Source organism: Hyperolius riggenbachi, chromosome 1 (assembly GCF_040937935.1).
Source record: "Hyperolius riggenbachi isolate aHypRig1 chromosome 1, aHypRig1.pri, whole genome shotgun sequence".
Lineage (NCBI taxonomy): Eukaryota > Metazoa > Chordata > Amphibia > Anura > Hyperoliidae > Hyperolius > Hyperolius riggenbachi.
The window spans coordinates 169,814,085-170,102,442 of NC_090646.1; the positions used below are offsets into that span (position 1 = coordinate 169,814,085).

The following is a 288,358-nucleotide window of genomic DNA, read 5'->3' on the forward strand; positions in this document are numbered from 1 at the left end:
GTACAAGGAGGCTGGTAATGTGTTTTTTTTTTTTCACAATGATCGCGCTGCTCATCGGAGAGCAGCGGATCATTGCGGGACTTAGATCAACGAACGGGAATGGATTTTCCCGTTCATTGATCTCCGGGCGAGCGGGCGGCGGCGTGTTTACGAGCAGCCGGCGGCGTGTTTACGAGCGGGAGCGCGGAAAGTACGGATTTCTCCGTCCCTGGGGGTTAAAGGATGGAAAAAGGGACAGAGAAATTCGTACGGGCGGGGGTAAAGTGGTTAATATGCTACATGGTAAATAGCATCTCATGTCCATTTCAGTACAAAAAAAGATTTAACCTGGGAGCACCCAGTAGTGGCCACTTTCTGTATTAGCAGCTTGTTTCACTGAGCAAGGCAACCTTTCCACTGATATTAATAGTGCAATAGTAGTATTTAGTTTGCTTCTGTGGGCACTTGTTCTTAATTTACCTGCCATAATTTGGCTTTTATAAATACAGAATATATTGCTAGCTGCATTGCTTGCACAAATAATTTTTATGACTTTAATAAATAAACCATAAAGTTAAAGACTACCTCCAGTAAAATGTCACGACAGGCTCTCTTTTAATGATGATGGAACAGGAAGGGGGGGGGGGGGAGACTCAGGCTTAAATACTTACCTGTTCCAATGCCATCAGGTCTGGCTGCTCTTCCCACCCCCACTGCACTCCCAAAGCTCTTCGGAAACCTTCACCTGAGGGAGCCGGATTGATCACCTGTCTGGAGGGATGACGTCTGAACAGGTAAGTATTAAATCCTGACATCCCCCAATCCTCAATTATAAAGACAGAGCTTGTCATGCAGAGACAGAGCCTGTTTTATCAGAGGTACTCTTTAACATGAGAATCTCATAAAGAAGTTTACAAAGCTACATGCATGTCTTCATTAATAAGTGCTTGCTAAAATTAAACAATTCTGCATGCAGAACACTAGATAATCAGACTATTGAAGTCCTCTCCAGCTTTCAGATTTCATTCAGGGATGTAACAATAGACCCTGCAAGGGGTACCTCCACAGGGGCGGCCCAGAAGCCACAGGCGGCCCCGTGGGGGAAAAAGTTTGAGAGACTGACAACTAAGGGCATGGAGAGAAAACGTATTCTACTCTCCTACCATTGTTATGTTGACTGCATGTGTCTACCACACAGATAAGGAATCCTACACACTTTGGAATTTGTACTCTGTCCCTCCTCCGTAGGGTTCGTAAAAAACATCTGTCTCACACTGCAGCAGAGTTCTGATGACTTCATGTACAACTTTACAAACAAAGGAGTCACAGTTGAAAAAAGTTGTAGACCTTCCCTCAGAAGAGATTCCTAGATTATTATCACACACAGACTAGTGACCTTATGGTATCTAATTACTGGACAAAGTGGAATGGGTAAGATTGATGTCTGACTGTTGCTGCCTCATAAGTGATTGTGTCTCATACTTAGTCTGTACTAACAGTATCAATCCTTCTGAATGTTTTGCCAAAGTTACAGTGAATACTATATTTTATGTTCAGCATGTCATTATTGCTCCTCCATATAGCATGTGCTCTCATGTAGTAAAATAATACGGCTGTGTGTGTATGTATGTACTGGGAACAGAGCTGCGACAAGGGACTTGTTGGCTGCAAGGGGCTGGAGGAAGCCCTGGGTAAGTAGATCTAGGGGTAGCATAGATTGCCTGACATTTACTTTAAAGAGGAACTTCAGCCTAAACAAACATACATACATTAAGTTACATTAGTTATGTTAATTAAAATAGATAGGTAATATAATCTCTTACCCACCCTTTTTTAAAAGAATAGGCAAATGTTTGATTTCATGATGGCAGCCATCTTTTTGGTTGAAAGGAGGTGACAGGGAGCATGAGACACAGTTCCAACTGTCCTGTGTCCTGAGCACCTCTCCCAGTTGCTAGGCAACGTGAATAACAACATAGGAAATACCATCATGCTCTGCACAGCATCAGGGAAAAAAAGCCCGGGCTTTTTTCTTTGATGGCTGGAGCTTACATAAAAATGCAGCTAAAAATGATGCTTTGGTAAGAAAAACAAAGTTCTGATGCTGTGAAACTGTTAAAGTAACACCAAGCCTTTTCAGTTCTGCTGAGTAGATTTTTAGTCCGGAGGTTCACTTTAAGTCTAAGTGTTTTTATCTGCATGAGGAAAACACATTGGTCCTCAGTTTTCCTGTGCAGAAAGTGAGGGGGGTGGGGGGCCCCTTCCAAAATTTTGCAGGGGTGCCCAGTGATGTCTAGTTACACCCCCGATTTCATTCATACTTCCATGTACCTCCACTGTAGTGGCTTGTGTGAGCTTATGTAGTCTCCACTACATAATGCAGCTTTTGTAAACAAGGAGTATGAATGGCAAGAATCTCCAAAATTATCTATTAGAGGCAAAAAGATACATAATGTAAGGATTTTTATTAACCTTATTTCCTTGAGCTGAAGGTAATTGAGTACAGACTTGGTGGAATAACCTACACATTCTAGAAATTTAGAGAGTTTTTTTCTTTTTTTCCTTGTGGGAATTCAGTTGGACCAGTGCAATCATTTTGGCAGATGTGCTATATCTTGAATAAGGTTTGCTATCTCTTGCCATTGCCAAGTAACATTGACTGTCAATTTCTATTATTCTCATTTCAGTGGGAAAAGCTACAGATGACAAAGAGTGAGCGGCGGAAAATAGTCTGTTCTGTATCATTTCATATAATTGCCATTACATGTGTAGTATGGTCATTGTATGTCCTTATAGACCGAACAGCAGAAGAGATCAGACAAGGCAATGACAACGGTAAGCTGTCTTCAGTCGTACTTAAATAATATTGTTATTAAATAGCACAAAGAGATGTTTCTGTCGTCATTCACTGTAAGAGTGGAGGCCTGCAGCAATCTCAATAACAACACCCTTTTCCCATTGATCTTTCAACATGAGACATATGAGTGTGTAAGAATTATTAGTACGCCATCAGGTCAATTGGGTGCAGGGAGAGACGAATGATAGCTCACCCTGCTGCTGGTGAATCACTGGGCGGCGTTAAATACTATTTCCCCTCCAAGTAATTCAGTGTCCAGCGATTCCCGAATTACTCTTATGTGGGGCATAGACTATGGCATTTAAAGTGAACCAGAGATGAAAATAAACTAATGAGATAAACAATTGGATATGTCCTTCTACTCCTACAAATGACTCTTTTAGATATTTCAAGGTTTTATTCTATGTATAAACATTTACAAAGCAGATTTAATGTTTCATAGTCTCTGCTCAATTGCAGTGTCTCAAGAGTCCAAGAGTGAAAATACACAAACTATTGCCCTTTTTATCTTTTCCCCTCACGGTAAAAAGCCCAGGTATCTGCTTAGGAAAGTGTTTTATAGCTGTAATTTGTTATCAGTGAACCGACTGGGTCCTGACTGGAGAAAAACTGTCAGTTCCATAGCTAATTATACACTCTTTCAGGCAGGGAAAAAAGAAAAGGAGCACAGCATAAGAGTTTGTATGCTTACCACTGTATATGCACATGTTTATGTCATCATGTCACATGTCATCTCTGGTACACTTTAAGCCATAGCCCTGCCACCATCTGGCGCTACGCACCTCCGTGTCTGAATCCACATGACCTGCTTCAATATGAGCCCTTATTCAATTCACTTTTTCTCCCAAATTTTGTCCTAGGTGATATTTTACACGTTGTCATAAAATACCTTTTAAGACACCAATACTTAAAACATTTTTGACATTTCTTTTTGGTACTTTTTCAATTACAAAGTGTTAAAAGTTTTTTTTTGCAGAATATGAAAACGATCTCCTAGAAGAAACCTTAGGACAAAAAGGTGAATTAAATAAGGGCCATGATCTGCTATCAGCAGGATTCAAAATTGCTGGGCCTGAATTACTAGGGATCTACAAAGTAGGAGGGTATGGGAGAAACCAATGAAAACAGGTTGAAAACATTTGTCACTTGTTAGTAGGCATTTTTATAGATATTCTGTCCACACTTACTAAGATATGTAAGTTGTCCTCTGTTTTCCAGTACCCCCGTCATAATCTATTCTACAGCCAATATTTCCCCACCGTCAAGAAAAAAAAAATCTTGATGAAATCACTTTTCTTTTCTTGTTCTTTTTTTTTTTTAATATACAATATGGCTTTCAAACAGGATTTTAATTTTCTATAAACATTTCTAAAATTTAATAACAATAATGTTATGGTAATTGTATCTTACTTGACTTTAATATTGGATTCATGGTAAAATACTAAATATCCACTGCCTTTTCCCCATGGCCACAGAATATCAGCAAAATGAATGCTAATAGTTGAGTATATAAAAAAAAAAGGTCTCCAGTGTTTGTCACCCCCACCATTTCTCCCTGCCCATCTCCTTTCCATTGTAACATGTGACCTTAAGACCCTCGCACAACATAACTTTTGCTTGATGCCTAATACTATCCTCCCCCTTAAAGAGACTTGAAGTCTCCGAAAATTCAACTTTTTATTGCAAAAACCTGTTCAACATTAGTACCCTAACTAAAACGCCGCATCCCCGCGGCTGAAATCTAACTAAATCCCCTCAAACTCCCCGGGTCATACTGCGGGTAGCGCTTCCGTGAGAGGAAGAGCTTTCTGCTACAGCTCTGCCTCTACATGCATCTATCAGCGTGTATCTCCGCCTCTGCCCGACCCTCTCAGTTTTACTTCACTGAGAGGGGCGGGGGAAAGGCAGAGATACGTGCGGATTGACGCACATGGAGGCAGAGCTGCAGCTGAAAGCTCTGCCTCCCGGGGCAGCAAAATCCATGACCAAGAAAGTCGTGGATTTTGCAAGGGGATTTTGGGGGGGATTTAGTTAGAGTTCATCTGCGGGGATGCAGTGTTTTAGTTAGGGCAATAATGTTGAACAGGTTTTAACAATAAAAAGCCGAAATTTCGGAGACTTCAGTGTTTCTTTAAAGGACTTCCGAGGTGAATAAATTTTGCTTTACATAACCGGGGATTCTTCCAGCCCATATAAGTCATTTGTGTCCCTCGCCACAGCTCTGGTCTTCTCCTGGGCCCCGCTGGCAGCCCGTGATGGGTCGATGTTTTCTGCATGTGCGCGGTAGGGAGCGCTCCCACATCACTGGCAGATGCAGTATGATCATGATGGCGTGGGCACATTCACACATGGGGCAGGTGCATGCTCGCACATGCATAGAAGATGTTGACCCATTGCGCAGAAGTGCGATCAGGAGGCATGTGGTCTGGGGCTGCGCATGTAGTTGTCAGAAGGCTACTGCTTCTTCTTATTAAAGGAGTGTGGAATGACACCAAGGGCAAAGAAAGGCTGCAGGGGGCTGGAGGAAGCCCGTAAGTTAAACTGGACACTTTTGTTTTGCTTTAGGTTCCCTTTAAGCACGTGGTTTTAATAACTAAAGTTTACCTCCCTCACCCTATCTCCTAACAATAAACATCCTAAATCATGATGACCCCTCACCACTTCTTACCTTTCATTGTTTTCACCCCTGCCACCAAATTCAAGCTCCAAAGGCAAAAATCTTGACAGCTAGTGCTTTAGCTATATTATAGCTGAATATCATAACCAATGTTAACCCCTTGCAACCCAAAAAAACTTGAGGTCAATTAACACCCTGGGCCTCAAGTTTTATTTTGGTTGCAAGGGATTATAGATATTAGAAAATATCCAGATAACTGGTACTGTAGCAAACGCTTCACCACCTCCTTCTTATGTGCCCTGACAGATCCCTTTACCGTGCTGCACTTTCCGCTAATAGATGGGCAGGAATGTTCCCTTTAAATGTTATGCTCCAGCTAATTTTATCAAATGTTATGCTGGTTCGTGCTAACAAGACTCAGGTGGCAAGGCCTGGATGACCAAAACCCACCACCTCTCTCAGTTAAGTGGACTACAAAGACGGTATTTTATTATGGATTCAAGATATAAAGGCAGGAAACTAGTGGAGCTTTACAGTTTCTTCAGGGATTTTTAAAGGTCAAACTCTCTTCAAGATACTACATCTATAATGAACTTAATCTGTTTGTCTGCTAAGCTTGTCCATATGATCACGCTTGAATAAACCAAAACAATGATGTACCAAGCAGGGCCGGCCCTAGACTATTTGCCGCCTGAGGCAAAAAAAAAATTTCCGCCGCCACCCCCCTCCCCGGTGGGGGCGCGCTCTGGGGGGCCGCCGAGCTGGAGGGGTAGCTGGCAGGACGGGGGTATTGGGCCTAGCGGCGGGGAGGGGGTCGTACCCCCCCTCCCTCAACTGGGTCCCCCGAACTGCGCTACCCTCCAGCCTTAAATACAAGCAGCCGCTATGTGTAAGAGGAACGGGCGGGGAGGACACTCACCTCTTCCCAGCGTGCGCTCCACTGACGTCACTTCCTGCAGCGTTGCAGGAAGTGACGTCAGTGGAGCGCACGCTTGGAACGAGGAAGAGGTGAGTCCTCCCCTCCCGTGCCTCTTACACATAGCGGCTGCTTGTATTTAAGGCTGGAGGGGAGCGGAGCACGGGGGACCCAGGCGAGGGAGGGGGGGGTCCGACCCCCCTCCCCGCCGCTAGGCCCAATACCCCCGTCCTGCCAGCTACCCCTCCAGCTCGGCGGCCGGTTCACCGCACCCACGGACGGGCAGGTGCCGCCCCTGGAATTTTGCCGCCTGAGGCAAAAGTTTCACCCCGCCTCATGAGCGGGCCGGCCCTGGTACCAAGTACAGTAAACTACAGCAGTCAATCAGTACTCATGTCTCATATGGCTACAGGAAATGGAAATCTGATTGATTTCCATTGTTGTACCTCTGTGCCTTTTGACGTCTGAACGAATAACCATAAGGATGTTTAATTGTTACCTATAACCAATTTCCAAGGTATTGAGAGGAGGTATTGTACAAAGGAACTGTTAAACATTCTTTCTGTCTTCACATTTCTTAAAGGAATACTGTAGGGGGGGTCGGGGGGAAATGAGTTGAACTTACCCGGGGCTTCTAATGGTCCCTGGCAGACATCCTGTGTCCGCGCAGCCACTCACCGATGCTCCGGCCCCGCCTCTAGTTCACTTCTGGAATTTCAGACTTTAAAGTCTGAAATCCACTGCGCCTGCGTTGCCATGTCCTCGCTACTGCTGATGTCAACTGGAGTGTACGGCACAGACCCAGTATGGTCTGTGCCTGCGCAGTACGCTCCTGGTGACATCAGTGGGAGCAAGGACATGGCAATGCAGGCGCAGTGGTTTTCAGACTTTAAAGTCTGAAACTCCAGAAGTGAACCGGAGGCAGGGCCGGAGCATCGGTGAGTGGCTGCACGGGCACATGATGTCTGCAGGGGACTGTTAGAAGCCCTGGGTAAGTTCAACTCATTTTCATCCGACCCCCTACAGTATTCCTTTAAAGTTACATTACCTGCATGTTATACTAGGAGGTAATGTAGCTGTGTGTAGTAGTATATTCAAAGCACACCTCAAGTGAGCGGAGTATGCCATAATTATTTCTTTTAACCATTTAAGCCACACGGGCGTGAGTCTCACATTCACGGCTGCTGCTGGTCAAAGTGTAATAAGCTTAACCAACTTAGCATGCAGGCTAGCTGCAGCTGTATATGGGCAGCCATTATTATTGTATCTATGGGATGCATGTAAGTGTGGGTATGAGAGTGGATTGAAACCCCTTGGATAGATGATGGGAAGTTTGTGAAGTCCAATATTGTGTTTTTTTAACGCTTGGATTTTAATTTAATTTTCGTGTTGATCATGTGTCACATTGATGGCCACTGGAAAAATTGAGGTCTAAAATTATCTTCTGTTGTGTCCAAATGTTTCAGTTATATTAACTAAGTGTTAGACCTATCACCCCAGTGTACTGGTGGTTTGAGATATATAATACTCACCCAGTTTCACTTGGCATTTTGTTTTCCTAGTGAGGACTCTTATGATCCCTGTTTTCAAAAACAGTGATCAGTCTCAGATGCAGGAGCAATCGTGCCGCCGCACTCCCTCCTGCTCGATCTCACCACCCCCAATGCTGATCGTTAGATTAACTGAAAAAAATGTACCTTTAGTTCCAAATAAAATATTGTCAACATACATTGTACTAGGGATATAATTTAAATGTTGCAATAATCGGGACAAATGGGCAAATAAAATGTGTGGTTTTTATCCACAGTAGAATGTTTTATTTTCAAACTATAATGGCTGAAACTGAGAAATAATGTTATTTTCATTTTTTTTCCTATTATTCCCATTAAAATGCATTTAGAATAAAATAATTCTTAGCATAATGTACCACCCAAAGAAAGCCTAATTGGTGGTGGAAAAAACAGGGTATAGATCAACCGTGATTTGACAAATATCACACCGTATCAAAATTAATACGCCTTATCAAAGATATCACACCTTATCAAAGATAGCACACCTTATGAAAGTTAACATGCCTTATCAGAGTAGCACATCGAGTGCTACAAACTTATGCCTGCTAATTGGCAATGGCACTTGTCCTGCCCTCAGCCCCTGCAGGTTTGTAGTGCTTGCTATGCTAATCTGATAAGGCATATTAACTTTGATAAGGTGTGATATCTTTGATAAGGTGTGATATTTGTCATATCACGGTTTAGTGAATCGAGCCCTATGTCTGCAGTGGTAAGAATGACGTGTACCGAGTTTTGGTGATGTTTACTGTGCTTTGTGCAAACTACATAAAGCACACTATGCAAATAGCGTAACTTGCAAAGTGCATGCAATGACCACATTGACTGTGATAGCTGCGCAAGTAAAGTTTAATGGGGTTCGGAGAAATTAGCCCAACCTCACTACTCTTCTAAAGAAAAGAAAAAATTAAATCAATCAATCAATAAATACCTACCAAGGCTAACTCTGTCTAATGGGAAACTAAAAAGTAAAAAGTGATTTAACCTCTTACTAATATGACCAAAACCAAAAACAACATTATCGCTGAGTGCTTCACTCTCACATTTGTAATTTTGCACAAAGGGCTTTTAATGTTTAATGTGCTTGGGTTTTCACATCTGAACATTCTGTACTCTTATACTGTGACATCATCAGCTTTATGCCTCACGATACAAACATTTTAATGGCCTTTTTTTTTTTAAACTGTACATATAGCATTAGTTATCATTCATTCCCTTTTAAACATTCCCACCTAAGGAAATCAAGGCAACAATGGGCAGAGATGTTCCAAGCAGTGCAAAGACAGATGCCTGCATATGTTCTATGACCTTTTCTGTTTCTCATAAATTCCTGTCCTTGCTTTTGTATGACAAAGTATAAACATTCTCTTATGTTCCCAAACGTGATCAATAGTAGAATGACTCATGTCATGTGCAGCCGGGATTGCAAAAAAGTGCAATTCACTAGGTAATGTGCCATAATATTATAGAAAGAAACAGCTAAATGCATACCTCTCAATTTTTTGAGATGAGAAAGAGGGACACTTAAGCCACGCCCCTGCCACACCTTTAATCATGCCCCCAGCACACCCCTAGTCACACATACCATAAAGATTTCATTTAAAAAAATGTTGTTTTATAATCAAAAACACACTGGTCCTTTCTATCCTGGTTTTTCGTTCATATTAAAGAGAACCCGAGGCGGGTTTGAAGAATGCTATTAGGACACAGAGGCTGGTTCTGCATACTACTACCACCAGCCTCTGTGTCTGTACTGTTTCCCCCAGGCCCCCCTGCGCTCTGCTGTCCCCCATAAAAAAAACCGACATGCAGCTTGTCGCTAGCTGGCTGTTTACCTTAATGCTGCCTGTCACAGCCGCTCCCCCGCCTCCTCTATATCGTCACCTGCGTCCCTTCTCTCCCCGCCTCTGTAAGCTGATTGGAGGGAAGGGACGCAGGTGGGGAGCGGCACTATAGAGGAGGCGGGGGGGAGCGTCGGTGACAGGCAGCATTAAACAGAACCCGAGGTGTGTTTGAAGAATGCCATTAGCACACAGAGGCTGGTTCTGCATACTAACACCAGCCTTTGTGTCTGTACTGTGTCTCCCCAGACCCGCCTTGCGCTCTGCTGTCCCTCATAAAAAAAATCCATGCTAGTGACATGCACCTTGTTGCTAGCTGGCTGTTTACCTTATATTTGCCATTCACTGCAGCTCCCCCGCCTCCTCTATAGTGCCGATCCCCGCCTGGATCCCTTCCCTCCAAACAGCTCACGGAGGTGGGGAGGGAAAGGACGCAGGCGGGCAGCAGCGATATAGAGGAGGCGGGGGAGCGGCGCCGGTTACAGGCAGCACAAAGGTAAACAGCCAGCTAGCGACAAGGTGCATGTCGCAAGCCTGTCATTTTTTTTTAAATGGAGGACAGCAAAGCGCAGGGGGCGCCTGGGGGCACACAGTACAGACACAGAGGCTGGTGATAGTATGCAGAACCAGCCTCTGTGTCCTAATAGCCTTCTTCAAACCCACCTCGGGTTCTCTTTAACATTTTAAAATTAGTAATACATCAATTTAAAGGCTGGGAATAAAGTTTAGAGTTAATCAAACACATTTTTTAGTAGAGAAATATATATATTAACATATAAAGAGGGACAAAGTCCTGAAAAAGGGACATTGAGGAGAAAAGAGGGACAGGGCTCCCAAAGAGGGACAGTTGGGAGCTATGTAACTGTCACTGTGTTTTACTACAGGCAATCAGCCACATGAAGAGGAATTTATGAAAAAGAAAATTCTGTTCCTGTTATCGGATGTTTGAAATAACTGCAGCTTCTCTTCATTGCACTGCACTGTGTAATTTTTTTTTTTTTTATATTATCGGTGATGCTGCACAGCAGACATTGCCTAGCATATATACAAGGAGACACTACAGGTCAGCTATAATATTGCACCAAAATGTGGAAGATCAGCTTGTAACGATTGGTGTCAGCACGCAGAGACACTCTGATTATTGGTGATCTGCAGTATCACCAAGAATGCAGATATACACCCGATTATTGATGATCTGCAGTATCACCAATAATCAGATGTATTGCTAACCTCTGGACACCTATGGTATGTGAGTGTTTGGTGTAACAGTAATACTTTGAGTAATGCACCTGCTGAGCAGGTGATCAGAAGCAGCCTGGAGTACTGCTTATGCTGACACAGGAACCTTCCAACAGCCTGAAATTCTCCAAGGGGTGGAGTCAGGCTGAAGGTAGGAGGAACCTGCGCAGGAGTGACACGTGAAGGGTGGATGTCACTAGCAGGTCAGGAGACTATCTCTTAAGGGAGAGAGATAGTTCCCAAGGTAGTAACAGATATCAAACAATGTCTAGTCTTGGTGTGAGGTCCGTGGTCTCTACACCCTGGAACTAGTCTGATGCATAACACAATGATAATACAGAGCCCCTAGTCTGGTGTGAGGTCCATAGTCTCGACACCCTGGAACTAGTCTGAAGTATAACACAAATGATAATACAGTTCCCTAGTCTTGGGCGTGAGGTCCTTGGTCTCTACGCCCTGGAACTAGTCTGGAGCATAACACAAATGATAATACAGTTCCCTAGTCTTGGGCGTGAAGTCCTTGGTCTCTACGCCCTGGAACTAGTCTGGAGCATAACACAAATGATCATACAGTTCCCTAGTCTTGGGCGTGAGGTCCTTGGTCTCTACGCCCCAGAACTAGTCTGGAGTATAACACAAATGATACACAGTTCCCTAACCTTGGGTGTGAGGTCCTTGGTCTCTACACCCTGGAACTAGTCTATAACATAACATAACATTGACATGCTAGAGTATTCTAGCTCAGTGTGAATTCCCAGGTCCGTCCTGGTTCTAACACACTGTGGGATCTGACTATGGTCTGAATGCTTCCACATAAGTGTTTGCAATGGCAGACAACCAGCAACTGGCAAGCAAGCTGTATAAATAGCTGCTGGAGTCTGCCGCCCCGCCCAAGCCACTCAGCCAATCATGAGTCCAGCAGGAATCAGCTGATCCTCCTGATCAGCTGACACTTCCCCTGCTGGTATAAAGGTCCTGACATCTGGGCCGCGCGCGCGTAGTTCTCCATCTGCCCATGTGAACTAACAGAACCAGCCACACCACCCGCACGCCGCCGCGTACAAACTGCCGCGTTGGATGCGGAAACAGCCGCCTTGCTGTCAGTACCCGCGGCGGCTTTTCCGCGTTCTCTCGTGGTGCCAGGCGCACGTCTCCGCATGCCAGCCGCTGTGCTGGACGAGGATTCAGCCGTCCTGCCGTTAGTACACGTGGCGGCTTTTCCGCGTTTCCTCACACAGCTATAGAATTGTACCTAAATGCGGTAGTCGGTAGATAAGTACATACCTTACAGAGTCCAGGGGTGTCAAACTCAATCACATAAAGGACCAAATCTAAAACAAAGTCTTGCTTGCGGGCCACCTTGCTTATTAGGATTTAACCAATGGGCTTTGGGTCTCTGATGGGCGTCCTAAGATGGTCATTTTCACAGAAACATACTTACAAATACATTTGTATTGACGGATGCCCAGGCAATAGGGGTTTAAGCTCCAAACAGCTAACCGCTGTTTTGCGTAAAAAGATTATTTGCTGGCAGCTTTTGGAGATATGGATAAGAAGGGCAAAGAAAATATGATTTTTTTAACATGGGCGAACTGTAATCCTGTCCCCTGCCCATATATAACCAGTCACAACGAGAGATGGGTAGGATGCAACCGGGCATGTTTGTAATGCAAAAGAATTACCTGCATGTACATATGTTGGCAATGGCTTCCGGTCTCCATGGAGATGCCAAGTGCTGCCAGTTGAAGTGCTAGGGCATCTACTATTTTGTAACTTCCAATCTAATGTGAGCATGCATACGGCATAAGTTGGTGCTCTCCATCTCTCTCCGCGGTCTTGTTTTTGACACCTATGCCTTACACAGTAATACTGGAGCACACGAGGAGTGAGACTAGATAGGATGAGAGGAGAATATCTATTTACTGCTGCCAAAGCGGGGAGTATGTGTAGGATACAATCTTTAAGTGCAGATTTGTAAGGGAAAACCAGATTGTGAAGGGCTATGTAAGTGTTACGATCTTGACTTGCACCCTTGAAATGGCAAGCAGCCAGTGGACAGTTAAAGGAAACCTTAAAGAGAACCTCCAGTGAAAATAATTTAATAAAAAAAAGTGCTTTATGATTTAGTCAGTGTTTGCCCATTGTAAAATCTTTTAAATCCCTGATTTACATTCTGACATTTATCACATGGTGACATTTGTACTGTTGGCAGGTGATGTAGCTGCTGCTTGCTGTTTTGGCAGTTGGAAACAGCTGTAATCAGCTATTTCCCACAATGCAACAGGGTTCACAGACAGGAAACTGTATGTACTCAGAATTTCTTTGTGGGAGGGGTTTCACCACAATATCAGCCATACAGACCCCCTGATGGTCTGTTTGTGAAAAGGAATAGATTTCTCATGTAAAAGGGGGTATCAGCTACTGATTGGGATAAAGTTCAATTCTTGGTCGGAGTTTCTCTTTAAGTGACATGTGACATGATGAGATAGACATGTGTATGTGCAGTGCATAGCACACAAATAAATATGCTGTGATGCTTTTCTTCTTTCTCTGCCTGAAAGAGTTATTATTCTTCTATACAACTGACTACTGATTAAAAATCCTACCTAATAATATACAAGTGTCCCTGTGTCCCATGTCCCTGTGTCAGTGCTTTTGCTCTACTGCGGATGTCCTGCACTGAAAGACGTCAAGACAGGACGCAGGAGGGGCCAGGGGGTGGGCAGGAGAGTGGGGCGGGGTGTGCGTGCGCGTCGTGGTGACAAACGTAGGGCCTGTTTTTAAATGGGCTTCGATCACTAGTTACAACCATAAAATACTTTTCTCTGGGAAGCCCAGTTCTCTGTCAGGAGAGGATAGATAAAACAGGTCATTAGTTCATATATTTGAGCACTCTGAGACACAGACAGATTCAGCTGAGACAAAACAATACATCTTTTTTTTTGTTTTTAAACATAACATAAAACTGTGGGATATCTAAAAGTCATTTTTAGGAGTAGGAGGATAGATATCATTGTTTATCTCTTCACTTTGTTTTCACTTAAATATCACTTTAACAGAGGGATAGCAGCGGTGATGAGCAAAATGCCAATATTCTTTTTTTGCATTAATTTCTGCAAAAATAATGTTAAATTCAATGTTCAAGTGAAAATGCAATAAAAAAGTTTTTATGTTTTTCGCACTTTTTGTGATTTTTTTTGTGGTAAACTTATATCTTTTTTGTGCTTTACGTTGTGAAATAACAATGGTTAAATACAAGGTATTTTTGCAAAAATGTTCTCAAAAATAGCATTTTCGATGCGAAAATGACTTTAGGAAAAATTTGCAAGTAACCCTGGATAGCAGGAGAGAAGTGAGGCGAGTGAGTCATGCAGCAGGTATGGTGGACAGAAGTGGAGCTAGTCAATGTGCAGGAATCCCACACAGAGAGAGGTGTTGCAGTACTCAAGTGTGGGATATATGAGGGCATGCACATCTTCTTCATTACATCTATCCCCATGTAGATGCATCCTATATAATAAAACCTAACTGTCCCTGTGTACTGCTGTCCGTGCTTTTTGTTACCGCACATGTGCGCAGCACGGACAGCTGTTGGGACAGGAGGACGGGGCCAGTGCGCAGGCTGGCAGGTGCGCGCGCGCACTGACATGTGGCAGCGTTAAGAAACAGACCTAGAGCCCGTTTTTAAAAAACTGCCAAGCAAGCAGCATCTCCCTGTGTGCATATACTTCGGACAGTGGTGGGAGACGGGTGAGCAGGACGCATCGGTATGCATGTTGCCTTGGGTTTTGCGGCCGTGGCCTAGTGCCCGTTTAACCAGCCTGGCATTCTATTAAGATCGCCAGGCGACCGGATGGTTTATTTTTAATTTTAAAAAAACTATTGCATGCAGCCAACTGAAAGTTGGCTGCATGAAAGCCCACTAGAGGGCGCTCCTAATGCGTACTTCTGATCGCGTCCGGCGATCAGAAGTAACAAGAAGGCCGCGGAGAGCGGCCCTTCTTGTTTTGCTTTCCTCGGGGCTATGGCGACAAGCGGAGTGACGTCATGGACGTCAGCCGACGTCCTGACGTCAGCTGCCTCCGATCCAGCCCTTAGCGCTGGCCGGAATTGTTTGGTCCGGCTGCGCTGGGCTCGGGCGGCTGGGGGGACCCTCTTTCACCGATGCACGCGGCGCATCGCCGCACTGCGGCGGCGATCAGGCAGCACACGCGGCTGGCAAAGTGCTGGCTGCGTGTGCTCCTTTTCATTTGATGAAAATCGGCCCAGCAGGGCCTGAGCGGCAGCCTCCGGCGGTAATGGACGAGCTGGGATCGTCCATATCGCCAGGCTGGTTAACAGGCGGGCCTTTTTACTAGTATTCTTATAATATAGCTGCATATAAAAAAAACTGTTTCCAAATGACCTGACTGATAAGGTTAATATGCCTTCTATGCATGCCATAATCCTTCATGGAAAAGCTATAATCAGTCATTCTGTTAAAACTATGGATTATGCTGATATCTAAAGTTCGTGCTGCATATTCAGTTAGCATACTGAGCTGACATATTACTGCAATACATCAGTGCATGGCATGGCTAATCATTATTATCTTTCACTAGCTTTGTCAAGTTTTCCACTTGCAATTGAGCTATGTAATTAGAGCTTTACATCTTTATGTGAGTGGCATTATTTTTGCTTATTGAATGGGCATATTTCTACTGTAATGCATAGTACTATAATGATGTATATAATACAGGTTTTGTATCTATTTTCCTCTCCCCCAAAGTTCATTAAAATACTTTAATTTCTGTGATTGGGGAAAATTGCCCAAACATCGCTTGTTATTTTCGATGTGAAACAGTCCTGAGTATGGGTGGAGCTGGCCACCAACTGGGGCACAATGGTATGTGAGTGTGTGTGTGTGTGTGGGGGGGGGGGGGGGGGGGGACAAATGCAGAGCAGAGAGCTGTATCTTCCCTCTCCATGACTCACGCGCTTCCTGTCTTCTTCCTCCTTTCATCTGTTGCATTGATAACAGCAGCCCCCTGTGATGATATAATGCTTTTGTCATCACAGGGGGCACTGTTACCAATGTGAAGGACTGAAGGAGGAAGAAAACAGACAGCATGTGGATACCAGCGAGGTGAGTTACTGCTACCAGAGGGGTGGGGAGTTGGTCTCCCTGTCTCTGACTATGTATACTGTTGGAGTGGAGGGGAGGGGGTCCTCTGGCTACCTATGTCGGGGGGGGGGCTATATGGCTACCTATGTGAAAGGGGTTATTTGGCTACCTATGTGATGGGGATGGGGGCCCTCTGGCTACCTATACAAAGAGGGGGGCTTTCCAGCTACCTGTGTGAGGGGGGCTATTTGGCTACGTGTGTGGGGGGCTATTTGGCTGCCTATGTAAGGGGGCAGGGGGCTCTCTGGATACCTATACCATGGGGGGGGGGGCTCTCTGGATACCTATTCTGGAGGAGGGGCTCCCTGGCTACCTATGTAAAGGGCACAATTTGGCTACAAATATGAGGGGTAGCCCTCTGACTACCTATACCCAGGAGTGGGGGCTCTCTGGTCACCTATGTGAGGGGTTGGTTGTGCTACTACCACTTTCTTATTCTCTGTCATGGGTTGTAGAGCTGTACTGCCCTCAGGAAAGGCTCTGGAGAAGCACTTAATAAGTTCTTCATCACATTGATGTTTTTTATCTTCTTTCACCTCTGTTGGGGTGAGTTTTGCCATTTTGGACTTATAGCGTGTAACCAACAAGGTAGCCATATGATGTAACCATTAGTATTATTATTAATTGGATTCATATAGCGCTAACATATTACACAAAGCTCTACAATAAATAGGGTTACAGACATTGATAATATGGATGACAGTCAACATGAAACAGAAAATAAGCAATAAGGTACACAATGCCAGATCATACACTGAAGTAATAGTCTCAGTAATTCAGGTTCACATTGCTCTGTGAGCAGAATGCACAGATAAAAAAAGGGGGGGTGGGGGGGGCGGTCCTGGCAAAGGTTTACAATCTAAATGCACAATTATACTTTGTACAGCCTTCTCTTCTTCCCCCTATTCTTCTAGCCTGACACTCTTTCCCCTTCCTCCATTTGTGTCCCAGGAACAGAGACCTATGACAAAGGGGAAACCTAGACTATGCCCCAGCCCCTGCTCTACTGGGTATTATTACTTTGTTGGCATTGCTCTTACAATGGCCGTCCTTCTCCAGAGAGAGCATTAGTCTCAGCAGGTAGACAGTAAGGGGTGGTGTCACGCCTGACTTCTTGATTACGGCTTCCCAGAGGGGGATAAACTGGTGCACATGTATTGAACCTGTAGTCACTCTACAGGGCTGACGTGCACAAGCACCGCAGAACATCTGCTGTTTGCTTGCTTGGCTGGTACTCTCTGACAGCTCTCAGCTGCTTTGACATCTCTTAAGTTGAATTTCAATATGTAGGGATGTCAAAAACAAATCAGTTTGCAGGTAGATTGTATTGGCGCTGCCTGCCTTCCAAATTAAGTGGCCGCTATGTAACAATGTAGGCATAGGAATTTAATAGTGGGACTGCTCTTATTTAGGCCTTATTTAACCATGTCTTTAAAATCTTCACGTTAACTTATACAGTCAATACAGGTTCATGTTAGTGTCTCTTATCTCTACCTTAGCAGACCCCAACCATAAATTGACATGATGTATGTGTGTTTGTGTTGTTTCTGAGAATAACAACTGCATTTAATTTTTGTATAAGTACTCAAGTACGCAAGTATCCAGCATGCAGCAAATAACTGTCAGTTGTTAGCAGAAATATTTTCCTAGTGACATCCATATAAAAGCTGTAGACAACAGCAACTGACAGGTAAGAAACTATGAAGACCATTAAATGAATGTCTGCATTATATGTGAGAAGCTCTATAAAATAAATATATGAAAACTGCAAATTACTGCTCTAGAAAAAATACAAGTTGGAGGTTTCCAAAGAGTTGTATGCATACCGTAAAGAAATGATTACGTCAATTATCCTTATCCCAACAAGAATTGTAGAACTATGCTTTGAACTTTTAAAAGAAAAAAATAACAGTAAATGTACAATGTAACAAAATCAACAAAGATGAATTATCGCAATATGTTTGTACTATGTCATACTTTTTTTTTCTCTTCAGTGTCACTTTAAGTGACAATACAATATAGGAAGATGTTGGTGATATATAAATACTAAATAATAATCTAGAGATCTATACTGTACAGTCCCAACATTGAAAGGCAAAGCACTATTCCTCAGGGTGTAAGGAAGGACATAAATATATATTACATGGGACAAAGCCATTAGAAATCTATATTTACAAAGATTAAAACATCTTAATATATTTAAAAAATGTAAACATGTTTTAAAATTTAGGGTTCTTTCACGTTACCAAGCCGACTTCCTGCATGCGTTAATGGGCTCCGGCGTGATGTCGGGAAGTTGTGGTGGGACGCTAATTAGCGGCCGCAGTTCTAATTCACCCGATGGGGAAATGCCGCGGCTGGAGGTTACGAGGCTCCCAGATGCTTTGTTTGAAACGTAACGCTCTGGAACGCTTCATCCAATGTGAACGTTAACATGAAACTCAAATAGACTTTTATGTTACCTTTCTAAACGCAGCCTAGGAGCGATGCATCAAAATACTCGGATCGTCTCCTAATGTGAAAGAGACCTTAGCTATTGTAGCGAGACAGACTGGATCGCTAATGAATGTAACGGGGCCTCTTATTGGATACTGCCTGCAGTGGCACCATGCCTCCCAGAATCATGCAGACACCAGTATCAATGCAATATATTTATTCCCCACAGAACAACATGATCTAATGGGGTGAAGTAAGCAATAGAAAATATAGCACTAATCAAACACTTGTTAACTCAGCAAGATCATAACAATAAAAGTAATATGCTTCACACATTCAAAGTGCATCAAAAGTGTATGTCCAAAGTAGCCACCTCCTGCTAAACAAGTGTACACTAGACTGGCGCAGAACGCACCGCAGCAAAGGGATAAGCTTAACAAACTGCAATCAACACACGGTAGTAACCTCTTGCGCCCCTCGAGTGTCACTTTAAAGAAGTGCACACTACACTGGTGAAAGACGCACAACCATACCAAAGAAACAAACTTAAGAAAATGCAATCAGTAGCACAACCTTATTCAGCTCCCGACTGGCCAGTGGGCTATAATGCAGTTCTGCACTCGGAGTACCCCTTTAAGGAACGTTATGTGCAGTCTGGCGCCTTGTGAAGAAGCTGCAGCAGCAAGTAGACTCCTGATGCACATTGCATTCAGCAATAACAGCATAGATGCCAGTGATGTGAGAGTGGACAGGTTAACCAGGCTACAGTTCAGAATGATAGGCTATGGCAAACAGTCCTGACATACACTGTCCACAGTTTGTTGTAAGAGGAGTGGTATGACTCCCAAACCTTTCAGCCAGGTTAATGCCCCTCTATCATTGCAAAGATAGTTCCTACCGTGAGGTGCAGGGCCAGTCCCTGATAATGGTCACTCGGCAGGTGTAGAACTCGCAGGCAGCAGTTTTGAGGAGACTGAGATTCACAATCTTTGTAATCCAGCTAAAATGGTTCCTTCTGAAGTCCACACAGATTGTACAATTCAGACTCCACCAACCTCACAGGTTCACACAGTTCTGGTCCGGCAGCTGTATCCTTTCACCAAGATCCAGCTGCAAGATTCAGCTCAGGGTGCAGCAATCTGTGTCACATGATCCCTTCTTCACGCTCAGCAATCAAATGGAAGCCAGTCTCATGGATTTAGACCTGAAATCCAGTCTCAGTAACTCCAGACCTCTCTCCCAGGCTCTAGACACACCAGCCACACCTCAGCTCCCAGCAGCCTCTGCTCACTCCAGCCTCTCTTCCAGAATTCTCTGCAGTCTTAAAGGAACTATGACCTCTAAAGGCCGCAGTATATAATATAACAATAACAGCACATTATATGGTGTTACACTATCTTATGATACTTTTCTTTTTGCCACTTTCCAGTTGCAGCCTCCTCATCATATATATATATATATATATATATATATATATATATATATATATATATATATATATATATATATATATATATATATATATATGATGTACTTTTTCCTCTGTGCAGCCTCATGTCCAGCCTTTTTACCTCACCTTGAAATATTCATCCCCTACTGGACATATTCTACCATATCTCTTCGTCTCTTCAACTTAGTGCCCTAATTAAACATCTACACTCACTTCATCTTCATCTGACACAGGTTCATACACTGTAAATGTTTTCTCAGCTGCATAGTTAGTTGGGTCTTTAAAATGTGTTTCTTTAAGTACAGTATATGGATATTTTGTATAACGCCTGGTGTAGTGATTTATTTTATTTTCCTAATTTCTACACTTGTAATGGGCTTATCTAATCAATCTAATTTTTTGTTGCTTAAAGTGAACCTATAGATAAAATAAACTTAAAAGGTAACGAATTGTATACGTAGTATGGATAATAAATAGAACGAGCAAAAGCAGAACCCATCTGCACCCAAATCTTTGCTCAATGAGGCAACAAGATACCAAAAATAATATTAAAAATACTCGTTTATTAATATGCATTAAAAGATGTGTATAAACATACAGTTTGGAGGTCTGAATATCTGGGCAGCTAAGGGAAAGAATCACAATTACTTCTTTTTTTAGTAACAGCATGACATGTCTTAGAGCAAACACAGTCAAATAACATATAAATCACCAGAAAAATTCAAATAAACACAGTCCATGAGGACTGTGAGAACACTGAGTTCTTGATATAAAAAATGCAGGGATGCAGAGCAATGTAGCAGCAATGAAAGGCTGTTAAGTATAGGGATGCAGGGATGCAGAGTGATGTAGCAGCAGCAAAAGGCTGCATTAGAGTTCCTGTCCACAAGTAGGCAACTGTTAATGCACAATGTTCCAAAGATGGTTACAAGATGCACCGATTTTATAAGGTGGTGGGATGCCAGCAGAGAGTTAATCCTCAAAGTTCCTGTCCACTAGCAGGCAACTGTTGGTATATGAAGCTCCAAGAGGCGTACATCAAAAAAGGGCGTCGGGAAAAAAGGGCGCGTGGTGTAAACGATAAACAGTATTATCGTTTATTGAAATATTGTGTAGAATTTCGTTTAGAAATAGTGTTTTAAGAATTTATAAATCACTAAATAATGTGTATGAGATCGGCAATTCTTAAAACGTTAATCTTCCCTATTTGTAAACTGAAACTTATATTTACGTTTGTTAAAACCCTCCCTGTACCTATCCCTAACCCCTAGACCCCCTGTTGGTGCCTAAACCTAAGACCCCCCTGTTGGTGCCTAAACCTAAGACCCCCCTGTTGGTGCCTAAACCTAAGACCCCCCTGTTGGTGCCTAAACCTAAGACCCCCCTGTTGGTGCCTAAACCTAAGACCCCCCAGTTGGTGCCTAAACCTAAGACCCCCCTGTTGGTGCCTAAACCTAAGACCCCCCTGTTGGTGCCTAAACCAAAGACCCCCCTGTTGGTGCCTAAACCTAAGACCCCCCTGTTGGTGCCTAAACCTAAGACCCCCTATGGATAATAATGTTTTACAGACATTAATAAATAAAAAATGTAAATAAAAAAATGTAATCAATTTTTTGGGGTGAATAATAATGTTTTAGAAATAGTGATTTAGTATCTTTATAAACGTTATTCGTCACGGGCTCATTTTGTAAAGTTAAATCATCACAAACATAGTTATAAATCCTTAAAAATCTCCGGGCGCCGTTTGTTAAAACGTTAATAATCTCCGGCGCCTTTTTTTCCCTGTTCGGCGCCCGGTAAACGATATTTATAATGGGAGTGAATGGGGCGCCCTTTTTGTCCACTTGTCTCATGCGCCCAAATCTCCTGCTTCCCTCCAAGAGCAATCACAAACACAGCACGAGGTGCACAAATTATATAAGATGGTGTAATGTCAGCGAAAGGCTGATCCTCAGAGTTCCTGTCCAGAAGCAGGCAACTGTTGTCAGGGCCGGTTCTGGACTTTAAGCTGCCTGAGGCAAAGATCGTAAAGGCGCCCCCCCCCCCCCCAATATTTCTACATAACATTACATCCCCCACACAACCGACTGTGTCCGTGAAGAAAAGCCTGAGTGACGCAGCAAAGTGAGTGACTGACTCACCAGGGATTGGGTCTCCCTCCGGGTCTGGCGGCGGCGAAGAGCGGGCATCCGCATCCAGCATGCATCCTGCACTGGCAGGGGACAGACGGCTGCGGTCTGGCTCCATCTCGGATCTGAGGGATCTCGCGCTGGGCCAGTGAGCGGCGGCCGGCGGCAGCCAGTCAGCCTTATCATCATCATCGTCACGGTCACGTCGGCGGCGCTCGCTGCTCAGTGACTGACCGTGACAGTCAGCCGCAGCCAGGGCAGCAGAGCGGGCGGCAGCCGCCGCCATCAAATCAGCAGGCTTAGGCACTAGGCAGCGTCACCAACGTGCAGCCTTGGAGGAGACAGGAGAGGCTGCAGAGCTCGGAGTCGTCGGACTCGGAGGCCAGCGGCAACAGTGCAGTTTCTAGGCTAAAATGCACCCAGGGCGAGGGTGTAAAAATTGCGCCCCCCCCCCCCCGTATAGGTAGCCAGCTATAGGTCCCCCCCCGAGTATAGGTGGCCAGGCATGGGTGAGCCAGTAAAGTTGCCCCCAGTATAGGTTAGCCAGGTAGTTGCCTCCAGTATAGGTAGCCAGTATAGTTGCCCCCAGTATGTTAGATAGGCAGGCACCCCCCCCCCCCCCCCCCGGTATAAGTTAGATAAGTAGGTGCCCCCAGTACAGGTTAGCTAGGTAGGTGCCTCCAATATAGGTAGCCAGTATAGTTGCCCCCAGCATAGGTTAGATAGGTAGGTACCCCCAGTATAGGTTAGTTAGGTAGGTGCCCCCAGTATAGGTAGCCAGTATAGTTGCCACCTGTATAGGCTAGGTAGGTAGGTGCCACCAATACAGGTTAGATAAGTGCCCCCAGTATAGGTTAGATAGGTAGCTTCCCCCCAGTATAGGTTAGATTAGGTCGCTGCCCTTCAGGATAGGTTAGATTAGGTAGGTGCCCCCAGTACAGGTTAGATTAGGTAGGTGCCCCCAGTATAGATTAGATAGGTAGCTGCCCCCAGCATAGGTTAGACAGGTAGCTGCCCCCCAGCATAGGTTAGATAGGTAGCTGCCCCCCAGTATAGGTTAGATAGGTAGCTGCCCCCCAGTACAGGTTAGATTAGGTAGGTGCCCCCCAGTATAGGATAGATAGGTAGCTGCCCCCAGTACAGGTTAGATTAGGTAGGTGCCCCCCAGTATAGGATAGATAGGTAGCTGCCCCCCAGTATAGGATAGATAGGTAGCTGCCCCGCAGCATAGGTTAGATAGGTAGCTGCCCCCAGTATAGGTTAGGTAGGTAGCTGCCCCCCAGTATAGGTTAGATAGGTAGCTGCCCCCCAGTATAGGATAGATAGGTAGCTGGCCCCCAGTATAGGTTAGATTAGGTAGGTGCCCCCCAGTATAGGATAGATAGGTAGCTGCCCCCAGTATAGGTTAGATAGGTAGCTGCCCCCCAGTATAGGTTAGATAGGTAGCTGCCCCCCAGTATAGGATAGATAGGTAGCTGCCCCCCAGCATAGGTTAGATAGGTAGCTGCCCCCCAGTATAGGTTAGATAGGTAGCTGCCCCCCAGTATAGGTTAGATAGGTAGCTGCCCCCCAGTATAGGATAGATAGGTAGCTGGCCCCCAGTATAGGTTAGATTAGGTAGGTGCCCCCCAGTATAGGATAGATAGGTAGCTGCCCCCAGTACAGGTTAGATTAGGTAGCTGCCCCCCAGCATAGGTTAGATAGGTAGCTGCCCCCCAGTATAGGTTAGATAGGTAGCTGCCCCTCAGTATAGGTAAGATAGGTAGCTGCCCCCCAGTATAGGATAGATAGGTAGCTGGCCCCCAGTATAGGTTAGATTAGGTAGGTGCCCCCCAGTATAGGATAGATAGGTAGCTGCCCCCAGTACAGGTTAGATTAGGTAGGTGCCCCCCAGTATAGGATAGATAAGTAGCTTGCCCAGTATAGGTTAAGTAGGTAGGTGCCCCCTCATAATGGCGGAGGGGGGAGCCGGAGCCGCGGTGAGGGCAGCCCGACCCCTCCCTCCCTCTCCCCGGGCCGCTCTCCATGCTCCCCCCTCGGACTGCAGGCAGCAGAGTTAGCGCGCAGGGAAGCGCTGCTGTACACAGCTGTTACTCACCTCCCTGGATCCGATCGCCGCTCCCGACCTGCTGGTCTCCTCTCTGCAATGTAGCCGCTGATACATTACACACGCTGCTTCCTGTTTACACAGGAAGCAGCCGCGTGTGTATCAGCCGGCTAGGCAGAGAGGAGACCAGCAGGGCGGGAGCGGCGATCGGATCCAGGGAGGTGAGTAACAGCTGTGTACAGCAGCGCTTCCTTGCGCGCTAACTCTGCTGCCTGCAGTCGGAGGGGGGGGCATGGAGGGCGGCCCGGGGAGAGGGAGGGAGAGGTCGGGCTGCCCTCACCGCGGCTCTGGCTCCCTCGGTCCCTCCGCTATCACAGCCATGTCATCTGGTGCCGCCTGAGGAACCCGCCTCACCCCGCCTCATGGGCGGGCCGGCCCTGACTGTTGTGCAATGAACCATTCAAGCAATTAAAAGAAGTGACACAATGCCAGCGAAAGGCTGACCTCAGGTTCCTGTCCAAAAGCAGGCAACTTGTTTGTAAATATAATGGTTTAGCTGCTGTAGCAGATGATATGCATAACAGTGTCCAAAGTCAATATAGCGTAGCACATATCATATGAAATTTTCCATGCATTATTTCAGAGCTGTAGCATCCATAGAATTAATAAATCAATAGGACTCAATATGAGTAGATGTTGTATAGTCCCAATATGAGGCAAAAAAAGGGGCCTCAATGGTGTGGTGAAAAAATGTATATAATTGCAGGCTTACGTATCCTTATGTATATGCCATTATGGATCTCCTCCATTAGATGATTCATGAGTGGTGCTATAATGTTTGAGGTTCTTGAAAGGAGTGAAGCATAGCATCCCACAGCTGGCCAGACCTTGTCTACCGGTTTCGCCGAATGGTTCGGCTCCTCAGGACACAGACCGCCAGGTAGGTATGTCAGAACCAGCCTCCGTTCGCCTTAAATGGCGCCTACGCCGCGGCCCAGCCTGCGCCACTTCCGTGGGCGCGGCTTCTGCGCCTCGGCGTGGTCCGTCCGGAACTGACGCATATGAGCATGCCCAATGCGCGTGCGTTGTTCCGGGCGGTAGCCAGCTTAGAATCCACACTCAGCTGTTTGTCACTTCAGGTGTAATTTACTATATTTTTGATTACGAAGACTGAGCTATGCTTTTGTTCATTTTTCCTCCCTTAAAAGACCAATTTACATTTCAACCAACCCTATTTTTTTTTTACAAAATATATTATCATTGACCTTTTCCTGCTGCTGTTTTTTTGTTTTGTTTTGGTAATCTCCACTTATGGGGTCAGTGGCCTACTTCTAACAGAATGTACTTTGTAAACAATGCTTGTTCAATTCCACTTAAATTGAGTTGAAACAGAGGGGTATCTATGCTAATCATTTAGGCTTTAGTGGTGTTTGAATCACATACCTGAAACAAGGATGTAGGTGGTGTGGTCAGTCCTAAGGGTTTGTTCAGACGGACAAGTGAACCAGTTGCCCGCGGAAGCCCGGCATCTTGTTCCAAAATGGCGCACCCAATGCGCCTATAAGGTTGTTTTGCTCACGATGTGATTCACAAAACGGTGCTAATGTACTTAGCACCCTGCTTATCACGCCCAATGGTGCTAAGTAGGTTAGCACGGCTTTGTGAATCAAGCCCCAAGAGCGCTTCTAAGCACTTTTAAAAACGTTAGCGCTTTGAAAAGTGCTTGGGTAATGTAGTAGAATGGGATGGATCACTCCAGAGTGATGTGATTTTTTTTTTCCCAAACGCAAAAGCAGGTCCTGCAGCATTTCTGCTGATTTCTGAGGTGGTTCAGCCTCAATGTAAAGTATAGGAAAGTGAGAAATCGCTCTGAAAAGTGCCAGATCGGAGCGATTTTCCAAGTGTTTTTGTTACAGAAGCTGTTCAGTTTCATCTCTACTGCAACAAAAAATAAAAAAATGCTACACCAAAATGTTCCAAAAATAGCTAGGCATGATTAGAAAATCACCAGGCACATGCCTAGAAAAATCACTTCTAAAAGCACTGAGCGTTTGCGATTATGCCAGTGCTTTTTGGTGTACACTGGCCCTAAGTAAAGACACAGAATCAGCAGGACATCCAGGCAGTTAGCATTGTTTAAAAAAAATACATTTGGCAGCCTCCTTATCCATCTCACTACAGGGTCACTTCACTTTGAGCCATTCCTTGTAAACACACTCCAAAATCCTCTTAATAAAAAGTAATTATTTAAACAGATAAAATATATCATCTCTAAGCAGCTAATGATGCTGTTACATTTTAGATACAGATTTATCTTAATATCTTTCTTAAATAATCTTAGTGTACAGTACTTCTATATTCCTGTAATTTTCCTGGAAGTGAATACTGTATTAGTGGCAGTGACGTCTTGGTGTACTGTAGGAGTGCATACTGTTTACGCATATCAAGAATCTATTTTTACCTATAAAGTTTAAATAAAGCAAAAGACATCTTTATAATTATTTTATTTAGAATTTATGTATCTCTGACATCTTTCTCAGTGCTTTACAGGGTCTATAGCAGGGGTCTCAAACTCGCGGCCCATGGGCCATTTGCGGCCCTCGATACAATATTTTGTGGCCCTCACTGGCAAAAGCTTCCTTATAGTTCGCTTCAGTGCTCCCAAGTAATCCGCCGCATCCCCGCCGCTAAACGAGGGCTGGAGAGCCCCCAAATTGCCCAGGGGCAATCCGCCGGCATTTCCTGGAAGGGGCAGAGCTTTCAGCTTCAGCTCTGCCCCTCCTGACGTCAATCGCCACACGGATCGCCGCCTCTCCCCGCCCCTCTCTGTGAAGGAAGAGTGAGAGGGGCGGGCAGAGGCGGCGATGTGCCGCAATTGTGAAATTCCTTATGCGGCCCAGCCTCATCCTGACTTTGCCTCCCGCGGCCCCCAGGTAAATTGAGTTTGAGACCCCTGGTCTATAGTCTTGTCATTAAAAGTCCCTCAGAGGGGCTCACAATCTTATCCCTATCTTAGTCATATGTCCATCACTAGTGTTAATGTTTGAATTCAGGTTTACCTTATATTTAACCCAAATATGGCTGTTGGAATTCAGACCTCTCCAACCCAAAAAACACTTGATTCAACTGCACAAATTCAGCAAAATTGCATTGAAGAATTTTGCTGATTTAGGCTGCTTTCACAGTGAGAAGATACAGGCGCACGTTAGAGCAGCCTGTAACGCAGCCCAACTCACAGTAATGAAAAATCAATGGGCTGTTCACAGTGCCCATGTTGCGTTACATTGTAAGGGTCTGTACACACTGCTGCGCTTTTAAAATCGCATGCGATTTTTAAATCGCAAGCCTTCATGAGAATAGGAAAAGCGCATCGCACCAGTGTGTACAGGTCTCCACGATTTTCATTATTTTTCAAAAGACCTTGCGATTAAAAAGCGCATGTGATTTGAAAAGCGCAGCGCAAGCGCAGCAGTGTGTACAGGCCCTAAAGCTGCACGTTCTATGAAAGTGCAGCATGTTGCGCGTTATATGCAGTTTTAGCCACGTTAGACTGTTTGCACATGCTCAGTAATGTTGTTTTATTGATTTTTGTGTGCAGAAGAGGAGGAGGGAAGAGTCCGTTATATTGCCTAGCCACATGGCTAATTAATATTCACTGCACTGCAATGCCGGTTCTCTTCCTGCTAGCAATGATTCATATGAATCATTCTCTGCCTGCTAGCAATGATTCATATTAATCATTCTCGGTTCTCAGCCTGCTAGCAATGATTCATATGAATCATTCTCTGCCTGCTAGCAATGATTCATATGAATCATTCTCGGTTCTCTGCCTGCTATTGCCGGTTCTCTACCTGCTAGCAATGATTCATAAGAATCATTGCCGGTTCTATCGAACGAAAAAGGCGCACCAAGAGCCGCATAACGCGGCTCTATGTAGCGTCCATTAGCACCACCATGCGTTGCGTTAGGGGAACGTTATGCGACCTTAACGTCCCCTGCAACGCAACGTCGCACTGTGTAAGAGCCCTTAGTGTTTAATAGATAATAATAGTTAATAGTGCCCCTATACATGCTAGAATCACAAAATTTGCTAGGTATGTTGAGGGGAACAGTGGGAACAAGGGGGCTATTTTTTATTTTTTTTTAAGGCCTGGTTGTTTCTTGAGAAACTCAATTTTAAAGTTACTATAACAAAATGTTTTTAAGTGCAGTTAAATGAGAGATAATGGCCCACATGCAATTCACTTTTTCTCCTGAGATTTTCTCCTGATTTAAGCCCGACAAAGGCTGCAAGGCCGAAAGCTCGCTTATTCTATATTCTTTTTAGTTAGCCAATAAATGGTATCATCCTGATTTAAAACTACCTACTGCTACTACCGAGTTTTCTCCAAGGAGATTAATTTCATATCCTTTTTAAAGTAACTTTTAAGCATTTTAATATTGAAAAAGTACCTAAAAGTTGGTGAAAAGGTTCTATCAAAATCATTTTGAGTATTTTTTTGCTTGCAGGTGGTTTAAAAGGCATTTTATGGCAAGGTGTGAAAATATCATCTAGGAGAAAACTCAGGAGAAAAAGAGATCTGCATATGGGCCAATGTATCTACTCATCGGTATTGAAAATTTACATATGTCCTCAAAAAGAGCAGTACATTTCCTGCTGGGGTTTCCTGATGGTCAGTATGCAATGCGTAATGACCACCAGGAAACAGGAAACCCCAGGACAAGCTGCAACACTTTTGCAGGGATTGCTGTACAGCCACAATACTTATTTGGACTAATTTTGACATGGGTGTCCCCCTCCCAAGCCTCTTTATCCCCTTTGTCACCTATGCTTCCCAGACCAGATGAGGCTCTGCACCCTGAGTGATACTAGCCCACATGGTCCATAATGGGGGGGGGGGCTCTGGAAGAGAGGGGCAACAAAGCCTCCACCTGTACCCCAGAGCCCTTATCCATACCATGCAGAAGGGGCAATTTCCCACCTCTAATTCCCAGGAAAAGGTTGGGCTGCACACCTTTGGCACTGGAGGTGAGAAGTACCCCTTACCCATTTACACAAAGAGTTAAAAGTGAAAGAAAAAAAACAACCACCAAAAGTATTTTAATCTTTTTAATTAACCATAAATACAATACAATTAATATTCTCATGCTATATTATCGGAAATGATCTCACACCATTATTCTCTCAAGACTTTATTGAAGATCTCCGTCATCGCTGCACACTGCTGGTACCTGCTATACTTAAGTAAAGCAAGCCCCAACAAAGTGTCTTTAAATGTGCCACCAGGGCATCCTTTAACAGACCAATGGGAATCCTCCTTGAGGGGGTACTGACCACCAGGAAACCCCAGCAGGAAATTCACTGCTGTTTCTGGGGATACTGTCAATTTTTCAAGAATCAAGAATTTCTCCCAAAAAATCTGGTCTTCTGATTATGTGTATTTAAGTTTTAATAGTAATATCAACCTTTCTAGTGAACACTCTGGCCTTATTTCTTTAAAGCACACCTGAAGCAAGAGGGATGTGGAGGCTGCCACATGTATTTCCCCTATAAACAATGCAAATTGCCTGGCTACCCTGCTGATCCTCTGCCTGCAATACTTTTAGCCATAGACCCTGAACAAGCATTCAGATCAGATACTTGACTGAGGTTTGATAGGGTTTGCCACATTCGTGTTTTAGGTGGGGTTTTTTTCAGTCAACCAAAGGTTTATTGAAAAATAATGTAGTACTATACAGCAAATCCATAAGAGCATAATAAAGGAAATTACAGACTCGTAACATTATTATGAGTAAACATGTGGAACATTGAAATAAAAGAGTAATAATGAACAAGGAGTACAGTTATAATGGATAACAGTAGTAGCATTCTTGAGAAAGAGCAAAGCATGGGTTTAAATTAGAGTTCCCATACATTGGAGTATTTACCTGAACAATGTCTGTGTTGATAAATCATTTTTTTGTATGGCAGGGAGCGGTTCATTTTATTTTTCCAGTCTTCTATAGTGGGGCAAATAGGGGATAACCATCTAAATGCAATACACTGTTTGGCAGCAAATAAGGTTTCTGTCATGAGAACCTTGTCAAATTTGGAAATATCTTCATCAAAGATATTGAGAATACAGGTTTTGATGTCAGGAGGGATGGAGGACCTCATGACATCATGCAGGAATGTAATTACTTGTTTCCAGTAGTCTTTGAGTGGGGAGCATTGCCATAATAAATGGAGAAAGGAAGGATTAGGTAGATTGCATTTAGGGCATGAATTGGAAGTGGAAGGTGAGTATCTAACTATTTGGGCAGGTATCGAATAGGCTTGATGGATAATGAATAATTGTGTTAATCGCTCTCTGACACAGGGCGATACTTGACGTGTTGAGGAAAGACAATCTTCCCATTCATCTTCATCAAGAGAAATACCAGAATGGACCCATTTGGACATTGTACTAGTTACAATAGAATCCGCTGCGCGCTTGATAAATAAGGAATATAAAGTGCCAATATGGTGTTTAGTCGCCCCATCTTTTATTAATTCAAGTACTGGGGAGGTACTAATGTGTGGGATACCCAACGGGAACTGGGCTCGAAGAGCATGTTGCAATTGTAAGTACATATAAGCAAATGTTGTGGATAAGGAAAATTGAGTTTTGAGAGTGTTAAAAGGGACTAAATTAGCATTGCGTATAATTTGGCCTAAGTAAAGTATTCCTTTATTTGCCCATAATGATGTATTTGTAAGTTTGGCGAGTTGTAATAGTGATGCGTTTTGCCATAAAGGGGTATAGTATTCCAGAGAGGAGGACGGCATTAACTTCTTGGTGGCTTGAATTGGGATGGAGTTTGAAGGGGCTGTTTAAGGCAGAGTACCCTTCAGCAAAGCAAAGGGAAGAATAAGGGTTTTGTCTAATGAGTTCTGGGGCAAATGTAGAATTTGTAATGAACCAGTGGGATATCTGTTCTAGTTGGGATGCAAGGTAATATATCTGAAAAGAGGATAGTGCCACACCACCTAGATCTGTGGGGCATTGTAAAACTTGATAGCGTAATTTAGCTCTGGATCTATGCCAAACTATTGATAGGATTATTGACGTTAGTTTTTTGAAGAAGGCCATAGGAATAGATGTAGGTGAGTTATTTATCACATATAATATCTTTGGGAGTAGAACCATCTTAATCAATTTTACACGCCCCGTTACTGATAACGTCAGTTTAGTCCAAGCTGTTAATTTGAGCAAGAGAGAGAAGTGGCGTAATATTGTGCACAGGGTAAACAATAGGGGGGGGCACTGACCTGTATACCCAGATATTTGAAAGATGTAACAATTTGCAAGGGGCAAGGAAGCGGAGAAGCAGAAACACTTGTTTTAGGTGTTTGATTCAGACAGTACTGATGCATAAAATATCAGCATGATGCCAGGCAACTGGCATTGTTTAAAAGGAAATAAATATGGCAGCTTCCATAGCCTTCTTGCTTGATGTGTTCTTTAAAGTGGACCTGAACTCTTGCACAGGACAGAAGGAAATCATAGAGAAATGCACCTTGTATGCATTTAGAGAGTTTATACTGTCTAATTCCCTCTCATCTCTGACTAATCACGAGTGTAATTTGATATTTCAGCTGTGTCAGCTGGCTGCCTCATCAGATCAGCTAATCTGTAAACACAGGATGTTAACCCTTTAATTATTGACTGGATAGATCTTCTGGCAGCCCAGGGAACTCTCAGTAGCTTTCTCCACACCCACAGTTCAAAAGCATCACATTTTCTACACAACCATATTTATAGTCCAACTTTCACAGCCATATGTTACTACTGGGAAGACCATAGCTTTAACAAGCCTGATCTTTGTTGGTAAAGTGATATCTCTATCCTGTAGTATCATGTCTTAATTTGCTATAGCTTTCCCCCAAGCAACAAGTGTCTCTTAATCCCATGGCTACAGTCACCGTCTGTAGAGATCTTTGATCCCAGAAAGATGAAATCTGTTACAACTTCTGCTTTTTCCCCATCTGTTTGCAGATGGTTCATTAGAGCAGATGACATGACTTAAGTTTTCTTCATGTTAAGCAGTAGACCAGCTTTGGCACTTTTTTTGTTTGACATTCGTGACTGTGCTCTTAAATTCTTCCTCGGTTTTCGCCATCAGAGTGGCATCATCGGCATATCTCTGATTGTTACTATTCCTGCCAGCAATTGTAATACCAGCACGTGACTCATCCAAACCAGCTTTCTGCATTACATATTCAGCATATAAATTAAATAAATGAGACAATATGCAACCTTGTTGTTACGCTCCTTTACCAATTGTGAACCAGTCAGTTATTGAATACTAAGTTCTAACTGTTGTTTACTTGGTTTTCATATAGATTCCTTAAAAAGGCAAATGAGATGGCCTGGCGTGGGCGATTACGGGGGAGAATATAACTTCTAATTCAGATATACAGGCATCATATAATTTTTTTTTATATTAATAGCTAAATTGACTAAATACAGTATTGCTCGGAGTTCAGCTTTTAATTTCAGTAAGAGATGGGGAAGAGTTACAGTGGCTTGCAAAAGTATTCGGCCCCCTTGAAGTTTTCCACATTTTGCCACATTACTGCCACAAACATAAATCCATTTTATTGGAATTCCATGTGAAAGATCAATACAAAGTGGTGTACACGTGAGAAGTGGAACGAAAATCATACATGATTCCAAACATTTTTAAAAATTAATAACTGCAAAGTGGGGTGTGCGTAATTATTCAGCCCTCTTTGGTCTGAGTGCAGTCAGTTGCCCATAGACATTGCCTGATGAGTGCTAATGACTAAATAGAGTGCACCTGTGTGTAATCTAATGTCAGGTACAAATACAGCTGCTCTGTGACAGCCTCAGAGGTTGTCTAAGAGAATCTTGGGAGCAACAACACCATGAAGTCCAAAGAACACACCAGACAGGTCAGGGATAAAGTTATTGAGAAATTTAAAGCAGGCTTAGGCTACAAAAATATTTCCAAAGTCTTGAACATCCCACAGAGCACTGTTCAAGCAATCATTCAGAAGTGGAAGGAGTATGGCACAACTGTAAACCTACCAAGACAAGGCTGTCCACCTAAACTCACAGGCCAAACAAGAAGAGCGCTGATCAGAAATGCAGTCAAGAGGCCCATGGTGACTCTGGACGAGCTGCAGAGATCTACAGCTCAGGTGGGGGAATCTGTCCATAGGACAACTATTAGTCATGCACTGCACAAATTTGGCCTTTATGGAAGAGTGGCAAGAAGAAAGCCATTGTGAACAGAAAAGCATAGGAAATCCCATTTGCAGTTTGCCACAAGCCATGTGGGGGACACAGCAAACATGTGGAAGAAGGTGCTCTGGTCAGATGAGACCCAAATGGAACTTTTTGGCCAAAATGCAAAACACTATGTGTGGTGGAAAACTAACACTGCACATCACTCTGAGCACACCATCCCCACTGTCAAATATGGTGGTGGCAGCATCATGCTCTGGGGTGCTTCTCTTCAGCAGGGACAGGGTAGCTGGTCAGAGTTGATGGGAAGATGGACAGAGCCAAATACAGGGCAATCTTGGAAGAAAACCTCTTGGAGTCTGGAAAAGACTTGAGACTGGGGTGGAGGTTCACCTTCCAGCAGGACAACGACCCTAGACATAAAGCCGGGGCAACAATGGAATGGTTTAAAACAAAACATATGCATGTGTTAGAATGGCCCAGTCAAAGTCCAGATCTAAATCCAATCGAGAATCTGTGGCAAGATCTGAATACTGCTGTTCACAAACGCTGTCCATCTAATCTGACTGAGCTGGAGCTCTTTTGCAAAGAAGAATGGGCAAGGATTTCAGTCTCAAGATGTGCAAAGCTGGTAGAGACATACCCTAAAAGACTGGCAGCTGTAATTGCGGCAAAAGGTGGTTCTACAAAGTATTGACTCAGGGGGCTGAATAATTACGCACACCTCACTTTGCACTTATTGATTTGTAAAAAATGTTTGGAATCGTGTATGATTTTCGTTCCACTTCTCACGTGTACACCACTTTGTATTGATCTTTCACATGGAATTCCAATAACATTGATTCATGTTTGTGGCAGTAATGTGACAAAATGTGGAAAACTTCAAGGGGGCCGAATACTTTTGCAAGCCACTGTATATTAGAGAAAAAATGGTGATTTCCATCCATGCTAGTCTCTTTTAGGCTTCACAAGACAATGCTGTGCTGCTTTTTCTTTGATACGACATTAGGGTAATTGCAATATCATTTTAAAGAGAGCTGTTCCATCCATTTACCTTTTGTCATACAAGAAGCTTACTGAATGGGTCTCCCGAGTATTGGAAGATGAATTATCTGCTGTGCAGACAATATGTATTGGATACTTGCTACAACTCCATTATGTTCACATGGAATGTTAAAACGTGCTGATTGTATACAGCCAGCTGATAAGGTAATAGAAGGTAATAGAGGTCCCAAGAGGTATATATTAGTGTTTCAGCTATTTCAAGAAAAAGCTATTGAGACTCATGTCTTACCTATCAAAGTATAAATGAACCCTTGAAGGTTTTGTGCTTGCTTTTAAGCTAAGATTGGACCCTTATTAGGCCCTTAATTTGATATTTGTATTCCCACTGCTAAGACTGAGACATGGTTTTCTTTAAACCTTCAGTTCAGGGACCGTATAATAAAATAACTGAATTGCATATAATCATTTGTAAACTTATTGTAATTTTTGCAAAATAGAAAAGGAAATGAAGTGTTGCAAGAATTTGCATATCTACATCACTTCCTCACTGACCTCTGCTGCCTGTGTACTCCCAGTCAGTCTGAAACACTCCCCCTTTAGTCACATGATATGGCGATTGCTCTCTCAGCCAACATAGCGCCTCCTAGATAGTTTAGGCTGTCCACTCCAAGCAGGGAGGCATGGCTTCAGATTGACTGCAGACGTTAAAGCAGAACTGTATTGAGAGGTATATGGAGGCTGCCATAATTATTTCCTTTTAGGCAATACCAGTTGCCTGGCAGCCCTGCTGATCTATTTGGCTGAAGTAGTGGCTGAATCACACCAGAAGCAAGCATGCAGCTAATCTTGTCATATCTGTCAAAATTGTCAGAAAAACCTGATCTGGTGCATGCTTGTTCAGGGTCTATGGCTTAATGTATTAGAGACAGAGGATCAGCAGGATAGCCAGGTAACTGGTATAGCTTAAATGGAAATAAATATGGCAGCCTCCATACACCTCTCTTTACAGTTCTCCTTTAAAGGAGGAGATAGCAGGCAGGCAGATGGAGGTCACTAAGGAAGTAGTAAGTATCTATAAATTGGTGCAGAAGATATTTTATTTATTTATATTAAAAAAAAAAGTTTCAACTTTTTGCCCAAAAATGTTTTATGCATAATTAATTTTAAATGTTTTCTAAATTAATACGTGCTTATCACCACATTTTGTCTCAAATTGTACTTTATAAAAAGTAAAAGGTAGCTAAATACGAGCTACATGGGGCTTGATTCACAAAGCGGTGCTAACTGTTAGCACGCCTGTGAAAACCCCCTTAGCACGTCTAAACAAGCTTTTCGCGCATAAAACTTTACGCGCGCAAAACTTTATGCGTGTAAAACTTCGGGCGAAGTACCCATTAAAGCCTATGGGACTTAGCGCGCCCATAGGACTGCGCGATCTGATTGAGAAAACTGGTGATAACCTACTTAGCACCCTGGTTAGCGCGCCTAAAGACTTTAGACGTGCTAAGTAGGTTAGCACCGCATAGTGAATCAAGCCCAATGTGTGGATATAATACATCCCTTATAGTAGAGATTCCACAGATGCCAAATTGCATGTCATCTAAATGGAATTCATAACTGTATATAGAAACTGTGCAATATAAAACAGTAGGGGCTCGATAGTAAAAAGTGTGTTAACTGTTAGCACGCCCGTGGTATGCAGTGAGCACGCGAGGTGCCGTGTGCGCATCTTTACGCACGTAAAGTTTCGCTAACTACCATTTGCACGTGATAACACCGACTTTTGCGCCCGTTTGCATGCAAAAGTTTGCATTATCGAGCGCAAACCTTAGTTAGCTCATGGGCATGAAACTTTGCATGCGTAAAGATGCATGCACGGCACCTCGTGTGCTAACTGCTTAGCTAACAGTTAGCACTCTATAGAGAATCAAGCCCAATATATGAATTTAGCAGGGGATGCGCTACGGGTAACAAACAAAGAAAATAAGGTAAATAAAATCACAAATAAAATAAAGAACATTTTGTAGAATTATAAAATTGTAAATAATACTTGGCCCCTTTTACACTAGCAGGGTAAACACGTGTTGTGTTATCCTATTTTGCCACAAGGAGCTTCAAAAGCAATGAAAGTCTATGGAGACTTCCAAACTTATTGCGGCCCCTTGCGGTGTGCCAGAAGTAGAGATGTAGCGAACGGTTCGCCGGCGAACGTTTCCAGGCGAACTCTGGGGGTTCGCGTTCGCCTGGACCAAGCGAACTTTTGCGGAAGTTCGATTCGCCCCATAATGCACTATGAGGGTCAACTTTGACCCTCTGCATCACAGTCAGCAGGCACATTGTAGCCATTCAGGCTACACTAAGCCCTGGAGGCCCCCCCCCCCTTATATAAGGCAGGCTCCGGCGGCCATTAGCCTCACTCGTGTGCCTGCTAGAGACAGACTAGGGAAAGCTGCTGCAGACTTGTTCTCCTAGGGAAAGATTAGTTAGGCTCTTGGCTTGCTCCTGGCTGATTGTTATTGCTAAAATAGCACCCCTCAACAGCTCTTTTGAGAGATAATGTTTTCCAGATGTGTTTTTTTTGTGTGTGTGTTGCTCACTGAATTATACAGCCCTATCTGTTGCAACTGGACTTTGGTAATTGTTATTACTGTGCCAGCCAGGCCCTGCCTAACTATCTATACTGGGACACCTACTAATGCCTACCTAACTACTGGGGCACCTACTTACCTATACGGGGACACCTACCTACCTACCTATACTAGGGGACCTACCTATGCCTACCTAACTATACTGGGTCTCCTACCTATGCCTACCTAACTATACTGGGTCTCCTACCTATGCCTAGCTAACTACTGGGTCTCCTACCTATGTCTAGATAACTACTGAGGCACCTACCTATGCCTACCTACCTATACTGGGACTCCTACCTATGCCTAGCTAACAACTGGGAAACCTACCTATACTGGGTCTCCTACCTATGCCTAGCTAACTACTGGGACACCTACCTATGCCTACCTACCTATATTGGGTCTCCTACCTATGCCTAGCTAACTACTGGGACACCTACCTATGCCTACCTACCTATATTGGGTCTCCTACCTATGCCTAGCTAACTACTGGGACACCTACCTATGCCTAGCTAACTACTGGGACACCTACCTATGCCTACCTACCTATACTGGGTCTCCTACCTATGCCTAGCTAACTACTGGGACACCTACCTATGCCTACCTACATACAAGAAGATAAGAAGGGCGTTGCTTCATTGTGGACAGACCAAATTTGATCAGCTGGACAGTCACTGCTGTTCTATCATTGAGCTACCACAGCCCGGCGACCATATGGGCTGGAAAACTGCCACGGCCTGCACTCTGGTAGAGATGGGCCAAACCTCTGATTTTAGGTTCGTGAACTTCCGCGGAAGGTTCGGTTCGCGGAAAAGTTCGCGAACCGCAATAGACTTCAATGGGGAGGCGAACTTTAAAAAATAGAAAAAATTATGCTGGCCACAATAGTGATGGAAAAGATGTTTCAAGGTGTCCAGTGGCGTAGCTACAAACCTCTGGGCCCCCATGCGGAATCTGGATGTGGGCCCCCCCCGGCAACAACAGCCCCCCCTCCCCCGGCAACACCCGACGGATGCACACACATATCAAAATCCCTATAGCCAGCTATAGGTACCCCCAGTATAGGTAGTCAGGCAGAGGTAAGCCAGTATAGTTGCCCCCGGTATAGGTGAGATAGGCAGGCGCCGCCGGTATAAGTTAGATAGATAGGTGCCCCCAGTACAGGTTAGCTAGGTGGGTGCCTCTAATATAGGTAGCCAGAATAGTTGCCCCCAGCGTAGGTTAGATAGGTAGGTGCCCCCAGTATAGGTTAGTTAGGTAGGTGCCTCCAATATAGGTAGCCAGTTTAGTTGCCACCTGTATAGGCTAGCTAGGTGCCCCCAATACAGGTTAGATAAGTAAGTGCCCCCAGTATAGGTTAGATAGGTAGGTGCCCCCAGTATAAATTAGATTAGGTCGGTGCCCCCCAGTATAGGTTAGATTAGGTAGGTGCCCCCCAGTATAGGTTAGATTAGGTAGCTGCCCCCCAGGATAGATTAGGTAGCCGCCCCCAGGATAGATTAGGTAGGTGCCCCCCAGTATAGGTTAGATTAGGTAGCTGCCCCCCAGGATAGATTAGGTAGCTGCCCCCAGGATAGATTAGGTAGGTGCCCCCCAGTATAGGTTAGAATAGGTAGCCGCCCCCCAGGATAGATTAGGTAGCTGCCCCCCAGGATAGATTAGGCAGGTGCCCCCCAGTATAGGTTAGATTAGGTAGGTGCCCCCCAGGATAGATTAGGTAGCTGCCCCCCAGGATAGATTAGGTAGCTGCCCCCCAGGATTAGGTTAGATTAGGTAGCTGCCCCCCAGGATAGATTAGGTAGCTGCCCCCCAGGATAGATTAGGTAGGTGCCCCCCAGTATAGGTTAGATTAGGTAGGTGCCCCCCAGGATAGATTAGGTAGCTGCCCCCCAGGATAGATTAGGTAGCTGCCCCCCAGGATAGATTAGGTAGGTAGGTGCCCCGTCCCCATAATGGAGGGGGGGGCCGCAGCCGCGGGGAGGGCAGCCCGACCTCTCCCTCCCTTCCTCTCCCCGGGGCCCCCCCCCCTCAGATGCAGAGTGAGCGGCTCACGGAAGCGCTGTAGGCAGAACTCACCTCCGTCTCTGGTTCCAATCGCAGCTGATCTCCTCTCTGGCTGGCTCTGCATAGATGCTTACACACGCAGCTTCCTGTTTAGCCGGAAGCTGCGTGTGTAACAGCATCTATGCAGAGCCAGCCAGAGAGGAGATCAGCGGCGAGTGGAACGCAGGGAGGTGAGTTCTGCCTACAGCGCTTCCGTGAGCCGCTCACTCTGCATCTGAGGGAGGGGGGGGGGGCCCGGTGAGAGGAAGGGAGGGAGAGGTCGGGCTGCCCTTCCCGCAGCTCCCCCCTACCAGCGCGCACGGGCCGCATGGCCCTCCAAACGGAGATGGGCCCCCCGGGCCCCTCCCCCGCCTCCTCAGGAGCTGGGCCCGGTCGCCAAGGCGACCGCTGCGACCACGGGCCCTACGCCCTTGAAGGTGTCTAACACCTGGAGGGGGTCATGGCGGAGTGCAATACATGCCAAAAGTCCCAGGGAAAAATCTGGATGTGACGCAAAGCAGCGTTTTAAGGGCAGAAATCACATTGGGCTTGATTCACAAAGCGGTGCTAACTGTTAGCACGCCTGTGAAAACCCCCTTAGCACGTCTAAACAAGCTTTTCGCGCATAAAACTTTATGCGCGCAAAAGTTTATGCGCGTAAAACTTTGCGCGCGTACTGCACAGAGCACAGGGCGCACCGCGCGAAATGCCCATTAAAGCCTATGGGACTTAGCGCGCGTAAAACTTTGCGCGCATAAAACTTTGCGCGCGCAAAGTTAGCGCGCGATCTGATTGAGAAATCCCGTGCTAACCTACTTAGCACCCTGGTTAACGCGTCTAAAGACTTTAGACGTGTTAAGTAGGTTAGCACCGCTTTGTGAATCAAGCCCATTGAATGCTAAATTGCAGGCCTAACGTGCTTTAAAACATCTTGCATGTGTATACATCAATCAGGGAGTGTAATTAGAGTACTGCTTCACACTGACACACCAAACTCACTGTGTAACGCACCGCAAATAGCTGTTTGTTGTGTGTTGTGACGGCCGTGCTGGACTACTGCGCAACATGGCGAGATTGCTCTTCCTCACTCAGTGATGTCAGGTAATGTATGACTTCCTTCTCAACTTTCCATGGCACTGTTAAAAAGCTTACGTTTTGTTTTTATATTACATTTTCTACTTGCTGTGTACTTGTTCAGTACCGCTACAATGAGAATCCTATGGAGGCGGGCAAGTCTGACATTGTGACCCCGGGTAAAGGCCGGGGAATGAGGGATGGAATCCGGTGTGGAGCCTGAGCAATGCTACACTTTCAAGGAGGGCAGCAGGCAGGCATGCACGCCCGCCCCGAGGTAGTGACCAAAAATAACAGTACAGGAGGAAGACTTTCGAGGCCCTGCTGTGTATTTGAAATGAATGTACTTTAAATCCTTTAACGAGAACCAGTTAAGGCGGGCAAAGATGATACCACATTCCTTTCACGAGAATCATATGGAGGTGGGCAAGTCTGCCATTTGTGACCCCGGGTAATGGCCGGGGAATGAGGTATGGAATCCGGTGTGGAGCCTGAGCAACGGCTACCACTGCACATCCAAGGAGGGCAGCAGGCAGGCATGCAATACATGACTTTGAGGCCCTAATTGTAATGAATCAACTTTAAATCCTTTAACGGGAATCCGTTATGGAGGGAAAGTCTGCCATTGTCACCGCGGGGAATGAAGGTTGGATTCCAGCCCGAAGTGGGAGCCTGCTGAGACCCATGCTGTAGCTGCCCTCACCGTGCTTTGCAGACCAGGCATCTGTGGTCAGATGGACCCTTGAGCCAGCGGAAGACAAACCAAGTCGAAAGAATTTGGCAAGAATGTTTTACGGAGGGCAATTTTTGTTGGCATTTTTGTAAATTGTTTGAAAATGTAGATGGTTGTATTTTTAAATTGTTTGAAAGTGTAGATGGTTATATTGCGTTCCGGAGTTGGAGCCTGATCAACGGCTACCACCACACATCCAGGCAAGGATATATGCAGTGAGGTGAATTCACTGAACACAAAAGGTAGCTAATGCTATATGCAGTGAGGTGAATTAACTGAACACAAAAGGTAGCTATATGCAGTCAGCTGAGTTCACTCAACCCAAAGGTAGTTATATATGCAGTGAGGTGAGTTCACTAAACACAGAAGGTAGCTATGTGCAGTGAGGTGAGTTCACTCAACCCAAAGGTAGTTATATATGCAGTGAGGTGAGTTCACTGAACACAGAAAGTAGCTATGTGCAGTGAGGTGAGTTCACTCAACCCAAAGGTAGTTATATATGCAGTGAGGTGAGTTCACTGAACACAGAAGGTAGCTATGTGCAGTGAGGTGAGTTCACTCAACCCAAAGGTAGTTATATATGCAGTGAGGTGAGTTCACTGAACACAGCAGGTAGCTATGTGCAGTGAGGTGAGTTCACTCAAACCAAAGGTAGTTATATATGCAGTGAGGTGAGTTCACTGAACACAGGAGGTAGCTATGTGCAGTCAGCTGAGTTCACTCAACCCAAAGGTAGTTATATATGCAGTGAGGTGAGTTCACTATACAGAAAAGGTAGATATGCAGTGACGCATGTTCACTCAACACAAAAGGTAGTTATGTGCAGCGAGGTGGGTTCACTCAACACAAACGTAGGTGTATGCAGTGATGAGGTGGGTTAACTAAACACAACAGGTACTAGTAGTAGGTAAATGCAGTACTGGGTAGGTAGTACAATGTGCAGCTCCCTGTCACACACAGAGGTGTCACTGAATGTGCTGCTTAATGCTGGTGGGCTGCTGGCAGTGGGACACACACATTATGAATTAGCAATGCTGTCTAAGCAACACAAGTGTATCACACACACAGGTAGTAGTCACTGAATGTGCTGCTGCTGCTGGCAGTGCCAGTGGGACACACAGTATGAATTAGCAATGCTGTCTAAAAAACACAAGTGTATCACACACTCAGGTAGTAGTCACTGAATGTGCTGCTGCTGCTGGCAGTGGGACACACACAGTATGAATTAGCAATGCTGTCTAAACAACACAAGTGTATCACACACACAGGTAGTAGTCACTGAATGTGCTGCTGCTGCTGGCAGTGGGACACACAGTATGAATTAGCAATGCTGTCTAAACACCACAAGTGTCAGTTTCAAACACAGAAAAAAAATTTGATCACAGCAGGATGAGCTCTGAAAAGAGCTTTTCTGGGTCGCTATTATAGCAATAAGATTCAGCTAAGCAAGCTAAGAAGGCAAGAGCCTGACTAATCTGTCCCTAGGAGAACAAGTCTGCAGCAGCTGTCCCTATTCTGTCTCTAGCAGGCACACGAGTGAGGCTAATGGCCGCCGGAGCCTGCCTAATATAAGGGGGGGTGGGGCTCCAGGGCTTAGCGTAGCCTGATTGGCTACAATGCGCCTGCTGACTGTGATGCAGAGGGTCAAAGTTGACCCTCATAGAGCATTATGGGGTGAATCGAACTTCCGGGAAAGTTCGCCTTCGCCATCGAAGGTGAACCACCCGATGTTTGCCTGGAACCGTTCGCCGGCGAACCGTTCGGCCCACCTCTACACTCTGGCCATGTTGTGCATCAGTCCAGCACGGCCGTCACTACGCAAACAGCTGTTTGCGGTGCGTTACACAGTGAGTTTGGTGTGTCAGTGTGAAGCAGTACTCTAATTACACTCCTTGATTGATGTATACACATGCAAGATGTTTGAAAGCACTTTAGGCCTGCAATTTAGCATTCAATGTGATTTCTGCCCTTAAAACGCTGCTTTGTGTCAAATCCAGATTTTTCCCCGGGACTTTGGGCATGTATCCCACTCCGCCATGCCCCCTCCAGGTGTTAGACCCCTTGAAACATCTTTTCCATCACTTTTCTGGCCAGCATAAATTTTTCTATCTTTCAAAGTTCGCATCCCTATTGAAGTCTATTGCAGTTCGCGAACTTTTCCACGAACCGAACCTTCCGCGAAGGTTCGCGAACGGGGTTCGCGAACCAAAAATCGGAGGCTCGCGACCTCTCTAGCAAGAAGTATCCAAGTTACCGCAAGCACCAGTATGGTCAACACACATAGTGTAAACAACAGAGCATGGTGCATCACGGTGTGCATATGCAGAATAATGAGAATTCAAGTGACGTACTTCCTGCCCAGCAGGGGGATCGGCACTATCAAATGTAGATTTATAAACTGCTGCGCTCTGTCACTAAAGCCTGCAAATGTCTCTCCTGTTTATGCTAATATCCATCTCAGTCCAATACAGATTGTACCCGATAACCTGCAAATAAAAGGCTGATATGGTGTAATAAACTTTGCACATGGGCCTCAATTCACTAAGCAGTTTAGATTAGTCTACAGATGGTTCTCAGTCTACTGATGGGTTGGTGTAATGTTTTAAACCTGTTTTTAGACCTGGTCTAACATTCAGTAATTACACAAAGGCAATCAAGGATTTACCACGCCCACTTTTTCTGACAGAAATTAGACCAGCTGATTTCTGTCCGTAAAGTAATTCTGTGAGGTATTTTAGATGTGAGGATGGAGCCTTTTGAATTAATTATGCAGGAGTTTAATTATACACAGAGGAGAGCTCATCAAAGGAAAAGGATGTCAGTCATAGCTACTTGTTTGTGAATTGCATCTTTTGATAATTTCCCCTGCTTTACCCACCTAATTACCAAATGGTTTAGACCAGGTCTAAAAACAGGTCTAAAACATTTCCTAATAGTGAATTCCCCTTTGATGCAACTGACCAAACCATCAGTAGACTAAAAACCATCAGTAGACTTGTCTAAACTGCTTAGTGAATTGAGGCCATGGTGTGCAAATCACTGTAAGTGTGACCATGAGACTACACCATCAAAACCACCACACTCTGGATTCACCAAATCGATGTATGAACAGCAGGTTTTTCAAACTTTTAGACTCTGGTGTAACTAAGTGCTGCTCTGTTCCTCCATGAAAAACAGCTCTGTATAGCCACAGCAGCCATAGCAGCTGCTATGGGGCCCTGGAGTAGAAGGGGCCTGGGTGGTACTTGATGTATTCACTATTAACTTTCTATCAATGCCTATGGGCTATATATAGTGTAGATTTGCCAATTAAATCATATCCATAGGGTAGGGATAGGTGGCATAGCTAAAGAGTGCCTACATCTGCCTACATCTGAAGGCCCCATGAAAGTTTTGCTTATAATGTCTAGCTACACCACTGCACAAGTGTTTTTTATGGTAAATGCTGGATCAGTTGCAGTCGGCTAGTATCCTTGAGGCTTCCCGCCAAGCTCACTAGACCTCCAGCTCCCAACTCTGCCTACTATTCACACCTACTCCAGTCTGGTCAGAAGAATAGCATCAGGTGCACGGCTGGTCTTAACGGAGAACTGTAGTGAGAGGTATAAAGAGGCTTCCATATTTATTTCCATTTAAGCACTACCAGTTGCCTGGCTATTCAGCTAAGCCTCTGCCTCTAATACTTTCAGCCATAGCCCCTGAACAAGCATGCAGGAGATCAGGTGTTTCTGACAAATTTTATTTTAGATATGGCAAGATTAGCTGCATGCTTGTTTCTGGTGTGATTCAGACACTTCTTCAGCCAAATAGACCAGCAGGGCAGCCAGGCAACTGGTATTGCTTAAAAGAAAACAAATATGGCAGCCTCCATATACCTCTCACTACAGTTCTCCTTTAAGGACATCCGGCGATCTGATCGCAGATCGCCGGAGGCGATTGAAGCTGGTGGGGGCATGCCGCTGCACAGCGGCTATCATGTAGCAAGCCCTGGGCTCGCTACGTGATTTAAAAAAATAAAATAAAAAAAAAACTGCTGCACTGCCCCCTGGCGGTTTTTAATAGACCGCCAGGAGGGTTAACCTTTAACCACTTCAGCCCTCAGTAGTTTTCACTTTATGCATCCGAGCAATGTTCACCTCCCATTCATTAGCCTATAACTTTATTACTACTTATCACAATGAACTGATCTATATCTTGTTTTTTCCGCCACCAATTAAGCTTTCTTTGGGGGGTACAGTTTGCTAAGAGCCACTTTACTGTAAATGCATTTTAACAGGAAGAAAAAGAAAAAAACTGAAAAATGTCATTATTTCTCAGTTTTCGGGTCATTATAGTTTTAAAATAATACATGCCTCCATAATTAAAACCCACGTATTGTATTTGCCCATTTGTCCCGGTTATTACACCGTTTAAATTATGTCCCTATCACAATGTATGGCGACAATATTTTATTTGGAAATAGAAGTGTATTTTTTCCATTTTGCATCCATCGCTATTTACAAGCTTATATTAACCACTTAAGGACCACAGTCTTTTCACCCCTTAAGGACCAGAGCCTTTTTTCCATTCAGACCACTGCAGCTTTAATGGTTTATTGCTCAGTCATACAAGCTACCATCTAAATGAATTTTACCTCCTTTTCTTGTCACTAATACAGCTTTCTTTTGGTGCTATTTGATTGCTGCTGCGATTTTTACTTTTTATTATATTCATCAAAAAGACATGAATTTTGGCAAAAAAATGATTTTTTTAACTTTCTGTGCTGACATTTTTCAAATAAAGTAAAAGTTCTGTATACATGCAGCGCGAAAAATGTGGACAAACATGTTTTTGATAAAAAAAAAACCCCATTCAGTGTATATTTATTGGTTTGGGTAAAAGTTATAGCGTTTACAAACTATGGTGCAAAAATTGAATTTTCCCATTTTGAAGCATCTCTCTCATTTCTGAGCACCTGTCAGGTTTCATGAGGTGCTAGAATTCCAGGATAGTATAAATACCCCCCAAATGACCCCATTTTGGAAAGAAGACACCCCAAAGTATTCACTAAGAGGCATGGTGAGTTTATAGAAGATTTTATCTTTTGTCACAAGTTAGCGGAAAATGACACTTTGTGACAAAAAAAATAAATAAAAAAAAGTTTTCATTTCTGCTAACTGGTGACAAAAAAAAAATGAAATCTGGCACGGACTCACCATGCCCCTCTCTGAATACCTTAAAGTGTCTAGTTTCCAAAATGGGGTCATTTGTGGGGTGTGTTTACTGTCCTGGCATTTTGGGGGGTGCTAAATTGTAAGCACCCCTGTAAAGCCTAAAGGTGCTCATAGGACTTTGGGCCCCTTAGCGCACCTAGGCTGCAAAAGAAATGTCACACATGTGGTATTGCCTTACTCAGGAGAAATAGTATAATGTGTTTTGGGGTGTATTTTTACACATACCCATGATGGGTGGGAGAAATATCTCTGTAAATGAGATTTCTTTTGATTTTTTTACACACAATTGTCCATTTACAGAGATATTTCTCCCACCCAGCATGGGTATGTGTAAAAATACACCCCAAAACACATTATAATACTTCTCCTGAGTACAGTGATACCACATGTGTGACACTTTTTTGCACCCTAACTGCGCTAAGGGGCCCAAAGTCCTATGAGTACCTTTAGGATTTCACAGGTCATTTTGAGGCATTTATTTTCTAGACTACTCCTCACGGTATAGGGCCCCTAAAATGCCAGGACAGTATAGGAACCCTACAAGTGACCCCATTTTAGAAAGAAGACACCCCAAGGTATTCCGTTAGTAGTACTGGGAGTTCATAGAAGATTTCATTTTTTTTCACAAGTTAGCGGAAATTGATTTTTATTGTTTTTTTCACAAAGTGTCATTTTCCACTAACTTGTGACAAAAAATAAAATCTTCTATGAATTCCCCATACACCTAATTGAATACCTTGGGGTGTCTTCTTTCTAAAATGGGGTCACTTGTGGGGTTCCTATAATGCCCTGGCATTTTAGGGGCCCTAAACCGTGAGGAGTAGTCTAGAAACCAAATGCCTCAAAATGACCTGTGAAATTCTAAAGGTACTCATAGGACGTTGGGCCTCTTAGCGCACCTAGGTTGCAAAAATGTGTCACACATGTGGTATTGCCGTACTCAGGAGAAGTAGTATAATGTGTTTTGGGGTGTATTTTTACACATACCCATGCTGGGTGGGAGAAATATCTCTGTAAATTAAAATGTTTTGATTTTTTTTACACACAATTGTCCCTTTACAGAGAGATTTCTCCCACCCAGCATGGGTATGTGTAAAAATACACCCCAAAACACATTATACTACTTCTCCTGAGTACGGCGATATCACATGTGTGACACTTTTTTGCAGCCTAGGTGCGCTATGGGGCCCAACGTCCTATTCACAGGTCATTTTGAGGCATTTGGTTTCTAGGCTACTCCTCACGGTTTAGGGCCCCTAAAATGCCAGCGCAGTATAGAAACCCCACAAGTGACCCCATTTTAGAAAGAAGACACCCCAAGGTATTCCGTTAGGTGTATGGTGAGTTCATAGAAGATTTTATTTTTTGTCACAAGTTAGTGGAAAGTGACACTTTGTGAAAAAAAAACAATACAAATCAATTTCCGCTAACTTTTGACAAAAAATAAAATCTTCTATGAACTCGTCATACACCTAACGGAATACCTTGGGGTGTCTTCTTTCTAAAATGGGGTCACTTGTGGGGTTCCTATACTGCCCTGGCATTTTAGGGGCCCAAAACCACGAGGAGTGTCTGGAAACCAAATGCCTCAAAATGACTGTTCAGGGGTATATGCATCTGCAAATTTTGATGACAGGTGGTCTATGAGGGGCCGAATTTTGTGGAACCGGTCATAAGCAGGGTGGCTTCTTAGATGGCAGGTTGTATTGGCACTGAAGTGCAGGAATGTTCTCAAATCGTGACCTGGACATGGCAATTAAGTCGTACCAGCAGTGATCAGAAAAAAAAATTCTGTCACTGCGGTGGGGCGGGTGAGGGTTTGGCCGGGTGATCAGAAGCCCGCAGGGGGCATATTAGGGCCTGATCTGATGGGTAGCAGTGACAGGTTCTAGGGAGGATATATTAGGGTGTGTGGGGGGGTGTTCAGGAGCCCCCAGGGGGCAGTTTAGGACCTAATCTAAAAAATAGCGTTGAGATAGTGACAGGGAGTGATTAATGGGTGATTAGGGGGGTGATTGGGTGCAAACAGGTGTCTGAGGGGTGGGCAGGGGGGGTCTGATGGGTGCAGTGGGCGATCAGGGGGCAGGATCAGTGTGCTTGGGTACTTACTAGGAGGGCTGCAACCTGCCCTGGTGGTCCCTCAATCACTGGGACCACCAGGGCAGGAGGCAGCCTGTATAATACGCTTTGTATACATTACAAAGCGTATTATCCGCTTTACATGCGGCAGATCGGGGGTTAACAACCCGCCGCCGCTGCTAATTGGCTGGCGGGTTGACGTCGCGGGTGGGCACATCCAGCATGCAATCCCCGGCCAGCTAGTCCGCAACGAGCCGCCGCCGATCGGCGTATTGCGGTCGTTGCGGGCTCCACTTTGCCGCCGCAAGTGGTTAAAATCACAATGCAGTAAAATATATAGATATATCGATATATATATATCGTACCAGCAGTGATCAGAAAAAAAAATTCTGTCACTGCGGTGGGGCGGGTGAGGGTTTGGCCGGGTGATCAGAAGCCCGCAGGGGGCATATTAGGGCCTGATCTGATGGGTAGCAGTGACAGGTTCTAGGGAGGATATGAGGGTGTGGGGGGGGGGGTGTTCAGGAGCCCCCAGGGGGCAGTTTAGGACCTAATCTAAAAAATATAGATAGATAGATAGATAGATAGATAGATAGATAGATAGATAGATAGATAGATAGATAGATAGATCTATATATATATATATATATATATATATATAGATAGATAGATAGATAGATAGATAGATAGATAGATAGATAGATAGATAGATAGATCTATATATATATATATAGATAGATAGATAGATAGATAGATAGATAGATAGATAGATAGATAGATAGATAGATCTATATATATATAGATAGATAGATAGATAGATAGATAGATAGATAGATAGATAGATAGATAGATAGATAGATAGATAGATAGATAGATCTATATATATATATATAGATAGATAGATAGATAGATAGATAGATAGATAGATAGATAGATAGATAGATAGATAGATAGATAGATAGATAGATAGATAGATAGATAGATAGATAGATCTATATATATATATATAGATAGATAGATAGATAGATAGATAGATAGATAGATAGATAGATAGATAGATAGATAGATAGATAGATAGATCTAGATAGATAGATAGATAGATAGATAGATAGATCTATATAGATAGATAGATAGATAGATAGATAAATAGATAGATAGATAGATAGATAGATAGATAGATAGATAGATCTATAGATAGATAGATAGATAGATAGATAGATAGATAGATAGATAGATAGATCTATATATATATATATATATAGATAGATAGATAGATAGATAGATAGATAGATAGATCTATATATAGATAGATAGATAGATAGATAGATAGATAGATAGATAGATAGATAGATAGATAGATAGATAGATAGATAGATAGATAGATAGATAGATCTATATATAGATAGATAGATAGATAGATAGATAGATAGATAGATAGATAGATAGATCTATATATAGATAGATAGATAGATAGATAGATAGATAGATAGATAGATAGATCTATATAGATAGATAGATAGATAGATAGATAGATAGATAGATCTATATAGATAGATAGATAGATAGATAGATAGATCTATATAGATAGATAGATAGATAGATCTATATAGATAGATAGATAGATATATATATATATATATATATATATAGATAGATAGATAGATAGATAGAGAGAGAGAGAGAGAGAGATAGATAGATAGATAGATAGATAGATAGATAGATAGATAGATAGAGCCCATCAAAACAGGGCGTAGATCTCTATCTCTATCACCTCGGTCCTTAAGTGGTTAAAAAAAAATAGAAATATTTCATCTTTACATAGATATTTAAAAAGTTTAGACCCTTAGGTAAATATTTATATGTTTTTTTTTATAGTAATGTTTTTTTTTTGTAATTAAACATTTTATGTGGGTATTTTTGGGAAGGTGGGATGTAAATAATTTTTTTTTTCTTTTTGTAAATATATGTGATTTTTTTTTTTTTTTTAACATTTAGATGTAATTTTACTTTTTGGCCACAAGATGGCAGCCATGAGTTTGTTTACAATGACGTCACTCTAAGCGTAACATGTACGCTTAGAGGGACGTAGGGGGACGTAGGAAGCAGAAAAAGCGAAGCTTCCGAGAGAACCTGTCACTTTTTCTGCGGGGGAGAGGAATCAGTGATTGGGCACCATTGGAGCGCACATGGCCTCCTGGACGTAGCTTCTACATCCAGGAGGTGAAAGTAGTTAAAGGGGCACTATAGCGAAAAAGTGTAAAATTTAAAATATGTGCAAACATATACAAAAAAGAAGTACATTTTTTTCCAGAGTAAAATGAGCTATAAATTACTTTTCTCCTATGTTGCTGTCGCTTACAGTAGGTAGTAGAAATCTGACAGAAGTGACAGGTTTTGGACTAGTCCATCTCTTTATAGGGGATTTTCAGAGATATACTTATTTTCAAAAGCACTTAGTGAATGGCATTTGCTCTGTCCAACTGCCAAAAAACTGTGTAGCGAGCAGGAAAGCTGGCCAGCATCATTGTTTAAATCCTTTTTAGGGAATGTCTTTATAAAGAATAAAAGCCTTGCTGAGAATCCCCTATGAAGAGATGGACTATTCCAAATCCTGTCACTTATGTCAGATTTCTACTACCAGTAAGTGACAGCAACATAGGAGAAAAGTAATTTATGGCTCATTTTACTCTGGAAAAAAACTCTTATTTGTTTATGTCTGCACATATTTTAAATTTTAAATTTTTTGCCATAGTGCCCCTTTAAGTTCACTTTTTGAACAAGCCAAAAGCCACCATGCACTGAATCCTTTGTGGTTTTTATGTTCTGTTTTGTGAAGTTAAAACCACTCAAAGTCCCTTTGTGTTACTTTCTGTGATGTATGCAATGCCCTTACACTTATGCTTAATTGCATTTTACATCTTTTCTGACTTTGATGAGTTTTTAGATATTTTTATTGTTCATGTAGCTTTTGCAATCATTTGTTGAGAATGTCTGCATTAACAAGCTATATCCGGATGTAGGGCACAGAAATTCATGGTCATGTTTCTTTTCAAGTGCTTATATTTTTTATTTTTTTTACTTGTATATATAATTTCTTTAAAGAAGCTCTTGAGCACAGAAAGCACAATGCAATATGAGATTACTGGTACTCAAAATGAATTCAATGACAATTCATTCTGAAAAAGCACACTTTGTACATTGATTTCTAGTCTCTGAGTTCTCTAGTGACTACAGTAAAATGATGTAGAAAACCTTTGCCATTTTTCTCTCAACAAGATTTTGCTGTCCCTCCTTCCCTTGCCACCAGAGCAATAATTAATAATATTGGGTTTGGTTAGTTTCTTTATCTGAATATGAACTGCAGGCTCCTACAAAATACCTATACAAGTTTCTGGTCCTCCTACTACTAGGTTCACTTTTATACTCTTAAAGGGACTCCGAGCACCTCTCATGGGCATCCCTTTAAGCCAGACCACTTCCACCAAAGTCATGCTATGACACCTCTGGAGAAGCCTCTTGCAATGGCCATGCGTGTCACTTCCTCTTCCTGCTTCATTCAGTGATGCATGTCTCTAATGGCTCATACACACGGGGCACAACTGTCGCCACAAAAACGTGGCACGCGCATGTTGCGCCGACAGGTCCCCCGTGTGTATGAGGCACGCGCCACGAACCGTCGCCAGGCGATTGACGTGGCCAATCGCCGGCAACAGCTGTCGCCGCAACTTCGCCACGTACTGCGTGTGTATACAGACTAGTGACAGCAACCCATACTCCATGAACGGAGCTTCCGGCACGGGGGAGGAACCTTCGGCGACAGCTTCCGCCGCATCTCTGTCCCTCTGTGCGCCATCTTGTGAGACATCTGTGCCTCATGTGTATGAGGCCTGACAGAGAAGATGGGGTGACCTGGAAGTTATAACATAGCCAAGATGGCAGCCACGATTTTTAAATTGAAATCGAATGAAAACTATTTGATGTAGAACGGCAATTCAGGATTCAAATGAAAGAGGAGAGCACAAGCTACAGAATGGTATGCATCTTTAAGTACTTTGCAGTACTGGTCGGAGTCTTAAAGGTATGCCCATGAGAGGTGCTCGGAGTCCCTTTAAGAAGTAAAGCTTAGAGATAGCTGTTTTTTATATTTTTAGACTTAATTATTCTCGGCCCAATGCACTGTACAACCAGCTGGCCTATTAGACAGCAATTGTTGGTTGTTAATAACCTACTGATAATGCTGAATCTCAATAGTTAATCTCAGTTTATGGAGCTTCTGGCTCGAAGCAAGTAATTTAGGCTCTGGCGGCCATGCGTAAAAATGGCGCTGCATAGACCGCAATATTAATTGCGCCTGCTGTATAATTTGAGTGTCAGCGATGTCCCATAAATTTTTGGTTTCAGGCAGTGGAAATATTGGCAGAGGGAGGGTTTCGTAGCAAAGGTGGTGCTGATATAGGTGAAGATTGTGCCGGGGGTGCCATTAAGGATAGGCATCGGTAAAGGGAGAGTTTAAGGGAGAAGAGGGTTACCGCATTCCGCGGAATTCAGTTTTCTGCAATTCCGGACGGAATTTGGTGGTTCCATTCCGTCACATCGGAACAGAATTGCTATAGCGGAAATTCCGCCGAACGATGCGTAATTCCGGCAGAATGCGGATTTTTGTAAGCCAATCACAAGGAAGCCCCTAGAAGAAGCTTAAAGTGAAAACAACAGGATTTCTTCATTAAAATAGGAATTTCTGCACCAATCAGAGGCTTACAAAAACCACCCAAACGGATTTCTGCATGAAAATCGGAATTATTTCAGCACCAATTACAGTCTAAACAAAAACCAATCAATCCTATCTTAGCAACCAGCTCCCTAGCTACCTCACCTATCCAAACCATTTTGTATTGGTCCCATTGCCTACGCGACACCTCCTGCGGCGCCAAAACGACCGCCATGGAACCACCGCCAGGTCCCATAGCTTACGCGACACCTCCTGTGGCACCAAAACGACCGCCAAGGGACCACCACCAGGTCCCAAAGCTTAGGCAACACCTCCAGCGACACCAAAATGATCGCCTTGGGACCACCGCAAGGTCCCATGGCGTAAGCGACACCTCCTGTGGCTCCAAAACCACTGCCATGAGACCACCGCCAGGTCCCAAAGCTTACGCGACACCTCCTGCAGTGCCAAAACCACCGCCATGGGACCACCGCCAGGTCCCAAAGCTTACGCGACACCTGTGGCACCAAAATGACCGCCATGGGACCACCGCTAGGTTCCATGGTGTAAGCGACACCTCCTGCGGCGCCAAAAGGACCGCCATGGGACCACCGCTAGGTCCCATGGCTTAAGCGACACCTCCTGCAGCGCCAAAACGACTGCCATGGGACCACCGCTAAATCCCATGGCTTAAGCGACACCTCCTGCGGCGCCAAAACGACCGCCATGGGACCACCACTAGGTCCCATGGCTTAAGCTAAACCTGCGGCGCCAAAACTACTGCCATGGGACCACCGCTAGGTCCCATGGTGTAAGCGACACCACCTACTGCAAAAAAATTAAAATAAAATAAGATTAAAAAAAATCAAAAAAAAAAAAAAGACAGGTGGAACAGCCACTAGGTCCCATGGGCTACCATTTCCTTTGCGATTACTTTAATTTTTCCACCGGAATGCGGAATTCCGTTGAAATTCGCAAAATTCCACGGAAATGTAATGGTAACGGAATTTAGTGCTGGCGGAATTTGCTCTTTCCGATCATCCCTAGTGGATGACATTGTCATTCCAACACAGCATGTATGGCCATACTTCTATTTTTAGAAGCTTGTGCTAGAATAATCTGTGATGCTCATAGTGATATCACACAGCACATCTTTGCACAATATTGGACCTGAGAAAGAAAATAGTTCTGCCTGCAAATCGCTTTGTCTGTTTGCTGCTCTAATACATTTGTCACATTATCCTGGTGTTCATCACCTGTTAGAGGTAAGCCAACCCTTAGCTCTGTTCTTAACAGTTTTGTACTTTTTATTAATTGCATCGTGTTCACATCCTACTGTACACAGCTAATCACCGGGTGACTGGGATTAATATTCAGAAAAGTGGGTGGAGCCTACAAAAGCCAATCAAAATTCACCTATTGATTTTCAAGGGGAATACCACTTAAGGACCGGGCTCACTTTCAGCTTTCTGTGCTGAGTGGACTCTACAGCCCACAGCACAGATCGTAATTGAGCCAGGGCGACCAGACTTCCCCCCTTTTTTCCCGACTAGGAGGATGTCCTGCAGGGGGGGTCTGATCGCCGCCGGCTATTATGGTTCAGCGAGGGGGGCTCCTCAAAGCCCCCCTCCGCAGCGATTTCCGCCCTCCCTCTACTTCCCTACCTCTCCCGTGGCTTGTGGGCTGCGCAGGACGGATATCCGTCCTGCGCCGTGTAGTATAGGCTTTAGCCTATCAGAATGCGGCGATCCCCGGCCAATCAGAGGCCGGGGATCGCCGATCTCCTTTACGGCGCTGCTGCGCAGCAGCGCCGTATGATGTAAACAGCGGGGATTTCTTCCCCGCGTGTTTACATTACGCGTGCGAGCCGCGATCGGCGGCTCGCACACTGTTCACGGAGACACCCTCCGTGAACTAGCATGGAAAGGCCGCTCGATCGAGCGGCCGTTTCCATGGGAAACCACTAACGACCCGCCGACGCCTATCGGCGTTAGGCGGTCGTTAAGTGGTTAATTGCTGCTATTCTTGCACTGTTAATGGCACAAGCCTCAAACCTGGTAGTGGTGGAAAAGGGGGTGGAGCCACAGCCGATCAGATTTGTTTTTGTTTCAATGCATATTTTTGATGCCAAAGACCGCAAAGCTCACAAACTAGGTCATTGAGTAATTGAGTAATTGTGTGTTAGGGTTAGAAAAAGTGGGCAGAGCCAACACCAGCCAAGTATATACCCAGGCAATGCCGAACCATCAGCTAGTTGTAAATAATACTCAGCAGGGTAAACCGGTGTTGCATTACCCTATTTTGCCAAAAGGGGCTGCAAAAGCAATGAAAGCCTATGGAGACTTCCACACTTATTGCGGGCCCTTGCGGTGTGCCAGAAGTATCCAAATTACCACAAGAGCCAGTATGGGCAACACACGTAGTGTAAACGACGGAGCACGGTGCATCATAGTGTGCATACGCGGAACGACAGGAATTTAAGTGACATACTTCCTGCCCAGCAGGGGGAGTGGGGGTGGTGCTATGAAATGTAGATTTATTAACTGCTGTGCTTTGTCACTAAAGCCTGCAAATGTCTCTCCTGTTTATGCAAATATTTATGTCAGTCCAATACAGATTGTACCCAATAACCTGCAAATAAAAGGCTGATATGGTGAAATAAATTTCACATATGGGGCTTGATTCACTAAACCGTGATAACTCATATCACGGGAGCGCCAGCGTTTTGCACGCGTTTCCGCATTTTGCGCACCAAATTTCGTGATTGCGCACAAAACGCTAGCCCGGTCGTTATGGGTTATTAGGGTTTAGTGAATCAAGCCCATGGTGTGCAAATCACTGCAACTGTGACCATGTGACTACACCATCAAAACCACCACACACTGGGCTCACCAGATCGATGTATGAACAGCAGGTGTAGGAAACTTTCAGACTTTGGTGTAACTAAGTCCTCTGTTCCTCAAAGAAAAACAGCTCTGTATAGCAAAAAAACAGGGACACTTTAATAAATTAAACCAATAATGCACTCACAAACATCCATGATGGAACAAGTGTTTTTTTATGGTAAATGCCAGATCAGTTGCAGTCGGCTAGTATCCTTGAGGCTTCCCGCCAGGCTCACTAGTCCTCCAGCTCCCAACTCTGCCCACTATTCACACCTACTCCAGTCTGGTCAGAAGAATAGCATCAGCCACACGGCTGGCCTTAAGGACATTGCAAGAAAATGGGTAGGAGGGAGGAGCACCTTAAAGTGAACCTCCGGACTAAAAATCTACTCAGCAGAACTGAAAAGGCTTGGTGTTTCTTTAACAGTTTTACAGCATCAGAACTTTGTTTTTCTTACCAAAGCATCAATTTTAGCTGCAGGGCTTTTTTTCCTTGACGCTGTGCAGAGCATGATGGGATTTCCTATGTTGTTGTTCATGTTGCCTAGCAACTGGGAGAGGTGCTTAGGACACAGGACAGTTGGAACTGTGTCTCATGCTCCCTGTCACCTCCTTTCAACCAAAAAGATGGCTGCCATCATGAAATCAAACATTTGCCTGTTCTTTTAAAACAGTGTGGGTAAGAGATTATATTACCTATCTATTTTTATTAACATAACTAATGTAACTTAATGACAGTATGTTTGTTTAGGCTGGAGTTCCTCTGTTACAGCTGTTACCTGTCAGTTAAGTTGCCCAGACTATGAAAGTTGGTGATAAAGTGCATACAATCAGTAGTGTACTGATACACAGTAGCTCTTGCTCTTGCTGACCTCCTTTAAATTAGTAGCAATGTTCTCTCATAGTTTAAGGGAAAGTGCAAGCTAGAACCCTTTTATCACCTCTGTCGTATGATAGATCACATATCACATTATACAATGCACAGTTCCATCTCGTCCTCATGCTTTTTCCAGTGGTGGCCATTTATTCAAAGTATGAGAAAATACTTTGCAACTCACTTCAAAGAGAGGTGCAACTTGCTGTGTAGTGATAGCAGATCATGGTAATTTCAGGCACCATACCACTAAGGTTCTCAAACCTGGCAAACCCACTGATGGGTGAGAGTTTCTTCTCTGCTAGCCCCTTGGCCCAAGAGTCTAACAGAAGTTTTGTTTTATGTTGTTTGAAGTACTCGGTTACTTTTTGAACAAGCCAAAAGCCACCATGCACTGAATCTTTTGTGGTTTTTATGTTCTGTTTTGTGAAGTTAAAACCACTCAAAGTCCCTTTGTGTTACTTCCTGTGATGTATGCAATGCCCTTACACTTATGCTTAATTGCATTTTACATCTTTTCTGACTGATATGTTTTCAGGTATTTCTATTGCTCTTGTAGCTTTTGTAATCATTTGTTGAGAATGTCTGCATTAACAAGCTATATCCGGATGTAGGGCACAGAAATTCATGGTCATGTTCCTTTTCAAGTGCTTATATTTTTATTTATTTTACTTGTATATGTAATTCCTTTAAAGAAGCTCTTGAGCACAGAAAGCACATTGCAATATGAGATTACTGGTACTCAAAATGAATTCAATGACAATTCGTTCTGAAAAAGTACACTTTGTACATTGATTTTTGGTCTCTGAGTATTCTAGTGACTACAGTAAAATGATGTAGAAAACTTTTGCCATTTTTCTCTCAACAAGATTTTGCTGTCTCCCCTTTCCTTGCCACTAGAGCAATAATTAATATTAGGTAAGTTGCTTTATCTGAATATAAACTGCAGGCCCCTACATAATACCTATACATGTTTCTGGTCCTCGTACTACAAGGTTCACTTTTAAAGTCTTAAGTAAAGCTTAGCGATAGCTTAAAATCATCATCATTCTCTGCCAGTTGCACTGTACAAGCAGCTGGCCTATTAGACAGCAATTGTTGGTTGTTAATAACCTACTGATGATACTGAATCTCAATAGTTAATCTCAGTTTATAGGACTTCTCGCTCGAAGAAGGTAATTTGGGCTCTGGCGGCCAGGCGTAAAAATGGCGCTGCATAGACCGCAATATTAATTGCACCTGCTGTATAACTTGGGCGTCTGCGATGTCCCATACATTTTTGGTTTCTGGCAGTGGAAATATTGGCGGAGGGAGGGCAAAGGTGGTGCTGATATAGGTGAAGATTGCGTCAGGGGGAGCTGTTGGGGTTAGGCATCGGTGCAGGGAGAGTTTAAGGGAGAAGAGGGTTACTTGTTAGTAAAACATTGGTAAGAATTTTCACCATTCTACTATCAGAAAATATTGATTATTTTACCAATACTCCACTAGTGACTGGCTTTCCTTGTGCTCAAATTACGGCAGCACCCTGTATGCCTTTTGGCTAGAGGATGACAATGAAATAGTAGAATCACTATAGCTAACTCTGTCATTCCAACACAGCATGTATGGCCATACTTCTTTTTTCACAAGCTTGTGTTAGAATAATCTGTGATGCTCATAGTGATATCACACAGCACATCTTTACACAATATTGGACCTGAGAAAGAAAATAGATCTGCCTGTGAACCGCATTGTCTGTTTGCTGCTCTAATAAATTTGTCACATTATCCTGGTGTTCATCACCTGTTAGAGGTAAGCCAACCCTTAGCTCTGTTCTTAACAGTTTTGGACTTTTTATTAATTGCATCGTCTTCACTTTCTACTGCACTCAGTTGTTGCACCTCTGTTGAGAGGATGACATTTCATTATGTCTTTAAATATCTGTTTTCCTGGAGTGCAACCTTTGGAACTATCAGAAGGGGGCTAACCATATGAGGCTGGCTTTTCCCACACTCCTGTTCAGTGGTAGTTAGTCTGGCAACCCTGGTGTGTGAGAACCCCTCTTAAAGAGAATATGTATTTACAAAATGAAGTATGAACAAACATCCCTGCCTGTTTGGGGGCATCTCCTAGCCCCCTCTGCAATATTTTTGCTGCTCTCCGCTGCAATAAAGAGGGTAAAAAAAACTGTTTTATAAACTGTTTTGTAAACAGAAAAGATGGCCACCAAAACAGGAAGTACATCAGCAGAGCAGTGAACTCAGTTAATACACAGTGAGTACACAGAGAATTCAGTGAGTTATGCTGGGAATACACGGTTCGTTTTTGCCTTCGTTTAAACCTTCGTTTCGATTGTGCCTTTTGTCCTTTTCGATCCCGAAATAATCGGTCATACGGTTAATATCACCACCCACGGTTTCGTTTTTTTTTCGATTCTGATGGTTTCGTTTTTCCAATGATCGAAGGCTGCAAAGGAACGAAACGAAAATCCCTTTTTACAGGGACGGACTAGCATAAACGAATATATAATCGATCTGAACAGCCATCAAGCCTACCAATGGCTCGATTAGATGGATAAAGAGAGATAATATCAAACATGTTCGATCACTAGTCGTTCGTTTTTGGGGTCTATTAATCGAAACTATAATGAGATTATGACTATTTTCACATACGTTTTCAACACTCGATTCGTTTACCGAACGAATCGAAGGTTTAAACGAAGGCAAAAACGAACCGTGTATTCCCAGCATTACACATTGGATTCAGTCTCCAGAGGTTATGTGCAACTTGTGAAAGAGCTCTGTGTCAATGAAGCATGACAAGCTGTGTGTTTAGAGCCCTGCAGTGGTGTCAGCCTGACAAGCAGCTTCCTCCTCAGCCAGCTATTCTTTGTTCAGTTTATCAGTCTGTGTTTATCAGCCTCACAGATAGCAGACAAGCTGACAGTGAGAGCAGGGACATTGTCTGTGAGGAATAATCATGACAGGAGCACTGGAGGGGCTTGGAAGAGTTAACTTGTTCACATTACTGAAGAGTTGGCAGCCTTCCAGACACAGCCGACAAATCCGACAGGGGAAAGATAAGTTGACTTATTACAGAGATGGTGCAAGTAAAAAGTGCTGCAGTAAGCCAGAGCACAATGGAACGGCCTTAGGAACTTGTAGGATAGGAGAAATACTGCTAAAATTTTTGTTACAGAGTCCCTTTAAACACAACCCCTATCTTTCTTCTTATGGACAATAGTAGTACTATACGTTATTGGGCTACTGGTGTCCCTGTCCTTTTTTTTTTTTTTTTTTTTCCCCAGAGGCTTCTCTTAACCATCTAGGTATCCTCTCAATGGGGTTGATGCACACAGTTGGTATCATTTAATTCACTGTTTCATTTGATATGTACAGTATGCTAAAGAAATTCTCACCTTTGGAGTGAAAAAGGCTGTAGCTATGCAAAAACTTCTACTTTTATAAAAATGTAAATAAAAGCAAAAACAAGCAAATGGAGAGCTTTTAGCTTCATTGCCAAGGCCAGGCAACATTTCCAGCTGTTAACAGCACTAAATAAGGTCAATTAGCACTTCCATGTACTTTCATGTCATATTCAGAAAATACACTCATACAGCTGCACTTGTTTTGCGTTATTTTAATGTGTAAATGAGCATTCCCTGTAGTTTATTCAGAAAACATTTTTTTATAAATTGTTTTGCTTTAACTCTTTGTCACATTATATATATAAAAATGCACCCAGCAAACAAAAAAAGTACTAAAAATAAGGCAAGTTATATTGAAGTTAAAGCGCGCGTCTAGTGAATAATGGCGCCGGCAAAAAAAATGGCGCCCCCTTCTGCCCGATATATGTTTAAAACGATATTTATCGTTTTAAAGGTTAAAATAATGCAGACCTTTTGAACGAAATTTATCGTTTTAAAACTTTTTTTTTGTCCTGCCTGAACGATATTTATCGTTTTAACCCCTGCTTTGCTGCCGTTTGGAAAATATCTGCCCGCCGGCTTTAATGTTTAATAGCAAAGCCCCCTTAAAAGCTAAAAACACCAAATTTGCAGAGAATGTTAAGAAGAAAATTGTGAACAAGAGGAAATTTTTTTTTTCAAAAAGACCTTATAGTTTTTGAGAAAATCGATTTTGAATATTCTTCTTCTGACCGTGGGAAAATTAAACGCCCGCTGACTTTAGCGGTTAGTAGCAAAGCCCCTTTAAATGCCAGAAACACCAAATGTGTAGGGAATGTTAAGAAGAATAGTGGGAACACGAAGAAAAAAAATTGTTCAAAAAGACCTTATAGTTTTTGAGAAAATTGATTTTAAATCTTCAAAGAGGAAAATGTATCTATTTAAATCGCGTACTGACATTTCCGTGGAAACAATTCCCGCCGACTTTAGCAGTTAATAGCAAAGTCCCCTAAAATCCTAGCAACACCAAATTTGCAGGATATGTTAAAAAGATACTGGGAAACATTATTTTTTTTTAAAAAATTGAAAAATTGTATTTATTTATTTTTTTTAATTTAAATTTTTGGGATATGTTCAGAGTGTGGGAATTTTTTTTGCAAAAAATGACGTGGGGTCCCCCCTCCCGAGCCTCTGTAACCCCTTGTCCCCCATGCAGGCTGGGATAGCCAGAATGCGGAGCCCCGGCCGACTGGGGCTTCGCACCCTGAGCTATACCAGCCCGCATGGTCCATGGTATGGGGGGGCTTCGGGAAAGAGGGGCGGCCAAGCCTTCCCCTCCCCCCCCCGGAGCCCTTGTCCAATCCATGGACAAGGGGCTCTTCCCCACCTCCGGTGCCCCAGGGGGAGGTGGGGGCGACGACTCCCTGGGGGGGGGTTCATGGTGGCATCTAGGAGTCCCCTTTAAGAAGGGGAACCCAGATGCCTGCCCCCCTCCCAGGAGAAATGAGTATAGGGGTGCAAAGTACCCCTTACCCATTTCCATAAAGGGTTAAATGAAATAAAAACGCAACAACGAGAAAAGTTCTTTAATGTTCTAAATTAACCACAAATACTTACCTGTACCTTTAAGAAAAAAATCCCACGCCAATCAAGTCCCACGACAGTATCCTCTATCTTGCGATCTTCTGATACATCTTGATTGAAGATCTCCGCCGCCCCGACGCCACACACGCCGCCCCCGCCGCACTGCTCTCAGTTATACTAAGTATAGCTGAGAGTGCGTCTATTACAGACGCATTAGCGCTAGCTGCCCTCCCTACCGCCATCTTGCGATCTTCAGAAATACTTACCTGTACCTTTAAGAAAAAATTCCAACGCCATTATCCTCGGAAAAGGTCCCGCGCTATAATCTGTTATGTCCCACGACGACAGTATCCTCTGTCTTTCAATCTTCAGAAATACTTACCTGTACCTTTAAGAAAAAAAATCCCACGCCAATCAGGTCCCACGACAGTATCCTCTATCTTGCGACCTTCTGTTACATCTTGATTGAAGATCTCCGTCGCCCCGACGCCACACACGCCACCCGCCAAACTGCTCTCAGCTATACTTAGTATAGCTAAGAGCAAAAAGCATCTTTAAATTTTAGCTCCAATGGTCCCCATTGGTTCCTTAACAGACCAATGGGGATCAGGAGGATCCCCATTGGTCGATAAGGAACCAATGGGGAGCCTTGGAGCCAAAATTTAAAGATGCTTTTTGTTCTCAGCTATACAAAGTATAGCTGAGAGTGCATCTATATAGACGCATTACCGCATTGGGTGCCAGCATGGGTGAGGGTAACAGGTGGGGGGAGGCAGGGAGGGCAGCGGCAGCTAGCGCTAATGCGTCTGTAATAGACGCACTCTCAGCTATACTTAGTATAGCTAAGAGCAGTGCGGTGGAGGCGGCGTGTGTGGCGTCGGGGCAGCGGAGATCTTCAATCAAGATGTATCAGAAGATCGCAAGATAGAGGATACTGTCGTGGGACTTGATTGGCGTGGGATTTTTTTCTTAAAGGTACAGGTAAGTATTTGTGGTTAATTTAGAACATTAAAGGACTTTTCTCGTTGTTGCGTTTTTATTTCATTTAACCCTTTGTGGAAATGGGTAAGGGGTACTTTGTACCCCTATACTCATTTCTCCTGGGTGGGGGGTGGGCATCTGGGGGTCCCCTTCTTAAAGGGGACTCCCAGATGCCATCATGAACCCCCACCCAGGGAGTCGTCGCCCCCCGCCTCCACCTGGGGCAAGGGAGGCGGGGAAGAGCCCCTTGTCCATGGATTGGACAAGGGCTCTGGAGGGGAGGGGAAGGCTTGGCCGCCCCTCCCCCCCGGAGCCCCCCATACCATGGACCATGCGGGCTGGTATAGCTCAGGGTGCGAAGCCCCAGTCGGCCGGGGCTCCGCATTCTGGCTATCCCAGCCTGCATGGGGGACAAGGGGTTACAGAGGCTCGGGAGGGGGGACTCCACGTCGTTTTTTTTTTTAATTTGTTATCAATTTTTTTTAATGTTCTGAGTGTGGGATATAAATTGAAAAAAAAAATGAAGTGGGGTCCCCCCTCCCGAGCCTCTGTAACTCCTTGTCTCCCATGCAGGCTGGGATAGCCAGAATGCGGAGCCCCGGCCGACTGGGGCTTCGCACCCTGAGCTATACCAGCCCGCATGGTCCAAGGTATGGGGGGGCTCTGGGGGGGAGGGGCGGCCAAGCCTTCCCCTCCCCCCCAGAGCCCTTGTCCAATCCATGGACAAGGGGCTCTTCCCCGCCTCCCTTAACCACAAATACTTACCTGTACCTTTAAAAAAATGTTCCCACGCCAATATATCCTCGGAAATGATCCAAGGAATAACAATATCCTCTTATCTTGCGATCTTTAATTAACTTGATTGAAGATCTCCCACGCCAATTAGAATACTATACCTTACAATGCGTCCTGCGTAGTCGGCCGGGGCTCCGCATTCTGGCTATCCCAGCCTGCATGGGAAACAAGGGGTTACAGAGGCTCGGGAGGGGGGACCCCACGTCGGTTTTTTTTCAATTTATTTCCCACACTCAGAACATAAAAAAAAAATTGATAACAAATAAAAAAAAAAAAATGACGTGGGGTCCCCCCTCCCGAGCCTCTGTAACCCCTTGTCTCCCATGCAGGCTGGGATAGCCAGAATGCGGAGCCCCAGCCGACTGGGGCTTCGCACCCTGAGCTATACCAGCCCGCATGGTCCATGGTATGGGGGGCTCCGGGGGGGAGGGGCGGCCAAGCCTTCCCCTCCCCCCCAGAGCCCTTGTCCAATCCATGGACAAGGGGCTCTTCCCCGCCTCCCTTGCCCCAGGTGGAGGTGGGGGGCGACGATCCCAGGGGGGGGGTTCATGGTGGCACCTGGGAGTCCCCTTTAAGAAGGGGACCCCCAGATGCCCACCCCCCTCCCAGGAGAAATGAGTATAGGGGTACAAAGTACCCCTTACCCATTTCCACAAAGGGTTAAATGAAATAAAAACGCAACAACGAGAAAAGTCCTTTAATGTTCTAAATTAACCACAAATACTTACCTGTACCTTTAAGAAAAAAATCCCACGCCAATCAAGTCCCACGACAGTATCCTCTATCTTGCGATCTTCTGATACATCTTGATTGAAGATCTCCGCCGCCCCGACGCCACACACGCCGCCCCCGCCGCACTGCTCTCAGTTATACTAAGTATAGCTGAGAGTGCGTCTATTACAGACGCATTAGCGCTAGCTGCCCTCCCTGCCTCCCCCCACCTGCCCTCCCTGCCTCCCCCCACCCTCACCTATGCTGGCACCCAATGCACCCATGGGTGCCAGCATGGGTGAGGGTGACAGGTGGGGGGAGGCAGGGAGGGCAGCGGCAGCCAGCGGTAATGCGTCTATATAGATGCACTCTCAGCTATACTTTGTATAGCTGAGAACAAAAAGCATCTTTAAATTTTGGCTCCAAGGCTCCCCATTGGTTCCTTATCGACCAATGGGGATCCTCCTGATCCCCATTGGTCTGTTAAGAAACCAATGGGGACCATTGGAGCTAAAATTTAAAGATGCTTTTTGCTCTTAGCTATACTAAGTATAGCTGAGAGCAGTTCAGCGGAGGCGGCGTGTGTGGCGTCGGGGCGACGGAGATCTTCAATCAAGATGTAACAGAAGGTCGCAAGATAGAGGATACTGTCGTGGGACCTGATTGACGTGGGATTTTTTTTCTTAAAGGTACAGGTAAGTATTTCTGAAGATCGCAAGACAGAGGATACTGTCGTCGTGGGACATAACAGATTATAGCGCGGGACCATTTCCGAGGATAATGGCGTGGGAATTTTTTCTTAAAGGTACAGGTAAGTATTTCTGAAGATCGCAAGATGGAGGATATTGTCGTGGGACCTAATTGGCTTGGGATTTTTTTCTTAAAGGTACAGGTAAGTATTTCTGGTTAATTTAGAACATTAAAGGACTTTTCTCGTTGTTGCGTTTTTTATTTCATTTAACCCTTTATGGAAATGGGTAAGGGGTACTTTGCACCTCAATACTCATTTCTCCTGGGAGGGGGGCAGGCATCTGGGTTTCCCTTCTTGAAGGGGACTCCCAGATGCCACCATGAACCCCCCCAGGGAGTCGTCGCCCCCACCTCCTCCTGGGGCACCGGAGGTGGGGAAGAGCCCCTTGTCCATGGATTGGACAAGGGCTCCGGGGGGGAGGGGAAGGCTTGGCCGCCCCTCTCCCCCGAGGCCCCCCCATACCAGTCGGCCGGGGCTCCGCATTCTGGCTATCCCAGCCTGCATGGGGGACAAGGGGTTACAGAGGCTCGGGAGGGGGGACCCCACGTCATTTTTTTTTCAAAAAATTTCCCACACTCTGAACATATCCCAAAAATTTTAATTAAAAAAAAAAATAATGTTTCCCAGTATCTTTTTAACATATCCTGCAAATTTGGTGTTGCTAGGATTTAAGGGGACTTTGCTATTAACTGCTAAAGTCGGCGGGAATTGTTTCCTCGGAAATGTCAGTACGCGATTTAAATTGATACATTTTCCTCTTTGAAGATTTAAAATTGATTTTCTCAAAAACTATAAGGTCTTTTTGAAAAAAAAAAAATGCTTCCTCTTGTTCACAATTTTCTTCTCAACATTCCCTACACATTTGGTGTTTCTGGCATTTAAAGGGGCTTTGCTATTAACCGCTAAAGTCGGCGGGCGTTTCATTTTCCCACGGTCAGAAGAAGAATATTCAAAATCGATTTTCTCAAAAACTATAAGGTCTTTTTGAAAAAAAAAATTTCCTCTTGTTCACAATTTTCTTCTTAACCTCCTTGCCGGTTTTCCCGACCTGAGCTCGGGGTAGAAAAAATAAGCTGTTAGCGGTGATCCCGAGCTCAGGTCGGGGTAGGCATTGCAGAGCTTTACCTGTAGTTTTGGAGTCCCGCGCGCGATCTCGCTGCGCAGCGGGACTCCAGCCTCTCTCCCTGGCAGTGTGGGGTCTTTCCCTGGCCGCCGGGATCCCCCATGTCCCCGCTATTCTTCCGGGGACCCGGCAGCCAGTTGGAGCAGCGCAGCCGTGGTGGCAGCAGCAGAGCGGTGGTGGCAGCGTGACGTCATCGGGGGCGGGGCTAATATTGAAAACGAACTTCTCTATATTAGAGAAATATAGAGAAGTTCGTTTATATGTATATTAGCGCCATCTTGTGGGCAAAGAGAAAACTGCAGCACAGGAGCCCAGGAAGGTACTTTTTTTTTTTTTTTTGCTGCAGATCTCCCTGCCAGAATGATTTTTTTCAGGTTTTAGGGTCTGAAAGAGTGGAAAAAAATTGCACCGCTTTTAGACCCTAAAATCTGGAAAGAATCAGACCGCCAAGGAGGTTAACATTCCCTGCAAATTTGGTGTTTTTAACTTTTAAGGGGGCTTTGCTATTAAACATTAAAGCCGGCGGGCAGATATTTTCCAAACGGCAGCAAAGCAAGGGTTAAAACGAAAAATATCGTTTGGGAGCAATACAAATATAAATATAAATATAAAACGAAAAATATCGTTTGGGAGCAATACAATATAAATATAAATGATAAATTTCGTTTTTAAAGCCGGCGCCGTTTTTTAGCTGTCAAAAACGAAAAATAACTAGCGATAGTGGTTCTCTATGGGGCGCCGTGGTGTTGAACATGGAGAACATTAGTTTACACAGCACTGCAGTATTTTGTATTTTGCATCCTTGGAACTGGTCCCTACACTAGCCAACACTACTCAGCATGCAATCAGACATTATGACGTCATACCTCTATAGCAAACAAACTTGTCATTCTTAACTTTTACTTAAAGTGTTGCCAGGTAGTGGACCACTCCTCACTTATGCAAGTCGATGCGCCTTGGTCGAACCAGCTACACTCTGGATCACTTATATGTAGTAAGGAAGTAGACCGGCACCATCAGATGTAGTTATGCTCTTTTATTTCATCATCAAATATATCACAGCAATGCAGCAACGTTTCGAGGCAGCCGGCAATGTGTACACACATTGCCAAAGCTTGAAAAAGAGGCGGCTACCTCGAAACGTTGCTGCATTGCTGTGACATATTTGATGAAGGAATAAAAGAGCATAACTACATCTGAGGGTGCCGGTCTACTTCCTTACTATGTAACTTTTACGTAAAGGGAACATAGATTTCATGCACCTACCAATTTAAAGGATACCCGAGGTGACATGTGACATGATGAGATAGACGTGTGTGTACAGTGCCTAGCACACAAATAACTGTGCTGTGTTCCTTTTTTTCTTTCTCTGCCTGAAAGAATTAAATATCAGGTATGTAAGTGGCTGACTCAATCCTGACTCAGACAGGAAGTGACTACAGTGTGACCCTCACTGATAAGAAATTCCAACTATAAAATGCTTTCCTAGCAGAAAATGGCTTCTGAGAGCAAGATAGTGATAAAAAGGGGAATTTCTTATCAGTGAGGGTCACATTGTAGTCACTTCCTGTCTGAGTCAGGATTGAGTAAGCCACTTACATACCTGATATTTAACTCTTTCAGGCAGAGAAAGAAAAAAAAGGAACACAGCACAGTTATTTGTGTGCTAGGCACTGTACATACACATGCCTATCTCATCATGTCACATGTCACTTTGGGTATCCTTTAAGGAGGTAACAAACTAACACTAACACCACAAATGGGCTGTAATGGCATTATATCTATCTGTCTGTCATGCATGATTGCATGACGTTTGTAAATGCAAGGGTGTAACACGCGGCATGGATACCGCCGCGGCGGAGAGCAGCATGTCAGCCGCCTCCGCATCTCTCTCCCAGGTCCTTCAGCCGCACATTGGGTAAGGGCTACGCGTGCGCGCTCCCAGCGGCAGGACCTTTATGCACCTAGAAGGGGAGTCCGCTGACTTGCCGGTCATACCGCCGCGGCGGAGAGCGGCATGTCAGCTGCCTCCGCATCTCGGCTGGCGGCGGTCCCTGCAGCGCTCTCTCTCCCAGGTCCTTCGGCCGCACATTGGGTAAGGGCTACGCGTACGCGCTCCCAGTGGCAGGACCTTTATGCACTTAGAAGGGGAGTCAGCTGACTTGCCGGTCAGCTGACTCCAGCCTAGCTATCTGTAAAAACTGGGCGTCATAAAAGAGGTAGCTGTCAGTTGCTCTTTGTCTGCTGTGGCGAATACTTAGTGTTAGCACTCAGACCTTAGATAGATCCGGTGTGCTTTGATCCGGGAGGAAACCGGGGATTTCACACAAGATAGGAATTATTTGATAGCTATTAAGTTACTTCTTTACTGTGTTATTATCTTTGTATGACTCTGGCTTGCTCTGACCTATCTTTGCTCTCTGATCTTGTACTTTTGCCCATCTGATCTTGTTGCCAACCCTGCCTGAATATCGTTCTGCCTCTGCCTTCTGATTCTGTACCTTTACCCATCTGATCTTGTTGCCAACCCTGCCTGAATATTGTTCTGCCGCTGCCTTCTGAATTTGTACCTGATCTGCCTGTCTGTTGCCGAATCGATTAGTCTGACCACTCTACTCTCACCAGGGAGCCCTTGTCTCTGGTGAGGGGCTCCGTACTGTTAGTACCCACCAGCTCCTCTGGTGAGGTGTTGCTAAATTTATCAGTACTTACTGTTTGCACCAATCACTACACTCAGTGCAATAAAGTGGTGACTAAGGTCATGTTTTTACCTTAGTGTTGCTATATTTGTATTATTGGTGATTCTGCAGATCACCATATAATCAGATATAGTATCTGCATTTATTGGTGATACTGCAGATCACCAAATAATCAGAACTTCTTATTTGCTGACACCAATCGTTACAGAACAGCAGACCAAAATGTCTATGGACGCACTGCATAACCAGGTTGAGGCTTGACCACAGCGGTGAACAATTTAACCGTAACGGTCAATTCCCAACAAGCACAGATCACCCAGCTGTTTGCGGTTGGCCAGACCCTCCAGACAGCAACCGCGCCAGTGCAGTCCCCTCCAGTAGTAGAGCCTAGAATGCCCATGCCCAAAAAATTCTCAGGGCATAAGTCTGATTTCCAGAATTTCAGAAATCGATGTCTTTCGTATTTTGAGATGAGACCTGAATCGCCAGGTTCTGAGAGCCAAAAGATAACTTTTATCAAGACTCTGTTATCAGGGGACTCTCAAACATGGGCCTACAGTCTTCCTAATGGTCATGAGGCTTTGACCTCGGTACAAGAATTTTTTAAAACGATGGCGATAATCTATGATGATCCGGATATCGCAGTGACTGCTGAGAGGAAACTTTATATCCTCCGGCAGGGGCATAATACAGTTGAGACCTATGCCACTGAGTTCAGAAGGTGGGCAGTGTCGGCTAGGTGGGGACAGTTTGCTTTACTGGATTGTTTTTTAACCGGCTTATCTGACCCACTGTCTGACGTAATGCTCAGCCACCCAGAGCCTAAAACGGTGGATGAAGCATTAGCACTGGCAGTTAAAATTGATCGCCGCATCCGGTATCAAAAGCAAATCCGGGGTAAACTATCTGTAAAAACTGTTCCCCTCTCTTTATCCCCTCCTTCTCCTACTCAGGATGAACCGATGCAAATCGGTCACTCCAGATTATCTGAGGTAGAGAAAACCCGGAGCTGAAAGGAGGGCCTCTGCCTGTGCCGAAAAGGGACATATAATACAAAACTGCAGTACAGCAGTACAGTATGACATTACAGCCCATTTGTAATAAATAGTATTGTAGTAGTTTGTAAGAGCAAGGGGTTAATATGAATATTCACTTAATCCAGAAATTACACTTGGTCTGAATATCCCATACCCCTGGCAACCATCTACCACTTGACTATATTGGTGCAGAATATAGGCAAAAAAGTACCGGAGAGCCTAATCATCCTAGCTGTTCCATAAGTATCTCTTTCACCCCCTGCCCTGCATTTTATAAAGACCATTAAGGAGGGTGTAGGAAGAATTGAATATAAGATTGAGTAATATTTATTAATCACTGACTGAAGACAGGGAGACAGTAGCTGCAGTGCTGGCCATAAAAAAAATCAAGCTGCATACACACTTCTAATTTTGATTGGCCAATCATGGACCAATTTTACTACTAGCATGTAGTATGAGGGGCTCAAGGTTTGAATACTATGATTGATTGTACTGTATAGGTATGCTCTCAAACTACATAGAAAGGATAACATTGGTAGATCATTGGCTAATCAAAATTGTATATATGTACTAAGCTTTAGGGCTCGTTCAGACGGACGTCTGCGTGGCGTCGCGTTTGGGCGCGTTGCAGCGGCTGTGCGGTCAGGCTTTTAGTAGCCTTCGCGTCACGTTCCAATGCGGTCGCAGTTTTTCTTCCCCTAGGGGGACATTAGCCGTCGCGGTTGGCCGCCCCCTGGAAGCTACATGTCGCTTCCAGGGGCAGCTGGAACGCTAGTGAAAATCGGGACCCGAACGCCGCGATCATGTAAACGCGCGCAAAAGCTCGGTATAAACGCTCCCATTCACTTAAATAGGATCGTTTACTGTGACGTTCCGAACGCTTGCGATAAGCGCTCCGCCAGAGTCCGTCTGAACCAGCCCTTAGTCTCTCAGCAGCACAGGGAGGAGTAGGCGGGATCAGCTCTGTGCCACCCTCTTTTTACTGCTCTGTGACTAGCTAATGTGGGTGATGATGGGATAAGAGTAAAGAGTTTGGACACCTGTCTGTCCCAAAAAATAATATATTGTAATATTAACAGGAAATGGAACTACAGGACCCACTAAGCCAGGTATGTTTAATATATTTATTGCAAAAACTGCACACAGGTAATTCACAAAATGTTATGCATTCTCATGAATGCACATTTACTCTTAAATATATTCAAAATGGGAGGATTAACTAGGTCTTTAAATTGACAGGTACTATAAAAAGCTTTTTTAAAGTAGAACTCGAGCCAATTCACCTGCAAATATTATGGTCCGAAAACTGTAACTTGCTGCTACCAATAGAAAATTCTGTCTTTTATTACCAACTATATTGTAGCACATTTGCTCCTTAATTTTTAAACTATGAACAGAGCCATTGGCGCTGGAGAGGATCATGCCTCATCACCTTCTGAACTGCAGCAGCTGCTGGCTATCTTCTGATTTTACAACCTCTTCTTGTTATCCTTCTTTAAACTCAGTATCAGTCAACCATTCAGTTTTAATGGCAGCACTGCACAGAACTCTACAGACGGCAATGAAATACTTGCGCTCAGTTAATCTTCTGATGGCTGCAGTTTTCTTGAAATGAAAGTTATAATTTTAGCTCTAAAAAACCCAAATAAATTGCCTAAAAAACCATATTTGAAAAGATTGATTTTTTTTTTCACCAAAGGAAGTGGTGTTTAATTTATGCTTATTGTTTAAGATTAAATTGTTACATTCTCCTAACATTGAAGCTTTACTGATAAGGATTGGAATTAAATTCACCCAATTATGCTTCCTTACCTTAGATGCAGAAACATGGTTTGATCGAAGTGGTGCATCCATGGAAATGGCCGTTCCATGTCAGTTCACAGAGGGTGTCTCCGTGAACAGCCTGCGAGCCTCCGATTGCGGCTCACAGTCTAAATGTAAACACGCGGGGAAAAAATCCCCTGTGTTTACATCCATACGGCGCTGCTGCGCAGCAGCGCTGTAAAGGAGATCGGCGATCCCCGGCCTCTGATTGGCCAGGGATCGCCGCCGTCTGATAGCCTAAAGCCTATTAGAGGCGGTACAGGACGGATCTCCTTCCTGTACCGCCCACAGCCAGAGCAAGAGGTAGGGAGGGAGAGGGAGGGAGGAAAATCGCTGCGGAGGGGGGCTTTGAGGAGCCCCCCCGCTCGGCCACACAGAGTGGCAGTGATCAGACCCCCCCAGCAGGACGTCCCCCTAGTGGGGAAAAAAGGGGGGAAGTCTGATCGCCCTGCCTAAATCACGATCTGTGCTGCGGGCTGGAGAGCCCACGCAGCACAGATCAAACAAACATCCCCTGGTCCTTAAGTGGTTAAACTTTAAGGGTCTGAGCCCACTGACGTAGTTGTATCCACTTCTGTCCACTTTTCAGCATCTCTAACATTGATTTGTAACTGAAAAGCAGACACAACTGAATCAGTGGGGTCAGACCCTACAGGACCCCTATCGCAAAAAAAGTAGGCAGTTAAAATCTGACAGAACCGACAGGTTTTAGGCCAGGCCAGCATCTATTTATGTGGGATTCTCAGGGTTTTGTTTGTTTTCAACAGCATTTCCTGAACATCAGTTGCAAAGTCTAACTGACAAAATAGTGTGCAAGTGAGTAGGGAGGCTGGCTGGTATCTCACTATTTGGCAGTTAAACTGCTGTTCAGGAAATGCTGTTGAAAACAAAGAAAACCCTGAGAATCCTCCATGAGGAGATGAACTGGCCCAAAACCTGTCGGTTCTGTCAGATTTTAACTGCCTATTTTTTCGCGATACTGGTCTTTTAAAAATACTTTATGAGAAACCGTTCAAGCCTGTACTAAAACTGTTCTTGTCATCAAAACATACAGTAACTATAATAATCAGTAGCCATGGCCAACGAGATACTAATAGTTCTGTCTGTCACATTACCTAGAATTATTAACATCTGTAATGTTTAGCATTGCATAATCAGTACCTACCCATTGGCGCTCCAGTATTAATGCTATAATAATTGTCTTAGGCAACAATAGCCACATGTAAAATTCCTCAGTTCATAATCCCCCCCCCCCCCCCCCCCCCCCGGTCAGAAGCCATATTTGGGTAAAGATAGTCACTCTTTCCTCTTTTTATATTTTTTAAGGGTTAAAAGCAAACTAAACCACTGGGGATATGTAACAAGCATGGATATGGCGGCTGCTGACTCGCAGGGTGTGTCTGCAGCCACCTCTCTCCCTGGCTCTCAAGTGTTATCCGTTCCCTTGGCATCTAGCACGCCGGGAACGGTGTTGTCTCCAGCTCATGGGGTGTCTGTCTCGCGCAGGCGGAGATGGGACCTTTATGCGGGCAGAAGGCGCGTCAGCTGACCTGCTGGTCGGCTGACGTCACTGGTGACTCTTGCCGCTTGGATTGGCGGATTCCGTGGTGGGAGTGGCTGGAAGCGTACCTCCGCTTCATAAGCCTCCAGTCTTCATTCAATCCCTGTCTGCTGTCGTGAATACTTTGTGTAAGCGCTCAGACCTTAGACTAGTGCCAGGTGTTGAAACCAAGGACTTCACACCAAGACTTGGATTTGTTAATTGTATTAATTACCTGTGTATGATTCTGGCTATATCTCTGACCTTGCTTTCTGCTTACCGTTTATGTACTTCTGCCTATCTGACTAGTTGCTGAACCTTTGCCTGTCTACTCATTATTCTTCTGTCTTACGATTCTGTACTGATACTGCCTCTCTGTTGCCGAACTTGGCCTGTCTGATCTTCTACTCACCAGTGGGCCCTCGCCACTGGTGAGGCTATTTTGGCTCGTCAGCCTCTCTGGTGAGATAGTCTCTTATTGCTCTATTAGTGACTGATAGCACCTTTCCAGCTCCACTGGAAAGGTTTGAAACAGTCACTCACTCCACTAGTGCCTTACCAGCTGCTCTGGTGAAGGACTAGTCTGTATATTTCTATTCTCTTTCTGTTTGTACCTATTCCAGTCCTCTGGAAAGGTCTGTGCTATTTTATACATTCAGTATACTGTTAGGACCTTACCAGCTCCTCTGGTAAGGCCTCTCAATACTAAAAAAGTTACGGTTGCACCAATACACAACTCTCTCAGTATCTTGACCAGCTATATTCGCATTATTGGTGATTCTGCAGATCACCACATAATCAGGTATAGTGTCTGTATTATTGGTGATACTGCAGATCACCTAATAATCAGCCGTCTGAGTTGCAGCACAATCGTTACAGGATACAGTTAATTTATCACACACTGTAACCTGTGGTCAAAAGCCTGTTTTTATTCTCTCCTGAGAAGCAGTTATCAGTTCCACCTGGATTAAAAACAACCTGTAACACTCCTGTAACTAAATGGACAAGTAGCCTAGTCACGGTAGTCACTTTGCATGCACAGGCAAAAAGGGCGCCTAGAAATGCGGGTGCCTGAAATAGCTAATAGTAGAATATCGGTAAATTTATCAATATTCTACTCTTTTATCATTAAATGATACCAATATTTTACTAAAGCTAAATTTAACCCTACACTGAAATACCATGCACAGAAAAATATTACAGTTCTCAGGTCTTGGAGACTTTATTTAAAATGATTTGGAAGTGACGTTGAATGTCAAGTAACCTATTTTATAACTCTTGTAATACCTGTGCCAATGGAGTCCTACTCTCACACAGAACCCTCCCTCTACCGATGCCTAACCCTATGGGCCTTTTTCCACCAAAAATCGTGATCGCGGCACTGAGATGTGACTGTGATTTTCTTAATTTAATAAGTGAAATCGCAAGCACATGAAAAATGCAGTGTGCAGCACTTTCCCCTGTGAGAGTGATTGCACCAGTGGAAATGAGGCACGGTGATTAACATGCAACCATGGTGCCTTTGTGATTGGCAAAATGCGAGCGAAACCAAACCCTAACCATCCCCCTCTGATGCCTTACCCTAACCAATCACTCCACCAGTGACTAACCCCCCCCCCCCCCCAAAAAAAACAATAACGCTTAACCTTAAAAGACTCCTCCCCAACCTTAACCTCCCCCCCCCCCCCCCACAATGCCTAACCATAACCACCATCCAAACAATAAGTATCGGTAGTTGCAGCAATTGCTGGTAGTGCACAAAATTTTTACAGTTCAACAGGGGTTAAATGCAAACTACACCACTTCAGTAAAATCACCGAAGCCACTCTCCCCTTATGTACCAGCTTATGATCAATATTCCCAAAAATTATCGCTCTACAAGCATTTGCAGTACACTTCTAAAGTCTGCTTTGCAACTATATTAAAAAAAAGCAGATGACACAGTTTGAGTGGAAATAAAATAAGGAGCGGTTTTACCACGTTTCACATCCCGACTCTCTGACTTGTTGGCTGGTACTGCAGCTGGACATTGAATCCTTTAATCTCACAAGACGTGGCTCTCTTACTTAGAAATAGCTGTCCCAATCTGAGTATGGCAAAACACAACACAGGGATTGCCAAAATGCATTAAATGAATATTTATGGCAGTCAAGCTCACATATTGCACTTACTGGATAAAAGAGCATATCAAAACGACTTTCTCTTCCAAGGGCTCCACTGGCACGGATATTCCAAGACTCATAAAATAGGTTACTGGACATCCAACTTCACATCCAAATCATTTTATATAAATTCTCCAAGACCTGAGCTGTAAAATCTTTCTGTGCATTAACCCTTCATGATATTTCAAATATATTAACCATTCATTTTCCATTCAAGACACGGTCAGTAACCTAATAGCAAATTATACACAATTTAGGTAAATCATTCAATGGGCTTGATTCACAAAGCCGTGCTAACTGTTAGCACGCTTGTGATAAGCCCCTTATCACGCCTAAACTCCGTTTAGGCGTGATAAGTTCTGTTCACGTGCAAAGTCCTGCGCGCAAAGCTTTGCTCGTGCACAGCGCAGCACGCAGTACGGTGCGCGCGAAGTGCTCATTCACCTCTATGCGACGTTTTGCGTGCACCGCGCTGCTTTGCGTGCGATGTGATTCACAAAATGGTGCTAACCTACTTAGCACCCTGCTTATCACGCCTACTACTAGTGTACTGATTTGCTGTGCTTAGTGCAGGCAGGTTCAACGTCACACTGATTCTACTGCTCTATTGCTGTATACTTATTAGCTAGCTAAGCCAGCCAGCCAGTGATCAACTTCAGTTAGCTGCAGTCACTGCCACTCAGTGGTGGCGCCAGGGGAGGTGCTTTGGGGTGCTGAAGCACCCCCTAAAATTCTGGAAAGCACCCCCCAGCGTGAACTGACTTTCGGCGTCTAATAGACGCCGTGTAAGTTCACCGGCAGCAGCAGACCGCAGCTCCGGCAGCGGCAGAGCAGGGCAAGGTAAAATGGCGTCCAAAGCCCTGCTCTGGAGACTTTAAGTCTGCAGTGCAGGGCTTCGGGCACCATTTTCCTGTAGCCCTGCTCTCAGCGCGGGAGTTTCAGGTCAGGAACGTTGCTAGCTGGCTGCACAGGATCGTGGCAGCTGCGCGCCGGAAGGAGACCAGGACAGGAGGTCTGCTGCAGGTGAGTAAATGTTTTTTTTTTTAATTTATATTAGCAGGTGTATGTTCTGGCCAGTTCTGCCACATGATTGCACATATTTTCTGGTCAAATCTTGCACATGATTGCATGTATTTTCTGGTCAAATTTTCCACATGATTGCATGTATTTTCTGGTCAAATCTTCCACATGATTGTATGTATTTTCTGGTCAAATCTGCCGACATGATTGCACATATTTTCTGGTCAAATCTTCCACATGATTGCATGTACTTTCTGGTCAAATCTGCCGACATGATTGCATGCATTTTCTGGTCAAATCTTCCACATGATTGCATGTATTTTCTGGTCAAATCTTCCACATGATTGCATGTATTTTCTGGGCAAATCTGCTGACATGATACCACGTATTTTCTGTGCAAATCTGCCAACATGATTGCATGTATTTTCTGGTTAAATCTGCCAACATGATTGCATGTATTTTCTGGTCAAATCTGCCACATGATTGCATGTATATTCTGGGCAAATCTGCTACATGATTGCATGTATTTTCTGGGCAAATCTACCGACATGATTGCATGTATTTTCTGGTCAAATCTGCCAACATGATTGTATGTATTTTCTGGGCAAATCTGCCGACATGATTGCATGTATTTTCAGCTACCCCAGAAATTGGTCCAGCACCTGCATAGCACCCCTCAAAAAAAATCCTGGAGCTGCCACTGTTGTTCAGTCACTAGCGTGCAGCCGGTTAGTTTGCTGTGCGCATAGTGCAAGCAGACTGCGGCGCTGTCCACTAAATTTTCATGTTCTATTACTGTACTCAGTATTTTTTTTTCTTTTCTGAAAAATCAATAAAAGCCCCCTGTTATATTCCATTCATCTGTCCCCAGACCCACACACACTGTAAAAATCAGCACACTTTCTCCACCTTGAAATTTTGTGCATACAACATGTCTGGCTGGGGTCGTGGGTGTGGCAGGAGGGAGTGCAATTGCCTCCGCCACTTCTGGGACTGGTCCACAGCCAGGCAGAGGGTGCTCAGCTGTAGAGGGTGCAGCAGAGAGGCGTCTATTAGCAGCACAACCTGGGCCGAGTCAGCCAACACGGTGGCACCCATTTTCTGACCGCTTTAGTCCACTTTAGTCCCCCTGCTTCTGCTGAGTTTCACCGCCAGGGTCCATGGTTGCATCTAATTTTTTGGGCAGCATTATCATGCTGTGGTACCACCAGTGAGGTGCCATGGTCTTTCTGTGCTGCCGCACTGACCGCTTTAGTCCTCCTGCTGACACTGAGGCTCTATTTCCCTACTAAAGTCTGCATTCCCACCGCCTGGGTCCACGGACAACTTTGCTGCCATGTTATTGCTATCGCTGCAAGGGGGAAAAAATTGACAAAAACCTCTCTGGGGTTTTTTTGTGGCATCGGCCACTCATCCTCCTCCAGTGGTACCACCACCACCAGGTGCCATTGGGACTCATCATCACCTCTGTGATTGCTTAAAGTGTATTTCCCTGTTTAAGACCCATTATTACCAATTAATAGCGTTGATTTAACTTTAAAATTCATTTTCTCAAAAACTAAAAGTTCTTTTTGGATTTATTTTTTTTGCTTAAGTTGTAGCCCCTTATCACCTTTATAATCCATGCAATTTGGGGATTGTAGCATGTATGGGGGCCTTGCTATTAGCTAAAATGATTTTCAGTGATCACGTCCATGAATTTCCGTGATTGCCGCAGTTGAGTTCAGAAGTTAGTTTAAAATCCGGAAATTAATCACGGAATTTCCGGTTTTTTTTTCAACCACGGCCGAATAGGTTGAATTCGTGATCGGGGGTATCCGAGCACCACTGCTTCCCTCTCCACAAAGCTTTCACCAAATCAGCTCTCTGCCACATTCTTTATACCCACAATTTTTTAAGTACAGGGATCACAGTTTAAAGTATCCAGATACACTATGTACCCTTGTTTATTTTCCTCACATTTGTGGCCAATATCAACCCAGCAAATGTTGATTTTTTTGTAATAACGTTAACCTCCCTGGGAGTATCCTTGAGAAAAAAGCAGCCAGGAGCAGTAATCCCGAGCCTGATTCACGGTAGCCACTGGTAGGCTTTTGCAGAGCCTTAAGTGCAGAGGCTGTTTTATTTCTCCTTCCCTGGGATCCAGACGCCAGCAGCCATTTTCCTTCTTGTCTTCGGAGGCTCTGCATCCCTCTGGTGAGATCGCCGTCTGTTGTAATGACGACAGACGACTATCTCACTACAGAGTTACAGTGCCACCCGGAGGATGGATGAAAAATTGCAGAGCTGGATCCCAGGGAGGTGAGTAAATGAGGACTGCCGCAGATCTCTCTGTGGTGTGATTTTCCTGATTTTAAGGTCTAAAAGCATGCTAAAAAATTGCACCGCTTTTAGACCCTACAATCTGGAAATAATCAAACCACCAGGGAGGTTAATGACTGACTGAACACAATTACTTGAAAACTTTCAAAAGGTTAAAATAAGACTATAGCAAAAAATAGTAACATTTAAAATACTTGTATTCACATATTTATAAGGAGAACACTTCTACCACAGTAAAATGCACTATAACTTACTTTTCTCTAATGTTGCTGTCACTTACAGTAGGCAGTACAGATCTGACAGGTTTTAGACTAGTCCATCTCCTCATGGGGAATCCTCAGTATCTCCATTATTTTTTACAAAAGCAAACCCTGGAAATAATCTATACAAAGATGTCAGCCAGCCTGCCAACTCATTTGCACACTATTCTGGCTGTTGGACTGAGCAACTGCCATTCAGTAAGTGCTTCTGAATATAAAAACACAGATAATCTACCATAAGGACATGGACTAGTCCAAAACCTGTCAGATCTGACAAATTAGTACTGCTTACTGTAAATGACAGCAACCTGGGGAAAAGTGGTTTATAGTGCATTTAAATCTAGGAGAAATGTACTTCTTGTCAGACGCGGAGCTAGGGGGGGTCGGGGTAGGACAAGTGCCCCCGGGCGCTAGGTCCCCAGCTCAGCTGCAGTGTTTTTTTTTTTTATTCATTTATTTTATCGATACGCTGCTACGCAGCGCTCACCGCCGGGCCGGATCTCCCCATCCCCACTCAGCGAGTGACGTCACTGACGTCACACGTCATGATCGCCACACCGCCGCGCAGCGTCCATATAGAAGTGGAACGCTGCGCAGAGCGGCAAGTCAGCAGAAGAGGCGCCGCCAGCCAGCCCAGCCCGCCGGCCCCTGAGCCCCAGCCCAGCCCCATCCCTCCAGAGGCTAAACTGAACAGGCAGACAGCGTGGAGGTGCCATGCGTGCGTGGAGCCCCAGGTCAGGTGAAGCAGAGTCCAGGACCAAAGTGCGCGGTGGGGGCCTAAACAGTTACGGTGGTCAGGTCAGGTGGTGGAATATGTTACTGAGGGAGGGTGGGTGAGAGTAGGGGAGGGGGGTGGTGGGGGCCTAAACAGTTATGGTGGTCAGGTGGCCCTGACTATATATACTGGGCACATATTATACCCCTGGCTACATATACTGGGCGCATATACCCCTGGCTACATATACTGGGCATATATACCCCTGGCTACATATACTGGGCATATATACCCCTGGCTACATATACTGGGCACATATACCCCTAGCTACATATACTGGGCACATATACCCCTGACTACATATACTGGGCACATATACCCCTGGCTACATATACTGGGCACATATACCTCTGGCTACATATACTGGGGACATATACCCCTGGCTACATATACTGGGCACATATACACCTGGATACATATACTGGGCACATATACCTCTGGCTACATATACTGGGGACATATACCCTTGGCTACATATACTGGGGACATATACCCCTGGCTACATATACTGGGGACATATACCCCTGGCTACATATACTGGGCACATATACCCCTGGCTACATATACTGGGCACATATACCTCTGGCTACATATACTGAGGACATCTCTACCCCTGGCTACTTGTTCTGGGGACACCTGTACCGCTGGCCACCTATTCTGGGGACATCTATACTGCTGGCCACCTATTCTGGGGACACCTATAGACCTGTGGCTACCTATTTTTGGGGAACCACTGCTGTCAGATTGAGTGTATTTTGGGGAACTGCTGCCAGGTAAGAGGTGTCTACCATATTAAGGAGGCATCTGCCTATTTATGTAAAATGCTGTCTATTTATGTGCCTCATGACTGCTGAATTTGTCTTGTTGGGGGCCTCATGGTTACTGAATTTGTCTTGTTGGGGGCCTCATGATTTGTTGGGGGCCTCAAGATCGCCGAATTAGTGTTGTTGGGGGCTTCATGATTGCTGAATTTGTCTTGTTGGGGGCCTCATGATTGCTGAGTTGGTCACGTTGGGGGCCTCATGATTGCTCATGATTGCTCAATTTGTCTTGATGGGGGGTGGGGGGCTCATGATTGCTGAATTTGTCTTGGAACATGCTGGAAGGTACATACTGAGAGAGGGTGGGTGAGCGTGAGCCTGCTAACTTCCTGTACATTTGGCTCCACCCATAACCACGCCCACATTTAATATGTGGCCATGCCCCTTTTGGGTCGCGGCACCCTTCACCTTAGGGGGCGCATTAATAGTCTTTGTCCCCGGGCGCTGAAAGCCCTAGCTACGCCTCTGCTTCTTGTACACATGTATTTTACAATTTATAGTTTTTCATGATAGTGGTCCTTTAGGTTTTTTTCTTCAGGGACTTTGCACAACTGAGCCATGACGAATAGTGGACCATACCTCACTCACACTTTCTGTGATCTTTGTTTTAATCACCCTAGTAGTCCTATCTATCTATTGTGATCAGGGCCGGGCCGAGGCATAGGCTGGAGAGGCTCCAGCCTCAGGGCACAATGTAGGAGGGGGCGCACAATTCATTCAGCTGTCATTCCTAATTGTGTATGAAGCAGAAAGAAATAAGAAAAGGGGATACATAGCAGTGACTGCAAGCCAGATAACTAGCTATTAAGGTGTTTGGGAGGTTGTGGGCCCTGTGGCCCTCTTAGTCTAATAGCAATCCGTGTGTGACAGCTGAGGTGGGAGGGATGGAGGGGCGCACTTTGGTGTCTCAGCCTTGGGTGCTGGAGGACCTTGTCCCTGCTCTGATTGTGATCCCCAACTGCATTCCAATAAGTATGCCTCATTTTTGCTTGGACAGGATGTCATCTTTATCTTATATGCCTGAATACTGAGGCACAAAGGCTTTGCCACAGTACTCTTGTAGCCTGTTGAGCAAGATATCATGGTAAACTGTGTCAAAAGCCACTGAGAGGTCAAGCAAAATCAGAATGGAACATTTGCCTCTGTCTCTTGTCACGAGCAGATCGTTGCAGATCTGGGTGAGGGCTGTTTCACAGCTGTGATATTTCCTGAAGCCTGATTCAAGGATGCTGTTTCTTGACAGTCTGGCTTTGAGTTGGAGATAGACAGCCTTCTCAATAGCTTTCCCCAGAAAGGGGGGGGGGGGGGGTTGGAGACCGGTCTGTAGCTGTTTAGAGCGTCTGGGTCCAGTGGAATTACTAGCATTGGTGTCACCTGGTGCGGTAACTCGTGGCGACCCCCCCCCCAAAAAAAAAACACACTGGCTTAGTAATAGCTCCCATGAACCCACCGGTAGAGGGGGCCCCGGGAAACTGCTCCTCCTTTTTATGTTGCAGAGAAGCCACAGTGGAGCAGTGTATATTAACCTGCGCCAACACTGTAGGTGGCTGGAAGGTGTTGTGGTTAAGGGCTCTACCTCTGACACAGGAGACCAGGGTTCGAATCTTGGCTCTGCCTGTTCAGTAAGCCAGCACCTATTCAGTAGGAGACCTTAGGCAAGTCTCCCTAACACTGCTACTGCCTATAGAGCGCATCCTAGTGGCTGCAGCTCTGGCGCTTTGAGTCCTCCAGGAGAAAACCGCGATATAAATGTTATTTGTCTTGTCTTTTCTCACTGCATGGGGGCTTCTGATCTTCCAGCCACACACTTTATTTTTTATCAGTACAGTGCACAGAGTACCAGCTTACACTGTACATACAGGTGGTAGCAGAGATCATGTGCCATTTCCCCCTACCACTTATTGTATAGGTGTCCATGTGCACTCCCATTCCCCCCCCCCCCCCCCTTTAGTATATAGGAAACCATGTGCCCCTCTCCTAAAGAGTAAGAGTATAGGTAGCCTTGTGCACTCCCATTTCCCCCACCACCCTTTAGCATATAGGTAGCCTTTTGCACTCCCATCCCCCCCACCTTCAATGTATAGGTAACCATGTGCACTCCCCTTCACCCCCCCTCGTTTAGTGTATAGGTTAGCCATGTGCTCCTCTAGCCCCTAAAGAGTTGAGCTTAGTCCTGTGCACTCCTATTCCCCCTCCCTCTCCTCCTTTCAGTATATAGGTAGCTATGTGGACTCCCCGATTCTTTTAGTAGCCATGTGCTGCCCAGCACCCTCTACAATAAATAGACTGGCACCTACAATAGTTAGCTAGATGCCCTCTGTTTCTCTCCTCCTTTTCCCCGGGACAGAAGAGCAGCAGCAACAGATCTCTCTCTCCTGCCGGCATCTTTCACATGTGACGCGCCGGCAAGTTACCGGCGAGTCACATGACAGGAATTGCCAGCTGGAAAGAGAGACATGCTCACAGACACTGCAGCTGATGGAGCAGAATTGAAGACTCATGTTGGCGCTGGAAGATTGGGAGAGGTGAGATAATCTCCAGCAGATTCTATAGCCCTGACTAGCATCCCTCTCTCCTGCCGCCGTCACCTCCATCACTACAGAGGCTGGACGAGCCTCGATAGCTACCGGTAGTTCTCGGGGTGAGCAACATCCCTCCTGTGGCAACACCCCTCCCATGGCAACACCCGGTGCGGGCTGCCCCTCAAGCACCTGGGTTACGACGCCAGTGTCTTTGTCTAAGGATGGTTTCTTGAGTAGCGGCCTGACCTGTCTGTTTCTTTCAGACAGGTGGGAAACCTTCCTTCTTCTAAGGAACATCAGTACAACTTGTATAACTGCAGAACCAAAGAAACGTCCCAATACATGTGCCAAAGACTTAGTTCATCAAAGAACATGGCAACCATGACAAAACATTATTTAGGCATTCTGGCAGTTAGCAGTACTTGCATGCACCTTCTCATTCTTTGTCTATGTAGCAACAAATCCAAGACACATACAGTAAATATTGATTTTACTTGATGATCAATATACATTCTGTCCCTCCCTTGGTAAACAATGCCCCATCCCACCCATCCCATTCAGTTTAAAAATGTGACCTGACATGACATAAATAAAGCTACCACCCCTGCTCACTTGTTTTTAATGGGCTAGCTCAAGGGTTTCTGACAAATTTATGGCTGCTTTATGCAATAAGTTAAAACAAACATGGACTGAGTGAATATATTGTTACCTGCTTTTTTTTTTTTTTTTTTTTTGCTCCAGAAACCACTAGAAACATATTTATGAATAATGATGGCCTAAACATCAAATTTTCGTTTGGTGAACTTCAAACGCGATTTTTCCGCAACAGTTTACGAACAGGCGAATCTGGTGAACCGCCATAGACTTCAATGGGCAGGCAAATATTAAAAGCTATAGGGACTGTTTCTGGTCACAAAAGTGATGGAAAAGTTGTTTCAAGGGGCCTAACATCTGGACCATGGCATGCTGGAGGGGGATCCATGGCAAAAGTACCAACAAAAATTATGTTGTGTTTTAATCTCTAAAGCGCAGAAATCACAGTACATTCCTAACTCTGTACAATTACCTGCTTTAAAACGTCTGGCGTGCGTACACATCCATCAGGTAGTGTAAGGGTTAGGCCCGGTTCACTGACGCACTCGCAGATGAAACACCTTCAACGCACCGCAAACAACTGCAAAGAGCTTTAGTGATGTCAGGTGAGCAAACCATTGTTTTTACTAGTTGACACCTCCAGGACATAAATGTTAGTCCTCTCGGTGGCAATCCTTGTGTAGCGGTGTGTAGTGGCCGCCGTGCTTGTGCGCATGTTCGTGGGAATGCAGGCGATCACGGTTTTCAATCAGGTGGGATGGATAGCTGATTAGCTTCCATGTGTCTGCTGACCCTGCAATAACACAAGGTGTGAGACCTGCCCTTATATCTTGTGCACAAGCCAAATACAAATACCAAACTCACAGAAATATCATCATATACCAGACCAATTTTCCTGTGAGTCATCCAATGTTGTATACATGATACGCTGCATGAAATGCCCCTCAAGAGGAATCTATATAGGAGAAACAGGACAAAAACTGCGCACAAGAATGAACCATCACCGCTTTAAAATTAATGAGGTTAAAATGGACACTCCAGTGGGCCAACACTTCTGTGAACCAGGATGCAGCATGCAAGATCTAAAAGTACTTATTCTTAAGGGTAACTTAAAAAATGAACAAGCAAGAAAGATTTCTGAGTACAAATGTATCAACATGTTTAAGACCTTACCAGAAGGTTTAAATTGTGGAATGGGATTCATGACTCCTTATGTAACATGATTGACTTGGCTTCATGATCTTCACAAACCTGCTAGATTTCATATTTGCTTCCAGGGGCTCACTGGCTCCAGCCTGCTGATCACCTGACATCTAACTGCTAAACAGCAACCAGTAGTACTGCCATCTACTATTTACCTGCATCAGTGTTTTACTTCAGCTAACATCTGGGAATATGCCTGAAGAAGGGGACTAGATCCCAGAAAGCTTGCATAATTTAACAAGACTGATTTTTTCTACCTACGTAATATGAAAATGTAAACTGCAGCCATTCTTATACTCTTAATGGCAGGGTTCACAAACTTGCCACAGTTGTTTACTGGGTTGCATGAAAACATAGAGATACGGAGACGGGGCACCGTCCTGTTACTGCATTTATTCACTGTCTGCAGCCAGATGACATATGGTATGCATTTAGAAAAAATCAAACCTGTCAGCAGTCTTGCATCAAATATCGTAGATACATCCAGTGAGGCCTGCAAGGGGGTGTGTGGTGACCAGGGGATGATGGATGTGCACAACAGCCGTTTCGCGCTCTATAGCGCTTGCTCACGTGCTTATCCGTGAGGACCTGTATATGCCATAATAGAGCGGGCGTTGCTCACCCTCATTCCTGCCGGGTGCCCAGCTCCCACCCCTCGGTTGTTCACTGGGTGACAGGTGTTAATATTCAGGAAAATGGACACAAACAGCCAATCAGATTTGTTTGATTTATTTTTATGGGAACATTTCAACTGCTTGCATTCTCACATTATTGATGCCAGGGACCACAAAGCTAACAAACTTGATCATTGACTAACTTAGTGTCAAGGTTAGAAAAAGTGGCCGGACCCAACAACAACCAAATACATACCCGGGCAATGCCGTTTCTTCAACTAGTATATTTATAGAAATATATAGGGAATATACTGTACATAGGCATATTGCGTGACATGCTTTTCATGGCTAAAGACTTCTTCTTTAGAGGCGAAAACTGCATAAGTCAAATTACAAAACTTCGAGCAAAATGTTAAAATTTAGTCATTCAAAGCATATTGAGGAACTGCCCTGTCGCGCTGTAGGCAAAAGATGGCAATCTCCAGGTATGAAATCTTTCATGAAAGCCTTTGTGCAGATCCAGGGGGTGGGATGAACACTCATACCCTAGAGAGAGTGGACAGCTTGGAGACAAGAGTGCCTGGCACTAGCTACTACAGAATAAACTGAGACACAGCCAGGGAGTCGCATGGCAGTAGTTTTTCAAATCCAAGTTCCACAATCTATTTTTAAAGTGCTCCGATGGCTGTGAATGATTGCTGCTGCCAATAACTACATTTTTTAATATGGGTCTTAAATATGTATGTGTTTTATATTTATACTTTTTTAATGAAATCATTACATTGGTTTTGAGATCAGCTGACAGCTAGTCTATATTTTTGAATGATGGAACATTTGAGGCTGATTTCTTCACCATTATTTATAATATAATCAAGTAGATTACATAATTCATGTCATGCTTCACACAGTCCAAAAATAAATACAATTATTTAATTTGCATCAATTTTTAGATGGGGCTATATTGACTTCCTTTCCTAATAATATGATAAACATAAACTTAATAAAAAAAACAAAATCCTGTCAATTCATAGAAAGGATGTCATATTTGATGATGATGAGCTGGTTGTAATAAGACCAATGTTTATTTAAATATTAAGGCTTTAATAGGGAACACGGTATGATTATTTACTTTTCTGACAGGAAGTGCCAATTTATCAATTAAAACAACAGGAAAATGTCAATTTCATGTGGAGCATAAACATTTGTATTGCACAATTAATTCATCAGTATCACAAACACACAACATTCACTGAACTACATACAATTTGTGGAAACAAAGGAAGATGTTCGCTCGCCTACTGTGAACCAAGCCAAGCGTGGTGTTCATATAGATACGTTTCATTAGAAAGACCTTTCTGAAGTCAGGTCCTGCTTGCACTTCCAACTGAATTCTCAAGTGTATTTGTTGGTAAATGCAGAAAAGAAGTCCAGTAAAGATAGAAACCGGCCGTATAGCAAAACTGCAGTTGTTACAATGTTGAAAACTCTACCTTTTAAAATGACATCATTTTGTAGATATTAAAGAGGTGTGAACCAGTATCTTTCATTATTTATGGACATCTCTTTGACTTTCTTCAGACATGGAGCTAAGTGATCATCAATTTCTGGGAATTTTCATATTTGTAAACCGTTCCTTGCTCAGGGTGATCTATATAATCCTAGTCATCTATGGGAGTATAAGAGACAATACACTTCTGGCAATAACTAACGGACAGAATGTTGGATACCAAATAGTACTGATGAGCTTGAATTTTGTATAGAAGTAATTTCACATAGAAATTCAGAATTACGATGTTAAATTGTAATGTGAAATTTCAGACTATTACGAAATCCATTGTATTATTAAAATATTTTATAATTAAAATCCATGATTAAAAGCCAGGACAAGGACCTCCAGCACCAAAGGCTGAGACACCAAAGTGCGCCCCTCTATCCCTCCCACCTTAGCCATCACACACTGATTGCTATTAGACTAAGAGACGCCCCAGGTCCCCAACTCCTAAATCTCTAGTTATCTGGCTTGCAGTCACTGTATCCCTTTATTATTGCTCTCTGATTCAAACACAATAGGTGAATGATAGCTGAGTGAGTTGTGCGCCCCTCCTACACTGCGCCCTGAGGCTGGAGCCTTTCTTGCCTCTGCCTTAGCCCGGCCCTGTCACAATGACGCATAATGTTGTGCAAGTAAACTTTCTCAAGCCCATACACTTTAATGCATTTATGTAAAAATGTGTTTTTTTTATATGGGAAAATGTGTTTTTATATGCCTTATTGACTTCAATGTATTTGTGTGAAAATTACTCAAAATCAAAATTACTCACAAAATCGTAAATGCAAAAATGTATGAAACCAAAAATAGTCATTATGAGCAACACTACCAATTTTTAATAAGCCATCACATGCAGAATCTGAGCAGTGCTGAATGCCTCCTAAATGCACACGTTGCAGTGTTTGAGCCTTGTTTTCAAGTTCCACATGAGTGTTCTAATCTGTGGCCTACAGTACATTTCAAGTCACTGGACAAATGCTGTTTGAATCCCGGAAACCTAAAGCTTGAAACAAAAAACAGAGCCAATGGTTACAACAATGTGGTGGCAACTATCGCACAACCACCCATTAAGGGGTCCATACACTGGTCGATTTCAGCCATCGAACGACTCATAGATTCTATGGAATAGATTGGAAATCGATTCTATTAAATCTATTGATTGATTTGAGTCCGATTTCGATCGATTTTGATTGATTTGATCTATCTGACAGGATGGAAAATCTAGGTCGATCTGCTGTGTGCAGCAGCGTGTGCAGCAGCTCGATGGCCCATAGAGTTGCATTGGATCTAATGGTCCAATGATGCATTTCGAACGATTACAATAGATTTCATTCTGAAATCTATTGGAAATCTGTTCCTAGTGTGTGGCACACATCAGATAGATTCCTGTCAGATTCAACTTGACAGGCATCTGACAGAAATCTATCTGATGGTCGAATCTGCTGCAAATCTATAAGTGCATGGCCACCCATAGTCTCAATCCTGGGTGTGCCTATTAATCGCTTCAGTTTGGTCAAGGATAATCCTGATTGCCATCTTTGCCCCTTCTATTGTTTCCCCTTGGTATCTGTAGCTTTTCTATACATACTCCACAGCTCTGTTTGTCATCTTGGCCTTTGCATTATAAGTTTCACACAGAGCTATACAGCATTAACCTCCTTAGTGGTAATCTCGTGTGTGACACGGGGTAAGCCGCCGGAGGGTGCCGCTCAGGCCCTGCTGGGTCGATTTACATAATTTTTTTTTCAAACACGCAGTTAGCACTTTGCTAGCCGCGTGTTTGGTCTGATCGCCGCTGCCCGCCGCTGATGCGCCGCTACCCGCCGCAGATACAGCCCCCCCCCCCCCCCCCCCGCATACCCCTTGCGCAGCCTGGCCAATCGCCGCCAGGCTGCGCTATGGGGTGGATCGGGACTCCCTGTGACGTCACGACGTCGATGACGTCACTCCGTTCGTTGCCATGTCGACGGGGGAAGGTGAAAAAAACCCTCCCGCAGCCGCGGGAATTAAACCGCCAGGGGGGTTAAAAGAGTACTACAAGGATGATATCTGCCTCAAAACCTGTGAACAGAATTTTTTATTATATAGTTCAATAGATTGTTGACAATTGAATACAAAAAAATGACAAAAAAAATCAGAAATGAGAAAAACGGAATCTTGTGATTGGTCTAAAATGATTACCACGGTAATTTCAATTCCGCAGAATCCGAATGAGCATCTCTAAATGCGATTATATTGTAGGACGCAATGCAACACCCCAGCATGAACTTAGGCTTACCATCACCAAATCCTTACACCTTTCTTTCTGTACTCCTTTCCATGGCCTGGCATTGTTCAGGACTGTAGAAGATATTTGTAGAACATGACAGCTGCGTACTTACAAAGAAACAACATACGGCACCCTTGGCTCCAGAAATCATATTATATAGTTCAGCTAAATATATCATCCTTGGAAACCAGTTAATTGTGAAAATCAACAATGAGCAATCTAAAAGGATTATTCATTTTATACATCACTTGCCATTTAATTGCTATGGCGATAGGGGCAATCATTTGTACAAATCAAGACATTATTATGTTAATTAGGGATGCCAATATTGGTGTAAATGATTGCAGCATAGAGGGCGGGTCTAGTTAGGATCCATTTGTTATATAGCTATTTATTAATGGTCGATTTAACTATGGAAGTGGGAGCGATCTCCTAGGAAACTGGTTGCCGGCAGTTTAATTATTCTTATGGATTACTAAAAAGTCAACACATACCTCTGTGTGTCCCTTGGAGATCTCTGGCATTGAACAATAGTTTTATGGCAGAGCCTTCCCAGGGAGGACCTGAACATCTAATCTGGAGTGCATAGGAAGGAGGTGCCCCTAGAATAATAAAACTCTTAAAAAACAATAAAATCATAATAAAACAAGCTTACCATAAAGTAGCAATAAAAAGATATTTTCTAGGTACTATTGACAACGCATTTATCAGGTTATTCTCCTTCATCAGGTCAATACTGGATCAAATGAAGTGTTAGTGATCGGCTCAGGAGCGCCTGTGCCTGGTACCTAATCTGGAATGATTCTCCTTACCAATTACCATCAGTCAGCATTGGAGGGCTGACAGCTGAGGTCCCAGGCATGAAATGTCACAGCTGGGAACTCTGGTTAAGATCGGTGAAACTTGTCTAACCCTTTTAAGAGGCAACTTTATTTATACAGTTATGCACTAAGCATGCATGGGATTGTCTTTTCCTTTATGCCTACCATGCCCTTTCCTAATGGAATGAGCAGTTGGCTATAAGAATTCCATAAAGCACAGTGTGCTAAGACTAGCTCTGTGACACCCTTCCTAAAGTTGTCACCCTTAGGCATCTGCCTGGTTTGCCTATGCCTAAAAAAAGTCCTGTCACCACAGGTCCATCCAATCCATTCTATCATGTGACCCCCTCCTTTTCCTACAACAGAATGAGCCTTAGGTCCTTTTTACACTTATTTAGTTTCTCTCAGTTATAACTGAAAGAAAACTGATTTTCAAAGTAATGCCCATGTTTTCCTATGGCACCTTTCACACTTAACGCGGTTTAACTGAAATCTTCCCTATGCACTGCTATGGAAAAAACACGTACCAACGCGCACTAACGCACACTAACACACACTAACGCATACCGACTGATTAAGTGTAAACGGAGCCTGAGGCAGCTGCCTAGTTTACTAGTCCTAAATATTTCCCTGGTTATGTGTCAGCAATGAAACAAATGAATACCTTTAATTCACAGTGTGAAGGTGTAAAGATATGTAGATGATCTAATCCCTTGTAATGGTAAAATGTTTTTGTTTCTGCATCTCTGTCAGCCATCCAGCTTAGGAAAAGGGAAAACAGCATAATGTGAGCACTTATCACTTTCCCCTGCTAGTGTTGTTTTGAGAAACGCATTGGACACAGGCAAAACAACCCTTTTTATTTTTTGCTGTTTCAAACCATTAAGTGCACTTTAGATTCTGTAACATTACTGCAAATTCTGAAGTAGTAGTTGAAATAAAAGATAATTGTTCAAAACTGAATTTGGGCAAGCCAAAATGGACCTCAAATATTATTCATTGCTACATTTGTGTGGCAATATAGATAATAACGTATCATAGATTGCTAGTTGGGCGGCAAGCAAAAGTGAGTATAATGGAATAATGATGCTGTACCTGTCATTTGCTAATAACATCAATCAGATCTTGTTCAAGATTGATATTCCTTGTGCGACACTGAATGTTACCAGCTTGAATGACTTACTGCAATATACAGTCTAAACTTTCATGATAACCGTTCAGGCTTATTTCATTGCTGGCTATTACGTAGATGATCTAGCATAAGCTACCTGCACACAATTAGCCGATTATGGCAAAGACAAGTTTGCTGCTAAATTGAATATTTCACCCTTCTGCTAAAGGTCATGCATCCCAGAGCATTATAGCTTTCATACAGCTATTTGGCATTTAACATTTATTTAATCACTCTATTATATAGACAAGGGGAAATGACAGATGAAACCTGCTTACTGCTGCACAACTTAAACTTGAATGATGCATTCATGTTGTGTTAAGTCTTTTACTAACAAATGTATAAGTATACTGTATATACAGTATTCAAGAAAGGTATACTGTGTGCTATTTTAGATTTGTTCTAGCATAGCCTTTTTTTGGAATAGCACAGCTTCTGGGTACTAGAACCTTCTCATCATTTCACATAGTAAACAATGAAGTGCAGTGCATGTTGGCACACATGCGCTGACTGATGAGAGTCCCAGCGACTTCCAGGAAAGGGAGTATGTCACTGAGCAGGGGGCGATGCTAGGCATATGACTAGAGATGGCCCGAACAGTTAGCCGGCGAATGGTTCCCGGTGAACTTCCGTGGTTCGCTATTGAGGAGAACCGCAATCTTTTCCGGAAGTTCGATTCGCCCCCATAGTGCATCATGAGCGTGCCGTGCGTAGAGTGGTGGATCAAGCTGTGGAGGAGCGGGAACAGGAACAGTTACAGGAGGAAGCGTTGTGGGATCAATTCTCATCAGAACCAGATGTTTCCTCAACACCTGTGGCAGCACGGAGGGGGGAGGAGGAGGAAGAGTCGTGTGGGGAGGAGGAGTCAGACTCAGATGATGAGGAAGGTGTTTCTTTAGAGGAGGAGGAGGAGGCGGCGGCGGCAGAACAACTGCAGCAGGCGTCGCACGGGGCTTGTGCTGCTCAGCGTTCCCGTGGTATTGTTCGTGGCTGGGGGGAGGAGGAGGACTTACCTGACTTTACTGAGGAAGAGCAAGAGGAGATGGATAGTACGTCTGCATCCAACTTTGTGCAGATGGCATCTTTCATGCTGTCCAGCCTGTTGAGGGACCACCGTATAAAAAAACTCAAGGGGAATGAGCTGTACTGGGTGGCCACGCTACTAGACCCTTGGTATAGGCACAAAGTGGCGGAGATGTTTCCAAATCGCCAGAAGGCAGAACGGATGCAGCACTTGCAGAACAAGCCGGCAACTATGCTTTACAATGTGTTTAAGGGTGATGTCACAGCACAACGCAATAAAGGTACCACTGCCAGTAAATCTTCTCCCGTGTCCACGCAGGCAAGGACAGGATGCTCCAGCGATCTCATGGTGATGTCGGACATGCGGACATTCTTTAGTCCAATGCCTTGCCTTAGCCCTTCCGGATCCACCCTCCACCAACCCCTGGACCGGCAGGTAGCCGACTATCTGGCCTTAAGTGTGGATGTAGACACTGTGAGCAGCGATGAACCCCTGGACTACTGGGTGCGCAGGCTTGACCTGTGGCCAGAGCTTTTACAATTTGCCATCCAACTTCGCCTAAGTCACAAAAGTGTTCAGTACGTCACCTTTATCAAAATTTAATGAGGCATGGATCCCGGAGGGCTACTGCCCGCCCGAAGACTAAGTCAGTCCCCACACACAGCATCTCTGCCTGCAAGCCGTGTGACTGCCTGCCCCAAGACTAAGTCGCTCCCCACACAGCATCTCTGCCTGCAGTCCTGCAGCTGGACAGTCACTGTTGTTCTATCATTGAGCTACCACAGCCCAGCGACCATATGGGCTTGAAAACCACCACGGCCTGCACTCTCGCCATGGTGCACACCAGTCCAGCATGGCCATCACTACACAAACAGCTGTTTGCGGTGCGTTACACAGTGAGTTTGGAGTGTTAGTGTGAAGCAGTACTTTAATTACACTCCCTGATTGATGTATACACATGCAAGATGTTTTAAAGCACTTTAGGCCAATGTGATTTCTGCCCTTAAAACGCTGCTTTGCGTCAAATCCAGATTTTTCCCCGGGACTTTTGGCATCTATCCCACTCATCCATGCAAAAACTCAGACGTTAGACCCCTTGAAACATCTTTTCCATCACTTTTGTGGCCTGCATAAGTGTTTCTAGTTTGCTAAGTTCGCCTCCCCATTGACGTCTATTGCGGTTCGCGGAAGTTCGTGCGAACCGAACTTTTGCGGAAGTTTGCGTTTGCGGTTCGGGCCATCTCTACATATGACCTTTTATGTGTGAACACAGCCATAGGAACACATACAAAATTAATACAAAACTGATAGGGCTGGACTGAATCAGAAATGTACACATTTATGTGTGAACACATGCAAAACTGAATTTTGTCAGTCGGCATCAGTTTTTTTGTGTAATTAAAAACATCATTTTTTCCACTGGAAAATAATAATAAAGCATTAAACAGCAAAGATCCTGTCTATCCCATTACATATGATAATGCTGTTATAGAACTTACATTTGACAGGGTGTTACAGAATACCTAATGATGTCCCAGACAACCAGAACCACTAGTGTTTTTAAGTAGGGCCAATTGATTTGCATATTGACCTATCAATCATTATGGAGGGGGGGGGGGGTCTTTGTGCTCATGTGAAGCAGAATAGTTTGAAATACTAGTTTACTTGGCATAGGTTTTTCAGCTAAGGAACTTTTTGGTTCTTTAAACTCTGCAGGCCTATTATCCAATGTGGTTTATGTCCTTCTCCAATCCTTTTGATGTTAATGGACTTGGAGAGATGCCCTGAGCTTATGAGGAGAAGGAGACAGATCCCTACTCCTCCTAAAAGCCTAGCTTGGAGGTGGAAGGACTGTGAATAATGGCTCCTTTCCACTGAGAAGAGAGCAGAGGTCAGTTCATGCTCATTTATAGATATAATCAACCATATGCTTTCCAGCTTTCCAGCTTTTCCAACTTGATACAAATTTGGTTGTAATTTGTATCCAGTGTGAAATCGGATACATCAAAATCAACTGCAACAACATGTGATTGATCTAAATATCTGGAGTCGTTGGTTTCATAAACCGAGGAGTCAGAGTTGGATGATTTTTGTACCCACTTCATAGCCATGCATGGGCTGTGGAGTCAGGGTCGGAGTCAAAAAGTCAAAGAGTCAGAGTAATTTTTGGGTACTTAGAGTGGGAGTCGATGTTGGTGGTTTCATAAACTGAGGAGTCGGAGTCATATGATTTTTGTACTGACTCCACAGCCCTGCTACAAACTGAAACCAAATTTGCATGAACATGGAGAAATGTGCAATTCACTGTGCATCTTTACTCATTTATTAAGCAGTATTTATGTACTGCTGTTTTTATTTTCCAGGCATGACTGTTTCAGTCCCTACTGTTCAGGTCTCTGTTGGGCATCTGGCAGAGATCAAGGAAGCAAGAAAAAAAGCCTGTCTGCAAGTTGTTTTATATGGTTCTGTAAAATTATTATGCGGTAGGTGTTTAGAAATCAGTGTTTCTGGGTATCCAGCCATATGAAAGAATGATATGCATGTACACTGACTGTCTCGAAGTGATGCATTATGGGAGTATCCATGTAAACAATACAAACGTCTTCCATATTACTGATGATATTTGTTTTGCTATTGATCTGCAGCTAATTTTAACGCAGCATCATTAGACAAAGTTACCAGAAATTACACCAGTTTCCCTTATTTTGGGCTATGGTAATTACCACCTTAGCCACCTTTGTCATGTGCATTTTTACTCACTGTTTGGAACTGGTGCATTGTGGGGGAAAGTCATGCTCATGTTAAGCTGAATATTTGCATACACCTTGTGTTTTAGGAAGGCAACATAATCTGTTGCATCAGTTTATCAGTAAAGGGAGTTTTAAGAATTGTGTGGCCTACTACTACTGTACAAAGAAAAAAACAATCTGTGGATTTGGATCTCCAGGAATTAAAAGTATAATACCACCACATTGCAATTCCTATAATCTAGTGTTTTTGAATATATGTTTGAGTATCCCAGGATCTGAAAGGCTGATTTGCAAGATTAAGGATTCCTAATTCACTGATCCTCCTGAAGTTAGGCATTGTGGGAACAAATATGTAGACAGTATACACAACATCCCTATTACTATATCGGTGGAGGAAAGGGGTGGAGCTACATGTCTCATGTAATGTTGCAAGCATAACAGGCCTATCATCATATTGGTGGCAGAGGGGTAGAGCATGGATGCACATGTAATGAGGGTGGTGTGGTAGATGAAACAACATGGTACTGTGGGGAAGACCAACAGATACTTAGCACAGGTTGGAGGAAAAATTAGAATGACAAGACTGCAAGAAGATTGTTTATGGTTTGTCCACGTTTTCCCAGTGATCTCAGGTGGCACCAGGAAATGGAGCAATAAGCCTCATGGAATGAAGGAAGTATACCACGGGATTGCAGGAGCTCTGAATATTATGAATATAGATGATGTAGAAAGGTGAGGCAAAAACTAATAATATACTAAAGGAGACATGGAGACAAAAAACAATATTACAGTGCTATGAGAAACAACTCAAAACCAAAAACATGGTGTCAACAAATGTGACATTTCTAGTAAATGATGCCACTACCTTTTTATTTGCCATGCTGCTTGGAATCCATTGTGTGCTCTGCTCCTTTGAATCCATGCATTCATGGGCGTAGCAATAAGCCCTGCGACCCGCGCCATTGCAGGGGGGCCCAGAGGCTTTGGGGGCCTTTCCTCTTCCCTTTCCCCAACCGGAAGTGCAGCCAATTAGCAAAACAAACCTCCCTATTTACTCACAAAATCCGTGTTCAGGAATGTGTACAATTTTTTTCTGCTTCCAGACGCTGCTTCACAGCAGAACAGTCTCTGCTGCCATTAGCCGGCTCCCAATCAAGTGACACACATAGGGTTTGCAGACAAAAGGAGCCCCATGCTATCATTTTTACAGGAGTGCCCTATTAAGTCTAGTTCCACCCCTGCATGCATACACACCATCAAATCATCATATGCACTAAATCTTTGCTCTGCCCCTCAGCACTATCATTAGTGTCCTAAAAAAATCCTGAACGCCACCATTTTCTCTGCAAACTCCCCATGCCCTTCAACCCTTTAAACATCATTCAGTTACTTGCAGCACCTTTTCCTGGAAGCAGGAGATTTGGGCGCATGAGACAAGTGGACAAAAAGGGCGCCCCATTCACTCCCATTATAAATATCGTTTAATGGGCGCCGAACAGGGAAAAAAAGGCGCTTGAGATTATTAACGTTTTAACAAACGGCGCCTGGAGATTTTTAAGGATTTATAACTATGTTTGTGATGATTTAACTTTACAAAATGAGCCCGTGACGAATAACGTTTATAAAGATACTAAATCACTATTTCTAAAACATTTCTAAAACATTATTATCCACCCAAAAAAATTATTTACATTTTTTTATTTACATTTATTATTTATTAATGTCTGTAAAACATTATTATCCATAGGGGGTCTTAGGTTTAGGCACCACCAGGGGGGGTCTTAGGTTTAGGCACCAACTGGGGGGTCTTAGGTTTAGGTACCAATAGGGGGGTCTTAGGTTTAGGCACCACCAGGGGGGTCTTAGGTTTAGGCACCAACAGGGGGGTCTTAGGTTTAGGCACCAACTGGGGGGTCTTAGGTTTAGGTACCAACAGGGGGTCTAGGGGTTAGGGATAGGTACAGGGAGGGTTTTTAACAAACGTAAATATAAGTTTCAGTTTACAAACAGGGAAGATTAACGTTTTAAGAATTGCCGATCTCATACACATTATTTAGTGATTTATTAATTCTTAAAACACTATTTGTAAAGGAAATTCTACACAATATTTCTATAAACGATAATACTGTTTATCGTTTACACCACGCGCCCTTTTTTCCCGACTCCTTTTTTTGATGTACGCCCTTTTCCTACTTATTAATTGAATGTGTCCTAATGAGCACATATTTGCTAGTAACGTCCTGTTTTTTTACTACTGCCTGAAGGGGATAACGGGCTCACTTTTACTGTTCCCTTGAACCTTATACTGTAATTGAAACTGCAGTCTGTACTCATCATCTTCTCTAGCTGTTAGGAGTAAGGAGTTATGGAACACAGAAGATAAGACATTTGTCAAAAAAAAAAAAAAAACCCAGAGCAGAAGCAGTTTAATTCAACAGCTACACTGATTCAACGCAGCACACTGCTATTTTACATATTCCTTCTGAGCTGGAACTGGCACCACAAATATAAAACAATAAGGAGTTAGAAAACAGGTTTTTTATTGTTCATTATACCAGACTGCACGTTGTGGTTTCTAACATTAATTTAAACAAGTTACGAATAACGATTACAAAATCAATGCTATGGAAACAGACATGCTATTCTTTGTCAGTACAGAGATGGTTTAGAAATAAAATAGAAAATAAAAGAAAGCAAGCCTGGGCAGAATCAATAGGTTAAAAAAAGTCAGTTTGCTAGTACATAAACTATCTGCATATTTCTCTTCTGGAGCAACGAGATTCTTCTGGTTACAATGCTCCAACACCAGAGGAGATGACATCAGCTTATTATTCACTCACCCAGTGCTTTACTGGTTAGTGAATTACATATACAGATAAACTTAGTTGTTGTGAGAAAATATATAGGGACTGGTTTTTGCCTAAAGCACTATGGTTGGGAGGAAGCCTCATATGGGAGAATACTTTACTCTCTCCATGTCCCCTGCTCTTGTACACTGACAGTGCCCTGCCAGATCCAGTGGCAACAGCTAAATTGGAAAAGATCATTTTAACAGTAAAACAATATTACAAATCAGGAAGCAGAGTACTTTACTCCCATTTTCTGATCTAGTGTCTAAACATTTGCAAAGATGAGACAGATTTCACCTCGAGGTGTATGTGGCATCCAGCCAGTAAGTAAGTAGGGATAATATGCAAACACAGAACAAGATCAGGTAAGCTGAACACTCAACCCTGTTATTTCAGTGTTTAAAGTTAAACATTTGTATTACAGAGTTGAGCATGGACATTCAGCTTACTTGATCATGCTATGCAAAAACAAATACAATTTTTACTTTGCAAATTCACTCAGCTGGTTATAGCAGTTCTATTATAAGGGAGCAGAGACTGTAAATCATGTTTAACAGGGGATTGCCGCTAGCAGAATTTCAGTGAAATTACTGAAATTCTACAACTTACTGTAATTCCAATAGCAAAATATTGGTTTTCTTTACCGATATTTAAAGGGATACTGTAGGGAGGTCAGGGGAAAATGAGTTGAACTTACCCGGGGGCTTCTAACGGTCCCCCGCAGACATCCTGTGTTGGCGCAGCCACTCACCGCTGCTCCGGCGCCGCCTCCGGTTCACTTCTGGAATTTCAGACTTTAAAGTCTGAAAACCACTGCGCCTGCGTTGCCGTGTCTTCGATCCCGCTGATGTCATCAAGAGCGCACAGCGCAGGCCCAGTATGGTCTGTGTCTGCGCAGTACACTCCTGGTGACATCAGCGGGAGCGAGGACACGGCAACGCAGGCGCAGTGGTTTTCTGACTGTAAAGTCAGAAATTCCAGAAGTGAACTGGAGGCGGGGCCGGAGCATCGGTGAGTGGCTGCGCCAACACAGGATGTCTGCGGGGGACCATTAGAAGCCCCGGGTAAGTTCAGCTCATTTTTCCCCGACCCCCCTACAGTATCCCTTTAATATGATTTAACCTAACCCTACTCTCACACAAAACCTTCCCTCTACCAATACCTAACCCTCAACCCTCCCTCTACCTATACCTAATCCTTAACCCCCCTAGGTGGCATCTAACAATTAATATAACACTTACTTAACCTTCCCCATCGCCTAACCTTAACCTAAAAATCAGACAGCACCAACTGGCAAATATATCTATATCTATCTATCTGTCTATCTATCTAGCGATCTATCTATCTACTGTACACACTGAGAGATACTATTTGCTTTTCAGTTGAAAACAGCTGTTATTTCCCACAATGAAACAAGGTTCACAGACAGGAAATTGTCATGGCCATGGTCTTGACATCACACCGTGGGGGGTTTCAACACAATATCAGCCATACAGACATCTCCAGTAATGATTTCTTGTAGGCAAGGGGGTATCGGCTACTGATTGGGATGAAGTTCAATACTGGGTTGAAGTTACACTTTAACACTTTACTCTGCAATACATTCCACCCTGTTAGTGATATCTGTAATATATGACAACATTCCAGTCTCTGTGTGATGTATTCCAGCTGTCCATGGTCTTTGGAAGTGTATTCAAACACTCCGGTGTCTTCTGTAGTGTGATCATTATTTCTGTAGTTCCTGCAGCAGGGTGCATATTTCTTGTCCTCTGTATTCCTTCTACATACACATATGTGTGTGTGTTGGTGGTGGGAGGTGATGGGTTGGAGGATGGGAGAGTATGACACAGTCCAGTGGCATAGCAAGAGATTATGGAGCCCCATAGCAAAGCTTTTATGTGGCCCTCAGAAGTAGGCACTCATGAGCAGGGCCAGCTGCCCCTAACCAATGGATAAGAGTTAATTGAGCAATTTACATTCTCCAATCTACACGGCATATTGCCCATGGACACTGAGATAAAGTCAGAGGGTGGAGGAATGCAAATGTGAATGCATCAAGTACCACCTGGGCCTTCTCTCCTCCAGGTCCCCATAGCAGCTGCTATGGCTATTGCTATACCCCTGACACAGTCACAGGTTGTTAGACCTGGGTCACCAATAGGAGTATGGCATGACAGTCTCCCTTGAACAGGACAAGGTATAACAAGACAGTACCACAGACACTCAAACAAAAAGGCTCTGTGGGTATGACGAAGTATGTAGAAGTAATTACAGTTGAATGATCTGGGCTGAATGTGGAAATTGCAAAGAGTTATGGAATAATACAAAAGCAAAATCAATAAAAATACAGCTGTGAAGTAAAATCTGATGATCACACATCTCAGCATTGATTATAATTGCTTAGTGAATTATTACTGAGCTCAGAATGGCTCACTGTAGGATGTAAGGTAAGCATAATAGAATTGTGTAACACCATCCTCAGATAGGATTATAGGACTCTTCTGAATACTCACACAGAAATAAATGTATCTCTTCATTCATCAGGATGCTTTCTTTATTTCCTTGGACTACAGTTCCTTTATTTATTAGATACATTTACACACATTTGGTACAGATAAGGCTTCACAATCACATACAATGTTAATTAACATCTGAGGATCCGTCACATAAATAAATAACACCCTCCTGTATGGTTACTGCCCAGCACAGCTGCAGCTGACAGACTGAGATCTGCTTGTTTTCTTCCATGTAGTACACTTTGCTGCTCTGCCACAGTGATGTGTTTAATTTGCCTGTTGCATAGCAACTTTTTTTTCACATCACCCAAGCTTCAGTTATTGTTTGTCTGTTAGATCTGAAATACGTTCTATTTAAAGGGTACCTGTTCCTTCTTCAGGGACAACAAGGCCCCATTTCCACTTGTGCCAGCGTAGGGCTCAGAGACAATCCTCAACACTTGGTGGGATGTGAGAGTCCCTCTATCTGTACCATGCGAAGAAATGCTGCAGTCTGTTTTTTCCTTCCACATGTAAATTCGTAAGCAGTCTACTAATTTCAATAGGCTGTGATTCCCTGTTGGAATTTGCATGTGGGGAATCACTCTGAATCATCATTAGTGGAAACGAGCCATATGGATGCATCTGAGCAGTCTTAGGGCCCTTTTCTACTACCAGTGTGATCCGATTCCATGAGTTCGCAGATTGCAAAATGCAAGTTCGAGGTAAAACTAGTGGAAACTGCGGCAACTGTTTCCAATAGTGCATCTGTTTGCGTTGTAATCATCATCCTGACTTGTTTTCTGGGCGATTGAGCAGGGAAATCATATAGCAATTGCACCACTATGCAATTTTCCCCACAATTTGGCCATTTCCGCTTCATTATTTTTTCCCAGCAGCAAATGCACCGCAATTGCGGCGCACATCCAACAAATTGCAGCCCGATCATGGCAGAATCACATTTGTGATCATGTTTCTAAGTGTACTCTCCATTTCCTTACCACTGCTTTTCTCCTTTGCAGAGGACTTCCACAACTCCCTTCTGTCACAGTGCATTTACATTGTGACACCATTACACATTGCATAATCCTTATATGATAGGTTGCAGACATTTTATTTGGTGCCTAGTTATTAGCTTGGGGGCCTTACATCTCTCCCTCCTATTTTAGTACAGGAAGCAGCTGAACCTGCCCTGTAATTATAGGTTGGGGCGATGTGGAGTCCTATGTGCTACGCCCCATCATTCAAACCAATCATTGTTGTCCAGGCATGCTGCAGGTGATGAGGTTGCTGGTGGCTGTAAAACATGAGTAAACTCAACCACTTGAAGACCGTAGTGCTACCCCCCCCCCCCCCCAAAGACCGGGCCTTTTTTCTTGAAATTGGCCACCGCAGCTTTAAGGCCAAGCTGCCGGGTCGTACAACTCGGCACACAAGTGATTCCCCCCCTTTTCTCCCCACTAACAGAGCTCTCTGTTGGTGGGGTCTGATCGCTTCCCCAATGTTTATTTTTATTTTATTTTTTTGCTAAATATTTTTATTTTTGTAATAAAATTGTGCATTTTACTTACATTTTTCCCTACCTCCCTCCCACCCTCTCTCCGTCAGCCTGTCAGCGCGATCGGCTGTGATAGGCTTCAGCCGTTTACGCCAATTGCCGTGAAGTGGTCCTGGGGCTGCCACACTGCTCACGCCAATTGGCGTCGAGCACTCGGCAAGTAATTAAAGAGAAACCGTGACCAAGAATTGAACTTCATCCCAATCAGTAGCTGATACCCCCTTTTACAAGAGAAATCTATTCTTTTTTACAAACGGATCATCGGGGGGCTCTGTATGGCTGATGTTGTGGTGAAACCCCTCCCACAAGAAACTCTGAGGACCATGGTCCTGGTAGTTTCCTGTCTGTGAACCTTGTTGCATTGTGGGAAATAGCTGTTTACAGCTGTTTCAAACTGCCAAAAAATCAAGTAGCAGCTACGTCACCTGCCAGCAGTAAAAATGTCACCATGTGATAAATGTCAGAATGTAAATCAGGGATTTAAAAGATTTTACAATGGGCACACACTGACTAAATTATTTATACATAATTATTGTAAAAATGGAGCACTTTTTTAAATTACATTATTTTCACTGGAGTTCCTCTTTAAGGGTGAATATGATATTTCGTGCCTCAGCTGGCACCACAAAACACCAATTATTTACAGGACACTATTTGGGGCACACACTGCTTAATTATGGGGTGCGGGGTTACTATTTATGTTATTTGTAGTTAAATGCAAGATTATGTTTGGAGTAGATGCTGTCTAATTATGCTTGGGGGAAACAATGCATAGTTATGGTAGTTGTGGGGCACACATGTTATTTGGAACAGTGTTTAAACCCGAATTATGTTTGGGGAACATGCTGCCTAATTCGATTTTTTGTGGAATCACATTGCTTTATTATGCTGTTTGGAGGTACACCCTGCCTAACTATGTTGTTTGGCAAGAAACACTACTTAAATAAAATGTTTTTTGGGGGAAAGGGGCAATGCTACTTAATTACTTTGTAAGTGGGGGACATGTTTTCATGTGCATCTCACGTTGCCCTGCCCACCGACTGTCCAAATTATGAACTATGGAAAGAAGTAAGTAGTAGTATATGCAGCACTGCCTGTTTCTCCAAACACAAGGAACAAAATAAAAAAGGTGGGCGGTGCATAATAACATATCAGGAAGAATTGGTTACATAATTTTTCTGCCAAACACTGATCATTGTAATCCACTCCTTTTACAGAAAAACCAAACTACATGCAGAGACCTAGCTTTGGCAGGCCAGTGCGATGCATACTTAGTGACATGGTAAATTAAGCTTTCTCTAAATGTGCTGCCCTAATGCCTTTAGGGCTTGTTCACACTGTGAAATTTTCTACTATTTTTAAGTAGCACTGGCGATTTTAAAAAATTTTAAAAGCGCTTCTGCAATGTTGCTCTGCATGACTGTTCTCACATGAGCGGTGAGCTTTCTTCCCAATCAAAAACGCGGCTCCTTCACCATTTCCTGAGCATTTGCACTTCAATACAAAGTATAGGGAAATCACAAAGCGCTTGAAAAAGTGATTTCCCCTGCGCTTTTAAGAATAAGTACATTGTATTTATTCTGTTCCAGGTCAAAGTTCAATTTCTGAATGTCATTAGGAAGAAAAAAAAAATCGCCGGACAAAAGCCCTTTAAAAATTGCATAGAAAAGCGCGTGACAAAGACCAAATCGCTGTAAAAGCACAGTGAAAAGGTCTTTAAGGGCTCAGTGCTTGCGATTGCGCTGGCAATTTATTGTGTGAACAAGGCCTTACAGATTTATTTTATTAGCTGAGCTCATAACAATAGCAAAGTTCACTGATGGCAAATGACTGATGTTCCTTGTGTCAAATGACATAAAATAAATTGTACTTGTCTGTGAGCATTGAACAGACACTAGGAGGGCGATAAGAAGAAATATATAACAGGCAATATCCCAAAGTCTCAGAGGGACAGCTTTGACCTTGATATCTAAAAAAAACCACATCTATCTTAACTGCCATGTATGCATCCAAGATATCGTTTTCCTTAGGAATGATGAGGTCCTTCAAGAGCCAGAAGAGAGAAATGTGAATTTGTAATCATATATATATATGTATATATATGACATATTTTTAACCCTAAGCTCAATGTTGCCGTGTTCTTGTATAACCGCCATATGAAATATTCATACCCCATCCCTATATTCACCAATATACGTTTCATGTGAGAATTAATTCAGTGTAATTCTCTGTATTCCCAGAAGATTTTGTAGCCTCTGACTGTCTGCTCGGCAGCTCATCTTTAAAGTCCTCGTAGGTCTTTTCTCTTGCTCAATTCTAATTGTTTCTGACATCAACACTTCGCTTACCTTAGGCAGCTTTCTCTGAAGAGTGCTATACTTCCTATTATCTACACTTAACATACTTTAGTGCTTTCATAGAAGTATATTTGCTCATTTTTTTTTATTTGTTCATTTTGTTGCCTACCTCAATTTCGAAGGAAAAAACATTTGAATCATTACTGGGTCATTTTCTAATCGAAAACAGATAGCAGATGATTTACTGATTACTGAGAAAAAAAACTTCACTATGTTCATTTCAACCACCCATTTGTGCAAAGAATTAAAAAGGGAAAAAAAAAGTTTTTCTCTGCAAATCAGAATTGAGACCTTATAATGTGGTGCAGTGACCCTGATCATTTGTTTGAATTAGGACCCTAGTGGTACCAGGGAAAACATATCACAGGTCTAGAGATGGCCTGAACTTTAGGTGGTTTGCGTTCGCCGGCAGAGGCGAAATTTTGCGGAAGTTCGATTTGCCCCATAATGCTCTATTGAGCAGAACTTTGACCCTCTACATCACAGTCAGCAGGCACATTGTCACCAATCAGACTGCACTCACTCCTGAAACCCCCCCCCCCCCCCCACCTTATAAAAGGCAAGGTTCTCCTGTTTTACTCAGTCGTCTGCCTACAGTAATTAGTTAAGGGACAGCTGCTGACAGACTCTGCTAGGGAGAGTTTAGTTAGGGTCTTATAGGTTTGTTCCTAGCTGATTGTTATTCCTCCCTCACTTCTTCCTCACTCCCTCCTCCCAGAGGGAGGAGGGTCTCGTCTTCCAGGGAATTGTAGTATTTCAAAAGCCAGCTTTCTTACCTTGGCTGGGAATTGAACTAAGGTCTGAGTGCATGGTAGGTAGCTCACTTCACCACTATACCACCACCAACACTACATGCTGAAGCCAGCTGAAGCCAGCTGAAGCCATCCTAGCTGAAGCCAGTCTAGCATGTACCATTATGATATATCCAAGAGAAAATTGCTTAATCTATTAGCGTTCCGTCGTTTTCACTTGAGAAATGTTCACCTCCCATTCATTAGCCTATAACTTTATCACTACTTATCACAATTAACTGATCTATATCTTGTTTTTTCCGCAACCAATTAGGCTTTCTTTGGGTAGTACATTTTGCTAAGAGCCACTTTACTGTAAATGCATTTTAACAGGAAGAATAAGAAAAAAACAGAAAAAATCATTATTTCTCAGTTTTCAGCCATTATAGTTTTAAAATAATACATGCCTCCATAATTAAAACTCACGTATTATATTTGCCCATATGTCCTGGTTATTACACCATTAAAATTATGTCCCTATCACAATGTATGGCGACAATATTTTATTTGGAAATAAAGGTTCATTTTTTCCGTTTTGCATCTATCACTATTTACAAGTTTAAAATAAAAAAATATAGAAATATTTCATCTTTACATTGATATTTAAAAAGTTTAGACCCTTAGGTAAATATTTACATGTTTGTTTGTTTTTTATTGTAATGTTTTTTTTTTTTTATATTAAACATTTTATTTGGGTATTTTTGGGAGGGTGGGATGTAAACTATAGTTTTATAAGGTAATTGTGTGTTGTTTTAATTTTTTTTTACTTTTAGTTGTAGTTTTACTTTTTGAGTTTGTTTACATGACGTCACTCTAAGCGTAACACACGCTTAGAGTGACGCAGAGGGGAGGCAACGGCCAGAAAAAGCACAGCTTCCGAGAGAAGCTGTCGCTTTTTCAGCGGGGGAGAGGAATCAGCGATCGGGCACCATAGCCCGATACATTGATTCCGTGGCTACCGAATCCGTGGCCGGGAGTGCGCGTGCACGCGCGCGATAGGCCGCAGGAGCGCGCGGTAGCGCGCATGGTTCCTGGACGTAGTTTCTACGTCCAGGAACCAAAATAGGTTAAGGATTTGTAGTATGTCAAAAGCTAACTTACATTGGCCAGGAATACAACCTTGTCTTCCAGGGAATTGTAGTTTTTCAAAAGCCAGCTTACATACCTTGGCTGGGAATTGAACTCAGGTCTGAGTGCGTGGTATGTAAGCTGGCTTTTGAAATAATACAATACCCTGGAAGACAAGACCCTCCTCCCTCCGGGAGGGGGGAGAGGGATTACACTTCCTGATGTTGTAAAGTAGTGTAGGCCTGCAATTGAACATTCTATGAGATTTCTGACCTTAAAACACTGCTTAGTATTAAATCCAGAATTTTTCCTGGGACTTTTAATGTGTATTTCACTCAACCATGTCTTCCTCCAGGTATTAGACCCCTTGAAACATCGTTTATCATTTTTCTAGTCAGCAGAAATTTTTCAAAATTTTTAAGTTCGCCTCCCCATTGAAGTCTATTGCGGTTCTCGAAAGTTCGCGCGAACCGAACCTTCCGCGAAAGTTCGTGAACCGAAAATCGGAGGTTCGCGACATGTAGAGACACAGGCCTTCCCTGGCAAAACCACTTCCCTTTCCCCATCCTACGAAATGAAGGAAACGCACCATATATGTATAAATAGGCAATACTGCAATTCCTTAGCTGATCTCATCTGCAATGGTCTAACTACAATTCATGGAGCCCCCAGAAAAGCTTTAATTCACATTCCTTATTTTGTCTTCTCTTGGTGACCACCACATTTTGCGAGGATCGTATGGACATCATGATCATTACACGCATAACAAGTGTAGCCACAAAAACCTGACCTGAAGGATGGACCCCTGTACCAGAGGGAGGGAACATTAGTAGCCCCCCCCCCCGGCTATGCTTCCACCCCTGTAGTTCCAAGGGCTTCACCCCTATAGCTACACCCCTGATCCTCTGCTCTCTGCCTTCTCCCTATGTCAGTACCTCATAGTTTATGTGTTAGGGATATGGCAATGCAAATCTCTTTCTGACAACCCATTGGGATCTCCAGTATCCATTCATCAGTATACTGCATGGAATTGCTAGAAATGCAGCAGCATATTCTTTACTAACTGATGCTGTTTGGTTAAAATGTTACCCTTTTGGCACCTCCTTCACCTGGATCCTGAGACAGAGAGGCGGAAGTGTATTTCAACCTAGATGACTACTTAACTATATAAATACTTAGAAGCTAAAGCCTCATACACATGCCTGACTTTAGTCGGCTGAGGTGGCCAATCATGACCGCCTCAACTGATAATCAGGTGTGTGTACAGCAGCCGGCGACCCCCAATCCAGGAGTGATCCACTGGATGGATCTATTCACCCCCAGCAACACAGATCCCCCGCCAATCCTATTGTTCAAGCCGTTCGCTTGCCCAGAACATGACTTCACCACTTGTCCTCCTGCCCCCCCCCCCCCCCCCTGCATAGCAACACAGAACATTGTCAGCTACTCAGCAGACCTGCATGTGTACAGCCCAGCCCTGCCATGTCACCCAAGGGGATCAGGTCCTGATTCCCGATGGGCAACATCAGTCGGAGGGGTGTACGCTGTGCACGTCAAATAGTGAGACAGAAAGATGCTGGAGCAAGACTGATGCAATCATGGGATTTCTCTGTTAGGGACACTGGTAAAATCAATTGTTCCCACCTCATGGAATTCCTTTATCCTCTCTACTTTTGCAGCAAAATGCATTGTCCTCATACACATGTTAGATTGAACTCAGCTAGTGGCACAACTATGAGGAAGCATTTCCTGTAATCGCATGGGGGCCCAGTGGGGTCAGGGTCAGAACTTTTCCCTTGCCTTCTCCACCAGAACTGCGTTATGTTCTCCCTGGCTGTCGCATCCCTTTAACATATTCACAGTGTCCCTGAGGCACTCCAGCTTCATCCATTAGGTTTTCTCTGTCATCATTGAATGAAGCCATGAGATGTGTAGAGAAATTTGTACCGAGAGGAGGCAGAGGAGTACTAGTGGCTGCCGTGGAAAAGCATCAGGGACCCGAGTCTGGAAGGGATAAGATGCGGTCAGAACTACTGCTGGCTCATCTGTGAATGTGTTAAAGCCAGGGCAAAGATAAGGCCCAGATGAAAGACTTCATTGAAATCCAAAAAAGTACCGAAAAGTAGTTGAAAAAGTACAGTCAAAATTATTCAGACTATTTTGTTGTTTGTTGATGGCTTAAAAAATATTTAATTCATAAGGTGTGAAAAAGTGAATTGAATATGGACCAATAAATATCAGGGTTTTTTTTTGTTTTGTTTTGAATAAGATTTTGACTATTAACTCTTGGTTGGGGGGGGGGGGGGGGGGGTGTAAATAATAATGCCTTCTTGGTATTTATGATCAGTTTTTTATTACTGGGGACACCCATATGCCACCATATGCTCCCTTTAGGGCCTTACGTGATGTGGGGGGTAGAAATCATCACATAACACATGCCTGGGCTGAAGTAATAGGTGGGGAGGAGCTCCGCGTTAATTACATTGGACAAGGGTTCTTGGATGTGGCCTTGTACCCCTGACAAGCCATTTAAAGTGCCCCCTGTGGTGTGTACCCTGTGGACTGGTATTCCATCGGACATACCAATCTAGGATTAATAGGGACTAAGAAAGTTGGATCAATTTTTTTTTCAAAAATGTTTACAATGCGTCCCAACATACAGTAAAAGCAGTTGTGTTTTGGTTTGTGCCTAAGCCAGATTCTGGGATTCACATCTTTACATTTATATGTATTTTTATGCAGTTTGTTTTGTTCTCTTTTTGACTCTTCTCTACAGCTGGACACATGCGTATGTATCGTACATAGTGATCACTCATCAACTGTCAGCTAACTTTTGGTAACACTTAAGGCAACATATCTCCTGTTTTTTTTGTTTTTTCTCTTCCTTCATTAGTTTCTTTTTACTTGCTTGCCTAATATCATCCATTTTCATGCATTGCTATGTATGTATACAACGACTGCTGTTTCCAGTGAATCCATTTTGGTACAAAAAATAAATAAATAATTTTGCGTGTGGGCGGGGCCCCATTCGACCCTGCAACAGTTTGTGGAGAAACTTATGAATAGATGTGGAGACATCAAACTTACAATACATAGTTCATTAGATCAGGTTAGCTTTTTGGATACTATGGTTATTAGACAGGGAGATAGATTGGTGACCGACCTCTATGTTAAGCTCATGGATGTGAACTCCCTTCTCCATTACGGGAGTTTCCATCCGGGGGCTACTAGGAGGTCGGTCCCCATTAGCCAATTCCAGAGGATATGCCATATAGTTGAGGATGAGGGGGTGCGGGGGAGGAGGATGGAGGAGATGCAACAAAAATTTCTTTTGAGGGGTTATCCCACAGACACCTTAGAGAGGGCCATGACAAGGGTGGGTGGACATGGTAGAAATCGGAGACCTAGACAATCTATGCAGAATCGCATTCCTTTTGTCACAAGATATAACACACAGAGTGACAATATAGCTAGGATAATTAGACGCCATTGGCATCTACTGTCCGAGAGCTTCCCTGAGGTGGAGCATTATAGAAATCCCCCCCTGGTCTCATATAGGAGACCACCTACTCTTCGAGACCGTTTGGTACATGCGGACACTAGGCAAGACAATATTGCATCACAGTTAACAAAGAGGCAGGGGACATACCCATGTCTTAACTGTGTGCACTGCAGTTCAGTCATTAAGGGAGCTGAATTGGTGCATCCACATCGTGGCACTAAATTCAAGATTAGAGGATGGCATACATGCGATTCGGATTATGTGGTGTATGCCTTGAAATGCCCGTGTGGCCTATTATATGTTGGGCAGACCACACAGAAACTTAAGAAAAGGCTGTCATCACATAAGCATGCAATTAGAGAACGTTTGGTGGACCAGGCGGTCCCATACCACTTTGTGCAAGCCAAACATCATGTAAGCCAATTGAGATTTATGGTCATAGAGCAGGTGGCCCCTTTGAGGAGAGGGGGCGATCGAGTAAAGAGACTTCTTTGGAGGGAGGCATTTTGGATTAAAAAGCTGGATACAATGGAGCCTCGGGGGCTCAATAGGGAACTTGATTTATTACCTTTTATTTAACCTTTTTATGAGACTCCATTGTATCCTGCCTAATGCCACCACCTTTTTGTGTCCATTATCCACCCCTTTTTGCCCCTTTCCCCCCCCCTTCTTTTCCCCTCCTTCCCCCCCCCCCGCGTCCCCGCCCTAACCCCAACCCTCCCCTTCCCCCCCCCCTCCCCCTCCTTTGTCCTAGTACCTGTCCCCGTTACATCCTTTCCCCGTGTCCAAACTTGTTTACTTATTGGCGTTTTGCGCTACTATGATCCTCTAATCCTTGATATCCACATGGTAGGGCCCTTGTGTGCATATGGATCTTGATTATAGTTTTTGTCTATGGCTTATTGCTGCATACATATTATGCATTGTATTTTACAACATGTTTGTTTACATATGCTAATACGCTGTGCACGCCATGCACACGTATTTCATGACGCATTGAACTTTGAGCGCTCCCATTGGTCGACACCGCTGCCCCGCCTTACACCGTGTGACGCATGGCGGCTTTACGAGTCGCCTGCGTCACCATCTGCCCGTCTGGACGCATAGTGTCCGCGCATCTGCGCGGACGCACAGGCGTCTATCCCACCTAGTCCCCTGTCAGGTCCGCCATGGGCGGATGGATGGGAGGAGATGGTGGTGATTGACGGGCGGAAGGGGCAGCGGCGGTTTACCAAGGTGGGTGTCGGGGGATGGGAGGGACCACCTTTGAATGTACCTATGAGGCAGCAGCCTCTAAGTTCCCCATCAGGTCCAGCAATTTACGGACCATTATGATTGGGTATTGTGATAAGTGCATGTGATTGGCTGCTGCATTACCATGCTTAGTATATAAATGTGAGCTTGAACTGTTTATGTGTGACATATCTTCAGCATGAGCTTGATAAAGAGGTGATTTCCTCGAAACGTCGCTGTGACCTGCTGAGATGTTTTTATTCAAATAAAAGAGCATTACTGAACTGGATGGTGCCGGCTGTCTTCCTACTTCATACAGTGTGATCCGGAGTGCTGCTGGATCTTGGCCTGGCACGTCAAATTACTTGAATATTAAGAGGAAGTGCTACACATTACCTTCAATTTGGTACAAAAAATAAGAAAAACTGTGCAAGTTTTGTTCTCTATTACATATCTTGACCACAAGATGTCAGTATTTAAAGGGAAATTCCACTTTCATTATAAAATTGCCATAAAGATAGATCGGGGCTTCCCAAGTCTTTTCAAATTTAATGTTATTTTTCAGTTTCAATCACTATTCAAGTAAGAATTTCCAAACCTGACAAGAAGCTTAAACTGCTTCTTTACAGCCTCGGAAAAGGGCTCTCTATGTACACTGGAGTATTGTTGTTGTGAGACTGTCCAGAAACCTTGTTGGAGAAATAGCTAGCTGCACACAGCTTGAGCCTTTATCTTTTACATCCAACACCTAGACTAATCCACCAACTGGTGCAGAGATGACGCTGTATCGATACCTCACCTGCTTACAGGCTAGCTATGCGTCGGTTGCTCAAGCAGGATCGCTAAAGATCTGGCATGCCGGATCCTTTGGAGAAGTCAGGCGTTCACTCACTGTACACATGCTAGATTCACTGTAGTGTGTGTACATAGCCTAAGTCTTTTCAAATAGAAGTTTTCTTTAAATTACATTCAATAATTGCTCAAGTAAACAATTTACTAATTATGAATCAATCCAAAGCAGTTCTGATTTTTATCTACGTCCACATGTTATTTACAGGATAGTGGCAATACATGTAAACTGGTTACTTCTATAACTTTATATTCACATGAAGGCCAAAGTCTACTCTGTCTGATATGCAGTATGGCCTGACATCTGTGCATCTCTAGATGACGTACAGTAGAGCCTGTATGTCTATGCAAAAAAAGGCATGAAATACCGTAATTAGAGAACTTTTTGTAATAAAACTGTATTTTATTGTAATCAGTACAGCCGCTAGTACAATATCTGTAAATTTACCAATATTCTAATCTTTTACGCTAATTACGATAGTAAAATATTGGTAAATGATATCAATATTCTACTGCAGCTAATCCTAACCCTATTCTCACCTCCGATTTTCGGTTTGCGAACCCCGTCGCGGAAGGTTCGGTTCGCAGAAAAGTTTGCGAACCGCAATAGACTTCAATGGGGATGCGAACTTTGAAAAATAGAAAAAATTATGCTGGCCACCAAAGTGATGGAAAAGATGTTTCAAGGGGTCTAACACCTGGAGGGGGGCATGGCGGAGTGGGATACATGCCCAAAGTCCCGGGGAAAAATCTGGATGTGACGCAAAGCAGCGTTTTAAGGGCAGAAATCACATTGAATGCTAAATTGCTGGCCTAAAGTGCTTTCAAACATCTTGCATGTGTATACATCAATCAGGGAGTGTAATTAGAGTTCTACTTCACACTGACACACCAAACTCACTGTGTAACGCACCACAAACAGCTGTTTGCGTAGTGACGGCCGTGCTGGACTGATGCGCAACATGGCCAGAGTGCAGGCCGTGGCAGTTTTCCAGCCCATATGGTCGCCGGGCTGTGGTAGCTCAATGATAGAACAACAGTGACTGTCCAGCTGATAAAATTTGGTCTGACCACAATGAAGCAACGACCTTATTATCTTCTTGTATGTAGGTAGGCATAGGTAGGAGTTCCAGTATAGGTAGGTAGGCATAGGTAGGAGCCTCAGTAGTTAGCTAGGCATAGGTAGGAGACCCAATATAGGTAGGTAGGCATAGGTAGGTGTCCCAGTAGTTAGCTAGGCATAGGTAGGAGACCCACTATAGGTAGGTAGGCAGGCATAGGTAGGTCCCCTAGTGTAGGTAGGTGTCCCCGTATAGGTAAGTGGGTAGGTGTCCCCGTATAGGTAAGTAGGTGCCCCGGTAGTTAGGTAGGCATAGGTAGGTGTCCCAGTATAGATAGTTAGGCAGGGCCTGGCTGGCACAGTAATAACAATTACCAAGGTCCAGCTGCAACAGATAGGGCTGTATAATGTCAGTGTCAGTGAGCAACACACACAAAAAAACACACATCAGGAAAACATTAGCTCTCAAAAGAGCTGTTGAGGGGTGCTATTTTAGCAATAACAATCAGCCAGGAACAAGCCAAGAGCCTAACTAATCTTTTCCCTAGGAGAAAAAATCTGTAGCAGTTCTCCCTAGTCTGTCTATTTGCAGCAGGCACACGAGTGAGTGTCATGGCCAGCGAGCCGACCTTATATAAGGGAGGTGGGGCTCCAGGGCATAGTGTGGCCTGAATGGCTACAATGTGCCTGCTGACTGTGATGCAGAGGGTCAAAGTTGACCCTCATAGTGCATTATGTGGCGAATCGAACTTCCGCAAAAGTTCGCTTGGTCCAGGCGAACGCGAACCCCCAAAGTTCGCCTGGAACCGTTCGCCGGCGAACCGTTCGCTACATCTCTAACCCTAACCAGCCCCCCCAATGGCTAACCTTAACTACCTCCCCTGAACTCCTAGCCCTAACCCCCCACACCTAACCTTAACCTTTCGCCTTCGATGCCTAATCTTACCCACACCCCCAAGTCTAATCTTGTCCCTTTGTCTAACCTTAAGTATCCCCCCATCCCTAACCTTAACCAGGGATGGATCTAGGGGGGGGGCAGACGGGTCTCTTGCCCCAGGCGCAGTTTGTTGAATTGTTAAAAAGGCGGCAACATTTGGGTGGGGAATGGCAGTTTAGGCGCCAAAACCTGACCTTTAGGCGCCAAAAACCTGACCTTGCCCCAGGCGCAACTTGGTCTAGATCCGTCCCTGACCTTAACTACCCTAATGCCTAACCTTAACCCCCCCCTCCTCATGCCTAACCTTAACCCCCCCACCGACACCTAACCTTAACCATGTTTTGAAGCTGATATTATTTTATAACAGAAAAAAATAAACTTTGTTTGGTTTCATAACATTGCACTCAAACTTCTGGTCTGGCACCTCAGTGTTCTCCGCAGACTTTTTTTCCAGCTGGGTGGGGCGAGATGAGAGAATGCATGGCTAGCGCTTCTCTGCTTACAGTAGAGGAAAAGGTGAGCAGATGACAGCCGGGTGCTCACCAAAACTAGCCGGGTGGACCACCCGGCTGAAAGAGCCTGGGGAGAACACTGCACCTTGCAGCCAACATTGTACATTAGACACACTTAAATTTTCATTTACCGATTGCGTCCAAATTTCCTGGCTCCAAGACTGTTACATAAAACTGTTTAGAATTTACAATCCATATGTGCAGTCATCCAGCAGGTCTCCGATTCACCACCTTGCTAGCGCCTTCCAACGCGTTTCGACTTAAATCTCATCAGGGGCCCTGGATGACTGGATCATGGAAGTACTATTGATTTTATACAAAGAGCTTTTTACTGCAGAGATTGTAAGTGTGATTTTATGTGTTTTATATGAAATAAAATGGTTTTACACTATCAGCAAATCATTTGAGTCCATAGAAACGTTGCAAGTTGATAAGAGGGATCGCCCTGTGGTTGAAAGCAACTACATAGATGCGAGATTTGCTGGTCTGTAGGTTGGTCAGGAGACGAGAAGTTAACCACTTCAGCCTTCAGTCGTTTTTCACCTTATGCATCTGAGCAATTTTAACCCCCCATTAATTCATTCGGCAATAACTTTATCACTACTTATCACAATGAATTGATCTATATCTTGTTTTTTCCGCCACCAATTTGACTTTCTTTAGGTGGTACATTTTGCCAAGAATATTTTTTTTCTAAATGCAAACGGAAATATTAAGAAAAAATTGAAAAACATCTTATTATAGCTTTAAAATAATACATGTTATCATAATTAAAACCTATTTGCCATTTGTCCCAGTTATTACACCATTTAAATTATGTCCCTATCACAATGTATGGCGCCAATATTTTATTTGGGAATAAAGGTGCATTTTTTCATTTTTTTCTACCATCACTATTTACAAGCTTATGAATTAAAAAATATTAGTAATATACCCTCTTCACATGCATATTAAAAAGTGCAGACCCTTAGGTAACTGTTTTTTGTTTTTTTTATTGTAATTTTTTTTTTTTCTTGAACATTTTTATTTGGGTAATTTTTGGTGTGGGAGGTAAACAGTTCATTTTAAATGTAATAATGTGTGTTTATTTCATAAAAAAAATATATGGAAATTAATTTTTACTATTTGGCCAGAGTCAATTTTTTTTTTAGTCCTGGAAGCGAGCACCTTCACTTCCAGGAAGTATAGGGAGGACGAGAAACTTTTTTCTCTTCAGAAAGATCGCGACTTCTCAAAGAAGCCGTCGGTCTTTCTACCTTGGACTTAGATCAATGAATGGGAACTAGGTTCCCTGGTAACTGGTATTGTTTAAAAAGGAAAATATGGCAGCCTCCATATCACTCTCACCTTGGGTTCCCTTTAACTGTTGAGCGCCAATACACCAATTTTATACGTTCATCTGTTGGCGAAGTTGTTCCATTCGTGGGTGTGGTGAACCATGTTTGAAAAAGTGACTTTAGTTATTTCATATCTCTGTTAAAAATTAATGAGTATTAGATATTAAGGACTAGAGGAGCGCACTCCTGAAACTAATAAATATAATTTAAAGGGGAGGATTGGCAACAGGATGTATGCAATAAAATAGCTACACTAGAATTTACATAAATACAATACATAGTCATCAGTTTGCCATGAATTAGATAAATAAACATTTAAAGTGACACTGAATAGAAAAAAAAGTATGATTATAATGAAATGTATGTGTAGTGGGGATAATTAATAGAACATTAGCAGCAAAGAAAATAATTTTTATTTTTGGTTTTTATACCATTTCATCATTCTGACATATTTTCAATTATCAACCACACACTATATTTTAAACTATGATACAGAGCAGAGCTAATGTCCCTTTGAACTCTCCTGTAGTAAAATCTTATCTCAAGCTGTCTCTCACTGTTTTAATGTAAAAGTGCTTCAGAAAATAGGACTGTCTCCGACCCAAGTTCAATCTGAGAGCTCAGAAAAGCTGGTTTGCATAAATAACAACTGAAGTTTCTTAACTCTTCCTGTACTGGAAACAATATGAGACTGTTATTTGCTACTAATGTTCTATTTCTTATGCTAGGCATACACGGCCTGATGCCCCGTTATCAATCGAGCTGCTGATGACTCGATTGATAATATCCGACGTGTCCGATCGCCGCGGGGAATGATTCCGCGCTCGATCCCCACAGTCAACCAGTAGCGGCGAATCAAGCGGGTGATAAGAAGCGCCGGCGGGGACGAACGGGAATCGATTCGGGTGTACGCGCAGACGAGTGGGGACGTTGCGGGAGTCGATCCGGCGGCTAATCGCCTGCCGGATCGACCCGTGTATGCCCAGCATAAGCTGTACTACACATACAATTCATTGCATCACAAGTTTATTTTTACTTCAGACTCCCTTTAAATCAGTGGTGCTCAACGTTTTTTGGCCCGAGGGCCGAACTTCAAATCAAGAAAAATCTCGAGGGCCGGAACACATGCATACAAAATTTCGATGTAAAACTTTTAACGTTTTTCTAGTAACAGTTAACATGGTGTTGGAAATGGAAAGAAAACGACAATATAAGAATTGTTGCACTCACCATTTGATGCACATTTTCTTAATGACAAGTTTGCGGCAGATTAATGCAGCAATGGTATCAGAGTCCAGTATGGTACCTGGGTGTATGCACAGGGCAGATTAATGCAGCAATGGTATCAGAGTCCAGTATGGTACCTGGGTGTATGCACAGGGCAGATTAATGCAGCAATGGTATCAGAGTCCAGTATGGTACCTGGGTGTATGCAGAGGGCAGATTAATGCAGCAATGGTATCAGAGTCCAGTATGGTACCTGGGTGTATGCACAGGGCAGATTAATGCAGCAATGGTATCAGAGTCCAGTATGGTACCTGGGTGTATGCACAGGGCAGATTAATGCAGCAATGGTATCAGAGTCCAGTATGGTACCTGGGTGTATGCACAGGGCAGATTAATGCAGCAATGGTATCAGAGTCCAGTATGGTACCTGGGTGTATGCACAGGGCAGATTAATGCAGCAATGGTATCAGAGTCCAGTATGGTACCTGGGTGTATGCACAGGGCAGATTAATGCAGCAATGGTATCAGAGTCCAGCCTGTAGTGTGCTGGCTGAGGAGGCTGTCAGCTCTGTGTGGGGCTGAGGAGGCTGTCAGCTCTGTGTGGGGCTGAGGGGGCTGTCAGCTCTGTGTGGGGCTGAGGGGGCTGCCCGCTCTGTGTGGGGCTGAGGGGGCTGCCCGCGGTGTCCTGCGGAGGAGGAGAGGATCGGGTGGTATTGCGTAGTTAAAGTATCGGCATAGTCCCGGGCATACACCAGCGTGTGCTCCGTATTCAGCCCCGGGTAGCTCTGGGATAGTTAGAAAGCCTTGCTCATTGGTTACTGCAGGAACCTTCCTCCAATAGGAATCAGGCTCATTCCTATTGGAGGAAGGTTCCTGCAGTAACCAATAAACAAGGCTTTCTAACTATCCCAGCGCTACCCGGGGCTGAATATGGAGCACACGCTGGTGTATGCGCGGGACTACGCCGATACTATAACTACACAATACCACCCGATCCTCTCCCCCTCCGCAGGACACCTCTGCGCGGGCCACAGAAACTGGCCTTGCGGGCCACAAATGGCCCGCGGGCCGTAGGTTGGGCACAGCTGCTTTAAATAAAGTAACTTTAAGAGAGTCTGAAGCCAAAATAATTTCCTGTTTTTATTGCCCACTTATGTTAAGCAATAATCGTTTCCTGGAGGAGGCAGAGCTTTGCGCTGTAGCTCTGCCCCCAGTCCAGTCAATCTCCGCTGATCGCCACCTCTCCCCGAAAGAAGACTGAGGAGCGGGAAGAGGCGTCGATTGGCGGAGATTGACTAGCCTGGAGGCAGAGCTACAACGTAAAACTCTGCCTCCGCCGAGCAGCAAAATCAATGATCTGGAAAGTCGTGGAGTTTTGCCCCAGGATTTTATGGGTATAAAACCTTGTTCTGCCATGATGTTGTGGCAAATCAGCTATGAACTTATTGCTTACCATAAGTGGGCAATAAAAACAGGAAATTATTTTGGGTTCAGACTCTTTTTAACCTTGTGAGAACCACTGATGGTAAATCCTACGCCGCACTTGTGGCTGTCTAAGCCTGATGCGGCGTAGTATTTTTTTGCTTCCGACGCGATCATGCGCACCCGAGAGGGGAGATTAAGCCGTCATATAACAGCTGATATCTCCCCTCAGTGATCAGGAGCCATCGCGATTGGCTCCTAATCACTTGATATCCGGCGGATCGTAGTGATCAGTATTACAGCAGCGGCGGTAGGAGGGGATGAAGAGGATCCACTCACTTTCCTGACATTCCCCCGGCGATCGTCGCTCCCCTCCGCTCTGGCCGGCATCTCTGCTCCCTCTGACGTAAGTGTTGGGTTCTGGCTTGATGACTTCATCAAGCCGCAACTCAGAACTTAACAGCAGTGCGAGCAAGGATGCCGGCCAGAGCGGAGGGGGCTAGAGCTTCTCCTCGCTGAAGCCTGGGAAGTGAGTAAAGGCTGCTGGCATTTCAGGGGACACCTGGTATCACAGGGGATACTATGCCTTGCTAGCAATAGTAGGGATCTGTCTGCCTGACCCCCCCAAATGCGCCCCCCGCATGTAAAATGGCCTTGTCCTTAAGGGGGGTTAGGCAGCCGGTCCCCAAAGGGTTAATAATGAGAAATACAAGTACATTCTGAAGTACGGGGAATGGAAAACTAAAGAAATCTTTCTATTTTAACTGAAATAAAAACAAACATTTTTCCTAAGACCTTTATACCAAGCATGAACACAATAAACATGAAGTAAACAACTGTATTTGTTATTTTTTTATCAGTTTAGACAAAGCACTTTCAGAAAATCATGACCTTATAAAAGTAGTGAAAAATGAAAAATACATAGACTCTGTCAAACTTTATGATTTATAAACCAAAAATCTCACTTAGAACTTTTCATTACATAAATAAAAGATACAATCAACAGAATCACGATTGTCAGGTCAAGCTGTCTTGATATTTTTTCCCTATATGAAAGGCTGCTTTTATAAAATCGCTAAGCTATTTCAATCCTAACTAAACCCAAAACTGAAAAAAGCAAATCGTAATCGATACAGGTACTGTCTGCAGGTAACAGCACTCAGCCAGACATTGTACCTACAGAAGCATTGTAGTAATAAAGTCTTAGAATCATTTCCTTTGGTTGTTCAATACTTGGGAAGGAGGTAAGTTTCCTCCTCTCGTTTATTATAATATTATCTATTTGTACAACTTAAGAGTGCCTCTTGTACCCGTTCAATAGCTAAAGTCCAGTTTCTCTTGTCCACTAGAGCCAACACTTTTTCTACTGTACCTTTTCCGACAAGCATATTCTCTAGCTTAGGCCATGCACCCACTAAATAACCTAATTACGCACTGCCTGTACATATACTGTATACTTCCCCACCTCTTGTTTCCACCCCATTCCTTTAGATTGTATGCTCGCAAGGGCAGGGCTCTCACCCTTTTGTGTCATGGACTGTTATTAATTTAATTGCTTGCACTCTGTTAGACATTTATACATTTTAGTCATTATGTTAAATCAAATTGTAATCAGCAGTGCTGTATCTTGTATCAGTGTTCATATTTGATGTATATCATTGTCTGTATCATTATGTATCCCTTGTTTGTTTTCTTATATTGTACAGCGCCACGAAATATGAATAAATAATAATAATAATACTGGGTGTAGGTTATTATCCAGCAGATATACCTTGGAGAAAGAGGGTTCAATCAAGAGAGAGACACTGACCATATGCAATAGGCAGCGTTGTGAAGCCTACTTGTCTCCCATAAGGTTCTGAAGTGGTTACCTTATTTGTCCAACCGTAAGATCATGAGTATATGCATCTACTTGAGAATTTTGCCCATTTTCTTAAATAATACATCAGATCTGGCTTTCAGTGTATTTCTATTCTTTTTCTCATAAATTGGAATAGCAATCAGAATAAGTGAATATGAACTATACAGTGCATAGAGGTAAAGAGCTAGACAAAATACCTTTTTCATGGGCCAATGTGCTTTAAAATATATACAACTGTCCCTGTCTCTGTAAAATTGTGAATCAATATTGGGTATAGGATCTGATGGTTGATGGAGAATTTAGATACCTCTAACCATACAGAAAGCCAGGGGCGTTTTTAGACATAGGCATTCCAGGCCAATGCCTGGAGTGCCATTGGTTCTGGGGAGCGCAATGCCCCTGGATTAAGCCCCACCCCTGAATGAAGCTCCACCCCTGGACTAAGCTCACACCCACAGGTGTTCTATAACTTGCATCTGCTGCATGTGTGCAGAAGCAGGAAGTTCTGTGTCCTGAGTAGCAGCAGCATCACAGGTCCCTGGAGAGCAGACTTCACAAGGTCTGGATAATATAAATTGCAGGCAGCTGCCACTGTGTCCCTCCATGTCCCCTCTTCCCCCATGCATCCTTCTGTCCCCCTTTGTATCTCCTTCTGTCTTCATATGCCTCATTCAGTCCCCCTGTGCCACCCGTGTCCCGCTGTTCCTTCCTCTGACCCTATGCCTCCTTCTGTGCCCCGTTGTGCCTCCTTCTGTCCCCATGTGCCTCTTTCTGTCCCCCTGTGCATCCTTCAGTCCCCCTCTGCATCCTTCTGTCCTCCTGTGCCTCCTTCTGTCCCCCTTTGTGCCTCCTTCTGTCCCTATGTGCCTCCTTCAGTCCCCCTCTGCCTCCTTCGGCCCCCCTGTGTGCTTCCTTTGTCCCCTTGTGTGCCTCCTTCTGTCCCCTTGTGCTGCATTTGCCACCATTGCATCCCTTTGTTCCACTTTGCATATGCTCCTTCTGTCCAAGGCTGAAGCATAGCACTAGTGAGCATACAGCTTCTGCTGCAATATACAGTACTCTGCATTTACACAGTAAGCTGAGAGAATGCTGGAAGGGGTTGTGCAACAAAATGCGATAAGGATCGGTGGGTTGTTTGTATTTCGTGGACTCCCTGTATTAAGCATCGACCTTATAAGCTACATGGTTCATACATTCTTTAGCGTATACATGATTTTTTTCTTTGGGGCTGGGTGACACAGGACTCCTTCCCTGGAGTGACAAAAAGGCTAGAAATTGCCCCGCAGAAACCTAGCTTTATCTTACCACTTGTGGTCTGTAAAGATGTATATATTTTATTGTAAAAAATAAATGAGTGTATATATAGTTGTGAAATTATGACACTGAAATGTGCACCAAAAGCGGACCTGTATAGATTAAAAAAAAAAAGAGTTTCACATACCTGGGGCTACCTGGGGCCCCCTGCAGCTGTCCTGTGCCCACGCCATCCTGAAACGATCCTCCAGTTCCCTGCCGCGGCTCACTTTTGTTCACTGGCCGCGCACATCCCTGTACATGCTCCTGTGGCCGGGAGTCCTGCGCAGGCACAGTACGAGAAAATCTCTAGGCGCAGTGGATGACGACTGCCAGAAGCAAAAAGATCGTTTGGTTAAGGTAAACCTTTTTTTTTTTTTATTTCTTCAGGTCCCCTTTAAGTACCATATTAACCACTTTACCCCCGCGCGTACGGATTTCTCCGCCCCTTTTTCCATCCTTTCACCCACAGGGACGGAGAAATCCGTACTCTGCGCACTCCCGCCGCTGTCCGCGCTCCTGCTCGTAAACACGCCGCCCGCCGCTAGTAAACACGCCGCCGCCCGCTCGCCCAGAGATCAACGAACGGGAAAATTCATTTCCGTTCGTTGATCTAAGCCCCGCAATGATCTGCTGCCGCTCGGCTGAGCAGCGCGATCATTGTGAAAAAATAACAAAGTCCCAGCCTCTTTCTACTTCCTGCAAGCGTCCGGAAGGACGCTTGCAGGTCGCATGAAACAAATTGGTAATGTTGCCATCTTGTGGCCAAATAGTAAAACTACACCCTAACCATTTTTTACACACAAATAAACTTGTTTTACACAAAAAATTAACTCCTTACCTCCCACACTCCCCAATTTTTTTTTTTTTTTGTAATTAAAAAAAAAATAAAAAATTTACAATTTAAAAAAAATACATAAATAGTTACCTTAGGGACTGAACTTTTTAAATATTTATGTCAAGAGGGTATAACACTGTTACTTTATAAACTATGGGCTTGTAATTAGGGATGGACGCAAAACTGAAAAAAATGCACCTTTATTTCCAACTAAAATATTGGCGGCAAACATTGTGATAGGGACATAATTTAAACGGTTTTATAACCGGGATAAATAGGTATATACATTTAATGGGTTTTAATTACAGTAGCATGCATTATTTAAAAACTATAAAGGCCGAAAACTGAAAAATAATAATTTTTTTCCCACATTTTTCCTATTTTCCCATTAAAACACATTTAGAATAAAATTATTCTTGGCATAATGTCCCACCTAAAGAAAGCCTAATTGGTGGCGAAAAAAACAAGATATAGTTCATTTCATTGCGATAAGTAATGATAAAATTATAGACGAATGAATGGAAGGAGCGCTGAAAGGTGAAAATTGCTCTGGTGGTCAGGGGGTAAAACCCCTCAGTTGGGAAGTGGTTATTGGTTCTTTTTAGAAATGTGTTTGTAAAAGTATCCCTGTTTTTTTTTTACTATGTTTTAATGTGTAATTATTGACTTTACTTTTTTTTTTTACCTTTGTATAGTGAAAACCTGTGATACCCATTAAACTCCCCAGAGACTCCTTATAAATGTTTATATGAAACTATATACAACTTGCTTTTTCTCCTGTCTGGCTTCAGATAGGCCTGTCAGGTGTGGCCATGTGATATGCAAGGTTTTACATCCTTATCACCTATTTTAGGGCCCGTTTCCACTATGGCGAATTCGCATATGCAATGTAATTTAATGGGCCTGGAGCGCAAGGGTGTGCACACTTCTGGCAATGTGCAAACATTGAACCATTGAGATAGGTGTGACCTAAAGTTGAAAGGTAATATTAAATGGCATATCATTACAAAATGGCGTATATTTTCAAAATGGCTTGTGTAGTGATGACATATTATATTCAGATTGTTGAACTTAAAGAGGAACTTTAACCAAGGATTGAACTACATTTCAGTCAGAAGCTGATACTCGCTTTCCCATGAGAAATCTTTGCCTTACCTCGAATAGATCATCAGGGTGCTCTGTATGGCTGATATTGTGGTGAAACCCCTCCCACAGTGTGATGACATGACCAAGGTCCTGACAGTTTGCTGTCTATGAACCTCGCTGCATTGTGGCAAATTTGGCTCTTTCCAACTGCCAAACAAGGTTATCTCCCTCTGTACATAGAACTCAGTAATAAACAATCCACAGAGATCCCTTGGTTAAACCAAAGATGTCACCACCAGTGATAAATTTAGGAATGTAAATCAAAGAGAGGAAAGATTTTACAATCGGCAAACACTGATTTTGAATAAAGCTCAAATGATTTACACATTTTTCTTATTGCCCTCTATGTCCCATGTGAGCAGACTCTCTTAACTTGGGTCTATAAAAGAGGTTACTGGCTATAACATAAAACAGCCCATACACTGGTCGATTTCAGTTTTTGATTGATTGTTTTGATGGAATCAATCAATCAATCAATCACAAATCAATGTATGATCGAACAGCCGATCAATCAATTTGTGTCTGATTTCGATTGATTTGATCTATCTGACAGGATGGAAAATCTAGGTCGATCTGGCTGGCAGCAGATCGATGGCCCATAGAGTTACATTGGATCTAATGGTGCAGTAATGCATTTAGATTGATTTTCAAAAGATTTCCAATAGATTTAATTCTGTTTTCTCATATTTCAAGTCTGTTCCTAGTGTGTGGCAAACATCAGATAGATTCCTGTCAGATTCGACCTGACAGTCTTTGGTGTATATAAAAACGCTCTAGCCTTCTTAAAAGCACCTCCACCTTTCACCCCTTGTGGGAAGACACTCACCCGATTGTATTGACCACTAATACATAGACTGGTCAATAATGGCTCTATCAATCTCCTCGATCACTCCATACTGCAAGATGGCTGCCCAGGGTTTTAAAGTGCAGTCTCCAGATCAGACTAGTGCTTCAGTAAACCTCATATATAAACAATGCTAACATAGCGTAATTCCATAAAAACGTAATAAACTTTATTAAAAATGACCACTCACATGCTCCGGGGTTGTATTCAAAGCTTAGAGTATTAGGCGCTCTCCCCCGTTGACTCCCAGGTTAGGCTGGTGATTGTCCGCACTCCTCACTGCTACGTCCCCACATGTCGCATGCTGATCCTGGAAGCTCTCACGTGACTCATCAGAGGCGTGGCCAGTCCAGCGAGCTTCCAGGTTTTTAACGCTGCCTGTCTTGCCCACACACAGCATCTCCCTTCCGCCCTACTAGGGCATGACGTGTATCCGTTCTGCGCCACTCTCCCATCCCTCCTTGTTTATTTAAAAAAACAGAGCCATCCTACAGTATGGAGTGATCGAGGAGATTGATAGAGCCATTATTGACCAGTGTAGCAGTGGTCAATACAATCGGGTGAGTTGCTTCCCACAAGGAGTGGCTAGAAGGCCAAAGATTAAAAGATTAAAAATGATCTCCTTGGAGAAAACTCAGGAGAAAAGTGAGTTGTATATGCAATTCGGTGCTCTGCAGTTTTAATAGCTTGCTGCAGAGCCATACAAATTAGCACACAAATTAATCCCCCCCCTTTTCTGCCCACCAACAGAGCTTTCTGTTTTTCTTATTTATTTATTTTTCTCCCCCCTTCCCCCCGCCAGCCAGTCAGGGCAATCCTCTCTCATAGGCATCAGCCTATGAGAGGGGATCACGATTGGTGTCTCTCCAGGGGACAGCCGAGTGACACGGCTGTCCCCAGTACAGTGCTGCAGTAGATCGCAGTGCTGTACAATGTAAATAGGCGCTGGTAGACTGATGACAGAGTGGAGTGGGGATGCGCACGCATCGGCGTGCACGATGCCCTTCAATCCCCGCTCACCGCTCTTGACGCCTTCTTGCGTTACGCGATCCTGGGGCTGCCACCTTCCCGATGCCTATCGGCGTTAGGTGGTCAGGAACGGGTTAAACACCAACACTAAAGCTGGCCACTAACGGTCCAATTTCTAGCGAAAAATCGTTCGAGCGATCAGAAATTCTGATCGGACGAAAAATCGTTCACTACACCATCAACTAACCAATCATTGCTTCCTATCTATCACGACCACCAAGAAAATCCAAATTTTCGTTCGAAGAAAATTCATTCAGGCGACATTTTTTTCACTCGTTCATAATCGATTGTGTCCACCAATGGAGATTATTTACAACCAATCCGATCAGAATTTCTGATTGCTCGAACGATTTTTCGCTAGAAATTGGACCATTAGTAGCCAGCTTAATACAGAATGATCCATCCCCAGTATCCAGCCATCCACCATAATTTAATTATAGCTACAGATAGCGGGCAGAAAGAATATTCTGCCCTTGCCGTGTAACTTGGGATGACTGAAAAGGTGAAAAAAGTTTTCAATCAGGATCGTACCATTTCTTAGCTAATATTAAGCTAAGTACTCACCACCCGGCATAGGAAGACGGATCGATGAGCGTTCTATGATCCATTACGGTACTTTGCGAGAAGTTGTCGGAAATCTTAAAGATCCAATCTGCAGTGACGGTCGTTATCACAACGCGTCGCTATATGTCATTCACATGATTGCAGGCCTGTACCCAAGCCAGAAGACTGCAGAAACAATCGCTTGTCACTCAAAACATAGCCAGTGGTCGAAAAAATCATCGGGAAAATCGCGTAGTAGGTATGGGCCTTAAAAGAATTAAGAGTGAGCTTTCGACTACTCAGTCTTCTTCAGACTCAAATCATGTAGCGGACAAGATGTTAGAGCAGACAGCTATAAACCAGCAATATCAAAAGGGGATACCTAGATTTTTTAACAAACAAATACTGTACATGTCATTAAAGGACAACTATTATGAATACTTGTCAAATTTAAAATACATAAATACAAATGCACATTTTTAAAATGCAGTAATGCAGTATACATTTTCCTGTGTTGCTTTCACTTAGAGTAGGCAGTAAAAATCTGACAGATATGTAAGGTTTTGGACTAATCCATTGCATCATTGGGGATTTTTAATTTCTTACTTATTTACAAAAGCACTTACTGAACTGCAGTTGTCCGTTCCAACTGTCAAAATAGTGTGCAAACAAGTAGAGAAGCTTGTGACATCTTTGTATAAGATCCATTGCAGGATGAAAAAATAAAGGAAATACTGAAAGTTACCTATGAGGAGATGAACTAGTCCAAAATCTGTCAAATCTGTTAGCTTTTACTACTTACTGTAAGTGGTAGCAACTTTGGGAAAAAATAATTTATAGTGCATCTTAATCTGTCTATTTTATATGTATGTATTTTACATTTTACAATTTTGAGTGATAGTGGTCCTTTAAGATGACTTAGGCTGCTTTCACAGTGAGACGTTACAGGCGCACGTTAGTGCAGCCTGTAACGCTCCCCACCGCACAGCAATGCAATTGCAATGGGTTGTTCACAGTGCACACGTTGCGTTACATTGTAACGCTGCACGTCAATCTAAAGTGCAGCATGCTACGGCGTTAGAGCGGCTTTGCCACGTTAGCCTGCTTGCACAGGAGCAGTGATTAGCCACATGGCTAATTAATATTCACTGCACTGTGCTGACGTCACTGGCGGGACCACATGATGCAGAGTGTTCCGCTCACAAGGTCTCCACCAGCGCATGCTTACTATAGTACGCATCACGGACACATCAAAGAGCCGCTTAACGCGGCTCTTTGCTAACATCCTCTGCCACCACCACCATGCCTTGCGTTAGGTGCACGTTATGTGACCTTAACGTAGCACCTAACGCAACGTCTTAGTGTGAAAGAAACCTTAAAGCAGTATAAAACCCTGACATAATATTCAACAAAAACAGGTTTTCCTACTTTGTATATGCCATACAGTTATCATATTTGCATTTGTGCATAAGTATTATTATTCATTTAGAAATTACAAGTTCCCAAAAGTACAGTTTTTTGCTTTGAGAGCTGACTTTGCATTTTATTAATAACTGGTTTTATTCATTATGTATTGAAGGCAGAAATGCTTTGAGTGTCTGTCTGTGTCTAGGAGCTTCTGCACAGTCAGAGAATGTGTCACATTCCTTACTTGATACAATTAAGTAAACACAAAATAACATTATCTTCACTTTGGATGCGTCCAGATTTCTCTGCACTGAACTTTCAAGTCCTGTGTGTAACCCTTTGAATACTGTTCTAGTAAAAAAAAAATGCTGGTTGTATATAATATGGATGTAAATGTGTACAGCGCTCTCATTCAGTAACAAGCATAACTGGCTATATATAGCAACAAGTCAACCAAAAATGCCCCTAGTTAAATCCAACACATGTAATACAAGTCTCTATATCTCTAACATAAAGTCCAGAAATGCTGCTAGTTGTAATCCTGCTGGTTGTAGTCCAACTCCCTCCTCCAGTGTGTCACACAGTCAGGATTTTACACTTCCAACAGTTCCACGAATATGAATACCACTGTTTAACAATTATACTCTCACCGATGTCCAAGGGCTGATAACTGGAATATCAGCAAGATCGCTCATATACAGGTGTCAGCTTTCCCGGCAGGCTTCCCCCTGTGTGCAACTCAGAAGAACGGAAAGCACATAACGTAATACAGTTTTGACACAACTGTCATAAACACTTCCTCCACCAGTGAGATCCCTCAAAGTATATTGACTGCCTCCGTACTAGTGCAACCACATGCAGCCCGTGTCAAGCAAAAACAAACACTTAAGCACTCACCAGATATCCACGCTGACCCTGTGAAGACCAGCTTTTTCGCTTGTGGTGTCACTTTGTAAAGGACTCTCACTTAGACCAGGAACTACCTCCTTAAAAACTCAAGATAGAAGCCTCCATAGCGTAATTCCGTTTAATAATAATCATAAAAGGATAAAATTGCACTCACATAGATAAAAAAGATATGCGCATATCAAAATAGACGTCCTCATCTGCTGTTAGTCATCCGCGTCTCTGCTGCCGCCGCGCCTGAGGCCACGCTGTATGCTGTAAATAATTTTTTAGTGCAAAGAAGAAGTTCATTCCGCTTTAATTTACTCAATCCTCACGTAAATTAGACCCATATACACTCAAAAGCTTGCACATCCTATTAGACTCTTTATTGTTCCATCTAAAATTAGGCCAATCTTTCAGAACCACGTAGGGTCCCTTTATCAAGGCAATACATTGTTTAGGCAACCATCTGTCCGTTATAAAACAGGCAAATGCTTTGTTAAGCAGAATAGGGAGAGACACCTCTAAGCACTCACATAAAGAGATGTGCACTAATTGAGCGGGCACGGTGTATATGTTCTATAGGGGTGTCAACCCCTTTTCTCCTGGTGTTGTACTCCGAAGACATTAGAAGATTTGATCCCATAGTGAGTGCGAGAAAACCTGTGTATGATAACTGAGACACAGACTGGTATAAAGACATTGCACATACTCTTATTCTTTTAAGTTGGCCAATAAATGGTATTATGCTGTTTGAAAAATACTTCTATTTACTGATATCTAGCACGGCACAATACTCAACTGCTACTGACAGAATATATGACTTTGTATGTAAATTTCAAAAGCAAAAAACAAAACATAAAAATGATAAAAGGAACATGAAGCAGAGTGAGTAAAACTTAAAGGAAAAATAAAACTTTCCGAACTTTTAATTGGTGTCATCTGCTGTGCCATGAAGAGATGAAATACAGTTGTGCTATTTCTCTGTACATCCGTAGTGTCTTTTTCAACACACATCCTCATACAGTTGGTAAAGCTTAAGACATCAGTAGATTGTTGTCTTATTGCAATAAAATTAATTGCTTCTGGGAATTAGATGAAGAATGGTCTGAAAACTTTGATTATTATTCTCTGAACCCTTTGAAGGGAACGTGTCACACATCTTTTCTTTGCTGCTAGCTGGTATAAAAGAGTCCTATGTCAGTGCTGAGAAACACAATCTGCTTAGCACTGCAGGAGGGGCAGCATGACTTTGTCACACATATTCAGACAGAAGGAAATTTGCAATAATTCAGCTATAAGGGAACATTTATGGTTACCCAAAATGCACTGAAAAAAGAGACCGAAAAGCCCTCCTACTAAAAAGCAATGCTTGGTGCAGTAGGAGGTCTTTTTGGTCTCTTTTATCCCCCTATACATTCCGAGTGGTTTGGGTCACCCTGAGCTGCTTGGTTACTGTGTTGTACTGGTCCAAGCCCTATCTCATACAGCCGTATCAATGCCTGCCATGTACTGATGAGGACCAAAATCCCGAAACAGGCTGTCTACATGTGGGGTTGGTGTGGCTGTGTAATATTTAAAGCTATAGGCTTGCTATACACCAGCGGTTCTGTATGCTAGCTTGGCTTACAGGGGCAAAAGAAGATAATTTGCATATTCAGTAGTGGTGCATTGTGGGTAACCACAAATGTTCACTTATACCTGAATTATTGCAAAATTCCTTCTGTTTTAAGTAGGCAAATTACACCAAGCATTGCTTTTTAGTAAGAGGGCTTTTCAGTCTCTTTTATCCCCCTATCCATTCCTTGTGGTCAGTGGCGGCTCCAGGAAATTTTTTTAGGGGGTGCTAAGCAGGTGCTGGACCAATTTCCGGGGGAGCAGACGACCTGCGGCGCGCGAAGTGCGCCGCGGCACGCGACGAAAAAATGGGCGTGGTCATGACCGGATGAGGGCGGGGCTAACTGTAATTTAAAGTGAACCCAGGGTGAGAGTGATATGGTGGCTGCCATATTTATTTCCTTTTAAACAATACTAGTTGCCTGGCAGCCCTGCTGATCTATTTGGCTGTAGTAGTGAACTGAATTACACCAGAAACAAGCCATGCAGCTAATCTTGTCAGTTCTGACAATATTGTCAGAAACCCCTGACCTGCTGCATGCTTGTTCAGGGTCTATGGTTGAAAGAATAAGAGGCAGAGGACCAGCACGGCAGCCAGGCAACTGGTATTGCTTAAAGGGAGATAAATATGGCAGCCTCAATATTATTCTCACCTCGGGTTCCCTTTAAAAGTGCAACGCAAAGACAGAGGGCCCAAGTTTTGGTGACCCTTTTCCCAGAAAATTCACATAATTGTGCAGGTTTTCTCAAGAAAATACACGTAATGTGAGCAGATTTTAACAAAAAACACGTCCAATGACCCCAATATGCACAATCGTTATCAGATATGGCTCCAATATGCACAATCGGTAGCAGATATGACCCCAATATGCACAATCGGTAGCAGATATGACCCCAATATGCACAATCGGTAGCAGATATGACCCCAATATGCACAATCGGTAGCAGATATGGCCCCAATATGCACAATCGGTAGCAGATATGGTCCCAATATGCACAATCGGTAGCAGATATGGTCCCAATATGCACAATCGGTGGCAGATATGGTCCCAATATGCACAATCGGTGGCAGATATGGTCCCAATATGCACAATCGGTGGCAGATATGGTCCCAATATGCACAATCGGTGGCAGATATGGTCCCAATATGCACAATCGGTGGCAGATATGGTCCCAATATGCACAATCGGTGGCAGATATGGCCCCAATATGCACAATCGGTAGCAGATATGACCCCAATATGCACAATCGGTAGCAGATATGACCCCAATATGCACAATCGGTAGCAGATATGACCCCAATATGCACAATCGGTGGCAGATATGGTCCCAATATGCACAATCGGTGGCAGATATGGTCCAAATATGCACAATCGGTGGCAGATATGGTCCCAATATGCACAATCGGTGGCAGATATGGTCCCAATATGCACAATTGGTGGCAGATATGGCCCCAATATGCACAATCGGTGGCAGATATGGCCCCAATATGCACAATCGGTGGCAGATATGGCCCCAATATGCACAATCGGTGGCAGATATGGCCCCAATATGCACAATCGGTGGCAGATATGGCCCCAATATGCACAATCGTTATCAGATATGGTCCCAATATGCACAATCGGTAGCAGATATGGTCCCAATATGCACAATCGGTAGCAGATATGGTCCCAATATGCACAATCGGTGGCAGATATGGTCCCAATATGCACAATCGGTGGCAGATATGGTCCCAATATGCACAATCGGTGGCAGATATGGTCCCAATATGCACAATCGGTGGCAGATATGGTCCCAATATGCACAATCGGTGGCAGATATGGTCCCAATATGCACAATCGGTGGCAGATATGGTCCCAATATGCACAATCGGTAGCAGATATGGTCCCAATATGCACAATCGGTAGCAGATATGGTCCCAATATGCACAATCGGTAGCAGATATGACCCCAATATGCACAATCGGTAGCAGATATGACCCCAATATGCACAATCGGTAGCAGATATGACCCCAATATGCACAATCGGTAGCAGATATGACCCCAATATGCACAATCGGTAGCAGATATGGCCCCAATATGCACAATCGGTAGCAGATATGGTCCCAATATGCACAATCGGTAGCAGATATGGTCCCAATATGCACAATCGGTGGCAGATATGGTCCCAATATGCACAATCGGTGGCAGATATGGTCCCAATATGCACAATCGGTGGCAGATATGGTCCCAATATGCACAATCGGTGGCAGATATGGTCCCAATATGCACAATCGGTGGCAGATATGGCCCCAATATGCACAATCGGTAGCAGATATGACCCCAATATGCACAATCGGTAGCAGATATGACCCCAATATGCACAATCGGTAGCAGATATGACCCCAATATGCACAATCGGTAGCAGATATGGTCCCAATATGCACAATCGGTGGCAGATATGGTCCCAATATGCACAATCGGTGGCAGATATGGTCCCAATATGCACAATCGGTGGCAGATATGGTCCCAATATGCACAATCGGTGGCAGATATGGCCCCAATATGCACAATCGGTGGCAGATATGGCCCCAATATGCACAATCGGTGGCAGATATGGCCCCAATATGCACAATCGGTGGCAGATATGGCCCCAATATGCACAATCGGTGGCAGATATGGCCCCAATATGCACAATCGTTATCAGATATGGTCCCAATATGCACAATCGGTAGCAGATATGGTCCCAATATGCACAATCGGTAGCAGATATGGTCCCAATATGCACAATCGGTGGCAGATATGGTCCCAATATGCACAATCGGTGGCAGATATGGTCCCAATATGCACAATCGGTGGCAGATATGGTCCCAATATGCACAATCGGTGGCAGATATGGTCCCAATATGCACAATCGGTGGCAGATATGGTCCCAATATGCACAATCGGTGGCAGATATGGTCCCAATATGCACAATCGGTAGCAGATATGGTCCCAATATGCACAATCGGTAGCAGATATGGTCCCAATATGCACAATCGGTAGCAGATATGACCCCAATATGCACAATCGGTAGCAGATATGACCCCAATATGCACAATCGGTAGCAGATATGACTCCAATATGCACAATCCGTAGCAGATATGGTCCCAATATGCACAATCCGTAGCAGATATGACCCCAATATGCACAATCCGTAGCAGATATGACCCCAATATGCACAATCGGTAGCAGAAATGACCCCAATATGCACAATCGGTAGCAGAAATGACCCCAATATGCACAATCGGTAGCAGAAATGACCCCAATATGCACAATCGGTAGCAGAAATGACCCCAATATGCACAATCGGTAGCAGAAATGACCCCAATATGCACAATCGGTAGCAGATACGACCCCAATATGCACAATCCGTAGCAGATATGACCCCAATATGCACAATCCGTAGCAGATATGACCCCAATATGCACAATCAGCATCAACTGAAAAAGAAAAGAAAAACCCATTTACTCACCTACAGCCAGAAGACCTTCTTTCCCGACCTCCTGTCCCGAGTCCCGACCTCATTGTGGCGCGCAGCGCCCGCGCGCCCACGATCCTCTTCCTTCCCGACGTCACGACGAGACTTCCTGCCTGCATGCAGAGAGCAGGGCTACGGGAAAATGGCCGCCCGAAGCCATGCACTGCAGACTCGAAGTCTGCAGAACAGGGCTCCGGGCGGCCATCTTACCGTAGCCCTGCCTGCTGCTCCGTGCTGCCGCTGTGTGAACTGACTTGGCGTCTTTTAGACGCCTGAAGTCAGTTCACTCCAGGGGGTGCTTTGGGGGTGCTTGGACAATTCTAGGGGGTGCTCGAGCACCCCCTTGCACCCCCCTGGCGCCGCCCCTGCTTGTGGTTTGGGTCACCCCGAGCTGCTTGGTTACTCTGTCACATATATTCACAGGCTTTCACTACAGACAACCAGAGGAAATCCCTTTTCTCTGCTAATTATGAGTATGCTCAATCCAATGTAATGTAAAGTGTAATGTATATGATAACTACTCTGTGTATTTCTACCTTTAAGTTACTATACCATCCCCGACCCTCTGTGTGCCAGGAACAATTCCGGGAACAACCCCCGTTGTACTTGGCAAAATAAATGATTCTGATATATATATATATATATATATATATATATATATATATATATATATATATATATATATATAATTTTTTTTTTATTTTTTTTTTTACCCAGCTAGGAAGGAACATGAAAACAGTGGGTGGTATGTGCCAATAATAAACACAAACATAGTTTCTTTAGAAAAACTTTCTATTTTGCTTATCACAAAATTATTTAAAAACATGCCATAAAATATCCGCTAGTCATCACTCTCTCCTCCTACATCCTCCTACATTCAGCAGTCTTCCCATACATCCGTCCCAAGACTTGCATACCACACCATACCCAGAATACCAAGAAACTGGCATTGTACTAGTACATCAATTGGTGACTGCACTGTGGTTGCGGAATAATGTGCAGCAAGTTGGGGTATTTTTTATACCTATAATGCCCACTGACACAAGTGATATGTGCAGGTTTGCAACTGTTGCAATTTATATATGGGGTGATTGCTGTGTGTCATATGTGTGGCAAATGTGTGGGGGCAGGATGGGGGAGAGTGTGTCCTCACAATGTTTGCTTCAGGCTGCAAAAAGTCTAGAACCACCCCTATGTAGGATGCAGTAAGAGTGCTTCCCCTAGTTCTGTGTATAGATGCTGCAAAAAAGTGGTAGAAAGACAATAGCCAAGTCATTTCAGGAGACTTTTTTTTTTTTAAAGTTTAGCTTACATTAGTCAGGAAACAAAAAATATCTTTGAAGAGGGAGATATAGGATGGGAATTTAAAATTTCACTTTGTCTGTGTCCCTCTCTGTGATCTGTACTCGTATTTTAAGAACACAGAGGAGAAGGTTGTTGAAGGTCTTGGGTTTGCATCTCTGCACATCTGCAGAGTTTAGACATTTCAATTCCATTTATTTTTCAATTTTACAGTCATTTATTTTTTTTTCTCGGAAATTAAGGCGAAGTGGATTTGGGCAATTCCACTCATCACTAGTGAAGAGCATTTTAAAGGACACCTGAAGTGAGAGGGATATGGAGGCTGATATATTTATTTAATTTTTAACAATGCTAATTTCTTGGCTGTCATGCTGATCGTCTGCCTCTAATACTTTTAGCCATAGACCCTGAACCATCATGTAGATCAAATGTTTGACTGAAGTTTGACTACATTTGCGGCATGCTTGTTTCAGGAGGGTGATTCAGACACTACTGATGCATGAAAGATCTGCAGGATGTCAGGCAACTGGTATTGTTTAAAAGGAAGTAAATATGGCAGATTTCATATCCCTTTCACTTCAGGTGTCCTTTAATAAATCAAATCTATAGTCTAGTCTGCACAAAGTATTGTGCTATCTGTGCTACTTGTGCTGAAGGATAGACCTAGGAAGGAACCTAGGAATTTGGGGCAAATCTAAAGAGGGTGGCCCACCAGTAAGTTTTTATATTACCTTAAAGAGAACCTGAGGTGGTTCTTGGGGGGGGGGGGGGGGGGGGGGGCAGATAGGACACAGAGGTATACTCTCTGCCTCATGACATGCCTCTGTGTCCCCACAAGACCGCTTTCTGCCCCTCACCGCCGCGCTATAGCCCCCTGAGATTGGTAACATTATTTGTTGCCATTTCAGAGGTAAGCAAGGGGAGAGGGGCGTTCCTACAGGGTCTCCAGAGCTGCCATTGGGCAGCTCTCTTTCCCTAGCCATGCCTCCTGCCGCTCCCCCGCCTCCCTGCATGCTGGTGAGAGAATGAATCTCTTTCCAGTGTCGTGACCCAGCGGTCACAAAAGTGAAAGTGGGCCACTGTGGCCCACAGGAGCGGCGGTTTTTGAGGCTACTTGAGCCTCTCAGCCCTCCAGATCAGGTAGCCTTCTTTTTTTTAGATTTATGAGCCCACCTCGGGCTCTCTTTAAAGTAAACATGAAGTAAAAATAAACTGATGACATAATGAATTGGATGTATAGTATAGATAATAAATTGAACATTAGTAGCATAGAAAAGAATATTTTTATTTGCAGCTCAGAATCCACACTCTGCCTTCTAAGCTGTAAAAAGAAGCAATGCAAGTAATGTACTGACCCAATGCAAGTAAAACCCTTTGGACTTTCCCGCAGTAAAGCCTCAGTGTCCCCCTCTCCATGACAGATACAAGCCTTTTAGCTCCTATTTAAACAGGACTGAATTTGTCAAGCTGTCAACAAGCTCAGAGAAGCTTATCTGAATATATAACAACTTATTTTAAAAGACCACTCTAGCGAAAAAAGTAAGCCGTTAAAATCTGACAGAACCGACAGATTTTGGACCAGTCCATCTTCTCATGGGGGGATTCTTGCATTTTTTCTTTATTTTCATAAGCATTTCCTAAACAACAGTTGCAAAGTCTAAGGGTCTGTTTCCATTGGCGCAGTGCTATGCGATTACCGCCCCAAACTGTGCCCGAACTAAAACTAATGCCATCAATGGAGCAGTTTCCATTGCGTGCTGATTATGCGGTGTGGAGCGGTGTGATCAGAGAATCTGCAGCATGCTGCAGATTAATGTAGGACCGCATCCATCCGCATCTGTCTCCCTATACCTCTTATAGGCAGTCACATCCGGACATCTGGATGACGACCAGATCCCGGTTGAATGCGATGCGGTAGTCGCATTGCATCCCACCGATAGTGGAAAAGGGCCCTAACTGCCATTAGGGAGGTTGGCTGGTATCTTACTATTTTGGCAGTTAGACTTAGCAACTTTCATTCAGGAAATGCTTTGAAAACAAAGAAAACCCTGAGAATCCCCCATGAGTAGATTGGTTAGTCCAAAACCTGTCTTCGCTGGAGTGGTCCTTTAACTGTTGCTGTACATGAAAACCAAAAGGGACTTTAGTTATTTTTTTAGTAGAGCTAGTACCATATCTGAATATGCTTATCTCATGTCACGTGTCATTTCAGGTACATTTTAACCTTTCTTATGCTTAACCACTTAACTCGAAATGGACGTTTTTATGGATTCAGTTTGAGTCACTTAAAATCAGTCTGGATGCCAATCAGCAGCGGGCGCACGCCAGAGTTTGTTACTGCAGAACTTGATCACTGTTTATTGGCGAACGGGAACATGTGTTCCTTAAACCAATTAAAGTACCTAGAAATAAAAGAACATGACCCCAATCAGGAGCCATGTTCTTTCATATAAACCAAAGTAAATGTTAAATGCAAAAAAGTAATAAAACACTTCCAGGATAGCGTATAGTGCGCTAAAGTGGCCAAACAGTAATATTGCAATAAAAGTAAAAAAAAAAATATTCACAACATAGTATTGAGCCCTTATTAAACCCCCCCCCCCCCCCCCCCCCCCAGTTACCAAAATAAAATACTTATAAGAAAAAAAATGACAGCATTAAAAAAAAATACATTACCAGTTACGTTAGGGACTTTACCTTGTTTGTCTTTGTATGTCTTAATTTACTTTAAATTGTTAAAACATTTTGCACTGATCTATAAGGGCCCTTTCGCACCAGAGGACTTTTTCGGCGTTTTAAAGCCACAGCCGAAGTTGGCGTTTTCTAAGGTAAAATGAAAGTCCATAGACTTTCATTTTACCTTTCACATCTAACTCGGCGTTTTGGAGCGTTGCGTTTCAAGGCTCCCAGGAGCTTTTTCAGGGCTGTTTACAGCCGAAGTTGGCTGTTGGCGTTTCAATGATAGTCAATGGAAAACGCCAACTTCAGCGTTTTCAAAGCGTTTTCAAAGCGTTTTACAGCTGACTTGTTCACTTATTTTTATAGAAAAAAAAAGGATGTTTTCATATGAGCTGTAAAACGCTTTGAAAACGCTTTGAAAACGCTTTGAAAACGCTATGTATTGGCGTTAAGCAAAAGGCTGACTTTCAGCCTTTTCTACCGCAGCCTCTAGTGTGAAAGAGCCCTAAAGCCTGCAAGAGTGATTATTTCAGGATAAGGCAAGATGAGTCTGAGTTTGTAAAGATTTGCAGGTATCATGGCTAGAAGTAATAACTGCTTAGTTCATTATTACTGAATTCAGGATTGTTCACAATAGAATGCTTTCATTAACTGAATACACAACAACAAATGGCAGTCACTAATCTCATAATTAGCAACAATGCTAAAGCATAAGAAGGAACTTCCTTTTTAAACATGTTTGATTGAACTCTACCTTCCTAACATTATGGACTTTCCTAAAAATAAGGCTCCTGCTATTATTAAAGGTGACAATGCCTTTACTTGCACAGTCTTCACACTTTATGCAGAATTTCAGGTGTGCACAACAAAGAATTGCACCACAGTGAGGACAGTATATGTTACCCCGCAAGCTTCTTCTGCCCACCTACAAAACCACCTCCTTACATTTTTTTTTCAGTACAGGACTTCTCACAAGTTTCCCCCCCTCTGGAATTCCAAATCAACGGCCCTTATTCAATTCCCTTTTTCTCCTAGGTTATCAGGGCTGGTTCTAGACCTTTTGCTGCCTGAGGCAAACTTGTGAGGATGCACCCCCCCCCCCCCGCCCCCCATTTTGGAATGATCGCACAGCACGCGACAATTTACTCATTTAATGTTTTCACATGAAATGCTGCAGCTCAACACAATAGCACACTGGCTGGCTGTGAGTCTGTAACAAACTACCTGCTCTCCCTCAGCCACTCCATTCCTCCTCAGGAAGGTACACACAGATTATTGGGTGGGGCTGGGGAACACCTGGCTGTCATGGTACACATTGGCACCAATGACAAAGTTAGTGGGAGATGGAAGGTCCTCAAAAATGATTTTCAGGTACTTGAAGATAAACTTAAGCAAAGACCTCCAAGATGGTGTTTTCTGAAATACTGCCAGTGCCATACGCTACATCTGAGAGACAGAGGGAGCTTAGGTAGCTAAATAAGTGGCTGAGAAATTGGTGTAGGAATTGGTTTGGGTTCCTGGAGAGCTGGGCTGACTTTGCAGTCGGCTACAGGTTCTACAGCAGGGATGGGCTGTACCTTAATGGGGAGGGTGCAGCTGCATTGGGGGAGAAGATGGCTAAACAGTTGGAGGAGATTTTAAACTAGGATCTGGGGAGAGGTGGGAGGGTAAAGACTCAATATGTAGACAAGATAAGGTAAAAAGACAGTGGGAGCCTAACATTATGGGGGGTGGAGAGGTGGGTGGGACAGTGTAAAGAGTAAGGAGGTTGGTAAAACTTCAAGTAGCCCATTTCAGGTAATCAAAATTGGAAAATGTGGTGGAAAAATATAAAGTGCATGGTAACCAATGCTAAGAGCCTTGCAAATAAAATGGACGAACTGGAGTTCATTTTGATTGGCAAAGGCTATGACATTGTGGGAATAACCGAGAAATGGATGGATGAAAGCCATGACTGGATAGCGAATTTAGAGGGATACAATGGGCTTGATTCACAAAGCGGTGCTAACCTACTTAGCACGCCTAAAGACATTGAGCATGCTAACTAGGGTGCTAAGTAGGTTAGCACCGTTTTTTGAAATCAGATCGCGCGCAAAGTCCCGTGCGCAAAGTTTTGCACGTGCACAGTGTGGTGCACGCAAAACGTCGCATCGTGGTGTGACAAATGGTGTACCCGATGTGCCTATAAGGTCGCATGGGGTAAGACCTTAACGTCGCGCAATGCGCGTGGGACTTTGCGCGTGAGCCCTTTTTAGCACGCCTAAACTGAGTTTAGGCGTGAAGAGGGGCTTTTCACAAGTGTGCTAACAATTAGCACCGCTTTGTGAATCAAGCCCAATGTGTTTAGGAAGGATAGAACAGGGAAAAAAGGTGGAGGGGTTTGTCTCTTTGTTAAGAACTCTTTTACAGCTGTCCTAAATGATGAGATGGATGAAGATTGCGAAGATGTGGAGTCCGTTTGGGTAAATATTCATGGTGGAAATAAAGGTTGCCAATTGCTCATTGGGGTATGCTACAGGCCACCACATATTCATGAAGCTGCAGAACTGTAATTACTACAGCAGATTGGAAAGTTGAAGTCACCCATAACTATGACCTCATTTTGACTTGCAGCTTTTTCAGACATTAACTGGAGTATTGAGGCTATCCATTATGTTAAAAGCAGCAGATTTCTGGCATCACTACAGGACAGTTACCTGACTCAAATGGTAATGGAACCAACTAGGGGGAATGCATTACTGGATTTGATCATTTCAAATAGACCAGATAATGTATCAAATGTGCAAGTTCAAGAACATTTGGGAAATAGTAATCACAACATGATAACGTTTGATCTGGTGACTGATAGACCACGGGGAAGCGGGACCACTGGTGAACTGGGATAATGTACTACAAGGGGAGGTCACTGAAGGGAAATGGCAAGCATTTAAACTCATTCTCAATCAATATTGTAGTAGGTATATCCCATATGGAAACAAAATGTCTAGGAATAAAAAAAGGCCTCTATGGATGAATAGAAAGGTTAGAGATAAAATAAAGGGGAAAAATAATGCCTATAAGGTCCTAAAACAGAAGGGGACTGAGGCTGCATTAAGCGATTATAAGGAGTGCAATAAAAGTTGTAAAAAAGAAATTAGGCTGGCAAAGATTGAAGCTGAAAATCAAATCGCTAGGGATATCAAATCTAACCCAAAGTAGTTTTATAAGTACATCAACTCTAAAAAAAAAAAAAAAAAAAGAAAAGTTGACTGTATTGGACTCCTAAAGGATGAGGGTGGCAACTCAATGGTGGATGACCAAGGTAAGGCAGAGTTATTAAATGCTTTCTTTGCTTCTGTCTTCACAAGGGAAACATCACTGTTGCAAATTACAGAGGCAGAAGAGTCTCAATCTTCCAATTATAATATTAAATACTTAATGCAGAAAGAAGTGAAGGCAAGACTAAATAAATTAAAAATAGACAAGGCACCTGGCCCAGATGGCATGCATCCTCGGGTCCTAAGGGGATTAAGTTCCATTACAGATAAACCCCTTTATCTTATCTTTTGTTACTCTCTTTCAACTGGCAGAGTCCCAGTGGATTGGCATACAGCCCACGTTTTACCATTATTTAAGAAGGGCAAAAAATAAGATCCAGGAAATTATAGATCTGTAAGCTTATCAGTTGTATGCAAACTATTTGAGGAGTTACTAAGAGATACTATACATGACTTCATAGTAGAAAATAATCTTATTTCTCAGCATCAGCATGGGTTTACTAAAGACAGGTCCTGTTTGACTAACATGCTCAGTTTTTATAAGGTAGTGAATGCTAATGTGGATATTGGGAATGCTGTAGATGTGATATACTTGGACTTTGCAAAGGCCTTTGACACTGTTCCCCACAAAAGTCTGGTGCAAAAGTTGAGGATGCAAGGACTGGGGAAGAGTCTGTGTGCATGGATAGGGAACTGGCTAATGGACAGAAAACAAAGAGTTGTGGTAAATGGATCATACTCGAAATGGGTGACTGTTAGCAGTGGGGTCCCACAGGGGTTTGAACTGGGTCCAGTGCTCTTCAATTCATTTATTAATGACCTAGTAGATGCAGTAGTGAGCAATGTTGCTATTTTTGCAGATGATACAAAATTGTGCAGAATCATCAACTCTCAGGAAGATAGTGACATATTGCAACAGGATCTGGATAGGATGGCTGTACGGGCACATAAATGGCAGATGAAATTCAATGTTGAAAAGTGTAAAGTAATGCATTTTGGGCGTACCAATGGTCTAGCACCATACAAAATAAATGGGATACAGTTGGGGACATCAAACTTGGAGAAGGACTTAGGAGTACTCATCGACAACAAGATAAATAATCGTATTCAATGCCAAGCCACTGCAGCTAAAGCTAATAAAATTTTGGGATGCATTAAAAGGGAAATAAAAACTCGAGATGCTAGCATAATATTGCCCCCGTTTAACTCTCTAGTAAGCCACATCTGGAATATGAAATTCAGTTCTGGGCACCACATTACAGGAAAGATATTGCAGTTTTAAAGCAGGTGCAGAGATGAGCAACAAAATTGATATGTGGGATGGAAGGTCTCACTTACCAAGAAAGGTTAGATAAACTGGGTTTATTTAGTCTAGAGAAAAGACGCCTTAGAGGGGATCTAATTAACATGTATAAATACATCAAAGGGCAATATAAAAACTTGGCGGGTGAGCTTTTTGTCCCTAGCAGTGGTGCTCGCCAGGCATCGTGAATTCGAATTTACCTGTAATCACGGGTAGAATTTTATGGTTGCCGAAGTCGAATTCGAAGAGCTATGATGCTGCCGGATTCTAATATATCCGAATAGCACTCTTGAATTCGGCCGTGATCACGAATTCGGCTTCGGTATCCAGGGGATGGCGTCATCGGGCCAATCAGAAGGCCCCCAGCCAAGGCCCTAGCCCTACTCTATATAAGGCGGCGGCCATGTTGTGAAGCCCGTCCTTGCTGTGTGACTGAGCGGTACTGAGAGCATCTCCAGTGCTGCTGCGTGTCTAGCAAGTGCTTTTCAACTGTTAAACCAAGCGATTTACCTCCTATACACATTCTTAACACATTGATTATATTGTTTTATAGTTAGATAGTGATTTGATAGTTATAGTTCAGTCAGTGTATATATTGTATACTGTGTTAGGTCTGTGTGCAGGCTAGGCCTGCTAGCCTAGGTAGCCTTAGCCTACTACTAGCTTAGGTAGGTTAGGGATTATAGTTAGTTGTGTACTAGTTTACTTAATTTCTACTGTTAGTCTGTGAGTTTATTAGCTTCAGTACTGTGTAAGTTAGTGACTGTGTACAGGCCAGCATCTGTTGTGATCTCATCTGACTGTGACTGCTTGTCAGCTGTCATCTCTGCCTGACCCTTTTGATTGCGTCTGTGTGTGACAGACTTTGATTGTCACCGTTGGTCACACGAGTTAGTTATCGACTACTAGTCCATACTACACTACTACTACTAGGGATTATAGTTAGTTGTTATTTACCTACGTACTAGTTTACCTAATTTGTACTGTTGTTAGTCTGTGAGTTTATTAGCTTCAGTACTGTGTTAGTTACTTTACAGAGGGCAGCATCTGTTGTCATCTGTGAGTGACTGCCTGTCACATCTCTGCCTGACCCTATTGAGTTATGGTGCATACACACGAGGTACGGCTGTCGCCGCAACCACGTGGCACGCGCGTGTTGCGGCGGCAGGTCGCCCGTGTGTATGACGCGCGCGCCCCGAACCGTCGCGTGTCGGAGTTATCGCCAGGCGATTGACATGTTCAATCGCCGGCTACAGCTGTCGCCACAACTTCGCCGCAACTGTTGCTAGTCCCGTGTGTGTATGCGGGCTAGCGACAGGAGACCTACGTGAGTGAATGGAGCATCCTGCCGGGGGATGCTCCATTCACAAACAGCTTCCGCCGCGTCTCTGCCTTTCTGGCGATACGTGTGGACAGCTGTCGCCGGCAGGGAGCTGTCGCTCCCTGGTCGCGTGTATGCATGCAACGGGGGACAATTGTCCCCCGTGTGTATGTAGCTTTAGTTATCGAGTACTGAGTGTAGACTACACTACTGTCAGTTAGTACTACAACTATTTAAAAAAAAAAAAAAACTTTCATTTTTTTTTGGTCACTCTCCAGTCACCACCAACCCAGACTTTTTATTTAAAGTTTACATCCTTTCCCGTCCTTTATATTTATATATATATATATTTTTTTTTTTGTTTTTCTTTTGTATTTGTATAATATTTCACAATGACTGGCAGAGGTAGAGGGGGCGAGGCACCACCAGGAGAGGCAGCGCCATTGCAGCAACCACTGCCAGCACCAGCAGGTCTGTGACTGGTCCGCCGCCAGCCACTGAACGCAGAGTTGTGGAGGAGGGAGCAGAGGCGCACCAGCAGCATGTTGCACCCATCTTTGAGACTGGTCGTCGCCCCCGGCCCATTGCGGAAAGCCAAGCAGAGGCTGTGGTGGAAATGATGGCGGAGCAGCAAGCCACCATTTCCAGCCAGACCTCCAGTGCCAGCGAGACCAGTGCCACCACCAGCACTCCGGTCCGCAGCAGGCCTCCACCACCGCTTGAGGTCACGTCGATCCCAGCGACCAGCCTGCCCTCACTTTGCTCGCTCTTAACCCCAGGGACCGCAAGCGTTTTCAGGGATGTGGTTGCCCAGTTTGAGGAGGAGATGACGAGTACATGCAAGGAAGAGGAGTTTGAGGTGGAGGAGTTTGTTGTTGGCGCAGAACAACAACCTGATTTTGCTAAGGAGGAGGAGGGGCATGATGCAGGGGATGTTGGGGCAGAGGAGTTGGCTGAGGCGGGTTTAGAGGAAATGTTTGGGGATGATGATGATGATGCGCTGGATCGTCCCTATGTGCCACCACCAGCACAGTTGGTTGAAGGCAGCTCATCATCGAAAGGAGGAGCCTGGCACAGAGGCGCAGCAGCAGCATGGCGGCCTGCACAGGGCGTGGAAGGCAGGAGCCACAGCCTGCTGCTTCAGCCGCCGCTACCACCACCACCCACACCAAAGCTCCTCCCCCCCAAAAAAACAGCCCTCCAAAGGCAATAAAGCTCCTCAGCCCTCAAGCTTGAAGGGCAAGTTGAAATCCGCAGTCTGGCGTTACTTCACTGTGTGAAGACAAGACAAGACCCGTGCCATTTGCCACAGTTGCAGTGCCAGCCTGAGCAGAGGTCGCGATCTCAACAAGTTGGGTACCTCGTGCCTTCAGACCCACTTAGAGACCAAACATTTTCAGGACTACAGTGGGTTTCTGAAGCTGAAGGACAGTGGCGCAGGCAGTGGTCAGAGCCAGACAGCCACTGCACAGATTTCAGCAGCAGCAGCAGCATCCCACCCTTGCGCTCATCCAGCATCAGCAGCAGGAGCACAGAAACACACTGCTCCCACCCTGGGCAGCCAGTTCTCAGTGGCCTCATCATCTGCTCCCTCCACAGTCGCCTCCTCTTCCTCCCGTGCAGGCAAACGCCGCCAGACCCTTCTCAGCGGGTCATTTCCCGGTGTGACCAAGGTGCTGCCTCCCACCAACAGGCGCATCCGGGTGCTGAATGGGTTGCTTGCCCGGGCCATGTGCTCCCAGCTCCTGCCGTACTAATTTTTGCAGGAGGGGAGTGACATGAGAGCGCTGCTGTAGTTTGGGATCTCGGAGTGGCAAGTCCCCAGCCGCCACTACTTCTCCCGCACGGCGATCCCAGCACTCCATCGTTTCGCTATGGCGAATGTGGGCCACTCGCTTGATCACGCCGTGAGTGAGTGGATCCACACAACCATGGTTTAATGGAGCAGCCGTTTTGGGACAGATCGCTACCTGTCCTTCACGGCTCACTGGGTCAGCCTGGTGGAATGCGCCAGCAAGGAAGCAGCAGGTCCATCCTCGGGTGCAGCAGCAGCACCAATCGCCCACTATGTGGTGCCACCACGCAGGGTCAGGGGAGAAGCAGCAGCTCCCGCCGCCAAGCGGACCCACCTTAGCTGCAGCGTGAAGGCCCGCCACTGCCAAGCGCTGCTGGAGATGGTCAGCCTTGGGAAGACCCAACTGATGACAGCCAACGTGCTCCGCTACCTGAGGGAGCAGGAGAAGACGTGGCAGACCCCCAGAGGCCTCAAAGTCGGATTGGTGTTGTCCAGCCACCCTGCTGTTTGCCATCAACAGGGGACACTTGACCCACGTCCCCTGCTTGGCCCACGTCTTGAACCTGGTGGTGCAGAAGTTCCTGTGCACCTACCAGGGGATGGACAATCTTTTGGAAGTGGCTCGGGCAATTGTGCACACTTTCCGTCGCTCAGCCACTGCCGCAGCAAACCTGGCTGACATGCAGCAGCACGAGGCCTGCCACGACACCGGCTAATCATCGATGTGCCAACTCGCTGAAACTCCACCCTGGCGATGTTGGAGAGGCTGGTTGAGCAGAGGAGGGCTGTCAACTGTCACATCATTGAGGGCACTCTCGCTGGCACCACCAAACTCCAGCTCCTCTCCAACGCACAGTGGGGGCAGATGCAGCAGGTCTGCTTGGTGATGGCTCCCTTCCTGCAGGGAACCAACCTGGTGAGCAAGCAGCGGGCATCCCTCTGCCAATGGGTGCCCTTTGTTGGTCTGCTGGACAGGGCACTTTGTGGAACAGCGTAGCGCAGCAGCAGTGGTGCGAGGGTGGAGAGAGGATGAAGAGGCTCAGGGGCCAGGGGAGGAGGAGGACAGCATTGCGGCCGCTGACCCTGATGTCTCTGCTGGACGGATCACCCTGTTCCCCATGGCAGCGCACGTGCTGCGCTGCCTGCGCACAGACCCCAGGGTCAAGCAGATGCAAGCTCGGGAGGACGCCTGCATCAGCATGATCCTGGACCCATGGCTGAAGGGGAAGGTGGCTCAGTTCCTGCCTGCTGAAGACCGTGAGCAGCGAACAAGGGAGTTGCAGCAGTTCCTTGTTCGGCGACTGGAGGAAGCCTTCCCCCAGCCTTCCACCCCCTCTGTCCCTGTCCAGCCTGCACAGCAGCTGGTGCCTGCAGCCAGCAGCAGCGTCAGGGCCCAGGAGACCTGCTGTCATTGACTAAGGTGCTCTACATGATGGTAGAGCAGCCGAAAGAGGAGGTGCGTGCAGCAGCATCCTCCTCTCAAACTCACAGCCAGCGCCTGACCCGGATGGTGGCCGACTACATGGGGCTTGATTCACAAAAGCGTGCTAACTGTTAGCACGGGCGTTTTCGCACGAATTTTCACGTTTGCGTGTGATCGCAAATTTTCACGCGCAATTAAAGGTTTCGCGATCGCGAATTTTCACGTGAAATCATTCTCATTTTCGCGTGAAAAGCCGCGTTTACGCGCGAAAACGTTTAATTGCACGTGAAAATTCACAAACGTGAAAATTCTCGCGAAAACGGCCGTGCTAACAGTTAGCACTCTTTTGTGAATCAAGCCCAAGGGGTCCTTTAGTGGGCTTGACACCGGCAGCGAGGAGCCTGTGGACCCCTTGGAGTACTGGGTCGAGCGCTTGCAGATCTGGAGTGAGCTGGCGCAGTACGCCCTGGAAGTCCTTTCTTGCCCCCCCCTCCAGCGTGCTGTCTGAGAGGTGCTTCAGTGCGGCCAGTGGCGTGGTCACCGAGAAGCGCTCTCGTCTGTCCACAGAGTCTGTGGACAGACTGACATTCCTGAAGGTCAACCAGGCCTGGATTGAAGGCACGTTCCAGGCCCCTGTTGTCAGCGACAGGAGGACATGAGGTGCCTGGGAATTAATTTGTGACCACTGATAACATCAACCTTCAGCCCCCTGCTACTTTGGCCTGGTTTTCCTTTAGGGGCTGTGGTACCAACGCTAGGTTCCATTGGCCCGTTACATTGCCTGCTAGTACCACACGTCACTCTTCCTCCTCCTGCTGCTGCTGTAGTTAACCTACTGCTGTATGTGTTCCCACCAGCAGGGTCCACAGAATTAAGCGCTGCTGGCATGCACCACTAGCTATTACTTCACTACAATAGCTACATGTTTGTTGTAAAAAAAAATTAAAAAATTCTGAGGTGTCTGGGTTGAAAACTGTGCTGTCCCAGTTGTGCATTGGGCACAATGTGGGCTTCACGACTACTGTCCGGAACCTCCTGCTCTTGGTGTTTATTTACAGCCGTGGTACCAATGCTATGCACCATTGGCCCCGTTACATTGCCTGCTGCTACACGTCACTGCTCCTCCTCCTCCTGCTCTCCTGCTGTCTGTGTTCCCACCGCCAGGGTCCACAGAATTATGCTCTGCTGCCATGTGCCACTAGCTTTTACTTCACTACAATAGCTACATTTTTGTTGTAAAAAAAAAAAAAATTCTGTGGTGTCTGGGTTTAAAACTGTGCTGTCCCAGTTGTGCATTGGGCACAATGTGGGCTTCACGACTACTGTCCGGAACCTCCTGCTCTTGGTGTTTATTTACAGCCGTGGTACCAATGCTAGGTACCATGGCCCATTACATTGCCTGCTGCCACACCTCACTGCTCCTCCTCTTCCTGCTCTCCTGCTGTCTGTGTTCCCACCGCCAGGGTCCACAGAATTATGCTCTGCTGCCATGCGCCACTAGCTTTTACTTCACTACAATAGCTACATTTTTGTTGTAAAAAAACAAACAAACTCTGAGGTGTCTGGGATTAAAACTGTGCTGTCCCAGTTGTGCATTGGGCACAATGTGGGCTTCACGACTACTGTCCAGAACCTCCTGCTGTTGGTATTTATTTACAGCCGTGGTACCAACGCTAGGTACCATGGCCCATTACATTGCCTGCTGCCACACGTCACTCATCCTCCTGCTGCTGCTGTAGTTAACCTCCTGCTGTCTGTGTTCCCACCGCCAGGGTCCACAGAATTATGCTCTGCTGCCATGCGCCACTAGCTATTACTTCACTACAATAGCTACATGTTTGTTGTAAAAAGAAAAAAAAATTCTGAGGTGTCTGGGTTGAAAACTGTGCTGACCCAGTTGTGCATTGGGCACAATGTGGGCTTCATGACTGCTGTCCAGAACCTCCTGCTCTTGGTGTTTATTTACAGCCGTGGTACCAACGCTAGGTACCATTGGCCCCGTTACATTGCCTGCTGCCACACGTCACTCGTCGTCCTCCTGCTCTCCTGCTGTCTGTGTTCCCACTGCCAGGGTCCACAGAATTATGTGCTGCTGCCATGCGCCACTAGCTATTACACCACTACAATAGCTACATTTTGTTGCAAAAAAAATTCTGAGGTGTCTGGGTTGAAAACTGTGCTGTCCCAGTTGTGTATTGGGAACAATGTGGGCTGCACAACTGCTCTCCGGAACCTCCTGCTGTTGGCGTTTATTTACAAGCGTGGTACCAAAGCTAGGTACCATGGCCCAGTTGCATTGCCTGCTGCCAAACGTCATTCTTCCTCCTCCCTCCTGCTGCTGCTGTGTTTAACCTCCTGCTGTCTGTGTTCCTACTGCCAGGGTCCACAGAATTATGCGCTGCAGTCATGCGCCAATGGCGATTACGCCACAAATTTAGCTTAGCTGTTGAAGAACATGTTTTACAACAGTTGAGTTCTGTAAGGGAAAAAGCAGAGGCGTACCTAGAAAGCCCTGGGCCCCCCTGCAAAAAAAAATTCCGAGCCCCCCCCCCCCCAGGGCCCACTTGGGGACTTTTTGGGGGCAGGAGGGGTCGCAGCATAAGAGGAGAGCTGTGGCTGCAGATCGGTGGGGAGGGGGGATATTCCCCCCCCCTCACCTCAGGCTCTCCTCTTAGCGCTCCCCCTCCTGCAATCATTGGTGGTGCTCGTGGCAGCAACGGCGGCGGCGGCGGCAGGCAAGCTGAGCACATACCTCCTTCTGGCCGGTCTCCGATCACTAAGTGCTTTATGGAACTTCCCATGTAAACATGAAGTTCTATGAAGCTCTTAGTGATCGGAGACCTCCGGCCAGAAGGAGGTATGTGCTCAGCTTGCCTGCCGCCGCCGCTGCTGCCACGAGCACCACCAATGATTGCAGGAGGGGGAGTGCTAAGAGGAGAGCCCGAGGTGAGGGATTTCCCCCCTCCCCACCGAACTGCGGCCACAGCTCTCCTCTTATGCTGCGACCCCTCCTGCCCCCAAAAAGTCCCCGAGTTGGGTACAAGAGGAAGAATATGAACACAAAAGAAAAAAAAAGATGGTGGTGGTGAAGAAGAAGAAGAATAACCAGGTGAAGAAGAATAAGAATAACCAGGTGAAGAAAAAGAAGAAGAAGAACCAGGTGAAGAAGAACCACATGATGATGATGATGATGAAGAAGAAGAACCAGATGATTGAAGAAGAAGAAGAACCAGATGATGATGATGATGATGAAGATGAAGAAGAACCAGGTGAAGAAGATGAAAAACCAATTGAAGATGAGCCAGAAGAAGAAGAACCAGGTGCCAGTGAAGAAGAAGATGATGATGAAGATGATGGTGATGAATGATGACGACGATAAAGAAGATGGTAAAACAGAAAAAGAAGACTGTGAAGAAAAAGATGGAGAGAAGAAAAAGAAGAAGGTGAAGACGGTGAAGAAGCATAAACAAGAAATGCCCATTAAAGCCTATGGGACTTAGCGCGCGCATAGGACTTTGCACGCGGTACTTAGCACGCAATCTGATTGAGAAAACCGGTGCTAACCTACTTAGCACCCTGGTTAGCCTAAAGATTTTAGACGTGCTAAGTAGGTTAGCACCGCATAGTGAATCAAGCCCCTGGTGTTCTATCCATTTTTGAACAGGCAAGGTTGAAGGTTGGATAATTGTTGTTGTTGTTTTTGTTGTTGTTTTGTTTTCTATTATTGTTTCTTTTTATCCTTCATATGTATACTTGCTGTGATACTGGTTTTCACATACAGTGGGATGCGAAAGTTTGGGCAACCTTGTTAATAGTCAGAGGCGTTTCTAGATTCCTGGGAGACCTGGGGCACCCCTGGGCACCATAAGCAAAAAAATGGGCGTGGTCATGCCACGGAAAGTGGGCATGGTCATGGGTGGGGCCAAATGTACATGAACATAGCAGTGGTGATAGGCAGTATTTCACATAAATAAGCCCCTCACCTGGCTTCTTTCTTGTTTTCGGCTGGCTGGCCTGTGTGCTGTACTCAGCTGGCGGTGATGCTGGGCTGCTCGGCTGGTGGTGATGCTGTGCCGCCTGGCTTTGCTGGGTGCTGGGCCTGGGGCTTTGCTGGGCAATTTGCTGTGGGCTTCACTGGGGTGAGGGCATTTTTGGATGCTTTGCTGGGCTGCGGGCTTTACTAGGCTTTGCTGAGCTGGAAGCTTTGCTTGGCTGTACGCTTTGCTGGGCTGGGGCCCGGAGGCTTTGCGTGGCTGGAGGCTTTGCTTTACTGGGCTAGGGCCCTGGGGCTTTGCTTTTCTGGGCTGGGGGCTTGGCTTTGCTTTGCTGGGCTGAGGCCCAGGGGCTTTGCTTTGCTGGGACCGGGGACTTTGCATAGCTGAGGCTTATCTAGGCTGGAATGGGGGCTTTGCTTTTGCTAGTCTGGGGTCCAGGGGCTTTACTTTGCTGGGCCCGGGGGCTTTGATTCAGCATAGGTAGCTAGGTATAGATGCTTTCAGGATACAGTAGGTACCTAGGTATAGATGCCTCAAGTATAGATAGCTAGATATAGGGGTCTTCAGTATAGGTAAGTAGGTATGGGGTCCTCAGTATAGGTAGGTAGGTATGGGGCCTTCACTACAGGTAGGCAGATATGGGGCCTTCAGTATAGGTAGGTATAAGGTTCCTCAGTACAGGTAGGTAGGTATAGGGCCTTCAGTATAGGTAGGTAGGTATGGGGCTTTCAGTATAGGTAAGTAGGTATGGGGCTTTCTGTATAGGTAGGTAGGCATGGGGCTTTCAGTATAGGTAGATAGCTATGGGGCTTTCAGTATAGGTAGGTAGGTATGGGGTCCTCAGTATAGGTAGGTAGGTATGGGGGTCCTCAGTATAGGTAGGTAGGTAGGTAGGTAGGTAATGGGGCTTTCAGTATAGGTAGGTAGGCATGGGACTTTCAGTATAGGTAGGTGGTCCTCAGTATAGGTAGGTAGGGGGCTTTCAATATGGGTAGGTAGGTAGGTATGGGGCTTTAAGAGGGGCTGCCCAGCTACCAGCTACACTCCCCCCCCCCCCTGCTCGTCCCCCCTCCTCCTCGTCCCCCCCTTCTCCTCCTCCTCCCCCCTCCTCCACCTCCCCCCACACATCTACAAACAGCAGCAGCTTACCTCTGCCTGGAATCCAGCATGGAGTGGAGAGCACAGCTGCAGACCTCTCTCTTCCTCCAGCTGTTTCCCCGATGCTGGGTTGCTGCTAATGATGCGATCAGCGTCATTAGCAGAAGCCGGTCACTAGGGGAACACAGGAGGAAGAGAGAGGTCTGCGGCTTTGGTCTCCACTCCACGCTGGATTCCAGGCAGAGGTAAGCTGCCGCTGTTTGAAGATAAGCGGGGGACGTGCGGCGGACCAGCGGGGGAAGGGGGAGGGGGTTGGGGAGTGAGAGGGAGTGAAGGTGGGCGGAGTCGCCGCGATCTTTGGTCTGATGAGGGGAGCCAGAGAGGATGGGGCACAGGGGGCCATAATAGATCCGGGGCACCATGGCAACAGGTTCCAGGCAGGCCGGTGTCCCGGATCAAATGGTCTAGCGGCGCCCCTGTTAATAGTCAAAATGTTCCTGTATAAATCGTTGGTTGTTACAATAAAAAATGTCAGTTAAATATATCACATAGGAAACACACACAGTGATATTTGAGAAGTGAAATGAAGTTTATTGGATTTACAGAAAGTGTGCAATAATTGTATAAACAAAATTAGGCAGGTGCATAAACTTGGGCACCACAAAAAGAAATTAAATCAAAATTTTGTAGATCCTCCTTTTGCAGAAATTACAGTCCTCTAAACGCTTCCTGTAGATTCCAATGAGAGTCTGGATTCTTCTTTGAGGTATTTTGGACCATTCCTCTTTACAAAACATCTCTAGTTCATTCAGGTTTGATGGCTTCCGTGCATGGACAGCTCTCTTTAACTCACACCACAGATTTTCAATTATATTCAGGTCTGAGGACTGAAATGGCCATTCCAGAACGTTGTATTTGTTTCTCTGCATGAATGCCTTAGTGGATTTTGAGCAGTGTTTAGAGTCATTGTCTTGTTGAAAGATCCAGCCCCGGCGCAGCTTCAGCTTTGTCACTTATTCCTCTACATTTGTCTCCAGAATCTGCTGATACTGAGTGGAATCCATGTGTCCCTCAACTTTGATGAGATTCCCAGTCCCTGTACTGGCCACACAGCCCCACTGCATGATGGAACCACCACCATATTCTACTGTAGGTAGCAGGTGATTTTCTTGGAATGCTGTGTTCTTTTTCCTCCATGCATAACGCCCCTTTTTATGCCCAAATAACTCAATTTTAGTTTCATCAGTGCACAGCACTTTATTCCAAAGTGAAGATGGCTTGTCCAAATGTGCTTTAGCATACCTCAAGCGGCTCTGTTTGTGCTGTGGGCTTCCCCTGCATCACTCTTGCAAACCGCATCTCCTTGTGTAAAGTGCACCGAATGGTTAAACGCTGCACAGTGACTCTATCTGCAGCAACATGATGTTGTAGGTCTTTGGTGCTGGTCTGTGGGTTGACTCTGACTGTTCTCACCATTCGTCGCTTCTGTTTATCTGAGATTTTTCTTGGTCTGCTACTTCCAGGGCCGGAGCTACCATAGGAAAAAAATGGGCAATTACCCCAGGGCCCCAAAGCCTGTAGGGGCCCCCAAGGTGTCCCTCCCCATCTTAACTGATGCTCCCCAGGGACTCTGCAGAGTCTGTTAAGTTGGGAGGTGATTGGGGGAGGGTCTGCAGCCAGCTCTTGGGTCCAGGAGTAGATTTGGCTGCAACAAAGGGCCTCTAATTAAGCTTTTTGGTCGGGGGGGGGGGTCTGTTGGGGGGCCCCCAGGCTAATTTTGCCCTAGGGCCCAATTGTTACTTGAACCAGCCCTGGCCACTTCGAGCCTTAACTTAAACTGAGCCTGTGGCCTTCCATTTCCTCAATATGTTCCTAACTGTGGAAACAGACAGCTAAAACCTCTGAGACAGCTTTCTGTATCCTTCCCCAAACCATGATGGTTAACAATCTTTGTCTTCAAGTCATTTGAGGGTTGTTTTGAGACCCCAATGTTGCTACTCTTCAGAATAAATTAAGAGGAGGGAAACTTACAATTGACTCCCTTAAATACCGTATATACTCGCAAGCAAGCCGACCCGCATGTAAGCCGACCCCCCCACTTTTACCCCAAAAAACAGTAAAAAATGATTGACCCTCATGTAAGCCGGGGTAGGAAACGCTGGCCGCGTGATCCCCCCAGTATGTCCCAGTATAGCTAGTATAGTGCCCAGTATAGGTAGGTAGTGCTCAGTATAGCAAGTAAAATGCCCCAGTATAGCTAGTATAGTGCTCATTATAGCTAGTATAGTGCTCAGTATAGCTAGTATAGTGCTCATTATAGCTAGTGAAGTGCCCCAGTTTAGCTAGTATAGTGCTCAGTATAGGTAGGTAGTACTCAGTATAGCTAGTAAAATGCCCCAGTATAGCTAGTATAGTGCTCAGTATAGCTAGTATAGTGCTCAGTATAGCTAGTATAGTGCTCAGTATAGCTAGTGAAGTGCCCCAGTTTAGCTAGTATAGTGCTCAGTATAGTTAGTATAGTGCCCCCAGTATAGCTAGTATAGTGCCCCCAGTATAGCTAGTATAGTGCCCCCAGTATAGCTAGTATAGTGCCCCCAGTATAGCTAGTATAGTGCCCCCAGTATAGCTAGTATAGTGCCCCCAGTATAGCTAGTATAGTGCCCCATTATAGCTAGTATAGTGCCCCATTATAGCTAGTATAGTGCCCCATTATAGCTAGTATAGTGCCCCCAGTATAGCTAGTATAGTGCCCCCAGTATAGCTAGTATAGTGCCCCCAGTATAGCTAGTATAGTGCCCCCAGTATAGCTAGTATAGTGCCCCATTATAGCTAGTATAGTGCCCCATATAGCTAGCATAATGCCCCAGTATGGGTGGGTAGGTGCTGTCCCTCCCCGCTCCCCCTGCGGCCGCCGCTGCTGCTATTACCTCAGGCGGCGCCGCTTCCTCTATCCCCGTCCTCCTCCGGTAGTAACTCATTCACAGCAGCGCGCCTCTCGCTGCTGTGATGACGAGGAAACCATAGAGAGCGGCTTCCTGTAGCGTGATGCCGTTACTATGGGAACCGCTCTCTATGGTTTCCTGCGTCATCACAGCAGCGGGGGGCGCGCTGCTGTGAATGAGTTACCGGAGGAGGACGGGGATAGAGGCAGCGGCGCCGCCTAAGGTAATAGCAGCGGTGGCCGCGGGGGGAGCGGGGAGGGACAGCACCTATCCACCCACCCACCCACACATGACTCGCAAGCAAGCCGACCCCCCAACTTTTGGCCCACTTTTGGGGGGTCAAAAATTCGGCTTGCTTGCGAGTATATACGGTACTCTTTCTCATAATTGGATTCACCTGTGTATGTAGGTCAGGGGTCACTGAGCTTACCAAGCCAATTTGAGTTCCAATAATTAGTTCTAAAAGTTTTGGAATCAATAAAATGACAACAGTGCCCAAATTTATGCACCTGCCTAATTTTGTTTAAACAATTATTGCACACTTTCTGTAAATCCAATAAACTTAATTTCACTTCTCAAATATCACTGTGTGTGTCTCCTATATGATATATTTAACTGACATTTTTTATCCTAACAACTAACGGTTTATACAGGAAAATCATGACGATTAACAAGGTTGCCCAAACTTTCGCATCCCACTGTATGCTTAAGTGGGAGAAGTTCCCCCGTCACGGTTGTTTGTCTGTAGATTGGGCATTTCATGAAGCTGTTCTACCTGCTCTCTGTTGTGCAATCGGTCATGTCATATTTAGGTGCTTTGAAAGTATACAATGTTGTTGTATGTTACATACAATCCTGATTTCTTTTAACTGAAGTTCATTTAAAATGAACAGATAAAAAATCACAGTGTACAATGACAGCAAAATACAACAAATCCTTAACTTCTTGCCGATCGCTCCATGCCAATTGGCGTGAAAGCTGTGGCAGCCCCAGGACCACTCCACGCTGATTGGCGTGAACGGCCTTCTATGCGGCTAGCAGGAGAGCGCACGCGCGCATCTCCGCTTGGAAGTCTCCCACGGCAAAACTGCCATCTAATAGTACTGTACAGCGCTGCAATCTAAGGCAGCTCTGTACTGGGGACAGCCGTGTGACACGCCTGTCCCCCTGGGGGACACAGAAGCTATCAGCAGTGATAGGCTGAAGCCTTTCACAGCCGATGGCTGTGATAGGCTGACGGGGAGGGAGGGATGGAGGGAAAATTATTAAAGAAATAGCAATTTTTATTAAAAAATAATAATTAAGAAAAATATTTATAAAAAAAACAAATATTAGGGGAGCGATCAGACCCCACCAACAGAGAGCTTTGTTGGTGGGGAGAAAAGGAGGGGGGTATCACTTGTGTGCCGAGTTGTGCGGCCCTGCAGCGAGGTCTTACAGCTGCAGTGGCCCAATTGAAGAAAAATGGCCTGGTCTTTAGGGGGATTTAACACCACGGTCCTCAAGTGGTTAAACCTTTCAGAGCAACAACATAGACCTTGGGTTCTCTCACTTCACAAACTATTGTGCATTTTCCTATTCTCTGTGTTGTAAAATTTGATAAAAACCTTTTATTAAAAATTGAGCTACAAAAACAAACAAACATTGCAACACTTGGTGCAAGTTCAAATCCCACTACCACAACATCTTGACTGGTTTAAAACACTGTACCAACATAAAAAGCACCACCATGGAGCACATGAATAAAGCTTTCTTTCCTATCTTTACAGTACAAATGCACACTTACAACAGTGTAGGAAAAGTAGACTATTCTAAATGAACTCATTGTTTTATCACTCTAATTGGCTCACTGTGACTGAATATCAAAAATGAAATCCTCCCTTCAATCAAATGTATAATTATAATCATTTAGATCTCAGCATCTAAAGCCAAACAAGAACTCGTGACATTTCAATTGCTCGCAATTAGCTTCAAGGCCAGTTGTTACAAAGCACATAAGACGTATTGCTCACTGAGATAACAAAATATGTTACATTTTTAGCCAATGACTATTTTGAGAGAATTACATTATACATGCATTATTGCATTCATTAGCAAAAATTTGGTTGTACGCCAGATGTCTTCATTTCTTTTATGTAATGTCACTTAGCTCATCTGCTGGAAGAAAACTATGCTCTACATACTAGTGCAAATTGTTAACATGTTTAGTATTGAATTGGACATTCTTTTATGCATACTGTGGTTACAATTTTATTAGAGGGATATGCCACATATGCTATAAAAAATTATTGAAAGCATGTATCAGTGCTACAAAACACTTTTTAACAAATTGCATGTTATTAAAAACTAAATTTTCTTGTCAATTTGGTATCAGTTATTGATTTCCAAAACTGAGTTTCATTTCTTTTCTAGTTTGGAATCTGTACTCTGCTGCTTTAGTTTCCAGTATAGACAGCCTAGATACTTTCCCCTTCCAGCAGGAGTGGGCAGCACGGTGGCTTAGTGGATACCACTCTTTCCTTGCAGCAAAGTTGGGTCTCTGGTTCAAATTCCAGCCAGGGCACTATCTGAACAGAGTTTGTACAGTATGTTCTCCCTGTGTCTGCGTGCGGTTCCTCTGGACACTCCTGTTTCCTCCCACATCCCAAAAACATACAGTTAAGTTAATTGGCTTCCCCCCTAAATTGGCCCTAGACTACAATGGACATACAGTATAACTATGGTAGGATTAGATTATGAGCTCCTCTGAGGGACATTTAGCAACAAGACTATATACTGTGCAAAGCACCGCATAAGATGTAAGCAGTATATGAATACTAAAAAAAAATGCTAAATAAGAAGTAACTAGCTTCACAGAGCAGCAACAGTTGGTGCTTGTTTTCCATAACTACAGTGGGAAGATGTTGAGAATTTCAATTCAAATATACAAGCTAAGCAATTTTAGATATGTGCCACTAATCCTTTAGATTGTAAGATCACAAATGCAGAGTTCTCTCACCCTTTTGTGTCTTGGAATTTGTTATTCATTTCGTAGCTTGCTCTCTGTTATCCATTTTATTCATCATGCTACATTTGTCATGGTAAACAGGGATGTTCATCCAGATTCCGGATATCCGGGTAACCCGGATATCTGACCTTTTTTCAGCTATCCGACCTCTGATCCAGATCCTGGATACCTGGGCAAATCCGAATAGCTATCTGCGGATAGTTGGCTGGGCTATGCGGATACCCACGGATATCCGACTATAGGAATACTGTAAGAGGTCCAGGACGTCCTGGGAGCCAATCAGAGGACTCCCAGCAGAAGCGATAGCAACCAAACACAGAGGGGGGACCCTGGCCAGCCCCACCTGACCTCATTGAGCTAATCAGAGGCCTTTCAGCCGAAGCCCTGGCACCCAATCACAGAAAGGAACACTGGCCAGCCCCCCTGTATAATAAGGAGGGCTGCCATGAGGAGACAGATCATCCTAGCTTGCTGAATGCTCACTGAGAGACATGCTCCAGTGCTGCTGGCCTACAAAGGGCTATACACAGTGATAAACCTAAGCTGTTCAGTGATTAACCCCTTCACTATCACTACACTATTGTTAAATCATTAATTAGCTTGATTTCATTATGTGACAGACAGACAGAGTGTGTGCTCAGGGCTGCTGCAGCTGCTATGTGTCTGTTTTGTGTTCTATGCACAGACCAGGCCAGCTGCTGCCTGTTGGCCAGCTATTAGCCTTAGCTAGCTACAGTTTAGGTTAGGTTAGGATTAGGGAATAGGAACACGTGCAAAGTGCCACGTGCAAGTGCCACGTGCAAACACGTGCAAAGTGCCACATGCAAACATGTGTAAAGTGCCACGTGCAAAGTGCCACGTGCAAAGTGCAATGTGCAAACACATGTGGCACTTTGCACGTGGCACTTTGCACGTGGCACTTTGCACGTGTTTGCACGCGGCACTTTGCACGTGTTTGCACGTGGCACTTTGCACGTGGCACTTTGCATGTGGCACTTTGCACGTGTTTGCACATGGCACTTTGCACGTGTTTGCACGTGGCACTGTGCACGTGTTTGCACGTGGCACTTTGCACTGTGCACGTGTTTGCATGTGGCACTTTGCACGTGTTTGCACGTGGCACTTTGCACTTGGCACTTTGCACGTCGCACTTTGCACTTGTTTGCACGGGGCACTTTGCACTTTGCACTTGGCACTTTGCACTTGGCACTTTGCACGTGGCACTTTGCACGTGTTTGCATGTGGCACATGGCACTTTGCACGTTGCACTTTGCACGTGGCACTTTGCACGTGCCAAGTGAAAAGTCCACATGCCAAGTGCCACCTGCTGCTCCTGCTGCCTGTGCTGCTCACACCGCCAGGGTGCCACAGGCCACTGCTACTGTGCTGATACCACCTATATTTAACCCAAAACACGATTGCTGCATAATTTTTTGGAGGTGTCTGGACTGAAAACTGCCATCATGTCCCAGTTGTGCGGTTGGGCTGCACGACCACTGTCTGGAACCTAGGTCTGATGTTAATTAACAGCCGTTTTTTTTGTTTTTGTTTTTTGGGGGATTTTAAGTCCCCACATCATCAATTATTGTTTCCCTTTAAAACAGAATGATGCTACATGCCTCATTTACCCTCAAAAACGTTTTTTTTAAAGCAATTTAAAGGGCCACTTCCGGGTTTTCTACCCGGATATCCGAATTTGCCCAGATACCCAGATAGTAGGGTCGGATATCCGATTCTATTCGGATACCCAACAGTTCGGATCCAGATATCCGGTCTGGATCCGGATATCTGGGTATCCGGATCCGGATATCTGGGTATCCGGATCCGGGTCAACCCGGATTTTGAAAAGGGGTATCCAATTCTGTATTTTGCATGAGTGTCGATATTTGAAGTATATCATTGTCTGTGTCATTATGTACCCCATGTTTGTTTTTCTTACTTTGTGCAGCACCATGGAATATCTTGGAGCTTTATAAATCGATAATAAAAATATTAATAATAATCCTATTATGTACAGCTGAAAACAAGGGAATGCTTACTTTTCAGCAAAGCTGGAACTTTAATTTAACCACTTAAGTACCAGCAGTCTCTGCCCCCTTAAGAACCAGAGACCGCTGGTACATTGACGGAATCCCGGCGAATCGCCGCGCGTGGATCACCGCCACACGCCGGGATCCTTCTAACACCCACTCTGCTGTCTCTATGATGGCAGAGTCATTTGAGCCAGTCAGGAGCCGCTTTCATGGCTCCTGACCGTGTCTATCAATGTAAGCCAATGGGAGCAGCTTACATTGATAGACACGCCCAGGAGCCAATGAAATCGACACCTGACCTACTCACATGGCTCTGCCATCATAGAGACAGGCAGAGGCAGTGAGCTGCAGCAAGAGACATCGGGTTTGAGTGGCGCGATTGGCGGAGAGCGACAGAAACAGCAGATGCGCACTGCGGGTGTTGATTGATATTGATTGACCCTACCAGCCAGGAGCCCACCAAAACGGGGCGTAGATTTTAATCGTTATGGTCCTTAAGTAGTTAAAAACCTGCTGTAATACCAATTTGTATTCGAATGCAAACTATTTCAATTGGAATTACAGTTTGTTTACATCTATAGGTCAACATTCACAGCACCGTCATTGTTTTTGTATGTTGTACAGATGGGTAAATAATGCATTTTCCTCTCCAATTTCTAATATTTTGTATAATATGAATTACAGTGTGCTGGAGAAAAAACTGCCTAAACTAGACCTGTGCTCTGTACATTAGTAACCATTTCCCTGGAGTATGCATCATTCTCTGAGTATGCAATTCAATGTAAGGAGGACAGCACAGACTAAGAACATAATGGCACCTGCAGGTCATCTGTGCTTTCAGCATAATAGAGGTTTCATACTGTGCGAATATAAGATTGTTCAGGAAGGAACAGTAACCGGCTCCATATTTTTCTGTATTATAGAACATCTATCATCAGTTTATATCAAAAATAGTTATTCAAAATCTTAAAATGCATTAAAACAGTACACACTATTCTGTTTGCAGATCTATAAAATAACATGATTATGTTTTAAATTCATATAGTCTGTCTATTGTTATCATATACATTAATGTATATACCTCTTACTCTTAGCATTAAATCTCATTTCAGTCACAATTTCTTTCTACTTCTGTTTTGACACTCAAGATTAAACCTTGCTTATATTTCAGTAGAAGATCGCTGGTTTTAAGTGATTTCCTGCTTGGTGGGAGCTTTAAAAGTAAAAGTATTTTATTGATAAGGATTGAAAATCTCGCCTTGGAGAGAGCTCAGGAAACATTAATAGTATAATAGGATATTGCCCATTGTCCCTAAACCTCCTTTAAAGGTGGCCACACATGATACAATAAAATGATCCGATTTTACGGCAATTCGATAAATATGATCTCCCTAAACAATTGAAAGCTTTTTTTCATTCGACTGAGAAATCCGATCGAATTTCCTGTTTTTTTTTTCTATTTTTATCGATCTGGAATGCTGGAAATTTTTCTTTAATTTTTCTAAAGATTGTATGGTGTGTGTTAGATTGTCAGTTAATTAATATACACACCCTAGCGATTTTCTCAGTTTCCAATCATTTTTATCATAATTGGGGAAAAATTACCCGGGCTATTTAAGCTCAGTTCTGACACTTGCTCGCTGTCTGCTCTAGCTAACACTTCACAGTGAAGGCTTCAGACCTTAGTCAATCCCGTGTGTGGCTTGAACCGGCATGACCCCGGGGATTCCATACTAGCTCAGCTATTATAAATTGTTTTACCTGTGTATTGACTTCTGCCTGTTTTTCTAACTACTCTCTGCCTGCCGATTTTGTACCTTGCCAATCTGATCTGTTGCCGACCTCTGCCTGTTTATTCACTTAGATTTAGCCTGCCGATTCTGTACCTCTGCCTATCTGACCAGTTGCCGACCTCGGCCTGATTACTCACTTTGTTATTGCCTGCCGATTTTGTACCTCACCAATCTGATCTGTTGCCGGCTCGATTTGCCTGACCATTCTATATATATCTGTTTGTACTGCCTTCTACTGTCACTGTATGTAAGACTTTACCCTTTCAGGGAAAGTCTATTTATTGTCTGTCTGCTAGTGCCCACACACACAAGCAGATCGTTACAATATTATTTTTTCACTTAGAATTAGCTTTCCTTCTCCTTTGCAACAACATTAAGTTTACTATTAAATTACATGTGCACCAATTTACTTGATTATTTTCTAATACAAATAATCAGAATTTACACAGAGTTTTGAGAATGGTGGATACTGGTATACAGAAATGTAGCACATCAACTGAGCTGCAGATAGATAAATAAAGAAACCGAGAGCCCGATATGGTGTAGTAAGTTTTGAACAAGGGGAAAAAATTGACAAGTAAGTATTATACTTACAAACATGGGTTACCGCACAGGCAACCACTGTATAGGCAGGTAGGGAGATTAGACCTGTCCCCACTCAGGATTAAGATGTCGCTCTCTGTGATAGAAGAAAAAGAGGGTGTATCACCCCTCCACCAAGGGTGGAAAACTGGATATAACGATGTACAGAGGCGCCAGTAGTATAAAATACAATAAAAAGTTTAAAATATTTAGGTGGTGGTGGTGGACCAGCCTACCTAAAAACAGACACGATGCTGTCAATTAAAGTCAAAAATAATTTATTCACACACTCCGAGAACAAGCTGCGACGCGTTTCACTGGCAAAATCCCGCTTCCTCAGGCATTAAACAACAGGAGTATCACACAGCTCAAAGTCCAGATCAGGTTTGGCACCTAGAGGTCTAGAGGTGTCTGTTTTTAGGTAGGCTGGTCCACCACCACCACCTGAATATTTTAAACTTTTTATTGTATTTTATACTACTGGAGCTGCAGATAGAGTTTACTTGCCTCCTAGTGTCAACATTTCTCTACAAGGTAGTGTACATGGACCTTGATGTCCGTAAAAAAAATATAAAAAACCCTCTCTATGCTAGCTTTAAGACCAATAGTAAAGATGCATTCGCTACAATCATGGTGCAATCAAAAGCTGTATATCACACTCCTGCCTTTACATTACAGCCAGTGATCACTAGCCACTGGGATGATGTTGCTAAGCAACTACCTGGAACTGACAAGTTTCTTTTTAGCTAGTTACAGAACAACATTGATATTGTCACTTGTGAGTAAGACTACTCACCATAATGCAAACACATGCAGACCATTTCCTACTTTCAGTTAAAATTGGAAATCAACTCATAATCCTAGTCAATGCAAGATTAAAATATATTAAATCTGAAGAAAGTATTAACAGCGTTATTATGTAGTTAGGCCTCTGAGGAAGTGGGTAACAGCAAAACGGCTGTCAGGCTCCACCCAATCCCACTGCTAACCACGGTATCTACGCTGGCTTTTTTGCAATAAAGTGTAAGTTTTTTTCATGAAACATAGCCCCACCATCTTGTTTAAATAAAAAGCTTTAACATCTTTTTTGTACCTCTTAATATGTATTCAAAATATTCTGAAATAATAGTAATGCTATGGGTAAGGGAAATGTTAAGTGTAGAAATGATGTAGTTGTAACACAATGTAACTTGCATGTAACTGTATGCTATATTAGCTCTTATGTACTGTTTGTAAGCAAACAGGTCTACTTTAACACAGACACTTCTTGGTATTATTGGTTAAAACACAAAGTTGGACTAAACATTATTTTTTATGTTAGACAGTTTTGATGTAGACACATATTTGAAGAATAACTTTACAGAGGGCTTTGAATAATGTTTTATGCATTTATTGTGCATCAGGAAGGCCCAATTGACTTTGTAGTATGTTCTCTGGGGTTGGATGAGAAACCCAGACCACTTAGAGAAAACCCACACAACAAGGAGAATATACAAGCACTATAGAGCTTTTGTATTCCGTATGGCGCTGCAAGGCAAAAGTTGTAACCACTTAGTCACTAGATCACCATGGTGATTTGTGTGATTATTTAAATCAGCCTTGGTGGGAAATTAACATTTTTCCTTTTTACAATAAGAGATACTTTGCTTGAAATTGTTTCTAGCTGAGAAAACTGCACAACCTCATTCTTCCAGAAAGCTGTGTTTATTTTAATAAAATAACTGAACATTGTCATAATGTCATACAATATGAAAGCAAAGCATAAGATATCTCATAACAGTTGCCACCAATATCCTCCTGCTTAAGATAAATCTTTATGGGTAATGACATATTTAATCATATTATCCGTTTTTCTTTGAATGACAGGTATCCTGTTGATTTTCATTCATTTTATACAGTTGTATATTCCTTTGATTGTTCTGAATAATGCCAGAGTGTGTATAAGTCTCATGGCAGACACATTTCCCTCTCGCTGGAAAGCCAGCATAGTTACATAGTACAAATACGCTGTTTAGAGAGGATGCATGCTGTTCTATCAGAGGAATGGCAGTGTCTCTGATGTGCCAGTATCAATATAGTCCATTTGAAGTCCAAAAATATCACAAGTGTTGGGGTTGTGCATGTGCACCTTGGCAAACATTAGGTGATGGTTTGAACAGAGGCGCCAGTATAGAATAAAATATTTAAGAACAGTTTAAAATGGGAGGTAGCAGTGGACTTACCTCCCCAAGTAGACTTAAAATAGTATGTTTGCTGTAGAAAACTACTTTTATTTGTTACTCCAAAAGTGGTCTATAGCCACTTCATCAGGCTGTATAACAGGAGCAACTGCTAGGTCAGGCAGAACCAGCAAAGCGCCTCCGTCCAGTACACATGAATGACAGTCATAATTCTTTTTTCAGGGTACTGAGACATGACCAGGATCAGTGCTATTGAGGAACTGTCCCGCTTTACCCTATGATTGTGCCATAGAATGTGATTTCAGTCTCATTCTGATTAGAGCACTAAGAATAGACTTTCAGACTTACAGGCTATAATAAGGATTCAATGTACTTCTTCTCCAACATTTTCTACTAGGAGATACTTTTTCATCTTCCAATTACAATAACTTTTCAGCACTCTGCAATTAAAAAAAATACCAAAAAGTAGGTGAAAAAGTACTGTCAAAATTAGTCACATTATTATCTTCCTTGCTGTGGCTTAAATGGCAGTGCATCGAGGTGTGAAAATATCACCTAGGAGAAAACTTAGGAGAAAACGTGAATTGAATAGTGGCCACAGTTACATAGTTATTTAGGTTAAAAAAAAAAGATGTGCCCACTCAGTTCATCCTTTGAGCCGCAACAGATTTTTTTTTTTCATTTTGTTGCACACAGCATCAAGAGTATCTGAACTAAAAGGAATGGTTTTGGGAACCACAGCTATGGTTGTGTTCCCCTCACAAAGACTATTCCATACATTTCAAGTTTTCTTTTTAGAAGAAATAAGTTACATCCCCATCAGCTTTTATAGTGAAAAGTGGTGAATTTGTGAACAGTGCTGACTTATTACGTGTCCTTGCTGGGCTTGATTCCCAAAGCCGTGATAACTCTTATCACGGTCGCGCTAGCATTTTGCGCCTGCTATATGTAATGTTTTTCACATGCAAACGTGAATTTGCGCGCGAAATCGCATCCGTTTTCACACAGAAATTAGCATTTTCTTGCAAAAACGGCCACAATTTCATGCACAAATTCGTGTTTGTGCGCTAAAACCGCTAACACGCACTATAAGAGTTATCACGGCTTTGTGAATCAAGCCCATGGCCTCTATGCTCCTCTTTGAATCATGAGTTATGCGTGGAATTTTTAGAATTTGGAGAAAATAAAATGGCAGCCTCTGTGGCACAGACAGTACATTCCGCGGCTGTATCCAGCGAGACGATATGAAACAGAATGCTGGTAAAACTAAGGTCTGCATGGAGAGCATGACAGAGATGAGATCAAGTGAAGCAAAATTTAGTTTAGGCTTGCTTTAAAGGAGAACTGTAGTGAGAGGTATGTAGAGGCTGCCATATTGATTTCCTCTTAAGAAATACCAGTTGCCTGGTTATCCTGCCGATTTTCTGCCTCTAATACTTTTTGCTCTAGACCCTGAACAAGCATGCAGCAGATCAGGTGTTTCTGAGATTTTTGTCAGATCTGACAAGATTAGCTGCATGCTTGTTTCTGGTTTGATTCTACAGGCAGATAGCTCAGCAGGGCTGCCAGGTAACTGGTATTGCTTAAAAGGAAATCAATATGGCAGCCTCCATGTACCTCTCACTACAATTCTCCTTTTAAGGAAATCCAATATTAAAAAAAGGAATAAATAAAGGCAATATAAATAAAGGCTAGTATTTATTTACAGTGGGATAAAACTCAGAGAAAACATTCAATAAAAATGTGTTTTCCTACTTTTTATTACCCATACAGTTATTGTCCATTTAAAAATTACAAATTCCCAAAGGACAGTTTATCTGCTCTGAAAGCTGCCATTGCATGTGTTTGCATAGCTGCAACTGAGGTGTCTATCTTTGCCTGGATACATTAAAGATACCATGTAAGACCTCTATTTAATAATTTTTTGGGGGGCTCAGATATCATAACATAAGCTGTGGCAGTGAATGTACTCTGCTCTTCACTGATTATCTGCCAGTGTGTGGCCAACATAGGGTTCTGATAATAACACTCATACAAATATACAGTAAACCAACACTTCTCCAAGTGTTTTAGAAGCATTTATTTTGTGATTCGATATTTTGATGAGCATGTTACTTACTTATTTTTCTCTTCTAGGTGTCCTGGAATGGCCATTTTGGACAAAGCTCGTGGTTGTAGCCATTGGATTTACGGGTGGCTTAGTATTTATGTATGTGCAGTGTAAAGTGTATATCCAGTTGTGGAGAAGACTAAAGGCCTACAATCGAGTCATATTTGTTCAGAACTGTCCTGACATCCGCAAGAAGACTGAAACAAAGAACCTCACCACCACTAATCAGAACAATGACCACAAGGAATCGGTAACAGTACCAGTTCAGTCTCAGACCTCCACCAATTTACAGTCAAGCTCTGCGGCCAGCGTACCTGGAGTCATGCCTGTTTGATGACCGTAGTACTCTTTTTTCTTGCTCAGTATAATTCAAAAAATGTACTCAAAGCGTTTCTCAGGCACACCAGCTGAGCAACGGCGAGGTAATAATCTGTTCCTTCAAGGAATACAGCCGTGACAGGGAACTGAAAATTAGATTACCACCTTGTTAAAATTGCCATCGATTTTACAGTGCAAGCACAAACGGAGAGCATAGAGCAGACAGTAGAAAGGAGGTTTAATAAAAAGACTGCATTTTGTATGTCCGCAAGGAGGAAAATAATCTGATTTTATTAGTTGTGGGGAAATCTCCTTTTTTTTGTTGTGTTATATGTGATTGTTTGACTGAGTTGAATGTTTTTCTATTGAACAAAATGATTTCAAAAAAGGCAATGGCAGAAACCAATAGGAGTAATTATATATAAAGTATCTCTGCTAAAGTGTTGCTTTCATAAATAACAGCAGTTTTAGTTTGACACGGGCAACATGTGTTTTGTTTTGTTGGTTTTTTAACTTTGTAAACCTATGTCAAGTCAAAAAAGCACTTAAAAGCTGCACAATTGTAATACATTGGTGGCTTAAAAAAAGTAATAAAGCCAATTCTAAGTGGGAACGCTGGTAAGGGTTGGAACAGTTATGGCAGCTTTAGGAAACCGGGATGTTATGTTTGGTGTGATAGTTGTTGATAATGTTCTTTTTACTGAATTAGAGGCTATTGAACCAGCCTGTTATGTGGGTGAAAACGTGAAACTAGAAGAACCACAAAACAGCACTTGCAAAAAATAAAAAGCAAAACAAAAAAACATTTTGGTAATTCGTTATAACACAGTTTAACTGTGTAATGATGAAGCCTTGAAATGGAATTTCAGTGCTAGAGAGCCTGATATGAGCCCACCCCTATTTCATGTATTTTACTCCCCCCTAGAAGGTTTACACTACTCTAATTATTGATATCAATGTTGATGCTGATGCAAAAGTCCAGCTTTAGTTAAAATATCATCTTGGACTTACTGGGCACCAACATCTTCAAAGCATAGTCAGTGATAGTAAAAAAGCAAATGAGAGGAGCTGCTATCTTCTAACAACACCAGGCATAATCCAGACAGGAGATGGACCCAGAAGTCTGATGATTGTGCTGACAGGAAGAGGAGGGGTTTGGATCCATCTAAACTGGCAGAGCTCTGAATCTCAATTGAGCATCTTGCCTGCAGAAGGGATTGTGCCACTGGAATGGACGACAAATATTTCTAAACCATTTTTTAAAGTACTACAGATACCATGGGATATGGGTTTATTATTTAAGAGACGACTGGTTCTCTTAAAAAAAAAAAGAAAGAAAAAAAATCCAATTTGGTAAAGTTGAGAAAGTAGATGTTTTTACACGCAGTATTTTCATGGTTTATTGTATTTCGAATAAAACCAAAGCAGGTTGTCTACACACTAAATTCAGTTGTGTTTGTATTTTCTCAAAGAAAGAGAGAGAAAGTGTGTGTGTGTGTGTGTGTGTGTGTGTGTGTGTGTGTGTGTGTGTGTGTGTGTGTGTGTGTGTGTGTGTGTGTGTGTGTCATTTTATTCTTTAGTAACATTTTTTTATACCTATTTTTATATCTCAATGTCCCCATTCATCCTAAAAACAGGAAGGACAATGCTATCACCTATCAACAAAATATTGTTAGCAAATTAGGCTAGCTGGTGCTATTGTCATAAGTGAATGACCACACATCCCAAATTCTATTACATTTTTCTAGACAATGTCTGTTCCAAAATGCCATCTTGTAATTGTGTCCATCCATTTGGAACCTGTAGATGTATTGGGCTTATTCCAAAGAAGAAGGATTTCCCTACATGGATAATTAAATCTTATAAAGGTGTCCAAAAACGGTGCAATTTTTTCACCAAATGCGACCTTTTGATGCAATTTTTACGATCGAATTGTATAGAAAATTTGCTATGTATGAAGGCAATTGATAGTGAATGATTCTTTGGTCAATTGCTTTATAGGATAAAATCGATCTGAACATTGTGAAATATGATCGCATTTGAAGAAAGAATCATTCAGTAAATGTGAACATACGATAATTGCCTTCAGATTACTTACGATCATTCAAATCGCATCTAAAGATCACATTTAGTGAAAAATTGTATCGTTAATGGTCACCTTAAGGGTTTATGATTTGTAGCTAAGGGCTAGTTCACACTTAATTTAAAAACGTATCCGTAGCTACGTTTTTTGTCCCGGACGAAAAACGTAGCCACGGATACCAATGTTAAAAATAGGAACAGCACACACTCAAGTTAAAAACGTATCCGCGTGCGATCCGCGGAATACGTTTTTAAACCCGGAACGCTGAGTCCGGACTTGCAGCATTTTTCACGGACCCGTATACACGTACGGGTAGTGAAAATCAATGGGGAAACGGGCCTCCCTCTTCACTGACATTTTGGGACACTGGAAACGGATCAGTTTCCAGTGTCCCATGGTGAAGGAGGGGGCCGCCATGCTGAAGGGGGTAGCAGCCAGGACGGGGGGCTGCGGGCAAAGCGGCGGCCAGGGGGGGTCACATCTACCCCCCCCTTGCTCACCTGGGTGCCCCCCTCCCCGCTCCCCCTCCAGCTCGCATATAATGTAATAATTTGTACCTAATGAAGTTCGGCGAGCCGGGCACTTCCGCCCACACCGCTCGCCGTCACTTCCTGCGATGCCGCCCACTGAAATACAGAGGGCGACATTGCAGGAAGTGACGGCGAGCGGTGTGGGCGGAAGTGCCCGGCTCGACGAACTTCATTAGGTACAAATTATTACATTATATGCGAGCTGGAGGGGGAGCGGGGACGGGGGGCACCCAGGTGAGCAAGGGGGGGGGGGGATGTGACCCCCCTGGCCGCCGCTTTGCCCGCAGCCCCCCGTCCTGGCTGCTACCCCCTCTAGCAAAAAAAAAAACAAAAAACGCAAGCGGATCCAAAACGTGTGCTGCAAAAAAGGCAGCACGGATCCGTTTGCGTTCCGGGTTTTGAAAATCGGAGCCCGGACCGCGGATGCGTCCCGCACCCGGAGCTAGTGTGGCCCAGGCCTAAGTGTCCTGCTAGGCCTAGAAGCATGGTTTGGGGAGGACAAACCATCAGGAAGCTATAACAGATCAGATATTATGCTACTGACCTCTCTCCAAAGGTCTGCAATGTGTCTCAGTTCCACAACATATGTAGAAAAGTATCCTCTTCCATATGACATTTCGTGCACTCTAGGCTGAGGGAATTATGCACACTACTCAACCTTACCAGAGTAAAATAAACTCTATGCAATGCCTTGAAATACATCTCTAGAGAAAATTAGCGTAGTGTGCACAGCCCTTATACCAGACACCACTCCTCTGCATCAATTTCACCCAAGCCTAGTGTTGGGCGAACACCTAGATGTTCGGGTTCGAGAACGTTCGCCGAACATCGCCGCGATGTTCGGGTGTTCGCGCCGAACTCCGAACATAATGGAAGTAAATGGGGACCCGAACTTTCGTGCTTTGTAAAGCTTCCTTACATGCTACATACCCCAAATTAGCAGGGTATGTGCACCTTAGGAGTGGGTACAAGAGGAAAAAAAATATTTGAAAAAGAGCTTATAGTTTTTGAAAAAATTGATTGTAAAGTTTCGAAGGAAAAACTGTCTTTTAAATGTGGAAAATGTCATGTTTCTTTGCACAGGTAACATGCTTTTTGTCGCCATGCAGTCATAAATGTAATACAGAGAAGAGGTTCCAGGAAAAGGGACCGGTAATGCTAACCCAGCACCAGCAGCAGCACACGTGATGGAACAGGAGGAGGCGCAGGAGGAGAAGGCCACGCTTTTTGAGACACAACAACCCAGGCCTTGCATGAGGACAAGAAGCGTGCGGATAGCATGCTTTTTACCGCCATGCAGTCATAAATGTAATAAAGAGAAGAGGTTCCATAAACAGGGACCGGTAACGCTAACCCAGCAGCAGCAGCAGCACACGTGATGGAACAGGAGGAGGCGCAGGAGGAGAAGGCCACGCTTTTTGAGACACAACAACCCAGGCCTTGCATGAGAACAAGAAGCGTGCGGATAGCATGCTTTGTACCGCCATGCAGTCATAAATGTAATAAAGATAAGAGGTTCAATAAACAGGGACCGGTAACGCTAACCCAGCAGCAGCAGCAGCACAGAGCACACGTGATGGAACAGGAGGAGGCGCAGGAGGAGAAGGCCACGCTTTGAGACACAACAACCCAGGCCTTGCATGAGGACAAGAAGCGTGCGGATAGCATGCTTTTTACCGCCATGCAGTCCTAAATGTAATAAAGAGAAGAGGTTCCATAAACAGGGACCGGTAACGCTAACCCAGCAGCAGCAGCAGCACACGTGATGGAACAGGAGGAGGCGCAGGAGGAGAAGGCCACGCTTTGAGACACAACAACCCAGGCCTTGCATGAGGACAAGAAGCGTGCGGATAGCATGCTTTGTACCGCCATGCAGTCATAAATGTAATAAAGATAAGAGGTTCAATAAACAGGGACCGGTAACGCTAACCCAGCAGCAGCAGCAGCACAGAGCACACGTAATGGAACAGTAGGAGGCGCAGGAGGAGAAGGCCACGCTTTGAGACACAACAACCCAGGCCTTGCATGAGGACAAGAAGCGTGCGGATAGCATGCTTTGTACCGCCATGCAGTCATAAATGTAATAAAGATAAGAGGTTCAATAAACAGGGACCACGCGGCAACGCTAACCCAGCAGCAGCAGACGTGATGGAACAGGAGCAGGCGCAGGAGGAGAAGGCCAAGCTTTTTGAGACACAACAACCCAGGCCTTGCATGAGGACAAAAAGCGTGCGGATATAGCAATGCTTTTTGCCGCCATGCAGTCATAAGTGTAATACAGATGAGAGGTTCCATAAACAGGGACCGGCAACGCTAACCCAGCAGCAGCAGCACACGTGATGGAACAGGAGCAGGCGCAGGAGGAGAAGGCCATGCTTTTTGAGACACAACAACCCAGGCCTTGCATGAGGACAAAAAGCGTGCGGATATAGCAGCAATGCTTTTTGCCGCCATGCAGTCATAAATGTAATACAGATGAGAGGTTCAATAAACAGGGACCGGAAACGCTAAACCATCCCAGATGTTCATTGGTCATGTTACTTGGTTGGGGTCCTGGAGTGTTGCGTAGTCGTTTCCAATCCAGGATTGATTCATTTTAATTTGAGTCAGACGGTCTGCATTTTCTGTGGAGAGGCGGATACGTCGATCTGTGACGATGCCTCCGGCAGCACTGAAACAGCGTTCCGACATAACGCTGGCTGCCGGGCAAGCCAGCACCTCTATTGCGTACATTGCCAGTTCGTGCCAGGTGTCTAGCTTCGATACCCAATAGTTGAAGGGTGCAGATGGATTGTTAGACACAGCTACGCCATCTGACATGTAGTCCTTGACCATCTTCTCCAGGCGATCGGTGTTGTAGGTGGATCTGCACGCTTGCTGTTCAGTGGGCTGCTGCTGCATGGGTGTCAGAAAATTTTCCCACTCCAAGGACACTGCCGATACCATTCCCTTTTGGGCACTAGCTGCGGCTTGTGTTGTTTGCTGCCCTCCTGGTCGTCCTGGGTTTGCGGAAGTCAGTCTGTCGGCGTACAACTGGCTAGAGGAGGGGGAGGATGTCAATCTCCTCTCTAAAGTCTCCACAAGGGCCTGCTGGTATTCTTCCATTTTGACCTGTCAGACTCTTTCTTCAAGCAGTTTTGGAACATTGTGTTTGTACCGTGGATCCAGAAGGGTATATAAACCCAGTAATTGGTGTTGTCCCGAATGCGCACAATGCGTGGGTCGCGTTCAATGCAGTCTAGCATGAATTGAGCCATGTGTGCCAGAGTCCTACCAGAATCCTCATCATCCTCTTGTGAGCGTTGTGATAGTTGTTGTGATGCATCATAGTCGTCACCTTCTTCCTGGTCTGCTTCTGCTGACCATTCGCGCTGAATTGTGGAAGTCCAACGTGCACCGCTCTGGCCCTCGTCAGTGGTGGCAGGAAATTCCTGCTCCAACTCCAGCTGTTCCTCCTCCTCTTCTTCATCATGTGTCAGCTTAGCCAACCTTATAGCGCGAATGAGATTACTCCCATTATCACACACAACCATGGCCGGTTTCAGGTCCAGCGGTGCCAGCCACAAATCCATCTGTTCCTTTATTCCCCTCCAAATTTCCTCCCCTGTGTGCTGCTTATCCCCAAGGCAGATCAGCTTCAGCAACGCTTGCTGACGCATGCCAACAGCTGTGCTGCACTGCTTCCACGATCCTACTGCTGCTGGTGCTGGGTTCGCGTTTCCGGATGAGGTACAGCTTTGAGATGCGTTGGAGGAGAAGGAGTCAGAGAGGTAGGTGCTGCTGTTATCCAGTGGGAGGGACGGCGGTGCAGGTGTTTGCGGCGTGGGCAACACCCGCGCCGTAGCAGGTGAGGAATCGCTGCCAGGCTCCACAAGGTTCACCCAGTGCGCGGTAAGGGAGATGTATCGACCCTGGCCGAACGCACTCGTCCAGGTGTCAGTGGTGAGGTGAACCTTGCAGGCAACGGCATTCTTCAAGCTTAGGGTTATTTTGCTGACCACGTGCTCATGCAACTCAGGCACTGCAGAGCGCGCAAAGTGGTAGCGGCTGGGAACCACGTAACGTGGGATGGCCACTGACATCATGCCCTTGAAGCTGTTTGTCTCCACCACTCGATATGTCAGCATTTCGCAGGCCAGAAGCTTGGCTATGCTGGCTCTTACTGCCACGGCCCGGGGGTCATTTGCTGGCAATTTCCTCTTGCGCTCAAACATCTCCGAGACAGACAACTGAACCGTAGGGCTGCACACCGAAGGGCTGTTGGTTGTTGTGTTTGATGAACACTGGGAGACCTCAAGAGCACTACTCCGGAAAGTGACAGTGTCAGCGTCATCTGATTTTTTTGAATGTTTTGAACCACGCAATGGCTGGGCTACTGCTGCTGCTGAGGCGGGTCTGGTGGTGAGTCTGGTGAACCCAAGGGAGGCAGTGTTGCTGGTGGTACCCTGTCCTGCCGCGTTTGCCCACAGAGTGGGATGTTTGGATAGCATGTGGCGGCTCATGCTGGTGGTGGAGAGGTTGTTAATACTTTTCCCCCTGCTCAGGCGGGTCTTGCACACCTTGCAAATCGCCATGGTAACATCCTCAGTGCAGTCTTCAAAGAAAGCCCAGACTTTGGAGCACCTGCCTTGCTGGCGATTTCTGTTTGCGCCTCTTTTGCCTCTCACTTGAACTTCCACGCTTGTGGTGCCTGAAATTGCGCGCCGCCTACCTTGTGGCACAAGGCGAACTCGTGCAGCAGTGGGTTCTTCAACAGACTCATCTGTGCTGCTGCTACGACGGCGATGTTCTTGTTCACAAACAAAATCTGGGTCTATGTCCACATTGTCCATACCCTCCTCTTCCATCTCCTCAAACTCGTCATATGTCATTGTGGGGGGCCGCCGCCGTGGAGTAGAGCTCCCCAGCACAACCGTCAGGGGAAACACCTCTTCCCTTGCCCCTCCCTCTTTCACCGGATTTCTTCCTCATTTCACTTATCCTTACAGTACACGCTGACTGGCAGCAGTACAGTGGCAGTACAGAAATGCTATACAGTGGTGGGTGAGCGGTGTACCACTATTGCCAGCAGCGACACAGAGCACAATGCTATACAGTGGCGGGTGAGCGGTGTACTACTGTTCCCAGCAGACACAGAGTGGCAGTAAACACAATGCTATATAGTGTGGCTGAGCCGTGTACACAGAGTGGCAGTAAACACAATGCTATATAGTCTGCTATATAGTCACCCCGAACGGGGTGATGTTCTGCAGAACCCGAACAGTGGCGAACACTGTTCGCCCAACACTACTGGGAACGTAGATTTTAGTACCTAAACACACGATACAACATGTTTTCCGGGGTCGGACTCTGAGGCACATACAGATGGTCCCGATCATCATCCTCATCATACAACTCTTCTCCTGAGTCTGACCCACCCACCACCTCTGCCACCCCAACATCCCCAGACACAGACCCCTCATCGTCCTCAACATTAACTTGGGATGCTGGCCTGAGCCCGACCTCCTCCTCCACATCAGGCCCCATCATCTCCTCAATGGCAGCCCTCATTAATCGCTCTGGCGCCGGACCGATGGACACAACGTTCTCCTCCGGGGAGGGCTGCTGCTGACCACTGGCTGCTGGGGTGGATGTTATAGCTTGCGTGGGGCGTTGGCTGTTGCTGTTGTTGGGAGTGCTGCTCACAGCGGAGGTCTCTGAGGAACTCATGGTGAGCTCATATAGTGGTTGACGGTGAGTGGAGTATTACTGATCCCAGCAATATACACACTGACTGGCAGAGTACGCAATGCTATATAATGTAGCTGAGCCGTGTACACAGAGTGGCAGTGAACAATGCTATATAGTCTGGCTGAGCCATGTACACAGAGTGGCAGTGAACAATGCTATATAGTCTGGCTGAGCCATGTACACAGAGTGGCAGTAAACAATGCTATATAGTCTGGCTGAGCCGTGTACACAGAGTGGCAGTGAACAATGCTATATAGTCTGGCTGAGCGGTGTACACAGAGTGGCAGTACACACAATGCTATATAGTCTGGCTGAGCCGTGTACACAGAGTGGCAGTACACACAATGCTATATAGTCTGGCTGAGTGGTGTACACACAGTGGCAGTACACAATGCTATATAGTCTGGCTGAGCGTGTACACACAGTGGCAGTAAACAATGCTATATAGTCTGGCTGAGCGGTGTACATAGAGTGGCAGTACACACAATGCTATATAGTCTGGCTGAGCGGTGTACACAGAGTGGCAGTAAACAATGCTATATAGTAGGGATGGGACGAATCCACAATTTCTTCGAATCCGAATTCGAATCTAAAAAGGTTTTTGAATATCTCGAACCTTTCGAATCCCGAATCTAACGAATCCTGCACATAAGAATTGTGCGATCCGTGGTATAGTTGCCCGCAGTATAAGGTACCCAGGCATAGGTGCCCGCACTATAGGTAGCTAGGTAAAGGTGTCTTCAGTATAGATAGCAAGGTATAGGGGCCTTCACTATAGGTTGCAAGGTATAATGGCCTTCAGTATAGGCAGCCGGGTATAGTGGCCTTCAGTATAGGTTGCAGGGTATAGTGGCCTTCAGTATAGGCAGCAGGGTATAGTGGCCTTCATTATAGGCAGCCGGGTATAGTGGCCTTCAGTATAGGCAGCAGGGTATAGGGGCCTTCACTATAGGTTGCAAGGTATAGTGGCCTTCAGTATAGGTAGCAGAGTATAGGGGCCTTCAGTATAGGTAGCAGGGTATAGGGGCCTTCAGTATAGGTAGCAGGGTATAGGGGCCTTCAGTATAGGTAGCAGGGTATAGGGGCCTTCAGTATAGGTAGCAGGCTATGGGGGTGCTTCAGTATAGGTAACAGGCTATGGGGGGCTTCAGTATAGGTAGCAGGCTATGGGGGTGCTTCAGTATAGGTAACAGGCTATGGGGGGCTTCAGTATAGGTAGCAGGCTATGGGGGTGCTTCAGTATAGGTAACAGGCTATGGGGGGCTTCAGTATAGGTAGCAGGCTATGGGGGTGCTTCAGTATAGGTAGCAGGCTATGGGGGGCTTCAGTATAGGTAGCAGGCTATGGGGGGGCTTCAGTATAGGTAGCAGGCTATGGGGGGGCTTCAGTATAGGTAGCAGGCTATGGGGGGCTTCAGTATAGGTAGCAGGCTATGGGGGGCTTCAGTATAGGTAGCAGGCTATGGGGGGGCTTCAGTATAGGTAGCAGGCTATGGGGGGGCTTCAGTATAGGTAGCAGGCTATGGGGGGCTTCAGTATAGGTAGCAGGCTATGGGGGGCTTCAGTATAGGTAGCAGGCTATGGGGGGCTTCAGTATAGGTAGCAGGCTATGGGAGGCTTCAGTATGGGGCGCTTCAGCATAGTTAGCAGGCTATGGGGGGCTTTAGTATAGGTAGCAGGCTATGGGGGGCTTCAGTATGGGGGGCTTCAGTATAGTTAGCAGGCTATGGGGGCTTTAGTATAGGTAACAGGCTATGGGGGCTTCAGTATAGGTAGCAGGCTATGGGGGGCTTCAGTATAGGTAGCAGGCTATGGGGGGCTTCAGCATAGTTAGCAGGCTATGGGGGGGCTTTAGTATAGGTAGCAGGCTTTGGGGGCTTTAGTATAGGTAGCAGGCTATGGGGGGGCTTTAGTATAGGTAGCAGGCTATGGGGGGGCTTTAGTATAGGTAGCAGGCTATGGGGGGCTTTAGTATAGGTAGCAGGCTATGGGGGGCTTTAGTATAGATAGCAGGCTATGGGGGGCTTCAGTATAGATAGCAGGCTATGGGGGGGCTTCGTATGGGGGCTTCAGTATATATAGCAGGCTATGGGGGGCTTCGTATGGGGGCTTCAGTATATATAGCAGGCTATGGGGGCTTCTTATGGGTGGCAGTGGCACATATCCTCCTCCCTACCCCCGCAGCCTCCTCCGCTCGTCCCCCTGCATACATAAGGAGAAGCAGCCTCTCACCTCCAGCATCAGCGTGGAGCCTGGAGCGGCAGACTTCTCCCTTCACTTCCTAGTTCCCCCTAGTGGCCACCTGACCGGCTCTTACTGATGACGCGTAGTAAGAGCCGGTCACTAGGGGGAATAAGGAAGTGTGCAGGAGGCCTGCCGCTCCGGGCTCCACGCTGGAGGTGAGAGGCTGCTGCTTCTTATTTATGCGGCGGGCGAGCGGAGGCGGCTGCGGGGAGCGGGAGGAGGACAATTGCGAGCGGGGGAAGCGGCGGATGCGCGGCGATGCAGCGTCGGGATTCGGCGCATTCGGCGAACAGAAAATGGCGTCGGGATTCGAGTCCACGAATCTCGAATATTTCCTAATATTCGAGAGATTCGTGGATTCGCCGGATTCGTCGTCCCACCCCTACTATATAGTCTGGCTGAGCGGTGTACACACAGTGGCAGTACACAATGCTATATAGTCTGGCTGAGCGGTGTACACAGAGTGGCAGTACACACAATGCTGTATAGTCTGGCTGAGCGGTGTACACACAGTGGCAGTAAACAATGCTATATAGTCTGGCTGAGCGGTGTACACAGAGTGGCAGTACACACAATGCTATATAGTCTGGCTGAGCCGTGTACACACAGTGGCAGTAAACAATGCTATATAGTCTGACTGAGCGGTGTACACAGAGTGGCAGTACACACAATGCTATATAGTCTGGCTGAGCCGTGTACACACAGTGGCAGTAAACAATGCTATATAGTCTGACTGAGCGGTGTACACAGAGTGGCAGTACACACAATGCTATATAGTCTGGCTGAGCCGTGTACACACAGTGGCAGTAAACAATGCTATATAGTCTGGCTGAGCGGTGTACACACAGTGGCAGTACACAATGCTATATAGTCTGGCTGAGCGGTGTACACAGAGTGGCAGTACACACAATGCTATATAGTCTGGCTGAGCGGTGTACACAGAGTGGCAGTACACACAATGCTATATAGTCTGGCTGAGCCGTGTACACACAGTGGCAGTAAACAATGCTATATAGTCTGACTGAGCGGTGTACACAGAGTGGCAGTACACACAATGCTAAATAGTCTGGCTGAGCGGTGTACACACAGTGGCAGTAAACAATGCTATATAGTCTGACTGAGCGGTGTACACAGAGTGGCAGTACACACAATGCTATATAGTCTGGCTGAGCCGTGTACACACAGTGGCAGTACACAATGCTATATAGTCTGGCTGAGCGGTGTACACAGAGTGGCAGTACACACAATGCTATATAGTCTGGCTGAGCGGTGTACACACAGTGGCAGTAAACAATGCTATATAGTCTGGCTGAGCGGTGTACACAGAGTGGCAGTACACACAATGCTATATAGTCTGGCTGAGCCGTGTACACACAGTGGCAGTAAACAATGCTATATAGTCTGACTGAGCGGTGTACACAGAGTGGCAGTACACACAATGCTATATAGTCTGGCTGAGCCGTGTACACACAGTGGCAGTAAACAATGCTATATAGTCTGGCTGAGCGGTGTACACACAGTGGCAGTACACAATGCTATATAGTCTGGCTGAGCGGTGTACACAGAGTGGCAGTACACACAATGCTATATAGTCTGGCTGAGCCGTGTACACACAGTGGCAGTAAACAATGCTATATATAGCGTGGCTGAGCGAGGTACACAGTGGCAGTACACACAATGCTATATAGTGTGGCTGAGCGAGCGGTGTACTACTGTTCCCAGCAGTGACACACAATGACTGGGGGGACCCTGGCTAGCGTGGCTGGAGCGCGAACTACCCTGCCTGCCTACCCAAAGCTAAACCCACAGACAAATGGCGGAGATATGACGTGGTTCGGGTATTTATTTACCCGAACCACGTGACCGTTCGGCCAATCAGAGCGCGTTCGGGCCGAACCACGTGACCCGTTCGGCCAATCAGAGCGCGTTCGGGGTCCGAACCACGTGACCCGTTCGGCCAATCACAGCGCTAGCCAAACGTTCGGGGAACGTTCGGCCATGCGCTCCTAGTTCAGCCATGTGGCCGAACGGTTTGGCCGAGCACCATCAGGTGTTCGGCCGAACTGGAACATCACCCGAACAGGGTGATGTTCTGCAGAACCCGAACAGTGGCGAACACTGTTCGCCCAACACTACCCAAGCCCTCCTGCCACCTTTGCCGGCAGCAAACTGTTCTGTCAGATCTATCCAGGGACAGAGAACAATAGATAGAGAATAATGGTCTATCCAATGCTAGGTACACACGAAGCGTTTTTTCAGTCGATTTTCCGTCCGATCGATTCTCTGCTTGATTTTCCGATCGATTCTCTTATCTTTTCTTAGCAATTTCCATTCACTTCTATGACCAGAAAAACAATCGGAAATAATAGCGGACATGACAGAATTTATCTATCGAACCATCTATCTGCCGAAAAAATGGATGGCTGTGTACCTAGCATAACCTTTCATACACAATGAAACGCTCAAAGTCATTCAAATCAATATCTGCTTGTCCCAAGGTCAACTGGGATTGCATGCCATGAGAGATCTCCAAGTATCTAAAGAAATATTATTTGGTAACTTTAATTGTTGCTTAAAAGAATGAATTACAAAAAAATATTTGGGAATCCAAAGCAGACAAGGCCTGAACAGGCAGGTGAACTTTAGAAAGCATATCATTTTGATAAGTTTCACCCTGCCAATCAGTTACAATGGAAGGGAGTTCCAGCTAACAAACGTCAATGAGTTGCTTCTGGAGAGGAGTTTAGCTGCATAGACTGAGAGGGGTCCCTAGATACCAAAATGCCCAAGTACCTAAATATATCTACCCACAGGGAAGGCCTGTCTGGTATCCACTCTTGAGGATTGTATTCTAGAAGTAAAATCAGTTATTGATCTGAAGTCCTAAAAAATCCCTGAACTGTTTAATCAGAGCCGGCCAAAATAGGGATTCGCCGGTATGGTGAGATAACTTGTTCTCCATCCTTCCGATACGGAGACCTTTAATAGCCTTTGATTCCCTCATCAGGTTGGTCATAGGTGACATAACAAACAACAGAACAGACAGAGGACAACCCTATTGGGTGCCTTGCTGAGTTATGGGAGGATATTATGTTATTGATGCGCACTTTAGCTATAGGACAGTGATACAATACATACAGTCCCAAGGACCAATGAATCACCTCACAAAGATGAGGAGCAATAACATCTTTATATTTCATGTTGGATTCCACTGGAAAGCTGTCTATTCCTGTTAACTCTCCAGACTGTAAGGACCCACTTGCATCAGCTAACTTCTCTTCTGGAATCTCCAGATCTAAAGGGTCTCAATATCCCTCAGGCACTGTGGGAAAAGAGACATTGTTCAAATATGCAGCCAAGTCTCTATTGGAATACATTCTCTGAGAGGAATCATAAAACAAGTGTTTATGTCCCAAGGATCCAGGCAGTCCACCTCCCTGAATTAGTAATACAAGGAGTAACCACCATCTAACTTTGTTTATGAGAAAGTTAAGCCAGCAACCATGTAGTTCATTCTCCATGCTCAATCATGCGCTGTGACTGGTGAACCACGCTAAGAATTATACTCTGCACCCTCAACAATGCCACCCCTGTAGGTTTTTTTTTTCATTTTATCATGGTCCTCCAGAAAGCCTGGGTAAATGTATTCCCTCTCCGCCTCCTCATGCTTTAAAATCTGATTGGACACTATGGGGTTATCACATTCTACGAATAATTACAGGATACAGGACAGAACACAGGCCCATATTCCTCATCAATGTTGATACCAAAGGCATGGCCATAGTGTTATAGAATATCGTTCAAAAGTCCATTTATTTCAGTAATTCAACTTAAAAGGGGAAACTAATATATGAAATAGACACATTACATGCAAAGGCAGATAATTTTAAGGGACTCCGAGCTCTAAATAAAAACGAAATTTGTACTCACCTGGGCTTTCTGCAGCCCGGTGTAGGTTGGGAGGTCCCACGGCGTCCATCTAGCTCTTCTCCCAGAGCCTGGCCATAAATGCCGGCCGCCATGATGACGCGAGGCGGCCGACGTGGTGACGACAGACGTGACGCATCAGGAAGAAGGAGCCCGACACTCGGGCCCAGTGTCGCCGGGAGCCACCGGGGAGCCATTTCTGGCCAGGCTCTGGGAGAAGAGCCAGATGGATGCCGTGGGACCTCCCGACCTACACTGGGCTGCAGAAAGCCCCAGGTGAGTACCAATTTCGTTTTTACTTAGAGCTCGGAGTCCCTTTAAGCCTTTATTTGTTAGAATTTTGATGATTGTGGCTTACAGCTTATAAAACCCTAAAAACAAAATCTCAGACCAATAGAATATCCTGAAAAAGTTTTCTAGGCTCAAAGTGACAGACTCTAATCAGATAATTGATACAAAACAACTGCAAATGGTACCTATTTCATATAGTAAATGTACCTTTTAAGTTGAATTACTGAAATAAATGGACTTTTGAAAGATATTCAATTTTTTTGAGTTTCACCTCTACATTCAGGTCAGACTGGCTTCCTCCCCCGCCCCCCCCCCCCCCTCTTCCAAAGAAAACAAAACAAAACATGGAAATGAACAAAAATATGCAGTGAAAAAATATGATCTGAATTCTTGTTCAGAGTCTATGGCTAAAAGTCTTAGAGACAGAGGTTCAGCAGGACAGGCATGCAATTTGCATTGTTTAAAAGGAAATAAATATGGTAGTCTCAATATCCCTGACTTTCACTCTAGGTGACCTTTAACCCCCTTGGCGGTATGAAAAATACCGCCAGGGGGCAGCGCAGCAGTTTTTTTTAAATTTTTTTTTTAAAATCATGTAGCGAGCCCAGGGCTCGCTACATGATAGCCGCTGCTCAGCGGCATCCCCCCAGCCCCGCCGATCGCCTCCGGCGATAGGCGATCAGGAAATCCCGTTCAAAGAACGGGATTTCCTGGAGGGCTTCCCCCGTCGCCATGGCAACGGGGCGGGATTACGTCACCGACGTCAGCGACGTCGGGACGTCATTGGGAGACCCGATCCACCCCTTGGCGCTGCCTGGCACTGATTGGCCAGGCAGCGCAGGGGTCTGGGGGGGGGGGGGCGCGCGCCGCACCGGATAGCGGCGATCGGGCGCGCGGCGGCGGCGATCGGGGTGCTGGCGCAGCTAGCAAAGTGCTAGCTGCGTCCAGCAAAAAAAAAATTATTTAAATCGGCCCAGCAGGGCCTGAGCGGCACCCTCCGGCGGCTTACCCCGTGTCACACACGGGGTTACCGCTAAGGAGGTTAAGAGAGAGGCAACCCCTGAGACTTCACAGACTATGTGATAATGGAAATCAAATCTGAGTGACACAGAAGGGAGGAAACTCTGCAACCTGCTGGGAGAGGAGGAATCCACAGTGAAAATTGCTGCACACTGTGTAACAAGAATGCTGCAGACTGCAAATAGCATAAATAAATGGTTATATGTGAAATTATAGAGTCTGTTGACAGCATATCTGGTATACCTTTATCTCCTTATATGCTGTATGTTCCAATGTAGTTGTCCAATTTGTTCTTGATGGTATCAATCTCTTTCCCCAGCTTATCTAGCCTATTTTGTTTTATTTTGGCTAGCAGTTTAAGAAGGTTCACTCCACAATTATTTAGGAATTCACCAAGTTCTCTGTCATTCTCATCACTTTCCTCTCCATCATTAGGCAATACATCCCACCTAAATCTCTTTGGGATTATTCCCTCTGTGGCCTGTTTCTTAAGACTACAAACTATAAATGGATTAGAGATTGGTAATGATAGTATATTAGTGACGGTGGATGTTACGGAGCTGTATACCATCATTCCACATGAGAAGGCATTGGATGCTGTAGAGAGGGCACTAAGGGATCACAATATGGTGGGAGAAGATCAAATTATGTTTATTTTGGAGCTATTGGAATTTTCCCTGTCACACAATTATTTTTGGTTTGGGGGGATGTTTTATGTGCAGGCTGTTGGATGCGCAATGGGGGCAAAATTTGCCTCCAGAGTAGCGAACATATTCATGGATCAATGGGAGAGGGAAGTTTTGGGTACACAAGAGAGTCATATGGTTAGAAATTGGAAACGATTTATTGATGTGTCTGACCTGTTCTGGATTTGGGAGGGTAGTGAACAACAATTATTGCAATATGTACAGTGGCTGAATAGAAACAATTTGGGAATTGAGTTGACTATGAAATTCAATGCAGAAGAAATTGACTTTTTAGATGTAGTGATTATGAAGAAAGCGGGGACCCTGGGAACAAAAACGTTTTTTAAGAAAACTGATAGGAATTCCTATATCCCAGTACAAAGTTGCCACCACCCTAAGTCAGAATCAGAATCAGAATCAGTTTTATTTCGCCAAGTACAGCAAGAGCTGTAATCGGAATTATTTGTGGTACACATGGCATAGGCAGTGTAAAGACAGACAGAGAAAGACAGATACAAAACGCATACAATATACAAATACAAAAATAGGAATGCAGTGGTCAAGGACCGTACCGGCCATATCACTGCTGTGCAGGGCAGTCAGGTAATAATAAGGTGCGCTAAAAACGTCCACAGTCTCTTTCTGGATAAAGAACCAGGGCAGGCAGAGGCAGGAGTCGGCTGACCGACCCGGCAGTTAGAGATTCAGGCCGGGCCGGGGAAGGTTAGAGTTCAGTAGACGAACAGCCTGGGGGAAGAAGGTGTTTTTCCGCCTAGTAGTTTTGGATGGTAAAGTCCTGTAGCGGCGGCCCAATGGGAGGAGCCTGAAGTAGTGGCTGCCTGGGTGGGAGGGGTCGCGGGAGATCATGGTTGCCCTCTTTCTCATCCTAGAAGAGTGGAGGAGATCAAGAGGAGGAAGAGGAGAGCCGATGATCTTCTCTGCGTCAGTTATGACTCTCTGCAGCTTGTGTTTGTCGCTTGCCGCTGCGCCTGCATACCAGACAATTACAGAGGAGCAGAGGATAGATTCTGTGGTGGCGGTATAGAAACTGGTCAGCAGCTCCCTGGGCATGCCAAATCTCTTCAGTTGGCGCAGGAAGAACAACCGCTGCTGGGATTTCTTCTGAATTTTGGTGGTGTTAAGCCCCCATTTCAGGTTGTTAGTGAGAGTCGTGCCGAGGAACCGAACCGATGATACCTTAGATGCAAAGTGGATGCAAAATATTCTAAAAGGTCAGTCGAATACGTAGAAATTGCACGTTTGAAGAAGATTATGCAAGCTGAGACATTGATTGACAGATTCACTGAAAAAGGGTATAATCGCCAATACCTTGAAAGGGTGTCAAATGAAATTATGGGAATACAAAGAGATTATCTTTTACAGGATAACACACAGAAGGAGATCAGATCTAGTGCCTTTGAATTTGCTGTAATGATGTAGTATAGACAGGTGGAGAATATATTAAAAAAACATTGGGGCCTACTGAAAAACGACCCCATTCTGGGCAAAGCACTTCCAGAAAAACCAAAATTAATTTACAGACGAGCAAGAAATTTGCAACAGCAAGTGGTTAAGACATATGTGAATGGCCCCATAGTCAGGAATAGAACCAATGCATGGGGAAATGTGGGGTTTTACCCCTGCCATCAATGTTCGACATGTGAAAGGGCACAAGGGATGAGAATGTGGGAGGTCACGTCCTCACAAACTGGCAAAAGCCATAAAATTCGGGAATTTATTCATTGTAGCAGTACGCATGTGGTGTACCTTTTATGGTGCCCATGCGGGCTACAATATGTGGGGTGGACTAAAAGAACCCTAAAAAAGCAGGTTGGGGAACATATTAACAATATTAGCAGAGGTTTTGGGGGTCATAGTGTCTCTAAATATTTTTTTTAGAACATCATGGGAGCAACCCGGGCCTGCTGAAGTTCTGTGGGATACAACAATTAACTACTAGATGGAGGGGTTGTCACAAAGTCAGGAAGATTTCAAAATTTTAAACAAGATGGATATATGATCTCAAAACCCTGACCCCGGTGGATTGAACATTGAACTTGATATAAATTGCTTCATAGCAAATGATTGATAGATGATAGATCTGATTGCACTATCTGCGGGTGATAATATAGTGACGTGAAATACACAGGTTTGATGATGTCATGTATATGGGGTAAAGTGTATCATGTTAAATGAGGGGGTGCTGATACATACTATATATGTTCTTATGATTATTACGGGTTGTTATGGAATGGAGGTCTGGGATTATTATTGATGGTAGTTCAATAATTTTTTGGGGGGTCTGCTGGATGATGATGTGGGTGTCATGAGCCGCATAGTAAGATATGTAGAATGAGGAGATTATAGAGGAGATTATACCTCCGCAAATTGTCACCTCCCAATTTTTATATATATATTTTATATCCTTTACATATATGTTTTTTGCTTCGATATTGTGTCGAATTCTGACTTTCTATATTTAATTTTTATATTTTTTTTGTATTCTGAATTCCGCACGTATTTGTGCAAACCTATTGGTATATTACCTTCCCTAAAATATATTATGTAATGGTGGGCCTTCTAGCCCTAGTAGTCCGCCTATTTTGGGCAGTGTTTACCTTTAGGAATGTTGGGTAATTTTTTTTTATGCAGAAGAGGCTTCTATGTCCCGTGGTAGGATGGGAGCGCAAGCTTACACTTATGCTGAGTCCCGTAGGAGTATGGGTAATGTAGTCCAAGCTGCCGTTAGAACCAATAGGAGGAATCATAGTACTATCAGGCAGCAGAGCGGCGAATGAAACTAAACAACGGACAGTGATGAAACTGGTTGGGCGGAACCTAAGGAGGCTGTGAGACGCTGAGTATCCTCGAGGGGGAAGTTTTATGCGCATGTTTTATGGAATTTTTTGTAAGTGCACTACAATTTTAATCTATGAGTAATAAACAGAGTCACGTTATGTTGAGCCTTGTTTGAGTCATAGGATCTTTTATTGCTGGAGAGCGGAGGTGATTGTTACAAACGCTAATTTGCTGGTCTGTGAAGGGCCGGCGTCCATATCTGGAGAGGTTTGAGTGCTTATCTGGGTGAGGCACGCTGGGTGATACTATAGCTAATTGGGAGCACTGGTGACGTACACTGTTATATACCAGGTGGTATCACACTACTGCTGTGTCTTTTTTTCCCCTATGCATTTATGGCTGTTTGAGGAGCTCCAAACTGGAAAACACAGAAGAAGTGATAACTGGCAGAGCCACAAAACGCGATTGCTGATGTAGATTGGTTGGCCATTTCTTCTGGTGAGCGTATACTGTTACTGTTTGTATGCTGTGAGAAGCCCTTGAAGATCCATAGGAAACATATATTATCAGGAATTACAGTATATGGACTACATGTGTCACTTTTAATGAATGGACATATCTATTAGTCTGGCATTCATCTTGCTAGTTAATATATGTATTAGGGTAAAGGTGGTGTGAACCCACAGTGTTATTGTTGAGCGCTCTGCTAAATAAGATATTGATTTTTATAGTCATGTCACATCTACAAGGTTTGAAATCCTAGTGTCCTCAGTTACAAAGTCTACTGCTAAGAGTTTATTGAAGAATGAATTGTAATCTCTTTCAAAAAAATTCTCCCACTGCACTTTTTTAAAGTAGCTTTTTGTACATGGTAATCAGTGTCAACAGAATAGAATGTGTTAGCTTACTTCATTTGCATGACAAAGCGTACAACTTTTGATGCCTTAACAGTGCTTTCTTTGATAAACATCAACACAACTAAAAAAAGCTTATTTACCTCTTTACTGGCATATAGACAACAAAACAACATGATGTGTTTGTAAAGGTTGTATTGAGGTTTTTATCATATGCAAATACGTGATCCCAACAGGGATAGGCCCCTAATGCACTAAAACATAACTTTTATTGGTTAATATAAAAAAAATGTTTGGGAAGCAGCGAATATATAATACAAACAGACTGTGTTGGTGTATAATTCATCAACAACTATGTGTCAGAATATATCCATCAGTTGGGAAATTGATTGGACCATGTGTATACCTATATATGAACAATCAGACAGGCTCCGATAAATACAGGAGTGTGTCTATAATATAGCTATCGTGCATATATGGCCAATTCAAATCATCAATTTCCCCAGCTTAATCATAGTCATATCATAGCTCTCTGATTGTGAATTTAAAAAAAATTTAAATTCACAATCGGAGAGCTATGATATGACTATGATTAAGGACTTGGAGTCCGAAACATGTTAGTCAAAGTGTTTTACCTGAACTGGATATGTCCTGAATAAAGTACATTGGAGTGGAGACATTAGTGCGGACCTTCCTTTTCTACCGTTGCTTATTGGGCTTGGCCGCTCGTGTTCCTGCACTGTCCCACCCAGTACGGTGTAGCGGTACTCCTGTCTACCTTACAGTCTGTTTGTATTATATGTTCGCTGCTACCCAAACATTTGTTTTTTAATATTAACCAATAAAAGTTATGTTTTAGTGCATTAGGGGCCTATCCCTGTTGGGAACACGTATTTGTATTAGTTTCCCCCGAGTGCTGTAATTTGTATTTGTGTTTATCATATGGCCTTACTGCAGTTTTCATTTCATTATAGCGGAGCCTGAGCTCACCGGGGTGCTTTGCACCTGTTGAGCTGGTTGGCACAGCCTGGTTGGTCGGGGTGGTTGGGATGCTTTGGCATAGTTTGGAGTTTATGGAGTGGTGTGGAGCTTTTGGATTGTCCCACTGTGGAAGTTTGTGGAGGGTGTGGATGGTTTTGGGCTGGACGCTTTCTGCTCGGATGTGGGTGGGGGCTGTTTGTTGTTTGTTTATTTATCTATTTATTTTTCCTTCTCTGTGGTGCCTCTTGTGCATCGCCCTGTTGTCTCCCTGTGGGCGCCTGTATCTGTTACTGTCGGGAAGCAGCTTGCTGGCTGGACAGAGGTGACTTAAGGTCGGGGTTGCCGGGGAGGGGGTGATTGGGGACAGCGTTGAATGGGTGTGTAGATATGTAGTGCACTATTTTTTTTTTCAATATACAGCATAATCACTGTATCACCTCATGTTGGCTGTTATTATTTGTATTTTCTTTTGATTATCATTAATATAGTGGCTTGCAAAAGTATTCGGCCCCCTTGAAGTTTTCCACATTTTGTCACATTACTGCCACAAACATGAATCAATTTTATTGGAATTCCACGTGAAAGACTAATACAAAGTGGTGTACACGTGAGAAGTGGAACGAAAATCATACATGATTCCAAACATTTTTTACAAATAAATAACTGCAAAGTGGAGTGTGCGTAATTATTCAGCCCCCTTTGGTCAGAGTGCAGTCAGTTGCCCATAGACATTGCCTGATGAGTGCTAATGACTAAATAGAGTGCATCTGTGTGAAATATAATGTCAGTACAAATACAGCTGCTCTGTGACAGCCTCAGAGGTTGTCTAAGCGATTATTGGGAGCAACAACACCATGAAGTCCAAAGAAGACACCAGACAGGTCAGGGATAAAGTTATTGAGAAATTTAAAGCAGGCTTAGGCTACAAAAAGATTTCCAAAGCCTTGAACATCCCACGGAGCATTGTTCAAGCGATCATTCAGAAATGGAAGGAGTATGGCACAACTGTAAACCTACCAAGACAAGGCCGTCCACCTAAACTCACAGGCCGAACAAGGAGAGCGCTGATCAGAAATGCAGTCAAGAGGCCCATGGTGACTCTGAACAAGTTGCAGAGATCTACAGCTCAGGTGGGGGAATCTGTCCATAGGACAACTATTAGTCATGCACTGCACAAAGTTGGCTCTTATGGAAGAGTGACAAGAAGAAAGCCATTGTTAACAGAAAAGCATAAGAAGTCCCATTTGCAGTTTGCCACAAGCCATCTGGGGGACACAACAAACATGTGAAAGAAGGTGCTCTGGTCGGATGAGACCAAAATGGAACTTTTTGGCCAAAATGCAAAACACTGTGTGGCAGAAAACTAACACTGCACATCACTCTGAACACACCACCCCCACTGTCAAATATCGTGGTAGCAGCATCATGCTCTGGGGGTGCTTCTCTTCAGCAGGGACAGGGAAGCTGGTCAGAGTTGATGGGAAGATGGATGGAGCCAAATACAGGGCAATCTTGGAAGAAAACCTCTTGGAGTCTGCAAAAGACTTGAGACTGGGGCGGAGGTTCACCTTCCAGCAGGACAACGACCCTAAACATAAAGCCAGGGCAACAATGGAATGGTTTAAAACAAAACATATCCATGTGTTAGAATGGCCCAGCCAAAGTCTAGATCTAAATCCAATCCAGAATATGTGGCAAGATCTGAAAACTGCTGTTCACAAACGCTGTCCATCTAATCTGACTGAGCTGGAGCTGTTTTGCAAAGAAGAATAGGCAAGGATTTCAGTCTCTAGATGTGCAAAGCTGGTAGAGACATACCCTAAAAGACTGGCAGCTGTAATTGCAGCAAAAGGTAGTTCTACAAAGTATTGACTCAGGGGGCTGAATAATTATGCACACACCACTTTGCAGTTATTTATTTATAGAAAATGTTTGGAATCATGTATGATTTTCATTCCACTTCTCATGCGTACACCACTTTGTATTGGTCTTTCATGTGAAATTCTAATAAAATTGATTCATGTTTGTGGCAGTAATGTGACAAAATGTGGAAAAAATCAAGGGGGCCGAATACTTTTGCAAGCCACTGTCAAATACAACTCTTCAAACTGTGATGCAAACTTTACCCGACATGAGGACTAGCACTGCTGTGAAGTCTTAAAATCAGTCGGGATATACCCTGTAGGTATGCTGAGTTTGAAAAGAAAAAATAAATAAATAAATAAAATAGAGAAGCGGACAGTGTGAGGGTACACAGATACACCTAGTGCACTTAACAGTTAAAACACAACATGTTTCAGCATTACGCCTTCGTCAGGAGTGAATAATATACAGTGCAGTGCATTATGAACACACAAAAAACACCCCCCGTCCCACATATAAACAGATTGACAGCATAACGCCCATATTGTGTCAGATAAGCTGGGGAAATTGATGATTTGAATTGGCCATATATGCACGATGGATATATTATAGACGCACTCCTGTATTTATCGAAGCCTGTCTGATCGTGCATATATATGTATACACATGGTCCAATCAATTTCCCAACTGATGGATATATTCTAACACATAGTTGTTGATGTATTACGGTATACTCCAACACAGTCTGTTTGTATTATATGTTTGCTGCTACCCAAATATTTGTTTTTTAATATTAACCAATAAAAGTTATGTTTTATTGCATTAGGGGCCTATCCCTGTTGGGAACACGTATTTGTATTAGATTCCCCCGAGTGCTGTAATTTGTATTTGTGTTTATCATATGGCCTTACTGCAGTTTTCATTTCATTATATGGTTCGTGAATATACAATAGGCTTCACATGAATGTAGTCTGTTTGTCTTCTTCTATCCTTCTAAAGTGTGTGCATTACTTTTCTTCTTATTCATCCAGACTTACTTATAATCATCCCAATGTCAGCCAACCTCTATCTACATCAACCTGACAAAGCCAATGCTCCTGTAGAGTGTAGGCTTCTGATTTTGAAATGACCAGGCATCGCTATAATGAAATAGTAGTGGGATAAGTCCTTCTGGAATCAAGCTGTAACGCTTTATTCACTTGAAAGGATTTCTGTGGGGATAGGATATTATTATTATTATTGTAGATCCTTCACATATTAAAAATGCATGCTAACAATGTGGCTCATTACTAAAAAAAATCCATTCTAATTATTCTTTTTACATTTAAATGTTTGTTAGAGGCTAAAGGTTAGAGAAGCAATGAGCAAACAAAAGCTTTCATCATTAGGGGTGTGGGGAGATAGGAGACTGTGCTTCAAACAGTTTAAAGAAGTCACACTTGATTACCTTTACACACTGCCCTGGATAAATAAGGGCAGGGGAAGGGGAGGGTGGGATGGCAGCCATACTGCATGCATGCACCTGACTGCATGGTGCGACATTAACAACCTGTTATTAAATACAAAGAAGACCAAAGAAATTATTCTGGACTTTAGGACCACCAAAAAGACCACTCACCTACCGCTAATGATCAATGCAGAGGCTGTGGAGAGAGTTTCCAGCTTCAACTTTTTGGGAGTCACCATCGCAGAGAACCTGTCCTGGGCTGACAATGCTTTAGCTCTAACTGGCAAAGCACAACAACGCCTCTACTTTCTGAGAAAACTAAGGAGCGCTAACCTCCCACAGAAGCTGCTGGTTAATTTCTACAGATGCACTATAGAAAGCGTTCTGACCAATTGCATGACGGCCTGGTACACCAGCTGCACAAAGGCTACTAGAGAAGCCCTGCAGCGAGTTGTTAAAACAGCAGAAGCCAGGGGCGTAACAATAGGCCCTGCAGCGCCTGCGCCCGCGGGGGGCCCGCCCCCCCCCCCCCCCCCCTGGGGCCCGCTCGGGGCCGTTTTTTGGGGGCTGGAGGGGTGGCAGCATGAGGGGAAAGCCTTGCCCACAGTCGGCGGGGAGAGGGGAAGTTCCCCCCTCTCCCTCACCTCGGGGCTCTCCCCTCTGCGCCCCCCTCCAGCTAGTGAATGTGTGTGGGCAGCGGGCAGCAGCGGCGGCGGGATACATACCTTCTTCCTTGCGTTCCGCGCTTCCGGAAGTGACGTCAGCCGCTAGAGCGAGAAGGCGGCGATGGAACGCAAGGAAGAAGGTATGTATCCCGCCGCCGCTGCTGCCCGCTGCCCACACACATTCACTAGCTGGAGGGGGGCGCAGAGGGGAGAGCCCCGAGGTGAGGGAGAGGGGGGAACTTCCCCTCTCCCCGCCGACTGTGGGCAAGGCTTTCCCCTCATGCTGCCACCCCTCCAGCCCCCAAAAACCGGCCACGAGCGGGCCCCGGGGGGGGCCGCTCTGAAATTCTGCAGGGGGATTTTCAGGTGTCTGCTGCCCACATTACGATTTTCAGGTGTCTGCTGCCCACATTACGATTTTCAGGTGTCTGCCTCCCATATTATGATTTTCTGGTGTCTGCTGCCCACATTACGATTTTCAGGTGTCTGCTGCCCACATTATGATTTTCTGGTGTCTGCTGCCCACATTGCGATTTTCTGGTGTCTGCTGCCCACATTACGATTTTCTGGTGTCTGCTGCCCACATTGCGATTTTCAGGTGTCTGCTGCCCACATTACGATTTTCTGGTCACTGCTGCCCACATTGCAATTACGATTTTCAGGTGTCTGCTGCCCACATTGTGATTTTCAGGTGTCTGCTGCCCACATTACGATTTTCAGGTGTCTGCTGCCCACATTGCGATTTTCTTGTGTCTGCTGCCCACATTGCGATTTTCTGGTGTCTGCTGCCCACATTACGATTTTTGGTCACTGCTGCCCACATTGCGATTTTCTTGTGACTGCTGCCCACATTAGGATTTTCTGGTGTCTGCTGCCCACATTACGATTTTCTGGTCACTGCTGCCCACATTGCGATTTTCTGGTGTCTGCTGCCCACATTACGATTTTCAGGTGTCTGCTTCCCACATTACGATTTTCAGGTGTCTGCTGCCCACATTGCGATTTTCAGGTGTCTGCTGCCCACATTACGATTTTCTGGTGCCTGCTGCCCACATTACGATTTTCAGGTGTCTGCTGCCCACATTACGATTTTCAGGTGTCTGCTGCCCACATTACAATTTTCAGGTGTCTGCTGCCCATATTATGATTTTCTGGTGTCTGCTGCCCACATTACGATTTTCAGGTGTCTGCTGCCCACATTGCGATTTTCTGGTGTCTGCTGCCCACATTACGATTTTCTGGTGTATGCTGCCCACATTAGGATTTTCTGGTGACTGCTGCCCACATTGCGATTTTCTGGTGACTGTTGCCCACATTGCGATTTTCTGGTGACTGCTGCCCACATTAGGATTTTCTGGTGACTGCTGCCCACATTAGGATTTTCTGGTGTGTGCTGCCCACATTATGATATTCTGGTGACTGACTGCTGCCCACATTAGGATTTTCTGGTGACTGCAGCCCACATTATGATATTCTGGTGACTGCTGCCCACATTAGGATTTTCTGGTGACTGATGCCCACATTGCGATTTTCTGGTGACTGCTGCCCACATGGCGATTTTCTGGTGACTGCTGCCCACATGTCGATTTTCTGGTGACTGCTGCCCACATTGCGATTTTCTGGTGAACTCTGCCCACATTACGATTTTCTGTCCCACATTACGATATTCTGGTGAACGCTGCCCACATTACGATTGTCTGGTGAATGCTGTCCACGTTACAATTTTCTGGTGACTGCTGCTCACGTTACAATTTTCTGGTGACTGGTGCCCACATTACGATTTTCTGGTGAACTCTGCCCACATTATGATTTTCTGGTGAACTCTGCCCACATTATGATTTTCTGGTGAACGCTGCCCACATTACGATTGTCTGGTGAATGCTGTCCACGTTACAATTTTCTGGTGACTGGTGCCCACATTACGATTTTCTGGTGAACTCTGCCCACATTATGATTTTCTAAAGGCCCACATTACGATTTTCTGGTGAACTCTGCCCACATTACGATTTTCTGGCCCACATTACGATTGTCTGGTAAAATGCTGCCCACTTTACAATTAATTTACAGTGAAACGCTGCCCCATTACGATTATTTGGCACCTATGGGGGGGGGGGGGGCCCATCCAAATATTCGCAGGGGGGCCCAGTGATTTCTAGTTACGCCCCTGGCAGAAGCCATTATTGGCACTGAACTATCATCACTGGAACTTTTGTATAATACTCGCAGCGTGAGAAGGGCAAAAAACATTATCAAGGACAACACTCACCCTGGAAATGCCTTGTTTGAGCTCCTTCCATCAGGTAAACGTTTTAGATCAATCCGCACACACACAAACAGACTGAAAGACAGCTTTTTCCCATACGCCATAAACTTGATGAACTCTGAATCCTCTCTGAAATAATTAACACTGTGTACAAATTGTTTAAACATCTGTAATACCTGGCATACTTGTATAATTTCTTCTCTTCCTTGTTACTATCACTATGTTCCCTATATGCACCGTGGGGTTGTCATGAAAAGTAATTTCGTTGTGTTACACAATGACAATAAAGTGAATTGAATTGAATTGAATGGGTATTAGAAACCAGGACAAACTGCAAAAAAAACTGCTTGGATCCCTATAAGACATGGGTGAGGATTACTATTAGGCATCTTGTAGGGAAGGATCATGTTAAGGTGTGTATACACAATGCACAATAACTGTCACTAGGAGGACAGTTCCAGGCACGAGCATTACACAGACATGTTGCTCGGCTACGGTAGAGTAACATGCACTGTGCAATGCAGTGGGGAGGGGGATGAAGACACAGCTTTCAGCAGACGGGATAAGGAGGGGGACAATGCACTCTATTGTTGTTTAAAGATGCAGCATGTACCAAAAAAAGATGAAAAGCTAAACTTCAGTTAATCTGAGACAATTTATATTGAGTTTAATTCACAAGCAATAAAATAGAAACTACCCTCAAGAAAAAAACAAAACATAAGCATGACCCTCTAATAACTCCCCTACCCAAGCCATTAAATCTTTTTTTGTCCATGCAACCTGGAAATGTGAAGCCTACTGTAACAATACTAACCCACAAGGTCCATAACTTTAGAATGCAATCTTAAAAATGGGGTGGCAAAGCCTCGTCCAACATCATGGATACATGATTTTAATTTCTATGTTTTTTGTCTGTAGCAATTCTCTTCTATTTTAATTTGTTTTTAGAGACTTTCCCTTTGCGTGTTACCATTCTGGAGGAGATCAAGAATTTTTTGACTTGCTTCCTTCCCCTCTTTTCCCAGCTATTCTTGGCATGCCCTGGTTGAGGACACATAATCCCACAATTAATTGGAGTACTGGAGAAGTCTGTTTTTGCTCAGATTACTGTCTACGTTTCTGCTTTCCTCATGCTGGTAGCTTGTTTTGTTTAGAGTGTGAGAAGGGAAACATTATTCCTGCTGCTTACCACGACTTCTTAGATGTCTTTGATAAGAAGGGGGCTGATGTCCTTCCACCTCATCGCATCTATGACTGCCCTATTGATCTGCAGCAGGGTGCTGCCATCCCCTTCGGAAGGATTTATCCGCTTTCTGAACCAGAATCCAAAGTGTTAAAAGACTATATTGATGAGAATCTTAGTGTTTCATCCGGCCTTCTACTTCTCCTGTTGGAGCAGGAATCTTCTTTGTTTTATCCCCCTATACACTCCTAGTGGTGTGGGTCACCCCGAGCTGCTTGGTTACTCTGTTGTTGAAAAGAAGGACAGTTCTCTTTGACCATACATTGATTACCGGGAGATGAATAAAATTACAATCAAGAACTGTTACCCTTTCCCCTTATGCTAGACTTATTTCAGAGACTTCACACAGCCAACATCTTCTCTAAATTGGATCTCCGTGGAGCTTATAATCTTGTCAGAGTTCGAGCGGAGGACAAATGGAAGACTGCTTTCCGCTCCCGTTTCGGACATTTCGAACATCTGGTGATGCTTTTTGGACTGTGCAACACCCCACAACCTTCCAACACTTCATTAATATCTTTTGGGACTTAATTGATGTGTTCATGGTAGTCTACCTTGACGATATACTTATCTTCTCAACTTCTCAAGAGGAACACCGAGTACACGTCAGAAAAATTCACGCCCGTCTTCGCACTCATGGACTGTATGCAAACCAGAGAAATGTGAGTTTGATAAAGAAAGTATTCACTACCTGGGCCATAAGATCTCGTCTAAGGGTATAGAAATGGATCCCCAGAAAGTCTCTGCCACTCTGGAATGGCCCATACCCACTGACCGGAAGGCTGTTCAGAGGTTTATTGGCTTTGCCAATTTCTACAGAAAGTTTATAAAGAACTTTTCCCGTATTGTGGCTCCTATTACTCAACTAACTAGTACAAGCCAATCTTTCTGCTGGACTCCAGAAGCTCAGTCCGCTTTTGAAAAGTTGAAAACTTGTTTCACTACTTCACCTATCCTGAAACATGCTGAATACTCCAAGTCATTTGTGTTGGAAGTAGACGCCTCTGAGATTGCCATTGGGGCAATTTTGTCTCAACACTTTGGCCCCAAGTCCACTCTCCATCCTATAGCTTTTTTCTCCAGGAAGCTTACTGTGTCGGAGCGGAATTATGATGTAGCAGATCGGGAACTCCTTGCAATGAAGGCTGCTTTGGAGAAATGGCACTATCTGCTTGAGGGAGCTGAACAACCTATTCTTATCTTTACTGACCATAGGAACCTTGAATAACTCTGTATGGCCAAAAGACTTAAACCTCGACAGGCAAGATGGTCCCTCTTCTTTTCTAGGTTCAATTTCCACTTAATCTTCTGCCCTGGGTTTAAGAACGTCAAACCTGATGCCTTATCCCATATGTTTCAGATGGAATGTGTTCCTGATCATGTTTCAGAGAATATTCTCTCTCCTTAGAATTTCCTTTTGCTTCAACCCAGCCTCCTTGATCTGATTAAACAGTCTTCTGGATCGAACTTTCCCTCAGTCTTGATCTTTATGAACAAACTCTATTATTACCTCGATAAAGTTTTTGTCCCACCCCCGATGTTCGTCTCCATGTCCTTGAGCCTGTTACGATAATAAGATGGCTGGCCACTGGAGTAGCAAAGACTCTCAAACTTTTACAAAAAACTTTTTGGTGGCCTGTGATGGTAAAGGATTGTGATCAGTATGTTCTGTCTTGTGAGGTTTGTGCTCACTCTAAGAATATTCGAAGTAAGCCTTGGGGCCTTCTCAACCCATTACCAATCCCAACTCGTCCTTGGGAAAACATCACTTTGGATTTCATAGTCAACCTTCCTCCCTCTGAAGGGTTCACTACCATCCTAGTAGTTGTGGATCGTTTTACAAAGATGGCCCATTTCCTTTCTGTCAAAGGTATTCCCGCTGCAGCTGAAACTGTTGGGATTTTTCTCAAAGAGATTGTTAGACTCCATGGACTGCCTTCAGATATTGTCTCCGATTGTGGGGTTAATTTTACCTCTTGATTTTGGCAGGAACTCTGTAAGAGTCTGGAAATTCACGTCTCTTTATCCTCTGGGAACCATCTGCAATCAATTGGTCAAACGGAGAGAACCAATCAGACTCTTGAGCAATATCTCCAGTGCTTCACTTCTGATTCACAGGATGACTGGTCATCTCTTTTAGCCACTGCCGAGTTTGCCTATAATAACACCATTCACTCTGCCACTAATCAGTCTCCTTTCTATGCAAACTATGGGTTCCATCCATCCTTCAAACCTGGTCTCAGACCCAGCTCTATCGTGCCCTGGGTTCAAGAAATAATCTCCAGGATAACTAGTAATTTTAAGAGACTGCAAGATACTCTGAAACAGTCCCAAATCAGAGGGAAAAGGTTTGCTGATAGGCTTCGAAGAAGTGGGCCAGATTTTGCTCCTGGGGAGTTGGTGTGGCTGTACACGGTAAGCTTAAAGCTTTGCTGTCCCTTCAAGAAGTTGGGTCCCAAGTTCATTGGCCCTTTACCAATAGAAAAACAGATAAACCCAGTGGCTTAGAAGTTGTCTCTTCCAGATTCTCTTCGGGTTCACTCTATCTTTCATATATCCTGTTTGAAGAAGTTTGTACCCAGTAATTTCTCTGGTCATTCTACTAATACTCCTTCTCCAAATCTTGTTGATGGTAATGAAGAATATGAGGTTGAAAGGATTCTCGACAGTAAAAGGTGGGCAGCTTCCATTAAATACTTAATTAAATAGAAGGGTTTCGGTATGGAAGAGAATTCCTGGGAGCCATCTCAAAATATTCACGCTCCAAGATTAGACAGTTTCATCAAAAGTTTCCTGAAAAAACAGCTCCTAGAGGCACCCGAGGTTGCCTGGGGGGAGGGGGGAATCACACTCACTGCCCTGGCGTGCATCAGTGTTTCTGTGCACGTGTCCTTACACGCACGAAGGAACCCATTCATTGGCGTTTCCATTTGCCTACGGCATTATGCCATACACGCACTAATTGTTTTGCGCGCCTGCACAGAGACTAGTGCGCATAAATCCTTACATATGCGCATGCATAGAAACTTACGCTTCCCAGTGCGCAAGCATAATGTGTTAAGGTTGGCGCCAATCTTGATTAGAGCAAGTATATAAGCAGCACTGCCCTAAACTGCAGTGCTGCTCATTCTGACAGCTTGGCTAACCATTGTTGGTGAACCCTAGTACTACTTCTGATTGATTCCTGTTGTGATCTCGGCCTGTGACCTCGATCTCCGTAGATCTCTGCCTGCCCCGACCTTCGGCTTGTGACCCTGATCACTGTTGATCTCCGTCTGTCCTGACCTCTGGCTTGTGACCTCGACCTCTGCTGCCTGCCCTGACTCTAGGCTTGTCTACTCGATTACGGCTTTCTTTTCTTCCCAAGTACTGGACTACTCCACTCAGCAGCATCTCCTGTTCTCCTCGGTTACCGGTGGGGCAGTCACAGGGGTCGTGACCTGCGATCATCAGGCAAAAAAGCAGTCTGTTGCTCACTAGAAGTAGCGGCCCACTAACGCTTGCGGGGTGCTCTGGTGAAGAACCGTGGCCGTTTAGACTCCACGCCCTGGGAGAGTCCACGCCTACCACCGGTAGCTGGGTTAACAGAGCATGCTTCTAGACCAACCTCATAACAGAAACTTGCAATAATTCAACTATAAGTGAACATGTGTGGTTACCCACAATGCACCACTACTGAATATGAAAATTTTAGTAGGATGGTTTTTCGGTCTCTTTTGACCCCCTATACTTTTCTAGTGGTTTGGGTCACCCCGAGCTGCTTGGTTACTCTGTTGAATGAAACAACACCCCAAAAAGCAGCACAGAAGTGTGGTAAGTATCTTACCTACTTTAACCTCTTGAGAACCGCGGTCTTAAAAGGTCACTTAAGTCTGTGTAAAAAAAATGAGTTTTACTCACCTGGGGCTTCCAGCAGCCCCCTGCAGCTGTATCGTGCCCACGCCGACTCCATCAGATGCTCCTGGCCCCGCTGGCAGCCACTTCCAGTTTCAGCGACACGACAGAGGGCGCTATTGTGGCCAGGAACGCAAAAAATCACTCGCGTTCCCGGCCTGTCGGCTCCTGTCGCCGACACCGGAAGTGGCTGCCGGCAGGGCCAGTCTCTCTGTTGGTGGGCTGTTATTGCTCGCCATTGTTTCTTTTTTTCTTACAAATATTTATTTTAATAAAATAACAATAAATGTCTTCCTTTTTTTACTATTTAATTATCCCTCCCTCCCCCCCACCAGCCAATCAGTTTCAGTCTATGGCAGTGGATCACTTCCCTGCCTCCAGAGGGGACAGCCGTGTCATACAGCTGTCCCCAGTACAGCACTGCCTTAGATCGTATACACAATGTAGCATGTGGCACTTAGAGATTGGACTTCAGCGGTGGAACACAGGGGTATGCCTGTGTTCCTGCCGCCGCTGCTGCCACCTATTTAATGCAGAAGGGGAGTGCTAAGGGGACAGCCCGAGGTGAGGGAGGGGGGTGTGGCCCCTTCTCCCTGCCGATATGGGGACCAATGCTCTCCCCTCATGCTGCGACCCCTCCTGCCCCCAAAATGGCCCTGAGCAGGCCCTGGGGAGGGGAGGGGGGGGGGGTCCAAATTTTCACAGGGGGGTACAGTGATTTCTAGTTACACCCCTGGCTGGGAGCTAGATTTGTGTCTTTGAATATGTAAAAAGCAACTACATGAAATGTAAGATAAAAATGAAGTGAGGACAGATAAAGTTTAATAGGAAGAGTGTGGGGACAGATGAAGTCAAATTGGGAAAGGAGAAAAATCAGCAAGGACACGCAAACATGGATAAAAGCTGTGGACCAGGTAACGGTGAGGACAAGAATTTTTCCCTGCATACATCTCTAATACAATGTAAAATACCAAGCATGCCTTATAGTAGTAAACAAACTATAGCACAATATTTTACCAATGATCCTGCAACACTTTTCATACAAAAACTGTAATCTTCTTTTTAACATGCCCTTTATAGATGCAGCAGCACTGCCTATGATTGATGAGGGGATTGTGGTACATCACTCTCTAATAAGCCTCACAGGAACTCTACAAGGTTGCCTGCGGCTACATGTGTGGCCTATAATCAGTCATGCTGTATTCATAAGAGAAGCAAAGGTATTGTTTGAATATCATTCAATGACTTTGTTTATTGTTGTGCTGTTGGTATTCAATACCTTCATATTTGATTTGAAACTGAAATACCTCAAAGCCCTTCTTTCATGCAGGGAGACATTACCCCCTTGAATCTCCACAGAAAAATGTTGATTTCCTCTCTATAATGGACATGAAAAGTAATAACCATTGTGCCATGCTGCTTTATAGAAGAATAGTACACTGGAAGCATGGAGACAGATACATGATGGACAGTAATAGCCAAGTCTTTCAGAAAGCAATAACAGAAATGCTGAATGATATTGTATGTGTTTTTACTATGATAATGTGTGCCGGCATTTCTCCTCACAATATGTATGGAGCTTGTTTGTCCACTGTCATTGAAGCTTTTAGTGAAAGTGATAACTAAATCTTCCGTTATCAGATATAAAACTTTTCTTTTGCATATTTATTTGAAAAGTTCTTGACCTAAAAGACAACACCTTTATATAAAATACTATATGACAGCAACTATAATGCTTATGTACAGTACTGTACAGTGATATGGAAACGCATCTGCTTCTTCCTTTATTCCTCCTAGTATTAAATGCTTTCTGATCTTGAAGCACAATTCAAGAACAGGAAAGCAAGGAAAAACACAATGCAGTCTTTAACTTATTACATCAGTTGTGAAAAGGCAAAGAGGACTTAAAGTATACTTTCATGTAAAGCCTGGTTCTACAGATATACTGTAAATATTCCATCTGACTTAAAAAGCAGAGCTCCAAAATATTACCTATCTGTGATTAACAAGGATGCAACTGTTAAAATTCCCTATTTAATTATTTGGCCACATGAACTGAAGCAACCCAGCTATTAGAGTAAAAACCCATAGTTGCTGAAGAAATGTACTGCCCTGTGTTTATGTGTTTGATTACCCTGATCAAAGGGTCTTATTCGTTCTTATATGCAGCTGTGAATAGACTGCAGGAGCAAGACTGAGGCTTTATCTCCATACAGTAAACACAGGCTTAACCTCTTCAGTGTTCACTGCAGTACTTGAAGGTTTTTTTTAGGCTCTCCATAAATTGTAATGAATACCTTTTTGTCCATAAAGGCTATCATGCTGTGGATAATCTTTTAGAGCAGAGAGGAAAATCTGAGTTTAGGTCAACTTTAAGAATCTCTACTCTCCAGGTGCAGCGATGAGCCTTGGACATCCAATATGAGCCTGTCATCAGTTTACAGATTGTCCTTTCTTGGACCATGTTTGGTGTGTACTAACTGCTAGATAATGGGAACACTCAACAAAAACTCCCATTTTGGAGATGCTCTAACTAGTGCTGCTGGGATACCCATTTTCAAAATCTGGATTGGATCCGGATCCGGATACCCAGATATCCGATCCGGGTCTGATATCCGAGTTTAAAATTTTCCAATCCTAATCGGATGTCTGATCCAGCAGCAGCCGCAGCAGGTGTAACGTCTGCCAGGAGCATGCCGGACGTGGCACTTGGCACATGGCACGTGGCACTTTGCACGTGCCACCTGCCACCTGACACGTGCAAAGTGCCACGTGCAAAGTGCCACATCATGTGCAAAGTGCCACGTGCAAAGTGCAAAGTCACGTGCAAAGTGCCACGTGCTAAGTGCCACGTGCAAAGTGCCACGTCACGTGCAAAGTGCCATGTGCAAAGTCACGTTCAAAGTGCCACGTGCAAAGTCACGTGCAAAGTGCAATGTGCCACATGCAAAGTGGCACTTTGCACGTGTTTACACGTGGCACTTCGCACATGTTTGCACGTGGCACTTTGCATATGGCACTTTGTACGCGTTTGCACATGGCACTTTGCACTTGGCAGTTTGCACGTGGCACTTTGAACTTTGCACGTGTTTGCATGTGGCACGTGGCACTTTGCACTCGGCAAGTGCCATGTGCCGAGTGACAGTCAGACAGCAGAGGGGAGAACACTAATTGTCACACTGGCACCGCTCAGCAGCACAGCAGTTCTGTAGTAAGCTAACACAGTAGTACTACTACTCTAACAACTACTAGCACTGACTGCAGTACTACAGTACTAACTAGTAGTAACTACACAATTACACAGTAATACTATTCCCTAATCCCTAACCTAACCTAAACTGTAGATAGCTAAGGTTAATAGCTGGCCAGCAGGAAGCAGCTGGCCTGGTCTGTGCACAGCACACAAGCACTCCTGCCTATAGCTGCTTGGTGATTCTATTCCCTGCCATCAGGATTGTGCGATATGCGTTTGCTAGGTCATACGTAGTTTCTGTCACTTTTTCCTGCTCCTGCCATGTGTTGCCTACAGGATATATAGAAAGTGCTTATACAGTGGCCTGATGAAGGGCATTATTTGCCCGAAACGAGCGTGTCGTTGCCAACTGATTTTTTACTGAGAGCCTTTTTTCACTACAAAATATTGAAATTCCTGTGATTATCCATGCAAATAAGGAGCATCCTGCAGAGACCTCCTTTTTTTAAGGATTTTTTGTATCTATGTCAATAAAGATTTTTGATATTTTTGTACCACAAGATTTGTAAGACTTTGTATTTTATGCTCATCATACTATAGTTCTTTCTACTAATACAGTGAACTGTTTTGAGGTGAAGTGGATCACATCAAAAAGGACTTAATGGTTTTTTAGTCTTTTTCCTAGATAAATTAAAAAGACATCCTCCCAATTACAATATTACTGTGCACAGCACACACACAGACACATAGCAGCTGCAGCAGCACTGGAGCTCACACTCTGACTGTCTGTCACACAATGTAATCAAGCTAATTAACGATTTAACTATAGTGTAGTGATAGTGAAGGGGTTAATCACTGAACAGCTTTAGGTTTATAACTGTGTACAGGCAGCCCTTGCTACTAGGCCATCAGCACTGGAGCATGTCTCTCAGTGAGCATTCAGCAAGCTAGGACGATCTGTCTCATCATGGCAGCCCTCATTATTGTACAGGGGGGCTGGCCAGTGTTCCTTTCTGTGATTGGGTGCCACAGTGTAGGCTGGTAGCCCTCTGATTGGCTCAATGAGGTCAGGTGGGGCTGGCCAAGGTTCCCTTCTGTGATTGGTTGCTAGGGCTTCTGCAGGGAGCCCTCTGATTGGCTCCAGGACGTCATCTCCTTAGTTACAGTGTTTCAGATCCGGATATCTGCCTAATATCCGCTGATATCCGGGTTATGTGCCCAACTATCCGCAGATAGCTATCCGGATTTGGGCCCAACTATCTGGAATCCGAATCCGGTCGGATAGCTGAAAAAACGTCAGATATCCGGGTTACCCGGATATCCGGAATCTGGATGAGCAGCCCTGGCTCTAACCCACTTGTCTAGCCATCACAATTTGGCCCTTGTTAGTGTCATCATTTTAATGAGATCATCAGTGTATTTCATTACCAGTTCAGAAATTATGATGTTATGATTAATCACTGTGTATTATTATCATTATTATTACTGTAATTTTCACATTTTGTTAGGTATTTCTAGTTTCCAAAGTAACTATCACTAGACATTTAACAGTTTGTAATTTATTTGAAGACTGTATTATAATAGTAACCAAGACACTAATGAGTTCTTTTACAAGCACTAATTACTGTATCCAGAAGAAATATAGTGCTAGTTCTAATGAAGGCAAGAAAAGTCAGAAGACCAAAATGTGCAGAAATTCCATTGAGAAACCATCCCTAAAGGCCACCAGCAAATAAGGTGACAGGTCAAAGTTTAATGTTTTAGGCTCAAGAAGAGGACCTTACATAGCATGCCGGACAAGATAAAAAAATGTTACCAAAATGCCTTAAACTCTAAACAAGCATGCAGATAAAAGCGTTGGGGTTGTTTAGACCGGAGAAAGCGGGAAACTCTCATCATGTGAAAGACACAATGAGGATGAATGGTAACCATTCCATACTGAAACACTGTGCCATTATTTTTGGCTTATAACCGATGCCAACTTTATACTCCAGCAAGATAACAATACGAAACATACTTGCAGAATGGAAGAAAAGAATCTGAAGCCTTGTCTGTCACAGAATGATCAATAAAAAATGACCTCTCTTGAAAACTACTGAATCCCAATCACTTAATGGACAAATATAAAAAATTGTAAAGTTTAAAATACATACGTATTCGTTGCAATACGTCCCAAAGTAAAATGCACTATAAATGTATTTTCTCGCATGTAGCTGTTACTTACAGCACCTAGTAAATATATGACATATCAGAGACATTTTCAATACTTTCTTCATTCTTTTCAAAACGACTCTCTTGAAAAGACTTTTACAATGGTGCTGCAAAGCCAGTGTCCTCCTGTGCATACTATTGTAGTGGTTGAAGTGTGTCACTGCCATCCAGGAAGTGCTTTTGAAATTAAAGGAATTTCTGAGAATCCCCTGTGAGGAGATGGATAAATCCAAAATCTGTCGGATCTGTAAAATTTCAACATTCTACTGTAAGTGACACAAACGCAGGAAAAAGGTAATTTATAGTGCATTTTACTCTATAACAAATGTACTATAATACAGGTATATTTTAAATTTTACAAATTCGAGATAGTGGTCCTTTAACTTGAATCCTTTTGGATAATAATGTTCAAACAAATTGCAAACAAGATTTTTTTTTCAACAATACACAGAAAAGAATTTCTGCTGTTGAAATGGTTCAACCTCTTGAGGACCCGAGGTGTACACCCCCTAGTGACCAGGCCATTTTTTTACAATTTAGCACTGTGCAGCTTTAACGGTTTATTGCGCAGTTATACAACTTAGAACCCAAATTAATTTTACCTCCTTTTCTTCCCCCTAATAGAGCTATCTTTTGGTGGTTTCTCATTGCTGCTGCGATTGTCATTTTAAAAAAATGTTCAAACAATAAGCGTTTTTAATTTATTTTTTTCATTTTCCCTTCCTCATTTAACTACTTTTGCCTCCTGGACGTAGAAGCTACGTCCAGGAGGCCATGTGCGCTTAGAGTGACGTCATGTAAACAAACCTAAGGTTGCCATCTTGTGGCCAAAAAGTAAAACTACATCTACATTAAAAAAAAACATATATTTACATTACAAAAATTAATATTTACATCCCATCCTCCCAAAAATACCCAAATAAAATGTTTAATAATTAAAAAAAAAAAAAAAAAAACATTACAATAAAAAAACACAAATATTTACCTAAGGGTCTAAACTTTTTAAATATCTATGTAAAGATGAAATATTTCTATATATTTTTTTATTATAAGCTTGTAAATAGTGATGGATGCAAAACGGAAAAAATGCAAAAAATGCACTTTTATTTCCAAATAAAATATTGTCACCATACATTGTGATAGGAAAATATTTTAAATGGTGAAAAAAAACGGGACAAATGGGCAAATACAATACGTGGGTTTTAATTATGGAGGCATGTATTATTTTAAAACTATAATGGCCGAAAACTGAGAGATAATGAATTTTTTCCGTTTTTTTTCTTATTCTTACAGTTAAAATGCATTTACAGTAATGTAGCTCTTAGCTCTTAGCAAAATGTACCACCCAAAGAAAGCCTAATTAGTGGTGGAAAAAACAAGATATAGATCAGTTCATTGTGATAAGTAGTGATAAAGTTATAGGCTAATGAATGGGAGGTGAACATTGCTTGGATGCATAAAGTGAAAACGACTGAGGGCTGAAGTGGTTAAACAAATACCACTAATCAAAAACCCTCTTTGGACTCTACAGCTCTCTCCAAATCCAGTCTCACTTCTTCCCTTTGCTTCCAAACTGCTGGAACACCACATGTATTCAGAGATGTCTGACTTTCTCTCTGCCAGCTCCTTGTTGGACTGTCTCCAGGTCTGGCTTCCGCTCTTATCATTTCACAGAAACCTAAGGTTGCAAACAACCCCCTCATTGCCAAATCCATTGGCCAATTGTCTAGACATTTTCTCTGCCTTTGGCATTGTTGATTATTCTCTGTTTGTCAAGACCCTCTTGTCACTAGTGATCAATGGCCTAGCTCCTTGTTGGATCCACTCTTAACTGTCTGGATGTTGCATCACTGTCTCCTACCCCAATACTAACTCATCCTTATGTCTACTGTATGTTGGAGTATCACAAGGCTCCATCCTTGGATTTCTACTCTTCTCCATTTCTACTCATGGCCTGGGACAATTAATAAGCTCTTTTGGTTTTCATTATCATCTCTATGCTGATGATACCCAAATCTATTTCTCAGCTCCTGACCTCTCTACACTATGATCTTGAGTCTTTTACTGTCTATCTGCTGTCTCTACATTCATGTCATCTCCTTAAACTAAACCCAACCAAAATGGTAGATTGTGATATTTCCACCTTCTCTCTATGCTTCCCCACCCATAGTGACCATCAATGTAGAAAATACCCCAATAAGCTGAACTCCATAAGCTTGTTGTCTGGGAGTAACTTTGGACTCTGCATACTCATTTGGACCATTTTTTAAGACATTAACTATCTCCTGCTACTTCCATCTAAAAAAATGTTTAAAATGTGTCCCTTTCACAAGAGATTACTAATATGCTTGTACATGCTCTAATCATATCCCATCCCGTCTCCACTACTGTAACACCCTACTTTGTGGTCTTCCAAAAACCAGACTGGCACCTCTCCAGTTCCTCCTGAACTCTGCTGCCCGCCTTATCCACCTGTTCTTCTAAACTGATGCAGCCCCCTTCTGCCAATCTCTCCATTGGATGGCTACACGTTACCCAAAGGATCCAGTTTAAACTCTTCATCCTATCATAAAAAGCTATAAATAAGTGGTTACCTCTTTAAATTTCTCACTAATCACCATCCCACCCAGAACCTACGCTCCTCCCAGGAGACCCTCTTTTCCTCTAACTTAGTCATCTACTCTCACTACCGCATCAAGGACATCTCGTGAGCATCACCCTCTCCTTTGGAATACACTCCCACAGCCTGTCCATCATGCTTCGAGCCTGGAAACCTTCAAAAATACCCTCAGGATACACTTGTTCAAACAGGCCTATAATTTGCTATAGGTACTAGGTAGCACTGAAGGTTTACTGCCTCCTTACTTTAAACAGCCTATACGTGCCTCATTCACTGGCACGTACTGATGGCATGTTACATGGCACCGCTGTGGCCATGGAGACCCGACACTGAAAGCAATGATTAGATGAGTTAACCCACTCGATAACATCTGCTTGCAACTCTATAGGGAGGGATGAAAGAGAGGAATCTGTCCGTCCAGCGGTGGGTCAGATTAACAGCACATATGGGCCAGATACAGTCCGCAGGCCGTAGTTTGCCTAGCGCTGAGCTAAGCCCTGTGTCTCCTTCCCTAATGTCTCCAATTCACTATTCTCTAGATTCTAAGCTTGCAAGGACATGGACCTCCTCCTAGTGTTTCTGCTTCTGATGTAATTTATTATATCAACATGCACCAGTGTTGGTGAAGTTTCAAACTGCACATGAACCATGTACCGTATATACTCGCAAGCAAGCCAACCCGCATATAAGCTGACCCCCCAACTTTTGCCTGGAAAAACAGGAAAAAATGATTGACCCTCATATAAGCCGGGGGTAGGAAATGCTTGCCGCATGATCCCCCCCAGTGTGTCCCAGTATAGCTAGTATAGTGCCCAGTATGGGAAGGTAGTGCCTCAGTAAGTTAGTAAAGTGCCCAGGATAGCTAGTATAGTGACCAGGATAGCTAGTATAGTGCCCAGGATAGCTAGTATCATACCCAGGATAGCTAGTATCGTGCCCAGGATAGCTAGTATCATGCCCAGGGTAGTGCCCAGGATAGCTAGTATAGTGCCCAGGATAGCTAATATAGTGGACAGGATAGCTAGTATCGTGCCCAGGGTAGTGCCCAGGATAGCTAGTATAGTGCCCAGGATAGCTAGTATTGTGCCCAGGATAGCTTGTAAAGTGCCAAGGATAGCTAGTATAGTGTCCAGGATAGCTAGTATCATACCCAGGATAGCTAGTATCGTGCCCAGGATAGCTAGTATCATGCCCAGGGTAGTGCCCAGGATAGCTAGTATAGTGCCCAGGATAGCTAGTATAGTGCCCAGGATAGCTAGTATCATGCCCAGTATAGCTTGTAAAGTGCCAAGGATAGCTAGTATAGTGTCCAGGATAGCTAGTATCGTGCCCAGGATAGCTAGTATCGTGCCCAGGATAGCTAGTATAGTGCCCAGGATAGCTAGTATAGTGCCCAGGATAGCTAGTATCGTGCCCAGGATAGCTAGTATCGTGCCCAGGATAGCTAGTATAGTGCCCAGGATAGCTAGTATAGTGCCCAGGATAGCTAGTATCGTGCCCAGGATAGCTAGTATAGTGCCCAGGATAGCTAGTATCGTGTCTAGGATAGCTAGTATAGTGCCCAGGATAGCTAGTATCGTGCCCAGGATAGCTAGTATCGTGCCCAGGATAGCTAGTATCGTGTCTAGGATAGCTAGTATAGTGCCCAGGATAGCTAGTATCGTGCTCAGTATAGCTAGTATAGTGCCACAGTATAGCTAGTATCGTGCCCAGGATAGCTAGTATAGTGCCCAGGATAGCTAGTATAGTGCCCAGGATAGCTAGTATCGTGCCCAGGATAGCTAGTATCGTGCCCAGGATAGCTAGTATCGTGCCCAGGATAGCTAGTATAGTGCCCAGGATAGCTAGTATAGTGCCCAGGATAGCTAGTATCGTGTCCAGGATAGCTAGTATCGTGCGCAGGATAGCTAGTATAGTGCCCAGGATAGCTAGTATCATGCCCAGTATAGCTAGTATAGTGCCCGGGATAGCTAGTATCGTGTCTAGGATAGCTAGTATAGTGCCCAGGATAGCTAGTATCGTGCCCAGGATAGCTAGTATCGTGCCCAGGATAGCTAGTATCGTGTCTAGGATAGCTAGTATAGTGCCCAGGATAGCTAGTATCGTGCTCAGTATAGCTAGTATAGTGCCACAGTATAGCTAGTATCGTGCCCAGGATAGCTAGTATAGTGCCCAGGATAGCTAGTATCGTGCCCAGGATAGCTAGTATAGTGCCCAGGATAGCTAGTATCGTGCCTAGGATAGCTAGTATAGTGCCCAGGATAGCAAGTTTAAGGCCTCCCCCACCCCCCCTCGCTCCCCCCACGGCCGCTGCTATTACCTTAGCTCCGCGGCTTCCTATTCCCCTGTCCTGCTCTTAACAGCAGCTCTGCCCCACGGTGGCTGCTGCGTGATGACGGAGGAAGTCGCAGAGAGCGGCTTCCTGGTTACTATGGGAACTTCTCTCTGCACTTCCTCCGTCATCACGCAGCAGCCACTGTGGGGCGAGCTGCTGTTTAATTACGAGCAGGACAGGGAGTAGGAAGCCGCGGAGCTAAGGTAATAGCAGCGGCCGCGGGGGGAGCGGGTGGGAGAGGGCAGGGGGAGCGGGGGACAGGCACCTCACTCGCAAGCAAGCCGACCCCCCAACTTTTGACTCACTTTTTGTGGGTCCAAAATTCGGCTTGCTTGCGAGTATATACGGTATGTATTTTTTATTGCTGAATGTCCTAATTGTATGTGTATACTTGTTCCCCACTATTTGTCTTGTACTATGTACTGCACTATGGAAGATGTTGGCACTATATAAATAAAAAAAAATATAATATATACATCCCACATCCCAAAAACATACAGATCAGTTAATTGGCTTTCCCCTAAATTGGCCCTAGACTACAATAGACATATGACTACGGTACAGATTTGATTGTAAGCCCCTCTGAGGGACAGTTCGTGACAAGACTATATATACTGTGTAAAGCGATGTGTTAGATGTTGGCGCTATATAAATACTACAGTAATAATAATATAATGTTCTCTCAGAGCATGTCTAAGTGACCTCACTTTTCTCCATTGCCCTGTAGCAATGCATCATCTAGTCACAGCCAATCTCAGCTTGCTGGATGAACATCTCTGCACCAAGTTGCTACTGTCACCTTCATCAGACAAGTTTTTAGCTTTAAACTGACTATGCTGTGCAATGGGGTAGAACCTGGTTAATTCACCCTGTTGACCCGCCTTCTAGCAGCTTGAGTCCTATTATATGATAGCAATGCGCTAAGAGAAAGATGCAAGTAATTATATTTGAAACAGTGCATTTAATACATTTTAATGAATATGTACTCACTGGATCTAATACTGGATTAATTTTTATTAAATTCATAAGTAACGGAATATCACCTTTAATGATCAATTTCACAAAACTGAAATAAGTGACCTTGCTTGTTAATATTCAGATGCAATAAAGCACTTTGAACCATGAAGTCATTCATTATGGTTTTCTATAAGCAATAGGCAGTAGCTCCAACAGATTAATCCAGTATTAATCTCAACTCAATGCTCTCATTCTCAGAAGAAAAACAGAGGCAGCCGTAGCCAGAGACATTAGTGTACTGCTAGAGCCAGAGACATTAGTGTACTGCTGTTCTGGCCTGTTATACACTGACTTTCCCATTAGACTTGCAGCTGAAGGATTACTGTACATTGCCTTGGAGGAATCTACCTTATTATCACATAGCTGCTTTCTAAGGAAGTGTTTATCAAGCCACAGATAAGCAGGACATTTATAGGACAAAATTGCAACATTCTTAGAAATTATATATTAAGGGCAGAGTTTGACATGTTGGAATCAAAACGCTATATATAGCTCCGTAAGCTACATAGTAAAAAGCAAATGGTTCAGTAGAGCAATAACAAAATCCTCCATGATAAGCACACTAAACTAAATATATCACATGCATATTAAAGCAGCAGTACTTTGGCCCGTGAAAATATTTTGCTGCAAAGATGGGCAAAGCAGCAAAGATGCAAAGCAGCAAAGATGGGCATTGAAGGATAAATTGAGAATTCAGCTGTACATGACTAGAGATGTCGCGAACCTTCGATTTTCGGTTCGCGAACCCGATTCGCGAACCTTCGCGGAAGGTTCGGTTCGTGGAAAAGTTTGTGAACCGCAAAAGACTTCAATGGGGATGCGAACTTTGAAAAATAGAATAAATTATGCTGGCCACAAAAGTGATGGAAAAGATGTTTCAAGGGGTCTAACACCTGGAGGGGGGCATGGCGGAGTGGGATACATGCCCAAAGTCCCGGGGAAAAATCTGGATTTGACGCAAAGCAGCGTTTTAAGGGCAGAAATCACATTGAATGCTAAATTGCCGGCCTAACGTGCTTTCAAACATCTTGCATGGGTATACATCAGTCAGGGAGTTCTGCTTCACACTGACACACCAAACTCACTGTGTAACGCACCGCAAACAGCTGTTTGCGTAGTGACGACCGTGCTGGACTGGTGCGCACCGTGGCCAGAGTGCAGGCCGTGGCGTTTTTCAAGCCCATATGGTCGCCGGGCTGTGGTAGCTCAATGATAGAACAACAGTGACTGTCCAGCTGATCAAATTTGGTCTGACCACAATGAAGCAACGACCTTATTATCTTTTGTGTGCCACCCCCACCCGAGACACTCAAATAGCCGGCGGTCATTGCTTCATTGTGATACGCAAGCCCCTTCACCGTGGCAAGGTAATGATCACGAAGGGGGATGGACACATGTACATGCCTTTTGTTTTTTTGTTGCAGCCGCCTGCAGTGCAGCCAGAAAAATTAGGCAGACATGTACACGCACCAGAAAAATTAGTGTAACGGCGCTGCTAGCAGCGGCCTTAAAAATTCAGGAATCCGCCTAGAGTCCTGGACCCTGTTGGTGGTGGCGGCCTGCAGGCAGAAATGCTGTGTGTGGGGACTGACTTAGTCTTCAGTCGTGCAGTAGCCCTCCGGGATCCATTCCTCATTCATTTTGATAAAGGTCAGGTACTGAACACTGTCGTGACTTAGGCGACTTCTCTTCTCAGTAACTATGCCTCCAGCTGCACTGCAGGTCCTTTCTGACAGGACGCTTGCGGCAGGGCAAGAGAGAAGTTGTATGGCAAATTGGGACAGCTCTGGCCACAGGTCAAGCCTGCGCAACCAGTAGTCCAAGGGTTCATCGTCGCTTTTCGCAGTGTCTACATCCACACTCAAGGCCAGGTAGTCGGCTACCTGCCGATCCAGGCGTTGGTGGAGGGTGGATCTGGAAGGACTATGGCGAGGAGTTGGACTAAAGAACGTCCGCATGTCCGACATCACCCTGAGATCGCTGGAGCGTCCTGTCCTTGCCTGCGTGGACTTGGGAGGAGGAGGGTTACTGCCACTGGTACCTTGATTGCGTTGTGCAGCCACATCACCCTTAAACGCATTGTAAAGCATCATCGACAGCTTGTTCTGCAAGTGCTGCATCCTTTCCACCTTGTGTTGAGTTGTTAACAGGTCCGCCACTTTGTGCCTGTACCGAGGGTCTAGTAGCGTGGCCACCCAGTACAGGTCATTCGCCTTGAGTTTTTTGATACGGGGGTCCCTCAACAGGCTGGACAACATGAAAGAGGACATCTGCACAAAGCTGGATGCAGACGTACTCTCCATCTCCTCTTGCTCTTCCTCAGTGACGGGATGCAACTCCTCTTTCTCCCCCAGCCACGAACAATACCACGGGAACGTGGAGCAGCAGAAGCCTCCTGTGACGGCTGCCGCGGTTGTTCTTTTTCCGCCGCCTCTTCCTCCTCCACAGAAACACCTTCCTCATCATCACCATCATCAGAGTCTGACTCCTCTCCTTCCCCACATGACTCCTCTTCTTCCTCCTCCTCCTCCCCCCTCTGTGCTGCCACAGGTGTTGTGGGAACATCGGGTTCGGGTGTAAATGGCTCCCACGACTCCTGCTGCCGTAACTCTTCTCGTTCACGCTCCTCCACAGCTTTATCCACCACTCTACGCACGGCACGCTTCAGGAAGTAGGCGTAGGGGATCAAGTCGCTGATGGTGCCCTCATCACGACTCACCAGTTTGGTCACCTCCTCAAAGGGCTCCATGACCCTGCATGCATTTCGCATCAGTGTCCAGTTGTTGGGCCACAACATCCCCATCCTCCCAGATTGTGTCCTTGTACTGTAATGATACAGGTACTGGGTGACGGCTTTCTCCTGGTCTAGCAGGCGAGAGAACATCAGCAGGGTGGAATTCCAGCGAGTCGGGCTATCGCAAATCAGGCGTCTCACCGGCAAGTTGTTTCTACGCTGAATGTCCGCAAAGCGTGCCATGGCCTTGTAAGAGCGCCCGAAATGCCCACTCAACTTCCTGGCCTGCTTCAGGACATCCTCTAAGCCTGGGTACTTGGACACAAATCTTTGCACGACCAGATTCAGCACATGTGCCATGCAGGGTATGTGTGTCAGCTTTCCCAAATTCAACGCAGCAATTAGATTGCTGCCGTTGTCACACACCACGTTGCCGATCTCAAGCTTGTGCGGGGTCAGCCATTGCTCCACCTGTTTGTTAAGAGCAGTCAGGAGAGCTGCTCCAGTGTGACTCTCCGCTTTCAGGCAAGACATGTCTAACACTGCGTGACACCGTCGTACCTGTCATGCTGCATAGGACCTGGGGTGCTGGGGCTGTGTAGCTGGAGAGGAGATTGCGGCACCAGCCAAGGAGGAGGAGGAGGATGACGACAGCGAAGCGGTGGTAGCAGGTGGAGAGGAGGTGGCTGGAGGCCTGCCTGCAAGCCGTGGAGGTGTGACAAGTCGGTCCACTGCGCAGCCATGTACTCCCTGCTTGCTGCCATCGGTCACCAGGTTGACCCAATGGGCTGTGTATGTAATGTAGTGGCCCTGCCCTTGCTTGGCAGACCAGGCATCCGTGGTCAGGTGGACCTTTGACCCAACGCTGTGTGCCAGAGATGACACCACTTGCCTCTCAACTGCACGGTACAGTTTGGGTATGGCCTTTTGTGAAAAATAATTGCGGCCTGGTATCTTCCACTGCGGTGTACCAATGGCCACAAACTTACGGAAAGCCTCCGACTCCACCAGCTTGTATAGTAATAGCTGGCGAGCTAAAAGTTCCGCCACGCCAGCTGTCAGACGCCGGGCAAGAGGGTGACTGGCAGACATTTGCTTCTTACGCTCAAATACTTCCTTCACGGACAGCTGGGTACTGCTGTGGGCAAAGGAGAAGGAACCGCTCAAGGGAAGAGGCGGTGTGGAGGAGGGTGGCTGTGAAGGTGCAAGGGAGAAAGTGGATGAAGACGATACACCTGAAGGAGGAAGAGGAGAAGGAGGGTGGCTTGTCTTTTGAGGGGTGCTGCTTTTCCTCAGGTGTTCTTGCCATAGCTGTTTGTGCCTTCTCTCCAGGTGCCTTCGTAAGGCACTTGTCCCTACATGAGAGTTGGCCTTTCCACGGCTCAATTTTTGCTGGCAGAGACAACAGATGGCTTTGCTTCGATCTGAGACACACACGTGAAAAAATTTCCAAACCACTGAGCCCCCTGAAGTGATGGCGCTACGGTGGCATCAGCAGCTGATGTTGAAGGGCATGTTGGCTGGCTGGCCATAGGTGGCGATACATGGCACCAGACACTGCCCCCAGCTGTTTCTGAGGACGAGCTCCCTCTGCTTCTATCATGGAGTCGTCTCCTCCTACTCCTCTCTGACTCCTCCTCTGAACTGTCCCCCTGGTCATCTCCTCTACCGGGAACATATGTGGTATCCGTATAATCATCATCATAATCCTGGCCAGCTGCGCTTTCCTCAGACACCTCCTCAGTCCTCAACTGCACCAACTTCAGGTGGTTCATCATCCCCCTCCTCCATATTATCGCCACCTAACTCAGACATATGAGGTGGTGTACCTGCGCCTTCTTGTTGTTGTTGCAGTAGTGGCTGGGAATCAGTGATTTCACCACCACCACCAAATAACTCCTGCGAAGTGTAAAATGCAGCGGATGTGGTGCTTGTTGTAGCACTGGTGGCTGCGGGAGATGAGGTGTTCTGTGTTAAATACTCAAGCACCTCCTCACGATTTTGGGAAGTGATGGCACGTGCCTTCTTCTGAGCACTGTATTTTGGGCCAGGTCCGCACGAAATCACAGCAACACCACCTCACACAGCCACAGACCTGCCGGTGCCTGGTGGCCTTCCTCTGGGTCTGCCTCTACCTCTTCCTCTACCTGGTTTGTCCATTTTGTCCATCTCGGGGGGATGCTAGGTATATGCAGTGAGGTGGGTTCACTCAACACAACAGCTAGTTAGATGCAGTGAGCTGAGTTCACTGAACAGTAAAGGTACTTAAGATGCAATGAGGTGGGTTCTGACTCAACACAACAGGTAGTTAGATGAAGTGAGCTTGGTTCACTGAACAGTAAAGGTACTTAAGATGCAGTGAGGTGGGTTCTCACTCAACACAACAGGTAGTTAGATGCAGTGAGCTGGGTTCACTGAACAGTAAAGGTACTTAAGATGCAGTGAGGTGGGGTCTCACTCAACACAACAGGTAGTTAGAAGCAGTGAGGTGGACAGGTGGGTTTACTCAACACAGCAGGTAGTTAGATGCAGTGAGCTGGGTTCACTCAACACAAAGCTAGGTATATGCAGTGATGAGGTGGGTTAAGTAAACACAACAGGTACTGGGTAGTTAGATGCAGTGAGCTGGGTTCACTGAACAGTAAAGGTACTTAAGATGCAGTGAGGTGGGTTCTCACTCAACGCAACAGGTAGTTAGATGCAGTGAGCTGGGTTCACTCAACACTAAAGGTACTTAAGATGCAGTGAGGTGGGTTCTCACTCAACACAACAGGTAGTAAGATGCAGTGAGCTGGGTTCACTGAACAGTAAAGGTACTTAAGATGCAGTGAGGTGGGTTCTCACTCAACACAACAGGTAGTAAGATGCAGTGAGCTGGGTTCACTGAACAGTAACGCTACTTAAGATGCAGTGAGGTGGGTTCTCACTCAACACAACAGGTAGTTAGATGCAGTGAGCTGGGTTCACTCAACACTAAAGCTACTTAAGATGCAGTGAGGTGGGTTCTCACTCAACACAACAGGTAGTAAGATGCAGTGAGCTGGGTTCACTGAACAGTAAAGGTACTTAAGATGCAGTGAGGTGGGTTCTCACTCAACACAACAGGTAGTTAGATGCAGTGAGGTGGCCAGGTGGGTTCACTCAACACAACAGGTAGTTAGATGCAGTGAGCTGGGTTCACTCAACACAAAGCTAGGTATATGCAGTGATTAAGTGGGTTAAGTAAACACAACAGGTACTGGGCTGGGCTGCTGGCAGTGGCACACACACTATCAATTAGCAAGGCTGTGCATGCAACAAAAGTGTCAGTTTGACACACAGAAAAAAAAAATATGTACAGGATGAGCTCTGAAAAGAACTGTTGTTGTTGATCGGTGCTTTAAAAGCAATAATAATCAGTCAGGAGCAAGCAAAGCAGCCTAGAACCTAACTAATCTGTCCCTAGGAGAACAAGTCTGCAGCAGCTGTCCCTTTCCTCTCTCTAGCAGGCACACGAGTGAGTGTAATGGCCGCCGGACCCTGCCTTATATAAGGGGGGTGGGGGTGGGGCTCCAGGGCTTAGTGTAGCCTGAATGGCTACAATGTGCCTGCTGACTGTGATGCAGAGGGTCAAAGTTGACCCTAATAGTGCATTATGGGGCGAATCGAACTTCCGAAAAAGTTCGCCTGGTGCAGGCGAAAGCGAACCCCTAACGTTCGCCTAGAGCCGTTCACCGGCGAACCGTTCGCTACATCTCTATACATGACATAGTATTATCTAATCTGTATAGCTTTCCCATAATTAAATGAAGAATTATTTGGAAAAAAGGCTAGATAAGAAGCATTATAGGATGGATATTCAAAGGTAAAGTAGCAAATCAAAACAGTTACCACCTGTTTATTTTAACCCATATCTAGGCATGAGCAGAATCATTGGAAAAGTTCAAAACTAAAAACACATGTTGTGGGGGACACTTCACTCACTAAAAGCTATAGAAAATCCACTGCCCCTAACAGTAGCCCCCTCTTCTACAAAAGATTGAATCTACATCACGTCAACAGATCTCTACCATATAGCCAATCGTTACAGATGTAGTGTACAGGGGTTGGACAAAATAATGGAAACACCTTGAAAATCAACAAAATATATTTTAATATGGTGTAGATCCACCTTTTGTAGCAATTACTTCCTCAATTCTCCAAGGTATTGATTCATACAAATTGTGAATTGTTTCCCAAGGAATTTTAGCCCATTCTTCAGTTAAAACACCCTCCAGTTCTTTTAGAGACAATGGCGGCAGAAATCGACTTCTTAAGTGAATCTCTAAAAGCGACCATAAATGCTCAGTAATGTTGAGGTCTGGGATTGTGGTGGCCAGATGAGATGCTCAACTAAATTAGAATGTTCCTCGTGCCATTCTTTAACAATTCTAGCTGTATGGATTGGGGCATTATCATCTTGAAAGATGGCATTCCCCTCCGGAAACAGTTCTTGAACCATAGGATGAATTTGGTCGCCCAAAATTCCTAAATAGTCTCGGCTGTTAATTCATCCATGAATGGAAATCATTGGCCTGGCGGATGTCCAAGAAATAGCACCCCAGATTATCACAGAACCCCCGCCATGTTTTACATTTGGGAGAAGGCAGTCTGGATCAAATGCTTCTTTCAGCTGTCTCCAAGTGTACACTTGGCCAGAGGTCGGAAATAAGGTAAACGATGATTCGTCAGAGAAAATCACATTTTTCCACTGGTCGAGGAACCAATTCTGGTGGTTTCTACACCACTGTAAATGTTTTGAAACATTTGTCTTTGAGAGCAGAGGTTTTCTAATTGCAGTTCTTCCATGGAATCCAGATTTGTGCAGCTCCCGACAGTTTTTGTGGAAACTGGGTTATGTAGGTGTTCATTCAGCTCTGTAGTGATTTTAGGAGCCGTGGTCTTGCAAGCTTTTCTAACAATTCAATTTAGAGTCCGACGGTCTCTCTCAGACAATTTCGACTTTCGGCCACAACTGTGCTTTCCTGAGGACGTTTTTCCTTCTCGTTCAAAGGCAGTCATTACTTTTGAGACATTATCTCTTGAAATGCCAAGCATTTGGGCAGTTTCTGTTACAGTAGTGCCTGCCAATACGAGCACCAACAATTTGGCCTCTTTGAAAGTCTGAGAGATCTGCCATTATTATAAATTATAACCACATTTTGTTTAAATATCTGTAAAAAAACAATTATTTTAATTAAACATATCAAATAACAAAAATAATAAACAGAAAAATGTTTACATATGTCAAATTTTGATTGCTTAAAACATGTTCAAAGATTATGATGCCAAAATGTTAGGTGTTTCTATTACTTTGTCCAACCCTTGTAACTATATGCAGCTAGGGTGTATGCATTGGTGCAGGAAATTTAGGTGCCCACAGCCGCTTGGAAACTTGGACATTGCATAGAGCACAATCGTAATTATGGCTATAATCTGTAAGGAATAGCGGAGATGCCGCCGCGGAGACAAGCGGCATGGCGGCTATCTCCGCGTATCAGCCGGCGGCCTCTGCCGCGCGGTTAAATGCTCAAGTTATGCCTGGTCCTTCCATTGCTCACAGGTTAAGGGCTACGCGTGCGCGAGCAGAGCGACAGGACCTTTATGCAGCTAAGAGGGGGGTCAGCTGATCCTGCGGTCAGCTGACTCCAGCTGGCATCCGGATTGGCTGAGGGATTGGGGCGGCGCTGTGGAGCTTGCTGAGCAGGCCTGGCAGTAGCTCCGTGTCTGCTGTTGCGTATGCTATATTGTGTTAGCGCTCAGACCGCAGTCAGTTCCCAAAGTGTGTTAGAACCAGCCGGAGCTGGGAATTCACACTTAGCTAGATTCTGTTGATAGCTTTAAAGTACTAGTGCATTGTTTATTTGTTATGACCTATTGCTTCCTCTGACTATTCTTCCGTTTGTCGATTCTGTACCTCACTCTATCTGATTCACGTTGCCGACCCTGCCTGTCCCTGACGTTGAATCAGTCTTCCGATTCTGTACTTTGTCTGTTCGCCCGTTGTGAACTCTGCCTGTCTGACCTCTCTACTCACACTAGTGGGTCCTGCCACTAGTGAGGGAAATCAGTTTCCTGCACCAATCTCCTAGGTGTAGGATACTGCCAATTAGTCGGGATACCTGCTCCTCGGGTATCCTAGGCTGCAGTACTGTCTGTGTCACTTGCTACTAGGCTGCAGTACTATCTGTGCTATTAGGCTGCAGTACTGTCTGTGTCACTTGCTACTAGGCTGCAGTACTATCTGTGCTATTTGGCTGCAGTACTATCTGTGTCACTCGCTACTTGGCTGCAGCACTGTCTGAAGTCTCCTGCTCCTTGGAAGACTTCTCCCTCTCTCTCTTACTGTTGCACCAAGCACTAACACGTTGGTAGTCCTGTATCTGGCTATACTGGTATTATTAGTGATTCTGCAGATCACACATAATCAGGTATAGCATCTGCATTATTGGTGATACTGCAGATCACCAATAATCAGAATATCTGTTAGCTGACACCAATCGTTACATAATCGTATCCAGTGGAGAATTTGGGTGCTGGAGGCATCAGATATAGCTGAAGTGCCTTGCTGTGGAGATTAAGTAAGTTATCGGATGTGAGTCTGTAGGTGTAGATTAATGTTAGCAGTAAGTCGGTAGGGGTAGATTAGTGTTAGGCTTACATAGTGGTAGGTTAGCATCTTTCAGCTTACAAAGTGGTAGATTAGCATTAGGAGTCGGCAAGAGGGGTTAGTGTAAGGCCTAGATAGCAGTAGGTTAGTTTTAGGAGTAGATAGAGTGAGGGTAAGTGTGAGTGGAAGGGTAGGTAAAGCAATGGCAGAATATCAGCAAATTTACCAATATTCTATTATCTTAATTATCATTCGCCCAACAGTAGAATATCGGCAGCATTTCCGATATTCTACTAGTACCTTCTCCCGGCCCCATTTTTTGATGTATGTTGATGACCTTATTAATGATCATGCGATATGGCCGAGAGTATTGCGAGGGATCCAGAAGGTGGAGGATGACAGCGAGGGAACGATCAGGGTGGCTGGAGGAAGCCCTGGGTATGTATGAATTTTTTTCTTTTATATCATCTGAGCTACACTTTAATTTTGGAAGTTGTCCCTTGTCGGGAATATAGTAAACCTCACTAATAAGCAAATTACAGCCATAAAAGTTTTCTTGGCAGAATACAACTTCTGAGAGCAGAAGGAGATAAAAAAGGCGAACAGTTCATGTATTTTAACTCTGGGACACTTAATAGGCTGCCACTAAACAGAGACAACAAAACATTCAATCTACTTTGTAAATATTGAAATATAAAATAAGACTTGGGGATATCTAGAAAAAGTAATTTTTATGAGTAGGAGGATATATACAATTGTTTATCATACTTTAGTATACTTCCAAGAGCATCCCCTGTGAATGTACACAAGTTTATGAAATGGGAGCACCTTATTTATGTTTTGAAGCGATTGCTGCACAGTAGGACAAGTGGTCCTCCAATGTAAAACCACAGTTTTACTGCCCATAAAAAACATTTCTCTAAGGAGTACTTTTTGGAATTTGTTGCCCATTGCCTCTTCCAGTATACCTGTAACGATAGGTTTCAGCTGAACAGATTTTCTGATTATTGGTGATCTGCAGTATCACCAATAATACAGATACTATACCTGATTATATGGTGATCTGCAGAATCACCAATAATACAAGTATAGCAAAGCACAGGGCAGCTAATGTAGTGTTTGGTGTAACAGTAATTAGGATGAGCGGGTTCACCCGAGGAGCGGGTGACCCAGACAGTACTGCAGCCGGTGCTCACCATTGGGCAGGTGAGTCAGACCGTGCTGCAGCCGAGAGTGTTGGAAGCACAAACGCAAGTAGAACATAATACAACCAGAGCTGAACAACTGATCACCTGTGGAGCAGGTGATTCAGGTAGTACTGCAGCTTAGTAGTGTTTGGTGCACAGCACAAGGAGGAGTAATACAATTAGTACTGCACAAACGATCCCCTGTGGAACAGGTGATACGAACTGTATTGCAGCCTAAGCGTAGTTGATACAGAAGATACTGCAGCCTAAGTGTAGGCAATACAGACAGTACTGCAGCCTAGGAGTAGATGATACAGAAAGTACTGCAGCTTAGGAGTTCGTAATACAGACAGTACTGTAGTCTAGGTGTGGATGATACAGACAGTACTGCAGCCTAGGAGTAGATGATACAGACAGTAATTTCCCTCACCAGTGGCTAGGCCCACTGGTGCGGGTAGCGAGGTCAGACAGGCAGAGTAGGCAGCGAACGGACAGGTACAGTACAGAAACGGAAGACTGATTCGGCGTCATTAACAAGCAGGGTCGGCAACGTGAATCAGATGGCTGAGGCACAGAATCGACAAACAGGATGATAATCAGAGGAAGCATAAAGTCATAACAAATAAACAATGCAATTAGTACTTTAAGCTATCAACAGAATCTGGCTAAGTGTGGATCCCCGGCTCCGACCAGTTCTAGCACACTTTGGGATCTGACTAGGGTCTGAGCGCTAACATGATAGCATTTGTAACAGCAGACGAGGAGCTACTGACAGGCCTGTCCTATATATACCCAGCCATGCTCCACAGTGCCGCCCCAGTCACTCAGCCAATCCGGACGCTGGCTGGAATCAGCTGACCGCGCATCAGCTGACTCCCCTCCTAGATGCATAAAATTCCTGTCGCTCGGCTCGAGCGCGCGTAGCCCTTAACCTGTGAGCAATAGAAGGAGCAGGCAAAGTCTCAGCATGTAACCGCGTGGCAGAGGCCGCTGGCTGATACGCGGAGATAGCCGCCATGCCGCTTGTCTCTGCGGCGGTATCTCCGCTATCTATTACAGTACCTAGCACACATACAGTAGGATGCAAACGTTTGGGCAACCTTGTTAATTGTCATGATTTTCTGTATAAATCGTTGGTTGTTACGTTAAAAAATGTTGGTTAAATATATAGTATAGGATAAACACACAGTGATATTTGAGAAGTGAAATGAAGTTTATTGGATTTACAGAAAGTGTGCAATAATCGTTTAAACAAAACAAAAGGTGCATACATTTTGGGCACCACAAAAGAAATGAAATAAATATTTAGTAGATCCTCCTTTTGCAGAAATTACAGCCTCTAAATGCTTCCTGTAGGTTCCAATGAGAGTCTGGATTCTGGTTGAAGGTATTTTGGACCATTCCTCTTTACAAAACATCTCGCGTTCATTCAGGTTTGATGGCTTCCGAGCATCGACAACTCTCTTTAACTCACACCACAGATTTTCAAATATATTCAGGTCTGGGGACTGAGATGGCCATTTCAGAACGCTGTACTTATTCCTCTACATGATTGCCTTAGTGGATTTTGAGCACTGTTTAGGGTCATTGTCTTGTTGAAAGATCGAGCCCCGGCACAGCTTCAGCTTTGTCACTGATCCCTGGACATTGGTCTCCAGAATCTGCTGATACTGAGTGGAATCCATGCGTCCCTCAACTTTCACAAGTTGCCCAGTCCCTGCACTGGCCACACAGCCCCATAGCATGATGTAACCACCACCATATTTTACTGTTGGTAGCAGGTGTTTTTCTTGGATAGAGATGGCCCGAACCTCCGATTTTCGGTTCATGAACCGCAAACGCGAACTTCTGCAAAAGTTTGCGAACATGCGAAATTCCTGAGAAGCGCAATAGACTTCAATGGGGAGGCGAACTTTGAAAACTAGAAACATTAATGCTAGCCACAAAAGTGATGGAAAAGATGTTTGAAGGGATCTAACACCTGGAGGGGGGCATGGCGGAGTGGGATAGATGCCAAAACTCAACAGAAAAATCCGGATTTGACGCACAGCAGCGTTTTAATGGCAGAAATCACATTGTATTGCTAAATTGGAGGCCTAAAGTGCTTTACAACATCTTGCATGTGTATACATCAATCAGGGAGTGTAGTTAGTGTACTGCTTCACACTGACAGAACAAACTCACTGTGTAACACACCGCAAAACAGCTGTTTGTGTAGTGACGGCCGTGCTGAATTGGTGCGCACCATGGCCAGAGTGCAGTGGATGGCGGTTTTCAAGCCCATATGGTCGGGCTGAGGTAGCTGAATAACAGAACAACAGTGACTGAGTGTCCAGGTGATCGAATTTGGTCTGTCCACAATGAAGCAACGACCTTATTATCTATCTTCTTGGGTCAGGTGTGCCCCCCAACCCCAATACACCATAGCCGGCGGTCATTGCTTCATTGTGATACACAAGCCCCTTCACCACAGCAAGGTAACGACGCGGCAAGTGACTGGTGGTATATTACACTGCTTGCGGTCATGTAGGTTCACTGAACAGGTTATAGGTATGCACTGTAGTAATTGGTATTACAAATGTGCAGCTGTCACACACAGGTACCGTGAACAGGTGCAGTGACTGGTGGTATATTACACTGCTTGCGGTCACATAGGTGCACTGAACAGGTTACAGGTATGCACTGCAGTGATTGGTATTACAAATGTGCAGCTGTCACACACACAGGTACCGTGAACAGGTGCAATGACTGGTGGTATTAACAATGCGTGCACTCACATAGGTAGGTAGGTAGGTAGGTAGGTAGGTGCACTGAACAGTGAACAGGTGCAGTGATTTGGATTACAAATGTGCAGCTGCCTGTCATACACACAGGTAGTCACTGAATGTGCTGGGCCTGGCAGTGGCACAGTAGGAATCACCACCAAGGGGCCAAAGGCCAGCTGTGACTGACTGACAGGGCTGTATACAATGCAAGTTGGCTACTAAAAAAAAAAAATAGATCACAAGAACAAGATTAACTCTCAAAAGAGCTTTTGAGGGGTGCTTTTTTAGCAAAAAGAATCAGCAAGGAGCAAGCTAACAAGCCTACAAGAGCCAAACTAAGCTTTCCCTATAGCTCTCTCTCTGCAGCAGCTCTCCCTTCTCTAATTACTGCAGGCTCACGAGTGAGTGAAATGCCTGACGCTGCCTGCCTTTTATAATGGGGGGGTGGGGCTCCAGGAGGGAGTGTAGCCTGATTGGCTACAATGTGCCTGCTGACTGTGATGTTGAGGGTCAAAGTTGATCCTAATGATGTAGTATAGGGGCCGACCGAACTTCTGAAAAAGTTTGCGGTTCTCTGCGAACGCCAATCACGGAAGTTCGAACCAATCAGGGAAGTTCGAACGGCAAACCGTTCGGGCCATCTCTATTCTTGGAATGCTGTGTTGTTTTTCTCCATGCATAACGCCCCTTGTTATGCCCAAATAACTCAATTTTAGTTTCATCAGTCCACAGCACCTTATTTCAAAATTAAGCTGGCTTGTCCAAATCTGCTTTAGCATACCTCAAGCGGCTCTGTTTGTACTGTGGGAGGAGAAAAGGCTTCCTCTACATCACTCTCACATACAGCATCTCCTTGTGTAAAGTGTGCCGAATGGTTGAACAATGCACAGTTACTCCATCTGCAGCAAGATGATGTTGCAGCTCTTTGGTGCTGATCTGTTTATCCAAGATTTTTCTTGGTCTGCAACTTTGAGCCTTAACTTGAACTGAGCTTGTGGTCTTCCATTTCCTCAATATGTTCCTAACTGTGGAAACAGGCAGCTGAAATCTCTGAGACAGCTTTCTGTATCCTTCCCCTAAACCATGATGGCGAACAATCTTTGTCTTCAGCTCATTTGAGAGTTTTTTGAGACCCCCATGTTGCTACGTTTCAGAGAAAATTAAAAGAGGAGGGAAACTTACAAGTGACCCCCTTAAATACTCGTTCTCATAATTGGATTCACCTGTGTATGTAGGTCAGGGGTCACTGAGCTTACCAAGCCATTTTGAGTTTTAATAATTAGTTCTAAAGGTTTTGGAATCAATAAAATGACAACAGTGCCCAAATTTATGCCCCTGCCTAATTGTATTTAAACATGTATTGCACACATTCTGTAAATCCAATAAACTTTATTTCACTTCTCAAATATCACTGTGTGTGTCTCCTATATGGTATATTTAACTGACATTTTTTATAGTAACAACCAACAATTTATACAGGAAAATCATGACGATTAAGAAAGTTGCCCAAACTTTCGCATCCCACTGTAGCTTTGGCGATGCACTTAGAGGTATGCCAGTCACATCTGAAGGTAGTTTCACCGCCTGTGTCCAGAAGTGCTATGTTGGAGCACACTCCCACAAAAGATGCCAGAAATCAAAACCTACTTATTTGCATTTAGGACATCCCACTATAGTTTGCCAGTAAAGTATAGAAAGTGTGTTAGAGGCAACACACTTTTTTAAAAAGGAAAGAAATATGTCAGCCTCCAAATGCCTCTCACTTTAGGTGTTCATGAAGCAGGCCCGGATTTAAATCACAGGAGCCTATAGGCACAGATGTCCTGGCACCCTAGACTTTGCCCTCCATTAATCTACAAACTGCCGCTGAATGCAGCACAAGTGTGCTGGCTGACCCAGCTGTCACTTCTCCTCTACTTCCCTTGCCCATCATACGTAGCAACAGATGTCCCTTAGCATTAGGTAGTCACAGGTACCCTCAGTATTAAGTATCTAGTGGTGCCCCCTACTGAATGGAGATCTCATCAGTGGGATTCCGAGAGCTGGGTGAGTAATCTCATTTTGCATCAGCTCAAGACCCTGCATAAGGAAGGAAGGAGGCACTAGGGAAGGGGGTTGAGCCGCCTTTCCATCATCAGGCGCCTGTAGGCACGTGCCTACAGTGCCTTATGGTAAATCCATCCCTAGCATGAAGCTTTTCCAAGGACTATTCCATAGTGTTTCTAATAAAGTGCTTTCTGATGTAATCCATTAACTACTTCCCGACCGCCGTATAGACAAATGGCGGCCGGGAAGCGGACGCCGCAAGGACCGCCGTATTGACAAAATGCGGCGGTCCTTGTTTGGGCATGGGCGGAGCGATCGCGTCATCCGTGACGCGATCCTCCGCCTCCGCCTGTCGCCGCTCACTCGCCGCAACATCCCGCCGGCCATACGGAAGCGCCGGCGGGATGTTAACCCGACGATCGCCGCATACAAAGTGTATAATACACTTTGTAATGTTTACAAAGTGTATTATACAGGCTGCCTCCTGCCCTGGTGGTCCCAGTGTCCGAGGGACCACCAGGGCAGGCTGCAGCCACCCTAGTCTGCACCAAGCACACTGATTTTCTCCCCCCCCCGCCCCAGATCGCCCACAGCACCCATCAGACCCCCCCCTGCCCACCCCCCAGACCCCTGTTTGCACCCAATCACCCCCCTAATCACCCATCAATCACTCCCTGTCACTATCTGTCAATGCTATTTTTTTTTAATACCCCCCCCCCTGCCCCCTGCTCCCTCCTGATCACCCCCCAACCCCCCAGATTCTCCCCAGACCCCCCCCCAGACCACCCCCCCCCAATGTACTGTATGCATCTATCCCCCCTGATCACCTGTCAATCACCTGTCAATCACCTGTCAATCACCCGTCAATCACCCGTCAATCACCCATCAATCACCCCCTGTCACTGCCACCCATCAATCAGCCCCTAACCTGCCCCTTGCGGGCAATCTGATCACCCCCCCACACCAATAGATCGCCCGCAGATCCGACATCAGATCACCTCCCAAATCCATTGTTTACATCTATTCTCTCCTCTAAACACACACTAATTACCCATCAATCACCCATCAATCACCCCCTATCACCACCTGTCACTTTTACCTATCAGATCAGACCCTAATCTGCCCCTTGCGGGCACCCAATCACCCGCCCACACGCTCAGATTGCCCTCAGACCCCCCCTTATCAATTCACCAGTGCATTCATTACATCTGTTCTTCCCTGTAATAACCCACTGATCACCTGTCAATCACCTGCCAATCACCTATCACCCATCAATCACCCCCTGTCACCCCCTGTCACTGCCACCCATCAATCAGCCCCTAACCTGCCCCTTGCGGGCAATCTGATCACCCACCCACACCATTAGATCGCCCGCAAACCCGCCGTCAGATTACCTCCCAAATGTATTGTTTACATCTGTTATCTTCTCTAAACACCCACTAATTACCCATCAATCACCCCCTATCACTGTTACCTATCAGATCAGACCCTAATCTGCCCCTTGCGGGCACCCAATCACCCGCCTACACGCTCAGATTACCCTCAGACCCCCCCTTATCAATTCGCCAGGGCATTATTTACATCTATCCTTCCCTGTAATAACCCACTGATCACCTGTCAATCACCTGCCAATCACCTATCACCCATCAATCACCCCCTGTCACCCCCTGTCACTGCCACCCAACAATCAGCCCCTAACCTGCCCCTTGCGGGCAATCTCATTACCCACCCACACCAATAGATCGCCCGCAGATGCGACATCAGATCACCACCCAAGCGCAGCGTTTACTCTCCTCTAAACACCCACTAATTTCCCATCAATCACCCATAAATCACCCCCTATCACCACCTGTCACTGTTACCCATCAGATCAGACCCTAATCTGCCCCTTGCGGGCACCCAATCACCCGCCTACTCGCTCAGATTACCCTCAGACCCCCCCTTATCAATTCGCCAGTGCAATATTTACATCTGTTCTCCCCTGTAATAACCCACTGATTACCTGTCAATCACCTATCAATCACCCATCAATCACCCCCTGTCACTGCCACCCATCAATCACCCGCTGTCACTGCCACCCATCAATCAGCCCCTAACCTGCCCCTTGCGGGCAATCTGATCACCCACCCACACCAATAGATCGCTCGCAGATCCGACGTCCGATCACCTCCCAAGTGCAGTGTTTACATCTGTTCTCTACCCTAAACACCCACTAATTACCCATCAATCACCCCCTGTCACTGCTACCTATCAGATTAGACCCCTATCTGCCCCTAGGGCACTCAATCACCCGCCCACACCCTCAGAATGCCCTCAGACCCCAGCCCTGATCACCTCGCCAGTGCATTGCTTGCATCTATTCCCCCCTCTAATCACACCTTGAGACACCCATCAATCACCTCCTGTCACCCCCTAGCACACCTACCCATCAGATCAGGCCCTAATTTGCCCCGTGTGGGCTCCTGATCACTCGGCCAAACCCTCAGATCCCCCTCAGACCCCCTTCCGATCACCTCCCCAGTGCATTGATTGCATCTATTTTCCCCTCTAACCACCCCCTGAGACACCCATCAATCACCTCCTGTCACCCCCCTAGCACTCCTATCCATCAGATCAGGCCCAATACAACCTGTCATCTAAAAGGCCACCCTGCTTATGACCGGTTCCACAAAATTCGCCCCCTCATAGACCACCTGTCATCAAAATTTGCAGATGCTTATACCCCTGAACAGTCATTTTGAGACATTTGGTTTCCAGACTACTCACGGTTTTGGGCCCGTAAAATGCCAGGGCGGTATAGGAACCCCACAAGTGACCCCATTTTAGAAAAAAAGACACCCCAAGGTATTCTGTTAGGTGTATGACGAGTTCATAGAAGATTTTATTTTTTGTCAAAAGTTAGCGGAAATTGATTTTTATTGGTTTTTTTCCACAAAGTGTCACTTTCCGCTAACTTTTGACAAAAAATAAAATCTTCTATGAACTCACCATACTCCTAACAGAATACCTTGGGGTGTCTTCTTTCTAAAATGGGGTCACTTGTGGGGTTCCTATACTGCCCTGGCATTTTAGGGGCCCTAAACCGCGAGGAGTAGTCTAGAAAACAAATGCCTCAAAATGACCTGTGAATAGGACGTTGGGCCCCTTAGCGCACCTAGGCTGCAAAAAAGTGTCACACATGTGGTACCGCCGTACTCAGGAAAAGTAGTATAATGTGTTTTGGGGTGTATTTTTACACATACCCATGCTGGGTGGGAGAAATTTCTATGTAAATGGACAATTGTGTGTAAAAAAATCAAACAATTGTCATTTACAGAGATATTTCTCCCACTTAGCATGGGTATGTGTAAAAATACACCCCAAAACGCATTATACTACTTCTCCTGAGTACGGCGGTACCACATGTGTGGCACTTTTTTACACCCTAAGTACGCTAAGGGGCCCAAAGTCCAATGAGTACCTTTAGGATTTCACAGGTCATTTTGCGACATTTGGTTTCTAGACTACTCCTCACGGTTTAGGGCCCCTAAAATGCCAGGGCAGTATAGGAACCCCACAAATGACCCCATTCTAGAAAGAAGACACCCCAAGGTATTCCGTACGGAGTATGGTGAGTTCATAGAAGATTTTATTTTTTGTCACAAGTTAGCGGAAAAAGACACTTTGTGAAAAAAAACTATTAAAATCAATTTCCGCTAACTTGTGACAAAAAAATAAAAACTTCTATGAACTCACCATACTCCTAACGGAATACCTTGGGGTGTCTTCTTTCTAAAATGGGGTCATTAGTGGGGTTCCTATACTGCCCTGGCATTTTAGGGGCCCTAAACCGCGAGGAGTAGTCTTGAAACAAAAATGACCTGTGAAATCCTAAAGGTACTCATTGCGCAGAAAAAGTGGGATCAGCGCATCACCAGGCCGCCCCTGAATGGCCTCAGCTCAGAGATGCGCTGAGCCCCCCCAGGAACTACGAACGCACCTTGAACCAAACAGAGGCTCTGCATATACACCAAAGAAACACTAACAAGTGGGAGCAGCTGACCAGAATTAAATCAAACACAGCAAAGAAATGAACAGCGCTACTTAAAAACAGATGAGTGCTTACCTGCAAAAAAGTGCACACCCCACTCATGGGATTCAAATACACAATGAGCACACACATGACCTGTCTACCACTTGGAGGATGTTAGTTTCACTAACAATTTGCAATTGTTAGGTACTTGTCCCTCCCACTGTCGTAGAAGTCTTTCCTCCATGGGAGGGTCTAACTAAACCTACCTGTGCATATGCATAGCCTGGGCGCGCTACCAGTAAAATTAAGAATTGCGCAGAAAAAGTGGGATCAGCGCATCACCAGGCCGCCCCTGAATGGCCTCAGCTCAGAGATGCGCTGAGCCCCCCCAGGAACTACGAACGCACCTTGAACCAAACAGAGGCTCTGCATATACACCAAAGAAACACTAACAAGTGGGAGCAGCTGACCAGAATTAAATCAAACACAGCAAAGAAATGAACAGCGCTACTTAAAAACAGATGAGTGCTTACCTGCAAAAAAGTGCACACCCCACTCATGGGATTCAAATACACAATGAGCACACACATGACCTGTCTACCACTTGGAGGATGTTAGTTTCACTAACAATTTGCAATTGTTAGGTACTTGTCCCTCCCACTGTCGTAGAAGTCTTTCCTCCATGGGAGGTACTCATTGGACTTTGGGCCCCTTAGTGCAGTTAGGGTGCAAAAAAGTGCCACACATGTGGTATCGCCGAAGTAGTATAATGTGTTTTGGGGTGTATTTTTACACATACCCATGCTGGGTGGGAGAAATACCTCTGTAAATGACAATCTTTTGATTTTTTTACACACAATTGTCCATTTACAGAGGTATTTCTCCCACCCAGCATGGGTATGTGTAAAAATACACCCCAAAACACATTGTACTACTTCTCCCGAGTATGGCGATACCACATGTGTGGCACTTTTTTGCACCCTAACTGCGCTAAAGGGCCCAAAGTCCAATGAGTACCTTTAGGATTTTTTCACATACCCATGCTGAGTGGGAGAAACATCTCTGTAAATGACAATTTTTTGATTTTTTTACACGCAATTGTCCATTTACAGAGATATTTCTCCCACTCAGCATGGGTATGTGTAAAAACACACCCCAAAACACATTATACTACTTCTCCTGAGTACGGCAATACCACATGTGTGGCACTTTTTTGCAGCCTAAGTGCGCTAAGGGGCCCAAAGTCCAACGAGTACCTTTAGGATTTCACAGGTCATTTTGCGACATTTGGTTTCAAGACTACTCCTTACGGTTTAGGGCCCCTAAAATGCCAGGGCAGTATAGGAACCCCACAAATGACCCCATTTTAGAAGGAAGACACCCCAAGGTATTCCGTTAGGAGTATGGTGAGTTCATAGAAGATTTTATTTTTTGTCACAAGTTAGCGGAAATTGATTTTAATTTTTTTTTTTTTCACAAAGTGTCATTTTCCGCTAACTTGTGACAAAACATAAAATCTTCTATGAACTCACCATACTCCTAACGGAATACCTTTGGGTGTCTTCTTTCTAAAATGGAGTCATTTGTGGGGTTCCTATACTGCCCTGGCATTTTAGGGGCCCTAAACCATGAGGAGTAGTCTTGAAACCAAATGCCGCAAAATGACCTGTGAAATCCTAAAGGTACTCATTGGACTTTGGGCCCCTTAGCGCACTTAGGGTGCAGAAAAGTGCCACATGTGGTACCGCCGTACTCAGGAGAAGTAGTATAATGTGTTTTGTGGTGTATTTTTACACATACCCATGCTGGGTGGGAGAAATATCTCTGTAAATGAAAATGTTTTTTTGTTTTTTTTACACACAATTATCCATTTCTCCCACCCAGCATGGGTATGTGTAAAAATACACCCCAAAACACATTATACTACTTCTTCTGAGTACGGCGATACCACATGTGACACTTTTTTGCAACCTAGGTGCGCTAAGGGGCCTAACGTCCTATTCACAGGTCATTTTGAGGCATTTGGATTCTAGACTACTCCTCACGGTTTAGGGCCCCTAAAATGCCAGGGCAGTATAGGAACCCCACAAGTGACCCCATTTTAGAAAGAAGACACCCCAAAGTATTCTGTTAGATGTATGATGAGTTCATAGAAGATTTTATTTTTTGTCACAAGTTAGTGAAAAATGACACTTTGTGAAAAAAACAATAAAAATCAATTTCCGCTAACTTGTGACAAAAAATAAAATCTTCTATGAACTTCTATGAACTTGTCATACACCTAACAGAATACCTTGGGGTGTCTTCTTTCTAAAATGGGGTCACTTGTGGGGTTCCTATACTGCCCTGGCATTTTAGGAGCCCTAAACCGTGAGGAGTAGACTTGAAACCAAATGTCGCAAAATGACCTGTGAAATCCTAAAGGTACTCATTGGACTTTGGGCCCCTTAGCGCAGTTAGGCTGCAAAAAAGTGCCACACATGTGGTACTGCCATGCTCAGAAGAAGTAGTGTAATGTGTTTTGTGGTGTATTTTTACATATACCCATGCTGGGTGGGAGAAATATCTCTGTAAATGACAAATTTTTGATTTTTTTTACACACAATTGTCCATTTACAGAGGTATTTCTCCCACCCAGCATGGGTATGTGTAAAAATACACCCCAAAACACATTGTACTACTTCTCCCGAGTATGGCGATACCACATGTGTGGCACTTTTTTGCACCCTAACTGCGCTAAAGGGCCCAAAGTCCAATGAGTACCTTTAGGATTTTACAGGTCATTTTGAGAAATTTCGTTTCAAGACTACTCCTCACGGTTTAGGGCCCCTAAAATGCCAGGGCAGTATAGGAACCCCACAAATGACCCCATTTTAGAAAGAAGACACCCCAAGGTATTCCGTTAGTAGTATGGCGAGTTCATAGAAGATTTTATTTTTTGTCACAAGTTAGCGGAAATTGATTTTAATTGTGTTTTTTCACAAAGTGTCATTTTCCGCTAACTTTTGACAAAAAATAAAATCTTCTATGAACTCACCATACTCCTAACGGAATACCTTGGGGTGTCTTCTTTCTAAAATAGGGTCATTTGTGGGGTTCCTATACTGCCCTGGCATTTTAGGGGCCCTAAACCGCGAGGAGTAGTCTTGAAACGAAATTTCTCAAAATGACCTGTGAAATCCTAAAGGTACTCATTGGACTTTGGACCCTTTAGCGCAGTTAGGGTGCAAAAAAGTGCCACACATGTGGTATCGCCGTACTCAGGAGAAGTAGTATAATGTGTTTTGTGGTGTATTTTTACACATACCCATGCTGAGTGGGAGAAAGATCTCTGTAAATGGACAATTGTGTGTAAAAAAAATTAACAAATTGTCATTTACAGAGATATTTCTCCCACCCAGCATGGGTATGTGTAAAAATACACCCCAAAACACATTATACTACTTCTCCTGAGTACGGCAATACCACATGTGTGGCACTTTTTTGCAGCCTAACTGCGCTAAGGGGTCCAAAGTCCAATGAGCACCTTTAGGCTTTACAGGGGTGCTTACAATTTAGCACCCCCCAAAATGTCAGGACAGTAAACACACCCCACAAATGACCCATTTTGGAAAGTAGACCCTTCAAGGTATTCAGAGAGGGGCATGGTGAGTCCGTGGCAGATTTCATTTTTTTTTGTCGCAAGTTAGAAGAAATGGAAACTTTTTTTTTTTTTTTTTTTTCTCACAAAGTGTCATTTTCCGCTTACTTGTGACAAAAAATAATATCTTCTATGAACTCACTATGCCTCTCAGTGAATACTTTGGGATGTCTTCTTTCCAAAATGGGGTCATTTGGGGGGTATTTATACTATCCTGGAATTCTAGCCCCTCATGAAACATGACAGGGGGTCAGAAAAGTCAGAGATGCTTGAAAATGGGAAAATTCACTTTTTGCACCATAGTTTGTAAACGCTATAACTTTTACCCAAACCAATAAATATACACTGAATGGGTTTTTTTTTATCAAAAACATGTTTGTCCACATTTTTCGCGCTGCATGTATACAGAAATTTTACTTTATTTGAAAAATGTCAGCACAGAAAGTTAAAAAAATCATTTTTTTGCCAAAATTCATGTCTTTTTTGATGAATATAATAAAAAGTAAAAATCGCAGGAGCAATCAAATAGCATCAAAAGAAAGCTTTATTAGTGACAAGAAAAGGAGCCAAAATTCATTTACGTGGTAGGTTGTATGAGCGAGCAATAAACCGTGAAAGCTGCAGTGGTCTGAATGGAAAAAAAGTGGCCGGTCCTTAAGGGGTAGAAAGCCCTAGGTCCTCAAGTGGTTAATATGGGCACGTTACTTTTGAAATGAAACAGATCAGTATACGCAGAGTTCCCCAACCCTGTCCTCAAGGCCCACCAACAGTGCATGTTTTGCAGGAAACCACAAACATGCACAGGTGGGGTAATTAGTGTCTCAGCAGAGCTGATTAACTACCTCTGTGGATTTCCACAAAACATGTAGTGTTAGTGGGCCTTGAGGACAGGGTTGGGGAACACTGGTAAAGCCTATACTACAGATTATTTACAATACCACAGTATTTTGTATCATCGGCTGTAAAGACTGAAGGATAGTGAGGAATAGGTATGGTCGAAAATGCCCCCAAAAAAATGGAAAATCAGTCTTGTGATTGGTCTAAAATTAAAATTTTGCTGAAAAATTCTGAATTCTCTGATTGGTCCAATGCTTCCGAGTTGTGGTAAATCGGATTTCTGTGGAACTCTGATATCCGATTTCCTTTTTCCGAATTCCGATCGGAAATGCGGATTTCTGATTAGAAATGCAGAAATTTCAATCCTGCAGAATCAGAATGAGGAAATAAAACCCCATTGGCAGTACTATCTGATTCTAAAAATAATGGAACTAATGCCTCGCCTCAGCTTGTCATTTCTATGCTTATCTCTGATATATTCTTTTCCTCAAGGGTATAAAAATCCATATTTCAGTTTAACGAGATAACTCTTATCTTGAAATAACATTTCTTCGTCAATTCTTACCAGGTGTTACTGCTTGTGATCTTGCTATTCTCTCCAGTGTTTTATATCTTACACTCTATAGAGCTAGAGAAATTCCTTATGATTATGAAGCAGCATGCAGAGTCTAAAGGTGGCCATACACTTATAGATGGCCACCAGATTGGCCATCGGATAGATCCTTCTCTGATTGATTCTGATCAGAGAGGGATCTATTGGCTGCCCACACACTGCACACAGATTTTGAAACTATTTCAGCATGATGTGGAAGAGAAGAGGGATACACGTAGGAGGAGACCCATCGGAAGAAGTTATTTCTACTGGCCTCAGAACAGAGAGTAAACAAACATTCCACAGAGATGTACCTGACAGCACTAATGATGTCGCCACCTGCGATAAACTGAATGTAAATTAGGGTTAGGAAAGATTTTCCAGTGCGCAGACATTGACTAAACACTAACTAATCCTCTGGATTATAAAGTCGTAAGGGCAGGGACCTCCACCTATTGTTTCTTACAGTGGCGTAGCTGAAAACCTCGGGGCCCCGATGTGGAATTTGGACCCGGGTGCCCCCCCCCCTACATTAAATAGCCAGGAGTCGGTGCCTCCAGTATAGGTAGCCAGGAATAGGTACCTCACTTACTATAGATAGTCAGAAATAGGCACCTCAGTATAGATAGCCAGGATTAGATGCCTCAGTATAGATAGTCAGAAATAGGTACCTCAGTATAGATAGCCAGGGATAGATGCCTCAGTATAGATAGCCAGGGATAGATGCCTCAGTATAGATAGTAAGGAATAGGTACCTCAGTATAGATAGCCAGGAATAGGCACCTCAGTATAGATAGTCAGAAATAGGTACCTCAGTATAGATAGCCAGGGATAGATGCCTCAGTATAGATAGCCAGGATTAGATGCCTGAGTATATATTGTCAGGAATAGGTACCTCAGTATAGATAGCCAGGGATAAATGCCTCAGTATAGATAGTAAGGAATAGGTACCTCAGTATAGATAGCCAGGAATAGGCACCTCAGTATAGATAGCCAGGGATAGATGCCTCAGTATAGATAGTCAGGAATAGGTACCTCAGTATAGATAGCCAGGATTAGATGCCTGAGTATATATTGTCAGGAATAGGTACCTCAGTATAGATAACCAGGGATAGATGCCTCAGTATAGATAGTAAGGAATAGGTACCTCAGTATAGATAGCCAGGAATAGGTACCTCAGTATAGATAGCCAGGATTAGATGCCTGAGTATATATTGTCAGGAATAGGTACCTCAGTATAGATAACCAGGGATAGATGCCTCAGTATAGATAGTAAGGAATAGGTACCTCAGTATAGATAGCCAGGAATAGGCACCTCAGTATAGATAGCCAGGGATAGATGCCTCAGTATAGATAGTCAGGAATAGGTACCTCAGTATAGATAGCCAGGAATAGGCACCTCAGTATAGATAGCCAGGGATAGATGCCTCAGTATAGATAGTCAGGAATAGGCACCTCACAGTATAGATAGCCAGGATTAGATGCCTGAGTATATATTGTCAGGAATAGGTACCTCAGTATAGATAGCCAGGGATAGATGCCTCAGTATAGATAGTAAGGAATAGGTACCTCAGTATAGATAGCCAGCATTAGATGCCTGAGTATATATTGTCAGGAATAGGTACCTCAGTTTAGATAGCCAGGGATAGATGCCTCAGTGTAGATGGTCAGGAATAGGACCTCAGTACAGATAGCCAGGGTTAGATGCCTCAGTATAGATAGTCAGGAATATGCACCTCACTATAGATAGCCAGAGATAGATGTGTCAGTATAGCTAGCCAGGATTAGATGCCTCAGTATAGATAGACAGGAATAGTTACCTCAGTATAGATAGGTAGGATTAGATGCCTCAGTATAGGTAGCCAGGATTAGATGCCTCAGTATAGGTAGCCAGGATTAGATGCCTCAGTATAGGTAGCCAGGATTAGATGCATCTCACAGGTGACTGCTGTGACCGTGGCCCCTATGCCCCTGGTTTCTTATTTTGCTGTAGTTTACCACATGAATGTGTACCAACTTCAGTGTTATCTCAATCCACACATTTACTATGTATGTATGTATTTGTACTTATATTGCTGGATGTCATGATTGTACAATGTCTTGAGCTTCTCATGTATATATATTCCCCAATATTTATTTTGTGACGCTGCCGCTATATAAAAAACAATAATTTATAAAGTAATATTGTAACAAATATGCAATTGTATTCAGTATGTTATTTTTAGTACAGCTCCTCTAATTACTTAATATTTATGCTTGCAGATTTGGCTCTCTCACTGCCTTTTGCCTCTGCTCTTCTTAATCGCTGAGTTCCTAAACATAAGTAATAAGCTGTTGCATATTTCTGCTGACTGCTAGCTCCTTCCCTGCTGTCAAATAGGATTCTTACAGTCAAAACTTTCAATGTTTTATAAACTCTTTTCAGGTGTCGGGGAGAGAATAAGCAATAGGTAGTGCTGCAAACCTTTTTAGTCCATCTGCAGAGAGGTTTGGATTTATAACTCCAAGATAGTAAAGATAACTTCTGGTGTGAAAGACAGAGCCTGTTAAGCAGAGCTGGGACAAGGTCCTCCAGCACCCAAGGCTGAGACACCAAAGTGCGCCCCTCCATCCCTCCCACCGCAACCATCATACACTGATTGCTATTAGACTAAAGGTGGCCACACACGATACAATAAAATGATCCGATTTTACGGTAATTCGATAAAAACGATCGGATCTCCCGAAAAAATCGAAAGCTTTTTTTTTCATTCGACTGAAAAATCCGATCGGATTTCCCGTTTTCTTCTATTTTAATTGATACGGACTGCCAGATATTTTTCTTCAATCTTTCTAAAGATTGTATGGTGTGGGTTGGATTGTCAATTTATTAATATACACACCCTAGCAATTTTTTCAGAGTTTCCAATCATTTTTATGATAATTGGGGGAAAAATTGAACATACGTGTGTGGTACATTGGTCATATTTTTGAAATGTTGCAATCAGTCAGAAAAATTGATTGCAATTCTTAAATTGAACAGATATTTAAAAAAATGTATGGTGTGTGGCCACCTTAAGAAGCGCCACAGGGCCCACAACCTCCCCAACACCTTAATATCTAGTTATCTGGCTTGCAGTCACTGCCATGTATCCCCTTTTCTTATTTCTTTCTGCTTTAAACACAATTAGGAATAAAAGCTGAGTAAATTGTGCGCCCCCTCCTACACTGCGCCGTGAGGCTGGAGCCTCTCCAGCCTATGACTCGGCCCGGCCCTGCTGTTAAGTCAGGCTTTGTCTTAATTCTGCCTGGATCTGAGGGTCTCAGGGTTAATAACTCACGCTCTGGCATTAGACAGGTGATGCTCCGCCAATCTCGTAAAAGTTGCCCGTGGGCAGCGCATTCTTTTCAAAAATCTCCTAAAGCTCTGGCCACCCCTACCTGCATTGCCACACCCTAACCCAAGCTCTGCAACCTAATTGGTGGGTGCTGAGCTGAGGGCAGGTCACGGCAACGCTGGTGGGGGTAGCCACAGAGCAATGAAAAACTTTGGAAAAATGGCCGCAACTGTCTTGCGAGGAGGGGGCGGAGCTTCACATGTCTAATGAACTACAGGCGATCAGGTAAGTTATTAACTCTGAGACCCCCCGATCCTGCATTAAGACAAAGCCTGACATGCTCATAGCTCCCAACTGTCCCTCTTTTGGAGGGACAGTCCCTCTTAGGGGACCCTGTCCCTCATTTGTCCCTCTTTCATAGTGGTGTCGGTCTCGGGAACTTGTTTCTAAAAGGGAGCAAAGGTCCCGATTCCTGAAGGAAAAGGGGAGACCAGGAGCCCGATGGTGCAGTATCGTTAGACACAAATGATGTACATATGTCTAGAGAGTATATACTCACAAAGATGGTTTGCAGTCCTGCAACAACCATGTAGGCCTGCGGGAAAATACTGTTCCCGCTCGGTGTCCTGGACCTGCTGGATCTGGGTGGTCTCTCTCCTCCTATGGTCCTTTCCACTGGTCGATCACGTCAACAAGTGGGAAGGGGGGACACCTCTTTGAAGTGTGAGGGTACACTAACTGTATTGTTTGGGGAGCCGCCCAACGAAAAGTGGGATATATGAGCTATTATACTCTAGTGTATAGGATTAGGAGGTGCCTTACCTCCAATGAAGACTCACCACGGTGTACAGGAAAGTCTTCATTGTACACACTGTTTTACTGTAGACAACGCATTTCACAGGTCTCAGCCCGCTTCCTCAGCTCAATACAAACAGTAAACCTTGGGTTTAGCCATGCTGTGCATGGGCGCCTATTAGATCTAATGTAATGTATGATGTAAAGATCTATGTAAATATGTTTTTTTTCTACTGAAAAAATGTGTGTAATTGACTCTAAACTTTATTCCCATCCTTTAAATTGATATATTGAACCAGAATAGAAAGAACCAGTGTGGTTTGAATAAAAAAAACAAAACAAACAAACAAACATATTTTTCTTACAAAATCTTTATGGCATGCATGACTGGAGGCATCCGGGGGTGTGACTAGGGGTGTGCAGGGGCATGACTTCACTTAAGTGTCCCTCTTTCCTTTCACAAAAAGTTGGACATGCTCTGCCTATTTTACTGGAGGTACTCGTTAACCCTCAAAACTATAACAAGAAAAAAGGTAAAGTGAGAGATGTCCAACTATAATTAATACAATATATACAAGTATATATCATCCTGTTACATATCACTTCAGGGTCACTTTAAGAGACTGCCTGAGGGCTCTTTAACTGTCTCCGAATGTGCTGGATTGATCCCTGGAGTTTTGCTAGAAAATGATATTCTGGGAAGAACCATACATTATACAATGTCATTATTTGAGTGGGCTGCAGGACATAGCACAAGGCCTCAAGGGTGAACGTATTTTATAATGTATGAGTATAAAAGTATTTATCACAAGGATATATGATTTGGGATTAAGTACAAATCCCGATGTACACGAAGCATAAAACAGCTCTCACAGATCAATCTGCAGTAATGGAAGAGGTGATTGTCACTAATGAGCTATTCCAGCATCAGTGAGAACAGATCAAAATAAAGCCAAATCCTCCAGATGTTTGAAAGCAAGCAAATGCAATAGAGTTTGACACATAAAGGAATAAGAGGAATCCATAGAACGTGTTACCACTACTAAAGTGAGGCTTTCATAAATGGGGACTCAAAAAACAATTAGATTTGGATAGTTTTCTTCTTTTTTGTTGTTGTTGTTGTTGTTGTTGTGGTCTATGCACTTTGAAAAGAAATTTCCACATAAGATAGGATATTTTATTATTATTAACAATATTAATATTATAGATGCCATTATTTGAAAACCACTGCCTCTTATTACAAACAATATCTGCAGTACTTATATTTCATTCTATAAACATTTTGATTTCAGTATGCAAAACGTTTATTATTATATGTGTATTGCATGACTGGATCACACCTCTGTAGTGCATACAGTATGTTTATTTTAGCTGTATTTACATTGGGCATGAGATATTACCGATATCCGTAATATCTCAACACCTAACACTAACCTACCTCTCCATGCTTAGCACTTACCTCTGTCTCCAAGCCTAACCCCTAACACTAACCTTCCTCTCCATGCCTAGCTCTTACCTCTGTCTCCAAGCCTAACTCCTAACACTAACCTTCCTCTCCATGCCTAGCTCTTACCTCTGTCTTCAAGCCTAACTCCTAACACTAACCTCCCTCTCCATGCCTAGCACTTACTTCTGTCTCCAAGCCTACCTCCTAACACTAACCTTCCTCTCCATGCCTAGCTCTTACCTCTGTCTTCAAGCCTAACTCCTAACACTAACCTCCCTCTCCATGCCTAGCACTTACTTCTGTCTCCAAGCCTACCTCCTAACACTAACCTTCCTCTCCATGCCTAGCTCTTACCTCTGTCTCCAAGCCTAACTCCTAACACTAACCTTCCTCTCCATGCCTAGCTCTTACCTCTGTCTCCAAGCCTAACTCCTAACACTAACCTTCCTCTCCATGCCTAGCTCTTACCTCTGTCTTCAAGCCTAACTCCTAACACTAACCTCCCTCTCCATGCCTAGCACTTACCTCTGCCTCTAAGCCTAACCCCTAACACTAACCTCCCTCTCTGTGCCCAGTGCTAACCACTGTCTCCAAGCCTACCTCCTAACACTAACCTCCCTCTTCATGCCTAGCTCTTACTTCTGTCTCCAAGCCTACCTCCTAACACTAACCTTCCTCTCCATGCCTAGCTCTTACCTCTGTCTCCAAGCCTAACTCCTAACACTAACCTTCCTCTCCATGCCTAGCTCTTACCTCTGTCTCCAAGCCTAACTCCTAACACTAACCTTCCTCTCCATGCCTAGCTCTTACCTCTGTCTTCAAGCCTAACTCCTAACACTAACCTCCCTCTCCATGCCTAGCACTTACCTCTGCCTCTAAGCCTAACCCCTAACACTAACCTCCCTCTCTGTGCCCAGTGGTAACCTCTGTCTCCAAGTCTACCTCCAAACACTAACCTCCCTCTCCATGCCTAACACTTACTTCTGTCTCAAAGCCTAACCCTTAGCACTAACCTTCCTCTCCATGCCCAGTGCCATTTCTAACCTTCGTCTCCAAGCCTAACAATCAACACTATTAACCTCCCTCTCCATGTCCAGTGCTAACCTCTGTCTCCAAGCCTAACAGTCAACACTAACCTCCCTCTCCATGCATAGCACTTACCTCTGTCTCCAAGCCTAACTCCTAACACTAACCTTCCTCTCCATGCCTAGCATTTACCTCTGCTTCCAAGCCTAACCTCTAACACTAACCTCCCTCTCCATGCCCAGTGCTAACCACTGTCTCCAAGCCTACCTCCTAACACTAACCTCCCTCTTCATGCCTAGCTCTTACTTCTGTCTCCAAGCCTAACTCCTAACACTAACCTTCTTCTTCCTCTCCATGCCTAGAACGTACCTCTGTCTCCAAGCTCCTAACACTAAGCTCCATCTCCATGCCTAGCATTTACCTATTTCTCCAAGCCTAACTCCTAACACTAACCTCCATCTCCATGCCTGGCACTTAACTTTGTCTCCAAGCCAAACTCCTAACACTAACCTTCCTCTCCATGCCTGGCACTTACCTCTGTCTCCAAGCCTAACTCCTAACACTAACCTTCCTCCCCATGCCTAGCACTTACTTCTGTCTCCAAGTCTAACTCCTAACACTAACCTCCCTCTCCATGCCTAGCACTTACCTCTGTCTCCAAGCCTAACTCCTAACACAAACCTTCTTCTCCATGCCTAGCACTTACCTCTGTCACCAAGCCTAACTCCTAACACTCCTAACACTAACCCCCCTCTTCATGCCCAACACTAACCTCTGTCTCCAAGCCTAACACTAACCTTACTTTCCATGCCCAACAGTAACTTCTGTCTCCAAGCCTAACTCCTAACAGTAAGCTTAAAAGAGCCAAAACGAGACTAAGCATTATATTTTACCAGTACACAGTAGGTACACAGTACCTACACTAATAATATTTTATATTTATAAATATACTTTTATTACTTAATGTAAAAAATCATGATGTGTAGGTTTTGAGAGGGAGAATGAGCAGGGGCACCAGAAAGTGGCCTTGTGAGGAAACGCGGAAAAGCCGCCGCCAGTAATCAAAGAAGGGCGGCTGATTCCGCGTTCAACATGGCAGCGGGCGCAGTCGGAGCGCGGAGAAACCGCCGCATGCACAGACAACAGGGCGGCGGATTCCGCGTCCGACGCGGCAGGTAACATGCATAGGCCTACTCTTGTCAGTAATACGGAATGCGGAGAAAACGCCGCACGCACGGACAGCGGTGTGGCGGATTCCGCATTCAACAAAGCAGAAACATTACAACACATGTCTGGTGTGGCTGGGACTGATAGTCCACACTGGTTCAGGAGGACGCGCGTGCGCGCAGAGAGGCAGGGCTTTTGTAACAGTCAGCTGACAAATTCAGCAACTTCCATTGGTCCAGCACTTAGGGGAGGCGCTAGAGAGCGCTGGTGTATATATACTGGGTGCTGGTCATTTCTCTGGTGTCTGGCGTTGCGATCACTACGTGGTAGCACTCAGACCTTGTCAGTATCTGTGTTATTAGACAGTTTCGTAGGTGTTGATGATCACGGAGCTCACACCTTAGTCTAGGAATTCTGTTATTATCTGTGTTATTATCTAGACCAGTTTCCAAGGTGTTGATGATCAAGGAACTCACACCTTAGTCTAGGAATCCGGTACCACCTGTATTATTATTGTCATCTAGTCTAGTTCCAGGAGTGTTGAGAATCTTGGAGCTCACACTCAAACCTAGGCATTGTTGTTTATCTGTTATAACCCTCTGCTTTCCTGACCATTCTTCTGATCTCTGATTTTGTACCTTTGTCATTCTGATACTCTGTTGCTGAACTCGGCTAGTCTCTGGAATCTGTATCTGCCTCCTGTCTCTGTACCTGATCTGTCTGTCTGTTGCCGACCTGGCCTGTCCGACCTCGAGAACTATCTTCCCTGTTTGGAGATAGTTCACAGACCTGTCAGTGACACTTCACCATTGGTGTCACTCACGTTCTGTCCTTCCCACTCTCAGCCTTGTTCCGCCCCTTGGGGAGCTTCAGACCTGTGGAAGGAACCTGATCTCAAGCAGTATCTCTTACTGCTTAGCACCCTTCTTCCGGGTGCTCTCCTCAAAGTATATTGTTGCACCAAACACTCTCATCACTCAGGTGTCCAGAGGTTAGAGATATATCTGATTATCGGTGATACTGCAGATCATCAATAATCGGGTATATATCTGCATTCTCGGTGATACTGCAGATCACCGGTAATCAGACCCTCTCTGTGTTACACCGATCGTTACAGGCCTCAACCAGTAAGAGGCCCTGGAGACTGAGCCCTTAACATGGAGGAATGTTAGAGCTGGCAGGGCTCTGGGTGCATGAGCATTATTCCATGCAGGGGTAGATGTGGGCAAAGCATTGAGAGTCATTTGCAGGTTAAGTAGGGGAAAGTTCAGTGGGACTCTCCCAAGTGAGCACAGCAAGGCCTTGTGGGTGTTTGGAGTGAGTAGGTTGAAGCAGATGAGGAATGAGTGAGAGCTTTCATAGTTGGGCCCTGGAAGTCAGGTGAGGAAGTAAGTGGAGGACAGAAGAATAGGGTAAGTTGGGCCCTGGATGATTTGTGTGTGTGTCGAGGGGGGAGGGGGGGGAGGCACATTATTGGGAAACAGTAAAAATATGCCCATATAATATGCACTTAAAGAGAACCCGAGGTGTGTTTAAAGAATGTTATCTGCATACAGAGGCTGGATCTGCCTATACAGCCCAGCCTCTGTTGCTATCCCAAACCCCACTAAGGTTCCCCTGCACTCTGCAATCCCTCATAAATCTCAGCCGTGCTGTGAGGCTGTGTTTACATCTGTAGTGTCAGTCTTAGCTGCTCCCCCGCCTCCTGCATAGCTTCGGTCCCTGCCCCCGTCCCTTCCCTCCAATCAGCAGGGAGGGAAGGGATGCAGGCGGGGACTGGAGTTCTGCAGGAGGCGGGGAGAGCAGCAGACTGACACTATAGAGATAAACACAGCCAGCTCTGACAAGCTGTTTGTCAGCAGCGTGGCTGTGATTTATGAGGGATTGCAGAGTGCAGGGGGACCTTAGGGGGGTTTGGGATAGCAACAGAGGCTGGGCTGTATAGGCAGATCCAGCCTCTGTATGCAGATAATATTCTTCAAACTCACCTCGGGTTCTCTTTAATGGTAGAGAAGGTAAATGATCAATACATTTGAGCTATTGACGTGCAATCACTTTATACTGTTAAGTATTAGACAAGATATCAGTAGTGATGTCGCGAACCTCCGATTTTCGGTTCACGAACCTCTGCGGAAGGTTCGGTTCACGAAAAAGTTCACGAACCACAATAGACTTCAATGGGGAGGCGAACTTCAAAATTTTGAAAAATTTCTACTGGCTGGAAAAATGATAGAAAACATGTTTCAAGGGTTCTAATACCTGGAGGACCTCCATCCTCCTTCCTCCACCCTCCTCCCTCCACGCTCCACCCTCCTCCCTCCACGCTCCACCCTCCTCCCTTCTACCCTCCTACCCTCCACCCTTCACCCTCTACCCTTCTACCTCCACCTTCTACCCTTCTACCCTCCTCCCTTCTACTCTTCTACCCTCCTCCCTCCACCCTTCTACCCTTCTACCCTCCTACCCTCCTCCCTCCACCCTTCTACCCTTCTACCTCTACCCTCCACCTTCTACCCTCCTCCCTTCTACCCTCCTACCTCCACTCTTCTACCCTCCTCCCTCCTCCCTTCTACCCTCCTCCCTCCTACCCTTCTACCCTCCACCCTTTCTACCCTCCTCCCTTCTACCTCCACCCTTCACCCTTCTACCCTCCTCCCATTCTCCCTCCACCCTCCTACCGGAGGGAGGAGGGTCTCATCTGCCAGGGAATTATAGTATTTCAAAAGCCAGCTTACATACCGTAGCTGGGAATTGCACCCAGGCTTAGTGTATGGTAGGTAACTAACATATCCATTATACCACCAACACTACTAGCTGAAACTAGCTGAAACTAGCCTAGCATGTACTATTTATGCTCAATCCAAGAGAAAAATTAGACAAGACAAATAACATTTATATCACACATTTCTCCTGGCAGACTCAAAGCACCAGAGCTGCAGCCACTAGGGCACGCTCTATAGGCAGTAGCAGCATTAGGAAGACTTGCCTAAGGTCTCCTACTGAATAGGTGCTGGCTTACTGAACAGACAGAGCCGAGATTTGAACGCTGGTCTCCTGTGTCAGAGGCAGAGCCCTTAACCATTACACCATCCAGCCACTGCTTAAGGATTTGTAGCCAGGCATGGCCTTGCCTTGTGTGTTCAACAGTTGTCAAGAGAAAAATTAGACAAGACAAATAACATTTATAATGTGCTTTTCTCCTGGCGGACTCAAAGCGCCAGAGCTGCAGCCACTAGGGCACGCTCTATAGGCAGTAACAGTGTTAGGAAGACTTGCCTAAGGTCTCCTACTGAATAGGTGCTGGCTTACTGAACAGACAGAGCCGAGATTTGAACCCTGGTCTCCTGTGTCAGAGGCAGGGCCCTTAACCATTATACCAGAGAGAGAGAGAGAGAGAGAGAGATGAATCTAACTGGCTATCTGGGGTTCTCTTTGGACAACTGTTGAACACAAAAGGCAAGGTCATGCCTGGCTACAAATCCTTAAGCAGTGGCTGGATGGTAAAATGGTTAAGGGCTCTGCCTCCGACACAGGAGACCAGGGTTTGAATCTCGGCTCTGTCTGTTCAGTAAGCCAGCACCTATTCAGTATGAGACCTTAGGCAAGTCTTCCTAACACTGCTACTGCCTATAGAGCGTGCCCTAGTGGCTGCAGCTCTGGCGCTTTGAGTCCGCCAGGAGAAAAGCGTGGTATAAATGTTATTTGTCTTGTCTAATTTTTCTTTTGGATTGAGCATAAATGGTACATGCTAGGCTAGCTTCAGCTAGTAGTGTTGGTGGTATAATGGATATGTTAGTTACCTACCATACACTGAGACCTGGGTTCAATTCCCAGCCATGGTATGTAAGCTGGCTTTTGAAAGACTGTAATTCCCTGGCAGATGAGACCCTCCTCCCTCCAGTAGGAGGGAGGAGAGAATGGTAGGAGGGTGGAGGCTAATTAAACTCTCCCTAGCAGAGTGAGTGTAGCAGCTGTCCCTTAAAGGGAACCTTAACCGGCGGGGAAAAATAAATTCACTTACCTGGGGGCTTTCCCAAGCCTCCTGTGCCCGCGCCGGTCCTTCGGTGCCCTCCGGTCTCCCTCCGCCGCTAAGTTTCATTTTCGGCCGACCGCCAGTCGTCCTCCGGCAAAGCGTCCTCTTCTTCCGCATTCCTCGTCGTAAAGAGCCGTAAAGCGTGTCCGCATGACGCCAAACGCGTCATGCGGACGCGCTTTACGGCTCTTTACGACGAGGAATACGGAAGAAGAGGACGCTTTGCCGGAGGACGACTGGCGGTCGGCCGAAAACGAAACTTAGCGGCGGAGGGAGACCGGAGGGCACCGAAGGACCGGTGCGGGCACAGGACGGCTGCAGGAGGCTTGGGAAAGCCCCCAGGTAAGTGAATTTATTTTTCCCCGCCGGTTAAGGTTCCCTTTAACTAATTAGTGTAGGCAGACGAGTGAGTCAAATGGCACAAGGACCTTGCCTTGTATAAGAGGGGGTAGGGCTGCAGCAGTGAGTGCAGTCTGATTGGCAACAATGTGCCTGCTGACTGTGATGTAGGAGAGTCAAAGTTTTGCTCAATAGAGCATTAAGGGGCGAATCGAACTTCCGGGAAAGTTCGCCTTTGGCAGGCGAACGCGAACCACCGAAGTTCGCCGGGAACCGTTCGGGACATCTCTAGATATCAGCCCACAGTGGAGCTAGATATGTGCAGGGCGGGGGAGGTGCATCGCTGCCCGGCCATACATATATAGGGGAGGGGTTAGGGGGAGGGGGAGGGAGGGAGCCCACCAGGGAACCCACCTACCCCACAACTCTGTACGCTCTGACTGGTCAGTATGGTGCTATCGCAGAGAGTAGGGTGCTGTCTGAGTGTGGTAAGGGCCTGAGCCCACTGCTGCGTTTTTAAAAACGCATAGAAACGCATACGTTTTTTAAGCATTTTGAAATGCGCTTTTAAATCGTTTGAAGGCATTTTGACTTTGACAAACTTGAAGCAAAAAACCAAAACAAACGTATGATATAATGAATTGTATGTGTAGTATGGATAAGGAATAGAACATTAGTAGCAAAGCAAAGAGTCTCATATTTGTATTTTCAGTTATATAGCTTTTTATAGCTATATAGGTTTGTTTGTTTTTATAGCATTGCATCATACTGTCCCAGTTGTAGTTTTTGTCTTTTAAACTATAAAACAATGCAGAAATAATTACCTTTTGAACTTTCCTGCAGTAAAACATCGTTTTAAGCTGCCTCTCGCTGTTTCTTTGTTGTTTAAGTGCTTCAGAAAACAGGACTGTCTTCCACCCAGTGGGTGGAAGAGCTCAGAGAAGCTCTTTTTCATATATAACAACTGAAGTGTTTTTTTTTTAACTCTTCCTGTACTGGAAAATACGAGATTCTTTTCTTTGCATTCGAATTTTCTATTTCTTAGCTGGACTACACAATCAATTTATTATCGCACACGTTTATTTTCACTTCAGATTTGCTTTAAATAAGCGAATCCAGGTTTGCTGGATCATTATCCCCACTGGAGTTGCTGTACTAAATCAGGCTCAATTAATGTGTGAATGGACACTAACAATATACAGAGAAGACAGCTTTAGCATGATTACACAAAAGGTTTCCTTTCCGCACACAAACTGACCTCCATGCACACTTATCATCCATTGTAATCGCTATCCATGCATGCAAAGCACAAAGTGTGGCAGATTACATGCGGAAAAAGTGATCTGGCTCATAATAAATGGATAACTGAAATTCTGAAATGTGTCAAAAAGATGCAGTCACATTGAGGTAGGAGATTAAATTGGCTTTGGTATATTTTTACATCTACAGTAATTAAAAACAAAACAAAACAAAAAAAAACCTTGGAAATTGCAGAATAAGTCTCAGACCGTGACATTGTCTAATGAAGCACTTGGCCTGTGTCTGATGGTATCCAGGGTGAAGGTCTCATTCATACCCCGTTCCCATATTCTTTCAAGGCTATACAACAGCTAATGATCTATTACCGACAGCAATATAACATTATAAGAGAACAAAAGTGGAACATTATTTTTTATCTTTGCTTACAATTATAGTAAATGTGTGTGGCTTTCTTTAAAGGGAATCTGAAGTGTAAATAAACTTATGAGATAATGAATTGTATGTGTATTGCAGCTGAGAAATAGAATTAGTAGCACAGAAAAGAGTCTCATATTGTTTCCAGTACAGGAAGATTAAAGAAACTTCACTTGCTATCTATGCAAAAGAGCCTCCCTGAGCTCTCCGACCCAACTTGGGTCAGAGACAGTCCTATTTTCTAAAGCACTTATACATGAAAAGAAACCGTGAGAGCAGATATTTGTTATCGGCTGGACAATGGTCTATTGCCTTTAAATGGAAAACATCGACTCTAGATATTGACCTGGTAAAGCATTGTTTACATATGATTTCTTTGATGGACAGCGGATTGGTTTAATAAGATTTGGGAAGCATGGTTTTCCTATCGAGGACATCAATGAATGGGAAGAAAAATCTCTTTTGGTATTCTTACAGATTTACATTATCTGGGCCGGGGGGTGTTTTGGGGGGCTGGCATGATCATACACATGGTTGAAGTTTTTGTTTTGTTTTTCTTTAATTGCTCAGCTGATATATTCTGAAGTTTCTGTATGTGATCTGCTGACAACGTACATTTCCATTCTGACAAGTTTTGTATACGGTTTATTGGTACTTTTGTACTTTTTGTGAGTATTTTGTACTTGCCAGCTTTTCATTGCACTCATGTTTGTGACCTGTTTTGTCATTCATTTCAATAAACTCCGTCTATATAAAATAAGAAACAGTGAGAGACAGCTTCAGATAGGGTTTTACTGCAGTGGAGTTCAAAGGGTTGTTAGCTCTGCTCTGTTTCATAGTTTAAGATACAAAATGTGGTTTATAAATTGCAAATATGACAGAATGATGCAATGTTATAAAAAAAGGCTTTATAACTGAAAATAAAAATATGATACTCTTTTCTTTGTTACTACTGTTCTATTCATTATCCGTACTACACACACAATTCTTTGGGCCATATGCAATTCACTTTTTCACCTGAGTTTTTTTCCTAGGAGATAATTTTTCATCCTCTGTTTAAAATAACTTTTCAGTATTCGGCAACTGAAAAAGTATCAAAAGTAGGTGAAAAATTACTGTGAAAATGATAGTATTTTCTTGCTTGCTGGTGGCTTAAAAGGTATTTTATCTCTAAGATGTGAAAATATGACCTAGGAGAAAACTTAGGAGAAAAAGTGAATTGCATATGGGCCATTACATCATAAGGTGTTTTTTTTTTGTTTGTGTGTTTTTTTGCTTCAGTTCTTTTGCTTTAAGTGTAGCATATTTTCCATTTATGTGACAGAATAGCACTTGCAATGGTATCACGCATCTATTGAATGAAATGTCTTCTTGTGCTGAAAGTTATCAGACAGGAGGTTCAATGTCAGAATATGTAATGCAAAGTGCTTTCCTTGCATTTCATCCGAGAATCTGGAAGAGCAATAAACTCTACTAATAGAAAATACTGGAGTGACTTTTTCCTTTTTCTGTGAGAAGGGCAGGTAAACAGGATTGTTTATTTGTAGAAAGTAAACAAACATTCATTTGCTAAGGATTATGGATAAACAATAAAGATATTGAGCCTGGTGCTAGAAAGTGAGAATTTTTCACTTTGAGCAAATACCCAAGCACAGAGATTCATTATAGTATAGAGATTCATGACAGCACAGAAATTCATGACAGCACAGAAATTCATGACAGCACAGAGATTTGTGACAGCACAAAGATTCATGACAGTACTGAGATTCATGATAACACAGAGATATTCATAACAGCAGAGAAATTCATGACAGCACAGTTTATGGCAGTTCAGAGATGAGATTTATGACAGCAGAGACATTCATGGCCATCCAGAGATTCATGACTGCAGAGATGTCATGAGAGCAAAGAGATTCATGACAGCAGAAAGATTTGTGACAGCACTAAGATTTATGACAGCAGAGAGATCTGTGACAGCACTAAGATTTATGACAGCACAGGGATATGTGCTGCTCCACTTCTAGGGACGTGCGAGGTGTGCCAGTGCCATCAGCCTGAGCACTGAGGGAGGGGGGGCGCCGTGATGGAGGGGGGAGCCGCGGCCACACTGAGACGCAGCCACTGGAGGGGAGCTCCACTTCTCCCTCCCATCCTCTCCCTGGGCTCTCCTCCGTGCTCTCCTCTCTTTGCAGACTTAGCGCAGGGAAGCCTGTATTAGTAACTCACCTCCCTGCTCATTCCAATCGCCGCCGCTCACTTGCCGCTGGTCCCCTCCTCTGCATAGCCAAGCATACACACTCTACTTTCTGATTATCAGGAAGTAGAGCGTGTATCAGTGTAGACGGAAAAGAGGTTAACTAATCCAGTAATTCAGTAGTCTGGTTTTCTATTTTACAAAATGTGGTGTTTATAATGACGTTTTCTCAACCATGACGTGAAGTCTTCCGTAAGCAGATTACAGTATAGCTTCATGTAAAAATGCTAGCAGAATGAATAACCAGGTTTTATTTAACTGATTAAATAGCTCAAGTACTGTATATCATGACAAAGGCAAAGGCTTTTGACACTGTTACCCACAATAGCCTGGCGCAGAAGCTGGGTATGCGGGGACTAGGAAAAAATGTGTGTATGTGGATAGAGAACTGGTTAAGGGATAGAGTTGTGGTAAAGGCAAAGAGTGGTGGTAAAGGGAACATACTCAAAATGGGAAACTGTTAGCAATGGGGTACCGCAATGGTCAGTGCTTGTTCCAATTATTTTCAATGTACTGTATTTATGAATGATTTAGTAGACGAAATACAGAGTAATGTAGCCATCTTTGCAGATGATAAAATATTATGCAGCATTATCAACACTAAGTCAGATAGGGTCTGATTCAATTCACTTTTTCCCTCTAGGTTTTATTCTAGGGAATAATTTTCTTTTTCTGTTTAAAATAATTTTTTAACTTTTAACTTTTTTCTTGCTTGCTGGTGGCTTAAAAAACATTTTATTGGTAAGATGTGAAAAGGAGAAAACTAAGGAGAAAAAGTGAGTTACATTGGGACCGTATTTATCTATTTATATAGCGCCAAAATATTACGCAGAGCTGTGCAGATTTATATACATTGTCTTGTCACTAACTGTACCTCAGAGGGGCTCACAATCTAGTCCCTACCATAGTCATATCTCTATGTATGTATCGGGTAGTGCATGTATCATAGTCTAGGAGGAAGCCAATTAACTTTTTTGTATGTTGTGGGATGTGGCAGGAAACCTGGAGTGCCCGGAGGAAGCCCACGCAGACAAGGGGAGAACATACATACTCCTTGCAGATGTTGACCTGGCTGGGATTCGAGCCGGGAACCCAGCGCTGCAAGGCAAGAGCGCTAACCACTAAGCCACCATGCTGCCCATAGTGTCCTATTACAACGGGATCTTAACAACATGGACATATGGGCAGGCACATGGCAGATGAAATTTAATGTTGATAAATGTAAAGTGGTAGATCACCATATAAAATAAATGGCAAACAGCTGGGAACATCAGACTTGGAGTAGGATTTGGGAATACTAATTGATAACAAGTTAAAGTGGACGCAAATTAAACGAGATTTCAGAAATAAAATCTATTTTCTAAATTATAATAATAAATAGTAGCCTTTTTTTGGCTGCATGAAGACAAATATAAAATATTTTACATGTATTGGAGGAACCCCTCCCTTCCTTTCATATTGCCGGGACAGAATCCGGCTAACTGGTTTAGTAGATGGTCTCCAGCAAAGCAGGAATTGCTAATGGCTGCCACTTGTATACCCCTAGTTATGAAAAGAGAAGGGTGAAAGGTATGCACTGAAATGCTCATAGGCTTGAAGGAGTGTCTATTTATCTTTGTATGTGTCAGAGTGGTGCAACTAAATATTTTGAATTAAAAAAAATTTTGGTTTGAGTCCGCTTTAAATAATTGTACTGTATACAATGCCAAGCAGTGGTAGCTAAAACAAACAAAATTCTGAGAGGCATTAAATGGGAAATAAAACCACAAGATTCTAGTATACGACTCCCTCTGTATAAATCACTTGTGAGTCTACATCTGGAGTATGTGATACAGTTTTGGGCACCACACTAGAGAAAAGACATTGACCTTCTAGAACAGGTAAAAGACAAGCAACTACCGTATATACTCGTCTATAAGTCGAGAAATTTAGGACTGATCTACTGCACTGAAGTAGGGGGGAGGGGGGGAACAAACTGGATTTATTAAGCTTGGAAAAAAAGGCAGAAGAGAGGCGACCTTATTAACATGAATAACTACATTTCAGGACAATTGAATAGCTTGGCAGATGAGCTTTTTGTCCCTAGGGTTGTACAAACGACAAGTGGACATGATCTGCGTATAAAGGAAAAAAGTTTTTGCCATCTATTTAGAAAGGCGTCCTTCACAGTAAGAGTAGTTAAATCTGGAATATATTATGGCAAGCTATATATTTGCATTTAAAGAGGACTTGGATGCTTTCCTTGCATTGAAGGGCATCCATGGCTTTAATTACTAGATAAATCCCTGGAGAGTTGAACCAGTGATTTATCTGACTGCCATCTGGAGTTAGAAAGGATTTTTTTCCTTTTTAAGGTGCCCATACACTCGTCAGATTGGCAGCAGACAGATAAGAAATGCATCTGATGATCTATCTGATGCGTTTTAGAACATTTTTTTACCAGGATAGAATTCCAATAGATTTCAGTTTGAAATCTGTTGAAATTCGATCTGATGGCATTTTTTTGCCATCAGATTTCCATTAAGGCCAATGCAAACTGATAAGCAATCACATCAGATCGACCTAAATTTTCCACCCTGCTAGTTCGATGGAAATCCATCGAAATCGATCGAAATCGGCCGTCGATCGTCGATTGGCCAACCGATTTGCGATCGATCGATCGATCGATCGATCGCGATCGATCGGTCGGCCAGAAAATCGGCTGAGTGTATGGGCTGCTTAAGACTATTTGGCCTTGTAAGGTTTTTTGTCTTCCCCTGGATCTACTGGGACAAGTGCAGGTTCAGGACAGTGTTTTTTTTTTCCTGGTTGAACTGGATGGACAGAAATTTTTTTTAAGCTAAACTATGACCTCAATTCACGAAGCTTTATCAAACACTTTATCAAACGTTTGATAATTTACCTCATGGGTAAATCTAATTTGGAATTTACTAAGGTGTTATAGATTTATTGAATGTTTTATCGATGAAAAGATCAATAAATCTATAACACCTTAGTGAATTCAAAATTAGATTTTACCCATGAGGAAAATTATCAAACGCTTGATAAAGTGTTTGATAAAGCTCTGTGAATTGAGGCCATTCATAATCCGTTTCAGCTTTAGTCCTTAAAGTAAACCAGAGATCAGACAATACAAGAATCAATACTTACCCGGGGCTTCCTTCAGCCCTGTAAACACGTGTCATTCCCATGCCATCCTCCCGCGGTCTGCCGTTCAGCCGCAATCAGTAACTGCTTCAGTTGCGTCAGTCTGGGTCTTTTGCGCATGTGCAGGAGGTCTTCGCATATGCAGAAGACCCAGACTGGACCCGACTGAGCCAGTTACCGGGACTGTTTGCCGCTGAACGGCAAACTGCGGGAGGACTGCGAGGGAGGGACTCGCACGTGTTTTTGGGTTGGAGGAAGCCCTGGGGTAAGTATAAATCTTTGTATTGTCTGATCTCTGGTACACTTTAAGACATGCAGCAATTAGAGATGTCGCGAACCTCCGATTTTCGGTCGCGAACCCTGTTCGCGAACCTCCGCGAAAGGTTCGGTTTGCGAAAAAGTTCGCGAACCGCAATACACTTCAATGGGGAGGCGAACTTTGTAAAAAGAAAAAATTCTGACACCTAGAAAAATGATGGAAAACATGTTTCAAAGGCTCTAATACCTGGAGGCAGACATGATTGAGTGAAATACACATCAAATGTCCCAGCTAACATCTAGGTTTCACCCAGACCCCTATTTTAGACCTCCCTCCACCCTCCTACCTATTCCCTCCTACCGGAGGGAGGAGGGTCTCATCTGCCAGGGAATTCCAGTATTTCAAAAACCAGCTTATATACCATGATAGGGATTTGAACCCAGGCCTCAGTGATGGTAGGCAACTAACATATCCATTGTACCACCAACACAAGTAGCTGAAAGTAGCCTAGCATGTACCATTTATGCTTAATGCAAGAGAAAAATTAGACAAGACAAATAACATTTATATCACACTTTTCTCCTGGCAGACTCAAAGCACCAGAGCTGCAGCCACTAGGGCACACTCTATATAGGCAGTAGCACAGATATGTAGCCAGACATGGCCTTGTATGTTGTGTTCAACAGTTGTCAAGAGAAAAATTAGACAAGATAGCAGTGTTAGGAAGACTTGCCTAAGGTCTCCTACTGAATAGGTGCTGGCTTACTGAACAGACAAGATTCAAACTCTGGTCTCCTGTGTCAAAGGCAGAGCCATTCACCATTACACCATGCAGCCACTGCTTACAGACATGTAGCCAGACATGGCCTTGTATTTTGTGTTCAACAGTTGTCCAAAGAGAACCCCAGATAGCGAGGTAGATTCATCTCTCTCTCTCTCTCACTCTCGAATCTCGTCTCTGTCTGTTCAGTAAGCCAGCCCCTATTCAGTAGGAGACCTTAGGCAAGTCTTCCTAACACTGCTATCTTGTCTAATTTTCCTCTTGACAACTGTTGAACACAAAATGCAAGGCCATGTCTGGCTACATATCTGTGCTACTGCCTATAGAGTGTGCCTAGTGGCTGCAGCTCTGGTGCTTTGAGTTTGCCAGGAGAAAAGTGTGATATAAATGTCATTTGTCTTGTCTAATTTTTCTCTTGCATTAAGCATAAATGGTACATGCTAGGCTACTTTCAGCTACTTTCAGCTAGTAGTGTGGTGGTACAATGGATATGTTCTCTCTCTCTCTCTCAGCATGTAGTGTTAGAGAGAGAGAGAGAGAGAGAGAGAGAGAGAGAGAGAGAGAGAGAGAGAGAGAGAGAGAGAGAGAGAGGAGAGAGAGAGAGAGAGAGAGAGAGAGAGAGAGAGAGAGAGAGAGAGAGAGAGAGAGAGAGAGAGAGAGAGAGAGAGAGAGAGAGAGAGAGAGAGAGAGAGAGAGAGAGAGAGAGAGAGGAGAGAGAGAGAGAGAGAGAGAGAGAGAGAGAGAGAGAGAGAGAGAGAGAGAGAGATGAATCTACCTGGCTATCTGGGGTTCTCTTTGGACAACTGTTGAACACAAAATACAAGGCCATGTCTGGCTACATGTATGTAAGCAGTGGCTGCATGGTGTAATGGTGAAGGGCTCTGCCTCTGACACAGGAGACCAGAGTTCGAATCTCGTCTCTGTCTGTTCAGTAAGCCAGCACCTATTCAGTAGGAGACCTTAGGCAAGTCTTCCTAACACTGCTATCTTGTCTAATTTTTCTCTTGACAACTGTTGAACACAAAATACAAGGCCATGTCTGGCTTACATGTCTGTAAGCAGTGGCTGCAATGTGTAATGGTGAAGGCTCTGCCTCTGACACAGGAGACCAGAGTTTGAATCTCGTCTCTGTCTGTTCAGTAAGCCAGCACCTATTCAGTAGGAGACCTTAGGCAAGTCTTCCTAACACTGCTATCTTGTCTAATTTTTCTCTTGACAACTGTTGAACACAAAATACAAGGCCATGTCTGGCTACATATCTGTGCTACTGCCTATAGAGTGTGCCCTAGTGACTGCAGCTCTGGTGCTTTGAGTCTGCCAGGAGAAAAGTGTGATATAAATGTTATTTGTCTTATCTAATTTTTCTCTTGCATTAAGCATCAATGGTACATGCTAGGCTACTTTCAGCTACTTTCAGCTACTTTCAGCTACTTTCAGCTACTTTCAGCTACTAGTGTTGGTGGTACAATGGATATGTTAGTTGCCTACCATACATTGAGGCCTGGGTTTCAAATCCCTATCATGGTATATAAGCTGGTTTTTGAAATACTGGAATTCCCTGGCAGATGAGATCCTCCTGAGGGAGAAGGGAGGGACCCACAAACAGGCTAATTAAAATCTCCCTAGCAGAGTGCGTAGCAGCTGTCCCCTTAACTAATTAGTGTAGGCAGTATAAGGACCTTACTTGGACGGGGGGGGGGGGGCCCTCCAGCATTGAGAGCAGTGTGTATGGCAATAATGTGTCTGCTGGCTGTACTATAAAGAGTCAAAGTTTTGCTTTATGGGGCGAATCGAACTTCCGGGAAAGTTCGCGTTTGGTAGGCGAACGCGAACCCCCGAAGTTGGCCTGGAACCGTTCGCCGGCGAACAGTTTGCGACATCTCTAGCAGCAATGTCCAAATAATTCCCAACTCCATCTAGAATAGTGATCAGTTTAGGGATGCAAACAAAGGTAAATAGGGGTACATTCACTAAATCGCATGAAACAGAATAATGTGCGTAAAGTCTTAAAGGACCACTATCGTGAGATTCATAACATTTTAAACACATAAAAATAAAAAGTACATTTCTTCCATAGTAAAATGAGCCATAAATTACTTTTCTCCTATGTTGCTTTCACTTACAGCAGGTAGTAGAAATCTGACATTACCGACAGGTTTTGGACTAGCCCATCTCCTCATGGGGTATTCTCATGGTTTTGTTTAGTTTCAAAAGCATTTAGCGATGGGAAGTTGCTTAGTCCAACTACCAAAAAAGTGTGCAGCATGCCTGCAGGCTGGCCAGCATTTTTTTTAATAAATCTTTTTCTAGGAGTGTCTTTATAAAGGATAAAGGCCATGCTGAAAATCCCCTAAGGAGAGATGGACTAGCTCAAAACCTGTCAGTAATGTTAGATTTTTACTACCTGCTGTAAGTGACAGCAACATGGGAGAAAAGTAATTCATGGCTCATTTTACTCTGGAAGAAATGTTCTTCTTATTTGTATAATTTTACATGTATTTTAAATTTTACGATTATCGTGATAGTGGTCCTTTAAGCGTGATGGGTAGAGCATAATGCATGGCATGTAATGTACTGAATTATGCTCTATGCATCATGTTGCAATACTTAACACACATTATTCTGCTTCTGCTTAAAGTGTAGGCAAGGCAACGTGACATAATGAGATAAAAATGTGTATGTACAGTGCCAAACATATTAACCTCCTGAGCGTTACGCCGCTCAGGAGGTTTGTTAGTTTTTGCCCCCAACATTAAATACTTTGCTCACATGGTTGTAAAACCTTTAGCTAGCACTAGGCTAGTCCAGCACCGCTCGATCCCCCGATCCTCCGATCCAGCAAGTTTATACATTACCCAGCCTAGATCCAGCAATCGGCGCAGCCTCCCCACACAGCTCCGGTCTTCACTATGGGGAGGTTCACACATGACATCATGACGTCGCCAACGTCATGACGTCATGCACCAACCCGATCCTCCCCATAGAGAGATCGGAGCAGTGCAGGGAGACTGCGCGATCGCTGTATCCAGGCTGGGTAATGTATAAACTGGACTAGTGCTAGCTAAAGGTTTTACAAACATGTGAGCAAAGTATTTAATTATGGGGGACTCCTGAGGACAGAGAGCGATATGCCCGACACAGTGTCGGGCACACCGTTATGGAGGTTAATAACCAGCTGTTTTACTTGTTTTATTTTGCTATCTGAAAAAGTTAATTTTTAGACATGGAAGTGACAGCTTCTGTCTGGTCGGTACCTTGTTGGGAATATAGTACAAAACACTGGTAAGCAAAATTGCAGCCATAAAAGTATTCCAGGAAGAATACAACTTCTGAGAGCAGAGGGAGATAAAAAAAAGGTCAATAGTTCATACACTTTCATTTAGGATACTTAGGGCTTGATTCACTGACCGGCGGTAAGTGTTAGTGCCGGAGTAAAAAAGAGTTTTCCGGCGCTAAGCCGGTTAGTGTGCCTTATCTGAGGTTAGTGTGCCTTATCTGAGGTTAGTGTGCCTTATCTGAACTTAGTGCCCCTTAAGTAGCTTTGTGCACACTAAAAGATGCACAAAGCTACATCGCACACTGCAGATAAGGCACACTAACCTCAGATAAGGCACACTAACTCAGATAAGGCACACTAACCTCAGATAAGGTTAGCGCTGTAGTTTGTGCCCCCTAAGTGATAAGACACACTAACCGGCTTTGCGCCGGTTAGTGAATCAAGCCCTTAATAGACTGCCACTGAGGAGAGACGACAAAACATTCTTTGTACTTTGTAAATGTGTACATATAAAATAAAACCACGGGATAACTAAAAAAGCGCCATTTTTAGGAGTGGGAAGATAAATACAATTGTTTATCTCGTCAATTATTTTCACCTTAGGTTCACTTTAAGGCAGTTTAGTGGATATACCCTCTAGAGAGAAATGTTTTATAACTCAGTACTATTCACAGGGTTGGGTGTAATAGGAAGTTTTGGAAAATTTTAGCTGGAAAGAGGCCAAAACTGAAAGATAATGAGAAATAAATTGAAAAATAAAAAGTGATTATATCGCAATTTAACAAAACTGGACTCCCAATTTTATTCTATAGAAATCTCCAACTGCTTTGTAGCCGGGAGTTAAAAGAAAGCACAGGGCATTGCAGCAATGAGATACAAGTGATCAGAATCTAGAAAACCATTAATCAGTATACCATGCATGATGTCATGTGCAGTCACAATCCTCCCCATAGAGAAGACCGGAGCTGTGCGGGGAGGCTGCGGCAATCACTGGAACCAGGCAGGGTAATGTATAAGCGACTAGATGGGGGGATCGGGAGCAATCAGGGGGTGCTGGCCACCTATACTAGCTAGCCTAGTGCTAGCTAAACATTTTCCAGCCATTAAATCTAATAGTAGTAGCAGTAGGGTATTGTACCGTGTTAGCCATCAGTAAAAGCAAGACGTTTTAAATCAGGATGATACCATTTATTGGCTAACTACAAATGAATAAGAATAAACAAGCTTTCGGCCTTGCAGCCTTCGTCAGGTTTACATCCTGTTAGTTTGCAAGCTGGTGGTACAGACAGCTTATATACATGCAACTAGAGATGAGCCGAAATTTTCGAAATTTCGAACTGCTTTTATTACGAATGCGAAATTTAACATTACGACCCAAATTCGTAATTTCGTAATTAATTTTCAAATCGTAATTTACAATTTCGTAATCGAAATTTCACTCCCGTAATGACGAATTTCGTGTCTCCAACCGAAATTTTACTTTTTCAGGTTTGTAAGGGTTTCTATCCCTCTAGATGCCTAAAATGAATAGCACAGCCAGCCAGCCAACCGCCTCCTCCTCCTCCTCCTCCTCCTCCTCCTCCTCCTCCTCCTCCCTCTCTCTCCAGAGATCTGTAGTATTTCAAAACCATACTCACATTCATGACATGTCCAGGGATCAAACCCAGGCCAACCACATGGAAGACAGCTATGCTCACCACCATACCACCAAACACACACTAAATAGACTGCTAACCTAAATCTTACTTGTAGACAGTCATATGAGACACATGCTGGGTGCAGGGCTTTGTGATTGGACCATGGACCATGCGATAGAGTGAGGTGCAAAAATGAAATCATGCCTAGCAGAGGATGGTTTCACAATGCTAAATGCTAGGCTGGCTGTGGTGCAATTGGTTAGTGCGTCTGGCTGGTAACAGCAAGGTTACAGGTTCGATTCCATCCAGGCATGTCTTTTCCTTTTGCGTTCAACAGTTGTCCAAACAGAGCCAACAGAGCCCCAGATAGCCATGTAGAGTTAGGTCACAGCTAGCCTGGCTGTGGTGCAATTGGTTAGTGTGTCTGGCTGGTAACAGCAAGGTTACAGGTTCGATTCCATCCAGGCATGTCTTTTCCTTTTGAGTTCAACAGTTGTCCAAACACCGAGCACAAAGTTTTGCATGCGTAAAGTTTTACGCACGCAAAATACCCCATGGGGTTCAATGGCGCAGCGCGCGCACGCAAAAGGAAAAGACATGCCTGGATGGAATCAAACCTGTAACCTTGCTGTTACCAGCCAGACACACTAACCAATTGCACCACAGCCAGGCTAGCTGTGACCTAACTCTACATGGCTATCTGGGGCTCTGTTGGCTCTGTTTGGACAACTGTTGAACGCAAAAGGAAAAGACATGCCTGGATGGAATTGAACCTGTAACCTTGCTGTTACCAGCCAGACACACTAACCAATTGCACCACAGCCAGCCTAGCATTTAGCACTGTGAAACCATCCTCTGCTAGGCATGATTTCATTTTTGCACCTCACTCTATCGCATGGTCCAATCACAAAGCCCTGCACCCAGCATGTGTCTCATATGACTGTCTACAAGTAAGATTTAGGTTAGCAGTCTATTTAGTGTGTGTTTGGTGGTATGGTGGTGAGCATAGCTGTCTTCCATGTGGTTGGCCTGGGTTTGATCCCTGGACATGTCATGAATGTGAGTATGGTTTTGAAATACTACAAATCTCTGGAGAGAGAGAGAGAGAGAGAGAGAGAGAGAGAGAGAGAGAGAGAGAGAGAGAGAGAGAGAGAGAGAGGGAGGAGGAGAGGGAGGAGGAGGAGGAGGAGGAGGAGGAGGGTTGGTTATTCATTTTAGGCATCTAGAGGGATAGAAACCATTGCAAACTTTAAAATACTAAATTTCGTAATTACGAAAATTTGCGTAATTTGCGAAAATTACGAAATTTCGATTACTGCTAAAATCGTAATTGTAGTAATTTCGCGAAATTTCGGAAATTCGTAATTAGGTCATTACGCTCATCCCTACATGCAACATCAAAAGGGAAAACAGATATTTTTTTCAAGCATAAATACATCATTAAGATGCCTTAATACAAACAGACCATCTAAATGGGGTAAGATAAGGATCCTTGTTTACTTTATTGCTCTGTGAGCAATAAAGCAATAAAGTAAACAAGTAAACAAGTAAAAGTAAACAAGGATCCTTATCTTACCCCATTTAGATGGTCTGTTTGTATTAAGGCATCTTAATGATGTATTTATGCTTGAAAAAAATATCTGTTTTCCCTTTTGATGTTGCATGTATATAAGCTGTCTGTACCACCAGCTTGCAAACTAACAGGATGTAAACCTGACGAAGGCTGCAAGGCCGAAAGCTTGTTTATTCTTATTCATTTGTAGTTAGCCAATAAATGGTATCATCCTGATTTAAAACGTCTTGCTAAATCTAATAGATTATTCCTGGGGGACTCCTAAGGCTAGTGAGCGGCATGCCAGACAGTGTCAGGCATACAGCTCAGGACAGGTTAAAGAAAACACAGGTCTGAATGCCATGGTCACATTAATAAGGAAAGTAGAGGGGAGAGATACTGGGCTGCAGTGCTTACTATGGAGGGGGAGTGAATGGCTGCTGCACTTGGGAACCTGGAGGAGTAATTGGCTGCACTTAAAGGGACTCTGAGCGGACCCTTAAAATGAAAATCTGCACTTACCTGGGGATTTACATTTTAAGGGTCTGCTCAGGGTCCTCTAAGGGCCAGGAGGGGTCAATAACTGCAATACTTTATGCAGTGCAATCATTAACCCCTCCAGGTCCCCAAATGCATCCATTAACTGGGTAAACTTATCCTTCAGTAAATAAATCCTTCCAGTTTAAGAGGGTCAAATTCAACTTTTATAAAAGATCAACTTTTATTCGATGATACATGGGTGTATCAATTTAAATGATAGAAATTTAGAGTACATTAAACACATGAAAGAGGGACAAATGAGAGAAGAAAGAGGGACAGGGGGATTTAGTTCCCAATGAGGGACCGTCCCTCTAAAAAGGGACAGTTAGGAGCTAAGATATAGCAAGCTTTGAGTGGGCGGGGTAAGGAGGGGCACAATGCACTAGGTCCCAGTAGGATGCCCTGGCCGAGAATCTTCTAGTGTGTGTACAAAAGCCTCCTGGATCCTCCAGTAGAAGGGTCAATAGTGGGAACATAACAAAAAAAAGTTTTGTGCACTTTTTTTTTTTTTTTTTAAAGAAGACCTTGTAGCTTTTGAGAACATTGATTTAAACATGTTTTTAGTAAAATTTGCAGTTTAAACCCTGTGCAACTTTGGATTGGAGCAACTTTGGTCTCAATATCTGGTTCGCATTCTACGTTTTTTAAAGTGTACGCGAGCCGAAGTTCAGGGACAGAATGAGATACATATTGTAACTAAAGTATTATATAATATGTGGAAAGCTACACAGTGGCCTCAATTCACGGAGCTTTATCAAACACTTTATCAAACGTTTGATAATTTTCCTCACGGGTAAAATCTAATTTTGAATTCATGAAGGTGTTATAGATTTACTGATCATTTCATCAATAAAACATTCGATACATCTGTAACACCTTAGTGAATTCAAAATTAGATTATACCCATGAGGAAAACTATCAAACGTTTGATAAAGTGTTTGATAAAGCTCTGTGAATTGAGGCCTTAGAAAGCATTTCTAATTTCCTCACTGGGCATATACCGGGTGGGCCATTTATATGGATACACCATAATAAAATGGGAATGGTTGGTGATATTAACTTCCTGTTTGTGGCACATTACTATATGTGATGGGGGAAACTTTTCAAGATGGGTGGTGACCATGGTGGCCATTTTGAAGTTGGCCATTTTGAATCCAACTTATGTTTTTCAATAGTAAGAGGGTCGTGTGACACATCAAACTTATTGGGAATTTCACAAGAAAAACAATGGTGTTTTTAACATAACTTTATTCTTTCATGAGTTATTTACAAGTTTCTGACTAGTGTTGGGCGAAAATCTGGATGTTCGGGATCGGTGTGGTTCGGCCGAACATGCCCCTAATGTTCGGCATGTTCGAGCCGAACCCCGAATCCCAACCCGAACATGTCCCTTTGGGGCCCCTATAGGGTCCCAGCATAAAAGGAGAGCATGCCCCGAACGCGGGGGGGGGGGGGGGGGGCGGAAATGCCCCCCACCCCTCCCCGCTAAGCTCTCCCTTCTGCCGGTACCCTATAATTAAATTTAAGTGCCCAAAAGTACCTGAGGAGGAGGAGGGCAGGAAGAGGGAAGCTGGAGTTCTTGGGCACTAGTACCATCTGGTGCTTCCGCCCTCTCTTGACGCACTTCCTGTTTACATTTGAAGTCGCATCAAGAGGGCGCAGAAGTACCGCGATGACGTGAACGAGGGTACGCGTCATCTACATGATGACACGTACCCTCGTACGCGTCATCGCGGTACTTCTGGGGGTACCGAACCGAACCCGAACAGGCCAAAATCCGGGCGAACCCGAACAGTGGCGAACACTGTTCGCCCATCACTATTTCTGACCACTTATAAAATGTGTTCAATGTGCTGCCCATTGTGTGAAACCTTGGGGGCCATTCAACTGGCCCATGACGGCTAATCCACTTTCAAGGAAACTATTCATCTAGGAATTCTCGGACCTGACACCCATAATGTGGTGGTGTACCATCTTCCTGGAAAAAACTCAGGAAATGTGCCAGCTTCAGTGCATAAAGAGGGAAACACATCATCATGTAGCAATTTCGCTGGCCCCCAAGGTCTTCCGATCTGACGCCCTTAGATCTGAAGGCAATTCAGACAGTCTCCTAGCGGTGATCGCCGCTGGGAGGCTGATGCGCACGCAATCTTCTGCAAAACACGCCCACAGGACTTTACGCCGATCTGCATTAGGCAGTCCTGGGGTGATGCGGTCCTGAAGAAGTTAAAGGGACACTAAGCAGACACCGTGGGTATGCATATAAGCATACCCACAGCTATGAGGAGACACTCACCGGCCCCTTATGTAAGCGCTCCTGCTCCTGAGCTGGCCGCTATAAATTACATTGTACCTGGCGACTCTGACATAAAGTCGTGCTGTGACCCGGAATAGGAAGCCTGTGGGTCCTTTCTCTGCATACGGAGGCTTCCTGGCTTCCACCTCCCTTCCATGCATGAAATGCAATATGACGCATTGCAGAGGGAGGGGGAAGAAGCCAGGAAACCTGTGCATGCACAGTGAGGACTCACAGGCTTCCTGTTCCAGGTCACAGCACGACTTTATGTCAGAGTCGCCGGTTACAATGTAATTTATAGCGGCCAGCCCGGGAGCAGGAGCGCTTACATAAGGGGCCGGTGAGTGTCTCCTTTTTACCAAATAGCTGTGGGTATGCTTATGCATGTATACCTACAGCGCCTGCTCAGGGTCCCTTTAAGGCAATACTGACTCCTTACATCACTGCACTGGTCAATCAATAATGCTGGGGGAGATGGTGCCAGCCTCTATGCTGAGGTCATTAATAACTTTGATCCCATAGCAGGGAAAAGATCCCTTGATCCTGCAGAGATAAAGAAAATGAATTGTTGTCAAAAGTACCATAGTGCTAATATTTATAAGAAAGAACATTTTTGCAGACACATATTCTGATCAAAGGCATCATATGCAAATAATATGCAAATTATGTTGATTCCAAGTGTACTGATTGCAACTTTGCAAGACAATGAGTTTTAATTAGCAACCCAGGGAGATCAGAAGTCAGGGGGACTGAAAGGCTAAACCATGAGTTCATTTAAATGATAGGATATAATAAATTATGAAGCTGCCTGTTATGCTCAGATCATTTTCAGTCTAATAAGTGTGTGAGCAAAGTAACATTTATCCATTTTTATTATGTGAAATTTTGTATCTTTTTTATGAAACTTAAAGTTAATATGGGAAAGGATTTATAATTATTATTATTTTATTATACTGTTATAATATTAAACATTAATTATATAAACAATACATTCCAACTTACAAGTGAACAAAGTGACAAGCTGAAGGCAAATGTATATGTACGGTATATACTCGCATACAAGCGGACCCGCGTATAAGCCGACGCCCCCAACTTTTACCTGAAAAAAAAAAAAAACAAAACACAGGAAAATGATTGACTCGCATATAAGCCGGAGTAATGCAGTGGCCACACTTACGGTATTATCTATACCTTTAGTTCTCATTGTGTCACAACACTGGGCTGATAGCAGGCACTACAAGTGGCCATTAATGATACAATATTTGATCATTTGTATGATCGATCAGAAAGAATCGTTAGTGGACACTAATGGATGAAAATATCCTAACCAATCCAATCAGGTTGACGGGATCGATACCATCAATCTGATTACCATAGACTGGTTAGGATGTTTTCGTCCACTGGTGGTCCTGAACGCTCATTTCTGTACGATCATACAAATGATCTGAAACAAATGATCACTATGTGAATTGCATGGCTAGTGGCTACCTTACAACTCCACTCAATATTAACAATCTTACTGTACTATACAATAGGGAAGTGAATGACACTGGGCTGATCAGGCAGAGCTTATTGTAAATACAGTAAATCACCAGTACAATCTGGAAGTCGGCTGTATGCAGGACTTGTATATGTGCTCACTGTTAATATTACAATAAGCACATGTACAAGTAATGCATACATTGACTTCAGGATTGTACTGAGGATTTACTCTGCCTAACAACCTCTGCCTGCCATCAGCCCAGTTATCTCCCTCAGCTAGCATTTTTATCTGTTTACCGCTGGTATTTGCAGTGCACTTGGTAGTCCAGGAGCCCTCTTTTGCCTCGCTGCTTCACGTCACACATGCTGCACTCCGGGCCGCAGAGCTGCGCACCACGTGTCTCATCTGCCTCCAATCAGCGCTGAAGCATCGCTGTGGGTCCCGGTGTGCCTGCGAAGCCTGCCCGCTCTGTGTCCACTGACTCTCACGTCACGCACGCTGCTTCTGCAGCTTCGGGCTGCAGAGCTGCGCACCTGGCTTCTCTGCTCAGCGCTGAAAATCCGCCTGTTCTGCCTCCAATCAGCGCTGAAGCATCGATGTGGGTCCCGGTGTGCCTGCCCGCTCTGTGTCCTAGTGATGCGAATTCCGGCTCTTCTTAGAGAATCGGCTCTTCTGAATCGGCTTCCATTAAAGAACCGGCTCTTACGGCTCTGAATCGGCTCTTAATTAAATATCACTAGACACCACTCAGAATCGGATTAAAAGCCCCGCCCCCGTCTCCATGCCAACTCCAGACTACTTCTCTGACTGAGGCAATCCCTCCTGCTACTGCTCTGCTCTGCCCCAAACACTTCTACAAGCTGCAAGAGGAGGACTACATCTCCCAGAATGCCTCAGCGCCCTTTATTACGGAGCAAAGCGGAGCTAAAAGGGGCGGCTGAGGCATCGGCTCTTCTCAGAGTGAGCATCGGCTCCTCTGATTCACTTCAAAGAGCCGGCTCTTAGAGCCGGCTCGTTCGCAAACGACCCATCACTACTGTGTCCGCTCATGTCGCCCGCTTATTGCTGCAAAAGTAGGCAGCGTTGCACATGCTGCCACTTGTGCCTGTAAAGCCCGCCCACTGTCCTATTCCACCCACTCATCTGTTCCACGGACTGCAATGCCTGACATACCACTCCACCCGCTCATCCTGGCCGCTCATTGCATCCTCAGGCTGACATTTACTCCCCTCTGTTGGCTGCACGCTGCACTCGGGTCCTTGCAGAAGGGGAGTCTGCACACTTGCAAATTTATGACTCGCATATAGGCCGAGGGGGGGACATTTTTGTGCTCAAAAATTCATCTTATATGCGAGTATATACGGTATGTCAGTAGGCATAGGTAGTGTTCCTTCAATATTTGGGTATTTATTTTGCCATTTGAGGGTCAGTGCACCAGTGGCGTTCCTACAATAGGGCGGCAGGGGGCGCCCCGCACCGGGTGTCGGGCGCCCCAGGGGGTGTCATCAAGGCCTCCCACAGAGGCCTGTGCCAGACAGGAGGGGGGACGCAGCACAGAATAGAGGGGTGGCAGGGAAAGCGGCGGGGAGGGGGGCCGGACCCCCCACCTCCCTCACCTGGGTCCCCTCCTTCTGGCGCTTCCCCCTCCTAATTAGTAGCAGCGACCGGGCAGGAGCGGGCGGAGAGGACTTACTCACCTCCTTCCTGCGTTCCAGGCGATGGCGCACAGGCAACTTTACTAGCTATTCTGGGGGCAACTTTACTAGCTATTCTGGGGGCAACTTTACAAGCTATTCTTGGGGCAACTTTACTAGCTATTCTGGGGGCAACTTTACAAGCTATTCTTGGGGCAACTTTACTAGCTACTCTGGGGGCAACTTTACTAGCTACTCTGGGGGCAACTATATTACCTACTCTGGGGGCAACTATATTACCTAAACTGGGGGCAACTATATTACCTAAACTGGGGGCAACTATATTACCTAAACTGGGGGCAACTATATTACCTAAACTGGGGGCAACTATACTAGCTATTCTGGGGGCAACTATTATACCTACACTGGGGGCAACTATTATACCTACACTGGGGGCAACTGTTATACCTACACTGGGGGCAACTATTATACCTACACTGGGGGCAACTATTATACCTACACTGGGGGCAACTATATTACCTACACTGGGGGCAACTATATTACCTACACTGGGGGCAACTATATTACCTAAACTGGGGGCAACTATATTACCTAAACTGGGGGCAACTATATTACCTAAACTGGGGGCAACTATATTACCTAAACTGGGGGCAACTATACTAGCTATTCTGGGGGCAACTTTACTAGCTATTCTGGGGGCAACTTTACTAGCTATTCTGGGGGCAACTATATTACCTACTCTGGGGGCAACTATATTACCTACTCTGGGGGCAACTATATTATCTAAACTGGGGGCAACTATACTAGCTATTCTGGGGGCAACTATTATACCTACACTGGGGGCAACTATTATACCTACACTGGGGGCAACTATTATACCTACACTGGGGGCAACTATATTACCTACACTGGGGGCAACTATATTACCTACTCTGGGGGCAACTATATTACCTAAACTGGGGGAAACTATACTAGCTATTCTGGGGGTAACTATACTAGCTACTCTGGGGGCAACTATATTACCTACACTGGGGGCAACTATATTACCTACACTGGGGGCAACTATATTACCTACACTGGGGGCAACTATATTACCTACACTGGGGCAACTATATTACCTACACTGGGGGCAACTATATTACCTACACTGGGGGCAACTATATTACCTACACTGGGGGCAACTATATTACCTACACTGGGGCAACTATATTACCTACACTGGGGGCAACTATATTACCTACACTGGGGGCAACTGTATTACCTACACTGGGGGCAACTGTATTACCTACACTGGGGGCAACTATATTAACTAAACTGGGGGCAACTATACTAGCTATTCTGTATCAACTGTCCTGGCCAGGTCTGCTACATGATTGAAGTGTTTTCTGGCCAGGTTGGCCACATGATTGCATGTATTTTCTGGTCAAATCTTCCACAAGATTGCATGTATTTTCTGGGCAAAGCTGCCGACACGATTGCACGTATTTTCTGGGCAAAGCTGCCGACACGATTGCACATATTTTCTGGGCAAAGCTGCCGACACGATTGCACGTATTTTCTGGGCAAAGCTGCCGACATGATTGCACGTATTTTCTGGGCAAAGCTGCCGACATGATTGCACGTATTTTCTGGGCAAAGCTGTCGACATGATTGCACGTGTTTTTTAGTCAAATCTGCCGACACGATTGAACGTGTTTTCTGGTCAAATCTGCTCACATTACGTGTATTTTCTTGAGAAAACCTGCACAATTATGTGAATTTTCTGGGGAAAGGGTCACCAAAACTTGGGCCCACTGTCCCGAGGTGAGAATAATATTGAGGCTGCCATATTTATCTCCTTTTAAGCAATACCAGTTGCCTGGCTGCCATGCTGGTCCTTTGCCTCTAATTCTTTCAACCATAGACCCTGAACAAGCATGCAGCAGGTCAGTGGTTTCTGACAATATTGTCAGAACTGACAAGATTAGCTTCATGCTTGTTTCTGGTGTAATTCAGTTCTACTGCAGCTAAATAGATCAGCTGGGCTGCCTATTGTTTAAAAGGAAATACATATGGCAGCCTCCATATCACTCTCATCCCGGGTTCACTTTAAATTAGTTAGCTCAACCCTCATCCGGTCATTGCCATGCCCGCTTAGCGCAGCAGGTTATAACCACACCCATTTTTTGTTAGCTACCTATATTGAGGCCAACTTTAGGGGAGGGAGCCTACACCTGGCATTACCCGCCGTGTCTCGTTTAGCATGCCACAGTCGCTTTTTCTTTATGGCGGGGGGGGGGGGTGTCTTTTAATACCCAGCACCGGGTGTAAAATGCCCTAGGTACGCCACTGCAGTGCACACCAAAAAGCGCTATTGGAGCTGGAACTGAACAGCTTCTGTAACAAAAACGCTTGGAAAATCGCTCTGATCTAGCGTTTTTCAGAGCCATTTTCCACTTTCCTATACTTAACATTAAGGCTAAATTGCCTCAGAAATGCTGCAGGACCCATGTTTGCGTTTGGAAAAAAAATGCTATTGCTCTGATGTGATCCATCCCATTCAAATACATTAGCCAAGCGCTTTTTAAAAGTGCTCAGAAGTGCTCTTGGTGTGCACTAGCCCTTATAGAACATGGAAGGGAGATGAGAAAAAGAAAAGGATTCCGTGATATGAGCCGGCTGCCAATCCCCCCTCATCACACAATATCATTAGGTGTCCATCATATGTCCCCTAAAAAGCATTTTTGGGGTCTCCATTATTCACCACCTTCTTTTACTATACAAAGTAAACACACAGCATCCCCACTTGCATGGGTCACCATAGCTGGAGGGAAGGAGGGGCACCTTGGGGGGCCCCACAGACTGTGGGGCAATTGCCCCCTCTGCCTCTATGAAAGCGCTGGCCCTGTCTCCATCCATTATATCCTCTCCATTCTCCCTATATTTGAACCTCAATTGGCTGTTAAACTTCTGGTTGAATTCAAGGGGCTTGATTCACAAAAGAGTGCTAACTGATAGCACCGGCGTTTTCGCATGAATTTTCGCATTTCCGTGATCATTTTCGCGCAAAAAATCGTGTTTGCACACAAAAACGTTATCGTTTTGCGTGAAAATTCACGATCACGCAAAACGCAACAATTCACGCGAAAACGGCGGTGCTATCAGTTAGCACTCTTTTGTGAATCAAGCCTCTTGAATTCAACCAGAAGTTTAACAGCCAATTGAGGTTCAAATATAATTTTCGCGTTTCCGCGATTGCGAATTTTTTCGCACAAAACGATAACGTTTCCGCGCGCTAACGTGAATTTTTGCACGCAAATAATATCGTTTCACGTGAAAAATTCACGTTTGCATGATTGTTTCGCGTGAAAATTCGCGAGCGCCCAAATGCGAAAATTCATGCGAAAACGGCCTTGCTATCACTTAGCACTCTTTTGTGAATCAAGCCCTATGGATGTATGTCTTTTTTTAACCCCGTATCAATATATGGACTGTGCGCCCAATATATGGACTGTGCGCCCTTAGTTTAAATGCAGGAAAGTTAAGTGTTGCACAGACTGAGTACATATAAAAGGGACTGCACTGCACCTCCCACCAGTGGTCATCACACTGAGGAAGCGTGAGGTAGGCAGACGCAATGCGTCTATGGGCATGACAATCACTGCCAGCATGGAATAGCTCTTCCCATCTAGTAATCAAAATACAAAAAATGTAGTATTCAACATCATGTGAAATAAAAGGAAAATGTATTATCCAATCACACCATCATTATATTCCTACAATGCAGGGGATACCCCACTCTAAGAGCATGAATTGTGGGGGGCGCAACCTAATGGCTAAGCCCTACAATGAAGACCGCTCTCACACACACCACACAGACAGATTACACAACACAAGCTGGGAATGCATACTGCGCGGCATGGTGGGGATGAGGTGGAACCTCCTGGACCTCGCGACCAATGCCGATGCGTCCACATCATCACTCGACTAGTTTTGTCACTCTTGCTACTCTTCAAGAGTATACCTGACACAGCCATATTTAAATTTATACCCCCATCTCCTTTCCCTCCCCTTGCACCTCAGATTCCCACGTGATCCTCAGCATTGTCACCGGTAAGCCAGACCTTGGTTTGAGGCAGCACTGTACTTGACAGCTGGGAGGCCATCACTTGGGGTAGAGCCCATAAAAATACTGGCCGCTATGTTATTGCTGTTACATGTAAGTGCGCATTAAATTTTATAATAGGGTTTTAAGTAGAGATGGCCCGAACGGTTCGACCGCGAACCGATTCACGCAAATACTGAATGGCAGACCGAACCCAAATGGACGCACTGTATAGCCATGTTGAAGTCCTGACCACCGCGGTAAACCAACTTTCCGCGGCAGTTTTGAACCAACAGACCCAGATATGTCAGATATTTGGGGCTATTCAGGAACTTCAATCAGTGCAATCTCCTCTTAGCACAGACATACGCATGCCTGTACCTGAAAGGTTTTCTGGCGACAGATCTGACTTTCGGAACTTTAGAAATAGAGTGTTATCATACTTTGAGTTAAGGCCTAACTCGTCTGGAACCGTGGCACAGAGAATTACATTTATTAAGACTCTGTTGTCAGGGGATTCCCAGACCTGGGCATATGGTCTTCCAATTGGGCATCAGGCCCTGACCTCTGTGGATGAATTTTTTGAGGCTATGGCTATGATTTACGATGACCCGGACATTGCCTCGACTTCTGAATGGAAGCTCAAGCTTCTGCGTCAAGGTAAAGGTCCGGTAGTGCATTATGCTGTGGAGTTCAGGAGGTGGGCAGTCTAGGCTAGATGGGACGCATTCGCCCTCCTGGACTGTTTTTTGGCCGGATTGTCAGATACTATTCATGAGGTAATGATAGGTCATCCTGAGCCCGAATCATTGGATGAGGCAATTTCTTTGGCTATACAGATAGATCGCCGTTTGCGCCACCAGAGACAGGTTCATGGTAGAGTGGCCAGAAGGTCTATCTTACGCGACTCTTCTCGGTCTCCCTCACCCCCAGGCGAACCTACTGTATGCAAATTGGGTACACAAGGCTGAGTCTGGGGAAGAGGAGTCACAGGAGCCCAAAGAAGAACACTTTATGTGGGTCCTCTAGACCAGACAAATGCTACCACCTGGGGGGAGTCAATACCATAGGTGAGCTGGGTTCATCTCTGAACGATGGTCGGCTGATCCTTCCTTGTTCGGTTACGTGGGAAGGTCGGACCAAGTCCGCAGAAGCCATGGTGGACTCGGGTTCAGCAGCGAACCTCATAGATTACGATTTTGCTAAAAGCTTGGGGATATCTTTATCCGCACCCGACCGGCAGATTTCGGTTACCGCGGTGGATGACTCTCCATTGCGCAGTGCCCAGTTTCTTTCCCAACCCCCCCTACTGTCATGTTGTTTAGGGGCAGTGCATGAAGAGAGTTTACAGTTCCTGGTCCTGCCGATGAAGAGCTCTGCTGTTGTTCTCAGTATGCCCTGGTTACGGCTTCACTCACCGCTGATTGACTGGGCTTCAGGACAGCTACTGAACTGGTCAGCCCATTGTCAGGAGCACTGTTAAAAGAGGGGTGAGGCGGATAATACCAAGATACAGGTCGCAGGAAAGACAGGACAGTGTACAGATATTTTTAATGGATCCTGTTCCTCACAGTTACCTCTCATGCATGAATCAGATAGCAAAAGCCCCAAAGCAGACGCTTTAGACAGGGGTTTTGGGTCCAAAATCTTTCTATCACCGAAAGAACAAGCTGACAAGAAATCAGACGTCCCTGCTCAAGCCAGCAGTGCATGTGGATTCCACTCCCTCCCACCCTGTGTTGATTGATGACCGGCCTAAGTATGAGATAAAAAGGGAATTCTCTAACCTACATCCTGGAAAGTCAGGAAGGAGATGTCCGGAGTCCACTCCTCTGGGGGCACGCGTCTGGTAGTGTGGCAGAACGCGGAAAAGCCGCCGCATGTTCTAACAGCAAAGCGGCTGTTTCCGCGTCCAGAGTGGCGGTTTGTACGGAGCAGTGTGCCTTTGGAGTGGCTGGGTCTGTTAGTCCACATAGATGGATGAAGAGCTACGCGCGCGCGGGCCAGAAGTCAGGACCTTTATACCAGCAGGGGAAGTGTCAGCTGATCAGGACGATCGGCTGATTCCTGCTGAACTCATGATTGGCTGAGTGGCTCGGGCGGGGCAGCAGAGTTCAGCTACTATATATTCTGCTTGCTTGTCAGTTGCTGGTTGTCTGCCATTGCAAACACTTTGTGGAAGCATTCAGACCATAGTCAGATCCTTACAGTGTGTTTGAACCAGGTTTGACCTGGGAAGTCACACTGAGCCAGATTACCTTGTACTGTTAATATTTGTTAGACCAGTTCCAGGGTGTTGAGATCAAGGCCCTCACACCCCAGACTAGAAATACTGTGTATCTTCTGTGTATTCTCTAGCATAGTTCCAGGGTGTTGAGATTAAGGCCCTCACACCCAAGACTATGGAACTGTATTGTCTTTGTGTTATATTCCAGACTAGTTCCAGGGTGTTGATGATCACGGACCTCACACCCAAGACTAGGGAATTGTATTATTATTTATGTTATGCTCCAAACTAGTTCCAGGGTGTTGTGACTACGGACCTCACACCCCAGACTAGGATTGTGCTATTACTGTATTACGTTAGCCCAGTTCAGGGCAAAACATTCATATTAGCTGCAGGGCTTCCTGCAACCCAGCCTCGGTCCCTCGCCCAGGGGTCCACAGGCTGCAGGAATATCACCCACAGTCAGGGATGAATTCCTCAGGAGTCTTAGGTCGCCAGCTCCTCTGGTGGTCTCCACTCAAAGTATTACTGTTGCACCAAACACTCATAACACTCTCACTATTCTGGTGTCCAGAGGTTAGTAATACATCTGTATTATCGCTGATTCTGCAGATCATCGATAATCAGGCGTATATCTGCATTTTTGGTGGTACTGCTGATCGCCATTAATCAGATTCTCTCTGCGTGCTGACACCAATCGTTACAAATACTAGTCATTGCATAATTGTTCACAGTACCTGTGTGACCGCACGCTGTGTAATATATCAGTCCATGCATACCTGTTAACTGCACCTGTGTGACAGCTGCACATTGTATTGTAATACCAGTCACTGCATACATTTCACTGCACCTGTGTGACTGCACATTGTATTAGTCAAGTCAGTGCATACCTTTCACTTCATCCCCTCGATATGGACAAAACAACAGGCAGAGGCAGAGCCGGAGGCAGACCCAGAGGCAGGCCACCCGGCAGGTCTGTTCGAGGTCGTGCTGACGTGATTTCGTGCGGCCCTGGACCAAAGTATAGTGCTCAGAAGAAGGCATGTCCCATCAACTCCCAAGATTGTCAGGACGTGGTTGACTATTTAACACAGAACACCTCATCTTCCGCAGCCACCAGCGCTACTACAAGCACCACATCCACTGCATTTGACACTTCGCAGGAGTTATTTGGTGGGGAATTCACTGATTCACAGCCATTATTGTTACAACAAGATGAAGGCGCTAAGCAAGTTACACCACCTCATATGTCTGAGTTAGGAGACACTATACACGTAAGGTGTGAGGAGGAGGATGATGAAGTACCTGCTGTTGGTGCAGTTTTGGAGGTGTCTGATGCAAGCGAAGCTGGGGAGGATGATTATGATGATACTTCCATGGATGCCACGTGTTATCCTAATAGACAAGATGACCAAGGGGACAGTTCAGAGGTGGAGTCAGAGAGGAGTAGGAGGAGACTAGTTGCTGAAAGAAGCAGGGGGAGCTCGTCATCAGAAACAGCTGGTGGCAGTGTCCGGCACCATGTATTGCCACCTATGGACAGCCAGCCAACATATCCTTCAACGTCAGCTGCTGACGCCACCATAGTGCCAACACCCCTGGGCTCAGCAGTGTGGACATTTTTTTGTGTGTCTGCCTCAGATCAGAGCAATGCCATCTGTTCTCTCTGCCACCAAAAATTGAGCTGTGGAAAGGCCAACACCCGTGTAGGGACAACTGCCTTACGAAGGCACATGGAGAAAAGGCACAAACTCCAATGGCAAGACCACCTGAGGAAAAGCAGCATACAAAAGCAAAGCCACCCTCCTTCAACTCTTCCTCCTTCAGGTACATCATCTTCAGCCGCTTTCTCCCTAGCACCTTCACAATCACAGCCACCCTCCTCCACTCCGCCTCTCACCTTGAGCGGTTCCTGCTCCTCTGCCCACAGCAGCAGCCAGATGTCCGTAAGGGAAATCTTTGAGCTGAAGAAGCCAATGTCTGCCAGTCACCCCCTTGCCCAGCATCTGACAGCTGGCTTGGCGGAACTGTTAGCTCGCCAGCTGTTACCATACCAGCTGAGGCCTTCCAAAAATTTGTGGCCATTGGGACACTGCAGTGGAAGATACCAGGCCGCAAATAATTCTCCAAAAAGGTGATACTCAAACTGTACCGTGAAGTTGAAAGGCAAGTGCTGTCATTTCTGGCACACAGCTTTGGGTCAAGGGTCCATCTGACCATGGATGCCTGGTCTGCCAAGCACAGTCAGGGCAGGTACATTCCTTACACAGCCCATTGGTTCAACCTGGTGACCGCTGGCAAGCAGGGAGTATGTGGCTGTGCAGCGGACCTAGTTGTGACACCTCCACGGCTTGCACGCAGGCCTGCTGCCACCTCCTCTCCTTCTCCTCCTACTCCTCCTGCTACATCCTGTTCGCTGTCGTCCTCCTCCTCCTCCTTGGATGAGTGGCAGTGCAACTCTACTGGTGCTGCGATCTCCTCTCCAGCTACACAGCCCCAGCTCCCCAGGGCCTATGCTGCATGCCAGGTACGATGGTGTCATATCTTAGACATGTCTTGCCTCAAAGCGGAGAGTCACACTGGAGCAGCTCTCCTGGCTGCTCTTAACCTGCTGGGCGTTCTGATTCCCACGGTCACGGGAGGATTTTTTACGGCCAAATTTTTTTTTATCATGTAGCTAGCCTATCGCTAGCTACATGATTCCCCCCCTCCCTGCTCCCTCCCTTCCACCTTTCCGATCACCGCCGGCAATCATGCCCATCAGGAAATTCTGTTCTGAACGGGATTTCCTTCAGGGCTTACCACATCGCCATGGCGACGAACGGAGTGACGTCACCTACATCATGATGTCACAGGGAGTCCCGATCCACCCCATAGCGCAGTCTGGCAGTGATTGGTCAGGCTGCGCAAGGGGTCTGCGGGGGGGGGCCTCTTTCGCGGCTGGTAGCGGCGGGTAGCGGCAGATCGACGGTGAACGCCGGCGATTGAAAAACAAATTGTGCAAATCGGCCCACCAGGGCCGGAGCGGTGCACATCGGCATTACTGGACGAGCTCAGGTCGTCCAGAATGCTAGGGAGGTTAATAAACAGGTGGCTCAGTGGCTGACCCTGCACCAACTGGAGATCGGCAACATGGTGTGTGACAACGGCAGCAATCTCATTTCGGTTTTGAATTTGGGAAAGTTGATACATGTACCCTGCATGGCACATGTGCTGAATTCAGAGATTTGTTTCTAAGTACCCAGGCTTACAGAACGTCCTGAAGCAGTCCAGGAAGTTGTGTGGGCATATCAGGTGGTCTTACACGGCCATGGCACACTTGGCCGATATTCAGCGGAGAAAGAACTTGCCGGTGAGGCGCTTCATTTGCGATAACCCGACTCGCTGGTATTCAACCCTCCTTATGTTTAACCGCCTGCTACAACAGGAGAAAGCCGTCAACCAGGATCTCTACAACTACAGTAGAAGGACACACTCTGGGGAGATAGGGATGTTTTGGCCGAAGTACTGGACACTCATGCGAAATGCCTGCAGGCTTATGCGGCCGTTTGAGGAGGTGACAAACCTCGTGAGTCGCAGTGAAGGCACCATCAGCGACTTGATCCTATATGCTTTTTTCCTGGAGCGTGCCATGCGTGTGGTGGATCAAGCTGTGGAAGAGAGTGAACAGGAACAGGAGGAAGAGTTGTGGGATCAATTCTCAGAACCAGATGTTTCCTCAACAGCTGCGGCAGCACAGAGGAGGGGGGAGGAGGAGGAGGAGGAAGAGTCGTGTGGGGAAGAGGAGTCAGATGATGAGGAAGGTTTTGTTTTTTTTTGGAGGAGGAGGCGGAAGAACAAACACAGCAGGTGTCGCAGGGGGCTTGTGCTGCGACGCCTGCTGCGGAGGAGAACTTACCTGACTTCACTGAGGAAGAGCAAGAGGAGATGGATAGTACGTCTGCATCCAAATTTGTGCAGATGGCGTCTTTCATGCTGTCCAGCCTGTTGAGGGACCCCCGTATAAAAAAAACTCAAGGGGAATGAGCTGTACTGGGTGGCCACGCTACTAGACCCTCAGTATAGGCACAAAGTGGCGGAGATGTTTCCAAATCACCAGAAGGCAGAAAGGATGCAGCACTTGCAGGACAAGCTGGCAACTATGCTTTACAGTGCATTTAAGGGTGATGTCACAGCACAACGGAATAAAGGTACCACTGCCAGTAATCCTTCTCCCATGTCCACGCAGGCAAGGACAGGACGCTCTAGCGATCTCATGGTGATGTTGGACATGCGGACATTCTTTAGTCCAACACCTCGCCTTAGCCCTTCCAGATCCACCCTCCACCAATGCCTTGACCGGCAGGTAGCTGACTACCTGGCCTTAAGTGTGGATGTAGACACTGTGAGCAGCGATGAACCCCTGGACTACTGGGTGTGCAGGCTTGACCTGTGGCCAGAGCAGTCACAATTTGCCATCCGTCTGTCTTGCCCTGCCTCAAGCGTCCTGTCAGAAAGGACCTTCAGCTCAGCTCGAGGCATTGTCACTGAGAAGAGAAGTCGCCTAGGTCACAAAAGTGTTCAGTACCTCACCTTTATCAAAATGAATAAGGCATGGATCCCGGAAAGCTACTGCCCGCCCGAAGACTAAGTCAGTCCCCACACACAGCATCTCTGCCTGCACGCCGTGTGACTGCCTTCTCCGCCACCACCATCAGGGTCCAGGACTCAAGGCGGATTCCTGAATTTTCAAGGCCGCTGCTAGCAGAGGCCGCTATAATAATTTTTCTGGTGCATGTACATGCCTGCCTAATTTTTCTGGCTGCACTGCAGCTGCAACAACAAAACAAAAGGCATGTAGATGTGTCAATTCCCCTTCGTGATCGTTACTTTGCCACGGTGAAGGGGCTTGCATATCACAATGAAGCAATGACTGCCGGCTATATGAGTGTCTCGGGGGGGGGGGGGGGGGGGAGGGGGGCACACCCAAGATAATAAGGTTGTTGCTTCATTGTGGACAGACCAAATTCGATCAGCTGGACAGTCACTGTTGTTCTGTCATTGAGCTACCACAGCCTGGCGACCATATGGGCTTGAAAACCGCTATTGCCTGCACTCTGGCCATGGTGCGCGCAAGTCCAGCACGGCCGTCACTACACCAACAGTTGTTTGCGGTGCGTTACACAGTGAGTTTGGTCTGTCAGTGTGAAGCAGAACACTAATTACACTACCTGATTGATATACATATGCAAGATGTTTTAAAGCACTTTAGGCCTCCAATTTAGCATGCAATGTGATTTCTGTCCTTAAACCGCTGCTGTGCATCAAATCCGTATTTTTCCCAGGGACTTTTGGCGTGTCACCCACTCCGCCATGCAAAAACTCAGGTGTTAGACCCCTTGAAACATCTTTTCCATCACTTTTGTGGCAAGCATAAATGTTTCTAGTTTTCAAAGTTCGCCTCCCCATTGAAGTTTATTGCGGTTCGAAAAGATTGCGCGAACCGAACTTTTTGTGGAAGTTCGTGTTCGAGGTTTGCGAAGCGAAAATCGGAGGTTCGAGCCATCTCTAGTTTTAAGCTATTGTGGCTCCACTGTATTTTTTTTGAGGTAGGGAGGAGGGATGCCTACCTAATATGGGGGTGTGGCCTGAGTTGAGGGGCATGGTTTAGGGCACCAGAACACCTGTGCCTACAGGCTCCTGAGCTGTAAATCCGGCTCTGCCATTGCTTAACAGAAAGGAATGATGAGGCCTCCTTTCTGAACAAGTTTCTAGTACTCAGTATGACTGAGACTGCTTAGCTCACACTAACTGCACCTATCCTTAACCACTTGCCGACCGCCCACAGCCGATGGGCGGCAGCAAGTACTGGGCCTAAACAACCGCAATACGCCCATCGGCGGCGGCGGGCGTGGTTATGTGCCGATCGCGTCACTCGTGACGCGATCAGACGCCGGTGACAGGCTCCGCCCCCCTTGCGCAGTACCCCGCCGGCCGTTCGGAAGCGCCGGCGGGTTACTAGCTCCGAGATCGCCGCATACAAAGTGTATAATACGATTTGTAATGTATACAAAGCGTATTATACAGGCTGTCTTCTGCCCTGGTGGTCCCAGTGTCTGAGGGACCACCAGGGCAGGCTGCAGCCACCCTAGTCTGCACCCAAACACACTGATCTGCCCTCCCCTGCCCCCTGATCGCCCACAGCACCCCTCAGACCCCTTCTGCCCACCCCCCAGACCACTGTTTGCACCCAATTACCCCCCTAATCACCCATCAATCACTCCCTGTCACTACCTGTCAATGCTATTTTTTTTAATCCCCTAATCTGCCCCCTGGGGGCTTCTGATCACCCCCCACCCCTCAGATTCTCCCCAGACCCCCCCCCCCCCCTGTGTACTGTATGCATCTATCCCCCCTGTAATAACCCACTGATCACCTGTCAATCACCTGTCAATCACCCATCAATCACCCCCTGTCACTGCCACCCATCAATCAGCCCCTAATCTGCCCCTTGCGGGCAATCTGATCACCCACCCACACCATCAGATCGCCCGCAGACCCGCCGTCAGATCACCTCCCAAGTGCATTGTTTACATCTGTTCTCTCCTCTAAACACCAACTAATTATCCATCAATCACCCATCAATAACCCCCTATCACCTGTCACTGTTACCCATCAGATCAGACCTTAATCTGCCCCTTGCGGGCACCTAATCACCTGCCCACACGCTCAGATTGCCCTCAGACCCCCCCTCCTTATCAATTTGCCAGTGCATTATTTACATCTGTTCTTCCCTGTAATAACCCACTGATCACCTGTCAATCACCTGTCAATCACCCGTCAATCACCCCCTGTCACTGCCACCCATCAATCAGCCCCTAACCTCCCCCTTGCGGGCAATCTGATCACCCATCCACACCATCAGATCACCCACAGACCCGCCGTCAGATCACCTCCCAAGTGCATTGTTTACATCTGTTCTCTCCTCTAAACACCCACTAATTACCCATCAATCACCCCCTGTCACCACCTGTCACTGCTACCCATCAGATCAGACCCCTATCTGCCCCTAGGGCACCCAATCACCGCCCACACCCTCAGAATGACCTCAGACCCCCCCCCCCCCCAGTGTACTGTATACATCTATTATGCCCTGTAATCACCTGTCAATCACCCGTCAATCACCCGTCAATCACCACCTGTCACTGCACTTATCAGATCAGACCCTACCCTGCCTCTTACGGGCATCTGATCACCCTCCCACACCATCAGATTGCCCGCAGACCTGCCCTCAGATCACCTCCAAGGTGCATTGTTTACATCTGTTCTGCCATCTGATCACCCACTGATCACCCATCAATCACCCTCTCTCACCACCTGTCACTGCTACCCATCAGATTAGACCCCTATCTGCCCCTAGGGCACCCAATCACCCGCCCACACCCTTAGAACGCCCTCAGACCCCAGCCCTGATCACCTCACCAGTGCATTGCTTGCATCTATTCCCCCCTCTAATCACACCTTGAGACACCCATCAATCACCTCCTGTCACCACCTGTCACCTCCTAGCACACCTACCCATCAGATCAGGCCCTAATTTGCCCCGTGTGGGCTCCTGATCACTCGGCGAAACCCTCAGATCCCCCTCAGACCCCCTTCCGATCACCTCCCCAGTGCATTGATTGCATCTATTTTCCCCTCTAACCACCCCCTGAGACACCCATCAATCACCTCCTGTCACCCCCCTAGCACTCCTATCCATCAGATCAGGCCCAATACAACCTGTCATCTAAGAGGCCACCCTGCTTATGACCGGTTCCACAAAATTCGCCCCCTCATAGACCACCTGTCATCAAAATTTGCAGATGCTTTTACCCCTGAAAAGTCATTTTGAGACATTTGGTTTCCAGACTACTCATGGTTTTGGGCCCGTAAATAGAGATGTCGCGAACCTCCGATTTTCGGTTCGCGAACCGGGTTCACGAACTTCCGCGGAAGGTTCGGTTCGCGGAAAAGTTCGCGAACCACAATAGACTTCAATGGGGAGGCGAACTTTGAAAAATAGAAAAAATTATGCTGGCCACAAAAGTGATGGAAAAGATGTTTCAAGGGGTCTAACACCTGGAGGGGGGCATGGCGGAGTGGGATACATGCCAAAAGTCCCGGGGAAAAATCTGGATGTGACGCAAAGCAGCGTTTTAAGGGCAGAAATCACATTGAATGCTAAATTGCAGGCCTAACGTGCTTTCAAACATCTTGCATGTGTATACATCAATCAGGGAGTGTAATTAGAGTACTGCTTCACACTCAGTGATGTCAGGTAATGTGTGACTTCCTTCTCAACTTTCCATGGCATTGTTAAAAAGCTTACGTTTTGTTTTTAAATTACATTTTCTACTTGCTGTGTACTTGTTCAGTACCGAGAATCCTGTGGAGGCGGGCAAGTCTGCCATTGTGACCCCGGCTAATGGCCGGGGAATGAGGGATTTGAATCCGGTGAATCCGGTGTGGAGCTTGAGCAACGGCTACCACTACACATCCAAGGAGGGCAGCGGGCAGGCATGAACGCCCGCCCGCCCCGAGGTAGTGACCAAAAATAACAATACAGGAGGAGGACTTTCGAGGCCCTGCTGTGTATTTGAAATGAATGTACTCTAAATCCTTTAACGAGAACCAGTTATGGCGGGCAAAGATGACACCACATTCCTTTCACGAGAATCATATGGAGGTGGGCAAGTCTGCCATTTGTGACCCCGGGTAATGGCCGGGGAATGAGGAATGGAATCCGATGTGGAGCCTGAGAAACGGCTACCACTACACATCCAAGGAGGGCAGCAGGCAGGCATGCACGCCCGCCCCGAGGTAGTGACCAAAAATAACAATACAGGACTCAGGAGGACCTTTTGTGGCCCTAATTGAAATGAATTAACTTTAAATCCTTTAACGGGAGTTATGGAGGGCAAGTCTGCCATTGTCACCGCGGGGAATGAAGGTTGGATTCCGGCCCGAAGTGGGAGCCTGCTGAGACCCATGCTGTAGCTGCCCTGACCGTGCTTTGCAGACCAGTCATCTGTGGTCAGATGGACCCTTGAGCCAGCGGAAGACAAACCAAGTCGAAAGCATTTGCCAAGAATGTTTTACGGATGGCAAGTTTTTTTGCCCTTTTTTTTACATTTTTTGAAAATGATAGATGGTTGTATTTTTAAATTGTTTGAAAGTTTACATGGTTGTATTTTTAAATTGTTTGAAAGTTTAGATAATTGTATTTTTAAATTGTTTAAAAGTGTATCCATTCTTCCTCCCCCAGCCACGAACAATACCATGGGAACGTGGAGCAGCAGAAGCCCCCTGTGATGGCTGCCGCGGTTGTTCTCCGCGCCTTGTCTTTTGAGGGGTGCTGTTTTTTCTCAGGTGTTCTTGCCAATCATAGCTGTTTGGGCCTTCTCTCCAGGTGCCTTTGTAAAGCAATTGTCCCTACGTGACAGTTGGCCTTTCCACGGCTCAATTTTTGCTGGCAGAGACAACAATGGCTTTCCTCCGATCTGAGACACACACATTAAAAAATTTCCAAACCGCTGAACTCCCCTGGGGTGATGGCGCTAGGGTGCCATCAGCAGCGGACGTTGAAGGGCATGTGTGCTGGCTGGCCATAGCTGGCGATACATGGCGCCGGACACTGCCCCCAGCTGTTTCTGAGGACGAGCTCCCTCTGCTTCTATCATGGAGTCGTCTCCTCCTACTCCTCTCTGACTCCTCCTCTGAACTGTCCACCTGGTCATCTCCTCTACCGGGAACATATGTGGTATCCGTATAATCGTCATCATAATCCTCCTGGCCAGCTGCGCTTTCCTCAGACACCTCCTCAAGTGCACCAACTTCAGGTGGTCCACCATCATCCCCATCCACACACGTTACGTCCATACTATCGCCACCTAACTCAGACGTAGGAGGTGGTGTACCTGCGCCTTCTTGTTGTTGTTGCAGTAGTGGCTGGGAATCAGTGATTTCACCACCACCACCAAATAACTCCTGCGAAGTGTCAAATGCAGCAGATGTGGTGCTTGTTGTAGCGCTGATGGCTGCGGGAGATGAGGTGTTCTGTGTTAAATACTCAATCACCTCCTCACGATTTTGGGAAGTGATGGCACGTGCCTTCTTCTGAGCACTGTATTTTGGGGCAGGTCCGCACGAAATCACAGCAACACCACCTCGCACAGCCACAGACCTGCCGGTGCCTGGTGGCCTTCCTCTGGGTCTGCCTCTACCTCTTCCTCTACCTGGTTTGTCCATTTTGTCCATCTCGGGGGTATGCTAGCTATATGCAGTGAGGTGGGTTCTCACTCAACACAACAGGTAGTTAGATGCAGTGAGGTGGCCAGGTGGGTTCTCACTCAACACAACAGGTAGTTAGATGCAGTGAGCTGGTTTCACTCAACACAACGCTAGGTATATGCAGTGATGAGGTGGGTTAAGTAAACACAACAGGTACTGGGTAGTTAGATGCAGTGAGCTGGGTTCACTCAACAGTACAGGTACTTAAGATGCAGTGAGGTGGGTTCTCACTCAACACAACAGGTAGTTACATGCAGTGAGGTGGCCAGGTGGACGTTGGGCCCCTTAGCGCACCTAGGCTGCAAAAAAGTGTCACACATGTGGTATCTCCGTACTCAGGAGAAGTAGTATAATGTGTTTTGTGGTGTATTTTTACACATACCCATGCTGGGTGGGAGAAATCTCTCTGTAAATGGACAATTGTGTGTAAAAAAAATCTAAAATTTGTCATTTACAGAGATATTTCTCCCACCCAGCATGGGTATATGTAAAAATACACCACAAAACACATTACACTACTTCTTCTGAGCATGGCAGTACCACATGTGTGGCACTTGGTTTCAAGTCTACTCCTCACGGTTTAGGGCTCCTAAAATGCCAGGGCAGTATAGGAACCCCACAAGTGACCCCATTTTAGAAAGAAGACACCCCAAGGTATTCTGTTAGGTGTATGACAAGTTCATAGAAGATTTTATTTTTTGTCACAAGTTAGCGGAAATTGATTTTTATTGTTTTTTTCACAAAGTGTCATTTTTCACTAACTTGTGACAAAAAATAAAATCTTCTATGAACTCATCATACATCTAACAGAATACTTTGGGGTGTCTTATTTCTAAAATGGGGTCACTTGTGGGGTTCCTATACTGCCCTGGCATTTTAGGGGCCCTAAACCGTGAGGAGTAGTCTAGAATCCAAATGCCTCAAAATGACCTGTGAATAGGACGTTAGGCCCCTTAGTGCACCTAGGTTGCAGAAAAGTGTCACATGTGGTATCGCCGTACTCAGAAGAAGTAGTATAATGTGTTTTGGGGTGTATTTTTACACATACCCATGCTGGGTGGGAGAAATATCTCCACATGTGGCACTTTTCTGCACCCTAAGTGCGCTAAGGGGCCCAAAGTCCAATGAGTACCTTTAGGATTTCACAGGTCATTTTGCGGCATTTGGTTTCAAGACTACTCCTCATGGTTTAGGGCCCCTAAAATGCCAGGGCAGTATAGGAACCCCACAAATGACTCCATTTTAGAAAGAAGACACCCAAAGGTATTCCGTTAGGAGTATGGTGAGTTCATAGAAGATTTTATGTTTTGTCACAAGTTAGCGGAAAATGACACTTTGTGAAAAAAAAACAATTAAAATCAATTTCCGTCGCCTGGCGCATTGCGAACATATACGTGTGAGCGCTCAGACCTGAGTCAGATCCCACAGTGTGTTAGAACCAGCCGGAGCTGGGAATTCACACTGAGTCAGATTCCATTGATAGCTTTAAAGTACTATTGCTTGCTACTGTTTATGTGTTAGACTAGTTCCCAGGTGTTGAGACCAAGGACCTCACACCTAAGACTAGGAGATTGCTATATTGTTACTATCATCTCTTAGACTAGTTCCCAGGTGTTGAGACCAAGGACCTCACACCTAAGACTAGGATTGATATATTTACTGTTACCTGTTATGACCTCTGGCTTTCCTGACTACTCTCCTGTTCTCTGATTCGGTACTTCCGCCCATCTGATTACCTGTTGCCAACATTACCTGTACCTGGATACCGAATCAGTCTTCCACTACTGTACTTTGTCTGTCCGTGTGTTGCCGACCTGGCTTGTCTGTCCTTTCTGGCTGTCACCTAGCCCCTGGGTGATCAGCCTTACTGTATACCTGTGACGCCTGATCAACAGGTGGTTATTAGCTGCTATATCAGGCCTATGATCACCAGCTCTGGGTCAGTGGGTCTCTACCTATCCAAGGTCCACTGGCTGCAGTACAGTCTGATTCCCTGCCTCTCAGGGAATCCTTGGCTGCAGTACAGTCTGATTCCCTGCTCCTCAGGGAATCCCTAGCTGCAGACCAATCATCATCAATATTACCCCAGACAGTGATTCCTGCTCCTCAGGTATCCACTGGCTGCAGTACAGCCTGGTTCCCTGCCCCTCAGGGAATCCTTGGCTGCAGTAGTGTCTGTATCTCCCGCCTTACGGGAGATAACTTCTCTGATTACTGTTGCACCAAACACTATATCACATTGGGTGTCCTGTGTCTAGCTATACTAGTATTATTGGTGATTCTGCAGATCACCACATAATCAGGTATAGCATCTGTATTATTGGTGATACTGCAGATCACCAATGAACAGAAAAAATCTGTGTTGCTGACACCAATCTTTACACTTAAGGGGCGAAAAGATTGGGGCCCTCAAGTGGTTAATATGGTAAACTGAGAATAATCATATTGACTGTAGTAATGCCTGCTAAGTTAACCTCAGGTTGTTACCTTGGAGTGAACTGACTCCAAAGCTGTGTCCCAATTTTCCTTACATAAACTGTAAGGCCTCAGCCACCTGCTATATATATACATACATACATATATATATATATATATATATATGCTTATATATGCTTATATGTGCTATATAAATGCAATGCTCTCTTACAAGTGGCCAGGATCATTCCAGCCAGAGACTCCCCTTTAGTTCGGTTGGTCCAGCAGTTGTTCCTGAAACCTAAAAAAAAGAAGAGATTAATTAAAAAGGACTTACCAGTATAAATCAAAGTTATTGGTTAATTACCTGTGGGAAGACTGTATCGCTGGCATCTGGATCATCCTGTGGAGAAGAAAAATACATGATTTCACAGAGGAATTTTTATCGGTGGAAAAACTATAAAAAATGATTTTATTTTCAGTCATTATCACCTTTTTGATTTTTTTCTCTTTCCTCTTGGAGTATCATCTGTGAGGATTTACCTGCAGGAGAAAGAAGCCAAACTGTTAATCATCTGAAAAGAGAGAGAGAGAGAGAGAGAGAGAGAGAGAGAGAGAGAGAGAGAGAGAGAGAGTTTTATTTATTTATTATATTTTATCAATTCACTACTTTATTTATTTATTTCCTAACCTATTGATTAACTAATTCATTAATTTATTCATGTATTTATTTTACTTAATCTATTGATTCACTAGCTCATTAATGTATTTAGGTATTTATCAATTTATTAATTCCCTTAGTTATTGATTTATTAATTTTATTTATTAATTCACCAATGAATTTTATTTATTCTTCAAACCCATCTATCCATATCTGGACACTTCCAGTAACTGTGGGGAGGCCTAATCAGAATAGCTCTCAAGGGTAATATGGGGATGTACCATGGTAACAGGGGAAATGGGCAATAGTAGAGTTTTGCTGATCAGAAAAATTAGTATTTAAGTATCAGAGTCGCAGACTGATATTCACTTGGTGTCTCTCTGGGATCCATGTTATTAATTTGGTATTTATAGATATTCATTAGAAGAGTTAAAATACGGGATTAGAATGTAACCTAATTGGATCGTTGTAGTAGTAATTTTAGTTCAGATACTTACCTGTGATAGTAAGGCATGCTGGATTTGCTGAGCTGGGTATTTTCTTCTGATGCCATCTGGATTTGCCTACTGCAAAGAAAGAAGAATATAAGAAGCCTGGATTGTATTGTAGAATACTGTAACATTTTTCATTGGTTGAGACTATATGTACGTGGACCAAATTTTATTTCTGAGTCTCAATAAAATTAATTTACTTTCAAATTACTGTGTCAGTGTCTGGTAGATTTCTCCCGGTCAGCCATGGTTCATTCTGGTTACAGATGTATTTCAGCACAATTGTGTATTTGAGATTTACTTTTTAAGTTAACCAATCTTAGGCAGTGGCTTCACTGGTGGGGCATTAATCAGCGGATTGTAAGCAGCAGTAGGCAGTTGTTCCAGCTGAGTGCACTAGTTGCGTAGCTTAGGTGCTCTGGGCCCCAATGCGAGTTTTACATTGGGCCCTCTTAAGCACTCTATACATAAAAATTTATAAGGAGCACCAAAACCTGCCAAGGATAGCTGCAGTGTCATAGGGGTGTAAACAGGGGAGGAAGAACAGTCTATTAATAGGTACAACTAATCAAAAGAACATATAGAGGTGATCATTACCAGCTTAGCACCAATAAAGAGCTAATAAAGCCGTTGAAGGAGGGCCCCTACTGGGTTCCTCTGGTCCAGGGTGCGGTCGCTACCTCTGCATCCCTTATTGCTACGCCACTGGAGTGCACCCCCTATCATACTGCAAACCAGGGCCGTGCAGAGAATCCTCAAGAGGGGGTGCTCAAATTTTAAAAAAAGGGTACCAATTAGGGATGATTTCCGATATCGTGGTAATTCCACCTTC

General features: G+C 44.6%; 2 long non-coding RNA genes across 2 annotated transcripts; one reads left to right on the plus strand and one right to left on the minus strand.

Annotated features, from left to right (window-relative positions):
• Window positions 1-2,670: 2,670 nt before the first annotated feature.
• On the plus strand, window positions 2,671-167,767 carry LOC137569499 (uncharacterized). Its single transcript, XR_011030992.1, has 2 exons — window positions 2,671-2,814; window positions 166,031-167,767. It is a non-coding gene; the product is annotated as an uncharacterized lncRNA (long non-coding RNA).
• Window positions 167,768-286,739: 118,972 nt separating this feature from the next.
• Window positions 286,740-287,606, minus strand: LOC137546660 (uncharacterized). The gene is made up of 3 exons (XR_011026317.1): window positions 287,533-287,606; window positions 286,867-286,917; window positions 286,740-286,777 (listed from the first exon to the last, which is right to left on the minus strand). It is a non-coding gene; the product is annotated as an uncharacterized lncRNA (long non-coding RNA).
• Between the last annotated feature and the right edge of the window lie 752 nt (window positions 287,607-288,358).